Source organism: Myotis myotis, unplaced genomic scaffold, assembly GCF_014108235.1.
Source record: "Myotis myotis isolate mMyoMyo1 unplaced genomic scaffold, mMyoMyo1.p scaffold_m19_p_4, whole genome shotgun sequence".
Taxonomy (NCBI): domain Eukaryota; kingdom Metazoa; phylum Chordata; class Mammalia; order Chiroptera; family Vespertilionidae; genus Myotis; species Myotis myotis.
The window spans coordinates 49,421,669-49,687,846 of record NW_023416346.1 but is presented as its reverse complement, the minus strand read 5'-3'; the positions used below and the strand labels follow the sequence as shown (position 1 = coordinate 49,687,846).

Genomic DNA, 266,178 nt, shown 5'->3' with positions numbered 1-266,178 from the left:
ATTGGGGTCTGTTTTGTCAGAAACCCTGAGTCTTCAATACTCCAGACAAAAACACCAGAGACTTATCAGACTGGAGGTTGGTTCCACCAATATCACTTCTACAGTGGATATAGTGCTCCTCTGAAGCAGTACATATAATTTGATACCTTTTTGTAAGTGGATACACAGAATGGATTAAAGATCTAACCAACTGCTATCTACTTGTTTCCTAATTCACTGTGTTTACATGCAAGCTTTATTTCTCTTACTGAATCTCTCCACACAAAATAGGCATTTTCTATAAATATTAAGAAGTAAGGGAATGAGAATCCAGCACTTAGCTGTTACTTAGCCTTTAGACAAGTTATCTATGGCCCATGTGTGCAAATTACTGAGTTGCTACTCTTACTCTTAACCTCATATCCTTGCATCCTTGATTGGAAGGTTTCCTCCAATTAATTTTAGCTATTAAATGAAGTAGGAATACTTTTTATGCATTAGCAAATTACTAATATATTCCATCAAAAATAAAATTTTAAAAGGTATTTCCCTTCGCCACAATAACTTGAAGAAACAGAGTCCTAGAAAATGATAAATGTATTACTCCACAGCTCAGCTCTACTAATTCAATTTATGGAACTCTAACCTCATCTAAGTCCTTCACCCGCTGAAGTGGGGAGGGGACAATCCCTGAAGTGCACCACAAATTATTATCATTCTTCACATCCCATGGGACCCTGGCCCCCAAGCATTTGGTGGCATCTGGTAGCTTTCTCACATACCTGTGTCAAGCACTACTGCTGTCACTGACATCCACTAATCCTATACCAAAACCTTGGTCCTATTTGTTGCTACTGTGCTTGTCACTCTACTTATCTATGTCTGCAGTATTCACAATGCTCCCTGTTTTTAGTAGCCTCTCGGTAGTGCACTAGGATGACTCATCCACTTGCAGTTTCATAGCCAATTACTTTTTACTGATTTTATTTTTCACACCTCAGAGCAGAAACCCTTCCTATGGATTCAACCCATTTTGCTCAATCTTTGGACCCATTTTGGTGGTGTGTTTTTTTTTTTCCATTTCTAGCACATCACTGAATCTGGGATCAAGTTTGTTCTTAGTTTCTCTCTCTCTCCCTTCCTGGGCTTGTCAGGCCAACCTGTACATATCCCAGCCACTTTCAGGGTCACCACCTCCCATGAAGATTAATTCTCAGCTTGTGCTATAGCCATTTCTTTAAAATTCTCCATATTCACCCAAGCAACCTTGCATAGAGACAAGAGGGAATTAGAAGTTTGGTTCCATTTTACTTTAACAATTTAACTAGAGTACCCTGGTCCTTTTCTAGGTATATACATTCCTACAAAGTAAGAAGCAACAAACTATGCTACCATTGGGGGGGGGGTAAAGAATATACAGGATGTCTCTCTATTATTTCTGAAAACTGCATGTGGATCTACAATTACCTCAGTAAGATGTTCAATAAGAAGAGCAACAGACTGCAATATACCTCCCCCATGACATTTCAGAGGTTGTGGCAAGGATATAGGATACAGGCTAGATATCATGCCCCAATCTACTTCCACAAGCAACTACCATCACCTTGGTATCAAGAAGTTCTTCCTAACTTAATTCCACCTGTCACTAGTCCCACCCACCTTACATAGGAGGACTTCCCACTTTCTCTTCAGACACTTCTTAGCCTCACTGGGGAAGCAGGGAACTCAAATATAATTGCTTATGAGTTCTTCCCTATGGACATGGATTGAATGGTTCCTCAAACTATGGTGTCATATGAGAATAAAATTCATAATAAGAAATAACTTTTAATTTTACAATAGGTAAAACTGAAATGCTGTGCTTTAAAATGCAGGAAGGGAATATTATGTTCCAAAACTTTCACATTACAGAATAAGGCTCTTGACATTGTGTCCTATTACCCTGCAGTAGACACAAATGAATAGACCCACCATGTTTTCCACATTTTTTTTTCTAAATTCTTTTGAACAGACATTAGCAAATAGTAGCTGAAATCCCCTTCATATATTTTAAAATATATTTTTTATTGATTTCAGAGAAGAAGGGAGAGGGAGAGAGAGATAGAAACATCAATGATGAGAGAGAATAATTGATAGGCTGCCTCCTGCACGATTGGAAATCGAACCCACAACCCAGGCATGTGGCCTGACCAGAAATGTAACTGTGTCCTCCTGGTTCACAGGTTGACGCTCAACCACTGAGCCACCATGGCCGGGCTCCCCTTCATATTTAATAGATGTGTGACAACTTTTAAAATTAATAAGTTAAGTGAGATATAATTACTCCTATAGCATTCAAGTAGAGAGCATGATTACTAACTATTCCCCTCCAGGAAGACCCTAATCTCCAGTTTTATTGGTCCATTACCACCTTTAGCAAAGACTTCTTTCTGATTTTGAATGTATTATGTTTGGTAAACTGTTTTTATCCTGAAGAAGAAGTGGATACATCATAATTTGCTTTCAGGTTATTTCTATTATAAGACTTGATTGAGGAAAGATAGTATTGCCCAGTTGGTAATTTAGAGCCTTCTGACTCCTTTGGATAAAATATTTGGATTCCATATGTTATCATCAATAATGAATAATTTCCAATCATGGTGTTCCTCATCATTGTCATAGTGCCTGGCTACAGCTGAGGTGGCACCTACAGGTGCAGGAGCCAGGCCAAGTACCAATTTGGCTCCCTAGCCTCTAAGTGTGAAAGAAGTAAAGGAATGAACCTTGCCTAGCGGGACATTTACTTTGCCAGCCAACATATAGATGGCAGCCTAGCCACTTTCTCTTAATTACCTATTGGCTGGAGTATACACTGTGGCTCATCGTGAAAGGTTCACCCCACTTGTCTCCCTATCCATTTGGGGTTCACCAAAGAGGCCCCCAATGCCTCACTATAACTCAGCACCATTTCATGCAGCTCCTATAATCATACTCTAACATTGCACTGGTGCTTGTTCCATTCAAGGTTGCTTGCAAAATGCCTTGTGGGGGCAACCTGTATATTTTTAATAGTTTGTACATTAGTCTAGCCACATATTATAACAGCTCCGTAAATCTCCATACCGCCCACTCCCCCCCCCCATAGAAGTCCCTGAGAAGTGGAGTTTTACACACACACACACACACACACACACACACACACACACGCACACACACACAAAATGAGGAAAATTGTCATTCCCAGTAGGTAGTAACTGTACTGAACTGAAAATGCTCCATCCTAGTTCCCACCACCTCTTTTGCTCTTGCCCCAGCTAGACTCTATCATGTTCTGTCAATTAACTTGAATGTCTTAGATTATGGCTCCCCCTTAGCACAATAGAAAATTAATAGTTTAGATTTCATAACTAGAATTGCATTTCACTTCTCTCATAATTTCACTTGCTTCAATTATAATAAAAGGGCTAAAAATATCTCATGGGGTTATGAAGAATAAAAAAATTACCATATCACAAATTTTATTTGGTCACATAGTAGGTACTCAATAAATCATAACTGGATTTTTATTTGCTTTAACAAAATGTCCTGGAAAAGGCTGGGTGTGGAAGAAGCTAAAACTTTGCAAGAGAATAAATGTTAACGTTTAAAAATAAAAGAAGATAATAGTCCAAAAAATCATAACTAGTTTTATTAGTAACCTTTTAAATATATCCTGGCCAACCAGACGTTTTTAATAGTAACCACTGTTCTGGGTGATTTTTGGCTGGCAACCCAAACACATACAAGTGTTTCTTCCACAATAATGTAGCCATTGTTAGTCATTGGTACTGTGTAGAACGTCTGGTTGGTCCTTAGTTGGTGAATTATTCAGACAGTGTGAGCATGTACCCCACATTTTTTTCTCATGTACATCTAAAAGTAAGAAATCTTTACTCACTAACATCAGTGACTTGCATCTGGGGATAGCTTCCAGTTATGTTCTCTATATTGGTGAGAGCTTGTGCTGTAGAAACCAAGCCCATGCTTCACATTTCTATTACAAGACTTCATTTATTTTGGTTGAAATGACCAGTTCTTTAATAGTTATCAAAATTTTTCCCTTCATTTATTGCCAAAGTAATTGTGTAATACTCTTAAAACCTTATGATAATACACTTGGGGGAAACCAGATATAGCAATTCATTTTAGCAGGAGGCATTATAGCATCCATAGAAGACACAACTGGGGGTCAATGGGGGAAAAGGGGGGGCATATGTAATACTTTTAGCAATAAAGATTTAATTTTAAAAGGTACAATTGACCCATAATTGAATCATAAAATTAAAATTAGGCAATCTTATATTTAAATTATACTTTAATGAAACTGATTAAAAAGAAACTATATGATTTTGAGTGTGTGTTTATGAATATATATCTATATATCTATATATCTATATATCTATATATCTATATATCTATATATCTATATATCTATATATCTATACATTTATATATCTACTAGTAGCCCGGTGTGAAAAATTTGTGCACTCGGAGGGCGGGTCCCCTCAGTTATTAAACACTTATCTGCACAACACTGACTGACCACATTGGTGGCGGTGGTGGTGGTCTTGTCAGAATGTGTTATACTATGCAGATGAAAATCTATTTAAACAGATTTGATGTAGATATTTTCAAAGGTGGAAGAATTGTCCCTGTCAACTATTTTAGTTGATTCATATCTTCACTAATTGTCATCATTGCAAAGTTTTCAGTCCCCATATGGATTGCTGGATATAATAGGTCATGCGCTGTCCCTGTCCTTTGTAGCCTTTGTTACCTTAAGGACTCTAGTTTTCCATTTATATGTTTAAGTACCAACCTTACTGGCTTAAAAATGTAAGCTTTTAACACTGCTCTCTCTATTCTGTATCCTTCCAAAGAAAAGTGGAGTTGGGGTGCAGCACAGGAGAGAAATTCAGAAGGTGAATATTGAAGTAATGACTGCAGTCGAAGAAGAGGGAACCTGCTTCCCTGGCCACACACACTGGCGCCCTGGACCACAGGGCTGGCAGCTTCTCCGGGTGGCTGCAGCCTGTGACCTTGGGAGGGTAGCTTGTCCGTCTCCTGGGCTGCAGCAAGCTGCAGGCGCTGGCACTTGGACCAAAGGTGGGCAGCTTCTTCTTCTGGGGGCTTCTTCTTCTTCTGTGCTTCCAGGGAGGGTAGTCAGTTATGTGTCATGCAAACATAAGCGTCACCTATCTCAGAAGCCAGGTGCGGGTCAGGGAAGTGCTGGCCGGGGACGCTGGCAGCAGATGCTTCCCTGCCGCCACACTGGGCTTCTGCAGTCACTGATTGATCACTGCAGAAGCTGAGTGCAGGGGCAGGGAAGCGGCCGCCTCAGCCCAACTTGTGCCTTCTTGCAGTTGGGGTCCCCTTTCCCTGGCTGCTGGCACCAGTTTTCCTCCGGCAGCAGGAACCCAGGCCTTTGCTCTTGGCCGGTAGGGACCCTCGAGGCGGGCTTCGCTCTCCACTCCCGCCGCCCTGCTGGGCTCCCGGGGGCGGATCCCGGAGGCAGCAGCACAGAGGGCTGCTCCTACCCAGGGCCAACGGGCTTTGCTCCATTGCTTGGCGCTGACATATGCAAATTAGCTGCCATCTTGGCTGGTGATTAATTTGCATATCTCACTGATTCGCCAATGGGAAGGGTAGCGAAGTTACGGTTAATTACCATGTTTCTCTATTATTAGATAGGATATATCTATATGTATCTATATATTTATATATCTATATATCTATACATTTATATAAATAACCTGACCACTTCTCATCACCTTCACTGCAACTGATTTCATCCAAATATACTATATCTCTTGCTTGAATTATTGCAATAGCATCTTTTTTTTCCCAGGCACTATATCCATGTTTTTAATTTGAGGAAACTGAATACCTTTGATAGCCTCAGTGAGACCATGTTGTGGGGAAATGCAAGGCACAGGGCTTGACAAATGCTATGCTATTGATAAATTATAGCTTTCCTCTACCCTTGCCCAGCCTGGGACTGTATGAAAAGTGAGTCTGCAAAACCAAGAATCCTAAGGGTCACAGCTGCCCCTTTTTGATGTGTCCTAGTTCTAATAGAAAGGTCTTTGGTTCTATCTCCAAAAGATAAACTGGAAATAAAACAAGAGGGAGATTGGAGCCTTTATGAAAGGAAAATCTTCAAAAAGGGTTACTGAACCATTATGTAAATAAACTAGTGGCCTGGTGCACAGATTTGTGCACATTGAAAGTAAATTAACCTCTCTGGTTCTGGGCATCACCCGAGAACCACCATTGCCAAGTCACCACAGCTTGGCAGTTCCTGTAATGAGCATCTGCCCCCTTGTGGTCAGTGCGTGTAATATGTGCCAGCCAGTCAGATGATCAGACCATCACTTAGCCTTTTATATATTTAGATAATATCAGTTTTACTTTTATCTAAAAAGTAATACATGCCCCATGTTTATTTTATGTTGTTCAGTTAAATGTTATTTAATATTTTTTAAGATGGCAATATTCCCCAAATTGATCTTCAAATTCAATACAATCTCTTTCAAAATCCAAGAAGGCTTCTTTGCAGAAATCAGAGGCTTATTCTAAAATTTATATGGATGTTAAGAGACCCCAAATACCCAAAGCAATTTTCAAAGAGAAAACAAAATTAGAAATCTCACATTTCATCATTTCGAAACTTACTAAAAAGCTATCGTAGTCAAGACAGTGTGGTATTGGCATAAAAAATAGACTTAAAGATCAATGGAATAGAATGAGAGTCAGAAATAAACCCACACATTTGTGGTCAATTGGCTTTCAACAAGAGTGCCAAGCCTATTCAATAGAAAAATAATCTTTTCAACAAATGTTACTGGGACAACTGAATACCTACATGCAAAAGGATGAAATTGGACCCTTGCTTTACAGCATATACAAAAATTAACTCAAAATGGTTCAAAGATCTACATGTAAGAGCTAATACTGTTATAATGTACCCTGCAAATCACAGAAGGACACCTCAAGAAGTCGAATTAAAGAGTCACATTTATTGCAATCCGGGACTATGAGGGGCCATTCCCCAAATCTCATAGTGATAAGATGGTGGCAAAATCAGACTTATAGAGGCAAAGATCATAAAGGTATTGTTTACATCTCAAGGTTTGGAATGAGTAACCTGGTTTGCAAAAAAGCAGTTTACAGAAGCAGAAGCAGCATGTTAATTATAGTTTTGGGTCACTGAATTGACAGAAACACATTATCTAGAGCCCTTGGGTCTGGAATGAGGAACCTGGGTTAAACTTAGGCATGTTATCTAAATTACAGTTTTGGGTCTCTGGAACACTGAGTCAAGAAGGATACGTTAACTGGAGCCCTCTGACCTTGGGAAAACTGTGCTGTCTTTCCCAGGTAAAGGAAAATGTGTTTTCTAAGACCAGTATGACCACAACCCATGGGATATTCACATTACAATCAATAAGGCATTTAATTGAATGGGATGATTTATATAATTCAGAAAATCAAAATAACCTGTCCATTGTTAAACAAACCAAATAGGTACATAAGCCAAACACCAGGGTTAAAGTTAAACTATAATTTCTACCTGAGATGGTTGCTACCATACTTCAATACTACAAAATAGTTAGAAGAGCACATAAGTATAAATCTTGTGACACTGATTTGATAATGATTTATTTGATATGACACCAAAACCAAAAGCAACAAAAAATAGATACATTTGACATAATCAAAATAAAAAATTTTGTGCTTCAGTGAGCAACATCAAGAAATAGAAAAGACAATTCAGGATCCAAGATGGTGGTGGAGTAGGTGAAGGTACACTCACCTCCTCCCAGGACTAAACTGGAATTACAAGTAAATTATAGCACAGTCATCCTGAATAACCAACTGAAGACTAGCTGAAGAGAAGTCCTATAAGCAAGAATATACTGAAGAAGCCACATTGAGAGTGGTAGGAAGGGCAGAGTTGCAAAAAGGGCTTGCCCCACTCCCACAGGTGATCACTGAGAAATGTGGAGTCTCAACCCCAAGCTCGACTCCCCAGCCCATATCACCAGAGCAGGGAAGAGGTGCCCACATAACATCTGGCTGTGAAAATCATCAGGGATTCTGTCTGCCAGGGAGAAGCAAGAGGCTGCTAGTTACACAGGCACCCTTTAAAGGGTCAACACACAAAATCTCCTTTGCAGCCACTCACCCTGGGCTCCAGCAGAGAGAAGGCAGAGCAGTGTCTCAAGAGGGGAGACAGAGGGTTGTGGCTTTGGAGAGAGAGCTTAAGGGACAACAATCAGGACACATGAACTGAGTTATTCTCCCACACCACCGACACCATCTTTCTTGGGTGGAGCACTCCTTTCCATATGACATCAGCCTGGGTGAATGCAACTCTGAACTCCATGCTGCCCACAAAGTGGATCTTGTGCCCTCCTGAGGATTCAGCTGTCTGGGCAGGAGTGTAGATTTCTTGGCAGACTCAGGCAGTGTCAGTGGCTGAGTTGCATGGGTTGGATGTGGGAGTAATTCCCTCCACTCTCCTGAGAAGCTGACTAGTGCCTCCCCTCACAAGAAATCTGCTAGCCCCACTCTCTGGTCTCCTGGTGTTCCCACCCTCCTGATTCCCAGTGGCTTCACCTGCCAAGTGCTGGGCAGAATTCAGGAAGACTGAGTTGCATGACTCTGGGATGGGGTCACTCCCCCTACCTTTCCTCAAGCCTGACCGGAACCTCCTCCACCTGGGAGATCCACTAGCCCCAACTTCCTGACTCATAGTAGCATCACCCTGCTGAGATCCAGTTCCGGGTAGAATCTGGGTCAGACTGAGCTGTCGGCTCTAGGATGGGGGACATTTTTTCCCTTGCATGCCCAACCAGTGCAGAGATCTCCTTTCACACAGCCAAATTGTTGTCTGTCTGTGCCTGATAAATTCTGCTTGTCTTACCCTCACAATTCCCAGAGACACCATCACACTACAAAGGTTTGTGAATACTCAGCAGGTTGCATCTAGACTTGGTATACCCTAGGATATTTGCTGAGGGGCCTCAGACAGAGCACTGGCATGAATTTTGAACCTGTTTTGATCTGGTGGGCACCACTTGTCCCTTCCTTGAACCTACCTTATGCAATTCGAGTATCACCAGAGACACTTTCAATGACTGAGCCTAACAGGCAGGAGCAAGTAGAGGTGGATCTTGGGGTGTCTTTGGCTTGGTGCTGATAAAAACCAGTCTTGGTGTGCAGCTTGGTCCTTCCCACACACACCCAGGCACAGCAGAGGCAGCCACAAACACTAGATTGCTAGGTAGCTGCAAACAGGTTGCCCACAACCAGTCAAAAACAGCATCTGACAATGGCCTGCGCAGAGTCCCTTCCAAGAATCCCCTAGACCTTCCTAATGCCGCCACCCTTTAATACAGTTCCTCATGTTGTGGTGACTCCCAACCATAACATTATTTTTGTTGCTACTTCATAACTGTAATTCTGCTACTGTTATGAATCATAATTTAAATATCTATTATGCAGGATGTATTTTCATTGTTACAAATTGAACATAATTAAAGCATAGTGATTAATCACAAAAACAATATGTAATTATATATGTGTTTTCCGATTGTCTTAGGTGACCCCTGTGAAAGGGTTGTTCGACCCCCAAAGGGGTCACAACGCACAGGTTGAGAACTGCTGCCCTAAACCAACACACTAAGAAGGCAGCTTCATACAATATCAGAGTAGAATCCAATTGGTTTCATAAGCAGTATATACAAAGGGAGATCTCAGCAGGCACCAGACTCTGCTGAGATTAATTCTGCTTCCTGTCATCACCACTTGCACAGCAGCTCATTCACTGTGGTCAAGGTTGAGACTCACAAAAGCCAACCCGCATGTCGACCTCACACACAAATGGGCCAATAGAAATTAAATCTCAATTACAACAGGACAGCCCACGTAAACCACACAAGCATATTCCTAAAGCGCCCAACTCAGATGATCAAGGAAACAGTACCACTGGGTCCCACAGGAACCTACTATATAAGGCCACCCTATCAAGACTGGAAATCATAACAGATCTACCTAACACATAGAAACAAACACAAAGAGGCAGATAAAATACGGAGACAAAGAAACATGACCCAAATAAAAGAACAAGAGAACTCTCCAGAGAAAGAGCTAAATGAAATGGAGGCAAGCAATTTATCAGATATAGAGTTCAAAAATGGTATTAAGGGAAAGGGAGGAAGATGGTGGCTGGCAGGACAGAGGTGAGGGAGAGGGTGTGAGTGAGTGAGGAGGTGAAAAGAGAGTGTGTGGATGTGTGTGGTGTGTGTGTGAGTGAGTAAGGGACAGTTAAATCCAGCAGGAGTAGCAGAGGCTGGCAGACCAGGCTCTCGTTGACAGGGAGCACATACCACCACTGCAGGCACTCCCCGGGCTGTGAGGCTCAGGCACAGAGCCCACGCCATCTTGAAGTGAAGAGCAGCCTCTTCTAGGAACTGATCAGCACCATCACCCAGACTGGCCTTGGCCACTGCCAATGACCCTGCAGCCACTCCAGACAAAATCCTACTGCCCATGCCATCTTGAAGGGGAGAGCAGCCTCTTCTAGGAACTCATCAGCACCACCACCCAGACTGGCCTTGGACACTGCCAATGACCCTGCAGCCACTCCAGACAAAATCATGCTTCCCCACTCGCAGACCTGCAGACCCTAGGCTGTCCACCTCCAAGAGTGCATGGCTCCCGCTGCGTAAGTGTGACTTCTCCCTCCCCAGCTGCCAAACTCCAGATGCCTTACTTGTACCTTCCCAGCGTGCAGGCCTCCTGAACCCACCACCCCACAGGCTGCTCTTGGGTGCCAAGGTGAGCCCCTGCTGGGCACATTATTATACAAACAAGGGAACACTGCCCTGGCAGTAGAAATTCGGACTTCCCACCCTCCCGGCTGCCTGCCCACAGATACTTTAGTCACGCAGCTTCAGCACAAGGGCCCCTCTGAGTGCACCACCTTGGCAAACGGCCCCTGGGTGCCTCTGTGATCAGCCACTGGGCATGCATGAATCCAACCAAGGACGCAATGCCCTGGCAGCGAAAACTGAGTTTTTCCATGCCACAGCTCCCAACCTCCAGACACCACAGTCACACCTTTCCAGAGCACAGGCCTCCAGAACCCGCCATCACAAAGGCAGCTCTTGGGTGCCTCTGTGAGCCCCCATTGGGTGCGCTCGCATCCAAACAAGGCTGCACAGCCCTGGCAACAGAAATTTGGTCTTCTACCTTCCGTCTGCCTGTACACAGACACTGCGCTCACCTGGCTTCAGCGTGAGGGCTCCTCTGAGTGTGCTGCCCTGGCAAACAGCTCCCAGGTGCCTTTGTAAGCCACCGCTGGGCGCAAGGGAATCCAACCAAGGATGCAAGGCCCAGGCAGCAAAAATTGAGTCTTCCCCCTCCATAGCTGCCAACCACCAGACACCACAGTCATGCCTTTCCAGTGCGCAGGCCTCCTGAGCCCCACCACCCTCACAGGCGGCTCACAGGTGCCTCTGTGAGGCCTTGCTGGACACGCGCAAATTCAACCAAAGATGCAAGGCAGCAAAAATTGGGACTTCCCCCTCCCTAGCTGCTGACCTATGGACACCGCAGTTGCGCCTTTCCAGAACACAGGCCTACTGAGCCCACTGCCCCTATAGGTGGCTCCTGGGTGTGTCCTTGAGCCCCTGCTGGGCACACTCGTATACAAACAAGGGCACATGGCCCTGGCAGTACAAATTTGAACTTCCTCCTTCTCAGCTGCCTACCCAAAGACACCACAGTCACATGGTTTTAGCACACAGGTCCCCTGAGGCCACCACACCAGCAGGTGACTCCTGGGTGCCTCTGTGAGCTGCCACTAGGCACACTTGTATCCAACCAAGGGCACAAGGCCCTGGCAAGAGAAACTCAGACTTCCCCCTCCTTGGCTGCCAATCTCCAGTAACTGCAGTTGCACCGATTCAGCACACCAGCCATCCTTAGCCCGCTGCCCCAACAGATGGCCCCTGGGTGCTTCTCTGAGCCACCGCAAGGCACAACCCCGGCTTCTGGCATCCAGTCCCCATGGTAGAGCCACTACAGCACAAGGGCCCCCTGAGCCCACTGCCCCAGTAGACATCTCCTGGGCACCTCTGTAAGCAGCAATTGGGCGTGTGTACACAACCAAGGGTGCACATACCCCAAAGCAGAAACCAGGACTTCTCCCTCTATGGGGCCAGTGTCACACCACAATCACTCCAATCCAGCATGTGGGCCCTACGAGCACACACCCCTTGCAGAGGGCTCCTGTGCCCTCTGTGAGCTGCCACTGGGCATATGCCTCTCCAACCAATGGTACACAGCTCCCTCAGCAGGATCCATGAAATCCCCCTCCTGGCTACCTACCTCTGGACAGCTTGGTGAGTTACTGAGGACTTGCCTTCCTGGACAAGATCACATTATTTCAGCCACAGACTCTGAGATTCCCACATCCCCTTGTGATTCTGAGAGGGAAATCACTTTTTTCAGAGTCTCACTGCCTCAACCACAGACTATGAGACACCCGCCCCCCCACTGTCACAGGCTCCAGGACCATCATAGTTAGTTGCAGATTGATGCTAATCCACCAAGATTCACACCACACCGGTCAAAGTTACAGTACCTGAGCCTGAGGCCCTGAGATGTCTTTCTTCCAGGCTGTGGACTCTGGGAACCCACAGTGAGCACATACCAGCGAGACCTCAGACAACCTTTTCTACAGGAGCTGGAACCATGATCACATCCAAAACAGCTTCCACAAAAAGCCAGGGGTGGGTCACATTGCCAATCTGTGATGAGACTTCACCCACAAATAAGAAACTAACATTCAAGACACAACTACAGAGGAGAGACAAAGTGGCAGCGGAATAGATGGATGTGCCCTGAGCCTTGTCCCAGAGCAGATAGAACAACCAACTAAGTCGAATAACATCCACCCCTAATTGGCGAAGTAGACACAGCTGGTGAGACAATTCCCAGCCGGGAAGGGCAGAGGACACCTGGAGAATGGTAAAATCAGGGATCTGGGCTGGGGAGAACTGCGAGACCTCTGAGCCCAGAGGATCAGAGGGAATGTGCACAGCAACAAGCCGCTTCCGTCGGGACAGGCACAGCATCTGACTGTGGAAAGGAGGTCTGCAGGACTGCTGGTGGCAGAGTATTCTAGATCTGGGTCCACAGTCACAACAGAATGAGCCCAAATGGGGCATTCAGGATGGCTGCCCAGACCACGAGGTGCTGGGAGGAGAGGGGTTTGAAGAGACACAGCTCTTTCCCCTCTTTGTGGTCTTGGCTTTTCTTCACTGATCCTAGTTCATAGGACTTTTGGATATGGACACTCACCCGTGGCTGAGGTGCTGGAGGAGGTGTGTACTTGTGGAATATGGGAAGAGGCTGCAGTGAGGAGAGGGCCCGGGAAAGGTGCCTGTGAGTCTGGCACTGAGTCATACCTGATGCATGGGAGCTAGGTAGCCATTTTATCCTGAAGAGATAGTCCCTCCCTGCAGTCTCCAGGCAACCAATACAGCCACACCAAGACTATGCCCTGAGTGGTACAAAGGATAAAAAAATCTGAATAGTCCCTGAAAGTGCACAGGATTGGCCAGAAACAGGAAACTGAGAAGCCACAGACAGTACAGAAGAGTGGAATCTTAACCAGCCAAAGGAATGACACTTCACTTTTTCATTTTTATTTTTATTTTATTGTATTATTATTACTTTGTTATCTCTTTTTTCTTTATTTTCCTTTTTCATTTGTTTCTTTACTTTTTATTTTTTTGCATTTTTCCCCGTCATTCTAATTTATTTTATTTTATTATTATGCTTTACCTATTTTAAATCAAGTTTTTAAGTTGTTTATTATTATTATTATCTTATCTTTCTCTTTCTTCTTATCCACTCATCCTCTTTCTACTTCCTCTATACTGAACTGAGGTCCTCCCCATATTCATCCAATTCTTACCCTTACTTTCTGTATATAAGGTTCTGCCCGCACCCTCTTCACTGGGAATTTGGTGCATGTATGTTTTGGTTTACCTGTTTGTTCTCTGGTATTTTCTCCCCTTTTTATTCCTTTTTCTTCCTTTCCTTTTCTCTCATACCACTTTCTAACTTCAATATAATTTGTGCTCTCTTTTCTCTCCCCTAATTCTCTTTTCTCTGTTGGTCACTTATGTTGGGGTTATCAGTGTGTGAGTACATTCGTGTTTTGTTCCCTTTACGTCATATCTTGTCAGGGTGAATTTTATCCTGTTTGGCCAGTGTGCTAGAGAGCGAGCCACATAACCAGACACCCTGAGAGGAGACTCCATCCACAAATGGGTCAATAACACTCCAGACCCAACTACAGAGACAGGAATAAGGCAGCTGTGAGGGAGAGAGCATTAGTGAGTGAGGGAGCAAAAGAAGAGTGTGTGGTCATGTGGTGTGTGTGTGTGTGTGTGTGTGTGTGTGTGTGTGTGTGTGACTGATGCACAGTTAGGTCCCACAAGACTTTCGGGGGGAAGGCTAACCAGGCTTGCCTAACTAGGCAGCCTCTGCTACCATTGCAAACAATCCCGGAGCAGCCGGCTCTTCCTCAGAAGCCTCACCTTTTGAAGGGGAGAGCTGCTGTGACTGGGAGCCCAGCCTCACCTCCACTCAGGGTGCCCTCAGGCAACACCTGGGACTCTACAGCCACCCCAGGGACATGCTACCTCAGCTGTGGTCCCACAATCACCAAGACTCCAGCCACTCCAGGCGCCAGTTCCTATGAGTTCCAAAGCATGCTGCCCTCTGACAGGCCCAACGTTTTAGCCAAGGGCACTGCAACCATGTGAGCAGCAGACACATGAACAACAGGCTCCCTCCAAAAAGGAGCAACCCCGTGAGCAGCCCACCCCAGGCGGAGGAGTGGAAGTCTCATATGGCCTGCCCCATGCAAGGAGCAGCAGCTGTGTGAGTGGCCCGTCCGCCACCTGAAGAGTCGCAGATGCGTATGCAGCCTACTCCCGTCTGAGAAACAGCAGCCACACAGGCAGCCTGCCCAAGACCAAGGACCAGCAGTCATGCGAGCATCCTGCCCCCATCTTAGGAGCAGAAGCTGTGCAAGCAGCCTTCCCCCACCAGCCAGAGGAGCCACCAATGCTGCAAACAGCGCCCACCAGAGGAGCCACTACCAACTGAGGAGCAGCTTCTGCCACAACCGCCCAAGGAGCAGCCACCACCTGAGGAGCTACTGCAACCCAAGGCACAGACCCTGCATGATGGGACATCCAGATCCTTAGGTGAGGACAAAATGGGTAGACAAAGAAACACCCAAAGGAAAGGAGAAATCACCAGAAAAGCAGCTAAGTGCAACAGAGGCATGCAATATGTTAGAAAAAGTATTCAGTATAAGGGTCGCACAATTCATTAACCGGCGGGATAAAAAAATGAACAACTTATGTAAGAATCAAGAAGAAATAAAGAGTGATATAGCTGCAATAAAAAAACACCATGGAAAGTTTCAACAGTAGACTAGGAGAAGCAGAAGACTGAATTAGTGAATTAGAAGACAGGGAAGCAAAACACACCCAAACTTAACTACAACTGGAGGAAAAAAAAATTAAAAGACAGGATAAGAGCCTAAGGGAGCTTTGGGACAACCTGAAATGAAGAAACATATGAATAATAGGTGTGCCAAAACAACAGGAAAAGGAAGAAGGGTTAGAAAACCTATTTGATGAAATAATATCAGAAAAATTCCCTGGTTTGGAGAAGAAAAAGTAACACACACACAGAGAGTCCCAAACAAGCTGAACCTGATAAGACCCACACCAAAACACATCATAATCTCAATGGCAAATGTTCAGAACAAAGAGAGAATCGTAAAGGCTACAAGAGAGAGAAAGAAAGTTATGTACAAGGTCAATGTAATATGGTCAACAAAGGATCTCCCATTAGATTATCAAATAATTTCTCAAAAGAAACACATTATGCCAGTAAATAATAGAAGGAAATTTACAAAGTGATGCAAAGCAAGGGACTGAATCCAAGAATACTCTACACAGCAAGGCTATCATCAAAATTTGAAGGGGAAACAAGAACCTTCACAGACAAAAAAAAAAAAAAGGCTAAAGGAATTTATCACTACCAAGCCAGCAATGCAAGAAATGCTAAAGGGACTTGTGTAAAAAGAAGGAACAAAAAGGGAAGAAGGAACACAGGCACAAAAAATAAAAAATGGCTACAAACAAATACCTATAAATAGTAACTTTAAATGTAAACAGATTAAATGCACCAATCAAAAGACATTGAGTGGCTGAATGAATAAAAAGCATGATCCATATATATGCTGTCTCTAAGAGACCCACCTCAGAACAAGGGACACATACAGACTGAAAGTGAAGGGATGGAAAAATATTTCAGGCAAATGAAAATGAAAAAAAAAAAACTGGGATAGCAATACTTATATCTGACAAAACAGACCTCAAAGTGAAGGCCATAACAAGAGATAGGAAAGGCCACTTCATAATACTAAAGGGAAAAAATTCAAACACTTGGAAGCTGAATAGCATATTATTAAACAATGATTGGGTTACCAAAGACAGCAAGGAAGAAATTAAAAACCTCCTGGAAATGAATGACAATGAGAAAACAACAATCCAAAATCTATGGGACACAATGAAAGCAGTCCTAAGAGGGAAGTTTATAGCTCTTCAGGCCTACCTCAAAAAGCCAAGAAAAAAATGGTAGTAAATCATTTAACTCTATAACTTAAAGAATTAGAAAGAGAACAACAAAAAAGCCCAGAGTGAACAGAAGGAAGGAAATAATAAAGATCAGAGCAGAAATAAATGACATAGAGACTAAAAAAAAAACACAACACAAAAGATCAATGAAACCAAGAGCTGGATCTTCCAAAGGATAAACAAAATTGATGAACCTCTAGCCAGGCTCACCAAGAAACAAAAAGAGAGAACCCAAATAAACAAAATCAGAAATGAAAGAGGCGAATAACAACAGACCTCAGAGAAATACAAAGGATTGTTAAAAAATACTATGAACAATTCTATTCCAACAAACTAGGCAATCTGGAGGAAATGGACATATTCTTAGAAAAATACAACCTTACAAAACTCAATCAGGAAGAATCTAAGAATCTCAATAGACTGATAACTAAGAAATTGAAGCAGTCATCCAAAAGTTTCCAGCAAAAAAATCACAAGGCCAGATGGCTTACCAAACATTCAAGAAAGAACTAAAACCTATCCTCCTCAGATTATTCCAAAAAATTCAAGAGGAAGGAACACTTCCAAGCTCATTCTATGAAGCCAGCACTACCCTAATACCAAAACCAGGTAAAGACAGCACAATGAAAGAGAATTACAAGTCAATATCACTCATGCCAAAATCCTCAACAAAATTCTAGCAAATCAGATTCAACATTACATTAGAAAGATGATACACCATGACCAGGGATTTATTCCAGGGATGCAAGGCTGGTACAATATCTGAAAATCAATAAACATGATACATCACATAAACAAATTGAGATGTAAAAATCACATAATCATATCAGTTGATGCAAAAAAGGCATTTGACAAAGTCTAACACCCTTTTCTGATAAAAATGCTCAGCTAAGTGGAAATAGAGGTATCATACCTCAACATAATAAAAGCCTTATATGTCAATCTTACAGCCAACATCATACTCAATGCGCAAAACCTAAAACTATTTCCCCTAAAAACAGGAATAAGACAGGAATGTCTGCTTTCACCACTTCGTTTGACATAGTACTGGAAGTGCTAGCCATAGCAATCAGACAAAAGGAAGAAATAAATGTCATCCAAATTGGAAAAGAAGAAGTAAAATATCCTTATTCACATATGACATGATATTGTACATAGAAAACCCTACAGACTCCATCAAAGAATTATTAGACTTAATAAATGAATTCGGATACAAAATTAACACCCAGAAATCTATGGCCTTTTTATACACCAATAGTGAAGTTATAGAAAGAAAGATAAAAAAAAAATCCCATTTATCATTGTACCAAAAAATTGCACCTAGGAATAAACTTAATTAAGGAGGTAAATGACCTGTACTCAGAAAACTACAGGACACCAAAAAAAGAGATAGAGGAAGACATAAACAGATTGAAGAACAAACCGTTTTCATGGATTGGTAAAATCAAAATGTTCATACTACCCAAAGAAATCTATAGATTCAATGCATTCCCCATTAAAATACCAATGGCATATTTCACAGACCTAGAACAAACTCTCCAAAAATTCACCCGGAATTAAAAAAAGACCCTGAATATCTGCAGGAATCCTGAGAAGGAAGAACAAAGCAGGAGGGATCTCCATACCAGATGTCAAATTGTATTGCAAAGCCACTGTTCTCAAAACTGCCTGGTACTGGTACAAGAACAGACATATAGATCAATGGAATAGAATTGAGAACCCAGTAATCCACCCAAACCACTATGCTCAACTAATATTTGACAAAGGAGGCAAGAGCATACAATGGAGTCAAGACAGTCTCTTCAATAAATGGTGCTGGGAAAATTGGAGAGATACATGCAAAAAAAAATGAAACCAGACCACCAACTTATACCATACACAAAAATAAAATCAAAATGGATAAAGCACTTAAACTTAAGATGGGAAACCATAAAAATCTTAGCGGAATTCAAAGGCAGCAAAATCTCAGACATATGCTGAAGCAATATCTTCACTAATACAGCTCCTAGGGCAATGGAAACTAAAGAGAAAATAAACAAATGGGACTACATCAAAATAAAAAGCTTCTGCACAGCAATAGAAACCATCAACAAAACAACAAGTTAGCCCACTGCATTGGAGAACATATTTGCCAATGTTATCACTGGTAGGGGAGTAATCTCCAAAATTTACTGAGAACTCATACAACTTAACAAAAGGAAGATAAATGACCCAATCAAAAAAAATGGACAAAGGACCTAAATAGACACCTTTCAAAAGATGACATACAGAAGGCCAAGAGACATGTGAAAACATGCTCAAAGTCACTAATTATCCAAGAAATGTAAATCAAAAGAACAATGAGATACTATCTCACACCTTTCAGAATGGCTATCATCAACAAATCAACAAATGACAAGTGCTGACAGAGGATGTGGAGAAAAAGGAACCCTCGTGCACTGCTGGTGAGAATGCAGACCAGTGCAACCACTGTGGAGAACAGTATGAAGTTTCCTCAAAAAGTTAAAAGTGGAACTCACCCCCGCCCCCCAAAATGTGGCACTCCCTTTTGACCCAGTGATCCCACTTCTAGCAATATATCCCACAAAAACAGAAACACCAATCAGAAAGGATATATGCATCCCTATGTTCATAGCAGCACAATTTCCCATAGCTAAGATCTGGAAACAGCCTAAGTGCCCATCAGCAGATGAATGGATTAGAAAATTGTGGTACTTCTACACAATGGAATACTATGCTGCTGTTGCCGAAACCGGTTTGGCTCAGTGGATAGAGCGTCGGCCTGCGTACTGAAGGGTCCCGGGTTCGATTCCGGTCAGGGGCATGTACCTGGGTTGTGGGCACATCCCCAGTAGGGGATGTGCAGGAGGCAGCTGATTGATGTTTCTCTCTCATCGATGTTTCTAACTCTCTATCTCTCTCCCTTCCTCTCTGTAAAAAAATCAATAAAATATATTTAAAAAAAAAAAAAAAAGAAGGAATTCTTACCATTTGCAACAGCATGGATGGAACTGGAGAGCATCATGCTAAGTGAAATAAGCCAGTCAATGAAAGAAAAATACCACATGATCTGACTCATTTATGGATAATAAAGACCATTATAAACTGATGGACACGAATAGATACAGAGGCAGAGCAGCATCGAACAGACTGTCAAACTACAGCGGGAAGGCTGGGGAGGGTTGGCGGTGGGTAAGAGATCAACTTAAGGACTTTTATGCATGCATATAAGCATAACCAATGGACACAAGACACTGGGAGGTAGGGGAGGCCGGGGGAAGGTCAAGGGGGAAAAAAAGGAGACATATGTAATACTCTTTGTAATACTTTAAGCAATAAAACAAAATTTTAAAAAAGGCCTAAATTGATGAATTCAAGAACTCAGTAAAATTCAAATTATTTAAACAGAAAGAAAACTACTCTTAGACAGATAATAAAATTGCTGAACACCAAAGATAAAGAAAAATCTTGAAAGCAGCTAGAGATAAATGACATGTAAAATATATGATAACAATTATTTGAAATACTTGGTTTTCTAATCAGAAACCATGAAGGACAGAAGACAGATTGACAATGCCTTCAAATTGCTGAAAGGAAAGAACTGTCAAACCAGAATTCTATATCCAGTGAGATACTCTTCAGGAATAAAGGCAAAATAAAAACATTCTTGGATAAAGACAAACTAAGAGAATTCATCAATAGCTCTAAAAGAAGTACTAAAGGAAGTTCTTCAGGCTGAACCTAAATGATACCGAAAAGAATAGTGAAACTTCAGAAATAAAGACAGAGAAACAGAAATCTACACTAATAAAAGACAAACATTTAAATTGACCATATCTTCGCTAAGCCTTAAGCCACGCCCACCAGCCAATCAGAGCAACTCTATGCAAATTAACCCAACCAAGATGGCGGCCGGCAGCCAAAAACTGGAGCAAGCAGGAGACTTGGTTGCCCCAATGATGGAGGAAGCCAAGCTTCCCCCTTGCCAAGTGGCTCTGAGCTCCACTCAAAGCAACAAAGTTTCAATTATAGAAGAAAAATAAACCCCAGATACCTGCTTTCAGTCGGCTGTGGCCAAGGAGCTGAAACAAGCAGGAGGCTTCCCTCCCGCCTGCCATGGGCGGCTCTGAGCTCCACTCAAAGCAGCAAAGTTTCAATTATAGAAGGTAAATAAATCCCAGAATAAAAAGAAAAAGAAAAAAAGGAGAGGCTGGGAGCTTCTGTCACCGGGGGGCTTGGCCAGCCTGAAAACGGCCCTCAGACCCTCACCCAGACTGGCCAGGCACCCTAGTGGGACCCCCACACACACCATAAAGGGGGTGTGGCCAGCCTGAAAACAGCCATCAGCCCTTCACCCAGGCTGGCCAGGCACCCCAGTGGGCCCCCCACCATGATCCTGGACACCTTCAGGGCAAACCAGCTGGTCCCCACCCATGCACCAGGCCTCTATACTGTCTAATAAAAGACAAAAAGGGTAATTGACCGTACCTTCACTATGCTTCCCATTGGCTAATCAGAGAGATATGCAAATTAACCACCAACAAAGATGGCGGCCGGCAGCCACACAGCTGAAGCGAGCAGGAGGCTTGCTTACTCCAGTGATGGAGGAAGCCAAGGTTCCCCACCTGCCGCGGCCCGGCTCTGAGCTACGAAAGCAACAACGTTTCAATTATAGTAACTAAACAAACCCCAGATACCTGCTTTCAGCTGGCCGTGGCCACGGAGCTGGCTCTTAGTTCCAGTGACAGCAACAAAGAATCAATTGTAGAAGCTAAACAAACCCCAGGTACTGGCTTTCAGCAGGCCATGGCTTCAGAGTTGCAGTGAGCAGGAGCCAGCTCTCAGCTCCAATGACAGCAACAAAGTTTCAATTATAGAAGGCAAATAAATCCCAGAATAAAAAAAAAGGAGAGGCTGGGAGCTTCAGTCGCAAGCCAGCCTGAATACGGCCCTCAGCCCCTCACCTAGACTGGCCAGGCACCCCAGTGGGGACCCTCACCCTGAAGGGGTGTGACCAGCTGCAAACAGCCATCAGCCTCTCACCCAGGCTGGACAGGCACCCAAGCGGAACCCCCACCCTGATCCAGGACACCATCAGGGCAAACCAGCCTGCCCCCACCCGAGCACCAGGCCTCTATCCTATATAATGAAAGGTTAATATGCAAATTGACCCTAACAGCAGAACGACTGGGAATGACTTGTCACTATGACACACACTGACCACCAGGGGGCTGACGCTCAATGCAGGAGCTGCCTTCTGGTGGTCAGTGCGCTCCCACATCGGGGAGCTCTGCTCAGCCACAATCCAGGCTGATGGCTTCCAGTATAGCAGTGGTGGTGGGAGCCTCTCCTGCCTCCTCAGCAGCACTAAGGATGTCCAACTGCAGCTTAGGCCTGCTCCCCGCTGGCAAGTGGACATAACCCGAGGGCTGCTGGGCTGCCAGAGGGATGTCTGATTGCCAGCTTAGGCCCAATTCCCTGGGGAGCAGGCCTAAGCCAGCAGGTGGTCATCCCCTTAGGGGTCCCAGACTGCAAGAGGGCACAGGTCAGGCTGAGGGACACTCCCCCCTCCCCGGGGTGCACAAATTTTTGTGCACCGGGCCTCTAGTCCCATATAATAAAAAGGTAATATGCAAACTGACCCTAATAGCAGAAAGACTGGGAATGACTGGTCACTATGATACACACTGACCACCAGGGGGCAGATGCTCAATGCAGGGGCTGCCCTCTGGTGGTCAGTGTGCTCCCACATGGGGGAGCTCTGCTCAGCCACAAGCCATGCTGTCGGCTGCCAGTACAACGGTGGTGGTGGGAGCCTCTCCCGCCTCCTCATTGCTAAGGATGTCCGACTGCAACTTAGGCCTTCTCCCCGCTGGCAAGTGGACATCCTCCGAGGGCTGCCAGGCTGCCAGAGGGATGTCTGATTGCCAATCCCCCGGGGAGCAGGCCTAAGCTAGCAGGTGGTCATTCCCCGAGTGGGTCCCAAACTGCAAGAGGGCATAGGCCGGGCTGAGGGACCACCCTAAGTGCACAAATTTTTGTGCACCGGGCCTCTAGTAGTAAATATAAAAAAACTGTTTTCCCACCCTTGAGTTCTTTAAAATATGTATGATCATTGAAAACAAAAATTATAGCAATGTCTGGATTTAAATATAATACCTATAAGAACTTTAAAGGATTTGATGGGGAGAGTGATATGGTTTGGTTATGTGGTTTTATTTCTTTAAAATTTATTTCCAGTAAAAATAAGTTGAATTTTAAAAGACACATAATCATGCAGCCAGCACAACCAAAATATATATAGAGTATGTTCAAAATAATGAACATAGTCATTACTCCCAAAATTTTCTCCAGGTCCCTTTTATTCCTTTCTTCTCTCCAATGACAAGCTTATGTTACTATAGAATATTTTACCTTTTTTTTTGATTTTTTATCAATAGAATCAGGCAGGGTGCATCTTTTTTTTTTGGCTTCTTTCACTCAGCATAATTATTTTGAAATTCATTCATGTTCTTGTTATCAAATACATAGTAGTGTGTATTAGTGTACTGGATTCATTTTGCGAGGACTAAGTCTACCAAAACATTATATGCATGTATGCATAAATATATACATATATACATATGTTAGAGTGATAAAGGTTCTGAAAGAAATATTTGGTATATCTGCACAGTTCTTGTTATAGTATTGTGGATAAACAATAATACAGATGTAGGGAATATGTTACCACTTCTGGGGACAGCATATTTTCATGGAAAAGGTTAAAGGTCCGGGGTCAAATAATAACCATGATATGATTAGTGCCTGAACATCCTTATTTCACATCTCTGTTCATTAATTTCATTATCCTTTAAAAACTGGGAGATAATGTCAGCACTTATGATTGTTACATGTATTAAAGGGAATCCTATCTAATAAAAGAGAAACATGGTAATTAGCATACGACCGCTACCCTTCCCAATGGCTAATCAGGGCTATATGCAAATTAACTACCAGCCAAGATGGCGGCCGGCAGCCAGGCAGCTTGAAACTAACATGAGGCTTGCTTGCTTCAGTGACAGAGGAAACCAACATTACCCGCCTGCCTTGCCGACCTCTGAGCCTGCAGTTTGACACATTGTAACAAATATAGAAACTAAACAAAATCCCAGAAACCTGCTTTCAGCGAGCCGGGATCTCAGAGCTGGAGTTAGACATTGTTTCAATTATAGAACCGAAACAAACCAGATACCTGCTTTCAGCAGTGGAGGCCTAAGAGCTGGAGCCTCAGAGCTAAAGCTGACCCAGAATACAAAAAAAAAAGAAAAGAAAGGAGCGGTTGGGAGCTTCAGTCACCTGCCAGCCTGAAAACAGCCCTCAGCCCCTCACCTGGACTGGCCAGGCACCCCAGTGGGGACCCCCACCCTGAAGTGTGTGTGACCAGCTGCAAACAGCCATCATCCCCTCACCCAGGCTGGCCAGGCACCCCAGTGGGGACCCCCCACCTCGATCCAGGACACCCTTCAGGGCAAACCAGCCGGCCCTTACCCATGCACCAGGCCTCTATCCCATATAGTAAAAGGGTAATATGCCTCCCAGCACCGGGATCAGTGGAGCCGCGAGGCCTTCCAGCACTGGGATCAGAGTGACAGGGAGCAGTGCCCCAACCCCCTGATTGCCCTGCGGCTCTGTGTGTGACAGGGGGTGGGGCCACAACCTCCCTATCAGCCCTGCTCTGTTCATGACAGGGGAAGGCGCCTCAACCCCCTGATCAGCCCTGCTCTGTGCCTGGTAGGGGGGAGCTCCCCAACCCTCTAATTGCCCTGCGGCTCTGTGCGTGACAGGGGGCAGCGCCCCAACCCCCTGATCGGCCCTGCTCTGTGTGTGACAGGGTAGAGCCATAACCTCCCCATCGGCCTTGCCCTGAGTGTGACAGAGTGCGGCACCCCAACCCCCTGATCCGCCCTGCTCTGTGTGTGACAGGGGGCGGTGCCCCAACTCCCCTATCGGCCCTACTCTGTAAGTGACGGGGGGGGGAGCTCCCCAACCCCTTGATGGGCCCTGCTCTGTGTGTGACAGGGGGGAGCTCCCCAACTCCCTGATTGACCCTGCTCTGTGTGTGACAGGGGCGGTGCCCCAACCCCCCAATCAGCCCTACCCTGAGCGTGACTGAGGGTGGCATCGCAACCTCCTGATCAGCCCTGCTCTGTGCATGACAGGGGTGGCGCCCCAACTCCCCAATCGGCCCTGCTCTGAGCCTGACCAGGGGCTGCACCTAGGGATTGGGCCTGCCCTCTGCCACCCGGGAGCAGGCCTAAGCCAGCAGGTCGTTATTTCCTGAGGGGTCCCAGACTGCGAGAGGGCACAGGCCGGGCTGAAGGACCCCCCCTTCCCCCCAAGTGCACAAATTTTTGTGCACCGGGCCTCTAGTAACATATATAAAGCACTTAGGGTAGAGTTTGACACATAGAAGATAATCAAAAAGTGTTAGTTCCCTTTCTTTTCGACCTTTTATTTGAGGAAAACTTCTCATCCTGAAAAAAAGGTGGGGGGCGGGGGCGTAGTTTCTTTGAGGTTAATTGTAATCTCATAGTGCCATCTGGTGACCATGTAGAACTATTACATTACCTGTATTGGATAGTGCACACCTGTATTAAAGATGTCATCTCTAGGCTAGTGTTGAAGGGACAGGGAATGATGGCTGTGCTTGAAGACTGTTCTACTGAGTTTAGAGACCTCTCCCCTGCCTGTACATTCTTTCCTGTCAGGAAGCAGTGCTCAAGAAAAAGGAGAAGAGCTTCTCCCATAGCCTATTCTAAGATGGGCAAATGGCAAATTGAGTGTGGAAGCAAGTGAGTGAAGTATTCACATTTATTCAGCTCTAAGGGAGGTACTGAAAGGGAGAGGTTGTTATTTTTCCCTGTTGAGAGGTCTGCCCTTGAAAAATTTGGCACAGTGTCTTTGACCTTGAATCCAATCCCAGAGGAGTTTCAAAATCATGTAACCCTAAATACTACCCAAATATTCCTTAAAATGGAATAGAAGAGCGCCCTTTTCCATTTTCCCACCTCCCCCTATCCCAACCTGGATGGAGTACTGTACCATCAGAATACAGCCAATGCCTCTGCATCCATCAGAATTGTACCTTGGCTCAGGTTGCAAGAAGTACCCCCACCCCATCCCACCCGACCTCCAGTGGCTCCAAAACAATCCTCAACAGATGGCCACTCTTGCCATCTCTCCTTTGCCATCAAATCAAGTCAAACTGGTCACTTTATTGAATTTGAACTTTATTGTGGTTTGGATTATGTAAAACAGTGTAGTGAAGGCACTTCAGAAGTAACACAGGCTGAAAAATATGATAGAAAATGAGCAAGCTAAAAAAAACTCTACAAAATATTTTTTAAATGAATACGTGCTGGACTACACTAGGTACTACATCTATGTGGGTTTTTTTTTTTTAACATTGCAGAAGCATTGAAATATTGTTGGAGGTGGGGATTTGGGGGTTTAGGAAAGGCTTCATGGAGGAGGTGGCATTTATGCTGGGCCTTAAAGGAGGGGTAGAATGTTGATAGATGAGATGGAGGGAAGAACATTTTGGAATGACTGTCTCTAGAGAAAATTCTGTAGAAGTACTGAAAAAATGAGGGCAAACAAACACCCTCAGGGAGTGAAGCTTCCCAACTGAGAAAAATGCTTGAGGGGCCTGGGTTGTAACCAAAGCCTCAAGGCTTCAGATGGGATCTTCAGTACCAATGATATTAGGAGGCACAGGACAATGGGCTTGTTTGTAAACCTAGCAGCAGCAGGAGGTTTCACATTGCAGTCAGGGGCCCAAAACTGGCTGTACTATGCCTGGATGAATTTTCTTATCTTTTCAGGGTGTGTGGTACTTATACATTCTTCCTCTTGCCCACTGACGGCCTGAATGGTAGTTCGTGCGCGCCCAAATGCGCGTGTGTGAGTGTAGGTGTGTGTGTGGATGGGTGGGGGACAGAGGCTTTGTCTCCCACTGCAGCTTCTTCCGTTTTCCCTCTTGTGGCACACAGCTGGCTTCCACTGAGCTGGAGCTCAGGCCCTTCCCACTATCTAGGCCTCACTGAACTCGAGCTCTTGATTAAGCACCAAGGAAGCTTCCTCAACATGAAAGTAAAACCTACTATGGGAGGTGACTTAGGTTAATGCAGGACTACACTTTCCAGAGGTGATGATGATGGTGTAGTGATACTGGTGGTGGTGATGGTGGGAGTGTCGGTGGTGGTGATGGTGGTGTAAGGGCTGGGGACTTATAAGCAGGCTCTGGCTGTGGAATACAATGCTGCAGGGTTGTTTATAGTGTTCAGTAAGGAGCAGGGATGTCAGGCTAGACCAGCTTGGCCTCGATCACCGCTCCTCCTTCCTCAACATGCTCTACAAAGGAGATATATTGGACACCTGAAAGCAGCAAAGACATCTGTAGGCTATCCAAACTGTTGTTGTCCTGCTTGAATCTCACCCCCGGAAGCTCCAGAGATATTTCTTGGCAAACATCCATATGATCTCTGGATAATACTGTCACCTCCCCCTGTCCAGCTGCTGGAGGTATATAGGTTATGTAGCTACTGATGCTACTTGGATCGGGAGGTATGGGGAACTTATCAGAAGAAAGGAAAAGTTAATTACTATTAATTTCTTTTTTTAAAGATTATGAATCTGAGATAAGATCTGGCATCTGACAGAAAATAAAAGGGTGGAAAGCTGTCAGGTTTTTCTGGAGCTGGAGATTTAGAGCTCAGTAAGATCATCGCTGGAAATAACCTTAAGGCTGAGGTGGCCTTGCTTGATTTTCGCAGTTGGACCACCCTTCTTACGAAGGTACAGAGACTTCAGATCACGGCAGTCACTGGGGTCAGCATCCAGAGTAACCTGCCCCAAGAATTGATCACAGAATTTTCGGCTGTTCCAGACCTGGAGAGACAAGTTGAGTGAAGGTGAGTAACCCTCTGTGAGATTGGACTTTTCCCAGTGGCATCTAGAACCTAATGCTAAGTTTAGAAAGGTTTGTTTAAAACTAAAATAATTCTCTCCTGATACCTCATTGGCTGAGGGGGAGATACCTGTAACAGTGATGCAAAGCCTTTAAGTCAGAAGAACAACCAAACTGTAGTGGTCTTTCCTGACATGGCAGGATCAGGATAATCTGAACAGGTGTATGCTTTCTCTCATGGGTTTTTACAGTACCTGAGAGCATGAGGGCTTCTTCCCATAATGAAATAAATGGAAAAGAGGCTATTTAAGATAAAGATTAATAAGGAAGTCAGTGTCTATTTCTGGTGGGGAGTGCCTTTCAGTACAAAACAAACAAACAAACAAAAACCCAGGTTAACCCTTGCTCTGTATTCTAGACATATGTGAGGCACTTGGGATAGTCTAGTGTGCAATACTAAATATGAGCCACCCTGGGGGTCCCTATTCACATTCTCACCTGTACTATAATAGGAATGTCAGTGGTCCTTCTGTAGAAAATGGCCTGTGTGTCAAAAATGGCATGAACAGTATTCTTTTGGACAGGAGAACGGACTTCATCCTTTCCACACTTGATGACCAAATATGGGTTCACAGCTGGAACAAAGTTACATTTGTTATTAAGACAATGATTAAATTTCTCTCCAGATAGTCAAGACACTATATCACTAAGTCCATTTTGGGACACTGAGCATAACACTGGGGTACCAGAACAACCCAGCACTTTTGTTCCTGGTTCCTTTTTTCCATACACTTTATAAAGGAATATAAAATAAATATTATCTAGGCCTTTCCCATAGTTTACATTCCATTTTGCCATGGCTGAAAACCATCCTGACTTGTCTAGACTGAAAATACAATTGGAGAGAATCATTTGTGACCATCTTTTCTAACCACACATGCAAAAATTGAAACTAAATTTTGTTTTCCCAGACACCTTTGCAGATCTTACTTTCATTGGCATATTTCTTCTCCAGGCCCTCAGCACTGTGGACAGTGATCTGGGTAACTACCTTCGGGTAGCCACGAGCCAAATTCCAGCAAGACATCTTGGGCATGTCCAGAGTCAGTTCCCTGAAACATGAAAGAGAAGACACATTATTGATGTTGAATGTCCTTTTTTGATGAGGAGATAGTCTTGCCAAAGCAGACATTGTTGCTAAAAAACATGAACTACTGAGTGACCTAGCTCATTTTTCCTTAGACATGGCTTATATTTTATGACTGTTTTCCTGTCCCCTTATTTTAAGGACCAGCAGATAAAGATCAAAGAAGTCAGAGTTGGGGTGAAAAGGTAGCTTTGGTGACCCAGCACTAGAACATAATAGAGGAACAGTGAGGAGGGCCAGCTGTCTAAGAGAAGAGAGAGTCAGCCAGAGAACAGAAGATAAAATATAAGTGGAAAATGTTAGGCTATAGGCCTGTTCCCCTTAAATAGCTGGTCAGAGATTTCAAGTTCAGATCCCCCACTGGGGAATTTATCATAACCCCACTTTAAAATATATTTCTACCACCATCATTTCAGTTAAATATAATTTGAACAAGTTGTTCTTTTGGAGGCAAAGCAGAGAATTAGAGTTCACAGGGCTGGCCAAGGAAACAACCTGAGCTGGACAGGCACTTCAGAGAAGATTCTCAGGAGAAACTCGCTGGTGCGGCCATGCTGAAACATGGTCGGGACAAGCACGTAGTTGCCTTTCTTCAGGTACTTGCTCAGAAACACGGTGCGGGTGTCAATATAGGTGGAAGTCCCAGCGCGCTCCTGGATGTAGAGGTGGTGAAGGCGAAATTTGCGGTTCATCTCCACCTGGAAATAAAATTGAATGAAATGCTCCATTCCACTCAAGTCATAGCTTTGTGTTGGAAGATCCTAGGACTAGGTCCTCTGCTTCCTTTATCCCTGGACATTTCTTAATTCCCCTAACTCCAAGCCATCCTAATTTTTATTCCCTTAGTCATCATTCTCTCTTCTCCAAGTGCACATTCCTACCTTGAAGAGCTCAAAGCCAATGATGTAATTGTCAGGTCTTCCCATGCGGCGGTATGTACGCATATCCTTCTGCTGCAGTGACATGATGACCTTGTGCCCATCCTCAGGCACAGTGAAGATGTACTAAGGGAAAGAGTCCACCAAGGAGCTTAGTTAGCATTTCCATTTCAGATAAGCCAGCTCAAATTTCAGGGAAGAAAACTCTGCTTTGGAAAGCAGAGACTTGAGTTATTCTCTAGGCTTTGCCACTGACCACACAAAGAGGCCTTGGATAATCCAGTGACTTGATAAGTGTAGATAATAATACTTGTTCTTCCCAATGGCATTCAGCATGTATTGTGAGAGATAACTTCATGCCTATCCATTTGATGCCAAAGGTATTATGCTTTGTTTTAATAATTTCTTGGTAAGATCTTGGGTGTTTTTGTTTTTATTATTGTCCTCTTATTAGTAAAAGCTGTATACAGGAAAATTTCAGACTATATAAAAACAAATTATTCTGGTTTAACTTAAACTAACTGTGCAGCATCCCCCTAGCCAGTGGTCAGCAAACTCATTAGTCAACAGAGCCAAATATCAACAGTATAATGATTGAAAATTCTTTTGAGAGCCAAATTTTTTAAACTTAATCTATATAGGTAGGTACATTGTTATTAACTTAATTAGGGTACTCCTAAAGTTTAGGAAGAGCCACACTCAAGGGGCCAAAGAGCCGCATGTGGCTTGCGAGCCGCAGTTTACCGACCACGGCTCCTAGGCTAACCTCCTATTGCCAGGCAGATGTGTGGCTCCTGGAAGGGCTGGATCAACTTCCTTGAGAATTAATGTTTTGATACGACTGTTTTAGAAAGCTACAGGCCTGTGCCAAAGACTTTTCAAACATCATATGGGAAATCATGGTGCCAATGGGAAGTAAAACTAAAAGGCATCAGATCTCTCTTGCTCTCTCTCTCTCTCTTTCTCTCTCTATCTATCTCTCTCTCTTCCTCTTTTTCTTTTTGTCTCTCTCCCCTCCCTTCCTCCTTCTCTACCCCCCTTTAGCAAAAAACAGGAAACATATGCAGAACCATAGGCTTTCAAGGCCACCAAAGGCCAATCTTGTACAGACACTTAACAGTAAGTCAAAAGGGTAATTTCTTCAGCTTGGTTTATGTGCTTGATACTTAAAACATTTCCAGATTGCAAACAGAGGTGTAGGGAGGGAGTAATAGAAGCTTTCTTTTCTTTAGGGACAATAAAAATGGAAGGGATGGAGAAAAGTATGAGTCAAGTAAATTAGGCCATCAACCTTAATGCCTATCAATGAGGTCAATGCAAAGAAAATACACACCCATGTAAGGCTGCAGTACATTCAGAAATCTTATCTCCTGTGACTTAGCTCATCAGCACATTTGGGGATAAAACCATCCAGGTTACTATAGATTCAAGCTTTGGATGTTTGGATGTTTTGCTTTGGGGTATTCCTAGGCTTGAACACTAATATATCACCTGGACTAGCATTGTAATGAGGGATAGATGACAGGATAGGCATTCAAATCCTGGGGGAAATGACCTGGTTCTAGAGACATAATGATGAAGTTCAAAAGAATAACCTTTATGACAAAGAGAACATGTATAGTTAAATGTGCAAAAAAGAGAACAATTGGGCAGAAAAGAAATGAAAATTAATTGAGAAAGTGTCTGGGAGAAGATCCTTTCTATCCAGTATGGGAACATCAGAAGGAAGTGCGGGTGTCAAAGAACCATACTAAGCAATATGGCCAGGAGAGAGGTAGCTAGAGGAGAGGGCTCAGACTTGATAATGTTTCTAAGGTATATCTCTCCAGAGACACAGTTTGCCATTTTTACCAGCATCTGGGCCAATCTCTAGGCATCTTGGTTGATGAATATTACACAATACCTGCAAATGGAAGAATTTATGTCAAAGGAATACTCCAAGGTGGGCCTGGGTTCTTATTGCCTTGATAACTTGGAGGCAAGGAAAAACAGTTGATTCAAACCTGAGGATTCTGCAAGAAGGTATCACGGTTGTTATAGCAGCCTCCTGAACGGTTCATCAGGGGATCATCATCCACAGTCCAGCATCCCACCACTGATTCCAGCTCCTTGTGGCCAAAGATGGGGTTGTTCACATTGCGGCAGACATGCAGTTCATGAAAGTTGCGGCAAAAGTCCTCCAGGCTCATCCTGAATAGAAAGAGTACAGGAAAAAAATAAGATGGTACTTAATACCTACCCCTTTAGTTCCATGTAGAAGCCACAATTCCCTTAGCACAGAAAATCTCTCCTCACCAAAACTCTCCATCATCAGACATAACAAGCTCCAGGTTCTTTCGATCTGCTGCAGTCAGTTGCTGCCACTCTTCAGAACTAAAAGCAAATAATCAAAAAAAGGACAATCCGTTATGTTTGCCATTGAATAGCTACAGTAAGCAGTATGCCAAAGAAACAGAATGCATGAAGATTAGGCCTGCTTTATCTCACCTCTGGCTAGGTCAGAGACCCCAAAATTAAGAAGGGCTGGCAGATGTCACTGAGCATTGACAGCCCACTAGCAGTTTGAAGGAATGGGTTTGGGAGAACTATAAGGCTTTCAAGATGTAGCAAAGTGGAATGGCACTCACATTTCACTCCAGGGGCCGCTCCATTCCTGTCTTCCCAAGGGGTTCCTCAGGCGAATCATATACAGTTTCTCAGTACTGAAGACTTCCACAAGTCTCTCTCCAAGACGGATCTTCCGTATATCAGTCATTGTGTAGGTATGGCCCTTCAGTAGACCCCAATCAGTTTCAACTTCTTGTTCTTCCTGACTGGGAGACTGACAGCAAAGAAAGATACATAAGAGCATAATAATTGGGAGACGCAAGGCCTGGTTCCTCCTCTTCCTTGATTGGTTTACCGCAGTATGATTGAAGCTAGTTCTCCCTATGCAGATAGAAATTTGATCCAGACACCTAACTTGACACAAAGTAAGTGAAGGAAATAAATAAAGAATTTAATATAACAATCACTTAAATAATTCTAACTTAAACTATCCACAGTACTGCACTAATATGAACAACATTAAAATTTGGTGCAGTTGGCTTACTCCTTGAGCAAAAAACCTATAACCTCAACATCCAGGAACAGAGACAGAAGGCATAATTTAGCAGAGGCTATTTACATCAGCTTGAATGCCGCATTGCCCCTCAGAAGGACAACAGGATAAAAAGTTAAAGCCATCAATGTGTATTGATTGTTAGCTTTCTGAGTCCCATAATGGCTTTTCATGAATCTCTGCAGTAAGGGTGATATTCCCTACTAAATTTTGTAGTCTCCTATGTCAGAAATGGGCAAAGAGTAGTTGTTTTTGGTGGATACAAACCTCAATGGAGCAACAGATCAGACCTCCTTTGGTAAATGTTTTGTACAATTCTTTGAACAGCTTGTACTTCTCCTCAACGAGCTCAGTGTATCTTCCCTTCTGCATGTCAACAGTTTCGGCCAATGTGCCAGTGAAGTCCACTATGATATCAGTGGTGGTCAAACCATCAAGGGCTTCATAACAGCCAAGAAGCCTGGGAACAAATATGCAAGGTTATCTTTGTAAAGCTATTTTTCCAAGTTAAGGACATATTGTCCCAAGAATTAGAACAGTCTCTTCCCAGCTAACTTTTACCATCTGGCTTTTCTCTAGGTATGGCATGAAAGTTATTTTGAGATTATAGTCAGAGATTTCTAGGCTTAGGCTATGTTTTTCAAGGACAGTCCATGAAGAAACTTCTTTCTAAGGGTAAATACTAGACAAGGAGAAAACTGAAGGCTAATGCCATATTACTTGCTGATTAGCAGCAGGAAGGGACATCTAGGAGCAGGTAGCGGGGTAATAGAAACAAGAACATCTGATTGCTCTCTAAGCTAGGATTTCTTAGGGCCAATCCAAGACCCAAAACAATGTCTTGGATTTGACTCAGATCTTACCCAATTTAAGTTAAGGGACTTGGGCTGGGAGAGAATGAATTCCCAAGGGAATATGTGACCTTACTTTTCTCATGTGTTCATCAACACCTACTACTTACTTTGCATAAGCTTTTTCCAATAGAGCATTCCAAAACTCATTCATGGAGGTGGAGAAGGAGAAAACCAGATCTCCATTGATGGTGGGCAGCAAGTCATCAATCACCACCTCAGTCCATTCTCCAAAATGCCAGAAACGGAAGCGAAATATCCCAGCATATTTATCTACTTTTCGAGGGTCCCATTCCTGTTCCTTATGGTTGGGAATTGTCTGGAAATATAAGAACATTCAATAAACTCTTATTCACCAGACTATATCCAAATATTGAAATTAAATTTGACTTCCAACAAATTCATGTGGCAACAGGAAGTACACTAAATACTACATCTGGTTTATATCTAGATTGGGAAGTCTAGGTAGGGCATATTTTTCTACAACTGTTGCTTTCCTGGTTCAGTTTTGCTGAGGATAATATTAACATGTCTGTCCTGAATACACAGAGGGTGACTGGGGACAGCCAGTTAGGGGTTAAATTATTTCCCACAAATAATCTACAAATTTGATCATAAAAAAATGTCTATACAGACATATCCATAGTTGCATGTTTAGTCAAATAAACAAGGCATTTTTAAAATTAAATTCAAGCAAAATACAAGGTCTCCTGTGGTTTCATTTTTTTTAAAAGTCCATCCTAGAGTTTTCATGTAGATTCTATAGAATATAGATTCCATCCACAACTTGAGTAAAATCACATTTAGAAAATTCTCCATTTCTATACAATTACACATTAGTCTACTAAAATTATTTTTCTAAAGAAAATGCTCTAATTTGTCCCAAATTCAGTCAACGCTTCATTGCCCTGAATTCTAACTAAATGCCAAAGAAATGTTTTACTCTTCTTTTTTTAAAAACATATTTTTATTGACTTCAGAGAAGAAGGGAGAAGAGAGAGAGAGAGAGAGAGAGAGAGAGAGAGAGAGAGAGAGAGAGAGAGGAACATCAATGATGAGAGTCATCCATCAGCTGCCTCCTGCATGCCCCCTACTGGGGATCTAGTCCACAACCCCAGCATGTGCCCTTGACTGAAATCAAACCTGGTAACCTTCAGTCTGCAGGATGACACTCTATCCACTGAGTCAAACCAGCTAGGACAGAAATGTTTTAGTCTTAATAATTTATGATAACTTTTTCAAAGATCTATTTCCGTCTTTATCACATTTTGGTTATTCCTGGCCCTCCTAGCTTTATACCCCAGTTGGTACAGAGAATACAAGTATGCAGAGATATGGGTCAAAATACTGCAAGTGAAAAAGATCAACAAATACGTGTGAAAAATCATATAGACTAAAATCTTAATGGTAGAAAATGGGGGTGTATATGGATGTTTACTGTAAAATTCTTTCAGTTTCCTGTATTTGTGGAAAATCTCATAATAAAATAGAAAAAAAATACCTAGTTATTACTCTGATTTTAAGAATTAGACAATCTAGAAATTACAAGTTGACTTTTACTGAAATTATTAAAGAAGACAAGAAGGTGGAAACTGAGTAAGGTACCATAGAAGGAGCAATACCTTTGTCCAGTGAGACTCCTGGACAGCCAAACAGGAAAATGCAGAGACCATTGGCTTGTGCCCCAGTCTCCCTTGGATCAGCTGGTGGTTACTGATGTTGCCCACAATCAGACGGGGGTCATCACAGATGTCCTGTGGATATAACAATTGGTTCTTAGAGTCTGGAAAGTCTTTCCAAAGAGCCAAAATGAGCTGAGCTAGGAAGGATAGAAGAGGTGGGGTTGAAAGATGACTTAGACAGGTGAAACTTACACAGGTGAAACAAAGGGAAATTTGGGGGCTGTGGACAAAAACACAAAGCAGTAAAAACAACAACAACAAAAAACCTACAAAGCAGTAGATCATCTAGACACAGAAAAAGGGTAATGAGAGGAAGTGGCAAGAGAAGTGGAAGGAGAGAATACAATGAAACAGGATGAGATGTACTGGTCTGGGCTCTCAGACATTGCTATCACTGGAGTTTGGAAGAGTTTTCAGCTCAGCAGTGAGCTTTTAAAGAGGAGAACTAAGGTTTAGCTCATTATATTCTGATCCTATTTGTCAGGAAGAGAGTTTCTGAAGCAATTGTGCTTAGAAAGTTGATTAAATTTGTTCCACATTTTTGGATAAATATAGATGGCAGCAACACTAATAGATCAGTCACAGGAGCATTTCAACATACACTCTATTATCACAATGGCTATTATGAGGGAACCTGGATAGAGTGGGAGCAACATTTGGGAGGGGTTCGTGTGTGTGTGTGTCTTCCCCAACATATCATCAGCAGTGCCATTCCCACTGTGAGTAGAAAAACGAGACCCAAATAACACAATTACAACAAAATGTAATGAAGACAGAGTTGAGGCATTTTCAAAGTATAATCACTGTCTAAAGGAAAGACCCCAAAGTTTCCCTGGTGAGTAGATTGAATTGGAATGGGAATGCTCATGTTGAAGCCTTAGGAACCATTAGAGTTAGGCAGTTGGGCAAGGGAGGGATATGGAAACATCATGGGTAGAAAGACAAGCATGGACAAAGGTATAGCTGCATATGTGACACCATATAATTGAAGACATGCTTGTGTGATTCAGAGGATCAGCACTTGCATAGTTAAAAAGCAGAAAATACCAGTGAAGTCTTGAGAAGATGAAGAAAGCTTCCTAGAGGAGGCCATTCTCCAGTACCTTGACATTCTGCTTACCCAGCAAAAACAAATCCAAGTCTCAAATGGAAAGAAATCTAGACATATATTCATTTAAAATGATTAAAGAGAGACAGCTATATTTTTCTGATTCTCAAACCTCTTTTTTAATGGACATAATTTTCCTTGATGAAGAGTCTGGTCTACAGAATGAAACATTCCATCTATTCTTTAAAAGCCAAAATAACTCTGGAAAGGAATAAGCATTCTGGGCAAGGACAAGTCCAAACTGAAGATTAATTGGGTGTCCCTCTGCCAAAAGGAGAAGGTTAGGTGGGTTGTCAGCTTTGGATTTTCATTTTCTGTGTGTGGTTTTTAATGCATGTCCGGTGTCTCATCATTACTTTTGTGTCTTAGGAAAGACTTCTACCATACTATTTTTTTGTGGGATGGGAGATGCCTGTTTTTTCACTTAATGAACATAAAATGGGTGTGTTGGATGAACTATATCCTGATATTTTTTCTCTTATTGTTTCTTTGCCCTTTCTAAGTTGGAACTAAACAGAGTTTTTTCTTTCTGGATCAGGTGTTAGCATTTTATTTTGCACAAGATGTAAAGTTATACAATGATTTCTCAGACTTAAATGATGCATACAATAGTTTCTTAGCATGGAAAAACAGTACAGTAAACATTGATATGTGAAAAGTATCTTTTAGATCATTAACATATTTTATTTTCTAGTTTTATTAGTAATTGGACTTACATTACAGTGTCTTCAATTTATACAAGGCTTTCATTTCACACTAGAGATCTAGGCTCAGCCAACATTTTTGGCATGTCAACTTCTATTCAATACCTAAAAGGTCACATAAATGAGCAAAAAGACATGTAAATAGAAGTTAAATTGAGGACCTAGGTAATATATATTACCAGTCCTGATATATATGCATATATAAGTGTCTCTCTCTCTCTCTCTCTCTCTCTCTCTCTCTCTCTCTCTATATATATATATATATATATATATATATACAAACATATACATATATATACACACATACATATACATATGTATGCATATATGTATATATGTGTATATATATATACACACATATATATATATATACACATATATGGTGTGTGTGTGTGTGTATAAAGCTAAATATATTCATGGCAGAATATATATTTGGGCAAAAGCCCACCTTACTTTCCATTTCCCCTTGTAAACTGGCCCATGACCCAGGTTTACTTCACCACTTTTCATATATGAAGGATGGCTATTTAACAGTGGGTTTTAAAATATGATAAGTTAGAAGTCTATAGATTTACAAAGTTGGAAGAAAATTTAGGGACTATTTAGTCAACCTGTTTATTATATGAATGAGGAATCAAGCTCAGAGAAGGGCAGTTACGTACCCCTTCAATCATCCAGCTAGTAACTAGACCTAGGATTGAAGTTTTAAGTTCTTAAAACCATATACAGTTAGAGAAATAACCCAAGACATTAATTGGTACATCCTTTACATCCTTTTGCCTTTAGGTTTATCAATGGGCACCACATAAAGGATAATGTTGTGTAGCTTTTCAAGGGACAGAACTGCAACTACCTCTTTCAGTTATCAATCCCTTTTTTACACTTCTTTTCTTATCACAAACAAAAGCTCTCAATTGTTCTGAAACACTTGCTTAAATTATATCTCAACTTTTGGGTACAGGCTAAACCTCATTAAGAAGATTTAATCTCCTCTATTTAATACACTAAATGTGAATCAATCTATTCTGTATGCCAGCATTACAATGTAAAACATGGGAGCAGATCATTACTAAGCCATATTTTCTACCTCTTTAAGGAAGTAAAAAACTAGAAAGCAACTAAGGAGGTAGAAAGGGTAAAGGGTAATGAGCCAATGCAAATCTAAAAGTAGTAGGGAGTGGAGTTGTGGGAGAGGTGACAGCTCACATAGTCACATATTTGGGTGGCTTGAAAGGGAGGGAAGATTGCTGAGCTCCTAATGGCTCCCAGCTGTGTTGGCATAGTTAACATGATCCTTGAACTGGGCTTTTTGTCAAGGCAAAATAATTTCTTATGGGGAAAATACACATAAATAGGAAGTCAAGAACTAAAAGTAAAGCCAGGAATGGTTCCTTCGTATACCCATGCCTGAGCCAAAGCCTTCCAAAAAAAAGCAGCTTCTCTGGAAATATCTTCTCTTAGCTGAGCATTGAGAGACCCTCCCATTTGTCCTCACATAATCTCCCTTGCCAGGTACCTCTGGGAGGGGTAGAGAGGTGTGCAATTAAAATTCTTGGAGCCCTGCACTCTATGTGGCTCTCTTTGCACCTACCACATCCACATCTCTAGAATTTTTCTTAACACAGGTACAATTTGAAGACAATAAACATTGATTAAAATAAATGCCTACCTAGAAAACCAGCAACCAGAAGAACAGAGACACTTTAAAAAGTGGAGACACATTAAAACCAATACTAGGGTGATGTGGCATGGTAAATACAAGTGAGGGCCAGCCCTGCAATAGGTATATTATGACTAAATCTGGGGCTTTAAGTAGTCCCAGAAGGTTCAGGGCTGCCATTCAGGGACCTGTGGGCTTTGTGAGCTAGTCCAAGGTGCCATTATATTAGTCTTAGAATACTGAACCATCTACAGACAGGACGTTGATAAATGAAGCTAGGTGCAAGAACCATTGTTGAACCAGTCTCTCAAGAAGTCCATTTTAGCTGTGGAGGAGTTTTGCTTCTGCATGAAGATATTGTCTTCAGTGAAACATTCCCTTCCTTTCTAACCCCTCCAAGGGAAATTGAATATGGGACCCGGGAATAAGGTCTTAAGCTCAACTTCCACTTCCAATCTAGACAACCAAGTCACAACATAATATTTTTTAAAATCTGAATCATCAAACGTCTGTTAGGAGACTTCATATATAAACCCCAAACTGCTTTATTGGGAAAAGTTTATATATTCATGCAATGGAATACCGTTCAGCAGCAAAAAGGAACAAACTGATACATGCTACAATATAGATGACCCTTGAAAACATTATGCTAAGCAAAAGAAGTCAGCTACTTTTATGATTCCATTTTAAGTGAAATGTTCAGAATAGGCAAATCTAGATAGAAACTAAAAGTAGATTAATGGTTGCTTGTGTTAGGGGTAGAAGGTATTTACTCACTGCAAATGTGCACAAGGGATCTTATTGGGATGATACAATTGTTCTAAAACTGGATTGTGAGGATGTTTGCACAACTCTGTAAATTTACTAAAAAATCAATGCATGTATGCTTAAAATAGGTGAATTTTATGGTATATAAATTGCATTTTGATAAAGCTGTTAAAGTTTTTCTTTTAAGCAGAATTTAAAATAAGTAGGATAGATGGAAAGTATAGATAGGCCTATTCAATTATCTTTAAATGTGTCAACAGTGGAAAATACTCAGGACTACTCAGGTGGTGGGGGTCATGATCTATGAGAAGAAAAATAAATTTATGAACAGTTGAGGCCAAAACTACTGTGCAGAGGAGTTACATTCAGCTGAATGTTGGCAATTTCCATTAGAAAAGGGAGAAGTCTTTCTTCTTTTACCATTCCTTCACATGCAATCTATCACCTAGACCTGTGTCCTCTGTTTCTAATGTCTCCTCTCATCAACCTTTCTCTTCTATTCCTATCTTCTTTATTTTAATCCAGAACCTCACCACCCTCTTCCCATCCAATGTATTGAAATGGCCCCAGTGGAAAGTGTTACCTAGTGGGAGATGTGGTCAAGAGCAATGATAGTGAAAACTGAACTCAAATTTTGTCCAGAAGAGCTCACAGAAGATCTTGTGCAGGTGCACTTGCTTCTCCTACAGCCCGTTATGCAAATTCCCATGAGCTTTGCTCCATTTCAGTTTGAGATTAGATGCATCTTTCTATAAGAGACTATTATAGCTGAGTATAAGTCATCCAGGAAAAAAAAATCAGAGATGGGTAAGAGGGGAGGATGGCTGGAGGAAGCTGGAGAAGAGATTTTCTGTGGGAATGTGGTGAACAAATTTCAGCATAAAAATCTTACCTTCAGTCTTATAATCACACTGTAAGTCAGTAACACTCAGTTTTTAGAATTCACTAAGAATTTATAGGTTGAGGACCCAGGAGTACAGGAAATCCAAGAGTACATGTCTCAGGCAATATATCTGTGTACCCAGTAAACGAGGGCCATGGGACCACTGGAGAAATTAAGGCAAAGTATTTTCCTCTGAAGGGTATGAGCATTGATCAATTGCAAAAACACTCTGGCTATCTAATGTGGCTCCTTAGTACATAGCAAGGAAGCTATAAGTTGGAATAAGAGGAACTCAATCCTGCCCTAAGATGGTGGGGATTGACTTGTGTTACTTGTTTCAATTACCAGTGGTGATTATAGACATGGGGGCCTATGAAGGCAGAAGATTTTCAACATAGGAGAGGAAAGAGAAAATATCAGATTAATCATGCTTCTTCCATTTTAGAGACTTCCAAATAGGCCTGGTTGAGTATGTGGCTATGTGGTATTCCAAGGGACAAGAAGTCTGTAAGCTTCTCTGCAAACCAGGATTTCAACCTTGCCAATGAGGTGGATGAGGCCAACTACCCATCTGGTCTTCCTGAGCCAATTCAGAGAGGCCCACGGCTGTCTCTCAAATTTCCTGATGGGAGGCCAGAGAACTTTGACGTGGTTCTTGACCACAGGCTTGGCCTCAACACTGACTGAAAAGGAAACCAAACCTTTTTGAGGAGACTCAGATGGTGGTCCAGAACCTTAATTTTCCCCTACTTTCCATAAGAGGCCCCCTCTCCAACTACTTCAATCCACAAAAATCTCTCCTTCTTCAGAATCTTACATGATTTATTGTTTATATGCTTGAAAATAGCATTTCTTATATCTGGCATTAATTTATTATTTAACTCTCTGATAACTCACTATCCATCTCTTCAACTAGAATGAAAGTGTATCTTGCACAGAAGCTGGCATAGAATGTTTTTCAAGTGCTTCTCCCTTTGGGCTTAACTAAGACTAAACTCACTATGCTCTCAAAAGGGATAATATGGATCAATTAATGATGTACAGCATCGGGACAGTGAGGAGAACTGATTGGAGAACTGTATATTTTAGCAAAAGAGACATACAATTCTATGTCCCTAAAATGGCAGCTTGGTGAATAATAATGGTTTTGCAGTCAAAATTGGACTCAAATTCTAGCATGTTAACAGTCTGATCCTGGACAAATTTTTATCTTCTCTCTAAGACCCAGTTTTCTCATGCATAAAATGGACATACAGTATCAACTTTTACTTTTTTTTTTCAACTTTTACTTTTTAAACAAGAAAAAAGTTATATCAAAATGATTTTTAAGATACCTACCTTGCTAAGCTATGGAAAATACGGATGAATTGAAAAAATGTATAGGAAACTCTAAACATAGTACCTGGGCCCATAGTAGGCATGCAATAAATGGTGATTCTTTTTATGCCCATCCCCATTTACCCTCTCTTTTTGACATTCCCTCACTCTGGAAGAGGTATTGCTTACCTCACAGGCAAAATGGACTACTGCCACAGTTATTAAGTTTTTTCCTTCCCTGCTAATTCACCTAGGATTCAATCCACAGAATTTGGAATATGAAAGCAAAAGACTTAGCCAAGATGGAGGAAGGATGTGCCAAAAGACTGGCCAGTACAGGAAGCACTGTTGGCTTGGTTCACATCTGAGGAATGGCTTCATGTTGGCTTGCAATTTTGCCTCCCATTGGATTTCCTCCCACCTCCTCCAGGAATCATTCATTCCTTCAATTATCAATCATCAATCATTTTTTTCTTTCTTCTGCATCTTCAACCTCTTCTGTTTTACTATTTACTGCTTAGACTATGAGTCTGTTCTATTTATTAACCCCCAGAAAAAACTTTCCTCCAGCCCCTGCCTCCATTTCAGCTACTTCAGACATACTGATTTCCTTTCTTTTATATCCAGCATCAGAAAAGAATAGTCCCCCTTATTATCGTCATCCATTCATAACAGTGGCATGGTTCGACAATATAGTTCTATTTTCTTCATGCATTTCTGGGGAAAAAATCTTACCTCTCTGCATACTCAATTAATGGCTAGTGAATTCTACTCACGTTTCCCAGATTTTATTGCAGGTGAATGATCTGCAGGAATGTCAAAAACTGGAGGCACATAAAGTCAGGAGAAGTATAATCTTCCTTCTGATGGAGAGACTTCTCCAGCTCTCATACTCTCAATGGCTACCGTACTTTATGGGAAAAAGCTGAGACATGAACCTAGAGGGTATTATGCTCAGTGAAATAAGTCAGTCAGAGAAAAACCAGATACCATATGATTTCACTTATATGTGGAATCCAAATAACAAAATAAATGAACAAACAAAATTGAAACAGACTCATAAATACAGAGAGCAAACTGATGATTGCCAGAAGGGAGAGGTTGGGGGACTTGAAAAGGGTGAAGGGATTAAGAAGTACAAATTGGTAGTTACAAAATAGTCATGAGGGTGTAAAGTAAAGCATAGGAAAGATAGTCAATGAAATTGTGATAACATGTATGGTGCCAGTTGGGTACTGGAAATATCAAGAGGAACACAATGTAAAGTATATAATTGTCTAACCACTAATCTGTACACCTGAAGCCTGTACAAAACAATATTTAATGTAAAATGTAATTGAAAAATAAAAAATAAATAAAAAGAAAGACCTCCTTTGAATCCCATAGAAAACAAGAGCCTTAGCTGATGTATCTTGGCACCACCTGGTGGCAACCTACATAAACTGAAGTAGCTCTTGTAAGAACTACATTTAGGAATTTAAGCTGTGAAAATTGCAAATAAAACGTGATAGCTTGCTCATTAAAGAAGGCAAACCTTAACTTGCTAACTGAGGTGGTTCAATAATAGTGCCCCAAAAGGTATGTGATTAAATAGAATCAGAAAGTCTTCAGGATACTGTGAAGATCCAAGAATTCGTATTTCATAACAGTCCTCTGTGGCTTATATTCCTGGTCACACACTTTGGGAAAGAACCCAGCTAGTATATCTTTCTATACGGTTAACACCCTTTAGATATAGAAAGGTTGTCATTTATTCTCTAGACTCCATCTTCCTGTCATTTTATGCACTGAGCTCCAGCTCCTATAGGGCTAATGAAGGCTTAAAAAGACTTGCTTTAGAGACAACATACAGATGCTCCACAAAGAACCATATTAATAGGTGGTGAAAGAGCTGAAGTCCTACTTGAATCTCACTTTGCTAATTGTGGGAGGATACAGACGATGGTATCCAAACAGCAGCAAAGAAGCCTCCTTCTCCCATTGCAAGCTCCATCTTCTCTATTCTATAGAGTTTTCATTTATACTCAGCAGATAAGGAGATTTTCTTCGCATTGGTCTGAGATTATCATAAAGTTGTTGTGATAGGCAACTTAGTAAAGTGTATAGCTGTTTTCTGAGTCACCATGTTTACTCAAATGAACTTCCAAAGAAAACAACAATGGTATATTTCTTTTTTGCTCTTTTAAAATTACTAAACCTGACAAAATTTGACTGAGGTTCAAGATTCCTCAAGTTATAACCAGAAACACAGATTTTTCAAACTCCCCATAATAAAGTTGTCTTCTAAATTGGTCTACATGCAGTAGACTGTGTGAGTGAAACAGTGGACCAAGTAGTTATAATTAAAATAAAGAGGGAGACAGAAATTGCAAAAAGAAACTTGCCTGGGGACGTTTCCACACCACCTTCCCAGGAAGCAGTCGGTTGTAAAAAAGTGAATCATTCTCAGGCAAAAACGTTGGATCACAGAAAAGTATACCATCTTTGATGCATTCCTGTTTCAGTTCCAGGTACTTCTGGTTTTTGAAGAGCTTCAGAGGAGGACCCATAGTGTCGAACTATGTCTAGAATGAGAAAAAAATTGTTATTAGAGGAAGAAGTCCTCGAGTCTTTTAAAGATTACGTGATTAGACAAATGGTAGTCATCCCAATGATTTATTCCCAAAGGTAGGCACTTCAAGTTTGACTTTAATGGAAAAGTCACCATTTTCAGGCAGAGGGGAGAGTTCAGGCTCTGCAACTAATTAATTTGAGGCTTTGGATAAGGTACCCAAACCATTCTGAGAGTCTCAGTTTCTTAATCAAACAAGGAAATATGGGTCTTAATAATATTATTGGAAAAATAGATAATAAATGTTAACATTGTTAGTTAAATGTGAGTCAATTTAAAGGGCAATCTTCCATTTGACACTGGCCGAAAGGAGTTCAAAGTGAAAAGCAATTTTAAATTTGTGTTTTACTATATTCGGAATAAGTTGGTGTCCTGAAGGGCCACAGACCTTGTGCTTGAGGGGAGAAGCAACCCCTTTCACTTCTAACAAGCCCCTTTACACAGTTCTTTCTCTTTTATTGTTAAAGAGCTTTACATTTTTATTACTGGCCAGAAAGGCTAATACAAGAAACAGAGCTCCAAAGACAAGGAAAGATAGAAAGATTTTATGTGCCTTCTTCTTCAAAGTCTAATGTGCATTATTTGCCCTTGATAAATGGCAGACTCCGAAATTCAACTACACCGATTTGGTGGACTCTGGATTTTTATCCCATAGCAATACACAGTTGCTTTCTTTTCTTAAAAAAAAAAAAAATCTCACATGACTAAATAGAGAATTAATATAGTGGCTCTTTAGGCAATGTGTATTGGAATACCTCACACTCAAATATCTCAAACAACTAGTTTTTATGAGGACAATTTGAAAGGCAAATTTGATTTTAAATAACTTCAGGGTAATAATTGACAATAGGGTTTTCAATACCTTTGCCTGATCACAAAGATAGATTTGCAATGATTTTAATGATCTGCTAATGACATTCAATGGTAGATAAGAGGGGGTTTGGGAAATTTAGATGGCACCAAATATTTAAAAATATATTTTAAGGATAATAATTTTTATATTATATTATCACATGAGGGTTGGAAATAAAAATTATAATGATAGCGTATCTGCTATAAAATGGATGAGGTTTGAAAAAGGGCTAATTATCACTTTAAAAAGTATCTGTGCAGATAACATAGGTCAAAACCCATTTAATAAACTGTCAGTTGCAATTTTATAAAAAGTGTAATATTAATCAGACCACTTTACTATCTTACTTCATGTTATTTCAGCATTATATTGAAATGCCTTATTGGTAAAGAAGTCTCCCTATTTGAGAAACATAAAAAAATTTAATGTTTTTAGCAACCTACAATATATATAAACAAGCTTACCATTTTCCTAAACCCAAAGAATAAGAAGCTGGAAATTACCACAATTTTTCCCTAATCTTATTTGTTAACAATTGTTTTTTGTTTGTTTGTTTGTTTGTTTTTTGTTTTTTTTTTTTCAGATTGAAGGCTACAGGACACTGCAAAATACAAAAAAAAATGCCTTCAGTTATCAGATTTAACTCTGCTTTTATGTTTTAAAATTAAAGCGTATTTCACTGTGTTTGAAGTCATGGATGGTATCAGTAATAATTTTCCATTAAGTAGCATCAGAGCCAATCTGAATGTTTGCTCAGGCTCCTTTGTGGAGCCTGTTACAAATGGACCCCAATTTTTGCATGTGTTCAAACTAACAAACAGTACTGTGCCTCTTGCTTTCCCTGAAAAGTTTTGGTAGGTTGCCAGAGGCTGAGGACTATAAATGGGGGATATTCTGGGGTGATTAGAATATGTAGTTTGCCAGAACTTCCTAGTCCTTAATCATTTTGGATAAATGAGTATTTCCTGTTTTGGGGAAGGTCCTCTGCCCCATCAGTCCCCCTCCTACTCAGTCAAATGGCTATGCAAAGGGGATCATGCTTATAAAAAGAAGGCCTGTCTACAGACTGAAGCAGTATTAATTGCAAAGAAAATCAGGTTCAATTTTAAAAAACCAGTATGATCCCAGTAAGTAAGGAATAGCAGCTATCAGCCTATACTTTGATAGATATCCATTAGAGTACAACTATAGTCCCATGTCCCATTAGACTTGCAGAGTAGAATTGACCCCTGTTCTGACTAGGTATTAGTACAACTATGTTCCATTTTCTGTGACCTTGGTTTCTCTGTGCCTCAATTTTCACGTTGGGAGAATGGGGTTATCTATGCTGCCCTTCTTACACTGTACTTAATGAGATAGGTAATGTAAAAAATATTTTGAAGCCCAGAAGGTGTGGCTCAGTGGTTGAACTTCTACCCCAGAACTGAGAGAGGTCCCCGATTTGATTCCTGGTCTGGACACATGCCCGGGTTTTGGGTTGGATCCCCAGTGGGGGGCATGCAGGAGGCAGCCAACTGATGTTTCTTTGTGATCGATGTTTCCATCTCTATCCCTCTCCCTTCTTCTGTCTCTAAAATCAATAAAAACATTTTTTAAAAGTATTTTGAATAAGTAGAAAGGGCTTCATAAATGCAAGATATACACTGTAAGCTGCCTCATTGCCTGGCACAAAACTGGGCACACAACCATTGTTCAGGAAAGAGTTATTGAATGGATGAATGTCTTATGTAGAAAATTCACATTTATATGCCAAGTTATTGTTTGAAATATACATCTAAGTTCAAGATCTCTTCATGGCAGTTACATTTAGTAGATATTGTATGTACCTTTATTTTGTATCTGCAGAAATGGCAGCTCAGAGAAAGGGCAGCTAGAAACTTGCAAAGTCAACTCAAACCCTGGTCTGTATAACGCCAGATCTACTGTGCAGCTTTCCATCACATCACACTGCTTCTTTAGGTAGCTGCCTTTTTTGAAGAAGGTGTTTGTTTGTTTGTTTGTTTGTTTAGCTCAAATAAGGAAAACCCTCCAAAGCAACCATAATGCCTAACTTTGAAACACTCTGCCTAGAATTTATTGTCATGGTGGATATTAAAAAGGGTTTTATTTCCATAATTTGATGATCATGAGAGAATCAGAACCCTTGACGTTCGAAGGTTCATCAGCTAACCCTCAGAAAACTTTTGAAAACCCAGAAATTTGTAAGTTAGGTTTGTCATAACAACTTGCCCTGTCAGAGAGTAGGAGAGTGAAGGAAGGACTGTTCCTGCTTTGCCATCTTGCTACACCCAACTGTTAAGAAGAGAGAGTCTTTAGGTTAATAACCACATATTAAGGAAGTCAGTAAACAGAATCAAATCTAGGGATTTAAGTTATCAACCCCCAAAAAGCCTCTAGCTAAGCAATAGCTATCAAAGGGAACATGCACATGTGTCCTGAGACAAGTATCATGAATGGTTGGGTGAAACCAAGTGTGGGGTTTTGCACTGAGATAACAGTATTAAGCAATAATACTTAAATTAGGATCCACTGCCTAGAGATAGAAGCAGGAAGAAGTCCATGTGGATCAAGGCAAGTGGAAGGAGTAGATGTAAAGTATAGAAAGTTGAGAATTGGCAGGGGAAGTTGAGGGAGCCCGACACATAGAGCACAAGGCTACAGTTAGGAGAGAAAGCTTTTGTTACCCACTGGATTGGAAAGCTTGAGAAGCTGGGCAAAAATCTTAAGAGGAAAATCATTTGTTCTTGACCAGCAGGTTAGTCTTAGGGTAGAAACCAGATTTTGTTCTAAAAAGTGAAATCTAACTCAGTTTATTAAAGAGGATAATTAACTGATATAGGAACCCAGTTTGTGATTTACAAACTTCTGTTGTGGGAGGGTAAAGGAAGGCATTTTAGGGAGAGAGAGGGAGAAGGGATGGCTCTGGAGTGTTGACCCTTGCTATTTTCTCCCTTTCCCCAGTTTTGCTTTGCGCTATACTTGGGACAAAATCAGAGGTAAAAACAATAAGGTATTTTTGCTGAGCAAACTGAATATTGAAGACCTAACTCTCTCCTGGCACAAAGTAGGGGTCACTTTAGCCACAATCAACAGTTCCTATCCTCACACCTGGGGGTGGTGCATTGAGAGAAATGGTGCATTGATCCAGAATCAAGTCCAAAATACCACCATTTAGTGTAGGTAACAGCTCCCTCAGTTTCTCCACAAGCACAATGAGACTATACATGATGACTGCCCCATACACCTCACGGTGTTATTGGGGAAATCTAATGACATTAAATACATGAAAATACTTTTAAATTGTTAAGGATAAGCAGTGTAAGACAGTAGTATTAAGATTTTTTTTTTTTAGCAATTTCAATCTCTTTTCTGTCCTTAGTGGAAAAGGAGGAGATTTGATCACATGCTTTAAATAAGATACTCATAGACATTTAAAAGACCAGTATAAAATGGCCCCTCCACCATTCAATATCTCCTTTCTTTTCCACCCTTCCTTTTTGGCTGACTTGCCCCACTACCCCTTTTCCCCCTCTTAGATAAATAAACTCATCCTATAAGTCTAATTTTATAGCTTTCTGAGAATATAATCCCAATTTTTATAGAATTATGCTGGAAGAACTCTTAGAAATCACTTAACCCAAGTCCTTGTTTTTATAGGAAGGTGAAAGGACTTGCCTAAGGTTACATAGTTAACGACAGAGCTAGCACTAAAACCAGGACTTCCTGACACTTTTCACCACACTTTAAAAGGGGGCGGGGTAAGCATGCAAACATGAAATTTCAAGACATTGCTTTGGAAAATTCTAATTGTCCTCTTCTTAGAAGAATGCACTTAGGTGTTTTGTTTTTGAATTGCAAACTGTCAGAAAGTGAGATGATTTCAAATCAAGGCTAATCAAAGAAACACTGTTTTGGGGTCACAAAGGGGCTTTTTCTGTTTTTAATTTAGGAACTGAAAACACCCAAGGATGCAAAAAGCCTACTTTTTAACTTATTCCTGACTACACAAGTGTCTTTAGAGTTTCCCTAGACTGCTAATAAAGAATGCTATTCAAATCCAAAGTATTCACACACATGCGCACATGTGCATACACATGTACATGCATGCAAACTGCTAGAGGAATAAAAGAGTTAATTAGCAGGCCCCAAGGAATCTTTAAAAAAAATTCCTTTAGACTATAAAAGGTTCTTAATTTCACAACAAAGATTTTTAAGTGAGACAGCCAAATTTCAAGAAAACATTAGTACAAACCAGGATGCTTTATCCTGAAGTTAGAAGAGACTGTTAGGGTGACAGACTTTGTTTAATTTTCCTATGTGCGTTTCACCAAACTTTAAGCTCCAAATCTTCACATCCAATTTTCAATTGCAATAATTTAATCCTTTCTTGCCCTCCCTCCACCCCCTGCCCGCTCTGGCCAAGTAGTCCCTTTAAGCCCCTAGAACACCAGTGACCATATTGTGGGTGGGTTGAGGTGGGGCAGTGGGAGAGTATAGAACCACAGCTGCAAATTAAAATTTAAACCAAAGCAAGAATTAGAGAAGAACAAAACCTGGCTGGCCAGGGGCTGAAAATAAAATAGCCAAGATCAACCTGTCACCAGGACAGGAGGACTCCTGGCTGTGCAAACAGAACAGCCTCTGCTGCCACTCCCTCCAGTGCAACAGTGCACAGCCTGTGCACCCCACTTCCAGGGCTTAAAGGCCTTTTGTACACAGTGTGGTTCCAAGATTTTGCCTGCATTTCAATAATTTGCCCACAGCTGTGGTTCAGACAAAGCTAGAAGGAAGCTTTGACAATCAGCCTGGGTTCTTCTCACTTGACTAAGGAAGGTTTGTCCTTTCTTACCAGGGATTTCAGGGAACAGAAGACAAAACACACACACACATACATACACAGAGATATCACTAGAAAAATTTCATTGTCAAACAACCAACAACCACAATCATCCTTCCCAAAATAACTAATCAAAAAAATCCATCAGTTTGGAAGTTTCCAAACTGCTATTACACATGAACATTCTATCCAGACAAACCATACAATGATAGCTGTGGATTTTGATTAACTATAAAGTTCAAGTTTCTTTACCTCTTTCTTACACAAAGTTATCCAGCAAATAAAATTCCAGGATAAGTTTGTGAATTCCCTTTCTACTCACCTGAGTTATCCCAGTTGCCGCTGCTGCTGCCTCCGCTGCTGCTGCTGCTGCTGCTGCTGCTGCTGCTGCTGCTGCTGCTCTTGGCCAGGTAACCCCTACAAAGTCTGTTCAGTCAGTGCGGCTGAACAAAGATTCTGGCTTTCTTAACCTGAAAACTATTTGGGCTGTACCAAGCTCTGCTCACAGGGGGAGGTGACTCGCAGAAACTTCAGGAGACTTTGCCCCGCCTAACAGTCAGAAACTGATCCTGAGTCATGAGGAAAATCTGGAAAGCGCCTCTGCCAGATGTGCAGACGGGATGCCCACTCCAGATCCATCCACCAACAAGTTGGAAAACTCAGGAAGCCACATTTGAAATATTTTTTCCCTTCTAAAGAGAAATAGGACTTTCAGGAGGGGTCTGATAGATTTCTGACTTTGTTTTCTCAGGGTTAATAGTGCAGACATAGACATTACTTGAAAGACGACATGGCAAGAAAAATCTTGAAGTGTTGGGAAAGTTCTTGTGGGTTAGTCTGCAGACATGGCCCTTATACACGGATCTATGATAATGATGAGGACTTCAGCATGTGAGTGGGAGTGAAAGAGGAGTTAGTGGGGCACAAGGAAGAAAACATTGCTTTGTGAAGAAATGGGTTACATTTAGCCAAGGACACAGAGAAAGGAGCATTAAGGGGGAGGTGAATGGAGTTTGATGCCCTGGCATTGTAAGAAGCTTACTTAATGTCTAACAATGAGGATGTATAGATTCTGTCTGGCAATGTTGGGTGACAAGGAGAGCAAATAACCATGTTTGCTCTTAAAAGCCAACCAAAAGGTTTCCTCAGGATACTCAGACCCCTGTAAAATACTATGCTGTACCCCAGTCAAGGTCCTGTTTCCTGAGACATTCACTGAGACACAATTCCAGGAACACAATTTGCAAGTTGTTTTGTTTTAGCTCTCACATCTAAAGATCTGACTCAAGATCTAGAAAAACAAAACAAAACACAAACACATAAGAGTTGAAATAATAATAAAAAAAAAAACAAGAAGGCAATGGTTATTGAAGATGCATGTTATACCCAGCATCTGGGTTAAAATAAATATAAGTTAGGTAAGCATAGAATCAGGCAAATAATAGTAGTTCATTCAAGAAACAAAGGAGGGTTTTAAATAAGAGTTTTAATTTTTATGTTTTTCCCAACCAATGTGGTGCTAACCTTTTGATCTGAAATTACTACCGTCTGCACCAAGTCTCTTTTTTTTGGGGGGGGGGATGTAATTAAGAGAGAGAGAGAGAGAGAGAGAGAGAGAGAGAGAGAGAGAGAGAGAGAGAACAAGTGAGCAAGGAGAGGCCTGAGAAGAAAAGATGTGTGTTCTTCCTAATCACTGGCTCCATACCAATATTTCTGTGAAACATCTAAGCAGTTCTATAACTGTGGTCTCTGAGAACTCCCCCTTCACATTTCCCCATAGCTCCCTATGTGTCTTCTCTCCTTCTATGCCACGATCGAAACTGAGCTAGAGGAAAGTGCCAACCCAAAATGCCAGAGCCCAGGAGAATTAGGGAGTTAAATATTGGCACCCAATTTGGTTCTTGGGTGACAGATTTCTCACACCAGTATCCCCACATTATGGCATTTTGGCTTTGAAACAAAGGGTGGGTGTCTTGTCTGGGCTCATCTTTTCAACCATCTTTTCCATCTCCAAGATTTAAAAATTAGTAAGGAATCATAGAATCTGAGAATGAAAAGGAACTTTAGAGGCCATACATATCCTACTACTCAGGGCAGAATTTTCTTCCTGATAATCTACAAAGCTCTGTAAAGCAGCTTGTTCCATGTTTAGGCATCCCCTAATGGTTAAAAATGTATTCCTTAGGTTGAGGAAAAATGAGCATTACATTATTTCTAATTCTTCTTTCACATGACAGAGTTTTCAAATATCTGTCATGTCACCCCCAGTCTTTTGTCCTCCAGGCTAAATATCTTCAATTCATTTAATCCATGCTTCGTGGGACATGGTTTCCAGATCTTTTACCATTCTGGTGTCTTTTGAGCATAGATCTGCCCAGTGTGTAACATAGTTTATTTAAAACCCTCCTTTGTTTCTTGAATGAACTACTATTATTTTCCTGATTCTATGCTTACCTAACTTATTTTTATTTTAACCCAGATGCTGGGTATAATGCACACCTTCAATAACCATTGCCTTCTTGTTTTGTTTTTTTATTTCAACCCTTATGTTTTTTTCCTAGATCTTGAGTCTCTCATCTAGAATATCATATTACCTATAACAATGTTTCTTAGCCTTTTTTATCATACTCATAAATAATCTTTTTAGACATTTTCCTCAATCTCTATGAAATTTTAATAACATAGATATGCTGTATATGTGTTTATGTACTATATGTATATCTGTGCTCTGTATATAGAAAAAATATATATTTTTATTCCTAAACAACTAATTTTTGCTCTCTTGGGGTTTATATCACTCCCATTGAGAGTCCATACTCTATATTACCAAGTTTCTTTATTTGCATATTTGATCAACCAGACTAAAAGAGTATTAGATGACTTAATGTATAGGACAGAATACTGCAACATAACTTTAGAACCCTCCCCTTATTAATAATAACTTCTAATAAGGTCATTCAAACTTGAGGCAATCTCTATTACTCTGCTACTTCCTTGCTCCTACTTTTCCATCTTTTCCATGAGGTTACTATAAGACTTTTTCAAATGTCTTGCTGAAATTCAGATACATTACACTATAGTATTCCCTTCACCTACCATTCTAGATACCCATTCAAAAAAGGAAATGGGCTTAGTTAAGCATGACTTGCTTTCAGTGAGCTCATGCTTACCTTTAGTGATTTCCGCTCCCTTTCTAAAGCCTCGAAAATGATCTGCTTAATAGTGCATGCCTGACTTTGCCAAAGACCAAGGCCATGTTCACTGGTCTACAGTTTCCAGGATCTATATTTTGTACCATGAAAAACCACCACCGCTTTTCACTAAAAATTAGACCAATGTTTGTCTGCCTCTTTGTATAGCTCACCTCTTCCCTTTGCCATAATTTATCAAAGGTTATTAAGACTGGCTCTGTGATCACATCTGCACATTCTCTTAGTAGCCTGGGATGTAATTTGTCTGGGTCTGGAAACTTGAACTCATTGAAGGAAGCTAAGTGCTCCCTTATTATCTCCTCATCTATCTTGGGCTTTAATTCTCTTTCCAGTTCAAAGATCATGCTCCTGATGGAGAGGTTAAGTAACTTGCCCACAATCACACACCTAGTAAATTGGCAGAGCTAGAATTTAAATCCTGCTCTGTATGACTCTAAATTCTGACTCTTAACCAGTGTGCTATGTAGCTTTCAAGTATCAAATAGTGATATGGCCCATGGGTACTATATGAGCAAGAGAGAGAGAGAGAGAGAGAGAGAGAGAGAGAGAGAGAGAGAGAGCTCTTCTAGTATGAGTAGTCAGTGCAAGCTTAGTAAAAGAGATGAAATTTGCCAAGGCTGACCAGCAGCCTTTGAAAGACAGATGAACAGATTACTCTGACATAGTTTCACTGTGAAAGAGGGCTAAGGGGCTTGCCTGGCTCAAGGGTCCAAGCAGCCTTGATTGGCTGCCTCGTTAGGCTTTTATTAGAATTTTTATCTTTAGATACAATCAGTAGGGTGAGTAATCTTGGGAGGACACATGTGTTTACATTGTCCTCTAGGCAAGGGCATCCAGGGAATAAGCATAAAGATTCCAGTAAACACTCCTGGGTCTGCGTAAGCACAGACTTGTTTGGAAAGGTCAAGGAATAATTAGGGGCACTGCCTTCGACACTCCCCTAAGTCTTCCCTAAGTCGGAATTCCAATAAACAAGGCAGGCGGCCTTCCACACACTTCCTTTTTATCAGAATGCCCTCCTTACAAACTTTCCAACAAAGTCTCTTGTGATCCCCATCAGAAACTTAAATTGGATCTTTAATAATGAGTAGGATTCCAATACAAAGAAAGAAGTGATGTGTGCTTATTTGGCAGGACAATAGAGGAGACTGAGGATAGCATCTTAGGCAAGGGAAATAATAAAGAATAACCACCTGGGTTTGCCTCACAGTATACTTAGTTGACCATTATCAATACAAAGAGACCACAAATGATCAAGAGATTGCCAGGGTGCTCCTGCCTTCCATTAGCAAGTAACAGTTCATTCAAGTTCTGTTGTTTACTTCTTGTATATGCTTAGGCAAGGCACAATCCTCTTGAGCCTTGCTTTCCTGCTCTATAAAATGGAAGTATTTATAGGCCTACTTTAGAAGGTTGCTGTGAGTATTCAATCAGCTAGTTACCATATGTAAAGTATTTAGAACACTGCCTGGCATACAAATGAGGCTCGATAAATATTTATTTCTGTAATTATTATTATTATTACTGTGATTAATTTATTCATTCAACAAGCATTTACCAAACTCCTACTGTGTGCCAGATACTATGCTAGGTCCTTGGGGTATAACTATGAACAATGAGATAAGATCAACCTTCTGTTTATTTTGTGGAAGTTTACAGTCTGAATTGTTTTCTTGTTTGTTTCATATTCTAGGTAAAATGTTACATTTTAGTTATTTCTTCAAAAGTTTGTGGGGATAGTGGTAAAGAGCCTTTTAATCTAGTAGCCCAGGATTTGTGGAGCACATTTGTGGCTACTCTCTCCAAGATGCTATAGGTTCTAATTAATTCCATCTAAGCCTTCATCCAAGTATTGGGTTCTGCTCTTTTGAATCCTCCAGCCTCATCCCTACCCCAATTATTTCCTCAATTTTGGGAATTTTATAACCATAGATTGTAAAATCAAGTCCCCCTATAAAGAAAAAACAACAGCTGTACCCAGTGTGTGTGTGTGTGTGTGTGTGTGTGTGTGTGTGTGTGTGTGTGTGTGTGTTGGGCTTGCTGCACATCAGGGTAGTATGGCTGTGGGGCAGCGCTATCTGGTTTTGGCCAGCTAACTGCAGTCCCTTCTTCTGACTTTACAATCCCCCAAGGCCAGTGAGAATATGAACAGAAGCCACAGAAGAGGATGGACTGTCAGATTCCAAAGCAAATAGCCTTGGGCCAGTGTGGGGTATAGTTCAACCAAGACTTTGGAAGGGGGTAAATTGGACATCTTTCCTGTTGGCCTGGTTAAAACAAAAATAGGCTTCACTGGGTTGTCAGCAGAACTTCCTTTAATTAAGGGAAGCAACTAATTTGCCTTGTCAAATAAAGGGTTCTAGTTTCTCTATAAAGGAAGCCTCTGTGGCTAGTAATTGAAATAAATGGATGCAGTCATTCCTAATCCCTGACTATCAAATCTACACTCTTCTGTTTAGTCACCAAGACCCTTCCTTCACCAAGGGATGTCATTTTAGCCATTTCTCATGATTGGCTTCACCACTATTGGTGCTGCTGTTCTTGCTGGTCTTTGTGTTCTATTTTTCAAGACTGTAAAAAATTTCCAGGAACATAACGACGACTGACTGGTGTTGGGTTAGGGAATTCAGAGGTGAGAAAGATTGGCTGCGGATGATGCTTTTGATACATATGTCGTCCAAGCCTTTAGCATACATTGTAGCTGAGGGTCAGCCCCAGAAAACTGAGCATTGGGTAGTAGGTGAAAGTAGGTAAGGCCATCAACAAAAGGTAAGGTGAGAAGTCAGGAATTTAGGTAACCTATAACTCACAGGCCAGGAAGCATAGTGTAAGGTGGGATGGAGCCAAATAGTGCAAGGCAAAGGCTAAGAACAAAATCAATGATCAGGTGTTCATTAGAATTGGATGCATGGAATGATTCAACCTTACCCCCATGTTTTTCCTCAAGATGTCTCCCTATTGACTGTTCTTTTTTGTCACTTCATCTATCCAAGTTTTGATTATCTTTTGATTCTCCAACCTTACTTTTAATGACGTCTTTTTCCTTCCTGTTGACCTGCAACCTCTAATCATCTCCCTTTGTTTCAGTATCATATCATGCAGGGTTCTAGTTAATCATTCTCCAACTATTTCATGTGTGTACTTGATATTCTTCAATCTATAAACTCCTTAAAGACCACAGCTCTGGTTTTTCCACTCCCCATAGTGTGAAGCACCAAGTAGATGTGCAGTAAATACTTGGCAATGGATTCCAGAGACATTCAGAATGGAGCAACTTAACAAGAGACCCTGAGACAGGCCCATCACACACTCACAAAAAGTGCTTAGAAAATCAAATAGGATTGTCTTCTGGGATTTCAAAATTTAAGAAACAGGAGAGGTCTAAGGGAAATGATAATATCTCTTTGTCAGAGCTACACATCTATAAACAGCCCTTTGAGTTCTTGGAAAGCTTATAGAATTAGAACAAAAAGGGTGGAGGCAGCCTGAACTGTCACTGAGCCTAAGAGTGAAGTAAAATTTGGGAGCAAGTTGGAAACAAACAAGATTACAAAGAATTTTCAACACGGGGGGAAGAAATATTTTTCAATTCCAGTAAAATATTATTCTCCTGGGCTTTACTAATGTAGGATTTTTGAAAAATTCGACTAAGGGAGGCTGTAGCTTGTTATAGATAGACCTTGAAAGAAACAAGTTGCTAAACTAATTAAGCCACCTTGGTGTTGGGAGAGGTATTGGGGGATAAGACAATGTCTTGTTTGACTTAGTTAAAAGAAGTTTTTCCTGTTTCCTCCTAGAGATCTTTAGAAGTTTGATTAAGCTAATTATTAAGTCCAGGTTTTATAATAATTCTTGTCCTATGTTTCCCCTTATTATAAATAATTAGGAATATTAAAACTACATTTTAAAAATTTACAATTTTGACTTCACTATTTTAGAACCATTCCCTGTCCTCAGCTGGTGCCAAGAAAAAAGGGACTATGGAAAGTCGCAAATTACAGGAGCTTTCATGTGCTATTTCATTTAATCTTCACAGAAACAACTACACAGAGGTATTGTTTTTTCCTGGTTAACAGAGAGACGGAGATGTTAGGTGGAGGGTGAGGTGATGGTGGTGATGTGTTAAGTAACCAACCTCAGGCCACACAAGAAATAATGAAGCATGTTTTTTTAAAAAAATTCTTTCAACTATAAAATACTCCAGCTTTTTCCTAAACTGTGTTGCTTCTAAATTGAAAATAACCATTGACTGATAGGGAATTCAAATACTTTTATTTGTTAACTCATTTAAGTGGCCATGAATTCATGAGAAGAACACATGGTCAAAAATAGAAGCGATATTTGTAATAGCCAAAACCTACAATCAGCCTAGATGTGCTAATTCTAGAAATGGAGAACACATTAGTGTCTGCCTTGGGTAGGAGAGGAGGTAGCAGAAGGGAGGTGCTGCAGTTATGATAGGGTAACTCCCTGAAGGATCCTTGAGATGATCGCAATGTTCAGTAACTTGAATGTGGTGGTGAATACATAAACCCATGTGTGATAAAATTATATAGGCTAAAATGCACACAAGAATTATTATAAGTCAAACAGGAAATCAGAAGAACATTGCTAAATTGTATCAATATCAATGTCCCAGTGTGATATACTAGAGTTTTGCAAAATGTTAGCATTGAGGAAAACTTGGAAAGGGTAAACAGGATCTCTCTATTATTTCTTATAACTGTATGAGAATCTACAATTACTTCAAACATTTCAATCAAAAATAAATTATATGTAGTGAAATGATATTCAATCTACTCAGGCAGAAATCACTTTTGAAAGGTGACTTTTCAGTGGTCTGGTAGATTTGAGCAGTTTGAGCAGTGTAGCCAAGACTTGGAGGTGGTGGGACTCTGAGCTCAAGGAGAAAGTTCACACAGATCGCTATGCCTGACTGAGTGCAAGATAATGGGAGTGTGGTGTGAAATTCTAAGGAACAAATTTCACACTTGGAGGCCTTTTATTCAAGGCCATAATTTTGCAGGTACTTCTGCTCTTTTCTGGGAGACTGAACCCTGCTCCCAGAGACCTGATTATGATGGGCCTCAGTCAGAAACAGCTACATAATATGTGAGGCCCAGTGAAAATTGAAAATGTGGGGCCTCTTATTTAAATTGTATATGGAATTTCAAGACGGTGACGGCAGAACATTAAACCAGTCATGGGGCCTCTCTAAGCACTGGACCCTGTGTGATTGCCCAAGTCCTGGCCCCAGTTAACATTTCTGCTAAATCCTCACAGCTGCAACAACTAGAAAATACAGACCAGCAGCCCCTTTCCAAACTCTCCTTGCTAATCTGGATTGACTGAAATGAGTGAGGCCCAAGTGGCCCTTTGGGACCTATTCATTGTGAAGTCACAGTTCTGGGTACTTGGAAAATCCCCACTGACTTGACTACACTGCTGCAGCATAGACCAGATATAGAATAAGAGAGGAAGGAGGGCAGAGTGCAGAGTTAGAAGGCAGCCTGGGAAATCCTGGGTGTCCACTGGCAAAGAGAAGCTGGCAAGTAGATCAGGTTAGTGGCCAGTCCAAACATGTTCTCATTTAAGCAGGTAGAAAAAGGAAAGTGTTACAAGAGTTATGGGAGTGCTGGACTACTGGAAGACATGGGAATTCAAGCTTAGAGAATGAACACAAGCACACTGACCTCCAAATGACATGATATTCCAAGCACAGCAAGCAAATTTTTCCTTAGCAGTTCTGATTCAGCTAACTTTGATTGAGCATCTTTCATGTGTGATGTGCTTCCTGTATATTCTCACACTTATTTTCCATAAAAGATGTGTATCTCGGTGGCAGAACTGAGATTCAAACTCAAGCCTTTTGATGGCAAGGCCTGGCCACTTCCACTGTGCCATATTGCCATAGTTATCTGGGCCCCTGTTTGGGATCCAGAAACATTTTTGTAAACTTTTTTCTTCCTTCTCTTACTCCATCTATAGGTTTTTAATCCTGAGATGCCCCATTCAGGAGAACATAGACACCTCAGGAATGGGGCACCCATAAACACTTCCAAGATTGATGAGGAAATTTACACAAGGACCCCTCTGGAGGGTAACCAGGAAACTGGCTGCAACAGGACCCTTTCCCCAAGTGAAGCTCAGTTGTGAGATGTCAGGTAAAGGTCTACACCAGTCAACTTTTCTTGATGCCTTGATGCCACTTTGCTATGACTTTGGGAGAGGTTATGCTGTAGGTTTCAAGGGTGGGTGATGTCACTGATTCCTCTGACTAAAATTTTCTCACCATATCCTACTTGGAGAGTTAAACTTCCTAACGCTACAGAACCATGGGAAGAGTGTCAGTAGCCAAGGAATAAGAACACTGAACAAGTCACAAACTTAGAGTGAGTATGTTTGTTTGTTTGTTTGCTTACTATGTGTAAAAAGAAGTAAATAATATATTATACTTTTCTAGTATATGAAAAATAACATATATGTTAAAATGTATACACAAGAATTTCATAAGACTAGTTTCCATCCAGGGAAGGCTGGAGGAGAGTAGGGATGGGGAGGAAGATTTTGAACTACATACTGTTTTCTACCTTTAAAATTTTAACAATGTAAGTTATTTCCTAATCAGTAAGGATCCTGTTTTTTTTAAAAATATATATATTTTTTATTGATTTTTTACAGAGAGGAAGGGAGAGGGATAGAGTGTTAGAAACATCATTGAGAGAGAAACATCGATCAGCTGCCTCCTGCACACTCCCTACTGGGGATGTGCTCGCAACCAAGGTATATGCCCTTGACCAGAATCGAACCTGGGCCCTTTGAGTCCACAGGCTGACGCTCTATCCACTGAGCCAAAACTGGTTAGGGCAAGGATCCATTTTTGAAGGTATCTAAGGTACTTGCTCCAAAGCTTAGTAAAGATTTTTGTGGCTCTGGATTTAAAATTGCTCTTTTGAATGCTGAGTTTTCATATGACTGAACACATCTGCTCCTGGGAGGAGGTGGCAAAGGTGATGAGACTGAAAGGGGAAACTAAGGGCTTCACAATGGAAAAGTCCAAGAGAAAATGTAATCTGGGGACTGTCTTCTCAGAAGACCCACAGAAATTAGCTTCTTGTTTTCCCTGAATTGAGTAGTAGTATTTATCCTCAGTAAGGAATACCCTAAAAATCTTTATAATTTGTGCCTTACAGAGTATGTGTGGAGGGGTTGAAATATATTTCTCCTCCTTCTCTTCTCTTTCCAGAAGCTGAGGAGTTACTGCTGTCTACCAAGTGGTATTTTGTCCAGGTTGGCCTTTGACAAATATGGTCATCACACTGTTCATTTCCAAATAGCTCCTACAGTCTTGTATCTACCAAGAAGTTAGGCCACTTCCTTTCTTAAATATTCCTATAGGTTATCATTCTTCTGGAACCCAGAGGCACTCTGCTTATGCTGTGTATTGCTGCTTCTCTGTCAAAGCTTTTCTTGTCTAAAAAAACAGGGATAAACACTCCATCAGTCCAAGGCTCTGGAACAGAACAGAACTGCAATATGCCAGGTGTTTTGCATGCATTATTTCATTGAATTTTGCCATTAGCCTAATGAGGTAAACACTGTTAATTTCCCTATTTTACAGATGAGAAAACTGAGGTTCAAGATTTTTCTATAGTTATGCAGCTAGTAAGTAGCAGGACCAGAATTTGAACCTAGGTACTCCATTCATCATACTTTTATTGTAATTGTTTATTTTCTTGTCTACATGACACATTAGATTGTGCATTTTTAATTTTTGTTTCCATTTTGTAAAATTTAGAGTCATCAGGAACTTCTTTGTGCAACGTATGAAACTTGAGCTAGATCTGGAAGGATATTAGTGCTTTGAGAGAAAATAGGCATTTGTGGCACCAGGCATAGACTTGTAGAGTTTAAGTCCTTGAGTCAGTCAGGTAAAAATGTGTTGTGTGTTGGGGATGGGCTTCAGGGAATAACAAAGAGGAGGAATGCGTTTCAGAGTTCATTGGCAAATAAATGGAGATCAGATCAGGTAGAGCTTAAATCTGGAAGACCTAGGAGTTTACATGAGTTAATATGTGTAGACACAGGAGCCTCCCTAGTCAAATATAACGATACAGACCTTCATGGATTAGGTGACTGGGGCAGCTGGGAAGGCTGCCACTGGCGATGGGTATTATAATTAAAACTTATTTCATATCAAGCTCCTCTGGAATGGAGATGAGCTAGAGCCCACATTTGGCAAAATTGTGTGCCTTGGGTCTCTTCACCTGTATTTATTGCTCTCCTTTTCTCTTGGATTTCCATAGCTCCATCCTGTCTTCTGCATGTAGCGCTCTTACCCTCTACCACTGGAAAGTCTCACCCAGGACCACCTTGCCTAGGAATCAACTTTTTCTGTCACCACTAGTCCCATTCCTTTCTCCATTCAAACCATATTACTTTTTCTTAGGGCAGTATCATGTTACTAGCATAAATCAGATAAACAAATTCACAGTAAATGTTACTGGTTGATAATGTCTTCATAACATTTAAATTTGAATGGCAGCCTAAAATGCTTTTGCTAGAAGCAAGGTTTTCAGGCGACTTTCAGGATAAGAGAAAAGGGTATAGGGATGGGGATGGAGTGAGACTGGAGGTAGATGTGGGAATTTGAGAAGGGGTCATTTTGGTAACTTTTCCACAAGGATAATCCTGTTTATTTCATAAATATTTAAAAAGAGCCTTCCCCCCATTACCTTTACTCCCCCCTGCACAGTCTGCCCACCTTGTTCCTGCATTCCAGTATCCTGCCAAGAATAACTGTATTTATTAAATAGCCCTAGATGCAGAGAAAATGCCCAATATTGTTTGGAGATAGAAACTTTCTGAGTAGTCAAGGACCCCACAGAATTGAAGCTGCTGCTGTTAGAGCTCATGTTCACAACTCCCTTGGACACTAAATTTAACAGATGGGACACTTCAATCCAGGGCACAGTTGTCAAAAACCACAGTTTAAATCAGTCACAGACAACTGTTTCATTCCCCACACTTGCCTGGGTGTAACAACTGCAGAAATGCCTCTGCTTAAATTACACCCAGTGACACCACAGGAGAGACATGTCTAGGCTGCATTCTTCATCCTTTCTGAGATTCTTTTATAGCAGGGGTCAGTACCCTTTCCAAAACGGGGTTCCAGGACTCTGAACCATGTGCTTTTATTGGACTAGTGCATGTGGGTTTTTATATGCAATCAATGTCAAGGTGGGAGGGTGATGAGGTAGGAGGGAGAGAAGGAAGAGGAGGAAGCTATACTGAATCTCACAGAAGGGAATGTGGTGGCCAAGAATTAGCCAGAGACAAGGCAGCACTGGTGTGATAAGTTACAAAAATAAATAAATGATGAAGAGGGTGTTCTACCTGTGGCCCCTGATCTGTATAACTGTAAAACTGGTCTATGGGTCATCACTGGGTTTCCAACCTCAGGGTACAAGGTCTTGCATAATGGAATCCAGTGATTCATCCATTCACTCAGACATTAATTGAGTGACCACGCTGTGCCATTCACTGTGCCAGGCTCTAGGAACACAGAAATGAATAAGACACAATGTCTGACCTTAAGGAGCTCACAGTCTAGCTCCCATTACCAGGAGTTCAACTATTTATGCAGCCTAGCACGCACTGTCTTTCATTCCACTAGCACTTTGCTGAGTGTCAGGCATTGTAATGATCTGGTTGGTGCAGATATAGAGATACAGAGAAAAAAAGATAAGGACCTTGACCTCAATCTGAGTCTAGTACAGTAGTGTAGAAAGACACGTAGACATGTCCATTTGTATTCAGTGTGGTAAGGGATGTTTGGTTTATATGAGCGTCTAAGACACTCTCTGACCAAAGATCCTTGACCTATAAGGAGCAAGCCTTAAAACTGAAGAACAGGACCTGGCTGCGGGGGGGGGGGGCGGCGAGAAGGCAGACTTTTGTGTCTGAAACTTGTCCTGTAATAGTACCAGACAACTAGCTAGGGCTTTGTTAAATATGTGTCGTGTTTGTTTTGGGAACAATCTCTTTTCTTTTACATGGGAAAAAACACTTAAGCTAGTGAAGTATGAGGGAAATAAAGCAGGGAGTCTTCCTGATGGATAGATTCTGTTCTACTTGTGGGTTTGAGAACATCTAAAGCTGATAGCTATCCTGTTAATGCTCCCCCAATAACTTGTCCTAGCAGTTCTCAATCTCTAAAGGTAGTAACTGGTACCCTTACGCTATTTTTTTATTTTAAAAAGTTGAATAAAAATTGTACATTCAGCCAAGACAAAGCCACAGAGAGCTAAGTACTATATCATGTTTCTTTGCTTTTGACTCAAATGTGTATTAGCTTGGTGTGGTTATCTCATACAGATCAGAAGCTGTGAGTAAAAAAAAAATTGGGAAATGAATTATTCCATAATAAATGTAGCTCTGCTAGATAAAAATCTTTCCAAACGTGGGGCCCTAGGGAAAAGTAATAAAAGGAATCCTTGGTGGTGAAAAGGTTGGAAATCACTGGTCTCCATGTCTGGATGCCAACGTTTGGCTGCAGATTCAAAGCCTATGACCACAGAATCCTGGGATTATTGGCATCTGACACCCCTGATGTGGTTCTTGTTAAAAAAGCAAACATGCTCCCTGCCCAGCTTTCTAAAGTGTTATACATTAACTGGCATACAAAGTGCCATTCATGGGTGGACAGGTTTTTTTTGGATCGTGGTTTACTGTATTTTTGTACCTACAGTGAAAGAACGTTTCAGAGGAAACATAGGCTTGCCTGAAGTCTACAAAGTTATGCTATTGCTGGACAAGAGCAGAGCTCCTTATAACTTATGCAGCTAGAACAAGCTGTCTACACCTTTTTCTCTCTCAACAGCCTTTATCCAGTACCTCTGAGAATGCTCATTCCATGAACACACTGGAAACAGACTGAGAGTAACCATTGACTATAAGAAAAAGAGGCTGGGGAGGGAGGGAGGCGGTTTGGAAGTGGCCTGGTGAGAGAATCATCCCACTCTTCCCATTGTCTGAAGAAGTTTCCGGAAGGAGGCTTAGGAACAGAGCTCAGAAAAACTTAGGAGCTAGAGGAACTGAAGTTTCTAGAGAAAGAAGAAACTCACAGAAATTTGAACCCAGGTCACATTTAATTTTTTTATTATAATTGTGATAAAATAGATATAACATAACATAATATTTACCATCTTAACCAATTTTAAGCATATGGCTCAGTAGTGTTAAGTATACTCATATTGTTGTGAAACAGATCCCCAGAATGATTTAAAAGTATATTTTTATTGATTTTTTAGAGAGAGAGGAAGGGAGAGGGAGAGAGAGGAACATCAATATAAGAGTGGAACATTGATCATCTGTCTCCTGCATTCCCCCGCCCCACTCCTAGGGATCAAGCCCACAACCCAGGCATGTGCCATGACCTGGAATTGAACCAGCAACCTTTCAGTGCACGGGACAATGTCCAATCAACTGAGCAACACCAGCCAGGGCTCCAGGACTTTTTTTTTTTTTACCTTGCAAGACTGAAACTCAACACCCACTAAACAACTCCACTTTTCCCCTACCCTCAGTCACTGGTAACTACCATGTTATTTTCTGTTTCTATCAATTTGGCTACTTTAGATATGAGTGGAATCCATGTGAGTGGAATCACACAGTATTTGCCTTTTTATGACTGGCTTATTTCACTTAGCATAATGTTCTCCAGATTTATCCAAATGTAACATGTATCAGAATGCTCTTCCCTTTTACAGCTAAATATATTCCATTCTACTTATATACCACATTTTGTTTATCAATTTGTCTGCTTCCACATTTTGGCTATTGTGAGTAATTCTGCTATAAACTTAAGTATACAAATAAAATCAATGAGATCCTGCTTTCAATTATTTTTGGTATATACCTACAAGTGGTATTGATGAATTAAATGCTAAATCTATTTTTAATTATTTGAACAACCATCACACTGTTTCCCATAGAAACTGCACCATTTCACATTCCCATTAACAATGCACAAGGATTCTAATTCCTCCACATTCTGGTCAACACTTTTTGTTTTGTTTTGTTTTTCATATTGATAGACCTTTTTAAAAAAATTTTATTTTATTGTTTAAAGTATTACAAATAGTAGTACATATGTATCTTTTTTCCCCCCATTGACCTTCCCCCGGCCTCCCCTACCCCCTGGCATATGCCCTCACCCCACCCCCCAGTGTCTTGTGTCCATTGGTTATGCTTATATGCATGCATACAAGTCCTTCGGTTGACCTCTTACCTCCCCCCACCACAAGACTCCCCAGCCTTCCCGCTGTAATTTGACAATCTGTTTCATGCTTCTCTGCCTCTGTATCTATCTTTTTATCATCAGGTTATAATGTTCTGTGTTATCCATAAATGAGTGAGATCATGTGGTGTTTTTATTTCACTGTCTGGCTTATTTCACTTGGCATAATGCTCTCCAGTTCCATCCATGCTGCTGCAAATGGCAAGAATTTATTCTTTTTTATAGCAGTGTAGTATTCCATTATGTAGATGTACCATAGTTTTCTAATCCACTCATCTGCTGATGGGCATTTAGGCTGTTTCCAAATCTTAGCTATTGTAAATTGTGCTGCTATGAACATAGGGGTGCATATATCCTTTGTGATTGGTGTTTCTGGTTTCTTGAGTTATATTGCTAGAAGTGGGATCACTGGGTCAAATGGGAGTTCCATTTTTAACTTTTTGAGAAGACTCCATACTGTCTTCCACAGTGGCTGCACCAGTCTGCATTCCCACCAGCAGTGCAGGAGGGTTCCTTTTTCTCTGCATCCTCTCCAGCATTTGTCATTTGTTGATTTGTTGATGATAGCCATTCTGATAGGTGTGAGGTGGTACCTCACTGTTGTTTTGATTTGCATCTCTCAGATGATTAGTGACTTTGAGCATGTTTTCATATGTTTCTTGGCCTTCTGTATGTCATCTTTTGAAAAGTGTCTATTTAGGTCCTTTGCCCATTTTTTGATTGGATTGATTACCTTCCTTTTGTTAAGTTGTATGAGTTCCCTGTAAATTTTGGAGATTAAACACTTATCGGAGATAACATTGGCAAATATGTTCTCCCATGTAGTGGGCTTTCTTGGTTGTTTAGTTGATGGTTTCTTTTGCTGTGCAGAAGCTTTTTATTTTGATGTAGTCCCATTGTTTATTTTCTCCTTAGTCTCTCTTGCCCAAGGATCTGTGTCTGTAAAGATATTGCTATGACATATGTCTGCAATTTTTCTGCCTAAGGAGTCTAGGATTTTTATTGTTTCCCATCTTGCATTCAAGTCCTTTAGCTACTTTGAGTTTGTTTTTGTGTATGGTGTAAGTTGGGGGTCTAGTTTCATTTTTTTGCATGTATCTGACCAAATTTCCCAGCACCATTTATTGAAGAGACTGTCTTGACTCCATTGTATGTTCTTGCCTCCTTTGTCAAATATTAATTGAGTATAATGGCTTGGGTCAATTTCTGGGTCCTCTATTCTGTTCCATTGGTCTGTATGTCTGTTCTTGTGCCAGTACCAGGCAGTTTTGGGAACTGTGGTTTGGTAATATAGTTTAATGTCTGGTATTGTGATCCCTCCAACTTTACTCTTCTTTCTCAGGATAGCTGTGGCAATTTGGGGTCTTTTTTTATTCCAGATGAATTTTTGGAGAGTTTGTTCTAGATCTTTGAAATATGCCATTGGTATGTTAATGAGGATTGCATTGAATCTGTAGATTGCTTTGGGTAGTACGGACATTGTAATGATGTTGATTCTACCAATCCACGAACATGGTATGTTCTTCCATTTGTTTATGTCTTCATCTATCTCTTTTTTCAATGTCCTGTAGTTTTCTGAGTACCGGTCTTTTAACTCCTTAGTTACGTTTATTCCTAGATATCTTAATTTTTTTTGGTGCAATGGTAAATGAGATTTTTTTTCCCATTTCTCTTTCTGTGAGTTCATTATTGGTGTATAAAAAAGGCCATAGATTTCTGGGTGTTAATTTTGCATCCTGCTACATTGCTGAATTCATTTATTAGGCCTAGTAGTTTTTTGATGGAATATTTGGGGTTTTCTATGTATAGTATCATGTCATCTGTGAATAAGGACAGTTTTACTTCTTCTTTTCCAATTTGGATGCCTTTTATTTCTTCTTCTTGTCTGATTGCTATGGCTAGCACTTCCAGTACTCTATCAAACAGGAGTGGTGAAAGTGTGCATCCCTGTCTTGTTCCTGTTCTTAGGGGAAATAAGTTTAGTTTTTGCCCATTGATTATGATGTTGGCTATAGATTTGTCATATAAGACTTTTATTATGATAAGGTATGATCCCTCTATTCCCACTTTGCTGAGAGTTTTTATCAAGAAAGGGTGTTGGATTTTGTTAAATGCTTTTACTGCATCAATTGATATAATTATGTGTTTTTTGTCTCTCAGTTTGTTTATATTATGTATCACATTTATTGATTTGCAGATATTGTACCATCCTTCCATCCCCAGAATAAATCCCAATTGATCATGGTGTATGATCTTTCTAATGTAATGTTGAATCTTATTTGCTAGAATTTCATTGAGGATATTAGCATCCATGTTCATCAAGGATATTGGCCTGTAGTTCTCTTTTTTTTGTGGTGTCTTTATCTGGTTTTTGGATTAGGATAATGCTGACTTCATAGAAAGCACTTGGAATTGTGCCTTCCTCTTGAAGTTTTTGGAATTGTGTGAGGAGGATAGGTTTTAGTTCTTCTTTGAATGTTTGGTAGAACTCCCCTGTAAACTTGTTTGGACCAGGGTTTTTGTTTGTTGGAATATTTTTGATCGCTGCTTCAAATTCTTCAGTAGTTATTGGCCTATTCAGGTTTTTTGTATCTTCCTGATTGAGTTTTGGGAGCTTATATTTTTCTAACAATATATCCATTTCATCTAGGTTGTCCATTTTTTTGAAATAGAGTTGTTCATAGTATTTTTCTTTTCAAAATTGTTTGTATTTCTGTGGGGTCGGTTGTTATTTCACCTCTTTCATTTGTGATTTTGTTTATTTGGGTCTTTCTCTTTGCTTCAAGGTGAGCCTGGTTAGTGGTTCATCAATCTTGTTTATCCTTTCAAAGAACCTGCTCTTGGTTTTGTTGATTTTTTTGTTGTTGTTTTTGTTTTGTTGTTTTTTTTGGTTTCTATGTCATTTATTTCTGCTCTGATCTTCATTATTTCCCTCTTTCTGGTTACTTTGGGCTTTTCTTGTTGCTCTCTTTCTAATTCTTTGAATTTTAGGGTTGGATAATTTATTACCATTTTTTCTTGTTTTTTTTGAGGTAAGTCTGTAGAGCTATGAACTTCCCTCTCAAGACTGCTTTCACTGTGTCCCATAGATTTTGGATTGTTTTGTTTTCATTGTCATTTGTTGCCATGATGCTTTTCATTTCTTCTTTGATCTCTTTGGTAACCCAATCATTGTTTAATAGTATGCTATTTAGCCTCCAGGTGTTTGATATTTTTATTGTCTTTATTGAAATTGTTTTGGATGTTGTTTTGTTTCATGTTGTTCCAAAATTCCCTTAGGCTCTCCTCCTTTATTTTAAGTTTTTTTTTAGATGATGGTCTGCTTGGGTATTTTTTCCTACCTTGTCTTCTAGCTCATTGATGCGGTACTCCACTTCTACTAGTCTACTATTGATGCTTTCTATAGAGTTGTTTATTGCAGCAATGTTATTTTTCATTTCCTCTTGGTTCTTACACATATTGTTGAATTTGTCTTCCATCCTTTTCAACATCCTTATGACCATTGCTCTGAATTCTTTCTCTGAAATATTGCTTGCCTCTATTTCATTTATTTCCTTTTCAGGTGATTCCTTTTTTTCTTTTGTATGTGGGCTGTTTCTTTCTCTTTGTCTTTAATCTTTGTCATTTTATTATGATGTTTCTTAGTGTGAGCCTCTTTGGAGTTATCTTTTTTGGGACTCTTGACACTTCCTAAATTTGTGTGTCTTATTCCTTTGCCAGCTTAGGGAAGTAGTCTGTCATTATTTTTTTTAAGGTTCTTCATCCCTTTCTCTCTCTCTACTCCTTCTGGTACCCCTATGATGTAGATATTGTTGCATAAAACTCTGCTCATCTATCCTCATTCTTTTTAAATCATTTCTTTTTGCTGCTCTGTTTAGGTGTTTCTTTCTACCTTGTTTTCCAAATCACTGATTTAATCCTATTTCATCCATCCTACTGTTTATTTCTTCCAGTTCAGTCTTCTTTTCAGATATTGTATTAATTTCTGACAGCTTTCTATTTCCTTTTTCACACTGTTGTAGTTCTCATTAAATTTCTTGTAGTTCTTGCTAAGTTCCTCAAGCATCTCTATAACCATTTTTTTCTGAACTCTATATCTGATGACTTGCTTACCTTTATTTAATTTATCTATTTTTCTTGGTATTTCTCTTGTTCTTTTATTTGGGGCATGTTTCTTTGTCTTCTCATTTTAGCTTCCTATTTGTGTTTGTTTCTGTATATAAGGTAGATCTGCTATAATTGTCAGGGTGAGGCTAGTAAAATTTGTCAGGCCCCAAAAGACCAAGATTTGGCCATGTGAAAGGAGGGCTCTGCAATTGTTGTACATGCAAGGGGAAAAGGACCCCATCTTAGAGCCACAAAATTCAGTCTATTCTATATTCTGCCTAGAGCCAGATCTCAGCAAGGGGGAGGGGGGCACTAGAAGTTGGGAGGGTGGGGCTACTGTATCTTCTCTAAGGGGGAAGTGCCAGTCAGGCTTGGGGGAAAGTGTGGAGAATGGTCCCTACCCCAGAGCCTCACAACTCAGTCTGTCCAGGATTCTGTTCAGGGCTTGGTAGACTAGAGCCACCAGGATCCAGTATGGTTTGACTGCTGGGAGATCAGAAAGTGGGGCTAGGAGATCTCCTGTGAGGGGAGGCAACAGTCAGGTCCATGGGAAAGTAGGAGAATTACTCCCACCCTAAAACTACAAAACCCAGTTACTGACACCCCCTGAATATGCCCAGACTTCTACACCCTGGCCTGGGTGACATTCTCCTCAGCAGAGAACAAGCTCTGCAGGGTGGTGCAGCAGGGAGAACAGAGGGTGGGACTATTGCATTACCCCAGGCTGAAGCCATATGAGTGCTGCTCAGTGGGAGCCCCCATAGCTAAGATATCCTTCTGGAATTCACAGTAGAACTCTGCAATTGGTAGTTTGTCCTACTGGGCCCAGACTCTTCAGCCAGAAGAAATCACCATGCCCATCTACAGTCCATTCCATTCACAGGCTGTACAGCACTGAGGGATGGGAACAGAAGAATTCCCTCATTGACCCCTTGCCTCTGGTATACCTATGCCTTAAGAAGCCCCGGTTCTGTAAGAACCTGCAGCTTCCCCCAAACATGTCTCACTTGGTGAAGCCTTTCAGTGGCCTTCAGTTCTTACTGGCCTGAAGTTTATTTTCTATCCTCTGGCTCACTTTCCTCCAGCCAGAACTGAAACCTTTTCTCCCTCACCAAGCCCTGTAGATTTCACCTCCTAAAAGTCTCTCCACTATTTTGCCTCCTTTGTATCTGCACTGCCACTGCCTTTGTTCATTTTTCAGTTATTTCTTCATGTGAATCAGTACATCACCCCCCCACCCCAATATTCTCCTTGTCTCCTCCTCATGTGTTCCTCCAATACAGTCTCCACACAGCAGCAGTAGGAGTGATCTATCTACAACTTTTATCTGCTCCTCCCACTCTCCTGCATAAAATTCTTTAATGACTCCCTGGGTGCTCTTCATGGGGGAACTTCAGACTCCTTCATGTGGCTTAGAGGCCCTACATAATGTGTTCTCTGTCTGCCTCACTGGTGTCATCTCTCAACACCTCTCCTCCATCACACTCCATACTTTAGCCACATTGGACTGCTTTCAGTTGCTCCAATAAAACAGTGCTTTTTCTCAAGGCCTTCACATATTCTTTTTCCCCTGACCTGGAACATTCTTTTTCCCCCTGGCTAACTTTTATGCATCTTGAAGTCTCAGCTAAGATTTCACTTCCTCTGGGAAGGTTCCACCCAACCCCCACAGGCTGAATTAGGTGCCTCTTGTGGTTTCCCTTCCATTTTACGATTGTTATTGTCATAGCACTCAACACACTATGTTATAATTACTGCCTACCTTAGCTAGACTTAGAGTTCTGTGGGTCAAGTATATTTACCCCCACAGCCTAGTACAGTACCCAGCATGTAGCTTGTTGCCTGTTTGACAACATGGTCTTTATCTACTCACCCTCCTGTATTCCAGGCCTCTCCACCTCACTGGAAGTCTTTCTGACTTCCAGACACATTAGACATGGATCATACATACCTTTTTGCCTTTGTTCATACTGGTCTTTGTGGCTGGAATTCCCTTGTCCACCCCTCCCCTCTGTACCTAACACACTGCAACTTGTTGTGTAAGCCTCAGCTCAAGTTTCATTCACTCGGTAAACCCTGTGCCTGAAGGGGATCATTAAACTAAAGATTTATTCTAGACAGGGTAATTCTTAGCTCATTCTTCATCATTAATGCTTCATTATACTAACTCCAATATCTAGCAGCCTTCATCACCCCAGCAGCCAGACTGCCCTTTCTCTGGGCTCTCCCGACTCCTTGCAGCACCTCCATTATAACACTTTTCCAAGTCTTTGTGTGGTGTTTTTTTGTTTGGTCGGTTGGTTGTTTTAATTTAGTTTAGTTTAGGTGTGTGTGTTTTTTCCTGGAGGAGGAAGGAGGACATGGTGTAACTTTAACCCTGCACCCCCAGCTCCTTGTAAAGGGACCTTGGCTCATTTCTTCAATTAAAATAAGGCATAAATTCTGAACCTGTTCTCATCCTTTGTCTACTCCCTGCCAGTGTGCCCATTGGTTACTGAGAAGCATAATTTTTCCAATTAGCCTTTGATTGGAAACAGTGCCGTTGCGGCTGGGCTGCTTTTAGTGCCTCCTGGTGGTAGTAAGCCTGGTCACGTGGAAGGAAGACTGGTTCAGGAGTCAGGAGTCCCCAGTGCTAGCCCCTCTCTAACCTCTACCCAAGTGTGTGAATGTGGACAACTTCCTTTCCCTTCCTGGGCCTAAATTTCCTCCTCTTCTGAATAATGGGGGGTTTGAATTTAATGTTTTGTTACTTAAGATGTGGTCCACATATAAAGAGCATGGAACATAAGTGGGTAGCTTATTAGAAATTCAGAATCTGCTCCCTCAGTAAACCTCATAAATAGGGATCTGCATTTTAACAAGATCATCAGGTGATTCTACCCACAATAAATTTAGTAAAGCACTGTGAACTTCCCTAATAAAAGAATCACCTTGTTAAACACACAACTTTGGCCACTGTCCTGGAGATCCTAATGAAATGAGATTAGATGAAATCCAAGAATTTTATTTGTAATAAGTACCCCAAATTACACCTTCCTATGAAAGTTTGGGATACATTGGACAAGGAGTTCAAAGGGGCTCTTTCACCTTTGACATTCTGCAATTCTGTATGCAACTGGTTTGTTAGTGAGAATAGTAAATTGTGGTACATAATTCAGGCCTCCAGGACATTACACTCTAAATTGGGTAAAGTATTTTCAGAATCATACAGGGCTGTGCAGGCAGGAGGAAGAGGGAGAGGGATTATAGCAACTTAAGCCAAGTCTTCTTGATTGGAGAAAATCAGCATCCTCCCAGGTTCAAAGAGAAATTACCTGTTTACTCAAAACTATCTCCTTGAAGCAATCAGGCTTAACATACTCAGACAATCAGAAAGACTCTCTTGGAATACTAAAAAGGCAGGATTAGAGATAGAGGAGGCATCATCTCTTCCATACAGACAAGGGGATTGAGGAGCAGGGTACCAGACAAGTTAACAAGGAAACCTGAGAAAGGCTTTCCCAAAAAGAAACCATATTTTCCAAACTCTCAATGCAAATGTGTGTACTGACAAGGGATGTTTTCCAATATGTGAGTGTATTTATATAAAAATTTAAATAAAGGTCTGAATACAAAATCACATTCAGTTGTATGTTTAACAAATCACCTTTATTTGGAAAAGGAAAAAAAATACTTAAGATCAGAACTGCCCTGGAAAGTTCAGGGTAGTTGCAGTTTTTTCTTCATGTTTGGATTTGTTTTTCTTATAAATATGCCTTAAGTCCCGTTGCTGGTAGTTTTTGGCTACATCTGAGATTTAGACAGGTGGAGGGAATGTGGAAGGGCATTCAGAGGGTATTTTTCTGGGCAAGGGAAGAAGGGTAGACTCTGTCAGCAAGAATGAAGTGTAAATGAGCATTGCATAGCCAAGGCCCAAGTCAGTGGAGGAGGTGGATATGAGGGAGGCTACTGAGCTGTGCAGAACACAGGACCATGTCTGGGAACAGGGTAAGCTAGAACTGAATTGCTTGAGTCAATTTTGGGCTTTCTTTCTTTCACATTTCTTCCATACATACAGTGTCTATTTGGCACTGTCATTTCTATATCAACAGCTCCTTACTCCATCCCTTCTCTTCAGCACCATTGCTCTGGCCTTAATTTAGGGTCTCCTCATGTCCCCACCTGGACATTTGCAACAGCTGCAAAGACTCATTCTCAGTATGTATTTACCTATGCAAGTTTTGTCTCAATCTTGAAAAAGTAGTCTTTTTTTTTTTTTTTTCAGAAAACTAAGTATATAGAGATCTTGCCAGAATTGACAGTCTCTTGAGTCTTTTTTCTTCTGAGCAAGATGCAAACTCTGATTCAAATGGCCCATGAGATTTTATGTACTACTTAGGTTCTCACTGAGTACTCAGGAAAAGGAAGTGAAATTCACAAGAACAAGGGAGGGTCTCACAGTCCTCTGGAGGGCTTGCTAAAACAGGAATCACTGGATCCCACTCCCACAGTTTCTGACTCAGTATATGTGAGGTAGGACCCAAGGACTTGCCTTTCTGACAAGTTCCTAGATGGTGGTAATGCACTGCTCTTCAGTGTGAGTACCATGAAGGCAGAAACCTTTACATCTCTTTAATCCCCAGGTTCTTAGCACAGGGCCTGGAGTGTAGAAGGCTTTCAGTAGCAACTGTGAAGGAAGGAAATCATAAAAAGAGCAAAAAGATAGGGGGAGGGGAGGAAGGGAGGAGAAAGGAAAGGGGCTTAAGAAGGAAGATTAAGGAAAAGAAACTGCGAGAGAGAAACCACTGCTAAAACCACCTAAACTATAATTCCAGACTATGCATGTGTGTTTCCCTCCCAGAACTTGTGCACTGGGCCTATAACCTTGCCACCTCAGGTACTTTTCAGTTCTCAGAGAGGCCCTTGCTTTTTCTGCCATTTCCCATGCTATTTTATCTGCTTAGAATGCTCACAGCCCACCTGGAAAATTCTTAATTTTTCCCAAATACTGCCAATTCTGTGAAGTTTTTCTGCCCTTCTCATCCTGGGACATTAATTGACCCAACATAGGTGTTCCCATAGCACTTGCTCCTTTGCACTTGACTCTTTTATTTATAGCCCTGTCTTCACTAAGCTGGAGCTCCTGGAGGCCTAAGATTACTTGGAACATAATTAGTGCTCCAGAGATGTCTCAATAACAAAAAGGGGCCTTGGATTTGATCTGGTGGGCAATAGACAGCTATCATAAGCTCCTGGTCAGAGGAATGACATAATCAAAATAATCTTTTAGAAAGATTCTACTTGCAATGGAGACCAGGATAGACCAAACTGGGAGAAAGTAACATCATGAGAAATCAGCGATGAAGGCCTGATGATAGTGGGGATAAAGACTGGCCTGGCCAGCCTGATTTCTTTGGATTAGGAACTCTAAAGTTTCACCTACTTTCTTTGTCTCTACCAGAGTAATGGTTATGGGACTAGTTGATAAAATACTGTATGGAGGAAGCATTCCTAACCATCTCAGTCCTTGGGAAAAACTAGGATACTGGTATCTTTGCTTCTTCAAACACAGGTCAGGTAAGAGCTCCAGGACTGGCATTCATTGTAAGGTTGATAAGTTTTCCAAAACCTCCACCTCCATTTTCTGTGCCCTTTCTTACCTCCCTTCCAGTCAACCTCTTCACAAGCCCAGTGACTTGTGTTCTCCCTATTAATAAAATCATATCTAAGAAAAATATTCAATTAGTCACTTATGCCTGAGGGTGAATTCTTATTTAGGCATTCCCTATCCAAAGAGTGGTTGTACCATCAACCAATGGAGGGAGAACAGTCACAGTCAAAGAAATTGCAGGAAGCCGGTATACATATTTTTGAGGAACCCACATGGAGTACTGTGAAAACACAGTACTAGATGTAACCACCTATTCTGATGGGACAGACTAACCTTGGCCAAAGCATCTTACATATACAAAGAAATCATTAGATTCCTGCTCAATTCTGGAAGGGAGATCCAAGATCTTATATGTTGCAAATATGCTGTGCTGTTAATTACGGCGTTTCCATCATACATTGATCCTCAGTTTCCTCATCTATAAAATTAAGGGTTGGACAAAATAATGTCTAAGTTTTCTGCCAGCTTGGACATTTTGTGGTTATATGATCATCAGTTCAATGCTTTTAAAAAAGAGAATGTTAGCCAGAAATATTGAAATCAAATTTTATTTTTGGAAAATGACATTACACAAATCTTGCAAATGTACACAGAAATGAGAATGAGATGAACGACAAAGTTTGAGAGCCAAAATGATTGCAAGAGCAGCTCTTTGGCTGTCTGGTATTGAATGCTGTGAATCCGCAGCATTCACAGTTCACAACACACTACACACATGGGTAACTTCTCTAAACTTTGAAGTCCTCTGTCCAAAGAAAGCCCTCATCAAATTGTGGAAGGAGGAAGAGGGAGATTAACAGGCACAGGAGATGAAAAGGGTCTGCTCCAGCTGCTTTACATGGGCCTCACCAATATATACCAGTCCAAGTGGGAACAACAAACTGAAAAGGAGAATGCCTTCTTAGAACACTGTTTTTGAATCACAGTCTAAGAGTAGGCTAGGCATTGCCTGGGAAACTAGCAGCAATGCATATAAATTCATGTGTTTGCCTTTTATGGTTATACTATTCTAAAGGGGCAGCTAAAATTTCCTAAATATTTGTTGTCTTTCTCTGTTTTTCTTTTCTTTCCTTTTTTAAAAATAATTATTTGTCATTGGTCAAGCAGAGCTGTCTGAAGTCTCCAAATATCTCAAAACTGCTGCTTGAATAAGGGATATCATTGTCCACTGTCATCTGATTACAAGTGATTCTGAAAACTATTTAATTCTGCTAATCAAATAGCCAATACCACTCCCAATTTGCCGCTGATTTTTATGCAAAGGGGAGTTCAGTCTTTGATCACAATGCCATTCTTTGAGAAATGGTCAATAACAAACTGTTGAAAGGCTTTTGAGAAATGCCCCCTTTCCCTTTTTTGATTTGTTTGTTCTTTTCTGACTTTACTTGGCAAAAGTTATTGGCCCCCAAATCAGTTATTTACAACTGTAAGACAGCTGGGAGCAGGGAGAGGGAGAGGGCAAGGGATTGAGGAGGGACCACAAGGAAGAATATATTCTTTTCAGAGGATAAAATGAGTTATTTAAGAAATGTGATGTACAATACCATGCATTTACTCTCCAAAGCTAGTCACTAGCAAGCTAACACCTTTAATACTACAACCACCAATTACAACTGTTTTGCTACAGTTACTGAGTTCTAACTACAGCTACAGGGCAGAAAGGGTGGGCTGTTTCCATTTTAAACTTTCTCCCTTTGAAAATGGCCATAAAAACTTTTTCTGTACAAGTTTAATGGCACAAAAAGGTGACCTAAATGTTTTAAAGAACTTACCACAAATGATAAATGCAAAATTCAATCAAAACATGCATTTGTTGTGTACAAGTCATAAAAGATCATTGGCTTCAAGCTGCAATATATTACAGGACCATATATTGAAGACATTTTGGTATAACCTCTTGCTTGCTCAAATCCTCTTAAGAGAACTTATAAAGAAATGGCATTGGAAAGGGCACGCTATATGGTATTGCCAAGCAGTGACATTCCCAAAGGATGTGCACCTTGTCGAATAAATTAGCACCTAGAAGTTTGATTCTTTAGGTTTATTAATTACTTTTATATTGAATGCCTGAACAGATCATGAACAGTTGGTGTCATTAGTAAATGTTTAGATGAATTTAGTAACAAATGAAAAAATACATTTCAATTAAGTGAATGTTTCCTTTTATAGAATAAATTGTTAAATATCCTTTTCATTTAAATCAACCCCAACTGCCTATATGTTTAGTTAAAATAATTCAACACTTGGCAAACCCAAAACATAAGGTTATTACAGAGAGCTTAATGAGTATCGGTAAAACTAAACAAATTGCTCCCTAACCAACATTCCCACCAGCCAAACGAAATGACAGGAGAAAATATTACCAGTGGTCTCTCATTATATTATATTGCAGCTTTTCAAACTATGAGCAAATTAAACAAAATCAATTAATGGTATTTAGCTGACAGGAATCCATGGGTGGATTTTTCTGTTCAGCTGATTATTTCTTAAACACACTTCACTGCTCCACAAAATGGCAGACTAAAAAGGAACCACAAAGTATTCTATACAGTGCTTGGAAGGCAAAGACCAAAAGACCCATGAGCTATAAGGAAACTGCTTGTGTGGATCTGCCTCAGGGAATTACAACTGGAAATGAAGAAGAAAGGGCCAGGTTTGGATTATTCCCACCAACGTATTTCTGACTAGACTTGGATAGAATCAGGGCTGGCTGAGTATGCAAATATTTCTCATCACCAAGGCAAAATACCAGGGCTAAGAAGAGGCATATGCCCAATGCCTAGATAAGGAGGAAGGAAAAGAAAAGGCTCTGAGTGAACAAAAGAGAGACAAAAGAATTGCAGAGGCTAAAGATGGATGTGTGTACTATAGAAAGAGATTGTAATAACACAGAATATAAAACTAAGAGCAAAAATAGGTGAACTAGAGAGAGAGAGAAAATACAAAGAGATGCACAGGGAAGTTAGAGAGTGGCAAAAAGCCATTGATTTTCTGAGCCTATTTACCCAGAAATCAGAAGCTCCAATATTTGTAAGTTTTTGCCTTAGTTTATAATGCTTTTGCTCTGACTTCTGTTGGGACATATGACTTCTCCAAACTAGGCTGTCTTTTTAATCAGCAGCAAGAAAACGTCTTAATAGCCAAAGGGAATTCTGTACTCTCCTAGCCCCAGGCATCCAAGGTAAGACAAGATTGCCTCTGATTCTAGAACATGTTGAAGCCTATAAACTAAGATATTAAAAATTAGGCAGTTAAAGTTTTGTCATGACTCTAATTAGTGCTTCAAGAGTCTTGTCATATGAGAACCAATGTCACACTACCTAGGCTAAAGTCAGAAGTCTGCATGGATCATTAAAGGGAAACAAGTAGGAAGCAACACTAACACTGAGAGGCTGATGTAAAGATCACACTAGATTTTGGGGATGAAGAAAAGCTCTGGGGACCAGGGTGAGGGAGACTGAGGAGGAAGGCACCTTTTCCTGAAGAGATAGGAAGGGCAAAATTCTTTATCCAGTCATATTGAAAGATAGTTGATGGAGAGTATTCTAGTCTCTGAAAATAAAAAGTAGAAGAGGCTAGGAGGAGCTGCTGACAGTCCAGACTACAGTAGGTTTCCCACTGGAGTCAGTGTTCCGTGGGTTTAGGAATCCATTTTCCTCTCAGCACATGTGACTTAGTTACTGTGTGGCTAGTCAGAGGAGGAATAAAATTGGGAATTCATTTTAAGGAAAATACCTGTGCTTTTTTACTCCAAAATCAGCCCTCAGGGATGATTGAAAACAATTCACTGAATATTAACAGCACTAGACTGGGTCTGAGCCACCAACAGCCAGAGAGTCTGTTGGAGATGCCTCTCCAGCCAAAAGGTGTGCATGAGGAATCGATTCAGTATCATTGCTCCAGGTGGTCACAACTATATTGAAGAGGAAAACCTGCATAAAGTCATAGAACAGTGGACAAGGCTAATTATAGAGTCCCCTTCTTAGGACAGAGGCATAAGTGTGACAGTGGACCTTTATTCTGTCTAGATTTCAGGTCCTAAAACAAAGGACTCTGACCCCTCTTCCATCCCAGATAAGCTTCAAAACACTGATCATTTACTTAGAAAATCAGCCTAAGCCAAATCCTTTCATGCAATGAGGATAATGCATGAGTGAAGATGCTGTCCTTGGATATCTAAGCGGCCCCATGTGGTCAAGGAAAAGTTCCAAAAGTCTCAATGTTGTTATTTTATTAAGAAATCTCTAATGTCTTTTATTTCCATAGCAAACTAGATGATGAAGGAGGTTATTCAAACCTCACCATCCTAGTGCATCTGTATGGGGAAGTCTTTTGGCATAGATGTTTCTGATATGGGCTGGTCTTTGGAAACATCCTCACCATTGTGCTAGAGCTCATTTTGAGGACATTGGCCAGTTTGTTCCCTTGTCCAAAGAGGACATGTGTGAGGGTTTTCAAATCCTCACCAGAGGACATGCCGAGAGAGAGAGAGAGAGAGAGAGAGAGAGAGAGAGAGAGAGAGAGAGAAATATCCATCAGTTGCCTTCTGTATGTGCCCTGACCAGGATCGAACACACAACCCAGGTATGTGCCCTGATGGGGAATCGAAGTGACAACCTTTCAGTGCACAAGACAGTGTTCAACCAACTAAGCCACTCTGGCTGGGCGATGTGGTTTTGTTCTTTATTTGTTTGTTTTGTGTGTGTTTTTAAACTACTAAGAACCAAATCTGAGGGGAATTGGGAGCATGTCCATCCAGAATACGGAAGGAACTAAAGCAGTAGACACAATGTTGCCCAAGGCAAGCACTGGATTGCTGCTCTAACACTTGGGATGGGTAATTAAAAGAAGGCTCAAGCACTCAGACCCCTTCTTTGCTTTCTTCAGATAACTACACATTCATTTTGCTTCCTTAGTCGCTTCTGATTTGGGATGAGAAGCAGGAAGGAAAGAGAATTTCCGGAGGAGTAGGGAAAGACCTGCCTGGACAGAGGTCTCTTGGAACTAATTTAATGAATGCCCTTTCGTTCCCAGGAAGAGCCTTGCTGTGAGGGAAACTATGTGTTCAGAACTTGTTGCTCTGGTTTCTGGAATGGAAGGCCACAGGAGTAGTGTATACAAGATCAGTACAGTGTGTAGAGCACATAGCTTGCTATTTTAGTGCAAACACAAGGAGCCAATGTTTAACATCAGCCAGAGCACATTTTAGTCACAAAGTCCTTTGCTTATACTTGGAAATTGTCCCCATTATGGCAGGATGGCTATGGGGACATTGTGAATGAGGACAACCACAGCAAGGCCAGGTTATTTTTTCTACCTAGTCTCACTCCCATATTTTAAAAGAAATCATTGGCAGTGAATGGTAGCCACACTCATTTTAAAAAGACTGAAAAGCCATCTCAGAAATTTGGATGAACAAAGCTATTGTTCCCTCTTCCTTCCTTTCTTTGCTCTAAGAACAAGAAACATTTTTCTCAGCCTGTGAAGACCAACCAGTATCAGATGAAATGAGGTGAGCTGTCTGGGAAAACCAGTCTTTCTACATCCAATCTGGATAAGGCGAGAGGTCAGAAGGCTGTTCTGAGGGATCCTCAAGGTAGGGCAGTGATCCCCTGTGTTGAATGGACATGGTTATACATCCATTGGTACTGCCCTCAACTCTTCCTCTTTTGGAGACATCTGCAATCCATGTGGATGAAAACCATGTAAATACAAGGAAAAATAGCTGTGTTAGATTGTTGGGTGGATTTCCCACTGAGATCAGTGCAGGAGCGTATGGCTCCAAGATGCGACATGACCCTGGGAAAGTATTCTCAGGAGCATAGTGGAAGGCAATATAGTTCAGTGGGAACAGGCTCTGGAATAAGAGTCAGAAGATATGGGTTCTAATCCTAGGCTTGTCTCAAGCCAGCTGTGTGACTTGGCGGAAAATTACCTCTGCATCTCCATTCCTGGTTTGAAAATAAGGAATCTGGTGTAGATGATGTGATCTCAAGGTTCCTTCCAGCTAGAAAACTCTATAATTCAATCTAGGCTAATACTAAGGTCCATAAAGACACAAAGAAATCATGCTAATGGCTATCCTTTCCAAAAACAGTGAAGAGAAAAGGATGTTTTCTCTCAATTTACCCCTAGTTAACACTACTTATGAAGTTGTTCAGCCCAGTCCCCATATATACATTTTCCCATTCTTTGTCCCTATTTCTAGTTCGGTAAAGGAGAATATTCAGGAGGTAGGAACAAGCAACACATGGATTGTGTGTGTGTTTGTATGTGTGTGTGAAAGAGGAAGAGATAATTTTGGGGTGGAGGCAAATGTTTGTTGAATTATATTTGCTAACTGTGCAGAAGGTAACACAATGGAACTTTAGTGGTAAAACTGGACTGGGTAAAATTGGGAATAAATGATGAGAGTGAAGGTGCTCAGTTACATTTTTCTTTGTTGCCTTGAAAATGGGCCCAAGACAATAGTGCAGTGAAGGCCTGGGGGGGGGAGGGGGGGGCGGGCGGTGCAAGGTGGAGGGGTCAATGGGGTAAAAAAGGGAACATCTGTAATAGTTTCAACAATAATGATAAATTAAAAATAAAATGCAATTATTGAAGGATTGAATTTTGAACTACACCAAATCCCTCTGGAGTGGGAGTACAGAAACATTTCCTTATAATTTATTACAAGAAAGATGGAAAATCTACTATTATTATAGACAATTGTTGATTTAAAGATTATTGTAATGAAAATATGCCATTTAGTATTTTTAATGGTACATATGCTCTACAAGCAAAGAAATGCTCAGAGAGCTAGCATAGGACATGGACATAAGGAAATCTCAATTCCTCTTCTGGTCTTGCTTTCTCCAGCAGGTCATTTAGCTGCCTCAAACTCCATTTCATCTTAGATTGAAGGAATTGGACTAAATGAGATCTAGAGAAAGGGAAGAATCTTTGGAGGTTCGGCCTGAAGTTTAAAAACAGATTGCCTACCACTGTATACACCACGACCTCCATCCCAAGTACCAGTTTTTCCTATTTAACCACAAATTGTTCCGAGATAAACTATCCAAACCTTGAACTTATAGAAAGGAGAAGGGGGTCAGCAACACGGGCTTCTTAAGGGGTTATAACAAGCCTACAAATGGAGGACAGGTGCAAAAATAGATTTTCATAATTTGGGGTTCTTCAATGACCAATTTAATCAGGAATCATACTATCATCATCTGGACTCTTCTCGAACCAAAAATATTTCACCTGGTTAACACCATCTGAAACTTGTCTAGGGGCATCTGAACTATTCCTTGCACCACTGAATTCTCTTCTACACAGTTCTCATCAGCAATGCCACCAATTTGCCACTGATCCATGTTGGGGTATCCTGTTGTATCTCCTAATTATGAAGTGGTTGCGCGCATGTGTGCACACACACACACACACACACACGCACACCAAGCTCATTCCTGTTAAAGTGGAGGAACAACTGCAAGTCATTCCATAGCCAAGCAGCCACTTGGCTCCGAATACTGCACCTTTCCAACTATCTGCACAATTACAAAGAAATTTTTAAAAATCTTCATATCTGCTAAAAGCAAACACAGAATTGGCATGCATGGCTTTCACTTAAATTTAGTTGTCTTTGCCATTATGGGCTATGATTACAGACAAAAAGCAGTGTTATAAATCTGTACTTCAAAGACTAAGAATTATTTCAAATATTCAGTCCTTAGCAAAGCAAAATCCTTTCTAGTGTTAAAGGCAAAAGAAAATTTTCTATGTCTTCAGTATGAAATATTAGGGTTATAGATAAAAAAGAGTTGCTTAAAATATGCCATAACATTTCATTTAAAATATAATTAGAATGTCTGGTCCACATTGAAATTATTAATGTAAGCATAACTGTTTAAAAGTTGTCAAAAGACTGATTCTATTGAATTGGCCTCTGCTATTTATTTTGTTTTCTCCTGAAGGTTTCTGTTTGCCAGTAACAGCATAATTTCTAAACTACGTTGCTCTGCATTTTTTTGGTAAGTTTTCTGCATGTGTTTTTTAGACAAAAGAAAAGTCACCAGTTTATAAAAAAGGAGCCTGAAGAGTTCGCTCCTGAAATATAGATATGAGGTTTTATAAAAAGGATATTGGTTTCTTGCTATAAAAAGCGACCAAAATGTGTCAGACCTGAAAACAAATTCTCACAGTTTTTTCAGTGTTGGCTGTTTACAAGGCATTCAATAGAACAGAGATAGATGGATACCATTCAGTTTGTGTAATAACTTGCTATGTTGGACAGCCTCTTAGAGGAACCAGGTATATGAAATCCCTCACCCCCCAACTCTAATTAATTGCTTATTGATTCTAAATTGCCCCAGCGGAGCAATTGACAAAAAAATTCACTGCACTTTATAAACTCTACTTAGATGTCTATAGTGTTTCCCCATTTCTGCCTAGTCTGGTTTAGCCATTCCTGTGTCATAGTCCTAGGTGTCTGGTGTCAGAATTATAAGTTGCTGGTGTTTCTCCCCATTGACAACCAGAACTTGTGTTAGACAACGAACAGGGTGTTCAATTAGGAGTAAAGAACAAGACTGGGGAGCTGCCTTGCCATCCTCCCAGGATTTTATAGCATTCTTGAGATTAAGAGACAAGGGGTATTAGTGATTTTGTGTTTGTCACTCTTGGATTTGCCAATGATTTTTTTCCCACACACACACATTTTAAGTGTTATGCATGTAAACATCCCTCTATGAAAGGAAAACTGTCATGTATAAGCAAAGTGAGACAGGAGAAAATAATGCAGGTGCCTAAGTATTCAATATAAAGGTCATGGACTAGCACATTTTGAATCCCAGGAAAGTTACCCCAAATGATGGTTATCAATCTATCTCTTATAATTGGTAACTATAGATCAGTGGCCCAGAGGAGAAATCACAGGAAAATAAACCCAACATAATACAGTATGTTTTTAAAAATAACAACAACAAAAATAAAAACTTGAAAGCACCAATAGCCCTGTTGGACACTTGAGCAGAAGTACCCTATTATAACAGTAATCTTGGATTTGTACTCTGGACTCTGAACACGCTCTCCTCCTTCACATAGAATCACCAAGTGAGTCTGAGTCATCCAAAGACAGAGGCAGGTACAGGTCCTATAAGAAAATAAGAGGAAAAGTTAATTCTCTTTTTCCTAACAACTTGGGCTCCAAAATGGACAAGATTATATGACTGCTTTGTTTTTTAATTAATATTGTCTCTAATATTATTTTGAAATAATTATAGATTCATAGGAAGTTGAAGTACAGGGAGGTATCTTTGAACCAATGTATTCTTCCCTCAGTTTCCTCAATGGTAACATCTTCTAAGTTTCCATTTACTTGGGTGTTTGTGTCTGTGTGTGTGTGTGTGTTCCCATGCTATTTTACCACATGTGTATAGTTGTGTGACCTCCACCACAATCAAGATACAGAATTGTATTTCAGGCTCTCGTGTGCTACAACTTTATATCAACATCCACTCCTCTTGCAACCCAAAGCCCCGGTAACCAATAATCTGTTTCCCATCTAAAACTTTGACATTTCATGAATGTTATATAAATGGACCATACAATATGTAACCATTCAACCATTGAAGGGCATGTGGGATTATTCCAGCTTCAAGCTATTACAAATAAAACTTCTATAAACATCGACACACTATATTTTTATATGAATATACATTTTCATTTCTCTGGATAAAGTCAAGGGTACGATTGCTGAATAGTATGGCAATTGCATGTTTAGTTTGTAAGGACTGCCATATTGTTTTCCAGAATGGCTATACTATTTAAATTCTTACCAGAAAAGTATGTGATTCAGTTTATCCACATCCTCACCAGTATTTTGTGTTTTCACTAATTTTTATTTTAGCCATTTTTGTAGGTTTGTATTGATATCTCATTGTGGTTTTAATTTCCCTGATGGCGAATGCTATTAAATATCTTTTCATGTGCATATTTGACATCTGTAATTCCTCCTCAGTGAAATATTTCTTCATGTCTATTGCTCATATTCTAATTGGATTTTTTCCTATCATTGAGTTTTAACAGTTATTTTATATTCTAAATATGTGTCTTGCTAATATTTTTCTCCCAGTCTGTAGTTTGTGTTTTCATACCGATGGCACAGTTTTTGACATAGCAAAGTTTTTAGTTTTGATGAGGTCTAATGTATCATTTTTTTTTCTTTTAGGATGTACTTTTTGTTGCCAAGCTTAGAATTATTTGCCTAGCAGAAGATCAGAAGATTTTCTCCTGGTTCTTTTCTAAATGTTTTACATTTACATCTAAAGTCTATGTTTTAATTAATTTTTTACATGAAATGTGAATTTTAATTTAGGGGTATTTTTTTGCTTATCGATATATAATTGCTCCAGCACCAATATTTGAAAAGGGTAGCTTTGCTCCATTCACTGCCTTTTGCACTTTTGTCAAAAATCAGTTGCGGATATACATGTAAGTTTATTTCAGGCTCTGAGAAAACTGCCTAAACAAATGCTTAGCCCAGAAAACGTACACCGTCTACATATTTCCAGCTTATTTCCTGATACTTCCATTTCTAACCATTAGGATTCATGACTCCAATACTATTCCAAGCCTTGTTTATTGTCTTTAGGAGATGGGGGAATGAAATGGCATTTTTTTGTTTGTTTTTTGTTTTTGTTTTTGTTTTTCATTGTCCCCAGAATTATATTTGGAGAACCTTGTGATTCCTCTTGAATTTACTTCACCCATTGGTCCAAATCAATGATTTTCAAATCTCTCTAAATCCTCTATTTAAATCCTCTATTCATCTGAAATTTGCTTGGATGCCCAATACATCAAAAAATAAAAGTGTAGTTGTTCTAGTTGAACTAGACATTGAGGAGGCAGGATCTCACCCACCTCCAAATTAAACACAATTTGAAAACCACTGTTTTTATTCATATTATCAGCAAGATACTAATGGTAACTAGAAAAGTTTAGGGACAATTCTGTGGATATTTAATAGACCTATTTTGCTAAAATGAAGACAGAACTTCAGCTGAGAAAATCCAAGAAAATTGGAAAATACAGTTTCTCTTTGAGGCAGAAGAAAAAGTGATGATGAGGAAGAGGGACAAGAATGGGAAGGAGAATGGCTTATTTATCTAACATTAAACTGCTTTTTTGTGGAAAAGAGGGGCAGGAAAAGTTTTAGGTATCATAGAATGGAAAGAGGAGAAAATTATATTCAGAAAGATTAGGTTTTAATTCGGGCTAATTAGTACTATGGCATTGAACAAGTCTTTTTAGCATTGGCTTCTTCATCAAGAAAATGCAGACTTTGGAATGGACAATCTGTAATGTCTCTTCCAGTTTGGAGGCTATTATTTGGAACTCTCAAGGAAATGTTAAATAATTAAAAAACACAACAAAGGCAACTACTGTGAATAGATTCAACTCTCATCACCCCACCATCCCTTCTCTGTAACTCAAGGGTTTGCAAACTTTTTCTGTAAATAGCTAGATAGCAAATATTTTAGGCTCTCTTTGCTGGTCGTATGTGGCCTCTGCCACACAGTCTTGTTTGTTTGGGTTTTGTTTCATTTATAACCCTTTAAAGATGTAAGAAACATTTTTTTTTCTTTACATTGGGGATTCATCCAAAAACAAGCAGGCCATAGGTAGGATTTGAAAACCTTGTTTTGTTTTAAACTACCAAACGAGATTTCTTAGAAAAGTGATAAATAGGTAGGGAGTACAAGGCTGAAGAAACAATACAGTGCAATACAACTTATAAAATAGAATTGAAGTGGCATAGAATGGAGTTGCATCTCTGAAGATATTTAGTTCTTCAGTACTTGAATATAGTGAAAATTGAACGTAATCAAAGGTATCTTTGAGCTCTAGACTTCCATAATGGTGAAGAAAGACTCTGAAAACCTGCTTTTACATAAATGTAGTAACACTAGGATAATTGTCAAAATCAACTCTTTCAGAACTCTAGAAATTAAGCAAAGGCTTACAAAAATCCAATAAGTGTTCATTCAAGAAAAATGGATAAATCTCAGTGAGAATACCAAGACTTATGGTGCTTTAACTCACCTTACTTCATTCTCTCATTCTCCAGATGCAGGGTAGCTTTGAAAACAAATAGCCTCACCACTACAGTATTTAAAAAACTACACCCTAACGGCCTCTGGACAATGCAGAATGAGTTTGGAGCTCCCCCCAAATACCCTAGTCCCTGAGAATTGTCACTCTTTGACCTGTCTGGAAACTGCATTTGTAGGTCTCTTTTTTTTATATTTGACCTAACTCAGAGCACACTCCCTGTGAACAGCCTTTTCAGAAAGTATTAATCAGCTGCAATTGCTTAAATCATAGCCTCCTTGGGTGGGGGAAATATTTGGGGGAAATGAAGCTGCTTAAAATCTTAAAGGAAAAGCTGAAGAATTAATGTCCATAGGGGACTTCGAAAAGCACCAGCATATTCCCAGTAATCTCTTCAGGACTGTGTGTATTCTCAGAAAGGACCTGAAAAGCCTCTTATCTCTCACTTCTATTTGCCCTTGAGGCCCTGTGCAAGCAGCAATTGAAGGTTAAGACAAAGTTTTAAACTGCCTTTCGGAGTATTGAAATTATGCCCCAGTACACACCCACAGAGCTTTCAGCAAAGACTTATCAGAGAAAGGTAATCAAGAAAATCTAGCAAAATTATCCTTCAAGAATGAAGAATAAATGAAGACAGTTCCCAGATAAATAAAGACAGATTATTTGTTACTAGCAAACATGTCCTACAAGAAATACTAAAGAGAATCCTTCAGGGAGAAATGAAAGGATAACAAGACAGTAACCTAAATCCACATAAGAAATAAAGAATACTGGTAAAGATAAATACAGTAGATGTTAAAAATTTATTTTTGTACTCTTTTCTTCTGTTATTCAATTCAAAAGACAACTGCATAAAATAGCAATTATAATAATGCGTTGGTGAACTTATCCTATATAATAAAGAGCTAATATGTTAATTATACCAGAAGGCAATAGGACCTTCCTGAAGGACCAGTGGGCAGGTTGTGGGGCCACGGGGCCACGAGAGCCTAGGCAACCAAGGTTGTGAGGGCCAAGGCAGACGGGGCTGAGAAAAATTTCATGCGTCAGGCCTCTAGTTATATATAATGATGTAATCTGTATGTCAATAAGAGCACAAAGAGAAGGCAAAAGGAACAGTGCTATACTAGAGCAAAATTTTTATATACAATTGAAATTAAGTTGATATTAATTCAAAGTAGATTGTATTAAGATGTTGATTGTAATCCCCAGGGCAAACACTAAGAAAATAATACAAAATAAAATTAGTAAAAATACAAAAGGGGAATTAAAATGGTACACTGTAAATATGTTTATCTAACACAAAAGGGCAGAAATAAAGGGATAAAGGAACAAAAAATATATAAGACAAATACAAAATAGCAAAAAGGAATACGTAATTCCCACCTTTTTAGTAACTGCACTAAATATAGATTAAATACTCAAATGAAAAGGCAGAGATTGGCAGAATGGATTGAAGGAGAGAAAAAACAAAAACATGATACACCCTAGCCAGTTTGGCTTAGTGGATAGAGCATCGGCCTGTGGACTGAAGGGTCCTAGGTTCAATTCCAGGTCAGGGCACATGCCCAAGTTGCAGGCTTGATCCCTAGTGTGGGGCGTGCAGGAGGCAACCGATCAATGATTCTCCTCCTCTATGAAATCAATAAAAATATATTAAAAAAAAAAACAAACAGAAAAAACCCCACATGATCCAGATCTATGCTGTTTGAAAGAGACACAACTTAGATTCAGAGACACAAATAGATTGAAAGCTCAAAGATGGAAAAGGACTTACCATGCAGTTAGGAAACAAAAGGGAGCTGGAGTGGCTATGCTAATATCAGAAAAAAATAGACTTTAAGACAAAAATTGTTACTAGAGGCAAATAAGGACATTTTATAATGATAAAAGGGTCACTAAATCCCAAAACATAATTATAAATACAGGGTGTCCAAAAAATGTATACACACCTTGAATGACATTATTAATTCTAATGGTAATGGATTAAATCTGAAAAGAAAGAAACATCAATCAAGTTCTCCGCTATTAAAATATGTATACATTTTTGAGATACCCTTGTATATATACACTTTAACAGCAGAACACCCAAATACATGAAGCAAAAAATGACTGAATTAAAAGGAGAACTAAACAATTCAATTGAAGACTTCAATACCCCAGACCTTCAATAATGGACAGAATAACTAGGCAAAAGACCAACAAGAAAAGAGAAGACTTGAACAACACTACAAACAATTACACATCTCTAGAATATTCCATCGAACAACCCTAGAATACACATTCTCCTCAAGTGCTCATGGAACATTCTGCAGTATAGATTATATGTTAGGTCATAAAACAAGTCTAAATGAATATAAAAGTACTAAAATCATGGAAAACGTGTTCTTCGACTACAGTAGAACTAAATTAAAAAGCAAAATAAAGATATTTGGGAAATTCACAAATATGTGAAGATTAAACAACATGTTGCTAAATAGCTAATGAGTCAAAGGAGAAATTATAAGGGAAACTACAAAATACTCAATAAAAATGAAATAAATAATATAGCAAAAATTATGGGATCCAGCTAAAGCAGTACCCAGAGAAAAATTTATATTAGATGTTCAGTATACGCTAGCTCATAGAAAACAGAGAGCAGTAAATTAGTGGCATCCAAGGCATGGGTAGAGGAGAAAAGACCTGTAACTACTTATGGGCATAGTGATTCTTTTGGGGGTGATGAACATATTCCTGCACAATGGTGGGATTTACTAAAAATACATTAAACTGTACAATTTTAAAAGGTGTAACTTATACTATGTGAATTATCCTAATAAATAAAAACCCTGAGTCCATCACATCCACAACGACTGGAGACTCAACCTAATGCCCAGGCTGCATGTGCTGCAGGCTCTGGCGAGTGGGGACTTGTGGCAGTGGAGTCAGGGATGGGGGAGGCAGGGCTGGCACTCACACTCACTCACAACTGCACACATGCACAGACACACACAGTGCCCACCAGCTCACAGGCTTTTCTCCCTTTCTTTTCCTCCCTCCCAGCTCGCTCTCAGAGCCTCTCTCAGAATGAGGAAACAAAACAGACTGGGCCTGAAGAGGCCTGGATAGAAGGGAGGGCCGGCAGAGGGTGGAGAGGCTCCCTCCTAGCCCAGCCCCCTCCCAGCCAGGGAAGAGGAAGATGGACACAGGGAGGCAGGGAGGTCTGGAGGACTGCTGAGAAAAATAAAGAGAAACAGAGACTGGGCGAGATCAAGCTGGCAGGGGAGGGCAGTTGGGGGCAAGATCAAGCTGGCAGGGGAGGGCAGTTAGGGATGATCAAACAGGCAGAGGCATTTGGGGGCGAGATTAGGCTGGCAGGGGAGAGCAGTTAGGGGTGATCAGGCAAGCAGGCAGAGGGTCTAGCAGCCCTGGGCAAACTACAACCCTCTGAAATGAATAAAACTAAAAAAAAAAAAAAAAAAAAAAAAAAAAAAAAGACCGTACCCTTTTATGTAATGATGTTTACTTTGAATTTATATTAGTTCACACAAACACTCCATCCATGCTTTTGTTCCAGCCCTCTGGTCCAGTTTAAGAACCCATTGTGGCCCTCGAGTCAAAAAGTTTGCCCACCCCTGGTCTAGGGGCAATCAGGCAGGCAGGAAGAGGCAGTTAGGTGTGATCAGGCAGGCAAGCAGGCGAGTGGTTAGGAGCCAGCAGTCCCAGAGGGATGTCCAACTGCTGGTTTAGGCCCGATCCCACAGAGATCGGGCCTAAACTGGCAGTCAGACATTCTCCAAGGGGTCCCCGATTGGAGAAGGTGCAGGCTGGGCTGAGGGAACCTGCCCCCCCCACCCCCCCACCCCCCATGTAAGAATCCCCGCCCCCTGCATGAATTTCGTGCACCGGGCCACTAGTAACTCAATAAGCTCTTATTTAAAAAAATAGTACCTTTGAAAATCTCACATTGACAATTAAATACTATTTATGTGATTCTTAAGTATGAAACCCTATACAGCAATATGCAATGTATAATGCAGATAGTAATACTCAGCATGTGTACAAATATGAAACAGTTTTGTAGTAGTTTTTTTATTGACTAAATTGTGACTATTGATGAATTCCACAAGTTAAATTTACACAGAATGCAAGTCCACTGTAGTAGAAGGAGCTCAGGATTAAGAATCAGGAGCTCTAAATTCTAGGCTTAGCTTTGCCTTTTAACTTCCCCCCTTTCAGAGCCTTTGTTCTTATATCTGAAAATCATGGAATATGTGAGCTATAAAATCTTTAGAGTTCCTTCTAGTTATAAAAATCTATAACATGTAATTCAGATCATTGCATTTTTTCTTTATACCAAAGCATAGAAAATTAGACATTGCCAAGTTAGTGAACTCCCTGGACATGTTTTAAGCAGTATAAAAGGGCCTTTTCATTATGGAGACCACCATCATTGAGTCCCACCACTCTGAACCACTGGGCTTCAGCATTCACCCTTGCTCTTAATTGTTCATGTAACAGATCCTTCAATGTAGCTGGTTGGTTAGTGGAAATAATTATGAGAAGACTGTTCCAGACTCTTATCTCAGAGGACAGGGGAACAGGCCTCAGGGTAGAAACCTGAGGAGACTCCACTAGCAGCTGCTCTGTCTTGGAATGGGTACAGTTAGATACAGGCTATGGAAATAATCCATATGACTAGGCCTAAGTATGAACTTCTGTCCTCCATCAATTTATTTAATATTCAAAATATATTACCTTGTATGGGTAAAACAATGTTCAGGAAAAAGAATTATCTCAATATTCTGTTTTTGTTGATTGATATGTAAAAATACAGAAATACACATATTGCTTAACAATACAAATAATTTGCACCTGAAATTCATTTGCTTAGTCCCTGGGAGCCCTACAGAACAAAATGTTTGTAATAAATACAGCTGTGCTGGCGATATTTTTGCATTAGAGGAAACAAAATCTTGGTCTCTGATCCAAGAAGCTTATAGTCCAAGGAAAGTCAAAGAGGAGTTTTGAGAAAACTGGCTTCTAGTTTGCTTTTCCCCAAATGTGCTCTGCATTTTTCTTATGGTTTGGCTTTGTTTTTGCTGATTTTTAAAATTTTATTTTATTTTTTTCCATCACTATTTATCCCCTCTTGCCCTCTTCCACCTCCCCCACCACTACCCCTTCAATCACCACACTGTTGTCCATGAGTTCTCTCTTTTTTTTTCTTTTTTGCTCAATCTACCCTCCCCCTTCTACCCCCTAGCTGCCCCACCAATGCTGTCTGCCTGCTCTCCATCTATGAGTCTGTCTCTATTTTCTTGGTAGTTCAGTTTGTTCATTAAATTCCACATGTGAGTAAACTTTTTAAAGCTGAAACTCCCTGTTCTCTTCATCAGTGATCAAAAGCCTACCCAGGCTTCGAGGGCCCACTTAAATGTCACCTAGTCTGTAAAGCCTTCCTTGTCTCCCATCCTCTTTTGTGCTCCTGTAGTCCTTTTGTTTGCTCTTGATTATACTACCAAAATCCACTTAGAGCAGTATTTGTGATTTAAGGGTCAGGATCCTGCTTTATTCATCCAACTATCTCTCCAAGCACTTACAGGATGACAAAAAAGTCTGGAAACGCAGAGAAAAAAATTTATATTTAGGTAATATTAGTTACATTTTCAGATAATATGTCAAATATATTTTCCTCCACTCTTGAGACAACTTTGCAAGCAAAATGCCTCCAAATGTAAAGCCATGAGTACAATCACTAATCTGGAAAAATATAAAAATAAATGAAAAATGTTCCCTATGTTTCTAAGCTTTTTGTACATCTTTAATATGTCACCTTCTCCCAATTGTTGAATCATATTAAGGCTGTCTTTAACCTCAGCCCTTCCTTTTTATCACCTATAAAATGGAAATGCTACCTGCCCTATCTTTTTCACAGGGTTATCACAAAGGTAAATGAGAAAATGGCTATGCAAAAAGATTAAGCAGTATAGAAATGCAAAATGTTGTTCTCATTAACTATACAAGGATTTACTTTGTGTCCATATTGTAGCACTTGAGTATGCGGACTTTGGCTAACCCCATCACAGCTGCATTAAAAAGAGGATTCTCCATGAGCTGCTTAAGAGGGGAAGCCAAGAGGCTGATTACAGCTTTGGGCCCTGCCACAGCCATCAAAAATTACCAAAGGGATGCTGGGACTTCAAGTTTCTTTCCAATTGCGCAGAAGGAAAGTCATGGCCTTAGCCACCTGCTTCCTGTCTCCACCATGACTCACACCTTTCAGGTCCACTTGGATGGACATTCAGATGAGATCTGCTTAGGTCCACTGCCCAAGGACCTTAATGGTGCTAAGGTTCAGGTAGCTGTGTGAAAGGAGGAGCAATAAGTTGAGACTAGAGCCCCAGGGGGCCTAAGCCAAGGTCACAAGACACTTTTTATCTTATTTAGGAAAACCAGTTCACTATCCATCGTTGATTCCTGATAGGATGCACCAAGAGAGGCACAGAATCACTTCTATGATGCTTCTGCCCCCAATGTATAATCTGAATTTAATAACAAGAAAACAATAGACAAACCTAAATTTAAAAACATTCTTCTACATAATGGGCCTGTACTCTTCATTTGTACAATACAGTGTCCTAAAAGATTTTAAATAGATTAAAGAATACTAAAGATACATGAAAACTGAAGGCACTGTGTCATCCTGAATTGGATCCTGGCCAGAAAAAGAATGTTACTAGGGCAATTGATAAAATTCGAATATGGACTGTAGATGATAGTATCACAGCAGAGCAAATTTCCTAATTTTGATGGCTAAAAAAATAGTAAAGTGTGTGTGTGTGTGTGTAGAGAGAGAGAGAGAGAGAAGAGAGAGAGAGAGAGAGGGAGAGACAGAGGGAGAGAGGGAGAGAGTGAGAGAACACAAAAAATAAAGTCAATGGGGCAAAATGTAAACAACTGGTCAATCTATGTAAAGACTATACAGAAGTTCTTTATTATTTTGCAACTTCTGTAAATATGAAAGGATATCAAAATAAAAAGCTTAAAAATGACTTAGAATTAAACCAAAATATAACTTTTTAAAAGTTTTCTCTAAAAATTATATAATTCAGTACTTAATGTTTGTTTGCTCAGCTGTCATTAAAAGAGTTATTTTAAAAATAAAATGATACACTGAATATTCCACAGTTAAGAAAACAGTGAAGGTCTGACAATATTGCCACCTATATCTTGTTCTAGCCTTTCAGTAGTTAAATTAGATTTAGAATTGACTGCTAAATAAATAAATAAGTAAGCCTGCAAACCCAACCAGGAGAAATGGTTTAACAAGCCCGTCACTCGCATCAATGGGCTTATGAATAATAGATCTTCAGCCTAAATGAACTGAACATGTCAAATGAAAAGCTGAATGACTCACGAGTGCAGACCAAATATATTCCTATGCTTCTCCCAGCTATTCGGGGTAGGTACTAATAGAAGGTGCTGGGATAGGTCACACTTCTCAGAGAAAATGTAAGGGCAGAAATGCATAGGGCAAATATATAGTAATAAGTAATGTAGCATATAGGAGGGTCTGTGTGGAGAGTGGAAAAGCAGAATTAGGCTACTCCCCATCTTGGAATGTCCACATTAAATAAGCTTTGCTGCTAAAAAGAATAACTGAAAGCTCACTGCAAAATTAATTTTCATTCACCTCACAATCTCTGGGTAATGCTGGCTACATAGACAGTTCAGCATCTCCTCCTTTGGGGAAACCAAATAGTTCACCAAATCAATTAGAAGGTTCTGGTCAGAGTCAATACCATAGGTTAAAAGGGTCACTCAAGGAATACAACAGACATTAGGAATGATGGAGCAGGTAATGGTCAGATTAACCAGGAAATTAAAACCCCAATGCAGAGAAAAGGAAATGAAAATGGATGTCAGGTAGTGGTGTGCGGTTAAATCTTTAACCACTGACTTTATGTAGGAACAAAACAACTTTGATTTGTAGTCTTTGCTGATTTCCATGGTGTAAATCTTCCTACAACAGCTGTGTCCTAGTTACCAACACAATGTCACTGAGCACAGAGTTGGGAAGCAATGTACAGTCAGGTCGAATAACCTTGTACAAACTGACTTCAGCCATATTACTAGCAATAATCTGGGTACCAGTCCTCTGTCTGCTACTACCTAGTTATGTTACTGTACTAAATAACTTAACCTTGTTAAGTTGCAATTTCCTCCTCTGTAGTAGTAAAATATTAACCTCAGAAGATCACAGAAAGAATAAAATGAAACTAGTTTATTTCCATCTAAGATCTCCAGCTTTGACCATCTATAGTTCTGTGATGCAGTTGGCCACATTGGTGAATTTTGCCTTTCCCATCTCACACTGAGTCTTATGAACAGGCAAAATACAAGAGAATCCTCGAGGACACTGCTCTAGAATGTGGTAATCAGAGCAGAAATCACATTTATAACATCTCAGAGATGAGGTACAAGGCAGTAACCACTCCAGATTTTCTATACAGAAGAGATTCCTGGATATGAATCTATTTTAAAAGTGGAGCTAGAGAATCTATACACTTCTATTATTTTAATGGTATATTTATTTGAGATGACTTAGAAGTGCACATGATGCCTAGGACCAATGCAGTACACATGTGCCCTCTCTTCCTATGCTGCATCAGAATCTGGCTGCAAATAAATAGTGAAACTAGGATCTGTTCATATTTTGATGTCTGGAAAATCTAAAGGAACTAACTCAGTGCTAACTTTCTTTGAGTGCTACATTTATGTCACTTCTATTGACTGGTGCCTATGAGACATAAGTTTCCTTTAAGGCCCTCTTCACCATGCCTCTGAATTGGACAGACAAGTGCTCATCCCACCCCCTGAGTCAATTATTTGGTGACACCACTAACTCAGAATGCATATTTGGGACCCTACCTTTTGGGTAAATGTAATTAGGAGTAAATAAACCAGGGGTCAGAGGAATATATAAAAGTGAATGGAAGCTCAGCCCCTGCGAATTCCCAGAGCTTCACACTAATAGACCAGATGAAAAGAAATTCTAGCCTTGCTGTGCTATTGAAGCTGATGGAAGAGAAAACTGTAACCAAGCTAACAAAAAAAGTCCAAGTGTAAAGGGGTTTAGTAAGGTATAAGAGACATAATACCTTGTGCTTCCGGAGGCTGCCAGGACTGGTAGGTGTAGAGATGGGAGACTGCTTAGACTTGGGGGTAGAGAGCTGGCTGCTGGAGGTTCCATTTGCTAGCCCAAGGCAAGAGAAAAGGAATGGATAAAAATCAACAGCATACAAAGGAACACGTTATCCTTCCCCTCTGCAGACACTAAGGACATTCAAACAAGGCACACATACAAACAAGTTATTTGATGAGTAGGACAAAGGTGAAAAGAAACACATTCCTCAGAAAGACAAGAAGTGCAGTCCTCACGTTAATCAGATCCCTGAGCAGTGCAAGGCAGCAATCCTCCCACCCTTTCCCTTGAGTGCTTCCAATTACAGGGTCTGGTTCTTTTCAAACCTTTTTCATATTCATTACCAAGTTTGACCCTAACAACATTTCTGTGAGGTAGTCTGGAAACATATTATTTTGCTTCAATTTTGTAAGTGATAAAAAAGTGAGTCACAAAGGAATTTTGTGCCTTAGCTTAAAGGGAGGAAATATGGGTGGTTCGAACCAGGGCACATCCCTTTTGGTAGCAGATGATGTGGTGGGTTCAGGACAGCCCCATTGTCAATCTCCACTCTCTCTTTTCCTGCTCAACCTACCCTCTCCCCTCCCCACACACTGTCTCTTCCTGACCTCATCCTGAGCAAAAAGAACAAAAGGAAAGAAAGAGAAAAAGGGACTAGTCAGGAAGGAGAATTAAAAAGTGGAGGAAAAACACAGAATGAAACATAAAAAGGGCTCATACAGCAAAATGGGTGGAGGAAAGAATAAAAAAGAGTGGTAGAAAGAGATAAGGAATGGAGGAGAAGGGAAATAGGGTAGAGATTTGGAGAAGAGAAGAATGGGGAATTTGAAATAGAGACAGAAATAGAGAAAGGCAGACAATGGTGGCCAAAGTCAGAGTGCATCCCAATCTGTCTCTAGTCAATAAAATGCTAAAATTGAGATTATTTAGTATTTAAAATCTTCATATTCCATTGTGTTTGCAATTGTCTTATATTCCTTTGCTAATAAGCTTTTCAAATATCCAATCAAGTAAAAAGAAATGTGCATTGAGTAGAACAATTAAACAGCTTTCAAAGTGGATTCCTATTCAGATAGCTCATGCTATGGTATGTTGGTTTTTTTTTTTTAAAAAAAATTAAGTACTATGTTATTAATCAGAGATATTCTGAAATGTGCTTTACAAATATAAAGGCAAATATTCCAATGGTGTGAGGGTGGAATAAGAGGGATGGAGGAGGAGAGAAAGAAAGAAGAAGGGAAGGCAGGAATGGGGGAAGGGAGGGAGGGAGAGAAAGAGAGGGGGGAAGAGAGAGAGAGAGAGAGAGAGAGAGAGAGAGAGAGAGAGAGAGAGAGAGAGAGAGAGAAAGAGAGAGAAGAGAGAAAATAAAAAAATCCAACAAGTTAAGCAGGATAATGACCTGAGAGTGTTGCTATTAGTCACACAGGTAAAGCATAAACTGTTGTATCATAAACAGTTCCTAAGGATATACTTCCTCTGCACCACTTATGGTAATGCTTCCCTAGATTCTGCAACCTGAATACCAACTATAGAAAGGAAATAGGCATCAGTGTGGTGGTTGCTGCATTTGTCCAAGTGCAAGTGGGCTGAAAAGTAGGGACTTAGATATCCACTATCTGGCTTTGCCTGTGTATTCACTCATCTCTCACCCACTCACTGAGAGACCTTTATCCCTGTCTGAGCTTCCTGGAAATAATTCATTCATTTAGCCAGTGGTTACAGGGTACTTTCTCTAAGCCAGACCAAGCACTATACATTGGGGTTTCAGAGATGAGTAAGTCATTTCCTGTGTGGACAAAGGAAAGAATACAGCAGGCTAAGTGCTATGACAAAGCCATGTAAGAGGTATTATTGGAGCCCAGAGGAGAGACTTTGAAATCAGGGGACTGGGAGGCAAACAAGAGGAGGCAACACCAGAAAAAAGTCTTGAAAATTACTCTGGAATACACAAATTTATAGAGACAGAAAGTAGATTAATGGTTGCCAGGATGGGTGGGGGAAGGAGGAGCTGGGGTGAAATAGAGAGTGTCTGCTAATAGTTGCAGTTTCTTTTAGGGGGATAAAGATGTTCTGACATTAAATAGTGGTTATTGTTGCACAACGCTGTGGCTGAACGAATACCATTGAATTGTACATTTTAAATGAGTGAATTGTTTGCTCTGTGATTGTATCTCAATAAAGTCATAAAAATGATGAATTGGAGCTAGTTAGACAGAGAGGCTAAAAATGGTATTCTAGACTTTAGAATTGCACCAATAGGGCCAAAGACATGCAGGTGTGAAAGAATACAGAATGTTTACAGAAGAGCAAGTAGCTCAAAATGACTGAGTCATAGGGTGCCAGCAGTGAGTTCTAAGAAATAAGACTGGGAGGAGGATAAAGGCCAAAGCCTGGGGGCTCTTTGTGATGCTTCATTTTTAGTTTGATTTGTAAAATAAATCTGGGAGTGATACCATCACATTTGCATTTTAAAACTATTACTCCAGTTGCTGTGGTAAGACTTGGATGGGGTGGGGTAGGGTAAGGTAAGGGTAGAAGCAGAGATGGGTTAGAAGACAATGCAGTAGTCCAAGTGAGAATCAGTGATGGCTTAAATGAAAGCACCAGTGAGGTAGAGAAAGGACATGGTGGAAGATAGAGACAGATAGGCCAGGCAAGCTTACAATATTATATTCACATACAATATAAGCCACCCAAAGAAGAACATGACCCATGCCAAACAGCACGGAGACTGGGGGTGCTAAGCTTAGTCAGGGTACTAGGCTTTCTGGTGAATAAAGGAGGCACTTCAATCATCATCCTCTATGAGATACACCTAACATGGTCACCAGAATAACAAGTACAAAGATCTATTGAGGATATTTGATTCCCAAAATAATGTAAGTGCCAAGAGAGCAAAGGGTTTTCCCTATTTTGTTAAATGTTGCATCCCAGTTACTGGAATAATGCCTGGCACAGAGTAGATGCTCAATAAATATCTAATGAACATTTTTTTCATTTTTAAATTAAATTTACTGAGGTGATCTTGGTTAATAAGGTCATATACGTTTCAAGTGTACATTTCTATGATTACATGATCTGTATATTGCATTGTGTGCCCACTTCCCAAAGTCAAATCATCTTCGGTCATCATATAGTTTTCCTCCTTCACTAACCTCTACCCTCTTCCCTTTGGTAATCACCATATTGTTGTTTGTGTCCATGAGTTTCATTTTTATATCCTACATATGAGTGAAATCATATGATTCTTGGCTTTTTCTGACCACCTTATTAGAATAATATTCTCAAGAAGCCACAGAGGGTCAAAGTATTCTCTGTGGAGCCACAGAGGGGCAAAGTAATCAGTTACTCTTAGGGAAAAGGAAGGAGTTACTGGACTACCTACACTGCATGAGGACCTCCCCAGCAGAACCTGTCCCCTAGTATTCAAGAGGGAGAGCAATCTTGGAGATCTGAGTAGACATAATCAAAGTCTCCCCAATAAGCCCAAACATCAGCCAGGAAGTCTAACAGATGTAGGTATTCCTAGGTAAGTTCTGACATTTTGTTCCACATGATTGCTGTATCCTTTGGCAACAACAGATTCTAGTTTCCCAGCATTTGTCAGCCATGCTACAAAGTGAAAACTATCTCTCCCCACCCCTTACATTCTTATCTAGCTGACAATGAACTTACCAATCTTACCAAAATGTGGAAAATTATTAACCACAGTACATCTACATGTGAGTCATTTTCCACCTATTGGCCACAGAGCTGCACACACAGGTTCTTTTGCAACTTCTAATTATTTTTTTCAATATCTTCTGAAACTCTCTCACCCCAAAATTTTAGGGCTTAATACATATTCCATCTATATGTTCATATGTCTCCCTGCCACCACCAACCCAAGCTAGACAATTTTAAGCTATCTATAGAGGACTTCATTTTGTCATCAACACTCAACAAGCGTTTTGGAAATCAGTTTTTAATCATTTAACTGCCACTCACTACATTGCTGAAAAATGCAGATACTTTCTCATATTTCCTGACGGAATGAAACCCAAACATGGACATTAGAGAAATGAGAAAATGTAGACATGCATCAGTTGAAGGAATGCCTACATTTACAAAGTAGGTAAAATATATTCATATATGCATTTCTTCTATGGGTTTCGTGTGAAAAACCTGGGAGAATGCCATTTGATATAGATTCTGAAGCCAGTTCATATAAATGTCAAGTAAAAGTACTAGCAGTATAAAAACATAAATGTGGTCTGCAAAACTGTGCATGGTCCTAAATGGGCAAATCCAAATGAAAGCCTGTCACAGTTCATTTTGAGAGTGGCTGAAAATAATACAACTGAATGATATCCCTCGTTTTATTTTATTATTTTTTACTAAAATCCTTCACTCTTGTCTCTGAGCTTCTATTTCTCAGCTGCAATTTGGAAATGCATTTGGGAAGTCTTTGCCCTCTTTTAGTTGTCTCTCTCTCCTTAGAACCACAGCATTGTTTCACTGTTGTCACCTTTTATTTACTTATAGTCCAAATTCTTTCACTCCTTTCTTCTCATTGTACTGTTAAAAATTTTTCCCCTCTACAGCAAGGTACTTTGTTTAAAAAATTCCCCCTCTACAACATCAGGAACTTTTCAATATTCTAAGCCAGCGGTTCTCAACCAGTGGGTTGCGACCCGTTTGGCGGGCCAATGACTCTTTCACAGGGGTCGCCTAAGACCATCCTGCATATCAGATATTTACATTATGATTCATAACAGTAGCAACATTACAGTTATGAAGTAGCAACGAAAATAATTTTATGGTTGGGTCACAACATGAGGAACTGTATTTAAAGGGCCAGAAGGTTGAGAACCACTGTGACCTAAGCCATCTTATCAATCTTACCAATAAAAGCCAGGATAGTCATTAATGTTTACTGAATGTCTATAATATGAGTGTCTGTCTTTTTCTCTGTTTACCAGTTTTTATCTCTATTTTCTTCTCTCTGTCTCTCTCTCCACATTTAGTTGTTTTATTTTTAGAAATAGTTCAACCATTTTTAATTTTTTAATATTTTTTATTTTTCAATTACAGTTGACATATAATACTATATTACTTTCAGGTGTATAACATAGCAATTAGACATTTATATAACTTATGAAGTGATTGCTCCAATAAATCTAGCACCCACCCTACATAATAAACATTTATTACAATTTTATTGATTATATTCCCTATGTTGTACTTTATATCCCCATAACTATTCTGTAACTACAAGATTTGCACTTTTTTTTTAAATATATTTTATTGAGTTTTTACAGAGAGGAAAGGAGAGAGATAGAGAGTTAGAAACATCGATGAGAGAGAAACATCGACCAGCTGCCTCCTGTATACTCCCCAATGGGGATGTGCCCGCAACCAAGGTACATGCCCTTGACCGGAATCGAACCTGGGACCTTTCAGTCCACAGGCCGACGCTCTATCCACTGAGCCAAACCGGTTTCGGCCAGATTTGCACTTCTTAATCCCTTCACTTTTTTCACCTAGTTCCCCAACCTTCCTCCCATCTGGCAACCTTAAAATGTTCTCTGTATCTATGGGACTGTTTCTGCTCTGCTTGTTCATTTATTTTGTTTTATAGATTCCACATATAAGTGAAATCATCTGGCATTTGTCTTTCTTTGACTTATTTCACTTAACATAATACCATCTAGGCCTATCCATGTTGTTACAGATGGTAAGATTTTATTATTTTTAATAACCATTTAATATCCCATTGTATATATGCAGCACTTCTTTATCCGTTCATTTCTTGATGGACACTTAGGTTGCTTCAATACCTTGGCTATCTATAATAATAAAAACATAATATGCTAATTAGACTGGACAGCCAAATGACCTTCTGGATGTCCTTCCAGATGACCTTCCAGATGAAGCTAGGGCTGCCAGGGTCGAGGTGCTTGCACGAATTTCATGCATTGGGCCTCTAGTGGTAAATAATGCTGCAATGAATATATGGATGCTTATGTCTTTTCAAGTTAGTGTTTTGGGTTTATTTAAATAAATACCCAGAAGTGGAATTGCTGAATCTACTTAGTCTCTTGTTATGGCATTTGTTTTAAAGTCTATTTTGTCTGGTATAAGTATTGCTACTCAGCCTTTTTGTTTGCTTGTCTACATTTTCATGAAATATCTTTTTCCATCCCTTTACTTTCATTCTATGTGTCTCTTCTATCTGAAGTCAGACTCTTATAGACCACATATGTAAGGGTTCTGTTTTCTTGTACATTTCTTGTACATATGTGTTTTGACTGGAGCGTTTAATCCTTTTGTATTTAAAGTAATTGTGGATAAAATGTAATTTATTACAATATTAATCATATTTTGACCTTTGTTTCTTTTTCTTCTTAAGGAAGACACTTTAACATTTCTTGTAATACTGGTTTTGTGGTGATTAACTGCTTTAACATTTTCTTATCTATGAAGCTCTTTATCTGACCTTCGATTCTAAATGACAGCTTTGCTGGGAAGAGTAATCTTGGTTGCAGATCCTTACTTTTCATCACTTTGAGTATTTCTTGCCACTCCCTTCTGGCCTGCAAAGTTTCTGTTGAGAAATCAGCTGACAGTATTATGGGATCGCTCTTGTAGGTAACTAACTGATTTTCTCTTGCTGCTTTTAAGACTCTATCATTGCCTTAATCCTTTGGCATTTTAATTATCATGTGTCTTAGTGTGACCTCTTTGGGTGCATCTGTGCTTCCTGGACTTCAATGTCTATTTCCTATATCAGGTTAAAGAAATTTTCCAGGATTATTTTTTTAAAATAGGTTTTCAATTTCTGCTCTCTTTCTTCCTCATCTGGCACCTCCATAATTCTAATGTTGGTATACTGTGAGGTTGTTCTGGAGGCTCCTTAAACTATCCTCATTTTTTAAATTCTTTTTTATTTGGCTCTTTCTGCTTCCTTCTCTTCCCAATGCTGATTGTTTTCCTCTGCTTCATCTTCTCTACTGGTGATTACCTGTAATGCATTCTTCATTTCAGTTAGTGTGTTCTTCATTTCTGACTAGTTCTTTTTTATGTTTTCTATCTCAATTTTTATGTTTCCTGCCTCTTTGCTGAAGTTCTCACTGAGATCATTGAGCATCCTTATAAGCAGTGTTTTGAATTTTGCATCTAGTAGATTGTTTGTCTTCACTTTGTTTAATTCTTTTTCTGGAGTTTTATTCAGTTCTTTTATTTGGGACATGTTTCTTTGTCTCCTCATTTTGTCTGCCTCCCTTTGCATATTTCAATTAATTAGGTGGAGTTGCTACATCTCCTAGTCTTTATAGATTGGCCTTATGTAATAGTCCTATAGGGCCGAGTGTCCCCATTCACTCAATCTGGGTGCTTTAAGTACAACTCCTTGTGGTCTGTGTGCACCCTCCTGTTATAGTTTAGTCTTGACTGTTGTTGTCACATAAATGGGAGATACTTAGTCACAGGCCCATCAGATTTGATAACTGGCTGCCCCACAGAAGAGGAGCTGTTATGCAGGGGCCCAACCCAGGCATTTGCCCTGATTGGGAATCAAACCTGTGACCTCTTGATTCCTGGGTTGACCCTCAACCACTGAGCAACAAGAGCTGGGTTCATCATGGGTTGTTTATATCCTTAGTTATAGGACTTCTGTTCAGATACATTTCAGGTGGTTTTAAATGATAGTTGTTCTGAAGTTTTGTTGTAATTTTGATGTGATTGTGGGTGTGAGTACCATGTTTACCTATCTGCTGTCTTGACTGGAAGCCAGTCATATTCTTACTTTTGATGGGGAAACAAGCTTCTTCCAGTTTAAGAGGTAGCAAATTTAGAATTTGAAGGTGGGTTTCTCTGAGTCCAACACCTATGTGTTTTTTGGGTTTGTTTTCAGGTTTTTTTTCTACATTACTCTTCCATTTTAAAATGAATTTCTTCTGGGACTCCTTCCTATGACAACTTTCTACTGAGGGTAAGAAAGGAGGGTGAAAAATTGTGGCAGAGAAAAGAGGAACAGGAAAAGGTGAAAGTAGACACCATCACTTACACATATCATTTTGGCTTTTGTCCTGCTTGATTTAGTTGACGTTAGAAAGTGATCAGCAAGATCTGTGAGTCACCAAAATGACTGGGGGCCATAAATAATACCATGAAACAATAGCAGACAGAGCAACCATCATGGCATGTAACTACCCTTATGCCACAGATCTCTCTGGGAGGATGTTATCTGTGCCATGTCTGTCACTCCCCTCAGCTTGCACCCCTCAGCTATGCAGCACAGTTGCCAAGCTTGGCCTAGCACAGTCTTGATTCACTAGATTCTCTGAATGATTATGTATGCCCTTGACTCAGTGCTCATCTTTAAATTCTTGGCTCCGTCAGAATGGAACAGTAGAAGCATAGACAAAAGATAGATGGTAAAGTAACTGGTCTGATTTACCTAGATTTATAGGGATTTAAATGTATGGGGAAGATGGATTCCCAAAAGTGAGGAATAGGTGGGGGAAGTCAGTTTCCACATAACAAGGACAGAGTCCAGTTTATTACATGAGAGGCCAAGGACAAAGTGTAGTCACCAGCCTGGCAGAGTTGATACTGATTTTCTAGAGTCTAGAATCTAGTCTATGAATTCCATTATCTGGAGGCTGGACTGATCCCTAGAAATTAAGATGAACTGCATACAAAGTGAATATAAGTAGCCTCAGGTGTGGTGATTAAAAAACTCTCTGGGCAACAAGTCTGAAAGGTCATTATACTTTCCGGCTTCATATTCACATGGCTAGAATGGCATAGGAAGGAAAGGGCCAGCTTGATATCTGCTTAACACCCAATTGTTGACTGGAGACCAAAGCGATTTAATACCCATTCACTTAGCTCTGGCTTTCCCTCCCATTTTAATCCTAACACTTGAGCTCAACTCAAAATCAAGCACACTGGTTTTGGTTTTATGTCTGTTTTGAAATATTGCTCACTGAAAGTAAGTCCAGTCTACTAAGAAAAGCCATGAAAATAATTCCAGAGCTGTCTTAATCATTACAGTTGTTTTTTTAACAATTGTTTTCAAAACATTTACCACATATACAAGAACTAGTGGCCAGTATTACTGGTATCCATTTAATCATAAGGGTATAGATCAGTGGTTCTCAACCTTGGCTGCACATTAGAATCACCTGGGAATCTTTTTAAAATCCTGATTTCTGGGCCTCATCCTCTGGAAATTCTGTTTCTTTGTTATGGAGTGGGGCCACAATATTAGTAACAAAGAAACAGAATTTCCGGAGGATGATGCCCAGAAATCAGGATTTTAAAAAGATTCCCAGGTCATTCTAATGTGAAGCCAAGGTTGAGAACCACTGGTATAGAGGCTTAAAGAGAGTAGGATTTGCTTAACTAGTATAAACCACTTCTTTTCAATGGATGGTGATTTGAGGGATTTGCTCACAGACTCATTTCAAAATTCCCTTAAGGCAGTGGTTCTCAGCCTTAGCTGCACATTAGAATCACCTGGGAATCTTTTTAAAATCCTGATTTCTGGGCCTCATCCTCCGGAAATTGTTTCTTTGTTACTAATGTTGTGGCCCCACCCCATAACAAAGAAACAGAATTTCCGGAGGATGAGGCCCAGAAATCAGGATTTTAAAAAGATTCCCAGGTGATTCTAATGTGCAGCCAAGGTTGAGAACCACTGCCTTAAGGTTAGTACCTCACATACCTCTCATTGTGACCTTTTAGTGATTGGTTCTCTGTCTTGTCTTCTCTAATTTCCTAATGCCTTTCAGAGGGAGATCTCAATACATAGTTCATCTACTTCCTCAGTTTTTCTCATATTGAGATGCTCTCAGTGTTCCTTCATTCCAGTCTAAAGATACCCTGTACTTTCCCTACATACACAAGGAGGGGTTTTTTTTTTCATGGAAGACCAACCAAGTAGAACCAAGGTGGTTTCAACTTATTTCAGAACAAGGCTTAGACAGAGCCTGTGGTTTTCACACATTCAATACAAAGAGGTGGTGAGCGTGATGTTTATATTGGTTTGGCTAATTGTTTCTGCTCAGTGGAAAAACTCCAAATATCCATAAATTAAGGAAGCAAGAATTGAGGGCACAGGGACAGTTCTTCACTAATTTGATCATATGGCTGGTTCTCAGGCCAAATTCAATCATAGCCTGTGAGATACTATAACTTGAATGTTAAATATATTCTCTACAGAGTTTTGGAGAGCATAGAATGAGTTCTTTAAATAAGGGAGAAAAGTCAGAGTCTTTCCTGTTGAAAAACTAAGATGTGTACCCATTCCAGCAATTTAACATATATCATTTTCCCTCAAGAAGAGAGCCACTGTAAGAAGGCTGGGCAAAGTCCAGGATTGCTTTCTCACAACATCTTTCTGATAGGGGTAGGAAGGAGGGAGAAAAGTTGTTTTCTCAAAATAAATGCTCAAATTTATTTCCTTTTGAAGGTGGTTCTGCTGAGAACATGTTTCAGGTGAATCAAGCCTTCTCACTACCAGTTTTATGGAGCAGGAACCAGAATAAACTGCACTGCTCTTAATTTGTGGAAAGATCACATGCTTTGGAATCAGTCAATATTTTAAATCCCGGCTTAACCATTTACTAGACGTGTGTCCTTGAGTATAACCTAACTCCTGAGAGTCTGTTTCCACATCTATAACATCTGAATAAAAAATAATGTGATCTCTATTATTGTTTTTGTTTGTTTGTTTGTTTGTTTTTGAGAATTACATGACTGACTATAATGCTTGGCCAAGTGTATTAGTACAAAGGAAAGTTTCAATAATGACACCTTCAATTGATATTACTAAGTCGACTACTAGAAATGGAAGGAATTGAGTAACTGTACAAAATATCAGCACTGAGTTAGGAAATCCCCTTCCACAATGGAAGATATATCAACCTATACTGGCTGAAGACTAACTCATTAGCTAGCAGTCAGGCATTAGAGGACTGACATTTTTCTCAGTGAAGACTATTACTTCTGGTTTTTGCATTGTATTGCTGTCCTCCCTCAAACACAGCCCTTGGCCCTCTGTTTGTCTCTCTTTTTACTCTCAGCAATACCATGGTGGGAAAGGGTGTCAATAAGTGCAGTGTGGAACCATTGAAGATTTTGTAGCAGATAAGTAACACAATGGAAATGGAGTTTTAGGACAAGAAATGTGGTGGCACCAGAACAGATGTTTGAAACAGAGATACTACTTAGGAGTCTATGAAATAATCCACATATCAGATGATTAGGGAAAGGAAGGAACTTTTGTGTGAGTAATGTGGAGATGTTTCAAAGGTTCAACAACAACAATGGCAGCAGTATATGGTGGACATGAGGAATTAAAGAGGGGGAAGAATCAAAGGTGCTGGGCCTGGAGAATAGAATAGAATTGAATCTATTGTGAGACAGGGAGCTGAGGAGAAGAAATCTGTTTAATTTTAAGACACATTGTATTTGGCTCCTATAAGCAGGATTGTTGGCTAAGCATTAATAACAAAGATATCTAGAAGGAAAATAGGGGCCAGAGACGTAGGTTTAACAGCCAACTCCCTATGCCCTGATATGTTATATTCACACCAACTATGTTCTATGTTCTGATTTCCCCACCATGCCTGAAATATTTATTTCCTTACAAATTGAAATATAACTCCCCAGAGTTCCAGTCAAGATGGTCGAGTATGTAAATGTTGTACTAGTCTCCTCCCACAACTACATCAAAATTACAACTAAGCTACACAACAAACATCATTCAATACCACCTGAAGTCTAGCTGAACAGAAATTCTACAACTAAGGACACGCAGAAGAAGCCATGAGGAGACTGGTAGAAGAAGCAGAGATGCTGAACAGGCTGATCCTACACCCATATGTGGCAGTTAAAAATCAGGAGGGATATCTCTGCTGCAGAGGCCCCCTGAGAAGTGAGAGGTCCCAGGCCCACGCCAGCTTTCCCAGCTCAGGATTCTAGAACTGGGAAGAGAAGATCCCATACTTATGGATGTAAAAACCATCAGAAATTGTGGCTGAGTGAGATGAAGGGCTTCTGGAATCCCAGGTGTTCCTCTTAAAAGGCACAGACCTACTGAGATTTACTTGTTCTGAGCTTCAGTGCTAGAATGACATCTCAAAAGGCACCAGGGACATACAGGAAGGAACTAAATATCTGGTTGAATTCAGGGAGAAGGCCGGAGGGGCAGCTTTCTCCCAGAAAGAAGTGCTGGCAGAAGCCATTGGTTTGTTTGTTTGTTTTGGTTTGGTTTTGGGTATTGTTTTTGTTGTTGTTGTTTTGTTTTTGTTTTTTTGCTGAGTTCCCCAACCCCCTGCAAGTTCAGGCAAGTAACATATCTGAGTCTCCATAAACTTGGCTAACAGACTTCCTGGTGATTCCCTGAGAACTTGCCCCACCCACTGTGTGGATGCACCCAAGCTGCTGCTACTGGCTTTTCCATACAAATGGCCTGTCTTGGCTCATGCTGTCGACTTTCCCAAAATCTCTCAGAGGTTCACAAACCCTAAACAAGCAGTATCTGGACTCAGCATGCTGGTACCTCTCCTAAGCAGCCCAAAGCTGGGCATTAAAGGCAGCTGGCCTCAATTAATAGGTTACCACTCCCAGGTACCTCCTAACCCAGCACAAGTGGCAACCATCTGCAGATCACTTTGTAGCTTATCTCAGGTGATCTCATTCAGGGCACTGGTAGTGACTGACTTTGGTCTGCACCTTCCAAGAGGCCCCAGACTGACATACCCACTGGTCAGCTTTAGATCACACCAGAGTACCACTCAACCATCTCCACAAATGCCGCACTCAAAGACCACCAGAGCCCTGCTAAAGTGAATCCTGCTCTGTAGGGTCAGCCTTTGCACATCAACCTCTCCAGTATAGTCATGGCCAGTCCTCACATCAAATCAGCCTGAGGCTCAATCCTTCCCATTGATGTGCCAACAGCAACCAAGGCTCAACTACAACAGGAGGGTACAAACAATCCACACAAAAGACACACCTGATGCACCCAGCAAAGGTGACCAATGAGGTTGTGCCAGTGGGCCCCGCAGGATACCTACTACATAAGACCATTCTATCGAAACTGGGAGACAAAGAAGCTTTAATACATAAAACCAAACACAGAAGAAGCCTAATTGAAAACCTAATTAAAGGCAGTCAAAATGAGGAGACAAAGACATGTTCCAAATAAAAGAACAAAACAAAACTACAGAAAAAGAACTAAATAAAATGGAGATAAGCAATCTACTAGATGAAGAGTTCAAAACAATGGTTATAAGGGTGCTAAATAATCTCAGTGAGAACTTCTATAAAGAGATAAGAAACATAAAATGGGGATAGAAAACATAAAATAGAACCAGTCAGAAATGAAGAATACACAAACTGAAATGAAGAATGCATTACAGGTAATCACCAGTAGAGAAGAAAAAGCAGAGGATAAAATCAGCAATTTGGATGAGAAGGAAGCAGAAAACACCAACTCAAAACAGCAAAAAGAAAAAAAAAAAGGAACCCCCTATAAATGAAGAAAGTTTAAGGGGCCTCTGGGACAACATCAAGAATATCAACATTTGCATCACAGGGGTACCAGAAAGAGAAGAGAGAGCACAAGGAATTGTAAACCTAATTAAAGAAATATTATGGAAAACTTTCTTAAACTGGCCAAGGAAATAGACTTACAGGTTCAGGAAGTGAAAAGAGTCCCAAATATGATGAACCCAAAGAGGCATCATAAAAAAATACATCATAAAAAAAAGATACATAAAATTCCAAAGGTTAAAAACAAAGAGAAAATATTAAAACCAGCAAAAGAAAAGTCGTTATTTACCTACAAGGGAGCTCCCATATTACAGCTGATTTCTCAACAGAAACTTTTTGCAAGAGGGATTGTCAAGAAATATTCAAAGTGATGAAAAGCAAGGACCTACAACCAAGATTACTTTACCCAGCAAAGCTATCATTTATAATGGAAGGAAAGGTAAAGAGCTTTCCAGACAAGACAAAGCTAAAGGAGTTCATCACCACCAAACCAGTATTAGGAGCTTATTTAAGAAGAAAAAAATTTATATATATATATATATATATATATATATATATATATATATATATTGCAATAACTATATATCTATTAACAAATACTTTAAATATAAATAGATTAAATGCTCTAATAAAAAATATAGGGTGACTGAATGGATAAAAAAATGACCCTTAAATATGTTGTCTATAAGAGACTCACTTCTAATCAAAAGAAACACAACGGCTAAGAGAAACGGCATGAAGAATGATATTTCACAAAAATGGAAATGAATTAAAAAAAAAAAACTAGGGTAGCAGTAGTTACACCATACAAAATAGACTTTAAAAACAAATGCCATAACAAGAGACTAAGAAGCATACAGTAATTCCACTCTGGGTATTTATACAAAGAAACCCAAAACATTAATTTGAGAAGACATATACAGTGGGGCCTTGACTTACTAGTGTCCCAACTAACGAGTTTTTCGAGATACGAGCTGTCTCTCGGCCGATTTTTTGCTTTGAGTGGCAAGCTAAAATTTGGGTTACGAGCCAGCTTCAGATACCCCACCGCTAGCTGGCGCAGCGAACGTCACAGTGAACGCCACAACATCAGCCCAGCATCACGTGTCTCACTCGTTCACTGTCGATTTGACATACGAGTAATTTGAGTTACCAGCTCCGTCATGGAACGAATTAAACTCGTAAGTCAAGGCCCCACTGTACATCCATATATTCATTATAGCATTATTTACAACTAGTGGCTCAGTGCACTAAATTCGTGCATTGGGGGGTGTCCCTCAGCCTGGCCTGCACCCTCTCCAATCTGGGACCCCTGGGGGATGTCCAACTGCCAGTTTAGGCCTGATCCCTGTAGGACATCCCTCTTGCAATCCGGGACCACTGGCTCCTAACCGCTCACCTGCCTGCCTGCCTGATTGCCCTTAACCACTCTGCCTGCCGGTCTGCTTGCCCCCAACTGCCCCCCCCCTGCTGGCCTTCTCACCCCCAACTGCCCCCCTTGCCAGCCTAATTGCCCCCAACTGCCCCCCACTGCCCGCCTACTCACCCCCAACTGCCCCTCTGCTGGCCTTCTTGCCCCCACTGCACCCCCTTGCCAGCCTGATCACCCCCAACTGCCCTCTCCTCCTTGCCTGATCACCCCTAACCACCTCTGCCTCAGCCCTGCCACTATGTCTTTGTCTGGAAGGACGTCTGGAAGGTCTCCTGGAAGGTCTCCCAGTCTAATTAGCATATTACCCTTTTATTAGTATAAATAGCCAATATATGGAAGCAAGCTAAGTGTCCATCACTATGTGAATGGATAAAGAAGTAGTGGTGCATATATACAATGGAATATGACTGAGTCATAATAAAGAACAAAATCTTGCCATCTGCAGCAACATGGATGGACCTAGAGAATATTGTACCAAGTGAAATAAGTCAAATAAAGACAAATGCCATATGATTTCACTTATATGTGGAATCTAAAAAAATAAATAACCAAAAAAACCAGAAACTGCTCTCCCCTGCTGGCCTGATCCCCCTAACTGCTCTCTCCTGCTGGCCTGATCCCCCTAACTGCTAGCCTGATCCCCCTAACTGCTCTCCCCTGCCAGCCTGATCGCCCCTAACTGCCTCTGCCTCGGCCCGACCACTGTGGCTTTGTCTGGAAGGACTCTGGAAGATGTCTGGTCTAATTAGCATATTACCCTTTTATTAGTATAGATTATTTGTAGAAAAAAATATTAAATTTATATGACTATTGGATCCACAAATAAATTATAAATTGCTTAGTGACAGGGAATTTGTCTTATCATTTCTTTTCTTCACAGCACCTAGTACTACTAGGTACACTATCCAAACTTCGGAGATTCAATTATATCTAAACCAAAATCCCAGGATGTGGCAGGTTGCTACAAGGGGATAGGTCAATATGATTACATCCTATGCCATGTGGGGTACTAAGTGTCCCCCATTATACTGCTTCATTCAACCATTTCATTAGTGGCTATTAAGTGACAATGGGAAAGTTGCCATAGATATAGAGCAGTTCTTCCATTTAAGCTAGACATAAGCTGTGGTTTTAGAAAGAATAATAATGGGGAGGGGAGAGGGGAAGTTGTTCTCTTCACATAGCTTTGCCAAGGGTACCACTTCCCTTTGGTGTGATAGTAGGGGAAATGATGGAATGTCCCACCCTCTACTCCCCACATCCTATGCCTGGAGTTTAGAGAAGATGGAACAAAGCAGAGAAACAAGAAACACCCAACAAAGAAGTTTCTTTTCACCATTCTGGAACTTCCACAGCCTGCCTCAGGTACACTGCAAGGATTGCCTTCCAGACCTTGGCTCTTAGGTACTAAATAGTTTTGTGACATTAGGAAGATCACAGATAATAAATCTCTTTATATTTTAGTTTCCCTATATAAAGAAATGGATTAATTATCCTTACCCAATCTAACTCATGGTGTTATCATGAGTGACAAATGAGGTGACAGATTTGGAAATATTTTGCAAAGCACAAAGCATTTAATTCATGTAGGAGATCATTATTTTGGGCCTCTCTTAGATGAAGAAGAAAAGCATAGGATTCTGTTGTCTAATATAGTATCCGTTAGTCACATGTGGCTATTGAACATTTGAAGTGTGGCTAGTTTGAACTGAGATATGCTATGAGTGTAATATACAACACAATTTCAAAGAATGTAAAATATTTTGTTAATAATTTCTTACATTGATTAAATGTTGAAATTTTAATATTTTGGACAAACTGAGTAAAATAAATATATTATCAAAACTAATTCCCCCTGTTTCTTCTTTGAACTTTCTAACTGCGGCTGCTAGAAAATGGAAAATAAGATACAAGGCTTGCATTTGTGATTTGTATCATATTCCTATTGGACAGACTGGTCGAGAGTCATATCCAGGAAGGTCAGAAGAACAATGACCTTCCATTTTAAGAACTCAAAGCAGTCTGTTCAGTGCAGAAGATAAAGACTCGCAAATATAATTCTCCCATGGACCCCTTCCAGCTCCCCCACCCCACATTGTTTTGTGTCCCTTGACTGCCCCTTTCAAAGTCTGTATATTTCAGCAGAGAAGCCATTCTTTCTCATACAGAAAAAAGTTGACTCTCAGGAACTGGTGCATATAGATTGGGGGAAGGGGGTTGGGACCATTGTAGCTATGATAATGATCATGACTTACTGTTGAAGAATAGTAAACTAATTATGACATTATAATTCACTCATCCTATCAGGGAAGGTAATTAGCTTCCTTAGAGGGAGAGAGAGAGAGAGAGAGAGAGAGAGAGAGAGAGAGAGAGAGAGAGAGAGAAAGAAGAAGAAGAAGAAGAAGAAGAAGAAGAAGAAGAAGAAGAAGAAGAAGAAGAAGAAGAAGAAGAAGAAGAAGAAGAAGAAGAAGAAGAAGAAGAAGAGAGAAGAGAAGAGAAGAAGAAGAAGAAGAGAGAAGAAGAAGAAGAAGAAGAAGAAGAAGAAGAAGAAGAAGAAGAAGAAGAAGAAGAAGAAGAAGAAGAAGAAGAAGAAGAAGAAGAAGAAGAGAAGAGAAGAGAAGAGAAGAGAAGAGAAGAGAAGAGAAGAGAAGAGAAGAAAGAAAGGAGAGAGGGATGGTAGGAGGGAAAGGAAAAGGGAGGAAGGAAGGAAGGAAGGAAGGAAGGAAGGAAGGAAGGAAGGAAGGAAGGAAGGAAGGAAGGGAGAGTAAAGATTCCTTCCCAGCAACTTTGTCCTTTTAATTTAATTCAATTGGAGCTAGTTGCATGAAGGGAAAAATTAGCACATTAATGGCAGAAATGGAAATAGACACACTAGAAATGTCTTCCTTTAGTTCTGAAGCCAGGCTCACCTCTCCTCCATCAAAATAGCAAGTCTTGGGTTAAAATGGCAAATGTGGCTGGCACTACACAAGTTTTCTTTAGAAATCCCATAGAAGCGAGCCTCCTGGGCTCAGATATTCTCTGCTGACCACAGTCCTTTGGCTTACTTTAAATACAGACATGGCTAACAGGACTTGGAGTCTGCGTCCATCATCTATGCCCAGTGAGAATGAGCTCCTTATAGCAATATAATAGTAAATCTTTCCTAAACTCCAATTCAGGACTTAACAACAGACATTCCATGTGGGGCAAACTCAGTATTGGCATAAGTAGATAGGGATTGAACTCAAAGGGAATAAAGTAGAAGGATTTTGATTTATTCAGAGGCAGAACAGGAAAGAGACAATTAAGTAGTAAGGAATAAGGATTCAAATTATGACGCAAATTACAGACCAAATAGCATCAATTTACTAAACCTCAAGTCAAACTGAACCTAGATATTAACTGAACCATGAATTGGACCAAATATATATATTTGAAAAATCAATCAAACTTGTTCAAACCAGAATCAAACCTATATATTTTCTAATGAACTAGAACATCAAAACATTCCTTTAACTGAAACTGAACTGAGCCAATGTTTCATTTGGTTTGAGTCCCTGTTAAAGAGGAACATTTTTTGCTTTCATTTGCCATCAAAGGAAGGTAGTTAAAATTCCTTGGAAGTGGCTTATCTTCCACAACTTTTAGTTATTCAGGTTAAATGAAGGAATGTGAATCCATCCACAAGTCCCAGATTCAAGACAGACTAACATAGAATGGAAACAGGGTGGTACTAACATATTCTAGAAAAAAAACAAAGCATATCAGACTTATCCAATGGTAATGTTCTTTGGTTAAATGTATATTAATCTACATATGTCCCTTACTATCAGCTCAGAAAATTCTTGACACTATGAAATAATTATTTCTTCTTAATGCCTGTAAGGGTAAATTTACACTAATGCAAAATTGTGCTGGCTATACCTCATCCTTCTGGTTCTATGATTCTGATTCAATGGAAGCTATTGTATAACTATGTAAAATCCAAACCTTATCTAAAATACTGTTTTGCCTGAGGTCATTTTGCCCCATGGAATGTTCACTGACTGGATTCTCTGAACTTGGCTCCAAACAAACTGCAATGTAATGGGCAAGGTTATATAACATAGATCATTTTACTCCTTGGGGCTGAAATCATGTGAAGGCCCTAGACCAGCGGTTCTCAACCTTCTGGCCCTTTAAATACAGTTCCTCATGTTGTGACCCAACCATAAAATTATTTTCGTTGCTACTTCATAACTGTAATGTTGCTACTGTTATGAATCATAATGTAAATATCTGATATGCAGGATGGTCTTAGACGACCCTGTGAAAGGGTCGTTTGACCGCCAAAGGGGTCGCGACCCACAGGTTGAGAACCACTGCCCTAGGCCATCATTTGAGATGAAGCCAAATGTTCTGGAAATTTCCAAGGATGCTGACTAGACTGGAGTTAAGCTTCACTTATGTTCATGAACTATCTGAAATGAAAATTTAAATTTTCACTACTGAGAACATCACTTGAGATTTTATATTTGTAGGGAAAGAGAATAGGGGCTGCTTGTAATTCTGAAATCTGTCAAGTAAAGTCCCCCTCTCCCTCTTCAAATTCGTTACTCTGTTTATTTTGTATGTGTGACTATATCCTCATTCCTTCCCTTTAGCAAGTGAGTTCTGAAGGAGCAAGAACATATCTTGCGAAAAAAGCTTGGGTTGGGATTTAGTATTACTCCTTTCAGTTTGACAAATATTAACTGAGTCCTTATGCATTCCTGTTCTGTCTCTAATATCTTGGAATCAGTGACATGAATTTTTTATAGAAGGGAAATTCTGTAGGTAGCATGCTGATGATCAATGATTTGACATGCTTAAATTGTGTTTAATTACAAGTGGTTGTGTTCATGTGTGCCGTGTAACACAATTGGATACAGTCTTCAAAGAAAACCCTTTTACTTCAAGCTGCTGCTTCCTCAGCATTTCTAACTCATGAGTTGTGTGCTAGTTTAAAAATAGGTTCATCAATTATTTGCTACTCCTCCCTGCAAGAGTTGGAACCTGATTCCTCTCTCCTTGAATGTAGGCTGGACTTAGCTATTGCTTCTAATGAATAGACTACAAAAGATGTGACAGCTTGGGGCTTTGTTCATTATCTTGAATCACTCAGTCTGGGTGAAGATCTTGCAAGAGCCATCTTGGAAGTGGATCCTACAGTCCCAGTTGAACCTTCAGATGACTACAATCCCAACGTACACCTTAACTACAACTACAGGAGAGATCCTGGGCCAGATAGGACCACCTAGATAAGCCACACAAAATTCATGACCCACAGAAACTGAGATAAAAATGTATATTTTTTAAGCCACTCAGATTTGGGGCAATTTGTTTCATAGCAAGAAATAAGTAATAATACAGGTTAGAAGGCTCAGAAATAACCAGTGATATTTCAAAAAAAATGATTGGCTAAGTGATTATTGCCAGACTTTATAATCTTGATAAAGTGTTTGAAATCATTTTTGCAAGACTTTGCTTAGAATATGTACAAACAATTTCATTTTCGATCCAAGTGTTAAAATCTAGGTCCTTGTAGTTTGAACAATATGAATTTGTTTAAATGGATTCATGTGCTATTCTGTAAACTTAACCAAAATATCACCAAACACATGCATTTTTATTCCTTCAGCAAACATTACCTAAATGCTTACTGCATCTCTAGCAACATGCCAGGTGAAAGAGGTGCTCTTATGTGTCTAATCATTCATAAGCGTTACCTGAGCATCTACTAGGGGCCAGGCACTGTGCTAGGCACTGAAGATACAAAAAGGAACGTGACACCTGGCTCTTGAGGGGCCCAGTATTTAGTTGGGGAAGTAAACAGGTAAATACATACTTTATGCATGCTATGATAATTCAGAGAACAGAACAACTATCTTTGTGAGGTACTGAAGGATGACTAGGCATTTTCAAGCAAAGAGTGGTTTACTAGAGGGGTGGCATTCCAGGTGCAGGGGAACAACATGTGCAAACATATGGAAGTATGGAAAGCCTAAAATGCCTCTTCACAGTTTAGTTCCTTCTTCCTGCAAACAAAGAGATGACTAGACTAGTGACATGCATATTTCTAGCATTGTGAGGCCAGCATGACAGGCCGGTTTTCTAGACTACAGGCATTTCAAGCCAAAAGGCTGCTTAAGCAAATTGAAGGAAAGAGAAAAGGTGCTTGTGCTTTCTGCTCCAAGGTTCTCAAGCTAGAATTATCCTGGTAATCCCTGAGCCTTGGGAGGATAATTGTGTGAGTTCCTCAGGACCATATGTTTTCCTTACCATGAACAACTCAAATTGTCTATACATGAGTCTATTAAGCTTCCAAACTCAGACTTCTGTGGCCTTTTGCCTTTTAGATCAGTGTCACTCAAACTGTCGGTATAAGACTTCGTACCAGAACATAAACCAACATATTCCTGCCTTCATCAGTAAAATCATGCTATGAAAAAAAGAGTCAGCTGAAGTAAATGGGTTGCTCAATGGCATGATTTACATTTGGCACAAGCTCCTAAACTCATCATAGAGTGATAAATTGTTCATGGGTTGTCAGGGATCCATAGACCACATTTTTTTTTTTTGATCACTTACTATCCACTAGATAAAATTCTATATGACAAATCTCTTTGTTTCATTTCAGAACCTGGCTTATATTTTCTTTTCTAATTTTGAGAATAATGCAATTTACCTTGTTTCTCTTTTTGTTTTGAATTCTATAAAGTTTAAAGTCAAATTTGAAGCTCAAATGCATCAATTATGTTGACACTTTTAGGTAGCATTTTTTAAATTCTTGTTTTTTTTCTGATTTTTTATTTCAAATTTATGTGTGACGGTTATTTCATTACTATGCTTTTGCTGGATGATGTCAAAGATGATGACGATGAAGACAACCACAACAATAAGCATTACAGTAAGCATGGAAATAGGCCAGATTTCTGGTTTGCATCCATTTGAGTAGAATCAGGGCCATGTGTGTGCCTCCATGATTCCAAACAAATTGAATTATTTAGACTCTGAATTCATACAATTGGTATCATGGAGACACAATGGTGTTCATGAGGGACTCATTCCTCTTCATGCAGGGGTACTGGCCTCTGTAAATGAAGTCATTATACACAGTTAAGAGAAGAACACTCACCGTCTTGGTCGTTACCTGAGTCAGCTGGAGACTTGCTCCGGCGCATGGGGCCAGGGCTCTTAGCTGAACTCTTCTGAGGTGTTGGGGATGCCTTTGGACCAGCTGTGGCTGAAGGGTTTCCTTTCATGACTCGGCATTCTGGTGGAAAAAGACACAGACAGCTTACTGGAGCTAGGGGAGGACCGAGGCTGAGCATATTAACAACCTCTGGAAGCTAGAATAACCAGCACAGGTTAAAGCACCAAATGGCTTAGGTCCAAAAGGTGATCCTCAGTTTTTTGAAAAAAATGATGTCTCTGGAGAGGGAGGCAGTGGATAAACTCTCAAAAGTCACCTGGGCTAAACCAGATGTTTACATCCCTGGATTATGGAAACAAGGGAAAGAGTTAAGAAGCAGATTGGATAGGTCATTAATTAACCCAATCATTTGTGGACAAGCCATTCATGTCTCAGAATAGCAACTGTTGACATAATTAATATCCTTGGAGAAGAGATTGCCAGCTTAAAGGTTGTAATCACACAGATGAAACATTTACGAGTAATTTAAACTTTATTGTTTATTTTTTTAAAACATATTCTATTGATTTTTTACAGAGAGGAAGGGAGAGAGATAGAGAGCCAGAAACATCGATGAGAGAGAAACATCGATCAGCTGCCTCCTGCACATCTCCTACTGGGGATATGCCCGCAACCCAGGCACACACCCCTGACCGGAATCGAACCTGGGACCCCTCAGTCCGCAGGCCGACGCTCTATCCACCGAGCCAAACCGGTTTCGGCAAACTTTATTGTTTATTACATGCCATGTATTGTGGTAGGCATATTTAGGATGTCATGTGATTTTATAAATAAGCACTACTACCACCACCACCTTGCATCTATAGAGTTTTTTTTTTTAGTTTAAATGCATGTATGTTATCATAACCCCCTCTGCTGATTTAATGAATAAACGGGCCAGCAGTGACTCTGCCATTACGAACTTGCAGAAAGCTAGTGGGTGTGTGGGAGAGTCTGCCAAATGTCCCTGCTACTGCACCAACCCCAGTTTTACATGTTTGGAGCACCCTTTCTATTTAGGTCACTCAGCACCTCTATTATGGCAATTTGGGACACTTATTGTGCTAATGTATTAGAAGGAGTATTATACTAATTTTACTGATAAGAATACAAAAAGCTTAAGCCTCTTGCTTAGGACCACAAAGCAAGAAAATAGCAGAACAAGCACTAGCAGCCAAGTCTTTTGAGTCCCAGTCTAGTGTTCTTCCCACTCTATTTTATAGATTTTCCAACCTTGTGCTGCTCAGAATAGAAATGAACAGCTTGGCAAAGGTTAGTTTTTTCTTTGAATACCTCCTCATCACCTTCTACTTAAAGATACATTGAAATATCATTTACCCAGAAAGAATAGTGGATCTTTTCTGGTAAATTAAGATTATTCTAGGAAACTCAATTAAGCAGAAAGCTCATTGTTGTTTTGGTTGATGAACTTCAATTATCACTGTCCAGAGCTGAAGATACAGAAGGTATAGGAAAATGGACATAGCCTGCAATTTGTTTAGCTATTTTATGGTCATTTGCCTCTTTTCAAAGGAAACAAAGTAGAAATGCCACCACTTTCAGAGTCCTTGTCATTTAAGTTGTTTGTAAAGTCTGCATTAGTACAACTCAGTTTGTTTTTCTCACACGTTACTCCTTATAAGTGGGAAATATCTTTTTTGAATGTGTCTTTCCATTAGGATCATATCCTAAACCTGATGTTGTGTGAGTTAAATTACATTAATTTACATCTGGAGCTTAGACACAGAAAAGGGAGATGGGCAGATGTTTCACCTCCTTCCTGAGATTAACAACCCTCTGGACTCTTGAGTCAAAATGCAGAGGGAATGGGGCAGCAACCAAGGTGATTAAAGGAGAAAGTTTTTATAGTAAGAAAACAGAGGGAAATCTAAGATAGAACCACCAACATGGGCCAAATAGCTAGAGGTGTTGACTAGAAAAAAAAATGCATGAATAGAATATCCAAGTTGACTCCAAATGTTCCTTACCATGGTCTGATTGTACCTGTCAGCCCATGTGACACAATATGGGGTTTAAGAAATATGTTCACTGTTGGGGTAGAGAGTGAGTCTTATTGAGTTTGGATGGTGGGTATCTGGGACATCCAATTAACCTTTCATTTAGTGACTCATGTTTCCAAAAATACCAGAGAAAGACTAACAATATTTTCCCTTTAGAGAGCATGAATGGATGTGCTCCAGGCCATATGAACCCATGGAAACCCTAAGGGATATAATGAGAGAGAACAACAGAGCAATAAAATCCTGTGACTGTGCTTACCATTTTCATCCAGAGAAAAGTCATCCTGAGCATAGCGAAATTTTTCAGGACCGCAGGCAATAAATACATCGTCATCACCAAAGAAATCATGGAGACAAGTTACCTATGGAGAAAGCAGAATCATTGGATTGTTATTTGATGGCCTTATGGCAATTAAATTTATACCATGTTGGCAGAGGGGGAAAAATCATATCTGAGCCATTATTTCTAGCCCCAGGGATCTTCTTTGTCTCAAAACACTAGGCTCAGAGTCTGTACACAGCCCCTAATGGGTAAAGATATACTGAGTGCCATTGCCTTTCCATTTTTCATGGTAGCCTTGTATCAAGAGTAACTTTGGAACCACGTCCAAATGGAATACCCCCCTCTTTACAAAAGTCAACAAGCATATGGCCTTACAAATGTTACCTTTCCTTAGAGACACAGAGATGACAGTAATCCTAGCCCAACTCTGGGGCCAATGGTCTGGGTCAAGTGTCTAGACCAGTGGTCGGCAAACTGCGGCTCGCAAGCCACATGCGGCTCTTTGGCCCCTTAAGTGTGGCTCTTCCTCAAAATACCACGTGCGGGCGCGCACGTACAGTGTGATTGAAACTTCGTGGCCCATGCGCAGAAGTCGGTATTTTGTGGAAGAGCCACACTCAAGGGGCCAAAGAGCTGCATGTGGCTCGTGAGCCGCAGTTTGCTGACCACTGGACTCTAGACCAAGGCAGGTAAGAAAGATCTTCGTAAGCATGTGGTGGAGAGGCTGTGACTGACTGAGAGGGGAAGGTTCCTCTCTTCATCATCTTCATTAGTCTTTAAACAAGGACATCAATTCTTAACTTCTTTGCCCACTCCCCAAATTGAACTTTTGTTGAAAATGGACCCAGAACCTGATCAAAGCCCAGAATACCATTCCTTCCTGACCACTTAAAATCTAATCAAGAGCAATGGAACCCCATAGGCTTGAGGTTCTGCTGGTAAAGACATATTCCCAGGATCTTTCCCACCCTCTAGTCCCCTATGCATTGCTGCTTGTCCAAAATAAAGAGACTTTATTCCCAACCTCTTTGCTGCATAAAGCAACAAGGGTCCCTGGGAAAGTATGGTGCTCCTTGCAGTCTCCCCAATTCTCAGCTTTCCTAATTACATCTGATAATTAGTTCAGCACACCAGGTAAAACCCAGGCGAAACCATGAAGTCAAAACATTCTTATCTCAATCTTTAGTTTGAAAGTGTTCAAAGCTTCTAATTGTTCTAAGCTACCCATTTAAGCTACCAGTAATGACTATCCAAAAGCACAGTGCTCACAAACTAACAATGGCTTGTTGGGTACACTATGTTACATTTGAAAAATGTTTATAATAATAATATTATTTTCCATCCCTGGCCTATTCAACTCCTGTTCCCTCAGCCAATATGATTTCAAGCCTTACACAAAGCAAAAGATGCATAAAGATTGTCCCCATTTTCTCAGCCTCCCAATAATCCAAGAGATGTTAAAAGAAAAGAAGGAGACTTGGAGAACTGTCAGGGTTGCTCCTATCAAGCTTCTTCTAACCCTAAATTCTGACCTCATCAAATAATATAAATCCTTCTTTAGTCCTTTATCTCACTCATTCATTCATTCCACAATCATGTAATGATAATCAGAACTACCATTAATTGAATGCTTACTCTGTGACAGGAACTCTGTTAAGTACTTCTAAATTTGTCACCTCATTTTACTGTCACAACAAATCTTAGAAGTAAGTATTATTATCTTCACTATTTCTCAGATGAGAAAACTGAGGCACAGAGACAATAAATAAATTACTCAGGTGGAAAGGGATGAAGCCAAACAAATGCAGATATGACTCCAAAGCCTGTGCTTTTGGCCACTTGGTAAAACAAAGCACTTAGGGATTGTCCATGCAATGGGGAGACAAAGATTAATAACACTCAGGTGATGACTTCATGGAGCTCACAATCTGATAGTGTGAGAGACATTGAAACAGAGGTTGTAAATGAGTGGTAAGATAGAAGAATATGTAGGTGCCATGGGAGCTATTTAGTAGCAAGTGAACCAGTCACTGGCTGGCACTGTTAATTCAATAAGTACCATGCATATTGTCCTGGAAGCAGATCCAATGACAGAGGCTACATGGCTTTAAACTCTGCTGCACACTCCCACTGATATCCTGGACTTTAGCTTAATAAAATCTGGAACCCCTAACTTGGATACATTGTGTGTCTCTGAATTGTTTACTCCATGGCACCTCCTTGACTTTAAGGGGCCGGCCCTGACCCTGACTGGCTGCCTCTAGTGTTTATCATGAATGAGGAAAGCCTCATACTTGAGTGTCTTTCCACTAGTAGTCTCTAGGATTTAGCACTTTGTTTCAAGACCTTGCCTGTATTTTCATGAGTACTCTCCTAGTCATTCCCATTAGATCACAGGTTTCCTGAATGTAAAGACCAAGTCTATCCATCCCTCTGTATCTATCAATGGTTCCTGGTAGAGGGCTTATCACATAGTGAGAATGTAACCAGGACTTTTTTTGCCTCAAATGTACAAAAAAATGAGGGGGAGGGGCAGCTTTGTAAGGGCATGCAAAGGCAGAAAAGTAGAAACAAGAAAGAAGAAATCAGTGCGGCACAAAGTAGAAACCAGCATCCAAAGGTTTTGAAAGGTAACAAATACACACATTTAGGAATAAAAGAAAGGAACAATAACTATGAAGTCAGAAGTTATTCTTTACATGATTATGCCAACTAGTTTGAAAACTTAGGTGAGACAGATGATGCTTAAAAGAAAACTTAAATAATGAAATTAGCTCAAAAAGTAATAGAAAACCTCAAACCAACTACTAGCCATAAAAATAATTTAGTAAATACTTCAAACAGCAACACTTCACCAAAAGGCACCAGAACATTAATTTTGGAGGTATTTGTAGAAATTGCTTCCCAAGAAGAAAAACCAAAAGCTCAAAAGCAACCATTGCAGTGACACACCATGATATCCTATTGTAGGACAACAAAGCCTTCTCATATTGTTCTGGTGATTGCTGTTACAATGACCTACTCTCCTCCAACCCCAAGCTTCTCTGCCTCACCCAGGCTTTGGGAAAGTCTTTGGATAACCCCTCCTTTGGGGAGCTTCTAAGAAAGGCAAAGCCCCCTATGCTTATGACACACTCACAACAGTGGGGGCTGGCTTCAAACACATTCATTTTGCAATCCAGCTGTTCAGCATCAGGTTTCTTGTGTGATCCCACCCCACATTTTACTGGCTCCAAAATGTAGACCAGTTCACATTGTGCATGTGGATACCCAGCTCTCCCAATTGATTTGGATACTGAAACACAACAGCCCTCCTCTACTTTGTTACAGAGCTGGAAAAATATCAGGAACACAAAATACAGAGTTAAAGTGGCCCAAGGATACACAGGTGGCTCATGGAAGAGTTGAGAGTAGCACTTAGGTGTCCTGATTGAATTCAGGACAAAACAATTAAATTTCCTGATAAGAAAATGCCTTCTTAGAGCCCTGAAAGGCATGTATATAGCCTAGACAGGAGAGTCCCCATTTGTCCTAACCAGTATCTGATACTCATTAGAACATTTTACTGTATTGAAAACAAAAGCACCTTTACGGATCTTATTTTTTATCTATGAACAAGAAAACTCCTATTTATTACTCTAATTGGCAACTAAGTATGCAATGGAGAAGGAGGACAAAGAGAAAGAGGGTGAGAAGGAAAAGAAAAAGAAAGAGGAACAAAGAAGGAAGAAGGAGGACAAGAATGGAGTGTAGCCCTGCCAGAGTTGCTCAGTGGTTGGGCATTGACCTATGAACCAGTACATCATGGTTCAATTCCTGGTCAGGGCACATGCCTGGGTTTCTGGGCTTGATCCCCAGTAGGGGACATACAGGAGGCCTATCAGTGATTCTCACCCATCATTGATGCTTCTATCTCCCTCTTCCTCTCCCTTCCTCTATTAATTCAATAAAAATATGTTTTTTTAAAGAATGGAGTGTAAGAAATTATTCCCAAATGAAACTCACACTACAAACATGGTTTTTGAAATTCTATGGAAGCAATGCAACACAAAGTCCACCTTAGTTTATGTTGCAAATGTATAATTTTGACATTAGTTATTTGAGATAAAATGCCCATCATGAGGTGGAAACAGAAGTGATAAAAATAATAATCATTATGATACTACTCACAGCATCCTCAGAGAAAAAGAGTCTTGTTGACATCAGCTTTTGTATGAGTCACATTTGAGTATTCAAGTCAGGGACAAGAACACAAAAACATGACACCTGTGTTTGTAATTAACCAACTGCCAGTTCAAAATCAATAAAATCAACTTCAACATTGAACCATTAAATCAATGTTCTTCCTTTTAAAAAAAAAAATCAGCAACTATTGGGGGAAAGGAAGCTAGCTTCATTGCACATTAGTGTGAACAATAGATTATATATAGACCATCCACTGACTTAAAGGCCAAAGTAAAAAAAATGGAGTGATGAAGACAATAGATCACTGTGTGAGAATAGTTTTATTCTATTAGCTGCAAATGGCAAGTTCACTCTGACTTGATTTAACCTTGAATAATTCTCCATCCAGATACTGACACTTAGTTCTCATATGTGCCTACTGTTGGTAGATTCTAGATTTCACTATCTAATTGTTCAGAATGAAATTATCTCAGGAAGTAAAAAAAGATCTTGCTTCTCTATGTATTATACTCACTTTCAACATGCAAAATATTTTCATTGAAAGGTCTATCCCACTAATATTCATTCATTAAACATTATGGCAAAAGAACAACTATGTGAGAGATTCAGAAATATACAATAAAAGGCCTCTGTCTTCACAGGTGACACCATAACAAGCAAGTTAGCACTAGATAAAAAATGGAACACAGGGAATACTGCTGTTAGCACTGTTATAGAGACACAAAGAGCAATGGGAACCCAAAAGAAAGAGAACAAGTCTAATCATGAACACTGTGGAAGGTTTCAGAGATGACAAAACCTGAGTCTTGAAAGATATGTAAGATATAAGTGATGGAGATAGGAGTAAAGAGTATTTTGGGTAACTGCATAAATAAAGGCACAAAAGCAGGAACATGCCTTTTTCTTAACAGTACTTGGAAAAAAGTCCAGTATAGTCACAGAGATTCTAACTCTCCAAACACAATTGCCCAGACCCATCTGCCAGCCTTCTGCACAGACAAAACATACAGTTGCCTACTCGTGAAATTCAGGGTGAAGAGGACAGAGAGTGTCTATGGGGAGAGGAGTGGCCCCAGTGGTGAAAAAGAAGGAACCTTGTGGCAAGGCAGACAAACCACACTGATTTCCCAGTCTTGGCAACAGTGTGCCCTGCCCATAATGAGTAGCTAGCAAGCTTCATAAAATAAGTTAATGAGAGATTCAGTAAACATCATGGATGAGGCATTTTCTACTCTCATTCTGGAACATTTCCTGCTTGCCAACCCTGTATGGGCTCCAGCCAGAGGTTGACATAGGGCTGGCTTGAAGAGCTTGTTTCTGAGACAGCCCTGGTGTTCTTATCAGACTTGTTTTTATGAAGTTATCTTGAGGTCTTACTTGTGGGTTTTTCTTGTCAACATTTTTGCCTGGGCAAACAGCTCCTTGGTTCTGCAGTGCCTCTATTGACACAGATGTATTTATTCAACACTTTAAACTTTCCTAAAATCTCTGGTAAAATGATAACAATTTTACTTGCATTGGTAAGATATTTTTACTGTTCTCAAAACACTTCCACATTTATAGGCTCTTATGTTTTCTTCCACACTTCCAATTCTTCTCTCAACCCAATCCAATCAGGCTTCCTTCCCCACCACTCCACCAAGGCTGCTCTCATCAAGGTCAGCAATAACTTCCCTGTTGTCAAATCCCATGGTCACTTTTCTGGCTTTGTCTTAATAAATAAACACCTCAGCAACATTAGATGTAAATTGAGCTAGTCCTTCTTAAACACTTTCCGCTCTTGACTTCTGGGACACTGCAGAATTCTGGATTTCCTCCTACCTCAATCTCCTTAACTAGATTCTCTTCCTCTTCCAGACTGTTCAATATTTGAAAGCCCCAGCATTCAGTTCTCAGAACTTCTTTATTTACATTTATTTACTAGGTGACCATATCCTATCCCAAGGCTTTACCTTGGAGATATTTTTGTACATTTTAACTTTTTGACTCTTTTGTAATAATACAGCTTTAAAACATACACAGTACAGCTTCACAAAGATATTTTCGTTCTTTACATCCTTAATTCCATGAGTCTTTTTTTTCTATTTTTAAAAGCTTTTTTTTCTTTTTAAATGTTTTTGTTAAAAACTAAGACACAAACACACATTAGCCTAGGCCTACACAGTGTCAGGATAATCAATATCACCATCTTCCACCTCCACATCTTGTCCCACTGGAAGGTCTTCAGGGGCTGTCTTCTCCTTTAATAACCATGCCTTCTTCTAGAAAAGCTCCAGAAGTACCTGCCTGAGGCTCTTCTTAAGGAGGTGTCACTCTTTCCAGAAACAGGTCTGTGGTGGTTTGCTTGGTTTATTTCCTTTTTCATCTTATATACACTTGTAAGCAGATAAGGCGCCATGAATTTTCTTCTTTATTACTAAAAACGTTTTGATTAGGGTCCGTCTTCTCATTTTAAGGAGCTTGTTGAGGTCTGAAAAAGTTTTTGTTAAACCCTTCATTGTGAATTTTCTTGAGCATTTTTATCTATTTTTTTCTTTTCCTGCAGTTTCCTTTTCTCTTGCCTTTTCTTCAGCTATGTGTTCTTGTTTCAGTTTCAACAACTCCTCATTAGTGAATCCATCAGGAACCACCTCTAGGAACTACTCAGTGTCATCCTCATCCACAGCCAGGTTAAAATTGTTTGCCATCTCAACCACAGCCTTGTGGATTTTTGCAACCTCCTCATCAGTGGCAAATTCTTTGAAGTCATCAATGAACCTCTAGATGATGTCTTCTTCCTCTTGCCATTTAAGCATTTCTCAGTGACATCCCTTGAAGCCCAAGAAAGGTTTTTGATGTAGTCATAGATTGTATAATCCTTCCAGAATTGCATCAGCATCTTCTCAGTGTCTTTTTCAGTTGCAGCAATAGCCTGGATACAGGTTCTCCTCAGGTAGTAGGCCTGAAAAGCTGCTATAACTCCTTGATTCATTGGTTGGATCAAAGATCTGGTGTTCAAAGAGAGAAACATCACTTTGCTATTAAGATGAAGATGACCAATGAAAGGAGTACATCTGGGTGTATTATCAACAATAAGCAAAATTTTGAAATGTGCGTTATTATGCAAAGAGTATTTTTCCATTTTTGCTGGCATAGCAATTCAGGAGGGCATCTTGGAAAAGGAGTTGCGTCATCCATGACTTTTTAATGCTTCTGTAGGCTACTGGCAGTGTGTGCCACTGATATGTTTGAAGGCTCTGGGGTCTTCACTGTGCCAGATTACAAAGGATTTCAATTTGTAACCGGCAACATTGTCCCCAAGCAAGACTGTTACCCTGTCCTTAAAAGTCTGGCATTGACTTGACCTCCTTATGGATGAAAGTCCTTTCAGACATCTGTTTTCAGAATAGAGAGGTTTCATTCATATTCAATCCTTGCTCTGGCATAAAATTTTCCTCGACAATCAGCTTATCTTTTAGTTTCCAAATATTCTTCAGCTGCTTTCACATCACCAACAGACTCACCACTTATCCTCTCTAATAAAGAGGGAATATACAAATTGACCATCACACTGTCACAAAGATGGCGGCACCCACAGCAGAGGTAGGGTTTCCATAACACAAGATGGCTGCACCCACAACGGAGGCTGAGTTCCCGTAATGAGCCTTAAGCAGCAATTAGCAGGGACCTGAGCCTGCACGCCCCACCTGGTGAGGCTTGACAGGGGACCTCAGGCCCTACCCCCCACCCCAGCACTGGGCCAGGGGACCACAAGCCACGCTCCCTCATCTGCATCGGGCCAGGGGACCTGAGGCCATGCCCCCCCGCCTGGCAGGGATTGACAGGGGATCTCAGGCCATGCCCCCTGCCCAGCAGAGCTTGACGGGGGACCTTAAGAAGTGCCCCCTGCCCCACTGCTGGGCCTTAGACTGCTCCTCCCACCCTGGGCCGGGGGACCTTAGGCTGCGGCCCCCACCTGGTGGGGCTTGTCGGAGGACCTGAGGCTGTGCCCCCCACCCTGTGGGGCTTGACGGGGTTGGGGCTGGCTAGGTCTGGATCCCCCCCAATGGGGGTGGGACCGGCTGGGTCTGGGTCTTGTGCAATTTTGAGGCACTGCGGGTGGGTGGGGACAACTCTGGGTCCCACAGCATGCCCCAGACTCTGACAGGAGGAAGATTTTCATATACATTTTACTAATTTTCTTTCATCTCTGACACTTCTATTATAAAGGGGAAATAGCAATATTAAAATATTTCCTCTAATTAATCCCCTTTTCATGTGCACGAATTTCATGCACTGGGCCACTAAAATATATATATATATATATATATATATATATATATATATATATGATTAATGTATATAAATTAAAAGATTAAAAGGTGATTAATATATATAAAAGCCTAAGAGATCAGCTGACCGACCATAGCTATGATGAGCAATGACCACCAGGGGGCAGATGCTCAATACACAGGCATGGAAATATGGAACAGACTGATGAATCTCAGAGGGATGGGGCCGAAGCAGAGGTGGTTAGGGGCAATCAGGCACGCAGGCAGAGGGGGTAGGGGTGATCAGGCAGGCAAGTGAGCAGTTAGAGGCATCAGGCAGGCAGGCAGAGTGGTTAGGGGCGATCAGGCAGGCAGGCAGAATGGTTAGGGGTGGTCAGGCAGGCAAGTGAGCAATTAGAGGCATCGGGCAGGTTGGCAGAATGGTTAGGGGCGATCAGGCAGGCAGGAAGATTGGTTGGGGCAATCAGGCAGGCCAGCAGTTAGGGGCAATGAGGCAGGCAGGTGAGTGGTTAGGGGCGATGAGGCAGGCATGTAGTGTGGTTAGGGGAGATCAAGCAGGCAGGCAGGTGAGTGGTTAGGAGTCAGCGGCCCCAGATTGTGAGAGGGGTGTCTGACTGCTGGTTTAGGCCCGAGACCACAAGGGGTCCGGGATTGTGAGAGGGTGCAAGCTGGGCTGAGGGACACCCCCCATGCATGAATTTCGTGCACTGGGCCTCTAATAGTAAATATATAAACCAATAACATAGTGGTTTATTATCATTGTCAATATATGTACATACATAAATGTATGTGCTATATTTTTATGACTGGCTTGTTTTCACCAGCATCACCACAAACATAAGTAATGTGTTACAATGTTACAACAACTACAACATTAGGTGATAGGAATTTTTAAGCTCCATTATAAGCTTATGGGACCAGCATCATACATGTGATCTGTCATTGACAAAAACATTGTTATGCGGTGCATGTATGTATTTTTTGTTATCATATATATCACACCATAACACCCACCAATTTTACTTCTAGGTATATACACAAAAGAATTGAAACCAGAGACTTAAATAGATACGTGTACGTAATGTTTGTTACAACATTATTCACAAAAGCCAAAAGATAGAAACAATCCAAGTGTCTATCAACAGCTGAATGGATAAACAAATTGTGGTATAAACATGCAATGGAGTCACATTGTCTTCATGTATTCATTGTATTCATACAATTTAACCAAAACAAAAAAAGCTAAGATTTCCCTCTTTTTTATTGCCTAGTATTATTCCATTGTGTAAATGTACCACTACATTTTTAAAAATTTATCTTTATTATTCAAAGTATCACAGATGTCCCCGCCCCCCCCCATTGACCCTCTCCACCCTGCTCATGCCCCCTCCCCAGGCCCTCACCAACACTGCATTTTTATCCACTGATCTACTCACAAGCACTTGGGCTGCTTCCAAATCATAGCTATTGTAAATAATACTGCAATGAACATAGGGGTGCCTATATTCTTTTGAATTAGTATTTCGAGTTTCTTTGGGTATATTCCCAGAAATAGAATTGCTGGGTCATAAGGTAGTTCTATTTTTATTTTTTGAGCTGACTCCACAGTGGTCACAGCAATCTGGTTTCCTAGCAACACTTAACAAGGGTTTCCTTTCCTTCGCATCCTTGCCAACACTTATTGCTTGTTGGTTTATTGATGATAGCCATTCTGACAGGTGTTAGGTGATATCTCATTACGGTTATAATTTGTATTTCTCTGATGATTTGTGACATTGAGCATCTTTTCATGTGTCTATTGGACATTTTTATGTTCTCTTTGGAGAAGTATTTATTCAGGTCCTTTGCTCATTTTTAATTGCATTGTTTGTTTGTTTTTTGGTGTTGATTTGTATAAGTTCTTTATAGATTTTCAATATTAACCCCTTATCAGATGTAACAATGGAAGATATGTTCTTCCATATAGTGGGTTATCTTTTCATTGTTGATGGTTTACTTAGCTGTGCAAAAACTGTTTTTAGTTTGATATAGTTCCGTTTGTTTATTTTTTCTTCTGTTTCCCTTGCCCAAGGAGATATATCAGAAAAAAATATTGTTACCAGAAATGCTTATTTTACTGCCTATGTTTTCTTCTAGGAGTTTTATGTTTTCAAGTCTTACATTTAAATCTTTAATCTATTTTGAGCTTATTCTTTTGTATATTGTAAGAAGGTGGTGTAATTTCATTTTTTTTGCATTTATCTGTCCAATTTGCCCAATCTCGTTTATTGAATAGACTGTCTACCCCATTGTATGTTCTTGCCTCCTTTGTCAAATGTTAATTGACTAGAAAGGTGTAGGTTTATTTCTGGGCTCTCTCTCTCTATTCCGTTCCATTAATCTAACTGTTTTTATGCCAGTATCATGCTGTTTTGATTGTTATGGCCTTATAGTATAGTTTGATATCAGGCAGCATGATTCCTCCAACTTTGTTCTTCTTTCTCAAGATTGCTGTGGATATTTGGGGTCTTTTGTCTTTCCTTATACATTTTTGGAATGTTTTTTCTAGTTCTGTGAAATATGCCTTTGGTATCTCGATAGGGATTGCATCGAATCTCTAAATTGCTTTGGGTAGTATGGACATTTTAATGTTATTATTCCTATCCATGAACACAGTATATGCTTCTACTTATTTGTATCTTCTTCAGTTTCTTTCTTCAGTATCTTATAATTTTCTAAGTACAGGTCTTTTACATCCTTGGTTAAATTTATTCCTAGTTATCTTTTGATGTAATTGTAAATGGGATTATTTTTTAGTGTCCTTTTCTGCTAGCTCATTATTGATGTATAAAAATGCAACTGATTTTTGGTATTTATTTTGTATCCTGCTACTTACTGAATTAATTTATAAGTTCTTATAGTTTCTGGTAGAATCTTTAGGGTTATCTATATACAGTATCATGCCATCTGTAAATAATGACAGTTTCCATTCCAATTTTGATACCTTTTATTTCTTTTCTTGTCTGATCGTTACGGCTAGCACTTCCAGTACTATGTTGAATGAGTGGTGAAAGCAGACATCCCTCTCTTGTTCCAAATCTTAGGGAAATGCTTTCAGTTTTTCCCCATTGAGTATGATGTCAGATGTGGGCTTTTCATATATGGCCTTTATTATGTTGAGGTATGTTGCCTCTATTTTCACTTTGCCGAGAGCTAAGCATCCATTTCTTAATGAGTCTGATTTCCTTTTTCTTGCATCATGGTGCTTAGCTATCGTGTGATCCTTCCCAGGGCCTTAAGAACCAGTATTTATTGGTTTATTGTGAAGAGAGGCATTGGTATTCTGTTTCCACTACCTTGTGCCATCCTTGGGAATTTTCTGACCTCTGAAAGCTAGTCTAATTATTCCTATGGAAAGCCATATTAAGTCTGACTCCTGATCCTTGAGCACTAGATATGATGGGCATTTCTTCTTTCTTGCCTGGCGAAGTGTCACTGGTCCTTATATGTTCTTTTTGTAGGTATTTAGGATGTAAAATACCATGCATGACTCCAGGAATATATTGTGCTTCTGTCAAGTGATTTCTTACACTGATTTTTTTCTTAAACTTACAGCCAGTGGTTACTCTCCTTCCTACTCCATTCTAGAATTTTCCCCAGAAAACCCAGTTAAACTGAAATATAGGCATCCAGATCTCAGCTGGACTATAGGCCCTCAAGGTTAGTCTTTTCAACCTTTAAAATAATTTATCTTTGAGCAATGAAAGGCCATAATGAACCCACATAGCTTTTGTTGTTTGGCATTTGTCAAGCGATCTCACCTCTATTACCTCATTTGGTTCGTTAACCCCATTTTCTAATGGATGAAGCATGAAATCTCATCAAGATTAAGAGAGTTGAATAAGACCCCATTGCTATTTAGTTACAGAGCTGATACTAGAAGTTAAGACTGCTTCTTTCACTCTGACATATTGGGTGCCTAAGTCATATAACAAAGGCACTTATTTCCTAGACAGGGAGACACGGGTAAAGAAATACAGTAGAGGACTCTGGGTAGAATGAAAATACCTGTGACATGGGAAAGTGGGGCACAGAAGGAGAGGTGGGAAAAATAAGACTTTCTACCCTATTTTACCAGGAGCTAGTTATGATTTAATAACCTGAGCTGGGCAGTGCCAGCTCCTTTGGAAGCCTGGCTCAAGGGTGTTTTTTCCTTAGCTTTTTTTTTGCCATTTTCCAAGATTCTCTGTTTCAGCTCCCATTGGGGGCCTCACAGGGATGAGAACAGCTGCAGAGGCACTGGAGTTGGGCTGCTGAGTCCATGCCCAGGACCAACACCTGCCCCTCCACGGGGCCCCGGGGACAAGTTGGCTCAGAGAAATGGGGATGAGACAGAACTTCATTCATCAGAGAGAACTGGGGTGGAAAAACCCTGCTTGATCCCTTGGCACCACTAAGCTCTAAGGTTGGCCCTGAGCCCCACACAACTCCAAATTCTGTTTAGCAGGGTCAATTAAAATAAGACGGTGTGCTTGTAGGGCCCATTGCAGTTATCAGTTGCAGTTAACAGTTAGCTGGTGTCTGATATGCAAGAAGTATAGTGGGAATATGACTTTGGAATTCAGTAGAGGAAGGGTGGTGAGGAAGGAAAGTTTGTTTTAAAAAGGAAGTGAACGTCTACATAGATTCTAGATTAAATCCTGCCATTGACTTGCTGCAGAATCTTGGATAAGTTGCTTTATCTCTAGGCCTCAGTTTCCTCTGTTGTAAGATAAAAGTATTGATCTAGAGCCTTTTAAGGGCTGTGTATTTTTTGTGTCAAAAGCCCTTATGAGTATTTTATGAAAACTATGGACCTTCTCCCCAGAAAAATGCCCGTGTGTACATAGCTAATTTTTCATATAATTTAGGAGACTTTAGGATTTCCCTGAAGCCCATCTATAGATCCTAAGTAAAGAACATCTGAACTAGTTCATTTCTGAGACCTCTTCTAGCTCTGACCGTTTATGAAGCATTCCAGGTTAGACACGGTTAATGAGCAGAGACACCAGGGCCAGAATGTTGGCAGCTGTCATGGAATCCCAGAGGCTTAACTGTACCCCTTTCCCAGGCTTCCTGAGACTCCAGTCCAAGGGAATCAAACGGATGTAAGCTCATTCTCTGCAAACTGAGTCCAAGGGAAGCAAAGGAGTGCAAACTGATTTACAGCGAACCAGAGACTGGAGTGTGCATCGGAGAATTGCCTCCCAGGTTGCTTGAATTTAGTAAGGATATGAACTTTGTGGGAGAGAGTAGGCACTAGATTCATGGCCTTTAAATGCCCTTCAATGGTTGAGGATAAAAAAAAGAGCATGGACTACCCAATTTGTAAGATGTTCTGAGATAATGACTTAAGGAGTTAATTCTTAACATAACTGGACAGAATACTGATGGCCATGAACCTACTGCATTTCCTTATATAATGTCCCCTTATTTAAAACAGTTTATTTTACTACAATAAATATTGGGAGAGCATAAAAGACAGAGATTTGGTGGGTATATCAGTCATGGTCCAAGTAAGAAACACATGACACACTCAGAGTGGATAAATTGAGTAGAGTTTAATAAAGATAATTGATTACAAAAATATGGATAGAGTATAATAAAACCCCAGGGGATACTGAAGTATCACAAGACTAGTAATAGTGGGGTCCATTACCACCCTTAGGCCTGAAAGAGAGAGGGGAAATAGCTGTTACCAAAACCCAGAGCGGGAAGAGAGCATGAATACTGCATGAAGAGAGCTCCCTGATAGAAGCAACCTCTCAGGCAGGGTGCCAGGGGATAAATAGACTAATCACATTCTTCTCCCTGCCAGTGCTCCCCAGTTGCCAAACACAACTGGAATCCAAAAGATAAGAGAGCCTGTTGATAATGGGTCAGCCTTCTAGGGCAGAGCAGGGTGGAATAGGGTAGAAAGCAGATCTGTAGAAGAAGGCCTGGAGAGTTGGTCTATCACTGCAAGCAAGAGAAAGAAACTATTGTTATAGCCTTGAATATGACATCTATCCAATGGACACTGTGATATTTGGGCAAAAAAATTGAAGAGGTATAGTCTGCAATTAATCAATAATATTTTGCATTTATAAATGCTTTTACATGTTTCATGATGCTTTCACCCTATCGTCTCATCTGAACCATATAGTTTATTATGTAGGCAAACAGGTAGATCTATTAAACACATGAGAAAACTGAGGTTCAGCCAACATAAGGTGATTTGCAAGATCAAATGTCTGTAATGAGGAAAACAGAAAATAGAACTTGGGTTTGGACTCCTGGTCTAGGGCCATTTCCACTATATATTACTGTCTCTTCTATGTCACGTTTCACTCCATGAAGTTGTTTGGAATGGTCTTTAGAGGATTTCTACTTCTGACGGGTATTGCAATCTACCACAAGGGCAACAATAAAGAAAAAAATTGCATAGACATCTTCACATAATTAAGAACGGGTCAGTATAATGCATGATAAGAAAAGAGACTGAGTTAGAAGATAGATAATTGGGTAAAATATTCTTTGCAATTATTTTCCAAAGCAGTTCTTGTCAAGTGGCCCTAGTCTTCGTTCTCTAGCTCTCTCCTTCCTCTTCATTTTTGGCCTCTGGGTGTCCCACCTCATTATCTACACACTTCCATTGTGACGGATATGGCTGGATGAAAGTAGGAAAGAAATGGAAATAAATAAATAAAAAACTCAAGGTCAATAACAAGAAAACAGAAATTGAACATGTCTTTTAGAACACAATTTCTAAAAGTAAAATGTATTTTCATATTTGTCGCAATTTGCATGAAACCAAGAATAAATACCATGAGCAGATTTACCCTTGATGTTGCAATTAAGGGAATTGAGGTTCAGTGTTCCTAGGGATGGCAATAGTGCTTAATGGAAGAGATGATCCAGGCACTAGATGTGAAAAGGACATTTGAGAAAGATTGGATTGCAGATGCCTATACCTGCTACATTAGATTCCCTGCTCTGAGGATAATTTAGAGACCGGGAAATCCTACAAGCTTCAAAATCAATATTTTCACAATCTATAACTTTACGTGGTTTTCAACCCAGGCTATTTTTCCTCCTCCTAAATCCTCAAGAGATATTGGACAATATCTGGAGACATTTTTTGATTGTCACAACTTGGGGGAGTATGCTACTGACATCTAGTGGGTAGAGGCCAGAGATGCTGCTAAATGACCTGCAATGAACAGAATGGCGCCCCTCAACAAAGAACTCTCTGGCCAGGGTTGAGAAACCCTACTCTAAGGCATTTCTTGACTATCAAGATAATACCTTTGCTACGACCACCACATTCTCCATTCCTTGCTCCAACCTACAGATCTCAGACTGGCCACTCCCTAGAATCAGCGCCACTTCAACTATCTTCCAGGCTAAGGCAAATTTTATCTCATTCTCCAGGATAGTACTGTTGTTATTACTATTGTTCATTACTATTTAGTTTCTGACCTTTGGCCTTGCTTTAACCCCAAAAAGAAGCCTATTTCCTACTTTGTAACTGCTTGTCTGGTTAATGACTCACAGCCTGCCTAGACCTCCGGTTTTTGCAAAGTCCTTGGCTCTTTTAGTCCTGGCATCCTTCCCAGGCTCTGAGGTCCAACTTCATCCATGGTTTCAGTACAACACTGCCTTACTCATTCTATTCTGGGACACCAAATAGGGTTTGGGCTGGTAATTACAGGAGACCTGCTACCTCTTGAATCTGTGTGAAAAAGTTGTCACCCCAAGAAGGGAAGGACTCAACAAAATGTCATCTAGTGCAAGACGTCCTCCTCCTGTGATTGTCAAAGAAAACTGTAAGACAGAGAAAGAGAAGATGCATTCTGGGGCAGCACAATCCAGAAGGCTTCTATGTCAGCTGGCTTAAAGAGACATAAAGATGTCCTGCACAATATTGTTTTAAATCTAATTAAGTATGCACTTCATGTTTGCAGAAGAAAAAAGCTGAGAAAAATTGAGACCTCACAGTTGGGAGAATGCCTGATTTGGCCATTTTTCAAGTATCAGTCTCATATGCCTAGAAAGGAATCTAAAGAAGGAATTTGAAACAACAAAACGTATGAAGATTATAACCTTGAAGGCAGTAGGACTAACTCTTCTTTTCCTAACAAACCTTCATTCCCAAATTTTGAGACTCAAGGTGACTTCTAGTCCTAATTCAGTCACACATTGCTACATGATCATGCACAAATCATTTAAACACTCTATACCTAAGGTTCCTTATTTGAAAACTGCAACTAATACTATTTTTCATGCTCATAGTGGGGTGTTTTGCAATTTGAAACAAAAAGAGACAGTCCATATAACAGTGCCTTGAAAAGTATTAGTGGTATATGAATGCAAATTATTATCATTATTTTGCAAAAGATATGTGCTCTATGAGGAGGAAATGAAGCTGAATATGGTGATACCCAGGAAATCTGATAAAATAAATTGGTTTTGGAAAAGAAAGAGGGGGGAATCAGAATGAGAGAGAATGAGAGAGAGAGAACCTTGTATGAACTACCTTCATCATGTTTCATAGTATCCACAAACTAGAAGGGACATGCACTGTCTTTGTCTTCCTCTACAGAGCGTTTTACTTCCATGTCCTGAGCATAGTATTACTGTACCTATCTTCTTTTATAAAATCTCTACAATAAAACTCACCAACATTATTTGGTAATTCACTCCAGAATCAATTTTTAAGTCAATATATTTTCTGAATTTGTTCACTTATTGAATAACATTCACTGAGTGCTCATGAGAATTCAATCACCATAGTAACTGTTAGGGATACAAAAAGAATAAGACATTCCTCCTGTCCTCAAGGAGCTGCTAGTCTGATGGAAACTTCTTGGTTATATATCTTCTGTCATAATTTAATTATCTCCTTGAGTCTGACCTACATATAATTTTCTGAAAAATTGACTTGGAACTTGTTTATACAATCATCTAAACTGCTTAGCCATTCCAAGTTTTGACTCATACAAATCGCTTTTTGAGGCCTGTTAAGATTGTGGATTTACACAATTAAATTAATTTCCCTTAAGATTGGTGAAAGTAATCCAAGTCCAATATATTGCCAAGGAACAACAACTGGTTACTGAGAAAGGACGAGTTGGCTGCAAATTTCTAATGAGCAGATGCATACTAGAGTGTTGATAGCTTAATCTGCATCCTGCCCAGAATTGGAGGTAATACCTAGACAGGACCATAACTGAATCTAAAGAATAATGCTCTAATAGTAGACATATCATGTCCCTTAAAATTTGGTGAAAGATATTTGAGGGCCTTTAGTGGTCCCTTCAAATCACTCTCTTCATGTAAACCATCTTAGAGTTCTGTCTCCACCATCTTTTAGTTGATATTCCCATTATGCCCGTTACCGCTTTTTAATGAGCCAAATTGGTTCAAACTCAGCTAAAAGTCAAATACACAAAAAAGTAAGGCTGATGTCTTTGCTAAAAGAGAGCTTCTGTGACACCCCACAACAAGGCCAGGAGGCAAAATTCGTCTCTGAAGACATCCAAAAGGAACAGCTAGTGAAAGTCTTATATTCTCCCCCTCCTCACAAAAAGGCCTTTCTTTTTTCCCTCTTCAAATCCATTCCACCTCCCACACAGAGAGGCAAGACTAGTGGCAAGTTTAAGCAGAAATGCAAATTAAGGGATGTGTACAGGAAGACAGAAATAGACTGTATAAAATGGCAGCCAGTGTGATTGCCTGGAAGGCATTCAACTCAAACCTTTCCACTGAGAGCAAAGCAGCCCCTGTTTACATTTGTCCCTTGCATGGGCTTGCAATGGTTTATAGCAACAGAACAACCATTTGTAGGGCCAAAGGCCACATTCTCACTGTACCTCTTACCCAAATAAGTGGTAAGATCCACATTGAAGTGACAAGATCCTTAGCTGGACTGAGCCTGCATGATGAGATTTCCCAGTCTAAATAAACCAGGTTTGTTGCAGCTTCTACAAAGGAACCCACAACACTGAGTGGGGAGACAAGCTGCAATTGATTTCAATTTTGTTTTCTTTGCATTTACAATAGATCAATGGTCATTTAACTAACATATAGTTGGAACAGAGAGTTTGCATGGATTTCATTTTGCAATCATTGAAGGTTAGCTTTTTAAAAAAGTCACTATATTTTGGTTCCAAAACTTGTTAAAGAAAAGGCTTTTTTCAAAAATACAACTAAACACCAGATTCTGGCTATTTCTCATTAGCATAATAAGGTAGAAAAAATTTTAAATTACTGTAACATCTTTAGGATCATGTCTTTGTATTCTCACAGTGTCTAGCTCAAGACTGAGCAAAAGGTATGTTCACACACACAAAAAAAAAATCTGTTGCTTTTAGTGTTCTAATGAATCACCATTTTACTGCATTTTTGTGTGTCTACACAGTTGATATCCTCTCTTTTTCATATGTATACAGTCTGAGTTGCATCTATTATTACCTTACTATCTTCAGTTTCTTGAAATTGTTTCCTGTTTTGCTTATTATCTCTGTCACTAGCAGTCATTGACCTAGACTCTCATCCGGAACTCAAGGACAGATGTGCATTCTTCTGGCCATTTTTGTGCTGAGGTTACACTTTAGCCATCCAAATTCAGCTCAGAGGTGAAAAACTACAGCAAGAGGAGAACACGAAGCCAAGAGAAGGGGAAGGGAAGAAAGATAGGGAGAGCCATCTGAAATGCTTGTTGGGCCATGTTTCAGAGAAAACGGCCTCACTAGAATTGGCTGTCTTTCTAGGCCAGACCTCTGTCAATAACACATTTTTTGGCCATCCTGACTTCAACCTCTGATTTGCCCAATTCAAATATACTTTTTCCAAGAAACAGCTCTCCTAGTTATGGCCCCTAACCATTACAAACAATGATGTTGAAAGGTCCGAGTGAAAGGGGCCTTTTTCTCCAAATGAGTCACCACCACCTGGAAAGTTCTTGGAAAATGAAAGAGTTGCCAGAAGGCTTAAGACAAGGAAATGTTGTCTTATTTTTGAAAAGAGGAAGAAGCATATCTCAAAAATATAAACCAATAATTAACTTTATGCTGAAACCCAAAAATATCTTTAAAAAGGTTATTAGAATATTGTTTGTGAGCACTTAAGAAAAATTATGATCAGTAGACAAAAAGAAGGGATGACACAAGCCATGCCCAACTAACTTTTTAAAATAAAGTTACTATACATCTGGGGGGTATAAAGTATATTTTGAAGCATTTTTGAGTATTGGGAATGTCTTAGGGTTGGCAAAATACTTCCTTCCTGAGCCCATGGCAGAAATCATTAACCCCTCACAACACTCTTTGCCACTACTTGACCTCACAATCCTTCTCAGTAGGCAGTCACTATAGTCACCTGCCATCCTAGACTCAGGGTATGGGAATGCACAGAATAAGTAAGACCATTACGGAATTCATAAAATAGCAGAGAAAGTTTGTTTAGTTATGGAAATTACATTTTAGTATAGAATGGCTCCTATCAATTCTGCCTCAAGGATAAAGAATAGGGATATAGTACCACTTTAAGAGGAGGTGGTATGTGAAATGGGTCTCAATATATAAGTAAGAGTTTTCCATCTAAAGGAGGATACATGCCATAAAATGTGAGTCTGAAGTTTTTGAAGTTAGGTCCTGCTTATGCATTTGTTGGCAAATTGAAGAACTGGGGGTTGAGTGTCAATATAATTAATTATAGTATTACTTGAACAGCCTTGCCAAAAGAAATTAAAGTTGGATGACAGAATCAAGACTTAGAAAGTTTTTAAAAGGCACAATTGATGGGCCAAAACAAACAAACAAAAAGTCTGTTTCCTTGAATTCTAGTAGAGATTATAGTTAATACATTTAATAAATGTAAAATCCCACATTTAGATTTCCAAAATTCAACTGTATAACTGAAGCAGATGGATATTAACAGCAGCCCTAAGATTTCAGTTGATTTCAAGGATAATATGAATCATTAAGTTGGGGGGGGGGGTTAATAGTGACATGGTGAAAGATCTATGGGATGGGAGATAGGAGACCCAAGTTTAGTTCTATCCTGTAAAGTAAATGTGTGACCTCAGTAAGTCATTTCTCCTCTCTAAGCCACATTGTCTTCTAAAGAAGTTGGATTAAATTTGCAGTTTTTAGATCCTCTGGATTCTTCATGGGCTACCTTGGGGAACAAAAAGGAAGTTCAAATCATTAAGATTCTGTACCCTCTCACCCTCCTTTTACTTCAATGAGAGAAACTCCACTTTATCTGTTTTAAGAATTAAGGTACTGGCTAAGATTTCATTTATGAAATTATTCCATTGTAAAAAATATTTTAAACCCATTTAGCTCTAACTTTGTAACCTTGGAGAACACTGATAGGAGAATTGTGTGCAAATTAATAAAATTAGTCTCTCTATACTCTGCAATGGTCAAAAAATACCTGAACACTTCCACTCTGAACATGTTTTGAGAGGGACATTGACAAAATAGATGGAATTCATTTAGGGAAAGATGAGTCAAAGTACAAAAGATATATACATATAGAAGATATTAGAGTTGCTTATCCTTGAAAACAGAAGATGTGGGGAGATCAAATACCCGAAAGGTTATCCTGTAGAAGAAGGATTTGCCTTATTCTGTTTAGCTCTACAAAACTGAGCTAGAACTAGTGGATGGAAAAATTTTAGAACAGATTTTGACTCAAGAAGCAACTTTTAAGCATGTAGCTTTACAAAATAATGAGCTTGTAATTAGAACAAAAAATGAGGTATAGGGGTGGGGGAGGTGGAGGAGGGTAAATGGGGGACAGATGGTGACAGAAGGAGACTTGACTTTAGGTGGTGAGTACACAATACAACATACAGATGATATAAAATTTTATAAAATTATAAAATTGTACACTTGAAACCTATATAATTTTGTTAAACAATGCTACCCCAATAAATTCAATAAAAATCTTTAAAAACAAAAATGTATAAATTGTGCAATATCAAAGAGAAATTACCACTATTTTCATCCTGTATGACTGTCTATTAAGAAAGTGCCAGAAAAATGAACTAAAAGATTTGTTCCAGTAAGATAGTTCAGCAAAGTGGCCACATACAAAAATAATAGTTTTCCTATCCTACAGCAACAGTCAATTATAAAAAAGTTCTAAGACAAATATTTTATTAACAGATAAGGTATCTAGGAATAAATCTATAAGAAATATATTTGACATACTTGGTCAAAACTATACAAGTCTTTATTAAAGATATTTGAATGCAAGATATTTAAAATATTTTAAAGATGTCAATTCTCCCTAAACTTAGATATAAAATTCAAAGAAATTCAAATAAAAGTCTCATTAGAAACTGTATGAAATTGATCATCTGATTCTAAAGCTCACATGAAAAAAAATGTACAAGAATAGAAAATGGTATTTTGTGGAAGGGGGGGATCTCAAGAACTGAGGTCTTAGAACATCAGACATCAAAACAGACTATATTATGTAATTCTAGAGGCCGTTGCATGAAGAGATTCGTGCAATAGGCCTTCCCTTCCCCTGGCTGCCGGCACCGGTTTTCCTTTGGCACCTGGGACCCAGGCCTTCGCTCAGGCCAGAGCCTTCAGTCTTCACTGCCCCAATCTGCCACTTCTCACCTACGTATGCAAATTAACCTCCATCTTTGTTGGGTTAATTTGCATACTCTCCTGATTGGCTAGTGAGCATAGCAGGGGATGGTCAATTTACATGTTTGTCTATTATTAGGTAAGACGAGAGGCCCGGTGCACAAAAATTTGTGCACTCGGGGGGGAGGGGGGGGTCCCTCAGCCTGGCCTGTGCCCTCTCGCAGTCTGGGACCCCTCGGGAGATAACGACCTGCTGGCTTAGTCCTGCTCCCGGGTGGCAGAGGGCAGGCCCAATCCCTAGGTGCAGCCCCTGGTCGGGCTCAGAGCACGGCCGATTGGGGAGTTGGGGTGCCGCCCCCTATCATGCACAGAGCAGGGCGGATTGGGAGGTTGTGATGCCACCCTCAGTCACGCTCTGGGTAGGGCCGATTGGGGGGTTGGGGCACCGCCCCCTGTCACACTCAAGGCAGGGTCGATGGGGAGGTTGTGGTGCCACCCCCTGTCATGCACAGAGCAGGGCCAATCAGGGGGTGGGGCGCTGCCACCTTTCACACACAGAGCAGGGCGCATCAGGGGGTTGGGGGACTGCCTTCCATCACCCACAGAGCAGGGTCAATCAGGGGGTTGGGGCACCGCCACTGTCACACTCAGGGCAAGGCCGATGGGGAAGTTATGCCTCTACCCTGTCACACACAGAGCAGGGCCCATGGGGGGGGGTTGGGGCGCCACTCTCTATCACCCACAGAGCAGGGCTGATCAGGGGGTTGGGGCACCGCCACTCTCACACTCAGGGCAGGGCCGATGGGGAGGTTATGGCTCTACCCCGTCACACACAGAGCAGGGCCCGTTGGGGCAAGGGGGGTTCGGGCGCCGCACCCTGTCACACACAGAGCAGGGCCAATCAGGGGGTTGGAGCGCCACACCCTGTCACACACAGAGCCACAGAGCGATCAGGGGGTTGGGGAGCTTCCCCCTATCAGGCACAGAGAAGGGCTGATCAGGAGGTTGGGGCGCCTTCCCCTGTCACAAACACAGCAGGGCAGATAGGGAGGTTGTGGCCCCACCCCCTATCACACACAGAGCCGCAGGGCCTTCAGGGGGTTTGGGCACTGCCCCCTGTCAAGCTGATCCCTGGCTCCACTGATCCTGGTGTTGGGAGGCATATTACCCTTTTACTATATAGGATAGAGGCCTGGTGCATGGGTGGGGGCCGGCTGGTTTGCCCTGAAGGGTGTCCTGGATCAGGGTGGGGGTCCCCACTGGGGTGCCTGGCCAGCCTGGATGAGGGGATGATGGCTCTTTGCAGCTGGTCACACACCTTTCAGGGTGGGGGTCCCCACTGGGGTGCCTGGCCAGTCTGGGTGAGGGGATGATGGCTGTTTGCACCTGGTCACACACCCTTCCGGGTGGGGGTACCCACTGGGGTGCCTGGCCAGTCTGGGTGAGGGGCTAAGGGCTGTTTTCAGGCTGGAGGGTGACTGAAACTCCCAACCGCTCCTTTTTTTCTTTTTTTTATTCTGGGCCAGCTTTAGCTCTGGGTCCAGCTCTGAGGCCTCTGGTGCTGTAAGCAGGTATCTGGTTTGTTTGGGTTCTATAATCGAAGCACTGTATCAACTCCAGCTCTGAGATCGCAGCAGGCTGAAAGCAGGTTTCTGGGGTTTTGTTTAGCTTCTATATTTGTAACAATGTTTCAAACTGCAAGCTCAGAGGCCGGCAAGGCAGGCAGGGAACGTTGGTTTCCTCCGTCACTGAAGCAAGCAAGCCTTATGTTAGTTTCAAGCTGCCTGGCTGCCGGCCGCCATCTTGGCTGTCAGTTAATTTGCATATCGCCCTGATTAGCCAATGGGAAGGGTAGTGGACGTACGCTAATTACCATGTTTCTCTTTTAATATAGAGGATAGGGTTATATTAGACCAAGAATTTGTAGATGTAACAGAGATTATAGATGAATAGATGTATCTATTTCTTATAAGTAAGAATTAATTATTTTATAAATTGGATTTAAACCTTGCCTATGTATTTGGAAAAAAGGTAGGACCCCTACCCCAGTTCACACCAAACATGCACACACATACACACACAAAGGAGAGATGGACATTTAAAAAAATCACAATAATGTTTGAAAAAAATAGATAATTATTATTTTTATCATCTTTGGGTAAGGAAGGTCTTTATTCAGCAAGACCCAAAATACAAAACCTATAAAATAAAATAATAAACTTGATTATGCCAAAATTAAAACTTTCAATTTAAAGTTAAAAAAAATGTGGTAAATAAATCTAATATACAAGCTATAAGCAACATATTCAACAAAGAATTAGCTTGTAATACAATAGAAACATGGACAAAGTAAATAAACAGGCAATTAATTAACTACTAATTTAAAATGGACAAAGGTCATGCTCACTCAATTTTGATAGTATCAAGGCAGTGCAAATTAAAGCAGCAATTTCATATTATTTTTTACCCATCAGACTGGTAAGAATCTAAAACATTAATAAAAGTATTGCTGAATGTATGAGAAAACAGCACTTTTAAACACTGTGGATAGCATTATACATTTATAAAGCCTTTTGAGAAGGAAATTTGGCAGAATTTAACAAAACGTTCTATATAATAAAAGACTAATATGCAAATTGTCCCCTCGACAGGGAATTCGACCACTTGTTGACGTGTGCTGAACATCAGGGGGTGGTGCGGAACATGGCAGGCATCGGTGACATGCTACAACCTCTCGCCAGCTACCTGGGAGTGGGGGTGACGGGGAAGGAGGTGCAGTGAAAACGCAGGGTATCTGCCAAGCTCACTCTCACTCCCCCTGCTACCCTGCCCCTGGATACAAGGGCTCGCATGCAAGAGATGCCCCCATGCTCAGGTGCCGTGTGCCCATGAGGAGCCCGACCCACACCTGCATGGAATCTTCTGGGTGAGCCGGGCCACAGCTGCTGGGACTGCAGGGGCCGGTTGGGCTCCCCATGGGTTCGTGCAGGAGTTGGTCTGCAATGCCAGCTGGGAGAGAGCACGCTGCCCACCTGGCTTCAGTGTGGCACTGCTAGGCAGCCCAGAGACCCATGTTGCACCCTGGACCACAGTGTCCGGCCTTGCTCACTGTCTCTCCATGTGGGGACTCAGGCGCCATGACTCAGGCAGAGGGGGGTGCGTGGGGGCCCAAGGATCCAGGTGCTATACAGGGCCCAGAGGCCAGCTGGGACCTGACCTTTCATGCCAGATGCTGGTGCTTCAATCACGGGCCAGGCCTAGGGACTACACCTGCACATGAATTTCCTGCACTGGGCCTCTGGTAAAATATATATAATCTCTTAACAAAAGGAAGATAAACAATCCAATCAAAAAATGGGCAAACAGCTTAAATAGACACTTTTCGAAAGTGGATATAAAGAAGGTCAAGAGACATATGAAAACATGCTCAAAGTCACTAATTATCTGAGAGATGCAAATCAAAATGACAATGATATACCATCTCACACCTGTCAGAATGGCTATCATCAACACATTGACAAACAACAAGTGCTGGAGAGGATGTGGAGAAAATGGAACCCTTGTGCACTGCTGGTGGGAATGCAGACTGGGGCAGCCACTGTGGAGAACAGTATGGAGTTTCCTCAAAAAGTTTAAAATGGAACTCCTGTTTGACCTAGTAATCCCACTTCTAGGAATATATCCCAAGAAATCAGAAACACAAATTAGAAAGGACATATGCACTACTATGTTCATAGCAGCACAATTTACAATAGCTAAGATTTGGAAACAGCCTAAGTGCCCATCAGTAGATGAGTGGATTAAAAAATCATGGTATATCTACACAATGGAATACTACACTGCTTAAAAAAGAAAGAACTCTTACCATTCACAACACCATGGATGGAACTGGAGAGCATTATGCTAAGCAAGATAAGCCAGTCAGAAAAAGATAAATATTACATGATCTTACTCATTTGTGGAATATAATGAACAACATAAACTAATGAACAAAAATAGATCTAGAGACAGAGAAGCATCGAACAGACTGTCAAACTTCAGAGAGAAGACAGGGAGCAGGGAGGTAAGAGATCAACCAAAGGACTTGTATGCATGCATATAAGCATAACCAATGGACACAGAAACAAGGGGGGTGAGGGCATATGCTGGCGGGGAGTGGCTGGGGAGAAGTCAATGGGGGGAAAAGGAGACATATGAAACACTATATGCAATAATTTAAACGAAAAAGATTTTTTAAAAATTGAGAAAAAGAAAAAATAGTTTTACTTTTGGCATATATCTATCCTATCTAATAAAAGAGAAACATGGTAATTAGCCGTACCTCCGCTACCCTTCCCATTGGCTAATCAGGGTGATATGCAAATTAACTGCCAGCCAAGATGGCGGCCCGCAGCCAGGCAGCTTGAAACGAACATGAGGCTTGCTGGCTTCAGTGACGGAGGACTCCAAGGTTCCCTGCCTGCCGCTGCCGGCCTCTGAGCTTGCAGTTTGAAACATTGTTACAAATATAGAAGCTAAACAAAACCCCAGAAACCTGCTTTCAGCCCACCGCAATCTCAGAGCTGGAGTTGAAACAGTGTTTCGATTATAGAACCCAAACAAACCAGATACCTGCTTTCAGCAGCCGAGGCCTAAGAGTTGGAGCCAAGCCTCAGAGCTAAAGCTGGCCCAGAATTAAAAAAAAAAAGAAAAAAAGGAGCGGTTGGGAGCTTCAGTCACCCACCAGCCTGAAAACAGCCCTTAGCCAGGCACCCCAGTGGGGACACCCACCCTGAAGGGTGTGTGACCAGCTGCAAACAGCCATCAGCCCCTCACCCAGGCTGGCCAGGCACCCAAGCGGGACCCCCACCCTGATCCAGGACACCCTTCAGGGCAAACCAGCTGGCCCCACCCATGCACCAGACCTCTATCCTATATAGTAAAAGGGTAATATGCCTCCCAGCACTGGGATCAGCGGAGCCGCGAGGCCTCCTGGCACCAGGATCAGCATGACAGGGATAATGCCCAAACCCCCTGATTGCCCTGCAGCTCTGTGTGTGACAGAAGGCGGGACCACAACCTCCCTATCCGCCCTGCTCTGTTTGTGACAGGGGAAGGAGCCCCAAACCCCTAATCAGCCCTGCTCTGTGCCTGATAGGGGGGAGCTCCCCAACCCCCTGATCACTCTGCGGCTCTGTGTGTGACAGGGTGCGGCGCCCCAACCCTCTAATCGGCCCTGCTCTGTGTGTGACAGGGTGCGGCGCCCCAACCCCCCACCCATGGGCCCTGCTCTGTGTGTGACGGGGTAGAGCCATAACCTCCCTATCGGCCCTGCCCTGAGTGTGGCAGGGGGCAGCGCCCCAACCCCCTGATGTGCCCTGCTCTGTGTGTGACAGGGGGCGGTGCCCCAACTCCCCTATCGGCCATACTCTGTGAGTGACAGGGGGGGGCTCCCCACCCCCCGATGGGCCCTGCTCTGTGTGTGACAGGGGGGATCTCCCCAACCCCCTGATCGACCCTGCTGTGTGCGTGACAGGGTATGGCACCCCAACCCCCCTGATGGGCACTGCTCTGTGAGTGGCAAGGGGCAGCGCCCCAACCCCCTGATTGGCCCTGCTCTGTGTGTGACAGGGGGTGGCGCCGCAACCTCCCCATCGACCCTGCCTTGAGTGTGACAGGGGGCGGTGCCCCAACCCCCCAATCGGCCCTACCCAGAGCGTGACTGAGGGTGGCATCACAACCTCCCAATCCGCCCTGCTCTGTGCATGATAGGGGGCGGCACCCCAACTCCCCAATCGGCCGTGCTCTGAGCCCGACCAGGGGCTGCACCTAGGGATTGGGCCTGCCCTCTGCCACCCGGGAGCAGGCCTAAGCCAGCAGGTCGTTATCTCCCGAGGGGTCCCAGGCTGCGAGAGGGCACAGGCCGGGCTGAGAGACTGCCCTCCGCCCTGAGTGCACAAACTTTTGTGCATCGGGCCTCTATATATATATAAAAGCCTAACTGACCAGCAGACCTGACTGCTGGCCAGTAGCTATTACACACACTTACCACCAGGGGGAAGATGCTCAACGCAGGAGTGTAAACCACAGGCATGGAAGCATGGAAGAGACTGATGAATTTCAGAGGGAAGTGGGGAGGGAAAAAAGTGGGAAGAGATTAACCAAAGATCTTATATGCATATTAGAGGCTCAGTCCACGGATTTGTGCAACAGTGGGGTCCCTCAGCCTGGCCTGTGGGAATTAGGCCGAAACCAGCTCTTCAACATCCCCCGAGTGGTCCCAGATTGTGAGAGGGGGCAGGCCAGGCCAAGGGACCCCTCCAGTGCATGAATCCATGCACTAGGCCTCTAGTGTGTGTGTGTGTGTGTGTGTGTGTGTGTGTGTGTGTATAATTTTTGATCCAGTATTTCTCCTCCTAGGAAGCTATATAATATATAATATGTGCACATAGATGCTTATTGCTTTCTTCTATGTAAATTTCAACAATTGAAACTAACCTAAATATCTACCGATAGAAGACTGTTTAATAAAGTACAATATATTCATACTAGAAAATACCATGCAGCTATTAAAAAGAATGCACTGGAAATACATGTACTCAAATAAAAAGAACTCCATGTGGTGAAAATGTAGATCATACACACACACAAAAATGGAGATTACATGACATTATTTAAGAAGGAAAGATATGTTTATCTCCATCTCCACCTCTATGTATAAAAAAAATCAGGGCTTCTCAGCTTTGTCATTATTGACATTTGGGGGCAGATAATTCTTTTTTTTTTCTGAAGAGCTATCTTGTGTACTATGGGATATTTAGCAGCATCCCGGGCTTCTACCCATTAGGTGCCAGTAACATCCCACCCTCTGCTATGACAACCAAATATGTCTCCACACATTTCCAAATGTCCTCTGGGAGACAAAATTGCTCAGGTGAAGAACCATTGATATAAATATATTTTTAAAGAAGGGTTAGAAGGATACACATTGAACAGTTAAAAATGGTTACCTCTGGAGGGAGAAAAAGTAAGTGGAGGAGAGGAGAAGACTTTCATATTCTCTATATACTTTTGGATTGCTTGAATCACCTAAAAATTATAATAGACTAATATATTATGTGTGTTTTTTAAAAACAATAAAAAAGCAATGAGCTTCCTATCTCTGGAAATGTTTAGGGTTTAAACTGGTAAGGGAAGTTTTTATTTTGCATGGGAGATGAGACTGGGTGACCTTATTAGGTTGATTCTTTGGCTTTAAAAACTTTCATGCTTCTAAGAGGAGAAATTGTCAATATCTTTAAAATAGCTAGACTTTAAACTCTTACTTCCATTTCAACACATTTTTAAATTTGGTTTTATGAACTTCACCAAAGCTGCTAAGCTGTTCATATAAATCAAATGTTTGAACCTATTGGAAACTATTATAAAATGTGAAAAATAAACCAATCCCAAATACCCAAGTAAGCAAATAACCATTTTCCATCAAAGGCTCATTTGTAACTTCTTGTTGACTCTATAACTGACTTTACATCATATGCACTTTTCATTTACAGTAAAATTTACAGCTATAATATATAATGCTAATCCAGGGTTTACCCTTATCATGGCTGACTTGTTCTTGTCCTTCTGTGAACGATGGTAAACATAAGCATAAAGATGAAATTAGTGATACCCAAGCCAACTGCTTTATCTAAGCCTTGAATTTATGGGATTAGCAATGGTCTCCCTGGAAATATCTAGATTTTATGAATAAGAGCTATTCCAATTAGTAGTAATTGTTGAACTGATGTGGTAAAAGCATTCATGCTTTCAGCTTACTCCTCATTTCTGTATCAGTGTCTTGTGTCACATGGGAGAGGCAGTTAGAATCTTATTTTTGGTATTGATAGGGGTATAAGTCCTTGTAAGAATTCGGGGTGATAGATAAGAGGTCAAGAGAAAGATTGTGGGAAAAGAACAGGATTCTGAGAAAAGAGCTGGGTTTGAAAAGAGGTAAAATGGGATGTTTGAAAAGAAGTGGAGAAAGCATCACTACTTTAGACAATGGGATGATGAAGGCTAGGGATGGGGGCGGGGGCTGACTAGAAGAGGTCAATGGCAAGGAAAGGGGGACATGTGTAATACCTGCAACAATAAATATTTTTTAAAAAAGAATTGTTGCCTGGTCGGCGTGGCTCAGTGGTTGAGCATCGACCTATGAACCAGGAAGTCAGTTTTATTCTGGTCAGGGCACATGCCAGGGTTGTGGGCTAGATCGCCAGTGGGGGGTGTGCACGAGGCACTCAATCAATGATTCTCTCTCATAATTGATGCTTCTATCTCTCTCTCCCTCTCCCTTCTTCTGTAAAATCAATAAAATATATATTTTAAAAAAGAATTGTCTTGAATCAAAGTTGAGTCAAAGTTTATTAAAACACTATATTTCATTTCTAGCATATTTGTAATACCCTTTATCCTCTCCTCCTTCCATGTCAATTCTCTCTGAGATGCAAGTGAGTGATATATTGGCAGATTCCTGGAGCAATTATGATGCAAGAAATACACTAGTATAGCCTTGTTTTAAATGTAATGGAAATACAGTATCCAAGCTATTCAGTTCCCTCACCATCACAGCTCTACACCTTACTGGCACTGTTTTACTCCTTGGCCCAAGGAAAGTGCCTCTGCTCTGGAGAGGACTGGCTTTCAGAAAACAGGAAAATAGTGAACTATCAAACACAGGCTTCATTCTCAATCAACTCCAACCTTCCTAGATAAAAATACTGTTGGCAGATTCAGGGGATGGCTATGGCTGGGGACAGCTTATACAAAGGTGGATTGTGGACTCAGTGTGAGATGTCTCCCTGGAGAAGTGGTTCCCAACCTTTTTTTGGCCATGCCCCACCGAAGCATCTCTAAAATCCTGATGCCCTCAATGGGGGGGAAAGGAGACATATGTAATACTATATGTAATACTTTAAACAATAAAGAATTTAAAAAATAAAATAAAATCCTGATGGCTCCTCTATGACATATAATTCTTATTATTTAAAATTGAACTCCTATTCATGTCGAGGGAGCCTAAAAGGCCATTAACTTGGTCTAAAGAAGCTTCCAAAGAACATGGTGTCCATGAAAGAGAAAAATAAAGAACGAAAGGACAATTGAACAACTGAGGAAGAAATCACTAAGAAGTTGTTAATAATAATGATAATAATAATAATAATAATAATAATATGAAATGATATGAAAACATAGCAAATAAAGATTCAAAACATATAATAGAGAATTGAAATGCATAGATATGTCACAATATATATATTTATATACTGTATATGAGGCCCCTAGAACCATAAGAAATACAAAAATCCACTATTAACTCATTATCTAATTGCCCTCCTTAAAAGTCAAATTTCCCCCCTGTGGGGCGTGTGTCACATGTTGGGAACCACTGCCTTAGAGTGAGAGTTAGAGAAATGATGAGATGCCCTACCTTTCACAAATCCTTCTCCCCACCCTCTTGCCTGAATACCAGACTTTCCTTCATTATAAGAACATCAGAATCACAACTATTTGTTTTTTAATCAATAAATTATATTCAGCACATGTGGGGCAGACACTGTGCTAGGTGCTGAGAATACACTAATGAACAAAAACAGACATGGCTCTTGCTCCCATGTTTGTCACAGACTAGTAGGAGAGACTGATATTGACCAAACAGTCACTGAAACAAATGTAAAATTGCAACACTGATAAAGTTATCAAGGTGAGGTATATGGTGCACATACAAAGGAAACACAAGCTAGACTAGTAATCTACCTATGTACATCCATACCTAATGCCACACTTACCAAAAAAAGACCATCACTGTAATAGTTGATGGTCAGGAAGAAATTAACCTGCCTAAACTCAAAGGTGCAGAAGTTTCTGTCCTTCCCCTAACACCTCTTCCGGAACTTGTGAGAATAGTCTGCTCCACCACAGATACAAACCAAATGAAAGAGTGATAAGGCAGCAATGTCCTCCACTTGTGAGGCAGAAGGATGACAGTCAAGCAACATGTTGGTATCAAGGATTTAAAATTTTTTTTTAATTTTGTTTTATTGCTTAAAATATTACAAAGAGTAGTACATATGTCTCCTTTTGTTTCCCCTTGACCTTCCCCCGGCCTCCCCTACCTCCCAGTGTCTTGTGTCCATTGGTTATGCTTATATGCATGCATACAAGTCCTTCGGTTGATCTCTTACCCCCCTCCCCACAATGCTCCCCGGCCTTCCCGCTGTAGTTTGACAGTCTGTTCTATATCCATTGTTCTCCAACAGAGAGCAGGGCTCCAAGAAAACAGAGTAGGATGGTGTATGAGATGAAGCAACCAAAAGGCTAGAGTGGACCAGAAAGCCCAGATTGGGTACAATTCAGTTTGACTATACCCAATTTGGCCAACGGCCAGTTCTGCTTGGGTCTTTGGAATAATTTATTCTGATCCTAAAATTCACTAGAACTAAATCAATCATCTAATTCACCACAAAGGGGCATGACTTATAAGCATCCTAGTTTTGTTTTGTTTAAAATGCCCAAGAGTCTTGAAAAAACTATCTAGTTTTATTCCTTAGTCACTACATATCACATATTATACAATTTCATTGCCACATCTTTTCCAGCTTATGGATAAGGGGGAGGAAAACTAGTTAATACAACTACTTACTAGTATTTGTAATGTTCACAATCACCCAACCTCATCTTTGGTTTTCTCATGTGGGCTAGACAACAGATGTTCTTAATGAAGATTAACTTAAATTTAATGGTTCTAATTGCCATTTGCACGGGCAGCAGATACCATTCAGTTCACACGCTGCCTTTCATGGTCCTTTATTCCTCACCACATATCATATTTGTATTTGACTGGAGCGAATCTGACTGGCAGTACCTGCTGGCTACTCAGTGTTAAGACGCTGGCATAGCAAAGGCTTACGGTCCCGGGAAACGTGGAGCAGTGGCAAGAATGGTCTGGCTAATTTATTTCCTAATATAATTGCTTTATTGAGTCTCAGTAATGACAAGAAAGGGTCCTTTTGGTCTGTTTGGGACTCAGGATCTGTCTTAGGTAGGAAGGACAGTTAAGACGCTGGGTAGTCTGACATCTGTGTTTTTAAACAAATCTGATCCTGCTCTCTTTTGTTCTTAAAAAACTATTGGAAATGTCTTATAATACAAAAGTGAGCAAGGGATGTGAACACCACTGGCCAAAGAACAGAATATATGACAGGTTCAACAAAAATATAAAGAAGTGCTCAAATTCATCAGTAACAAGGGAAATGAAAATTAAAACAAAGGAAAGTTACTGTTTTCTAATCATTTGGTTGGCAAATATGAAAAAGATAAGTATCAACTGTTGGTGAGACTGTCAGGGAATTAAATTTGTGGGCTCTTTAGAAGGCCATTGGTAGTAGCTGATAAAATTTTAAATAGACGTTTTTCCATAACCTGGCAATTTTCATTCCTATGCTCACTTTAGGAAATCCTGGCAAGCATGTTCAAGGAGGCATATACAATGCAACATTTGTAATAACAGGTCCAGACCAGAAGCAACCAAAATGTTCATTAGTAGGGAAATAGATAAACTACAGAATACAATTAAGCTGTAAAAAAATAATGAGATAGTTTATATTTTCTATAGCTGCACATAATATATAGTAGTTCCTGCTTATCCACAGTGGATATGTTCATAGAAAACCAGTGGATGCCTGAAACCACAGATAGTACTCAACCCCATGTATACTATGTTTTTCCTATACATACATACCTATGATACACTTTAATTTATAAATTAGACAATTTCACAGATAGAAGATTTGTTTATACCATAGATCTTAGAAGGATCAGCGTATTTTTTTCTTTCCTTATTAAATGAAAAACTTTCACCTTCCATGAACATAGATAATAGTGTAGGGAAGTCCAGGAAGGGCCGTGGCTGGGTGGAGGGGGACAAAAGGGGAAAATGGGGGACATCTGTAATACTTTCAACAATTAAAAAAGAAAGAAATATATTTCTCTTTGTGTTGGTTATGGTAATAAACATATAAAAAATAACTTTCACTTTTTCACTTAAAGGAAGCACGTTTACCAATTCTCTTTGCCATAGCTGAATTGCCAGCACCACTATTCTTGCACTCAGAGCCATGATTAAGTAAAATAAGGATTACTCTAACAGAAGCCTTGCTACATTACAACAGTCCTCTGATAACCAAGAATACTACATGACTATCAAGTGGGGTAGTGATGATTCACATCTCAGGCAGGACAGAGCGGGATGGCATGAGATTTCATCACAATACTCAGAGCAGCAGAAATTAAAAACATAATTTTTATGGGACAATCTACTTAATGTTTTCAGGCCCCAGTTGACTGTGGGTAGCAAACAACAGAAAGTGAAACTGTGGGTGAGGGGGACTGCTATATGTGTAAATGTATAGATAAAGCTCTGAAAGTTGACATCCACAAAACTGGTTACCTTTAGGAAGGGGACTAAGGTGGGAAAGACAGGTTTTCAAAGAGGTCTTTGGTCTTTTCTTTTCAGAGACGAAGGGAGAAGGAAGGAGAGATAGAAACATCAGTGATGAGAGAGAATCATTGATTGGCTGCCTCCTGCACGCCCCACACTGGGGATCAAACCCTCAACCCAGGCATGTGCCCTGACAGGGAATCGAACCGTACCTCCTGGTTCATAGGTCGATGCTCAACCACTTACCCACACCAGCCGGGCTGGTCATATCCTTTTTAAAAAATGTTTTTATTGATTTTTAGAGAGAAGGGAAGGGACAGGGAGAAACATCATCGACCAGCTGCCTTCTGCATGCTCCCTACTGGGGATCGAGCACACAACCCAGGCATGTGCCTTGACCTGGAATTGAACCCTGACCTCTTGCTTCCTAGGTTGATGCTCAACCACTGAGCACACCAGCTAGGCCAGTGTTATCTTTAGTACTATATTTTACAAGCAGAATGTGTTAATATATTATTTATATAATTAAAATTTAATTTAAAAATTATATTAGAAACCCAGGTACGTGCCCTTGACAGAGAATCAAACCTGTGACCCTTTGGTAGGAGGGCCATTACTCTAACCACAGAGCTATACTGGCTATGGTGGCACTATTGACATTTTGAATTGAATAATTCTTTGTTATGGGGGTTATCCTTGCATATTTTTATGTTTAGAAGCATCCCAGGCCACTACCCACTAGATGACAGTAGCACCCTCACAATTATGACACTCAAAAATATCTCTGGAGAGAAAAACAAACACCATATGACGTCACTTATATATGGAATCTAAAGAAAAAAATAAACTAACAAAGAAAACAGAAACAAATTTATAGATACAGAGAACAGACTGATGGATGGTAGATGGGAAAGGTGTTGGGGCTAGGTGAAAAAGGTGAAGGGATTAAGAAGTACAAATTCATTGTTACAGAACGGTCATGGAGATGTAAAGTATAGCATAGTGAATATAATCAATAATATTGTAATAACTATGTATGCCACCAGGTGTGTACCTGAAATTTAGGGAGGAACACTTTGTAAAGTAGATGATTGTCTAAACCACTATTCTGTACACCTGAAACTAAAACAAAATAATGCTGAATGTAAACTGTAATTGAAAAATAAAATTAAGAAAATATCTCTGGACATTGTTAGATATCCCCTGGCAAAATTGCCCCTAGTCTAAAACCATCACATAATTAGCATAATGTTATGAAATAAATTTTCATAACCTATCCCATACTTCCAAATTTAATGCCAATGTGTTGTCTCTATTTTACACTCCTGGCCTGTGGATCTCAGCCCTAACCTTGATAAATTGTCCTTGCTTCTTATTGCTCTTTTTCTAGGTATAGAATAAGTTGGTTTGGAATTCCTCAAACCAGAACTGTACTCTGACTTACCACCACTAAAGAAATTAGACAATAAAGCCAAGCCTTTCCCTCTGACATCTGTGGACTAATGTTCAGATCATGGGTCATGGAACAAGGATAGCAATCAGGAAATCCAATAAGATTGTAGAAAATAATCAGTCCAGAGACACAGCTGTAGGTCAAAGCCACGGGGCTAAGGGCCAAAGCTGAGAAGCAGAAGCCAACTAAATCTCATCCCAGGAACAGCTCTTAGAACAATCAAAAACATGGTTGCTTGGCTAACAATGCTTCCCTATTCCCTGTCTGCTTTATGTAGACATTGTCCAGGCTCCCAGGGCATCAATCCAGAGGGTAGAAATAGGCCATAGAAGAGATGGCATCTGCCTGATGAGGTCAAGAGACAGAGACCCCAAAGCTTATATTCCAAAGAGATAAGGAGAAGTTAATGCCAGGTTTCAGGCTTACCCTTTAAAGAAACATTTACTGAACACCACATAACTGTGTTAGGTGCTGAGGATGCCAAGATGACTCCAGAATGATTTACTCTAAAATCTATTTACTACATAATTGCCTAAGAAAAACATCTCTCGAGAATAAAAATGTAAAACCAGTGAGAACATCCCTCATTTTGAGCACTTAATTAGACCATGTATCACTATCCATGCCTATGACTTCAGTATTTCACTTTGCCTCCCACAGGGAAATGGAAGTTAAAATTGCATTGTGAGACTCTGTGGCTTCAAGACCCTGATTTAAGCAGAGGACTGAGTTCATTTCCAGAGCATAGGGAGGGTGGTATCAGATTTCATCATGTGAGCTTACAACATGAAAATTGAATTTCCTGCTCCCTAAACTCCAAAAAATGCTCATCTGGCCCAGGTTTCTGCAGCCCTAAGCTAAATTGGAGATAACGCTTCTTGTGTCACTGTCTGTCTGGCCCCTCATTCCTCAGTGCCTTGAAGGAGTGGAGATAGGTTGAAGACATTATTTCCTCAGGTGCTAGATCACTGCCCTGCATGCCCATCTGGCCTTTTCCTGACAAGATGCTCTCTGACAATTTGAGATCTGCAGACACAAGGAAAACAGAGCCAAGTGAGACTGACCCTGGTATGAAATCTGGAGAGATGATAAAATCACTTCTTATCAGGAAAGGGAGCATTGCAGAATATCATTATGCCTTGTAAATAATTCACCATTGTCTGAAGAATGAAATGAGTTCAATTAGAGAAGACTCCATAGTGCTTGCTTGAAAATTAGGGATTGAATGCACCCAAGTTCAGTCACTGGCCAAATACTGGACTATTCAATTGCCATCCAATAGAAATAATTATTTGCTCTGAAATGCATATTTAGTAACTTTACTGAATGCCTACTCCCTTTGTCTTCTTGTAGTCTTTCCTTTGTCCTGTGTTTTTCTGGTATTAATAGGGCTTAAGGAAGTGACAAATGAGAAGTGATGTACTCTGTGGTAGGGGTACACAGTGGCCCTTTGGGACAGATTCACAATTCTGGTCCCAGTGATAGCCCTGTCTCAATTTACATATATATTTCCAAGTCCAGGAATTTCTGGTCATACTCACAGAGAGGGGGAACCTAGAACAAAATTAAGAAGAGGACCAGTTTGTTTTGTTTGCCCCCAAACTTCCACTTAGCATCCCCTTCCCCCAGTAGTGGGCCATTCTTTCCAAAGTTGGCAAAACCGTCCTGCCCCACTCCTTAGAGCCTTTATTCACAGCAAGATATAAACATTTGTAATAGCTAAGTGAGGTATTTTTCTTCCTGAGCCACAAGTTGGAGGGTGGGAGAAGAGCTCTTTACTATGTTTGAAATGGTATGACTTGTGTGTTCGGTCATTCATACGCTTAGGCGCATATATATATACATGTAGTACTAGTATATACATATACTAGTAGCCCAGTGCACGAAATTCATGCACATTGAAAGGGAATTAATTAGAGGAATGTAATTTGGACTCACTATCTAATATCAATAATATGTGAGCATGAGGCAGTCCACGTTTCTGAAATTCAATGACGTGAATTTTAGCTGTTACTTTGCCAAATAAATGGAATTTACAGATATCATTTAAAAGAGCATTCAGCTTAATATTAAAAATTCTGGCTACCAAGTCAGGTCTGTTTTCAATTTTTTGCCAGCATTGTAAATTGTTTGCAATATCTGCCCACTTGGGGTTGCATGTCATGGTTATGAATAAATTGGGCTTGCCATACCTCGTTACAATTGCCATAGCATCCTGATATCACTGCTGCATATTTCTGGGACTACCCTCAAAAGATGATGGAAGTATTATCATTTTACCAATCGGCACATTGTCCTTTTCAGATCTAGATTTGAGATAATCCATCAAACCACTATATTTTCAACTCTCAACTTAGATTGGTTTGCTTTGATGAAATTTAGATTGGCCTCCATTTTTTTAATATGAATCCATGATAAACTGTTGAGTTAATTTTCCTGCATTTAAAATAGAATTGAACGTGTCCCGCACAGAGAGATGAAATCCATAATACTGCATTTGTGTGACTTGTGTCCTTACATTTTGTCTAGTATTATTGTCAATTACACTGTTGTCCTGAGTCTGAATGCAATATCTGTTCCCCAGCCTTTTTCACCATGTGGAAAAAGTATAGGATATGTCATTGCATCTAATGTAGGAAACAGGATATTGATTTGTTTCATTTTAGTGGCATTTGGATTATTGGGATCTGGTTTACAATGAATGAGAAAGACCCTTTCAAAAGGAGGTTCTCCATCTTCGTTTCAGAATATGACAGCAATCTCGGTTACACGGGGAGAATTATATCTACCTGGGTCACTGTTACCATCGTATTTAATTGCCATTGTTACTTCTGTGGGAGCAATAACTTTTGCTGCTGCTTCAGATTGGGTTTCCTTTTCTACCTCATGTAGCATCTTGTACGATTTTGTTAATTCATTTATGTCATGCATGGGGTCGTTGATGTTGATCATGAGTCTTTCTGAGCAGCCCTGGTTTTCTGGCATTGCCAATCTTTTACTGTGGCTTCGGCTGTATCCAAAATATAGAGTTGAGCAAACTTCTGAGAAACACCATCCAAAGAATGTAAAGTTTCAGTATGGTGATAAACTTGTCCGTGTATTCTAAAACAGTATGGCCCATATCCTGATGGTGATGCAATATTTGCACCCATGGAAGCAAAAGCAAAAGAACTATTTATGGAACGAATATTTTCCATGAAATTGTTACTGTCAGAATCTTCGTTTGTCATTAATCTTTTTAAATATGCTGGGTAATCTGGAAAATGTATATCATTTGGAAAGACTTTCCCTTTGCTACAACATCAAGTAAATTTCCCATCGGATGGTTTTTCATCAGAGAAATTTAGGGATAGGCAAAATTCACATCGAACAGTCATTCCACCACAACTATGTTCGAGGATTGCATCCTCATGTACTCCATTTTCGCTGAGAAGGCAGTTCCTACCGGTATTGGTAGTGCTTGTTGATGAATGTTCTCTAGACATATTCTGTTGTCGCCACCGCCTTCTTTCAACTTGAAAGGCACGTTGGTCTAGACATTTTCTGTGGATAACGCCGGTGTTTTTCGGCATCAGAGTGACGTTTTTCCAGTAGCTGGTGTTCAGATACATCCTGTCGCAGGCGCTGCCTTCTTTCAAGATCAGATGCATGCTGCTCTGCAGACACTTTCTGTCGATGATGCCGGCATCTTTCGGCTGCAGAGCTACATTGTGTCAACAATTATTCTTTGGACATAGTCCCACCTCTCTACTGTCACAGTCTGAGATGCAGGTGAATGAGAGTCCTGGTTGTCAGGCCACTGAGAGCTGTCTGACCAATGGCTGATTCTGGTTGATTCTGTGGGGGTGGGACTTCCTCCTACCTGCTGTCAGTTTCCACAGCTGTGATGAGGAAGCTGGGGTGACAGAGGGAGCCACACCCTTCAAGCCGCCCTCTCTCTTGCTCTGCTCTATGTCCAGTGGTCTCCTGCTCTGCCAAGTCCTCCAAATCTCCCACTCTGCTCTGGCAAGGTCCCGGGAGCCCGCGGGCATGGCTATGAGTGGGCAGCCTCTCCTCCCCAACCGGCGAAAGTCCTGGGAGCCTGTGGGCATGGCTACAGCCTCACCTCCCAGAGCTGGCGAAGGTCCTGGGAGACAGCAGGCATGGCTTTGCACTGCAGGCCTCACCTCCCAGGCCGACAATGGTCCCGGGATCTCACAGCCATGGCTGCCGTCTCCTCCTGGGGCACCTGAAACCTGAATTTGCAAATTAACTGCCATCTTTGTCGGGTTAATTTGCATAGTCACTTGGATTGGCTTGTGGGAGTGGCTTGAGCATAGCAGAGGGGCGGTTCATTTGCACGTTTCTCTTTTATTATATAGGACAGATAGGTTTCAGGTTTACAGCACAGTGATTAGACAATTTTATAATTTATGAAGTGATCCCCCAATTAATCTAGTACCTACCTGGCACCACACATAGTTATTAAAATATTATTGACTATATTCCCTATGCTGTACTTTATATCCTGTGACTATTTTGTAACTATCAATTTGTAGTACTTAATCCCTTCACCTTTTTCACCCAGCCCTCCCACCCCTCTTCCATCTGGCAATCCTCAGTTTGTTCTCTGCATCTATGAGTCTGTTTCTGCTTTGTTTGTTGTTTATGTTGTTCTTTGATTCCACATATAAGTGAAATCATATGGTATTTGTTTTCCTCTGTCTGATTTATCTCACTTAGCATAATACCCTCCAGGTCCCTCCATGCTATTACAAATGTTGATTTCATTCCTTCTTTTGGCCAAGTAATATCCTATATAATAAAAGCCTGCCCTAGCTGGTTTGGCTCATTGGATAGAGTGTCAACCTGTGGACTTAAGGGGTCCTGGGTTCCATTCTGGTCAAGGGCATATGCCTGGGTTGTGGACTTGACCCCCAGTAGGGGACATGCAGGAGGCATCCAATCAATGATTCTCTCACATCATTGATGTTTCTCTCTCTTCCTTCTTCCTTCCTCTCTGAAATCAATAAAAATATATTTTAAAAAAATAAAAGCCTAATATGCTAAGTGTCAGACCATTTGTTCGACTGTTAGACCAGTTGCTATGATGTGCACTGATCACCAGGGGGCAGATGCACTGACAAGTAGGTTAACTTGCTGTTGGGACCTGGCCAATCAGAACTGGGCAAGATGGGCAGGACACACCCTGGAGCCATCCCGTGGTCCCTCCCCCGCTGGCCAATCTCCAGTGGTCCTTCCCTGGCCTCTAAAATATTTCTTCTAATTAATTTCCTTTCAATCTGCATGAATCCGTGCACTGGGTCTCTAGTTCATATATATATATGCTGCTTCTTCAATATCAGTGGGTATATTGATGGACATTTGGGTTGCTTCCGTATCTTGGCTATTGTAAATAATGCTGCAATGAATATAGGGGTGCATATATTCTTTTCAAATTAGTGTTTTGGGTTTTTTTGGATATATACCCAGAAATGAAATTTCTGAGTCATAAGGCACCTTTATTTTTAATTTTTTGAGGAATCTTCATACTGTTTTCCATAGTGACTGAACCAATTTGTGATCCCCGTGCACAAGGGTTCCCTTTTCTCCACATCTTCAACTATACTTATTTGTTGATTTATTGATGATAGCCATTCTGACAGGTCGGAGGTAACATCTCATTGAGATTTAATTTGCATTTCCTTGATGATTAGTGACTTTGAACATCTTTTCACCTGTATGCCCTTTTTTAAATTATTCTTTTTTACCTACAGAAATTAGCCTCATCCTAATCAGTAACATTGATAAAATAATGATTGATGTGTAATTTTTTCTAATATGTCTAAAAAACTCTACAACTATTAGAATTTGAAATGTTCATCTAGGAAGCCAATAAAACAATATCATATACCATAGATGGAATGTCTACCACCTTTTGGAAAAACCAGGCCCAGAGTAGAGTTCTGGTGTAGGGCAGGCCCAAGACTCTGGAAAAATCTAGGCTGCCAGAAATGTTAACAAGGTTCATAATGCTCCCTGGCCAGTTTTGTTCAGTGGTTAGAATGTCGGCCTGATGACTGAAGGGTCTCGGGTTTGATTCCGGTTTAAGGGCACGTACCTCAGTTGCACATTCAATTCTAAGCCCTTGTCAGTGTGAGTGGGAAGCAACCAATCTATGTGTCTCTTTCACATCTCTCTCTCTCTCTCTCTCTCTCTCTCTCTCTCTCTCTCTCTCTCTCTCTCTCCTTCCTCCCTCTCTTCCACTCTCTCCAAAAACTCAATGAAAAATATCCTTGGGTGAGGATTTTTTTAAAAGATGCATGATGCTTGGGAGATAGACTGGAGCCATTAAAAGCAAAGTGCAGGAGGGGGGGCAGGAGGGTCAATTAGGGGAAAAGGAGACATATGTAATACTTTAAATGATTAAAAATATCCTATGTAATAAAAGCATAATATGCAAATCGACCAAACAGTGGAACAACTGGTCGCTATGATGCGTACTGACCACCAAGGGGCAGATGCTCAATGCAGGAGATGCCCCCTGGTGGTCAGTGTGCTCTCACAGGGCGAGCACCACTCAGCCAAAAGCCTGGCTTATGGCTGGCAAGCGCAGCAGCGGTGGTGGGAGCCTCTCCCACCTCCACTGCAGGTGGACAGTAAGGAATGAGGGGTCCCAGACTGCCAGGCCCCAGGAGTGTGAGAGGGATGTCCTGGACTGTAAGAAGACACAGGCTGGGCTGAGGGACCCCCCTACCAATGCACAAACCTCATGCATCAGGACTCTAGTATATATATAAAACAATGCCATAATTCACACAATTAAAAATTATTTTGAAAATTATAGTTATTTCATAAAAAAATTTATTTTTCTAGTTAACTTTGTTTCTGGCCCAGTCAAGTTAGTAGGTTTAGATATTAGAACAGTGATGGTGAACCTTTTGAGCTTGGCGTGTCAGTGTTTTGAAAAATCCTAACTTAACTCTGGTGCCATGTCACATATAGAAATTTTTTGATATTTGCAACCATAGTAAAACAAAGACTTATATTTTTGATATTTATTTTATATATTTAAATGCCATTAAACAAAGAAAAATCAACCAAAAAAATGAGTTCATGTGTCAACTCTGACATGCGTGTCATAAGTTCGGCATCACTGTATTAGAACATTACACCTACCTATATTTTGGAGACTCCATGAGAAGCCATCTTGACTTAATCTAGCATATGGTTCTAATTTCATTTCCCTCACTCTGAACTATTGGTGATTGCACTAGTTCCCAAAATGATTCCACTATAGTCTGACACAAATTTCATATAACCCTTCTTTGGCCATATGTCAGTCCCAGCTTCTCTTGGCAAAGTTGCCTTCCATATGCAAGGGAGAAACAATCCCCTGTATAAGTTAAAGCAGTGATAAAAAGACCCAGTTCACTGCTTCTTAGCTGAATCAGCAGCCTGTGATCCCTGGCACGTTGATTACAGAAAGAACTATTCCTATGTGAATTTAGCTTATGAGTCACTTAAAACATGACTCCTTTCCCACGTATGAACCATTACAGATTCATAGCACCCTAGCAGGAGAGAAAGAGAGAGAGAGAGAGAGAGAGAGAGAGAGAGAGAGAGAGAGAGAGAGAGAGAGAGATTCTGAGAGAGAGTGATCCTGAATATATGGGTTTGCAGAATATATGGTAAGTGCTCTTAAGAGAGCTCACAGGCTGAAACTCTGGGATCCTGGGGATCTTCTCCCTTCAGAGACCCTAAATAGTGCTTGTTTGAGAACACAATCCCAGACCAGCTCAGACACAAGAACACAGATGCTAAAATCCAGGCAACTTTGAGCCTTGTGTTCAGCTTGAGCTATCTAGCCAACCTCTTAGCCAAAAGATGAGTGTCTGCTTCTCCAGGAACTGCATAGTGGGGGCATAGGTGAGGCAGAACCTCAAGCAATGGTCTGGTAGCTGGGAGAGGGAGGTGGCTGCCATTTATAATTTAGCTGATACTGTTCATTGTGTTCTTCCCAGTGCTATTTTTAGCTAGAGAAAATGTTTGAAACTAGAAGCAGAGTGCAGGCAGTGAATATATACAAGAGAGAAGGAGGGATAAGCTATCACTGGCTGACACGTCATCAGGACACTTTCAGTTTGGGACCTAGGGACATTTCTTGTGAAATGGCTTTGAGGACACAGTTAACATTGTGTTTGTTTGCTTGCTTTTATTTTCAAAATTTTAAAGACTCTTTAGAATCACCTTGAGAGTTGTGGTTTTTATTTTTAAACATACCTGAGCCTTACTCCAGACTAATTTATTTCTGAAACTCTGAGGTAATTCCAGGCATCGGTATTTTTAAAAAGCTACCCAAGTGATTCTAAATTTGTATTCCAACATTTTGTTATGAACATTTTCAAACATATAGTAAAGTCTGTATCACCTACATTCTATAATTAGCATTTTCTATGGTGCCCTATCACTTATCTATCCCTCTATCCAGCCATCTATCAACCAATCTTATTTTTTATACACTTCAAAATTCGTTGTAGATACCAGTATACTTCACCCTTGAATAATTCTGCAGGCATATAATTAATTAGAGTTCAATATTTGTTTGAAGTTAACTGTTATTACATAACATTAACATATAGTGAAATGCATAAATTGTAAAAGTACCATTTCTTGACTTTTGACAAATGCATACACATATATAATCCAAACCCCTATCAAGATATAAAAATATCACCTCGTGCACCTTCCCAATAAATACTCACTCCCACTTCTGAGAGGCAATCACTGTTCTGTTCTGATTTTTCCCCCAGGCAATTCCAAATTGGAGCCAGGGATGCAAACTTCTTAAAGAGAAACAGACAAATTCCAGCTCCCACCCCTTTATAACTGAGGCAGTAGAGCTTGTTGTTTAAAAGCTCTGGAGTCAGATAGCTTCAGATAGCCAAGTCCAGCTCAACCAGTTGCAATTTGTGAAATTCTGGCCAAGTTAACATCTACTGTGAACCTCAGTTTTCTTACATATAAAATAAGGATCATAATAATACCTACCACACCAGGTTGTTTAGAAGACTTAAATGATATAGCATTAATAAATTAGTAATAAATTAATATTTATTAACTGCTTACAATTTGCTAGGCACTACACTAATTGTGTCAATTACCTCATCTAATCCTCCCTACTGTTATGATCCCCATGACAGATAGGAAAAGAAGCTTAGAAAGGGTACCTTGCCCAAAATCACATATCTAATAACTTGGAGAGCTAGAATAAATTGGTTTGATTCTAAGAACCACATTCCCACACTATTAACCAATATACTTCCTTCTTCATGCTTGACACACATAGTAAAAGCTCCGAAAATGTTATATATTTATTATATGCACATTGTATTATAGATATATATGTGTATATGTATGCCTATCATTTCTATTATTTATTCAATTACAGAGTCCAAATGAAAGCATGAAACCTTTGACCCCCAAACATAAAAAGCTTAGAAATCTCAGCAGCCCAGTGTTACTGATCCACACCTTGGCATGATCATCTGTATCCATTGTGTTCGTAACAAAGCCCTTTCCATCCTGACTTTGAGAAACACCAACAATAAGACTAGACACATTGCCAACCAACACACAAAGCTCCCAGTGACAACATCGCCCTTGAAAGAAAGAACTAAGGGAAGCACTTTTTTCCCATTAACACATCCAGCTCCCTGGTGCTCTGTTCTGCAGCTGTGCTGCAGTCACTCAGACAAAGGAATGGCTGTAAAATCAGTTACATCACCCACTTCATCTCTGACAGACTTGCCAAGAGCAGCTTGATTAACATCTCCACAGAACTAGAGAAAGGGCAGGGCTCACTCAAGCTACATTATGTTGCTCTTTCCCCTAATGAAAATCCCATTAAATTGGACAATTTTCCACACCCCATTCTAGGTGTCCACTTATGTACATCAGTGTCCATTTTCTTCCCAAGTAAGGCAACATCACACAAAGCCATCTTACCCCTTAGTCTCCCTTATTGAGCCACTCATTTCTAACAGCCTGCCTCACAGGCTAGATGACACTATTGGTTGGCAAAGGGAAGGGAGTGGCACACTCTGGGCAAGATAGCAGATGGATGTCTAATAGTAATCTCTGTAGCTGAGACTTAAGAGGAAGCCTGGTGACAACTGGAAACAGAAAAGTCTGGTAAATCAATTTCAAAATTCTAGAGGTTAAGTTCAGCGGGCAGGTAGCAAAAAGAGTAGGGAAAACATGGGGAGAAGTGTGAGCCTTTAAGCTCAGTGGCTCCTTTGCAATCTCAGACTACCAGACTTCTCTTAATCATGTAAAGGCTAATAGGGACCCTTCTGCCAGGGATGGAAATAGCTAGCAATTTAGCTAAACGAGTGCCTGGGGTTATGATGAAGTCAGCAATCAATGGATCCTTTCCAATAGAGGAACTCTGATAACACAATGCAATGAAATGAAGTTTTCTGTTAGAAAGGTCAGTGTTCCATTATCACACCACCATTGGAGTTAATGTCCCCAGAGTAATCACTGCTGTGATTTGATGCTATCAGTTACTGGACTTGTGGCCAAAACACAATAAGAGTGGCCTTTCTATCATTATCCTTCTGGCCCCAGAGGGGCTGAGCATTCCATTAAGGTGCATAACTGTAGGAACAGCGGGACTAGGTTAAACCATAAAACATCCCTTCCCTGGTTCTTGATTCCACAGTCTTTTAGGAAATTTTTCCTGTGTAGATACTTTGACTCTCAGCTAAGGAATAATATACCTTAGGGATTCCTCTGGTCCTCATTCGGAGTTAGTACACAAAACTAGTGTTTGCTGAGCCAAGAAAATGGGAATAATTGGTTTTATTTACTCTCATTTCTAGGAATAATTGTGGCTCCTGGGAAACATCTGTCAGACATGCTAACATTAGGCAGCATCAAGTCCTGGCCAACAAGAGAGTCTGATCTACCGTGCATAGCCCAAATAAATCTAGGTCCCCTGAAAAGTAGAGTAAAATATTTTTTAAAAATAATAATAACATTAGTAGATGCAATTTTTGAATACCTACTATGCACCAGGCACTTTAAAACAGCTATATTGAATTATCACAAGAGACTTGTGAAGTAGGGATAGTGTCTCAAATATAGTAACTACTCAATATATAGGGCCTGTTAAGTATCATTAAACCCATTTTACAAATGATAAAATTGAAACTGCAATAGTAACTTACTTAGGTCACAATCTGTAATTGACTGTGGCAGTACTTTAGAGATTTGTAAATGGGTGCACACTGCCTTGTTCTCTCCTAGACAAACTCAGCCTCCTTAGAGTAACACCTATAGGCTTCCTGCATCTGTCTTTATTCTACTTTGACCCCCAAATGTTTATAGAGTTCATAAAATTACACTGAATATGAGATTAGGTGCCCATGTGAGGTACAAAACTACTATGGACACATAGGAGTGTGCGCCAAAAGTTATTAAAGTAAAGCCCATGCCATAATAAGAACCCTGAAGGAGGCCAAGAAAGCCAAGGCCTAATGGGTAGAATTGGAAGAAATCTTAGGTTTAGGCTAAACCCGTGGTTGGCAAACTGCGGCTCGTGAGCCACATGCGGCTCTTTGGCCCCTTGAGTGTGGCTCTTCCACAAAATACCGACTTCTGTGCATGGGCCATGAAGTTTCAATTGCACTGTATGTGCGCGCCCGCACGTGGTATTTTGTGGAAGAGCCACACTCAAGGGGCCAAAGAGCCGCATGTGGCTCGCGAGCTGCAGTTTGCCGAGCCGCAGTTTGCCGACCACTAAACCCTTCTAATTATCTTGGTCCTACTCTCCACCCACTGAAGCATAACCCAGAGTAGCTTTAAAAACCTTTCTGTGAGTAGCCTATGCAACATTCTTCAGTTCCATTACATTCAAAGCTGCTTTGATTGTTCAGATTATTTGTGAGTCCTACTCTAACTTGATTGCTAACTTCATATCTTATTGTTCTCCATGCTCATTTATATTTACAGTGAAGCACTTGGGAAATTATCCATTCCTCTTAAGTAAATACACACTTTATATAGAATACTATCTGTCAGAATAAAATATAGTTACCCAAGCTAGGTGTACCTTTCTCTGCCACTCCACTAGAAAAGCACCAGAGAAAGGCATTGGCCTATAAAATAAACATATAATTACCCTGATCATCTTGACTAAGTGGCATGATGTGATTATCAAATTCATTAGGTTATCTCCAGTGGGAAATGAAACAAAGGACAGACTACTACAACAATCCAGCTTTCCCCTCCTTTGCCTACATTTCCAGAAAGATTTCCAACATTAGGATAAACAACCATATTCAGCACCATGGACACCACCACTGGATGCCAGTTACTGGGAGAAATAGGGGGCACACTACCTAGTCCCCGAGTTTCTCCTCTTGATTTTGCTTCCCTCACTTAGTAATAAGATATTTATTAAGACTGTGTGGTGGAGTTCTATACTGATCAATAGGGAGAACGAGGAATGAAGTGGGGAGAGGGAGCTTTTGAAAAATAGAGTTTTAAGGAAAAATCAGAATGGAAGGCAGCTATGGTTCAAAACAACTTGAGTAGATAGAAATGTTCCCTTAGCCAGTTATTCCTGCATAACAATATTCCCATTGACAGAGTCCCTTGTCTAGTGCTGAGTTGGATCAGGGATACAGCAGTTGGGAGCCTTTCTGATCCTTGAAGAAACCTTCATCTTGACACTGGCTTCCAGGGAAAATGGACCCTAGAAGTCCTTGCCAAATTTGTCAAAAGAGGAGAGGGAATGTATGAAAACAAGAGAGGCTACAAGGACAAATAAAGGTGAAAATATAAGATAGACCTTTGTGCTATGAAATAGAGCTCCAAAAACTAATTTATAATAAATCCCTAAGGAGAGTGAATGGGACTGAGGAGAACATGCCATTTCAAATAATCAGCTAACTCCTGGTGCTTGCCAAGCAGTAAATAGAACCTGTGAAAGTAGAGCTGAAAAGGTCCTTAAAGATTCTCTTGCTCAATGGTTCTCAAATGTGGGCTTGTATTAGAATCACCAGGAGGTCTTGTTAAAACAGTTAGCAAGGTCCCACACCCAGAGTTTCTGGTTCAGAGGGTGTGGCATAGAGCCAGTTCATCTGCATTTCTAACAAATTCACAGTGATGTTGATTCTGCTAATGGAGCAGGGGGCACACTTTGAAAATCATGCTCTAGTCCAAGTTCTTTAGGGCATAGGAAAGGCACCTGAGGCCTAAAAGAGCAATGGCTTTTCCAAGATCACACAGCTGGTTAATAGTCCATCCATTGAGCTCTACAACCCAGGTCTCCTGATTTCCAATCATATATATTTTTATCCCAGAGCATCACACTCAGGTTTAGTGACTAGACTAGCATTTGATGGATAACCAGATGATGGCAATAGAAATGGATTCAGCCTTTTCTTTGTGTGACTCTATACAAAATGACTTCAGCATACTGGTCAAAGCACTGCCCAAGCAGAGGCTTAACCCTCCATGACAGCATCATAATCAGGTCCATTCCTATTTCTATTACTCTTTTTGTATCAATCCCACAAAAATTTCATGCCAAATTGTTTGCATACTAGGTAGGGTTGACAGATTTAGCAAATAAAAATACAAAATGCCCAGTTAAATTTTAATTTCTCATTGTTTATCTGAAACTGAAATTTAGCTTGGTATTCTGTATTGGTATGTGGTAATCTGGTAACCCTAATCCTAGAAAACTGCTTGTCAATTTGAAGAAAGGGAGTTAACTTCTTATCTTATGGCTCAGCTATGCTCCTATACTCCATCCCAGATTCTAAAGAAGCTAAGGGGCATCTGACCACTCAACCTTCCTGCTCCATATGCAGCCTGCTGGGCTTGTTGGGGCTCTATTCAAGAAGAATAGAAAGGCTGTGATTTAAAGAGCAGCAAATAAAGCAGCAGCAGCTGAACTAGTATCCTCTAGCATTTCTCATTTCTATGAAAAATTCGATTCTGGTTTCATGCCCTGTGATTAACCAAAACAAGAGGAAGATAAATAAAAATTTGATACAGCTGTTTCACACTGACTTTCCAAGCTGAGGGTTCTTTGTGCTGGGAAATTGTTACCTAGCAACCAGGCCTTGCAGCTGCCAGACTCCCAACACTGAAAGCATGACTTACAGAAAAGAAACCAGGAGAATAAGGGTGGGGTGGATCTGCATCAATCTGAGCTTTGTCTTGGGGTCTAATACTATATTCCAGTAAGAAAAGATAAGCAGGAGTTGAATCCCCTTCCTGTTGTGATTCAATTAAAAAATCAGGCTGCTTGGGCTCAGCAACCTGCTCTAAGCAGTCACTCCTGGGTGTAAAAATGGGAGCATTGAGGGAGGAGTGGGAATAAAGATGCTTCCCAGAGATGTCAAATATTCTGTTTGGTACATATGGATTTTTTTTCATTTGACAGTGGGACACCTCTCCAATCTTTAATACACACCCTATCTAATAAAGACAGAATATTCAAATTGACTGTCACTTCGTGACAAAGATGGCGGTGCCCATAGCCACAAGATTGCAGAGCCCAGTCCCCTCAGCACCACTGGAGTCCCCCAGTCTTTTAAGCCCTCGCCATGGGGGCGAGGGGCAAGCAGCGCCCCAGTCCCCCATGGTGAGCAGACAGCAGGGTGCTGCTTGCCCCTTGCTGCGGCACTGAGGGGCATGCAGGCCCCTGCAGAGAGCAGACACCAGGGTCTGTGGTGGCATCAAGCAGGCAGGTCCACAGAGAGCAGAGAACCATGGGGGCGGGCCTAAGCTGTCAGTAGGACATCCCTTGAGGGCTCCCAGATTGGAGATGGTGTAGGTCGGGCTGAGGGATGCCCCCCCCCCCGCATGAATTTCGTGCACTAGGCTTCTAGTATTTAATAATTGAGAATTTATTTCAACCTCCTCTTCCTCTTCCTCCTCTTCATCATTATCATCATTATCATCTTCTTCTTTCTTCAATCCCCCCCCCACTGCAGATGAAAGGGACCACCATCTGTATTTTTTAAAGCTCCCCAGATGTTGAGAACTTCCCAATACTGCAGAAGGTGAAGGATTAGCTCAGTGAATTTTAAACATTAGCACTTATATGAATCACCTTGCCAGCTCCTTAAAATGAAGAGTCCTGAGTCCCACCCTCTAGAAAATCTGATTTAGTAGGTTTGAGTTGGTGTCAAGGAAATTTGCATTTTAACAAGCTCCTCACACAATAGAGTCTATGCACAACACTGCAAAACAGTGGTTTATGGTATCTTTTGACATAGAAGTTTTTTAGAATTTTTATGTAATTAAATTGCATTCTTCACACCACTCCACTAATATTCCCTAACAGATAACCATCTTTCAACTTCATATGGCTAATGGGTAAAGGCCACGTTTCTGTTACTGGGCATGAAGAGACACTTTAGGGGGCATTACTAGCTTGTCCTACTACTATACCCACAGTTGTCTATCTACTAGGCATCCATTTTGTCTCTGTCTCCAACTCCACTGATTTGAACACAAGGTTGGAATTGACTGGAATGCCTGCCCTTTTAGAGACTTCATGTTGGTTACATTTTTATTGTGCTACTTTGCTCACAGCCTTGTAGAAAGAGCAAATATACAAATTCAGATGCACAACATAAAGCCCACCCCTTAACTTCATCTCAGCTCATAGAAACTTTGTGTAGTAGTTTTCTATTCTATGTAACAAATTTAGCAGCTAAAAACAATGTCCATTCATTATCTCACAGTTTTCATTAATTCAGAGTCCCTGCACAGCTTAACTGTGTCCTCTGCTCAGAATTTCAAAAGGCTGCAGTCAAGGTATAAACTGTGTTGTAGTTCTCACCTGGGTTCTGAGTTCTCTTCCAAGCTCACTCAAGTTGTCAACAGAATTCACTTTCTTGCAATTTTAAGACTGAGGTCCTTCCTTTCTTACTGACTTTCAGCCAGGAGCCTGTTTCAGCATTTAGAAGCCACCCACGCACAGGCACTCTCAATGTGACAATACAGTAGTTAACTTCTTCACAGCAGGAGAGAAACTTTCTGACTTCTGAAGGTCCTCTTCAATATTTTTACTTCAATTCTGTCATTCTATGTGATCACTTGCAGATTTTGTGTTTAAAATTTTAAAGAGTAAAGCACTGCAAACTGTGATATACATTTAGTTAATTGTAAATTGTTATTTATGCATGAACTATATTACTGAATTTGAATAGCTTTAAAATAAAAACTTATTTTTAAAATAACAGCTTTATTGAGTTATAATTCACATGTCATATAAATCACCCATTCAAAGTGTACAATTCAATGTTTTTTAGTATATTCACAGAGTTGTGCAACTGTCACCACATCAATTTTAGAACATTTTTTTAACTCCCCCCAAAAACCCCAAACATGTTAGGAGTAACTCTCCATTTCTACCCAAATCTCTAACCCAGGCAACCACTATCTACTTTCTGTCACTAAGGATTAGCCTGTTCTGGACATTACATGGAATCGAACAGTTTTGTGCCTGGCTTCCTTTATTTACCATATTTTAACAGTTCATTAGCATTGTAGTATGTATTAATACTTGATTACTTTTTATGACTGAATAATAGTTCATTGCATGGATATAGCACATTTTGTTTATACATTTGTCTATTGACAGGTGTTAGATTGCTTCCAACTTTTGTCTATTAGAAATAATGCTGCTATGGACATTTACGTACAAGTTTTCTTGTGGACATATATTTTCATTTCTCTGGAGTATATACACCAAGAAGTAGAGTTGCTGGGTTATAAGGTAATTCTTCTATATTTCCAGATTGTTTCCAAAGTGGATGCACCATTTTACATTCCCACAAGCAGTTTGTGAGCTTCTAATTTCTCCATATCCTTGCCAACACTTAACATCTATCTTTTTTATTATTTGATTTTTTATTGAGGCAGAAAAATCCTACATAATAAAAGGATAATATGCAAATTGACCAAACAGTGGAACGACTGGTCACTATGACATGCACTGACCACCAGAGGCCAGCAGATGTTCAATGCAGGAGCTGCCCCCTGGTGCTCAATGTGCTCCCACAGGGGGAGCACCACTCAGCCAGAAGCCGGGCTCATGGCTGGCAAGCACAACGGCTTTTGCGGGAGCCTCTTCTGCCTCCGCAACAGCACTAAGGATGTCCGACTGCGGGGAGCAGGCCTAAGCCATCAGTCGGACATCCCCCGAGGGCTCCTAGACTGCGAGAGGGTGCAGGCCGGGCTGAGGGACCTTCCCGAGTGCACGAATTTCATGCACTGGGCCTCTAGTATTAAATAAGAAATGACTAGTATTAAAAAACTACTATGCACCAGGTAGGAAGGAATATGAGAATATTAATATGCCCTGAAATAGAAATAACCACTTAGCACTATGTACACCACATATAATATAACATTATTTACTGCACAATATAAATATATACATGGTGTAAAATAACTTTGAGGCACACAGAAGAAACATGGAATAGGTTGAACTCTGATTAAAATTGAGACAAGTGAGTAAAAGGCAGTCTCACACTGTAAGGATGGTGAGCTCTTGAGGTGTTACTTCATGGGCTAGCAGCCACCTCCCATATATACTGAAAATCCTCATACCTCCATGTCATTGGAGTTGATTGCTTCAAACAAAGGCTAATTAGATAAGTACTTTGAGAAAGTCAAACTGTTGCTCCCAACTCTAAGGTAGATAACCCCTAAAGTTTCCTCTGGACCTCACGGTTTTGTAACGAGGGACTATGTTAGTACACGACTGTATTTCCGCTATATCTTATAAATAATTTGGTTACTATGAAACCACTTTAAGGAAACTAGAACAGTATTTAAAAACACCCATCACTATGCTTAACAAGATTTAATGAACATTTTTATCTTTAACATGTGGAACATATGAAGATTTTATACTGAATAAATGATATTCATAAGCCAGAAAAAAAGGAGGCATTTACCTCAATATTTTTTCTTTTTTAAGAAACTACATTATCTTGAAATACAAATGTGAATTCTTATCACTGAAAAATCTTTGAAGTTGTGTTTCTTTCTTATAGTTGAATTTTTTTCTTTTTTGTCTGTACTGGTAACCATTTTCTAAATCATGTGCAACTATTTCCACACCTTGATTCATGAAGCAAATTGTGATCAGCTGCTCTCCCAAAATAGAACATGACTTTACTAATATACATACAGAAACTTGTACATTACCCTCTTTTTTTGTTTGTATTTTTTTTCTTTTTTGGAGATATGGTCTCAATGAAAAAAATATAAAAATATAAATGAAAAAAGTATTTAAAATCTACCATCACTTTGTAGTTACCACATCATGAAAAAAGAAACTAAACATTTTTGTACTAAAAAAAACGAAAAGAAAAAAATGACAATATGTTTAATGTACAACTTCTGTATACATCACAACCCACAGGCAGTAAAAAAATATTTAAAAAATAATGAAAGGAATTGTGAAGTATTGTCATGTGGAAGGTCAAAGACAGACAGTAGACATGATGGTAGTGGTGAGAAAGCAATTTCTGTTGACTGATGTCAGGTATGAATTTTCAATCTTAACTTTAAAAAACATTGTTTTTGTTCATACCTTAATATAACCATTTTCCTGTGGAGAAACCAGTATAAATTCACAGTTTGACTACTGACTGACATACTCCATTGAACCCCAATACCTACTTTCCTAGAAGTTTTTATTGCAAAGAGCTTTGGGTGATGAGATACAGCTTTTATTTCATTATCTGTAAAATAACACAATTAGGATATTGATACCTTTTCATCTTTTGCTTCAGTGTGGTAAAATTTTCCAGTCTTTGTATTTTTTGCAACAACTGTTTTCTTTAAAGTCAATTAGCTTCTCAAAAAATGCAATACAATTTGGAAAAACATTGCCCAATCTGAAGTAGTACATTGATTCTTTTATTTTTATTACTGCCATCCTAATGAGTGTAAAACCATCTTATTATGGTTTTAATTTGTATTTCCCTGATGGCTAAAATGTTGGGCATCTTTTCATAGGTTCCTTGGTCATTTCTATTTTTCTTTGGAGAAATGTCTATTCACGTTGTTGGCACATTTTAACAAATGTTTTTATTAGTTTTAAAGAGAGGAAGGGAGAGGGAGAGAGAGAGAGAAACATGGATGAGAGAAACATTAACAGGCTGACTCCTGCATGCCCCCTACTGGGGATCAAGCTGTAAACATGGACATGTGCCTTAACCTGGAATCCAACTGGCAACCTTTGGGTGCACGGGACTACACTTAACCAATTGAACCATATTGGACATGCCTTTGCACATTTTTAATCAGACCATTTTCTTTATTTTTGCATTGCAAGAATTCTTTATATTTATTCTAGACGCAAGTCCCTAGTCAGATATAATTTCCAAATATTTTCCCCATTCTATGAGTTGTCTTTCTACTTTCTTAATGGTATCCTTTATAGCATAAAAGTATTTTTTAGTCTCCTAGATTCATTGATTTATTTATTTTAAAATTTTATTTTTAAATTACACTTGACCTTCAATATTATTTTATATTAGTTTCAGGTGTACAGCATAGTTCTTAGACAATCATATAATTTACAAAGTGATTCCCCTGATATTTCAAATACCCACTTGACACCATACATACTTATTATAATACTAGAGGCCCAGTGCACAAAAATTTGTGCACTCGGGGGGGTCCCTCAGCCCGGCCTGTGCCCTCTCGCAGTCTGGGACCCCTCGGGGGATGTCCACCTGCTAGCTTAGGCCCGCTCCCCGGGGGATCGGGTCTAAGCTGGCAGTCAGACATCCCTCTGGCAGCCCGGGAGCCCTCAGGGGATGTCCACTTGCCAGCAGGGAGCAGGCCTAAGCTGCAGTCAGACATCCTTAGCGCTGCTGAGGAGGCAGGAGAGGCTCCCACCACCACCATGTGCTGGCAGCTGGCAGCCTGGCTTGTGGCTGAGCAGATCTCCCCCTGTGGGAGCACAATGACCACCAGGGGGCAGCTCCTGCATTAAGCGTCTAACCCCTGGTGGTCAATGTGTGTCATAGTGACCAGTCATTCCCAGTCATTCTCCTGTTGGGGTTAATTTGCATATTACCCTTTTATTATATAGGACTAGAGGCCCAGTGCACGAATTTGTGCATGGGTGGGGTCTGGCTGGCCCACCCCAATGGGTGCTGATCAGGACCAGGCTGGCTAGGGGGAGGGGCTGCGGGTGGTTGGTTGGCTGGCCCTGGCCCTGATCAGGGTGTGGGGGCCGATCATGTCCCGATCAGACTGGTTGGTCACTGCAGTGCCCATCATAGCCACTGGTTATTGTGGTCATTCCGGTTGTTCTGGTCGTTCTGTCATTCTGGTCATTTGGCTTTCATATATATAGAGAGAGATTATTGACTATATTCCCTATGCTTTTCTTTACATCCCTATGACTATTTTGTTACAAAGAAACACCTAATTGTACTTCTTAAGACAAATACCATATGATTTCACTTATATGTGGAATCTAAAGAACAAAATAAAGTAACAAAACAGAAACAGACTCACAGATACAGAGAACAAACTGATGGTTGCCAGAGAGGAGGGGAGTTCAGGGGCTGGGTGAAAAAAAAGTGAAGGGACTAAGAAGCACAAAAGTTAACATGACCCATATATCTGCTGTCTACAGGAGACCCACCTCAGAACAAGGGACTCACACAGACTGATGGTGAAGGGATGGAAAAGGGTTTTTCAGGTGAATGGAAATGAAAGGAAAAGCTGGGGTAGCAATACTTATATCTGACAAAATAGACCTCAAAGTGAATGCCATAACAAGAAATAAGGAAGGCCACTTCATAATACAAAAGAGAGCAATTAAACAAGAAGATATAACTCTGGTAAACATATATGCACCCATTACAGGAGCAACCAAATACATAAAAAAAACATTCTGGAGGATATCAAAGGAGAGATTGACAGCAATACAGTCATAGTAAGGGACTTTAATACCCCACTAACACTACTAGACAAATCCTCTAAACAAAAAAAAATCAGCAAATAAACATCAATCCTAAATGACTTGCTAGATCAGATGTAATTAATTGACATCATCAGAACAGTTCACCCCAAGACCAGAGAATATACATTCTTCTCAAGTGCACATGAGTCATTTTCAAAGATAGACCACATATTGGGACACAGGTGAAGTCTCTTCAAATTAAAAAAGATAGAAATCATATCAAGCATCTTCTCAGATCACAATGGCATAAAATTAGAAATCAACTACAATAAAACAATAAAAAAATCAAACACCTGGAGGCTAAATAGCATGCTATTAAATAACTAGAGGCCCGGTGCACAAAAATTTGTGCACTCAGGGGGGGTCCCTCAGCCCGGCCTGTGCCCTCTCACAGTCTGGGACCCCTCAGGGGATGTCCACCTGCTAGCTTAGGCCCGCTCCCCGGGGGATCGGGTCTAAGCTGGCAGTCAGACATCCCTCTGGCAGCCCGGGAGCCCTCAAAGGATGTCCACTTGCCAGCGGGGAGCAGGCCTAGCTGCAGTAGGACATCCTTAGCGCTGCTGAGGAGGCAGGAGAGGCTCCCACCACCACCGCTGTACTGGCAGCCATCAGCCTGGCTTGTGGCTGAGCAGATCTCCCCCTGTGGGAGCACAATGACCACCAGGGGGCAGCTCCTGCATTGAGCGTCTGCCCCCTGGTGGTCAACGTGTGTCATAGTGACCAGTGATTCCCAGTCCTTCAGCTGTTAGGGTCAATTTGCATATTACCATTTTACTGTATAGGATAGAGGCCTGGTGCATGGGTGGGGGCTGGCTGCTTTGCCCTGAAGGGTGTCCTGGATCAGGGTGGAGGTCCCACTGGGGTGCCTGGCCAGCCTGGGCAAGGGGCTGAGGGCCGTTTTCAGGGTGGCCACACCCCTCTCAGGGAGGGAGGTAATGCTGCAGTGCCTGGCCAGCCTGGGTGAGTGGCTGATGGATGTTTGCAGGCTGGCCACAGCCCCTTCAGGGTGGGAGTACCCACTGGGGTTCCTGGCCAGCCTGGGTGAGGGGCTGGTGGCTGTTTGCAGGTTGGCCACAGCCCCTTCAGGGTGGGGGTCCCCGCTGGGGTTCCTGGACAGCCCGGGTGAGGAGCTGATGGTTGTTTGCAGGCTGGCCACAGCCCCTTCAGGATAGGGGTCCCCGCTGGGGTGCCTGGCCAGCTGGGGTGAGGGGCTGAGGGCCATTTTCAGGCTGGCCACACCCCCTTCAGGTGGAGCGCCATGCTGGGGTGCCTGACCATTCTGGGTGAGGGGCTGATGGCTGTTTGCAGGCTGGCCAAGCCCCCCAGCTGGGACCCTCACTCATGAGGGTGTGGCCATCCTGGGTGAGGGCTGATGGCTATATGCAGGCTGGCCACAGCCCCTTCAGGGTAGAGGTCCCCACTGGGGTGCCTGGCCAGCCTGGGTGAGAGGCTGATGGCTGTTTTCAGGCTGGCCAAGCCCCCCAGCAGGGACCCTCACCCCATGAGGGTGTGGCCATCCTGGGTGAGGGGCTGATGGCTGTTTGCTGGCTGGCCACAGCCCCCAACCACCCAATCTCCCAGTGGAGGCTGGCTGGAAGCAGTTATCTGGGATTTATTTATCTTCCATAATTGAAACTTTGTTGCCTTTTGTGGAGGCCACAGCCGGCCAAGGCAGGCGGGAAGCTTGGCTTCCTCCATCCCTGGGGCAACCAAGCCTCCTGCTTGCTCCAGCTCCTTGGCTGCCAGCCACAATCTGGGTTGGTTTAATTTGAATATAGTCGCTCTGATTGGCTGGTGGGTGTGGCTTGGGTGTAGCAAAGGTATGATCAATTAGCATCTTTGTCTTTTATTAGTGTAGATGATTGGGTTACCAAAAGATCAAAGAAGAAATAAAATGCATCATGGCAACAAATGTCAATGAAAACACAACAATCCAAAATGTATGGGACACAATGAAAGCAGTCCTGAGAGGGAAGTTTATAGCTCTACAGGCCTATCTCAAAAAATAAGAAAAAATGGGAGTAAATCACCTAAATCTACATCTCAAAGAATTAGAAAGAGAGCAATAAGAAAAGCCCAGAGTGAGCAGAAGGAAGGAGATAATAAAGATTAGAGCAGAGTTTGCAGCTCCATGGAACCATAAAAGACACACCCAGGGGCAGACTCAGTGAGCACCAAAGCCCCATCGAAGCAAGTCTAGCCCCAGAGGGGTGTCTCCAGCACAGAAGTTCTCCCACTGCAGACACAGCTGATTCTCACAGCCAATTGGCCTTGAGGTCAATTCCTCACAGTGATAACTACAACAATCATGGCTTAACTACAAGACTGTGCACAAAGCCCACAAGGGGGTGCACCAAGAGTGTCTACCTCAGGTAATTGGGACACTTAGCACAGAAAGGCACTCTATCGACACAGTGAGCATAAAAAATGCCGAGACAAAGAAACAGGACACAAACAACAGAATTGGAGGAAAGCAAACTGTTGGATATAGAGTTCGAAACCACACTTTTAAGGTCTTTAAAGAACTGTCTAGAAGCCACCAATAAATTTGATAAGGCCCTCGAAAACACTGGTGAGACCACCGATAAATGTAGTGAGATCCTCAAGAAATCTAATGAGACACTCGATGTTGTGATAAAGAACCAACTAGAAATTAAGCATACACTGACTGAAATAACAAATATTATACAGACTCCCAACAGCAGACCAGAGGAGTGCAAGAATCAAGTCAAAGATTTGAAATATGAAGAAGCAAAAAACACCCACCCGTAAAAGCAAAATGAAAAAAGAATCCAAAAATACGAAGATACTGTAAGGAGCCTCTGGGACAGCTTCAAGCATACCAACATCCGAATTATAGCGGTGCCAGAAGATGAGAGAGAGCAAGATATTGAAAACCTATTTGAAGAAATAATGACAGAAAACTTCCCCTACCTCGTGAAAGAAATAGACTTCCAAGTCCAGGAAACGCACAGAACCCCAAACAAAAGGAATCCAAAGAGGACCACACCAAGACACATCATAATTAAAATGCCGAGAGCAAAAGACAAAGAGAGAATCCTAAAAGCAGCAAGAGAAAGAAACTCAGTTACCTACAAGGGAGTACCCATACGACAGTCAGCTGATTTCTCAACAGAAACTTTGCAGGCCAGAAGGGAGTGGCAATAAATATTCAAAGTGATGAATACCAAGAACCTACAACCAAGACTACTTTATCCAGCAAAGCTATCATTCAGAAGTGAAGGCCAGATAAAGAGCTTCACAGATAAGAAAAAGCTAAAGGAGTTCATCACCACCAAACCAGTATTATATGAAATGCTGAAAGGTATCCTTTAAGAAGAGGAAGAAGAAGAAAAAGGTAAAGATACAAATTATGAACAACAAATACACATCTATCAACAAGTGAATCTAAAAATCAAGTGAATAAATAATCTGATGAAGAGTAAAAAATAAATTAATAAAGGAAGAAAGAAAGAAAGAAAGAAAGAAAGAAAGAAAGAAAGAAAGAAAGAAAGAAAGAAAGATTAGAGCAGAAATAAATTACATAGAGACAAAAAAAAACAATACATAAAATCAATGAAACCAAGAGCTGGTTCTTTGAAAGGATAAACAAGATTGATGAACCTCTAGCCAGGCTCACCAAGAAGCAAAGAGTAAGGACCCAAATAAACAACATTAGAAGTGGAAGAGGTCATATAACAACCAATCCCACAGAAATACAAAGGATTATGAAAAAATACTATGAACAAGTCTATTCCAACAAAATGGACCACCTAGATAAAATGGAAATATTCTAAGGAAAATAAAAGCTCCCAAAACTCAACCAAGAAGAATAAAAAAAACCCGAAGAGGTCAATAACTACCACAGAAATTGAAGCAGCAATCAAAAATCCTCCAGCAACCAAAAGCCCTGGTCTGGACAGATATATGGGGAAGTACTACGAAGCATTCAAAGAAGAACTAAAACCTATCCTCCTCACACAATTCCAAAAATTCAGGAGGAAGGCACACTTACAAGCGCTTTCTATGAAGCCTGCATTACCCTAATTCCAAAACCAGATAAAGACATCACAAAAAAAGAGAACTACAGGCCAATATCCTTGATGAACATAGATTCTCATAACCTCAACAAAATTCTAGCAAATCAGATTCAGCATTACATTAGAAAGATCATACACCATGATCAAGTGGGATTTATTCTGGGGATGGAAGGATGGTACAATATTTGCAAATCAGTAAATGTGATACATCACATAAACAAACTGAGAGACAAAAAACACGTAATCATATCAATCGATGCAGAAAAAGCATTTGACAAAATCCAACACCCTTTCTGGATAAAAACTCTCAGCAAAGTGGGAATAGAGGGATGATACCTTAACATAATAAAAGCCTTATATGACAAATCCACAGCCAACATCATAATCAACGGGCAAAAACTAAACTCAGTTCTCCTAAGAACAGGAACAAGATGGGGATGTCCACTTTCACCACTCCTATTCGGTATAGTACTGGAAATGCTAGCCATAGCAATCAGACAAGAAGAAGAAATAAAAGGCATCCAAATTGGAAAAGAAGAAGTAAAACTGTCTTTATTCACAGATGACATGACACTATACATAGAAAACCCCAAAGACTCCATAAGAAAAAATGGCTAGACCTAATAAATGAATTTGGCAATGTAGCAGGATACAAAGTTAACACCCAGAAATCTATGACCTTTTTATACACCAATAATGAACTCATAGAAAGAGAAACAGAAAAAACAATCTCATTATCATTGCACCCCCAAAAAAATTAAGATATCTAGGAATAAACTTAACTAAGGAGTTAAAAGACCTATACTCGGAAAACTATAGGGCATTGAAAAAAGAGATAGATGAAGACATAAAGAAATGGAAGAACATACCATGTTCATGGATTGGTAGAATCAACATCATTAAAATGTCCATACTACCCAAAGCAATTTACAGATTCAATGCAATCCCCATTAACACACCACTGGCATATTTCAAAGATCTAGAACAAACTCTCCAAAAATTCATCTGGAATAAAAAAGACCGCGAATAGCCACAGCAATCCTGAGAAAGAGGAACAAAGTTGGAGGGATAACAATACCAGATATGAAGCTATATTACCAAGCCACGGTCCTCAAAACTTCCTGGTACTGGCACAAGAACATACAGACCATGGAACAGAATGGAGAACCCAGAAATTGACCCAAGCTATTATGCTCAATATTTGACAAAGGAGGCAAGAGCATGCAATGGAGTCAAGACAGTCTCCTCAATAAATGGTGCTGGGAAATTTGGTCACAGACATGCAAAAAAAAAAAAAATGAAACTAGATCACCAACTTACACCATACACACAAAAAAACTCAACATAGCTAAAGGACTTAAATTTAAGACGGGAACCATAAAAATCCTACAAGACTCCATAGGCAGCAAAATAGCAGACATATGTTGTAGCAATATCTTTACAGACACAGCTCCTGGGGCAATGGAGACTAAGGAGAAAATAAACAATGGGGCTACATCAAAATAAAAAGCTTCTGCACAGCAAAAGAAACCATCAACAAAACAACAAGAAATTCCATTGCATGGGAAAACATATTGGCTAATGATATATTTGATAAGTATTTAATCTCCAAAATTTACACAGAACGTATACAACTTAACAAAAGGAAGATAAAGATCCAATCAAAAAATGGGCAAAGGATCTAAATAGACACTTTTCGAAAGAAGACATATAGAAGGCCAAGAGACACATGCTCAAAGTCACTAATCATCCAATAGATGCAAATCAAAACAACAATGAGATACCATCTCACACTTGTCAGAATGGCTGCCATCAACAAATCAACAAATGACAAAAGCTGGCGAGGATGTGGAGAAAAAGGAACCCTCCTGCACTGCTGGTGGGAATGCAGACTGGTGCAGCCACTATGGAAGACAGTATGGAGTTTCCTCAAAATGTTAAAAGTGGAACTCCCATTTGACCCAGTAATCCTACTTCTAGGACTATATCCCAAGAAACCAGAAACACCAATCAGAAAGGATATATGCACCCCTATGTTCACAGCAGCACAATTCACCATAGCTAAGATTTGAAAGCAGCCTAAGTGCCCATCAGTAGATGAGTGGATTGAAAAACCGTGGCACATCTAAACAATGGAATACTATGCCGCTATAAAAAAGAAGGACCTTTTACCATTTACAACAGCATGGATGGAACTGGAGAGCATTATGCTAAGAAAAATAAGCCAATCGGAGAAAGATGAATATCACATGATCTCACTCATATGTGGGATATAATGATCAACATAATTTGATGAACAAGAATAGAACCAGAGACAAATGGTAGGGGAGGGGGCGATTAGAGAGCAACCAAAGGATTTGTATGCATGCACATTAGCATAACCAACAGACACAAACACTGGGGCGGTGGAGGCTTGCCCAGGGTGGGAGTGGCTGTGGGGGCGGTCAATTGTGGGAAAAGGAGACATGTAAAACTTTAGACAATAAAAAAAAAAAGAAGCACAAAAGTTCTAAATTTTCTTTTTTTTTTTAAGTCCTCATCCGAGGATATGTTTTCTTCCTTGATTTTAAGGGAAGAGCAGAGAGAGAGAGAGAGAGAGAGAGAGAATGAGAGAGGGAAACATCGATGTGAGAGAGAAACATTGATTGGTTGTCTCCCGTATGTGTCCTGACCAGGTATGGAACCTGCAACCCAGGTATACGCCCTGACTGAGAAACAAACCCCAGATCTTGTGGTGTATGGGATGATGCTCCAACTACCCCATCCACCTGACCAGGGCAAAAGTTTTTAATTTTAATGAATTCCAATTTGTCTGTTTTTTTCTTTCATTGTTGGTACTTTTGGTGGTCTAGCTAAAAAACTATTGCCTAATCCAGCCGTGGGCAAACTACAGCCCGCGGGCCGGATCCAGCCCGTTTGAAATGAATAAAACTAAAAAAAAAAAAAGACCATGCCCTTTTATGTAATGATGTTTACTTTGAATTTATATTAGTTCACACAAACACTCCATCCATGCTTTTGTTCCGGCCCTCCGGTCCAGTTTAAGAACCCATTGTGGCCCTCGAGTCAAAAAGTTTGCCACCCCTGGATCTAAATCCAAAATTTACACATATGTTTCCTTCTAAAGGTTGTATAGTTTTTGCTCTTACATTTATACCTTTGATCATTTTGAGTTAATTTTTATATATAGTGTGAGGTAGGAGTCTAACTTTTTATATTTATTAAATTTTTTGCATGTGGATATCCAGTTGTCCTAGCATGATTTGTTGAAATGACTATTCTTTCATCATTGAATTTGCTTGGCACTTTTTTTGTAAACAATTGACTATAAACGTGAGGGCTTATTTTTGGACTCTCAATTTTACTACATTCATCTATATTTCTTTCTTTATGCCAATACCACACTACTAGTATTTTTATCACTATAACCTTGTTAGGTATGTTTTGAAATTGGGAAGTGTGAGTCCACCCACTTTGTTCTTTTTTCAAGATTACAAGAGTCCTGGCTTTACCCTTTTTTGAAATTATCTCATTTAGTTAAAACAAGAATATTTCTCCTCATTTCATAGATGTTAAAACTGGAACCCTGAGAGATTAAGTGGCTGGCTTATAGCTTGAACAGCAAACTAATAAAGCTGTAACTGAAACCCAAGTCTTTTAACTCCCAACTCCGAAAAGTGTCTATTTAGATCCTTTCTAAAAGATGTTTTCACCAGACCACACTTTCTTCCTTTGTTTCTTAAAAATTTTAAATGACATTTTTTATGTTGTTGTTGAAAGAATTCATTAGGTTTCTGCTGGGAACATAATTCATTTTTTCCTCTATCCCCTTGTCCAAATTCTGTATTAATGATAAGAAATTTTTACTGGGTCAATTTCATGTCCTTATGTTTTCAACTCCATATTTAGTATACCTGAATTTTTCAGGTTAAAAATATTTGTGTAGCATTTGTCTCCTGGATCAAAAGATATTTGGAGAATCTAAAACATAGTGTAAACTGTTGGACAGTGCACAATGTTGAATGAAAGTGCCAGTGAAGCACAGTCCATAACACAGGGAACCTCAAAGGACATGTAGCTAATGGAACTTCAAACGGAGATTTTGGTGAAGGGGAATTATCTGTGTATAGTGGTATGGGTGTAAGCTTTTTATTGGGGGGAGAGCTGGAATGGAAAAATGCAGAATTGCCCTCAAGATTCAAGCAGGAAGCCATGTGTTCTGCCTATTATATGAAGAAGACAACTCTGTCCAGAACCTATTTCAAAAACATCCTCTTTTAAAAACAAGAAATGTATCCTTCAGTTTTGCCTGTTCAAGCAAAATATTTCATTCTGTAGCATTTACTTGCAAATAAGAAATGTCTGCATTAAGGTGTAAATCCCAGTAACTGTGGCTGTCCAGAGTTGAAACTCTTCAGTTTCCACTTACTCTGAAAACTAGGCTATGTGTCAAAAACCCAAAACTCAAAGGAGAAGAGGAGGCCTCAAGTTTCAGCTTGTATTGAAAGATATGTTTTTATTTATAATCTTTTCTAAAGGGCTTTCGATGGTGCAAGAATATTATTCTGGTTTCCTAATGTAGTTATCTAAGGCAAAAGCCTTTGATTCTTGAAATGTACATGTAATCTAACTGCCTGCCAACAGTTGATGTCTTCTGATGCATAGAAATTCAAAACAGGAGTTTAGCTATGTTTCTCTGACAGATGATGTAAGCTTTAATTCAAGCAGATAAGTAAAAGCTGAACAGGAAAATAGGTTCACAGGCTTGGATGCATGGAACAGTCTGACAGATATCAGAGGGGAAGGTTTAGGAGTGGGGTTGGGAAGAGGTTAACCAAAAAACATATGCATATATGCATAGCCATGACACAGATAATAGTGTGATGAAGCCCTGTGGAGGGGCGGGTGCAAGGTAGTGGAACAAAGAGGAGGAAATGGAGGACATCTGTAATACTGTCAAAAATTTAAAATAAATAAATAAAATATTTTCAAAGAAGGCTTCAGCTTGCTTTACTTCTGTGCTTGCAGCAACCTAATTAGCATGTAGTGAATATCTGAAATGAGTTTTACTAGATCAGTCAAAATGGTATGGGGGAAAAGGACTGACTTAGGAGTTAAGAGACCTGGATTCTATTTATGGCTCTGCCATTGATAAGTTCTGTGACCTTGGATGAAACTCTTCATTGAAAATCAGACTCTGCATCTGCCAAAGAGAGATAATCATATCCACCTAAACTATCTCACAGGGTTGTTTCTAGAAAAACCAAGTGCCCATCAGCAGATGAGTAGATAAAAAAAATCTGTGGAATACTATGCATATGTAACAAAAAGAAGGAAATCTTACCTTTTGAGACAGCATGGAAGGACCTGGAGCATATTACACTAAGTGAAATAAGCAAGTCAGAGAAAAACAAATACCATATGATCTCACTTATATGTGAAATCTAATGAACAAAATAGAATCAGAGTCATGGATACATGGAACAAATTGACTGCTGTAAGAGGGGAGGGGGTTAAAGGTAATGGATGAAAAAGGGTGAAAGATTAGCAAAAGAGCATATAAACATAGCCCATGGACACAGACAACAGTGAGGTGATGGCCTGCGGGAAGGGAGTCCAGGGCCTGGGTTCAGGGAGACAAAGGAAGGGGGGATGAGGACATCTGCAATAGTGTTAACATTAAAAAAATTAATAAAAAATTAAAAAACAGTTGGCCAAAGACCAACCAAACAAACCAAAAAACCCTGAAACAATATTTTAAATAATGGGAGATAAAGGGAGTATAAGACAGGTTCTGTAGAGGAGATAGACCTACTACACGTTAAAAATAATTACAAAACAATGAATTATAAACTCTGGCATTCTCAGTATGATTGATATAGAAACAAGATAAGTGAATTGGAGTAATTCACAAAGCTGCACAAAAGAGGTGAACAGTGGGCCTACATTAAAAATTACCTTACATTTGTATTCCCTTTCCGCTATAAAATCATTCAACAAATTGACAATAAGACAAAAAAAAATATAACTAAACAACAGGAGCATAACAGGGGAATTATGCAATTAATACCCAATGTCAAACTCTTACATAAAAAAGACAAATTATAATAAAGAGTGGATCTGATTAAATAAAGAACAGGTAAGAATGGGGAAATGTATCTTGCTGGAAATTACTCTAACTTTTCATCCTCTGTAATGTGAAGCATCTTTAAGTTCAATACAAAGCGAAAGTATCTCAAGCCAGGAGCAAGTAAAGGCCCTTCTAAGCAACAATACCTGATGCCACATGACATTTTTCAAACCTCATTCCTTCACCTCCAGGTATGAGCATGCCCCTAACTGATGATGTAGGTTAGAAATATGCTAGAACTAGGCTTAACAGCACCCCCTGCTATGGATCCATGTCCTCCTACATTTACAATATGCTTATGTTTCTAGTTGAAAAACTAGATGTTTCTAGTTGAAAAAATGTGAATTTTTCAGGACAATGTATGCCAACTTTATTTATCAAATATTTTCTAATAATCCATATTCTAGCTTTTGGAATGGAAAATTTACATATTTGTTAACTCAGGGAGACCTGGAAAATGAAAAAAAAATTCACAAGTTTCATTGATTATCTTTCTAGTATAATTTAATGATGGAGGGTATATTTGTTAATGTTCTAGTTCTGTTGGTATAATCTCTTACAAATGAATAACATTTTATTATTCAGAGCACTTTCATAGATATTTTGATATCTAAGGTCCCTTTTAGCTCTCAAAATGTTTATTTAATAGGGTGACATTGGTTAATAGGGTGTCACAGGTTTCAAGTATACATTTCTATGATATATAATCTATATATTTCATTGTGTGCCCAACACACAAAGTCAAATCATCTTCATGATCTAATATTACCCTTCTAATAGCTCTATAAAATAGGTTGAAAAGTTTCCTTAATCTGTTCTGGCCTCAGTTTATTTGTGTATAAAATAAGAGTTGGACTAGAACAATGGTTTGCAATCTTGGTTGGACATTGGCTTGCCTAGGTAGATTTTAAAAAATACTGATACTGATGTCTGGGTCCACTTCCAAAGATTCTTATGTAATTGTTGTGGGGCCAGGCCTTGCGGGGGTCCAGCCCCCGAGGGTCCAGGGGTTCCCAAAGGTGTGGACAGAGTTGACGAAGAATGTTTTACACGGAGACAGCGTTCAGAACTCTCTAGCTCTCTTCAGTCTCCGTGGATCATCCTGTGCCTGGCTGAGGCCACAGAGAAAGATCCCGAGGCAAGCTGAGCCTTTATTTTATAGTCAGAGGTAAACAAGGTAGTGGTTTCCACAGTTACACTGTTCTTATGAGTTTCACTTGTTTTGACCATAGTTACACTGTTCTTGTGAGTTTCACTTGTTTTTGTTCTTGTTCTTGCTGCAATTCCCTCAGCCCATTAGTTTCCCAGATAAGATCTAGGGAGCATCATAAGGTCAAGCCTACTTATGCTTAAGAGGACTGTGCCCTCTAAGCTGGGACTTGTTTGTGACTTTGCCAACAGGTCAGTCTGAGCTTAACCCTATAGCTGCTCCCCACAAGGCCTGAGCAATGGGCCTCCTAATGTTTCTAATGTGCAGCCAGGATAGAAACCAATTGGACTACATGAAGTCTAAAGTCTCTTCCATCTCTGACATTCTGAATTTAGATGTCATTTTCATTGTATGGATGAGGGAACTGAAACATGGAGAGGTTAAATAACCAACGATGGTTAAAAACTAAGTCAATTCTAAAGTGGGAGATAGAATCTATTTTATTCTATTTCAAAGCTTAGACCTCTGTTTCAGGCTGCCTTTGGCTTACCTAATATCCAAATCTGATATGGTTCTTAACCATACTTTGCCCTGGGTACTTTTATGTATAGAAATCGAACATTTAAAGAAACATCACACTTGGTCTTCCTCTGTTCAGTTCACTGTACCCTCTCCTCCATTTGAAGGCCTTCCCAAATTAGCTCCCACCTGGTCCTTATCTAAGCATGCATGCATTCCTTTAGTACTTACTACTAAGACATCCTCCACTCAGTCATCCAATATATAGTGAGCATATATCATGTTCTAAACACTGTTCTAGGTCCTGAGGATACTTACATGAATGAGCCAATACCTCTTCTATGAACATTTATTTGTATGTTACTCTACAAGATTAAAGCTTTAGTCTAGATATGGAGCATGTCTTCCTAATTAGCATCTCAAGAATAGATACTCTGTTTTCTGGTATTTACATAGAGTACCCCAAAGTGCCTTGTACAATACTCTTCAAATAACAGGTCTTTTATTTAATGATTATAGAGAACTGTCACAGTCAGTTACTCTTTAAAAAAAAAAAAACACTAACATTTCTGTGGTGTCCGTTCATTGTAATTTCTCCACTTTCATTTATGATTTTGTTTATTTGGGCCTTTTTTGCTTTTTTACTTAGTGAATCTAGCCAGAGGTTTGTCATTTTTATTAATCTTTACAAAGAACCAATTCTTTGTTGCATTTATTTTTCTATTATATTTTTGTTCTCTATTTTATTTAATTCTGCCCTAATTTTATTTTATTTTATTTTTTAATCCTCACCCAAGGATATTTTTCCATTGATTTTTACAGAGAGTGGAAGGGTGGGGAAGAAACACAGAGAGAGAAACATCAATGTTAGAGAGATATATCGATGGGTTGTCTCCCACATGCACCCCAATCCAGGCCAGGGATCTAGCCTGCAGAGAGGTACATGCTCTTGACCTGAATCAAACCTGTGAACTTTCAGTCTGTGGGCTGATGCTTTATCCACTGAGTCAAACCAGCTAAGGTTGCCCTAATTTTTATTCTTTCATCCCTTCTGTTGATTTTGAGCTTCATTTGTTCTTCTTTTTCTAATTCTTTAAGGGGTAATGACAGGTTGTTTATTTGGGATTTTTTCTTGTTTCTTAATGTAGGCCTGTAATGACATAAACTTCCCTCTTATTACCACTTTTGCTGTATCCCAAAAGTTTTAATATGTTGTATTGTCATTCTCATTTGTCTCTATGTATATTTTGATCTCTCATTTTATTTCTTTAGTAGCATGTCATTTAATCTCCACATACTTTGTTTTTTTCCTGCTTTTTTTGCTTTTACCAATTTCAAAGCATTGTGGTCAGAGAATATGGTTGGTATTCTGGTGGGAATGTAAATTGGTACATCCATTATGAAAAACAGTATGGAGGCTCCTCAAAAAAATAAGAATAATGTTATCATATGACCCAGCAATCCTGCTTCTGGGTATCTATCTGAAAAATTTGAAATTATTCATAAAGATATATGCACCTCTATGTTCATTGCAGCATTATCCACAATGGCCAAGACATAAAAACAACCAAAGTGTCCTTCAATAGATGACTGGATAAAGAAGATGTGAGTGTGTGTGTGTGTGTGTGTGTGTGTGTGTGTGTGTGTGTGTGTTACTACTCAGCCATAAGAAAAGAAGAAATGCCCAGCCGGTATGGCTCAGTGATTGAGTGTCAACCTATGAACCAGGAGGTCATGATTTGATTCCAGGTAAGGGCACATGCCTGGGTTACGGCTCAGTCCCTGGTGTGGGGCATGCAGGAGTCAGCCGATCAATAGTTCTCTCTTATCATTGACTAGAGGCCCGATGCATGAAATTCATGCAAGGGTAACCCTTCATTCCCCCAGCTGCCAGCACTGGCTTCCCTCTGGCACCCGGGACCCAGGCTTCCTTCCAGCCACCAGCAGGCACCTGGGACCCAGGCTTCTCTCACAGCCTCGGCTTCATCTGGAAGATTGACCAGAAAAATGTCTGGCCTAATTAGCATATTACGCTTTTATTATAATAGACTAGAGGCCCAGTGCACAAAAATTTGTGCACTCGGGGGGGAGGTGGGGTCCCTCAGCCCGGCCTGTGCCCTCTCGCAGTCTGGGACCCCTCGGGAGATAACGACCTGCTGGCTTAGGCCTGCTCCTGGGTGGCAGAGGGCAGGCCCAATCCCTAGGTGTAGCCCATAGTCAGGCTCAGAGCAGGGCCGATGGGGAGTTGGGGCGCCGCCCCTTGTCATGCACAGTGCAGGGCGGATCGGGAGGTTGCGATGCCACCCCCTATCACGCACAGAGCAGGGCCAATTAGGGGGTTGGGGCGCTTCCCCCTGTCACGCACAGAGCAGGGCCCATCAGGGGGTTGGGGAGCTCCCCCTTGTCACGCACAGAGCAGGGCGGATCAGGGGGTTGGGGCACCACCCTCTATCACCCACAGAGCAGGGCCGATCAGGGGGTTGGGGCACCACCACTGTCACACTCAGGGCAGGGCCGATGGGGAGGTTATGGCTCTACCCTGTCACACACAGAGCAGGGCCCATGGGTGGGGAGGGTTGGGGCACCGCACCCTGTCACACACAGAGCCGCAGGGCGATCAGGGGGTTGGGGAGCTCCCCGCTATCAGGCACAGAGCAGGGCTGATCAGGGGGTTGGGGCGCCTTCTCCTGTCACAAACAGAGCAGGGCGGGTAGGGAGGTTGTGGCCCCACCCCCTGTCACACACAGAGCTGCAGGGCGATCAGGGGGTTTGGGCACTGCCCCCTGTCACACTGATCCCGGTGCCGGGAGGCCTCTCAGCTCCACTGATCCCGGTGCTGGGAGGCCTCGCAGCTCCACTGATCCCGGTGCTGGGAGGCATGTTACCCTTTTACTATATAGGATAGAGGCCTGGGGCACGGGGGGGGGCCGGCTGATTTGCCCTGAAGGGTGTCCTGGATCAGGGTGGGGGTCCCCATTGGGGTGCCTGGCTAGCCTGGGTGAAGGGATGATGGCTGTTTTCAGCTGGTCACATACCCTTCAGGGTGGGGTTCCCCACTGGGGTGCCTGGCCAGCCTGGGTGAGGGGATGATGGCTGTTTGCAGCTGGTCACATACCCTTCAGGGTAGGGGTCCCCACTGGGGTGCCTGGCCAGTCTGGGTGAGGGGCTGAGGGCTGTTTTCAGGCTGGCGGATGACTGAAGCTCCCAACTGCTCCTTTTTTTCTTTTCTTTTTTTATTCTGGGCCAGCTTTAGCTCTGGGTCCAGCTCTGAGGCCTCTGCTGCTGAAAAGCAGGTATCTGGTTTATTTGGGTTCTATACTCGAAACTCTGTATCAACTCCAACTCTGAGATCCCGGCGGGCTGAAAGCAGGTTTCTGGGGTTTTGTTTAGCTTCTATATTTGTAACAATGTTTCAAACTGCAAGCTCAGAGGCCGGCAAAGCAGGCAGGGAATGTTGGTTTCCTCCGTCACTGAAGCAAGCAAGCCTCATGTTAGTTTCAAGCTGCCTGGCTGCCGGCTGCCATCTTGGCTGGCAGTTAATTTGCATATCTCGCTGATTAGCCAATGGGAAGGGTAGCGGATGTACGCTAATTACCATGTTTCTCTTTTATTAGATAGGATGTTTCTGTCTCCCTCACCCTTCCTCTCTGAAATCAATAAAACTGCCATACTGTTGTCTGTGTCTAAGAGTTTTTATTTGCTTGTTTGTTCATTTGTTGCTTTCAGTTATTTCCCACGAGTGACATCATATGGTTCTTGACTTTTTTCCATCTGACTTACTTTGCTTAGCATGATATTCTCGAGATCCATCCACGTTGTCACAAATGACAGCATTTCTTATTTTGTTTTTTTTAAAAATATGTTTTATTTGGAGTTTCCTCCATATATATTTTAAATACATTTTTTTAAAAAGAAAATAAATGCTGTCATTTGTGACAACATGGATGGATCTTGAGAATATCATGCTAAGCAAAGTAAGTCAGATGGAAAAAACTCAAGAACCATAGGATGTCCCTCGTGGGAAATATAAAACTGAAAGCAACAAATGAACAAACAAGCAAATAAAAACTCTTAGACACAAACAACAATATGGCAGTTACCAGAGGAAAAAAGAGTGGCAGGGAGGTAGAAAAGGGTAAAAGAGGTCAAATATATACTGAAGGGGAGCAAATATATATGACTTGACTTTGGGTAGTGAACACACAATGCTATATACAGATTATGTACTATGGAATTGTATACTTGAAACCTATATAATTTTATTAACCAATGTCACCCAAACTCATTTAATAAAATTCAAAAAGAAGGACACTAATAAATTGGAAGTATTTGGCATTTTGTTTATTCTGTATATTATATATAATTAACATTTACCAATGTCTGAGATTATTGCCAGTATGGAGTCATTTCTAGCCATAACAAAAAGCAGCTTAAGCTTGTCTATTTGGGATCTTCCGGATTTGAGTTATAGCATCATAGAAATGACTGAAGTACATAGAATGTTTGCACTGTAAAAGTAACTTTTGGGATAATCTATCCTACAAATTAGAAACTAAGATCCAGCAAGGGGTGGCAATTTATTCTTGATTATCCAGCTCTTTAGTGGCAGAGAAAGAATATCTGGGTCTCTTGCCCAGGGCACCTTTTCATTATTCCTCCCTCTACTGCAGTAATTGGCAAATGTGTTTTGATAGGTTCATGTCTGCAGACTCAGAACTGAAACATTAACTCTTTTCTGGGTTTCCTGCCTGCCAACCAGGACCCACAATCACCTGAGCCAGGTCCTTAAAACAAATTTCGTTATAATTATACACATGCTATTGGTTCTGATTCTCTGAAGAAGGTGGGCTAACACAGGCTACATAATAATTATGTTTGGCTTTGTGACCCTCCCCCCATGGTTGCTGTTACATGTTTTCTTCCTTGTTAATTTTTTTAGATCTTTACTGTTGAAAGTATTACATATGGTCCACTTTTTCCCCCATTGACCCCTTCTAGCTTGTCCCTGCTCCCCACCCCAGTCCTTCACCACCCTATTGTCTGTGTCCATGGGTTATGCCCATTGAATACGATGTTGGCTGTAGATTTGTCATACTTGGCCTTTATTATATTGAAATATGATCCCTATATTCCCATTTTCCTGAGAGTTTTTGTCAAAAATGGGTGTTGGATTTTGTTGAATTCTTTTTCTGCATCTATTGATATGATCATGTGGTTTTTGTCTTTCAATTTGTTTATGTGATGTATCACGTTTATTGATTTATGAATGTTGTACCAGCCTTGCATCTATGCAATAAATCCAACTTTGTCATGGTGTATGATCTTTTTAATATATTGCTGGATACAATTTGCTAATATTTGGTTGAGGATTTTAGCATTTATGCTCATCAGATATATTGGCCTATAATTCTCTTTCTTTGTAGTATCTTTACCTGGTTTTAGAATTAGGATAATGCTGGCCTCATAAAAAGAGCTTGGAAGTGTTCCTTCCTCTTGGATTTTTTAGAATAGTTTGAGGATATGTGTTAGTTCTTCTTTGAATGTTTGGCAAAACTCCCGTGTGAAGCTGTCCAGACTAAGGCTGTTGTTTACTGGAAGTTTTCTGATTATTGCTTCAATTTTGTCAATGATTATTGGCATATTCATATTTTCTGATTCTTCCTGATTCAGTTTTGGAAGGTTGTATTTTTCCATGAATTTGTAATTTTCATCACATTGTCCAGCTTGTTGGCATATAGTTGCTTATAGTATTTTCTCACAGTTCTTTGTTTTTCTGTGGTGCCACTGCATTATTAGTTCACTGCATTCACTTCTAATTTTAATTATTTGGGTCCTCTACCTTTGTTTCTTGATGAGTCTGGCTAATGGTTAATCAACCTTGCTTACCTTTTCCAAGAACCAGCTCTTGGTTTCATTAATCTTTTGTATTGTTTTTTAGTCTCTATGTCATTTATTTCTGCTCTATTTTTTTTTTTTATTTCCTTCCTTCTACTTACTCTTGGCCCATGGTCGGCAAACTGCGGCTCACGAGCCACATGAGGCTCTTTGGCCCCTTGAGTGTGGCTCTTCCTAAGCCTTAGGAGTACCCTAATTAAGTTAATAACAATGTACCTACCTATATAGTTTAAGTTTAAAAAATTTGGCTCTCAAAAGAAATTTCAATCATTGTACTGTTGATATTTGGCTCTGTTGACTAATGAGTTTGCCGACCACTGCTCTAGGATTTTCCTGTTCTTTTCTAATTCTTTAAGTTGAATGGTTAAATAGTTTTTTATTATTTTTTCTCTTATTTTTGAGGTAGGCCTGTAGTATTATGAACTTCCCTCTTAGGACTGCTTTTGCTGTGTCCCAGAGATTTGGTGGTGGTGTGTGTTCATTTTTGTTTCCAGGAATTTTTTTTATTTCTTGATCTCATTGGTAACCCATTCATTGTTTACTAACATGCTATTTAACCTCCATGTGTTTGAATATTTTGAGTGTTTTTACTATAATTGATTTCTAATTTCATTCGACTGTGATCTGAGAAGATACTTGATATGATTTCAATCTTCTTGAGCTTGTAGAGACTTGTTTTGTGTCCTAACATGTGGTCTATCTTTGAGGATGACCCATGTGCACTTGAGAATAATGTATATTCTTCAGCTTTGGGGTGTAATGTTCTATAAATGTCAATTAAATCCATCTGATCCAGTGTACCATTTAGATTCACTGTTTCTTTGTTAAGTTTTTGTCTGGAAGATCTATCCAGTGAAGTCAGTGGGGTGTTAAAGTTCCCCTGTGATAGGTATTTATGTATTGCCTTTTCAATTCTTTATGTCCATATTTCTCTCCTTTTCTTTCTTCTCATTACAGCAGTCTCTTTAGCATTTCTTGCGGTACAGGTTTGGTGGTGATAAACTCTTTTAGCCTTTTTTTGGTCTTGGAAGCTCTTTATTTCACCATCTATTTTGAATGATAGCCTTGCTGGATATAGTAATCTTGGCTTCAGATCCTTGCTTTTCATTACTTTGAACACTTCATGCCATTTCTTTCTGGCTGGTAGCGTTTCTGATGAAAAATCAGCTGACAGCCTTATCGGAGCTCCTTTGTATGTAAATTGATTTTCTCTTGCTGACTTAGGATTCTCTCTTTGTCTTTAACTTTTGGCATTTTAATTATGATGTATCTGGGCGCGGGTCTATTTGGGTTCTTCTTGCTTGGGACTCTCTGTGCCTCCTGAACTTTGTGACTGTTTCTTTCACCAGGTTAGGGCAGTTTTCTGCCATTATTTCTTCAAACACATCCTCTATCCCTTGCTCACTTTCTTCACCTTATCATCCCCCTATGATTGGAATATTGTTATGTTTCATGGTGCCCTGAAGCTCCCTTAAGCTTTCCTCTTGTTTTTGTTTTTTTCTTTTTGGTTCTCTGATTGAGTGATTTTTTTTTTCTACCCTATCTTCTAATTCACTGATCTAATCCTCAGCTTTCCCTAATCTGCTTGGTATTCCTTCTGATGTGATCTTTATTAGTACTATGTCATTCTTCATAGTTACTCTATTTTTTCTCATGCTGTTGAGCATTCATGTAATCATTATTCTGAGTTCTATGTCTGATACATTTCTTATCTCCATTACATTTAGCTTTTCTTCTGGAAAATTGTCTTGTTCTTTCATTTGGGGCTTGCTTTCTTATCTCCCCATTTTGGCTGTATGTTAAATAGATTTGGTACAACTCCCAATCTCTAGTGCAGTACAATGTCAGACACTGTTTGTAACTGGCCCTGAGAACCCTGTTTAGAGCTATCAGCGATCCACAGCTTGTGGCTCGCTCTGCTCAGGCTGGGTGCCTTTAGAAAGGACCAAGATCTGTATTTCTTAGCCCCAGGCCCCAAATTAGATCAGGCCAACTCAAAGCCTCTAGAACAGTGGTTCTCAACCTTCTGGCCCTTTAAATACAGTTCCTCATGTAGTGATCCAACCATAAAATTATTTTCGTTGCTACTTCATAACTGTAATGTTGCTACTGTTATGAATCTTAATGTAAATATCTGATATGCAGGATGGTCTTAGGCCACCCCTGTGAAAGGGTCATTCGACCACCAAAGGAGTCATGACCCACAGGTTGAGAGCCGCTGCTCTAGAAACCTGCCTCTGCCTGTAGTAAATTGTTAATTCAGTCTTGATTAGCCTCAGGCTATCGATCACAGGGTAGGGTGAGAGGTTTTCCAACAGGGTGAGGCAATTGCTTCAGTTTGCAGGCTGACTGCTATTCTCAGTCTTTTAATGGACCTCAGAAACTCCACAGGGTGGGGCAAGGGGCCTTCTAAGAGCATGGGGCTATTGCTTCCTTCCCAGGCAAAAGCTGCCTGGATGGTAAAGGTCTGCAGGAGAACAATGTTCTCCATAGTGTGAGGGAATGACTCAGCACAGGAAACCTCAGTGTCTGCCCTCCAATCTCCAAACCCAGAGCCCCCAACCCTGGCTTCTGCTCACACAGCTCCAGTCCACTCTGCCCACCCTCTGCCAGAGTGCAAAGTGAGTGTCTGCACACAATATTTTATGCATTGTTCCTTTAAAAGGTTGCCTGCATTTCCAGCTATCTTTCCCTGGAAGACAGCAACTCTGCCGTTTTTCACAGCCAGATGTTCTGTGGGGACCTTTCTCAGTTCTGGTGCTCTGAGCTGGGGAGCCAAGCTTGGAGTTTGGACCCCAAAGTTCTCAGTAGGAACCCCTCACAGCTGAAATACCCCCCTGGCACTTAAGCTGCTGTCTGTGGGATCCTGGCCAGCCCTTCACACCTCTGCACTTCCTACCAGTCTCTATGGAATCTCCACTTTCCATCCTTGATTATCAGGGTTCTCTCCAGCTAGTCTTCAGTTGATTATTCAGGATGATTTTTCTGCATTTTAGTTTTGATTTCAGTTTGATCTTGCGAGTATATCAGTGTAGCTTCCACCTACTCCACTGACATTTTGAAATCCTGCATTCCTTTATTTTAAACCTATCATTTGCCAACCCTAATCTATTGTATTGTAATGAAAAATCAAGTTTTCCTTTGTATTCCAAAGGAAATATTCTTGGAGCCAGAGGCAGGACTGTTAAGCTGAGTAGGGGGGCTGAGAATTTGTTAGCCTACTCAACAGTTATTTACTCTGGAGTCTGAGTCATAGTCCTAGTCCCAGGGAAATCTAAAAGCAAGCATGGCTATATGAAGTAAACTCCAAGAAGGAGACCCTTTTAAATGTTCACTTTCTACATTAATTCATCCCCAATTCCAGTCTCTACCAACTTCTAGATAGGGCTTATCGGTAGACCTTTAGTCAATAAATTCTTCAGCTTCCAACATAATAGCAGTGCTACCACTATTACCATTCAGAACCACATTCCAGTGTGGAGTAGCTGTTGCTAAGGAAGATTATGGAAGGGTTGAGATAGAGGTGTCTATATTAAATACCACTAAGAATAGACATGTATTAAAACCTGCCCCAATCCTGTTTTCTCTGGATGAGCTGGCAGTAATCTCTCTCATTGCTAATCAACTTCCACACCCCCTTTCACTCAGCTGCCCTCTGCAGGGCTGCAGGCTAAATGACAGAAGCAGTTACAGCCTGGAAATAAATGATGCCATTTATCAATCCCAGAAGTCTCTCCTTGAAGATATTGAGGATTCATCATTCCCAACTCTGAGTCTGCCAAGCTAGGAAAAATGCTGACTATTGACAGCATTTTATCATGCTTTGTACAGTTGGTAAAACACGTTAGAAGTAAACCAGAAGAAGGGTTCAATTATTAGTTGGGAGGTCTAAGAAGCTACCACTCTCTTGGACTAAGTCTCAGTCACAGCATTCTTATTCTCTGCTTGGCTGAAGTGAGCTCACAATACCAACCTAGAAAACAGATAGCCCAGTATATCCAGGGCTGATTATTCATCAGGTACAGTAGGCACAGTGCCTAGGGCCCACCATACATTTATGTACCCATACACAAAAATTAAGTAATGATTTAATTAATTTTAAAATCAGAAAAAAATAATTTTAGATTGAAGAAAATGCTTATGTATATAATATTAATATATTCATCTTCATAGCAACACAGTGATAATTACTAATTTTAGTGGAGGAAAGGGTCTACAAAGGCAAAAGTGCCTAGGACCCAGAAAAGTTATAATGCAACTGTATGTGTATCAAATATTCCTGAAGATCCAAAATCTAAAGGGTAGGATGGCCCACTAAAGAATCTCCACTTCTTTTAATCAGAGGAGTCCCTGAGAAAGCACAAACATCAATTCACACTAGGAGACAAGCCAAACACTTGACACTCCAAGCAAATAAGGCTCCATCCTCTTTGCAAACAACAAAAGGAAGTTCATCTATCAACTGCCTTATTAAATAAATTGTGGAGGCAAGACTGACAGAGGGAAGCTTTTTACCATGGCTGTGAAGTCTCTGGTGAGTAAGACCAGAAATACCTTGACATATAAATATTTATATACGACTTCATCAGATGAGACTCCCAATACTTAAAAGAAATGGGCACAGATACACATAGGCAGACACAAAGAGACTTCAGAAGGTATTAGTCTCTGGCCTAAAACCTCTTTTAAGGGATTTTATCATGCTGGGTGAGACATTCCGACCCCAAGGTTCTGCCAAATTGTTCCCAGCTAGAGAACCATGGAGTTGGTGCAATCTACACTAAAAAAGTGTGCAGTCTACATAAATGGCAAGCACTAGTTATGGCAGTTAAGACTAATTAGTAAATCTGTCTCTGGTTCCTGCAGTGAGACTCTCCAGTATGGAAGGAGGGCTGACTTATATGACTAAATCTATTGTGAAGGCTCTAAACCCAGCAATGGAATTGGTATTGCTGCCTCTTTACCACTGTGTTTAGAGAAGCCAAACTGTAATGCTTATGACCAAAAGTCAATTTGGGGGAACTCTTGACAAATCTCACCTTTTGAGCAATTTCTCCTTTTCCCTCTAGAGCAGTGGTTCTCAACCTTCCTAATGCCGCGACCCTTTAATACAGTTCCTCATGTTGTGGTGACCCCCAACCATAAAATTATTTTCGTTGCTACTTCATAACTGTAATTTTGCTACTGTTATGAATCATAATGTAAATATCTGATATGCAGGATGTATTTTCATTGTTACAAATTGAACACAATTAAAGCATAGTGATTAATCACAAAAACAATATGTAATTATATATGTGTTTTCCGGTGGTCTTAGGCGACCCCTGTGAAAGGGTTGGTCGACCCCCAAAGGGGTAGCGACCCACAGGTTGAGAACCGCTGCTCTAGAGTCTATATCAGAGACTAATGTTCTCAAGCCTTAGCCTGACCACAAGAGAATAGGTGCTACTTTATCTACAAATGCCCTCTTGCCCCAGTTTATCAACCCTGTCAAAATGTAATGGTGTCTGTTTCCTTTAATCATTTCTTTGGCCTTGAAGGTTTTTCTTTCTTTTCAAGATTCTCTTATTAAAATGTAACAAAATAGATCCAGAAACATAGAAGCATGGAACAGATTATCAAATCTCAGAAGGAAGGCAGTGGTAAATCGGTGGGAGAGAAGAGATCAACCAAAGAATTTGTATGCATATATATATAACCCATGGACACAGACAATAGAGTGGTGGAGGCCTGGGTCGGGGGTCAGGGAAAGGCTATAAAGGGTCAATGGGAGAAAAAAGAGGACATATGTAATACTTTCAACAATATTTTAAAAATTAATAAATAAATAATAAAATGAAAATAAATACCTGAGGTAGAAGCCAATGATTCCCAAAGTACCTTCTACCATATAGTCATAGTTAGGTGTGGGTTTGTTTTTTTTTAAGGTTTGATGTTCAAGTTTAGGGAAGGAACACTGGACTAAATCAAGTCAAGAAGTTTACTTAGAGAGTAAACTGAACTCTATTAAAAACATAATTTTTAATAGCTGCACATCTCTCAATACAAGAGAGTTTATTAGACTTTTTTCCCAATAAGTCTTGCTTCTATGTAATGTTACTAAACTTATTTGACCAAAGAACATTTGTTTAAACTAGTATTAAATATAACATAATTTGGGAAATGTGTTATAAACTGATAGGAGCTAACATTAGAGTAAGGATTGATTCGTTAGAGCCTTCCCAACTAAATCCATGAACTGAGATGAGGCTCTGAGAAAAATCAGATCTAAAAAGGATTAACTTATCTGGGGATTGAGCTTTAAGTTATAAGGTAAGACAGAGCACAACTGGACAAAGGCTAGCTCTGCATATTAAAATGCACACATGACATAAATTATATCAGAAGAAAATTTTAGCAACCATGTATAACACAAGAGCTAGAGGAGATCAAGGCCATAAGAAAATGAAGAATGAGGAGCTGCCAAGAAGCATTACATCCCAGAGACTGACCCAGTCATGACTCCATCTGCCTAGTTGTCTCTGAGGGTCTTCTTAAGCAAGCCCTTGCCCTCACATCTACCAGAGAATTTGGCCTCCTGTTCCCAGAAAGAATGATTATTTAAATAATTTGAATTTGATTTAATATTCTAAATCCTCATATGAAACAGACCTTATATGCCATGTTTGACATAGCTGCACACTCCCACCTCAAAATTATTCTCTTAGGTTCTCTGGACACATTTTCATATAGTTCTTCATTATTCTCTCTAACAATTCCTGGACTCTTCCTCCTACCTATCCCTTTAATGCAAATATTCCTTTAATGGTCTTTTCCTGGAGCAACTTATCACATGAACCTTTGGTGAGCTCATCTCCCTGCCTGATTTTAATTACCATTGTTGAAGTATCAAAATCTGTACTTCCAGCCCAGACTTCTTTTATGAGTTCTAGACCTATATATACCCCTACCTTCTGGAGATTCCACTTAAATGTAACAAGGCATCCGAAGCTCAATATACCTAAACTCTACTTGCTCTGGATTTTCCTATCTCAATGAATGGCCCTACCATCCATTCATATACCTCAGCCATAAACCTCAGAGTCATCTGATTCCTCCCCCTCCATTGCCTGTGGTAGTTAGAATTCTAAGACTAGCCCTTGTCCTTGTATCATCTCCTCCTCTGAGTGTGATAGGTACCTATGAAAATGTGTAATTCCTATGATTATTTATGTAACATGGCAAAGGATGACTTTTCAGATGTAATTACGGTTAATTATCAGTTGACGTGGAGTTAATCAAAGGAAAATTAGTATCCAGGTGGGAGCAATTTAATCACAGGAGCCTTTTAAAAGCAGAAATTTTGCTCTGACTTGTGGCAGAAGGGGGAGTTAAATAGATTCTAAGCATGAGCCCAAACTGGTGTGCTCAGTGGTTGAGTATCAACCTATGAGCCAGGAGGTCATGGTTCGATTCCTGGTCAGGGCACATTCCCAGGTTGCAGGCTTGTTCCCCAATAGGGGGCATGCAGGAGGTAGTCAATAGATGATTTTCTTTCATCATTGATGTTTCTATCTCTTTCCCTCTCCCTTACTCTCTGAAATATATACATATATATAGATATAAATATATAGATATATAGATATATTAATATATACATTGATATATATTAATATATATATATATGAAGAAATTCTAAGCATAAGAAAAATTTAATGTATACTTGTTGGATTGAAGATGGAGAGAACTATGTGAGAAGGATGTGTGTAGCCTCTAAAAGCTGCAAATGGCTCCCAGCTGATAATCAGGGAGGCAATGGTAACTTCAGACCTACAGGTCCAAGGAGCTAAATTCTGCCAATAATCCTGAATGAGGCTGAAAGTGGATTCATTCCCAGAGCCTCCAGATAAGAGTCTATCCCATCTGACACCTTAACTTCAACTTTGTGAGACCCTAAGCAGAAAACCCAGTCAAGTCTGCTCTTCTGACCTATAGAGCTGTGAGATAATAAATGGATGTTGTTCTAAGCTGCTATGTTAGTAGTAATTTATACACAGCAGTAGAAAACTAATACAACCCCAAATTCAATTAAGCCCTAAGCTCTCCAATTCCTACCTCCCAAATATTTCTTGAATCTGTTTTGTCCTTTTCTATGTCCAGTACCATTGCTAGAGTTTAGATCTTTCTATGTTCTTTCTTGGACTATCACACAGCCTTCTATCTGGTCACCCTACTGTTTCTGTCCTATTCAAATCCAAAACAACAGAGTGAACTACTCAAACTGCAAATATGATTGTACTATTTTTTGGCTTAAAAACCTTCAGTGGCTTCTATCCCTACAGAATAACATCCAAGCTCCTTAACAGCTTTTACAAAGTTGTCCCTGGATCTTGTCTTCTACTTCCTCTCAGCTTATTTACTGCAATGCCTACCTTGTGCTTTATCCTGTAATGCAGAGTATTTTAACCATAGCACTATTGACATTTTGGGTCAAGTAAATCTTTATTTGGGGGGGATGTTCTGTGCATTGTATGATGCTTAGCAGGATCCCTGTCCTTTACCAGCTAGATGTCAATTTCTCCTCACCCCCATCCGTGACAACCAAAACTGTTACATTGCAAAATCTCCTCTTGGAGTGAGGGTGGGAATTGCCCTGGTTGTAGGCCACTGGGATAACAATACAGAACTGCTGTGGCTCCCTAAACCCAAGCTGTTTTTTTTTTCCTCAGGAGGTAATATCATAATACCTGGAGAGGGTAGAGTCTGTGGCACCAAGAATAAAAGTATTCTAAAATCTTAAGAAAAATAAATGGACTGGAAATCTGGAATCTTTTTAGCATACCTTTTTTTAATTGAATTTATTGGGGTGACATTGGTCAATAAAATTATATAGGTTTCAGCTATACAATTCTATAATACATCATCTGTATATTGTATTTCTCTTCACCACCCCAAGTCAAGTCTCCTTCCATCACCATTTAACCCACTTTACCCTATTCTACTTCCCACTATACCTCTTTCCCTCTGGTAATCACCATACTGTTTTGTGTCTATAAGGGTTGTTTTTTGTTTTTTGGGTGTTTTGTTTTTGTTTTTGTTTTGCTTAATCCCTTCACCTTTTTCACCCAGCCCCTCAAACCTCCTTCCCTCTGACAGCTGTCATATTGTTCTTTGTATCTATGAGTCTGTTTTTATTTTGTTTGTTAGAATATTTTTTTCATTAGATTCCACATATAAGTGAAATCATATGGTACTTGTATTTCTCTGGCCGGCTTATTTCACTTAGCATAGTACTCTTCAGGTCCATCCATGCTGTTGCGAAAGGCAAGATTTCCTTCTTTTTTATGGTAAAGTAGTATTCCATTGTGTGAATGTACAACAGCTTTTTTATCCATTCATCTACTGATGGGCACTTGGGCTGCTTTCAAATCTCGGTTATTGTAAATAGTGCTGCAATGAACATAGGGGTATATATTTCAAATTAGTGGTTTGGATTTTTATGAATATACTAGAGGCCTGGTGCATGAAATTCGTGTACGAGGGGGTGGCTCCCCTCAGCCCAGTCTGCAACCTCTCCAATCCGAGATCCTGGGGATCGGGCCTAAACCAGCAGTCGGACATCCCTCTCACAATCCGGGACCACTGCCTCCAAACTTCTCACCTGCCTGCCTGCCTGATTTCCCCTAACTGCCCCCCTGCCAGCCTGATCACCCTTAACTGCCCCTGCCTGCCAGCCTGATCACCCATAACTACTTCCCTGCTGGCCTGGTCACCCCCAACTGCCTCCCATTCCAGGCTGGTCACCCCCAACTCCCCCCAACACTGGCCTGGTCACCCCACGCAGCCTGTTGTTCAGTCGTTTGGTCACCTCTTACTAACCCCCCTGCCTGCCTGGTCTCCCCACGCAGCCTGCTATTCGGCCGTCCATCCGGTTGTTTTGGTTGTGATGGCCCCTGGCTTTTTATATATTAGGATCCCCAGAAGTGGAATCGCTGAGTCATCAGGCAGTTTCATTTTTAATTTTTTGAGGTAACCCTACACTGCTTTCCACAGTGGCTGCACCAATGTGCATTCCCACCAACAGTGTGTTCCATTTTCTCCACATGCTCGCCAACACTTGTTGTTTGTTGATATAGTGATGTTAGCCATTCTGACAGATGTATGGCTTTTTTAAAAAATATTTTTTTATTGATTTCAGAGAGGCAGGGAGAGAGAGCGATAGAAACATCACTGGTGAAAAAGAATCATTGATTGGCTGCCTCCTACATGCCCCCTACTAGGTGTTGAGCCACAACCTGAGCATTTGCTCTGACCAGAAATTGAACCATGACCTCCTGGTTCATAAGTTGATACTCATCCACTAAGCCACACTGGCCTGGCAGGTGTATACCTTATTTATTTATTTATTTATTTATTTATTTATTTATTATTTATTTATTTTAATTTATTGGGGTGACATTGGTCAACATGATTATATAGGTTTCATATGTGGGTTTCTATATTACAAAATCTGTATATTTCACCATGTGTCCACCACCCAAAGTCAAATCTTCTCCTGTCACCTTTTTTAAAATTAAGGAACATTGGTGATTGGGGAAATCTGTGACTCTTTGTACTAGAAGTCCCTTCTGTTTAGAAAACTTCTTTGATTCTGGAGAGTTCAAAGGGTCAGGGTAGGACTAAGATTTAAAAAGGAGATTGCTTCTTTGTATTTGTTCTAGCTTTAAGAAAAGTTGTTAAAAGTACCTTCATGTTTCCTTCTATGTTGTTTAGGTAAGAACTCTGGGCCAAATCTCTATACAGAAAAAAGTGTGAAATTGTTTGTCTGGAACATCTGTTGGGATACATGAGTTTGTTAGGGGACAGCAGAAACCCCATCACCCAACAATTCTGTTACTAGGTATATACTCAAGATAAATGAAAATATACATCCACCTAAAAATTTATATATTAATGTTCATAATGGAATTATTAATAATAGCCAAAAGATAGAAACAACTCAAATGTCCATCAACCAATGAATGGATAAATAAAATATGGCATATCCATACAATGGAATATTATTCATTCACAAAAAGGAATGAAGACCAAATATATACTACAACATGGATTAGCCTTGGAAACATTATGCTAAGTGAAAGAAGCCAGTCAAAAAATACTACATATTGTATGATTCATCAATATGAAATTTCCAGAAAAGGCAAATATATAGGTACAGAAAGCAGATTAATGGTTGCTTAGGGCTAGGGTGGATGGGAAGTAAGGGAGGATGGTAACTAAATGGTCAGGATTTCTTTTTGAGGTGAAGAAAATGTTTTACATTTCACTGTGGTGATGAATGAATAAATCTATAAATATAATAACAATCATTGAATTGTATACTTTGAATGGATGAAGTATATGGTGTGACTTATATCCCAATTAAGCTATTACTAAAAAAAAAATAAGTTATGTAAGTAGTTCTGTGCATCTCCCTACTGCCCTGCACGCATCCTTCTTGGCACCAGCTTGAAGGGATAGAACCTGGGACAAGTCAGTTTGGATAGGTCTAGGGTGAGACATTCAGAGTCTAGAGCACAGGCGTGGGGACACTGCCAAGGTACACTAATTCCTTTTAAATTCTCTTATCAAGCCCTCTTGATTTTTCCTACTTAATGAGGCTTAGCCTACCTCATTGCTTTAGCCTTGGAGTGGATAACTGTTCCCAAGCATCTATATAGAAGAAACTTCTGATACCAATGCATAATGTATATAAGAAAAATAATAAATTGGACTTTATCAAAATAAAAGAAAATTCCTCTTGAAAAGTTAATACAGCTATAGAAAATGAAAAGACATGCTGTAGATTGGGAGACTATGTGATCAAAGGCTTGTATCCATAATATATAAACAACTGTTATAACTCAATAATAAGAAGACAAAGGAGGGGCAGTGATGCAAAAGGGGTTGGTGCCACACACACATGTGGCAGTCTAAAATAAGGAGCGATATCTCAGCTGCAGAGGTACCCTTGAGGAGTGAGAAGTCCCAGACCCACACAAGACTACCCAGCCCAAGAGAGTAGAAGTCCCAATAATTTCTGGTTGTGAAAACTAGTGTAGATTCTGTCCTGATGAGATAAGAGCTACTGCAGTCCCAGGCAGCCCATTTAAAGGGCCCGCACATGAACTTTCTTATTAACAGACTCACTCACTCTGAGCTCCAGCACTGGGGCAACTGTTCAAAAGGCACCAGGATCATAGAGGAAATAAATGAATTCCCTGGCTTCAGGGCAATGGCTGAGGGCAGATTTCTCTGGCAGAAGTCATTGTTTCTTTGCTGAACCCTCCCTCTGCATGTGCAGGTGGGCACCATATCTGAGTCTCCATCAACCTGGCCAACACTCTTTGCTCCACCCTGATGATTCCCTGAGAACCCACCTCACCAAACTTGCAGGCTCATCCAAGATGCTTCCAATGGATTTTCCATACAAAGGGTCTGACAGGGGTCGTGCTGTGGACTTTCCTAAAATCTCTCAAAGGTTCACAAACCATAAACAAGCAGCATCTGGCCTTGGCCTGCCCATACCTCTTGTTAAGCAACCACAAGCCCTGCATTAGTGGCAGCCAGCCTCATTTCAAAGCTGAACTTCTCCCAGCCACCTACAAGCCAAGCATAAGTGGCTACCATCTGAAGATGACTTTGTAGCTCATACAATGTGGCCTCAAGCAGGGCACAGGCAGTCGCTGACCTTGGCCTGCACTTCCCAAGAGGACTCAGGAATGAAATACCTGGTGGCCAGCTTCAGACCACACCAGAGCATACCCAGTCACCTCTATAAATGACATACTTAAAGGGCAGACTGGGCAGGCACCAGAGCCCTGCTAAAGTGAATCCTGCTACGTAGGGTCAGCTTCTGCACATCAATTCCTCTGGCGTAGTCACAGCTAGTCCTCACAACAAATCAGGCTGAGGGTCAATCCATCCCTCTGATGTGCTAACAGCAATCAAGACTCAACTACAACAGGAGGGCACACACAAATTACATAAGGGACACATATGGAAAAGTCGGCTCAGATGACCAAAGAAACTATGACACTGGGCCCTACAGGATACCTATTACATCAGGCCATCCTATCAAGACTGGGAGACATAGCAGCTCTGCTTAATACAACAAACAAACACAGGAAGGAAGTCAAAATGAGGAGACAAAGAGAGGTGTTCCAAATAAAGGAACAAAACTCCAGAAAAAAAGAATTCAATTAAATAGAGACAAGCAATCTACCAGAAGCAGAATTCAAAACACTGGTTATAAGGATGCTCAATGATCAGTGAGAACTTCAACAGAATAGCAAACATAAAAATGGAGATACATCACATAAAAATGAACCAGTCAGAAATGAAGAATACACTAACTGAAATGAAGAATACATTAGAGGGAACCAACAGTTGATTAAATGAAGCAGAGAATAAAATCAGCAATTTGGAAGATAAAGTAGCAGAAAACAGACAATCAATAGCAAAAATAAAAAACATATATATTAAAAAAAATTAGGATAGTTTAAGGGTCCTCTGGGAAAACACCAAGTACTCCAAGATTCACATCATAAGGGTGCAAAAAGGAGAAGAGAAAGAGAAAAAAAATTGAAAACCTATTTGAAGAAATAATAATGAAAATATTCTCTAACCTGGCAAAGGAAGTACAGAGAGTCCCAAACAAGATGAACCTAAAGAGACCCACACCAAGACACATCATAAATAAAATGCCAAATGTTAAAAACAAAGAGAAGATCTTAAAAGTATAAAGAGAAAGTAGTTACCTACCTATAAGGGAACTCCCAGAGAGTGTCAGCTGATTTCTCAACTGAAACTTTGCAAGGCATAAGAGATTGACACAAAATAAAGTGATGAAAAGCAAGGATCTACAACCAAGATTACTCTACCCAGCAAAGCCAACATTTAGAATCAAAGATAAAGAGCTTCTCAGACAAGACAAAACTAAAGGAGTTTATCACCACCAAACCAGTATTACAAGAAGTGTTAAAGGGACTTCTTTAAGAAGAAAAAAAACAAATAAAAGTATGAATAATACAATGGCAATAACTACATAGCTATCAATGATAAATTTAGATGGAAATTTATTAAAAGTTTGAATCAAAAGATACAGGGTGACTGACTGGATAGAAAACAAGACCCTTTCATACATTGTCTACAGAAGACTCCCTTAAGATCTAAAGACACCCACTGACTGAAAGTAAAAAGATGGAAAATGTATTTCACAAAAATTGATACAACAAAAGCTGGGGTAGCAATACTTATACCAGACAAAATAGATTTAAATCAAAGTTTATATCAAGAGAAAATAATAAACCATAAATTCCACTTTGGGGTATTTAGCTGAAAGAACCCAAAACACTAATTTGAAAAGACAAAAGCATCCTTATGTTCATTGCAGCATTATTTACAATAGCCAGCATATAGAAGCAATCTAAGTGTCCATCAATACGTGAATGGATAATGAAGAAGTGGTGTGACCTGGCTGGTTTTCTCAGTGGTTAGAGTATCGGCCCATTCATCGAGTGGACGTGGGTTTTCTTCCTGGTAAAGAGCACATATCTGGATTGTGATTTGATCCCTGCCTCCAGTCAGGGCGCATGTGGGAGACAATCAATTGATGTGTCTCTCTCATATTGATTTTTTTTCTCTCTCTCTTCCCCTCCCCCTCCTCCCTCCCTTCCACTGTCTGTAAGAAAATCAATGGAAAAAATAACCCTGGGTGAGAATTAACAACAACAACAACAAAAGTGGTACATACATGCAATGGAATATGACTCAGCCATAAAAGATAAATTAAATCTTGCCATCTGGAAAAACATGGTTGTACCTAGAGGGTATTGTGCTGAGTAAAATAAGTCAGACAGAGAAAAGACAAATACAGTGGGGCCTTGACTTACGAGTGTCCCGACTAACGAGTTTTTCAAGATACGAGTCGTCTCTCAGCCGATTTTTTGCTTTGTGTTGAGAGCTAAAATTCGGGTTACGAGCCAGCTTCAGATACCTCAACGCTAGTTGGCGCAGCGAATGTCACAGTGAATGTCACAACATCAGCCCAGCATCATGTGTCTCACTCGTTCCCTTTATGATTTGACATACGAGTAATTTGAGTTACGAGCTCCGTCACAGAATGAATTAAACTCGTAAGTCAAGGCCCCACTGTACCAGATAGTTTTGCTTTCATGTGGAATATAAAAAAACAAAATAAACAAACATTGAGAAATGAACTCACAGATAGAACATTTTGATAGTTGCCAGATGGGAGGGGATTAGGGGGATGGTTGAAAAGTATAAAGGGATTAAGTAGTACAAATTGGTAGTTACAAAATAGTCATGAAGATGTAAAATACAGCATAGGAAATATAGTCAATAATATTGTAATAACTGTATAGTGCCAGATAAGTGTGAGACTTATTAAAATGAGCACTTAGTAAGTTATGTAATGTCTAATCACTAGTGTGTACACCTGCAACTAACATAATTTTTTATTTAAAAAAATAAAAATTAAATTAAAAATGGGTAAAGGATTTAAATACACTTTTTTTTCCCAATAAGAATATACAAATTCCAATAAGTATCTGAAAATGTATTCTATATCATTAGTCATTAGGGAAATGCCAGTCAAACCACAATGTGATCCCAATTCACACCCACTAGGATTACTAAATAAAAAGATAAATAATAACAAGTGTTGATGAGGATGTGGAGGAAGCGGAATCCTTCATATACTGCTGATAGAGATATAATATGTAGCAGCCAGTTTAGAAAACAGTTCAGCAGTTTCTTAAATTTTTAAATATACACCTACTTTAAAACCCAGTGAATACCTTTGGTAAATACCATTCCTGGGTATGTGAAGGCATATGTCCACTTAAAAATCAAATCATGAATGTTCATTGCAGCATTATTCATAATAGCAAAAAGGTAAAAACAACCCAAATTTCCATCAACTGATGAATGAATAAATAAAATGCGGAATATCTGTACAATAGAATATTATTAAGCCACAAAAAGAAATAAAGTATTACTATGCTACAACATGATGAACCCTGAAAACATACTAAGTTAAGAAGCCAGCCAGCATGGATCACATATTGTTGATTCCATCTGAATTAATTTTTAATGTCCAGAATGGGCAAATCTGTAGAGGCAGAAAATAGATAAATAATTGCCTAGTCATTGATGGGATTGGAACATGATGTCTAAAGGGTATAGAGTTTATTTTTGTGGTGATGAAAATATAAAATTGGTTGTGATGATTGATGGACAACTCTGTATATATTAAATCCAATGATAGTACACTTAAAATGTGTCAATTGTATGATACAGGGAGCATCTATATATAGAAAAGGCTAATATGCTAAGTGTCCCTTCACCGTCTGACTGGTGGCTATGATGCACACTGACCACCAGGGGGCAGACGCTCAACACAGGAGCTGCCATGATGCGCACTAGCCATTTACAGAGAAATGGCAGCTGACACAGCAACACTCAGTTTCCCCCAACACTCACCATCACCCCAGAGTGACAGCCCACCAAATCGCAGCTGACACTGCCATGACACAAAATGTGGCCCACAGCCCAGCCCAGCCCAGCTTGGAAAAGGTCTCTGTGGGCAAAGGGTAAAAACACCCAGCTTCCTCTCTCTAGCAATGACAAGCCTCCTTGCAGTTTCTTTAGCCCATTAACACAACTTGCTTTATAGCCAGGTGGAAACATTTAACATTTTATCCAAATGTCTGTGAAGTGTTTTTCTATGCCTCATCTCATTTGAACCTCACAGAAATCCTGGATTAGGTAGATAGGAGTCTTGGTAGAGTCCTATTTTCTTTTCATTAGCCAGAAAATGGAGATTTAGAAAGTTTAGAAAGTTGACCCTGCTGAAAAGAAGTAAGAAATGGTGGACCTTGAAAATGACTTCAGGTTTTCTCACTGCACAGAATATAGTTAAACACTACTGCAGTTAAGTACCCTTTGCTCTCCCTGAGTGATCTATAATAATAATCTGCTTCATGTTGATATTTACTGCTGTGTTACTAACAATTACCTGGAACAGAAGTTGGGGTGCTTCCCGGGGCTGGAAAAGGTTTAGCTAAATCAGAAAGCAAGTCTAATTAAGCAAGTTTATTCTATATATATATAAGGCTAAGTTGACTCGCTCATGCGTGATACAGGTAAAGCTATCGCTGACGCCAATCACACGCATGTGTTTCCATCTGTCATTGTCAATCATGAATTTGGTTGACACTTTTATTATAGAGAAAGGGTGAAAAGCGATATTAAAATATTTCTTCTAATTAATTTCCTTCCAATGTGCATGAATTCGTGCACTGAGCCACTAGTATCTCAATAAAGCTATTTTGAATCTAAAAAACAAAGTAAACAAACAAGAAGTCTAATGAACAAAATAAACTGGTGAAAAAATAGAATTAGACTCATGGAAGCATGGAACAGACTGATGAATCTCAGAGAGAAGGCAGGGGTGGGGGATTGACCAAAGATCTTCTTATGGACACAGACAGTAGAGTGGTGAAGGGGCAGGGTGGGAACCAGGTGGATGGGAGTAATGGTGGGGAGGTGGACATCTGTAATACTCTCAACAATAAAGATTTCTTAAAAAACTGTATTTGGAGACAATGCTTTGTCTGCCACTTTGAGGGAATGACAATAATGACAAAGATTAAAATTAAAAAATAAGAACAAGAAACTAGTTACTTCAGAGGTTGGTAATGGAACAGTCTGCATCTCTGGATAAATCCCTACTTAATTATCTTTAATATAATCAAGACATAACTCTGGAGAAAAACCAAGATGGCGGCACAGGTAAACATCAGAAATTGCTGCCTCACACAACCACTTCAAAAATACAACTAAAAGACAAAACGGACATCATCCAGAACCACAGGAAGGATGACTGAGTAGAAATTCTACAACTAGAAGGAAAGAGGAAAGCACACTGAGACTCAGAGGAGGTGCAGAAGTAAAGTGCAGAGGTATGGAGGTGCACGTGGAAAGGGCTGGCAACTGAGGACACAGTTGTCTTTTTCAATCAGGAGGGAGTCTCAAGCTCCCCACTGCTCTGAACTCCAGTTCCGGGTGAGTCTCTGGGGACCCAGACTCATACGGGGAGAAACTGGACTGTCTGACATCAGTCGAAACTCAAGGGTGGCTTTCTCTCAGAGGTGCTTGCAGTGATTACCGGGACCCTGAGATGCGGGGCCTCTTAGGGTAGGACTGAGGAGCAGCCACAGATGCTTGCTCAGCCCTGTTGGTCCCCTGAGACCCCACCCCACCCAAGCTGTGAGGAGAGGCTTTTGCATATGAAAGGCCTGACCCTTTGCAATCTGAAAATTACCTAACAAACTGCAGCTGGGTCAGAGAGACCCAGAACTTCCAAAAGAAAGCACAAGGCCCCACAGCAGCTTGCATTGCTTCACAGAAGGGCCTCATCTGGGCACCTCTAAACCCCAAACAAAGAAGAGGAATCTGCAGATCTCTCCACAGCTCCTGCTGGGTAGCCTCAGGAAGAGGCTAAATTAGCATCTCCTTAGAGATCCAAGAGCCAGTGTACCCAGTGGTCAGAGTGGGACCATCCAGATTACAACTCCTGAGATCCCTAAGGGCACACTCAGGGGGCAGATTCAGTGAGCACTAAAGCCCCACTGAAGCAAGTCTTGCCCCAGAAGGGTGTCTCCAGCACAGAAGTTCTCCCACTGCAGACACAGCTGATTCTCACAGCCAATTGACCTGGAGGTCAATTCCTCCCAGTGATATCTACAACAATCAAGGCTTAACTAAAACAAGACTGTGCACAAAGCCCACAAAGGGGTGCACCAAGAGTGTCCACCTCAGGTAATTGGGGAGGCTGAGCCACTGGGCCCTATAGGACACCTAGCACAGAAAGCCACTCTATCAACACAGGGAATCATAAAAAATGCGGAGACAAAGAAATAGGTCACAAATGACAGAAATGGAGGAAAGCAAACTACTGGATATAGAGTTCAAAACCACACTTCTAAGGTTTTTCAAGAATTTTCTAGACACTGCCAATAAATTTAGTGAGATCTTCAAGAAATCTAGTGAGACCCTCGAGGTTATGAAAAAGGACCAACTAGAAATTAAGCATACACTGACTGAAATAAAGAATATTATACAGAGTTCCAACAGCAGACTAGAGGATCACAAGAATCAAGTCAAAGATTTGAAATACGAAGAAGCAAAAAACACCCAACCGGAAAAACAAAAAGAAAAAAGTATCCAAGTATATAAAGATATTGTAAGGAGCCTCTGGGACAACTTCAAGTCACCAACATCTGAATTATGGGGATGCCAGAAGAAGAAAGAGAGCAAGTTATTGAAAACCTATTTGAAGAAATAATGACAGAAAACTTTCCCTACCTGGTGAAAGAAATAGACTTACAAGTCCAGGAAGTGCAGAGAACCCCAAACAAAAGGAATCCAAAGAGGACCACACCAAGACACATCATAATTAAAATGCCAAGAGCAAAAGACAAAGAGAGACTCTTAAAAGCAGCAAGAGAAAGAAACTCAGTTACCTACAAGGGAGTTCCCATACGACTGTCAGCTGATTTCTCAACAGAAACTATGCAGGCCAGAAGGGAGTGTTAAGAAATATTCAAAGGGATGAATAGCAAGAACCTAGAACCAAGATTACTTTACCCAGCAAAGCTATCATTCAGAATTGAAGGGCAGATAAAGAGCTTCACTGCAAAGAAAAAGCTAAAGGAGTTCATCACCATCAATCCAGTATTATATGAAATGCTGAAAGGTATCCTTTAAGAGGAAGAAGAAGAAAAAGGTAAAGATACAAATTATGAACAACAAATACACATCTATCAACAAGTGAATCTAAAAATCAAGTGAATAAATAATCTGATGAACAGAATAAACTGGTGAATATAATAGAATCAGGGGCATAGAAAGGGAGTGGACTGACTATTCTCGGTGGGGGGGGGGGGTGCAGGAAGAGACTGGACAAAAATCGTACACCTATGGATGAGGACAATGGGGGGGGGGGGTAAGGGCAGAGGGTGGGGTGGGAACCGGGTGGAGGGGATCTTTTGGGGGGAAAAAGAGGAACAACTGTAATAATCTGAACAATAAAGATTTAATTTAAAAAAAAGAAAAAAAAGAAATAACTCCGATGCTAACCTCCTCCTTTGGCAACAATTCTCAGCTCCTAAAATAGCACCACTGTGGTGGAGATTCCTTAATGATGGCACTGTCAAGTACTTGTCACAATTTTAGCAGGCTGGCTTTTATATTGCTTTTTTAAAAATTATTCCTCCACTCTCTACTCATATTATCCACATTGGAAAGAAAAGGAGGTCAAATCAAAATTATAAGTTTAAAAATATTCTTTGGTCACCTCAACACAGGTGGCAAGAAAGAACTGAATATATGGACTGTGCAAATACCACTTAGAATACAATGTATCCACTATGGTGTGAAGTACATCACACCGGAGATTTTAGCAACATAGAGAGGTGGAGGGTATTGAGAAGAGTAGTGGCTTGGTTAAAAATATCTAGACAGAAGCAATACTGTGATATAAATACTCAGTTATCACAGAGCTAGAAGTACTCTTTTTTGAATAGATAGATAGATAGATAGGTAGATAGATAGATATTGTTGACAGTATTATAGATGTCCCCCATTTTCCTCAACTTTGCACCCCTCCACACAGTCACGGTCCCACCTCAGGCCCTTATCACACTATTGTCTGTGTCCATGAGCTATGCATATATGTATATAAGTTCTTTGGTTAATCTGTTCTGGCCCCCCACACCTTTTCCCTCTAAGATTTATCAGTTTGTTCCATGCACCCATGCCTCTAAACCTATTTTGTTAGTGAATTTATTTTGTTCTATAATATAATTTCCACATATAAGTGAGATTATGTGATATTTGTCTTTCTCTGACTGCCTTATTTCACTTAACATAATACTCTTAAAGGTCATGTCCTTCTACAAAACTAAGGCCTGGAGAAGAGATGTGATTGGAGAAGAGTGGAGAAGAGTGAAGACTGGAACTCAGGTCTTTAAATCCCAATCTAGCTCTCTCCATATACTGATTGTTGGATTTCAACAGACTCATCAATGTGAAAGACTGAAATACTATGCCAAAACTTTTGATTGAAATGGCCAAACCCCACCTCTATCACTACTCTGAACCAGGAGTGTTTCATCAACAATAGTACTTTTTCCCTAGCCAGTTTCTCAGTGGTAAAAGCATCGGTCCTCGGACTAAAGGGTCGTGGGTATGTTTCCAGTCAAGGGTACATACCTTGGTTGCAGGGTTGACCCCCGGCCCAGAAGGGACACTTATGGGAAGTAACCAATTGATATGTCTCTCTCACATGTATGTTTCTCTCTGTGTGTTTCTCCCCCTCCCTTCCACTCTCTCTAAAAAAAGAAATCATTGGGAAAAACATCCTCTGGTGAAGATTGACAAAAAATAAAAATAAATAAAACTCTTAAGAGGATAATTTACTTAAGAAATATCCAACAACCAGGCTAGACTTGGTCTTTTCTTTCCTTAAAGATAATATATTTGATGCATTCCAAAAGCCCTCTTCTAAAATACAAAATCTACCTCAGTGTGAGAAACCTTGGTATACTCTACATATGGCAAGGCAGTTTGCAAACTGTCTCCTTTCACCGTGCCCAGCCTGGCTTCCCATCTTTACTTTTTCCCAATTTCATGCCCAAGCCAATCCTCTCAAAGCCTGTCTCCTGGAATCAAATCTGTGGAAGGTTGCAGGGGGTGGGGAGAGGGTGGAACTTTTGGTAAAACAAACATCACCTTTCCAGCCTTGATTTTCTCAAGGGAAGGTCAATGGTAAATGACCGCCCTCTTGGGGCATAATTTATAGCCACGTGGCATTTTCTATTGAACTCAACCTTGACTGACAGGGTCATAACACTAGGAGGAGATAGAGGTTGGCTCTTGGAGAGCTGGAGGCCAGAGAATATAAGTAAGGCCAGATGTGACTTGAGGGGGCAAAGATGATGGAGGGAAAGATAAAATGGCCACATAGGCCCAGTAAAGACCTTGGGAAAAGCATTCAACATTTCCAAGGTTAAATCCAACTTGTCTTCCTGTGTTTCCTGCAATTGCTTTTGTGTTTGCAGTACCCAGTTATTTAGTATAACAAGATAGAAGGGACAAGTCTTTCCTGGAATACTTAGCAGTGGTTCAAATATTCTTTGTGTTCTCATTTTCCTATTCCACCATCTAGGTTGAAAACATTTCTTAAATCTCCTGTTCTAGCTTTCAAGGCTATAGGTATTTTTGAAATCATCTCAAACCTCTTTTTTTTGTTGTTGGTTGGTTTGTTTTTGGGGTTTTCTTGTTTTGTTTTGTTATTCTGAGACCTAAAATTCCTGGTGCAAGTAGTTAGTAATAGAAGGATATAGACAGAAACACAAAATAAATTCATCCAATTAAAAATTGGCCTAACAAAGCTAACACAAATAATACTAAAGGCTACAGTTATCCCTTAGGTATTTATCTTGAGGCAATAGAGAATCTTTGACGGCACAGATCCTGGATGTGGACAAAGCTGAGACTAGAGATGCCAATAAGTGAAGCATGAAAATAGATGGTGTAAGGACCAGCTGTATGCCTGTGTAAGATAACAAAAAGCTGGAAGTCTATTGTTAAAGCTCTGCATCACCAAGAGAAGCACCATACTCTGTGCTTTACAGAAATGATTTTAAGGCTAGACCATGTATCTGAGTCAGCAAGTGAACCAGAAATTTGAATTCAAGCGTTTATGCATCCATGATCTTTAAGCATAAAGATCAATGTGTGACTTGATTATAGAAATTGATAGTTTTGTAATTTTGTCAACATACCACAACTACTGCAGCTGCCAAGAAATCAAAAAAACCTCAGCTGAGAGTGAGCATACATCCTAATACAATCCTGTTTTCCCTGACCTCCTAGAAATCCATTGTAGCCTGTGGGAGTATTAGGACCCTACAAACTACTCCTAATTACATTAGCAACTTCTTATTAAGTTGAGAAACAAATTAGGACTCCTTCCTACTGGTGATGGTTAGCTTCCTGACTACACAAACCACAATATATCAGAGGCAAGAAATCAGGAAACCAGTCTTCTATATGACAAAACATAAGCCCTGAAAAGACAAGGGCTCCAAAGCACATCTTAACAAAATAAGAACAGAAAGAGATGAGAGCCTTGTCTGCAGATTGTTTGTCAATAAATGTAAGCCAATCAGTCAAATGGTACACATGAGAACAGAAGTAACAATAAATCTGATATAATCAACCGGGCTGTTTTAAACAGAGAAGGAGAAAACCACTTGTTCTGGTTTATCTGGTACCCAGTTAGAGCAAGATGCAAGACAGAAACCAAGTGATGGCCTAGATTTCATGTTAAAACATTTAATAACAAATAGTCTTGGCCTTACTTTCTCCTTTCTGTCTGGTGCCTCATTTAGCCAAAGACAGGCTAAACCAAATCTGATTTGAGCAAGTCCAAGCCATTGCAACACATGTGCCTTCAGCCTGCATAGAGAAAGACCATATTCCTAAGTAGTAAAAATACCCACCAGTAATCAAAGTGACTGACAGGTGTTAACATTAGAGTTGTCATCACTAAAATTGGAAAATGGGCTGGGATCCAAAATTTTGAGCTTGGCACCAATGTTCAGTATACTCAGAATCTATTTTGTAATTAGGTTTGTCCCTGCACCCCCAAATATAGTTATTTAATGTCCTTGTTGTAACCACACAACAATGTTTAATTTGTGGGATATCCCATACATACCAATCTTACCTGTGAGGTTTGGGTAGTTATATCTCAGTCATTCATCATCTTGTGTTAACAGCATTTCCTAGTGTGCTCTGCAGAATATATGTGTATATATAGTCCAATATATATATATATATATATATATATATATATATCCCATAATGTATATATTCCATTATATATACATATATATTCATATATATATATATATATATATATATATATATATATATATATATATATTTCACAAAAGGTGTTTGTGGTTAAATAATTCTGGAAGTAAATTAAATGTGCTTCCTTTCTGCAGGACTTTGCAGAACACTTAATGTGCCAAAAAGCATCATGAATCTCTAAGAAAGGCATATATTTTGCAGCATTTTACAACCTTATTTGACCACAGAGCCCTTTATGAGGAGCTTCTAGGGTCAGGAAGGTAGAGACAGTTCTTAGAATATACTTTCGGAAATATTGCTTGAAAAGTCTCCCTTCAGTGACTTCCAAGTAAGTCAAGGATAGAAATCATCTGGGTAGAATATCCACTCCTTTGGAAGGTCCCTATCTCTTCAGATAGACAAAAGGAACGTGCCTGGGGTATTGAAAGCAGAGGGCCTCTCAGAACATCTCAGAAAATCTACCTTGACCATGTAAGAATCTCTTTATGTCAGTTCATTGAATCAACAAACATTTTACTAGTAGATCATCCACAATGTATCAGGAGCTGAGCATTAAAAAAAGTTAAGATTGCTTTAACTTTGCATAGTGGAGACAGTTTTCAGAGATAACATAACATGAACCAGGTGTTAAAATATAACTCCCAGGGGTTGGAGTAGACAGTGAGAGACATTTTAAAGAGAAGGAAAGTATCAACAGTGGCACTGATGCCTGACAAGGCATTGTTCTGCTCCCTTGAGCACTGCTCTTTAGCATTTTTGTACACACACCATATCATACACTGGCATTGTGTAACTTGTTTCCCAAAGAAATGGGAACCAATGTTTGAAGTAGTTGGAGAGGGATTGTCACTCTGTGTAGACTGCTGTAGGATAAAAATCCACCCATCACTAGACTGGAGCTTGCTTACCTAGGAGGTGAAAGTGTCTCTTTATTATTAGGAGTAGTCACAGAATGCCAAGGTATGGTATATCTCCACAAAAAATGTTGGAAATTCAATCTAAGAATGATGGAGATAAAGTAAAGGGGAGAGAACTTTATCTATTATATATATATATATTAGGGGCCCAGTGCATGACATTTGTGCACTGGGGGAGGGGGGGTCTCTCAGCCCAGCTTGCCCACTCTCACAGACTGGGAGCCCTTAGGGGACGTCCCCATGGGGAGCGGGCCTAAACCACAGTCTGCCCTCCCTCTGCAGGAGGCGACAGGGCTGGTCAGGGGAAGGCGCCAGACCCATCACCCCGCTGCTGCAGCCACTGCCAGCCACCACAGCTGCCAAGGTGTTTTCATCAACACAGATTCCAGTCCCTTCACCATGAAAAAATGACAACTTTCTTTAGGCATTTTCAAGATGTGTCTTTCATAGGATATGACATTTCTTTCTTTCTTTCTTTTTTATCCAAAAAAAGTTTTTTGAATAAAAAATTCAAAACAAGTTTAGGAAATGTCATTGGTTATGCTACTAAAGTACCACCTATATTAATGAGGATATGTTTCCATTGGTTTTTAGAGAGTGTGGAAGAGAGAGGGAGAGACAGAGAGTAACATCAATGTGAGAGGGACACTTTGATTGGTTGCCTCCTGCATGAGCCCTGACCTGGGCCCAGGCCAGGGAGGAGCCTGCAACCTAGGTACATGCCCTTGATCATAATCGAACCCGGACCCTGCAGCCTGCAGGCCGAGGCTCTATCCACTGAGCCAAACCGGCTAGGGCAGGATATGACATTTCTTAGCCCCTCCAGCAGCAGACCTTCGTTTTTTCCTCCAAGAGTGTGGTGGAAAAACCCTAGATCACCTTCTTGGATTCTTATAATCCAAGTTACCAAGACCACTGCAAGTGGCGGCATACAGGGAGCTTAGCCAATGAGCAGTCAGAAAAGGTGTTTATGCTCTAACTGGTTTGGATCAGTGGATAGAACATCAGCCTGCAGACTGAAGGGTCCCAGGTTTGATTCCTGTTAAGGGCATGTACCTTGGTTGGAGAGTGTGCAGGAGGCAGCTGATCTATGTTTCTCTCTCATCGATGTTTCCAACTGTCTATCCCTCTCCCCACTTCTCTGTAAAAAAATCAATAAAATATATTTTAAAAAAACATGAGGGGGCATTGGGGGGATAAGGACACATTTCAAATATTTTATTTAATAAAGGGGAAAAAATTATGAAAAAAAAATGGAAAAGAAAAAGTGTTTCCTCTGCAGCTCATGAGCAGAGCACCCCCTGTGTTGTGTCCACTGGGCTAGGGGCATGTCCCCACCAGCGGGGTGGGGGGGGCACGCCCCTAAGGCCGACAGCCATCCTCGCGCATTGTGGGCGCCGGGCTTGGGGGTGTGCAGAGACCCCAGGCCACGCGCGTGGCGGCCGCCGGGTCTCCACATGCTCTCGAGGCTGGCAGCCAGCTCCACACATTGTGGGCGCCAGGCTGGGGGACGTGGACCCAGGCTGCTGCTTGGTGTCGGCGCATGTGCAAGCAGCCACAGGGCGGGAACATCTGCTTGGTGCCTGCTTCCGTAGGCCCAGAGTGGCCAGGGGCATTCTGGGACCCTGGCCGCTCAGGGCCTACACATGGGCCTACAGGCTAGGAGCGGCCTGGGTCCCCAGAATGTTCCTGGGACCCAGGCCACTCAGTGCCTATGTATGCAAATTAATCCACCATCTTTGTCAGGTTAATTTGCATACTCACTCCTGATTGGCTGGTGAGCATTGCAGAGGGATGGTCAATTTAAATGTTTCTCTTTTATTATATAGGATCTACATTAATAAAAGAGAAAAATGGTAATTGGCGTACAGCGCTACCCTTTTCATTGGCTAATCAGGGCTATATGCAAATTAACTGCCAACTAAGATTGGCAGTTAGCTGCCAACTAAGATTGGCAGTTAACTGCCAACAAGATGGCGGTTAATTTGCATATGTAGGCACAATGCAAGGAGGCGAAAGGGAAAGCAGGAAGAAGCCCCCTGCCACTGACAGTGATCGGAAACCCAGGGGGGAGCTAAGAGCTGCGGGGCAGGGCAAAGGCGGCCCTGGGGCCGCCTTTGCCCTGCCCCCCAGCCATGATCAGAGAATCAGGCGCCTTTTCCGCCCTGGCCAGTGATAGCAGGAAGTAGGGGTGGAGCCAGCGATGGGAGCTGGGCATGGTCGAAGCTGGTAGTCCCGGGAGCTAGGGGTCCCTTGCCTGGGCCTAAAGCGGAGCCCATGATCGCGGGGCGCTGCAGCTGCGGGTCCCGCTGCCTGGGCTGGATGCCTCAGCCAGAGGCGTTAGGCCTGGGCAGGGGCGGAGCCTGCAACCGCGGGGATCTGGGGGTCCCCTGCCCAGGCCTGACACCTCTGCCAGAGGCCTCAGGCCTGGTCAAGGGGCCGATCCGGTGATTGGTGATCGGAGGGCGATGAGGGTCAACTCCTCTGGCCGAGGCATCAGGCCTGGGTGGGGGGCGGAGCCGGGGATTGGAGGGATATGATGGTCCCCTTGCCCAGGCCTGAAGCCTGGGTCAGAGGCATCAGGCTTGGGCGGGGGGTGGAGCAAGCGATCAGAGGGAGATGGGGGTCCCCTGCCCAGGCATGATTCCTGGGCCAGAGGCCTCAGGCCTGGGCGGGGGCCAGAGCCAGTGATCTGGGGGAGATGGGGGTCCCCTGTCCAAGCCTGACACCTCTGGCGGAGTCATCAGGCCTGGGCAAGGGGCCGATCAGGCGATCGGAGGGTGATGGGGGTCTACGCCTCTGGCCGAGGCATCAGGCCTGGGCAAGGGGCAGAGCCAGCAATCGGAGGGGTCTGGGGGTCCCCTGCCCAGGCCTGATGCATGGGCCAGAGGCATCAGGCCTGGGCTGGGGGCAGAACCAGTGATGGGGGGAAATGAGGGTCCCCTGCCCAGGCCTGACGCCTCTGTCAGAGGCGTCAGGCCTGGGTAAGGGGCTGATCCTGCGATTGGAGGGTGATGGGGATCAAAGTCTGAGGGCTCCCAGTATGTGAGGGGGGGCAGGCTGGGCTGAGGGACACCCCTGCACAAACACCCAGTGCACGAATTTCATGCACCGGGCCCCTAATATATATATATGTGTATATATATATATACACACATATATATATATGAAAATGTCTGGCAATTTACACATTTATCTCATTTAATGATGAATTTATGCATACATATTTATATCATATATCTTAATTTAAGAAGTACTTTCATATTCATGATTTCCTTTAATCCTCATGAGAATCCTGTGAACATGGGTAGGGCAGTTATGATCAGCCCCTTTGTTCAAACACTAATGGTATTTTATAAGTTAGAAAGTAATCCACACTTGTCTTTTCTTATGGGAGACACGCGTTCTCTTTAGAGCCAACAGATCCAGCCACTGTTCCAATTCCTTTAGAACATTTTTTGTCATATATTTACAGCTCTCTGTGCTCAAGAGAATGGTGCATCTGTCTGAAGGAGACGCCTGACTGCATTCTTTCCCAGATATTAATATAGGTGGTACTTTAGTAGCATAACCAATGACATGAAGAACCTGATTTGGAAGAGAGCAGATGGCAGCATCTTTCTTGGGCTAATTTTAGGATACTGAAACAGTTCTTTTCTCACACAAACCATCAGTGGAACCTAAATAAAATAGCTATGTCACATGGATAAGGAAGAGAGAAAAAATGTGTAGTGTGAGGCAAGGACAATGAAACAGAGACTTCCATGCCTCCCCCAGATCTCACTCTTTTCATAGAATACAAGGGTCACTTCAACTTCTTTTCAACAAACTGATGCTGAATACCAATGTGAGTATATCTCAGAAGAAATGAGTCAGGAAAGGTCATTTCCAGTCACATGCATTGAACAACTAAGGTTGCATCATGTAATAAATAAATTCATATACATAAGAATGTAGGACCTAGGTCAGTGATGGCAAACCCTTTGAGCTTGGCGTGTCAGCATTTTGAAAAACCCTAACTTAACTCTGGTGCCGTGTCACATATAGACATTTTTTTATCTTTGCAACCATAGTAAAACAAAGATTTATATTTTTGATATTTATTTTATATATTTAAATGCCATTGAACAAAGAAAAATCAACCAAAAAAATGAGTTTGCGCCCTAGCTGGTCTTGCTCAGTGGATAGAGCGTCGGCCTGCGAACTGAAGGATCCCAGGTTCGATTCTGGTCAAGGGCACATGCCCAAGTTGTGGGTTCAATCCCCAGTAGGGGGCATGCAGGAGGCAGCTGATCAATGATTCTCTCTCATTATTGATGTTTCTCTCTCTCTCTCCTTCTCCCTTCCTCTCTGAAATCAATAAAAATACATTTAAAAAAATGAGTTTGTGTGCCACCTCTGACATGCGTGTCACAGGTTTGCCATCACTGACCTAGGTTATAATGAATCTTCTCTTAGAAGATAAGAAAGCTGAGGCTACGTAACCATTTTACTTAGTAAGAAATAATCAGATTGAATTTCAAAGCCTCAGATTCCAGGTCCATTGATTTGTCTGCTGAAAAGACTTTCTTCCAAAATGAGACATAAAATATCAGATAGTAATTATGAGAGGTGGAGGAAGAGTCCCCTAACCAGAAATTATGCCTGAGATATAAGATGATCATCCAAGGATTTAGAACAAATGAGAAGAAAAGTAGTCTGAAAAAAAAAAACCTACCTGTTTTCCATCCAGAGTGTAGAGTTTTTTGACAACCCCAGTCTCTAGTTTGATGGCTTCAGTGATATCAGTGAGGACTTGCTCAAAAGAGTGGGCTGTCTTCTTGTTCAGAAGCACACGCACAGCCTTCCGAGGTTTCACCCCACTGCGGATGATGGTCACCAGCTTGGGGCGCACAAAGTCTTTGTTCTCCCTGGCCTGGGCACTGTTGCTGCTAGCCAGGGATTGGGGGGCTTTCATGTTGGCAGATGTCTTCACATTGACAGACCAGTTGGGATTGACATTCTTGGTGTACTCCACCTTTTTAAAGAAGTTGTCTGAGGAACAAACATAGCTTTCCCCTAAGGGAAGAAATAAGTGGTGATCAGTTTAATAGTAGGTATATGGACTATTCTAACCAAACCAATACACACTAATCTTGGAGTAGGACTTTTGGAGAAATGGTAATAATAACCAACCTTAGGTACAATTCCTAACAGGGCTTTCTAACAACGTGGCTCATTCAAATTCAAGAGCAAGTAATCAGAAACACATTATTCATTATAATGGCATACCTTTTTGGAAAATCCTATAAAATGATTTTCCCCAGGGCAATGAAAACACCTAAGCATAATCTAACAAGTAGGGTTCTTAAGCTTGATACAGTTTTATTAGAATTGAAATGTTTATTTCTAAGATGTTTTTAACATCTAGGGGCATTACCACAGTGTTTCTCACATGTACATCTTATTTAATGTTCCTGTACTATTTCTGGACTCATAGACCTGCTCCATTGTTGTATTATAAACCTAGGATAACTTTCAAAGTTAATACATTTTTATTACACACACACACACACACACACACACACACACACACACACACACAGAATATTCCTGTGTCTGCAAGTCATAGCTTTTGCTTGAGAAATACTCTTCCTTGTTTTCACCACCCACACCTCATCTTTCTATTTTCCCAAATGCTGCACTGTGTAGTCAGAGCTGTCTTCACCAGTGCTCACCCTTGGCTGCTGCAAGTAATGAGGTGAAGATGTGAGAATATATTATACTGCCTGATTTATGGATTCGAGGGATCTAGTGTAAATTTCACATGTACCTGAGGCTAGAGGAAATGACTAATACAGCGGAAGAAACACAGGGGTCAGAGGCAAAAGGAGGGATTAGTCACTTGGGACTAGAAACTGGAATTTCTGAAGAGAGGTAGACTCAGCCTGGGGGAAAGAGTATTGGAAACTGGTGAATTTGTTGAGTAAAATACATTTGCCTCAAGGTATACAGAAGTTCATCCAGAGGTCAAGCCGCAGAAAATCATTGGCATTTGATCAGGCTTAACCTGTCAGTAATAACTCTAAATAAATAAGTAATTAGGTAAATAAATAAATAAATAAATAAACCTACCAACTCTAGCCAGCGCAAGGGAAGCATTAAACACAATTATAGTCTGATGGCTCTTCTTCCTTTGGTTTCAGCAGGACAAGCATGCAGAGACATTCAGAAACACCAGGCTGATAATTCACTCCCTTTGCAAATATTGATCGCTTTGCTGTACCACCAAATTCTTTAAGCCACGTTAATTAATAAATTACTCAGTTAATGCTGAGAGAAGATTGAGTAAGGATCTCTAGGGCACCTTTGAGGACATTTATGAGGGTGTGTGGAAGGGGAGAATAAGTGGCTTCCAACATATGCACAGTGGCCTCCAACACATCTCCAAATCCCAGAAGTTGCTAGTGTTCACTCCTGCTTTGTATGCAAGCACAGGCACCCTGTTGCACACACGCACACATGATAGGGTGTTCAAAGACCACAGCCAAAAGAAACCCTAATTTCTCTGGCTCCCTTGTTGACTAATCCTAACCAAACCCAGTTCAACTACTAGGCTCTAGGATCTTTAATTTGTGATTTAAAAGGATGAAAGGGGTGCTTTTCAATTCCCTCATATATTTACAGCCAATATCCCCTACATCTTAGAAACAGCCTATTGCCTTAACAGTTTCACTGGCACATTCCAAGAGGCCATGGTCATTATGTCAGATGTTTTCCATAACTTGTCATACACTTTAAAACTCTGTTAGACAACTGGTGGTGTAGAAATGTGTGAAGCTATATATTTATGATTTCACTCATCTACAGTCTCTTCTGGACAGTCAGCTGTGTAGCCCTATTAGGACTCTGTACTTTTTTTTGCTCCCATCTCTTAAACCTCTTAAGCCTCTGAACTATGAGTATGATTAAGCACCCCTAGATGCAAATGAACATGATGGCAGAGAGCTATGGTATCATATGGCACCCAAGAACTTTCCAAAGGGTCCGGCTCTCAGCCAAATCTACGTTAAGCACCTTCCAAAAGTACATTTCAGTCTCTCCACTCTCTCTCCTTTGGCCCCAATATGGAGTAATGGAAAAAGAGCAGCTGTTTTGATGTCAATCAGCATGAGATCCCCAGTACTTCCTACTTGTGTATTGTTGGGCAAGTTACCTAACCTCCCTTGGCTTCAATTACTTCTCTGCAAACTGGGGATGATAATAACAATCCTTATCTCCTAAGGTTGTTCAGAGGCACAAGTCAGATGGCGTATGTAAAGTGCTGAGCTCAGAGCCTGGTACATAGTAAGCACTTGATAAATTCTAGCTATACTAGTGACATCTGAGTTCCTTCTAAAGGTCTATAAGAAATTTCTTTTTCTTTTTTCCATCCCAAGTAAGCTTTATCATAACAAACCTGTTATGGTAATTAAATGTTAAAGAAATAGGTGCCCACCACTGAGGACTCTCTAATTCTACTACTGGAAAGACATCAAATGTGCTATTTCTCTAGACCCAGGCTTCCTTGTTCTGATTTTGCAAATGTCTGCAACATCTGCTGCCAGAGTTCTGTATTTCCTGTATATCCAGTTGCCTGGCACTTGGATCTGGGTGAGGTGTGTTGTACCTTTACACAGCTGGGTTCCCATTCTGCCACAGCTTCCAAGGGCCATTTCCCGCCCATTGGGAACCAAAAGGAAAGCTGGCTTTAGAGAGCAAGCAAGGTAACAATTTGCTGGAGTTGACAAAGTGCTTTAGTATGAGGGATTAAGGAAATGAAGTCATGGAAGTACAGCTGAAAAGGCAAGAAGGGAATAAGATGTGGGTTCAAGATGATCTAATGTCTACCTCCCTTCACTTTCAGGATGGCTCCATTTTCAAAAATATTAAACATTTTTTTCAGTGTGAAATACTTCTGCCTGGGCTTTCTCCTTTTTTCTGGGGCTTCATTACTCAAGAAGAAACATATTAAATGATACTTCATGGTATTATCATACCTACTAATGATGCATCTCTCCCAGTTATCCTAAGATCCTCCTCTTTGGCAATGTGCTTGCTTTAGTAGTCAGAGGATAAATTAGTGAGAAGATGGTCTCATCTCATTGGAATAAATGAACTATGGCAAAGAAACTGAATCATAGCTAAGGTCACCATACAGCTCAGATTTTCTAAAAAGACTGTCTCAATTATAAATATTTTGTCCCCTGTTCTGCATAATAATGCTCAAAATGTATACCCCTAAAATTGTTCTGGACACTCACATACAAGAAATTGGGGAAAGATCTGGGCAAGATAAGAGGGAAGGAGAAAGATTCAACAATGAACACTAAGCAAGACAAAAGAAAATGTCATTCATGGACTTCCTTTGTTGGGAATACAGCTAATAAGGGCCATTTTCTATATGACTTTGCTAAGGCCCTTAGTGTAACCAAGGATACGTGGGAAAGCTGACATCAATAACCTAACTTTGGTCCCAAATTTTCCCCTTGCTACTTTCAGTATGTAGAAGCAGATAGTAGACTAGAGACATTAGACAAAGGAGTGCCACAAGGCCAGAGTGATTATTAAATAATTGTTTTTTTATTTAATTTTAGCTATATATTTAATAATGTGGCAATTTAAAAACATAGTATGTTCTATGCTCCATTATTCCTTTTATCTACAAAGCAAAAAACTAAAACAAGGAGTTCTGCATTCCTATGAACTCCCACCACTGTAGTTAGCTGTAGGGGACCATCAGGATAACCTAATCCAGTATTTCCCAAGTCTAAGTGCTCATAAGAATCACCTGGGGAGATTTGTAAGAAGCACATACACTCTGGAGCCCTAGCCCTGGGGCTTCTAACACAATAGATCATTCTAGGGTGTGGGCCAGGAATTTATATTTTTCTAAAGCTCTAAAACAGCGGTTCTCAACCTGTGGGTCGCGACCCCTTTGGAGGTCGAACAACCCTTTCACAGGGGTCACCTAAGACCATCCTGCATATCAGATATTTACAATATGATTCATAACAGTAGCAACATTACAGTTATGAAGTAGCAACAAAAATAATTTTATGGTTGGGTCACAACATGAGGAACTGTATTTAAAGGGTCAGAAGGTTGAGAACCACTGCTCTAAAAGATTCTTAAAGACAGTCAGGTATGGGAACCACTAGCCATTCTAACCCCTCACTAGCATATTCATCATCATTACTATTTTTACATCATTAACACTAATGGTACCTTATAGCTATAGTTTTACTTTGTCATTGTGTTTCCATACCCATTATCTGTTTTTATTCTCATAACCACTATAATAGATATAGAAGTTAGGTGTTACTAGTTTCATTTTATAGATAAGTATATTATACTAGAGGCCTGGTGCACGAAAATTCTTGCACTGGGGGGGAGTGAGTCCCTCAGCCCAGCCTGCACCTTCTCGTAGTCCAGGACCCCCCGGGGGATGTGCGACTGGGGAACAGGCCTAAGCCATTAGTCAGACATCCTTAGCGCTGCTGCAGAGTGGGAGAGGCTCTCGCCACCGCCGCTGTGCTGACCAGCCATGAGCCAGCTTCTGGCTGAGTGGCGCTCCCCCTGTGGAAGCGCATTGACCACCAGGGGGCAGCTCCTGTGTTGAGCATCTGCCCCCTGGTGGTCATTGTGCATCATAGTGACCAGTTGTTCCACCATTAGGGTCAATTTGCATATTTCACTTTTATTATATAAGATATTCACACTCTACATAGTCCTGTAATTCACCAGGGAGTATTACCACTGCACCCAGGAGTGGTAAATGAGAGGAGTTCAATATAGCAAGACTCAAAAGGATCAAAAGAAAAGGAAGCTACAGCCTTCAAAATTGCATGTATACTTATTACAATAAGTATATTATAGTAAGTATACTATAAAATGTGCTCTCTCTATATATGGAATATTCCTCAATAAAAAATTTAAGTGTTGAAAGATGGTATAGTATGGGTAAGCCTTGTCAACAGTTTTCTAAGTGAAAGAAGCCAGTCATCAAAAAGTACATCGTGTATTATTCAATTTATATAAAATGTCCAGAACCGGAAAATCTATAGAGACATAAAGTAGATTCATTGTTGCTTAGGGCTGGAGAGAACAGGGGAAATAGTGGCAGCTAATTGCTACACAGCTTCTTTTTTAAAATATATTTTTATTGTTGATAATATTACAGATATCTCCCGTTTCCCTCCCCCTTTTACATGGTTTCTTTTCAGGGTGATCAAAATTAGATTATGATGATGGTTGCACCACTTGGTAAATTTTCTAAAAATCATTGAATTGCACACATAAATGGGTGAAATTTATGGTATGGAAATTGTACCTTAGCAAAGTTGTTTTTTTAAGATAAGTTATTTTAAAGAGAACATTAGTCATAGTGATAATGAGGACAAACGTATAGTCATGCAGCTAACCAGCCATAAAGTAGGATGACTCAAACAGCAATTGCTACCCTTTATTCAGTGCTACTGTGTGCCAGGCAGAATACTAAACTCTTGATAGCCATTGTCTTATTTAATTGTCAAAGCAGTTATTCCCACTTTGCAGATGAGTAACTGAGGCTCAGGACATCAAAATGGTTTCCCCAAAGTCACAAGCTAACAGTTAACAGATATTGGATTTGAAACAAATCTGAATCTAAATATTTCTGTTGCCATTATTATCTTCTGCCTCTAAGACTGTAATCCAATGCCCCTGATTCTTCACCCAGGGATCTTTCTAAACATTTTCAATTTAAAATCTCATAGGAAGCCATGTATATGATTTTTTAAAGCTTTCATTCAACTTCTTCCAAAAGTTACCAAAATGAGAGACTTCTGCCCTGTGTTCCTATATGGGGAGTTACAAAGGACAAAAGGGGAGGAAAAATGCCCCTTTTATTTACCCTCCTTATGGCAATGCCCCTTTGTTTCTCGCTCTTGTAGTGGAACAACCAGTCACATTTACCAACATTATCCCAGAGATACCCCATAATTTCCTTGTCTAAGTGGGTAGTACTCAGGGGAAGGGGGTGGCAGCAGTGAGGGCCACTGCAGCTTGTGGTTGTAGATGACATGAATAAATGCAATTGAGACATATTCATACTCTACATAGCCCAGTAATTCACCAGGAAGTGTTATCACTGCACCCAGGAGTGGTAAATGAGAGGAGTCCAATCTAGCAAGACTTAAGAGGATCAAAAGGAAATGAAGCCCCAGTCTTCAAAATCACATGCATTACCTATACTGAACTGAGATTATAACACACACACACACACACACACACACACACACACACACATTTTGGGGTGGGGAATCAAAGACCAACATCTTATACTTGAGTAAGACATGTTAAAAATAGATTGGGAGGGGCGGAGAATCTGTGCATGACAACTTTCTTTTATTAAACACAAGACCATTCTAATTCTTGCTTTAAATGCAATGTCACTTGGCTCAGAAGTCTGTGGTAGTGTCAATTATGGTCTTTAGAAGATCACAGCTAGTGAAAATGAGGACATATTGGGTGATGTGGGTTGCTTTGTGAAAATTGTTACAGAATAAAACCCTCCAATTTGACTCAAATGTGTATTTTACAGTGACAAAAGACAAACATTTTATTAATTACTCTGTTGGACAGCTCCCTCAATCTAGCTTGAAGCCCTTCTTCCAGTTTGCCCTGATTCTCCTTTATTTTAAGATATACACTAGGATGGCTAATCCTTCAATGCTCAGGAAAAGCCTAAGATTAACCTCTACCTGGCCATTTAGCACATGATCAAATAACCTAAGCCTCCTCAGCATTGTTTTCCAAGGTCAGTTAGTTATGTAGAAAAACCTTAGACTTGAACCATAAGACCTAAATCTAGTAGCCATATAGACACTGTATCTTATAAGTAACTGGTCCTAAATTACTTGACCTTAATTTGGAAAAAGCAGCTACTTGCAAGAATGTGATCTCATACAAGGGAAGCCCTCATGCTCCTTTGTCTGGGAACACAAGAAACCTAGAAGCAGTGAAGCGGAGGCGGAGCACTCTCACACCAAGTCATTGAATGTGCTGTTTCTGCTTCCTTTTTGGCTGTTTCATAATTGATTTCCCTAGGGATCTGCCTGCTCTAAACACACCTTTGCTCAGGGAATGGAGGGAGTGAGGAGTGAAGGCTGGAGAGGGGGGAGAGGTTGTGCAGGGGCATTTTAATTATCACCACTTCTTGAGGCTGTCCTTGAAAGCATTGTGTTCAGGTTAAACTGATCACATATGTCATATAAAATTAAAAGTGAGGGTAGGAAGGCATCCTCAATATAATTTATTTGATACAGTAAAGTAGAATGCATCTCAAGATCTATTTTCTAAATGACTACCAAAAAATACTTGATGAATGAGCAAGTTTTGATAATAGCTCAGCCCCTGTTTTTGGGTGTGTACAAAGGTTGTCAGGATTTTCAGCAATCTAGTCATAAAATTCAATTGCAAAACCAAAATGTAGAGAGGATTTGAAAGGGTCTAGGTACAGTTAGTTAGTTCCTATTCTAGTAGGAATAGTCCTTATTAAAATACCAGGAATACCTACAGCTTTCTTTTATATTTCTCTCAATGACCTCAGCCTTAGGGACACACCCTGAAATGGGCTTTTTAGAAGCAACAGCTGAGCAATGACCACTTACCTAAAAGCATAATCCTTTGTGAACATATTCAAGAAGTTCTACTTTTAAGATGCATATTTCCAGAGTTGCAATTCACAAATAGTCTCTTAGCAGTTCAAAGGACATTTGAGTATATTTTCTTTCTGTTAACCCAATCAAACTTATTTCATCACTTAACACCCTTAATGATTTCATTGTCTGCCTTGATAGTACTACTTAGAGTTAAATTTTAAGATCTAGAGTAAATGACACACAGTTCAGGTTTTCCTTTGTAAACCCTCATGGATATGCACAATGTATTATCACCGCAATCTACACTTGAACCCCAGCAGAGACTGAAGGCCAAGAAGAGTAATCGCTAATGGCTCTGTTGATGCCTATAGAATCAGAAGCCTGAGCATCAACGTGCTGTTTGACAAATATATTTCCTAATTTCTTTCAATGAAATCCAAAAAATGTAACCATCACCAATGATGCCACCTCCCACCAAAGGCCACCACCCATTCCTTGAATTACCTTCCTCAAGTTCATCCATGCTTCCGATTTTCCTGGATCCATCAATGGTGTAAATGTAGCGCACTCCCTGAGGCAGGTTGATGTTGTCAGACAGAGACCGAGTCAGGTCAGCCAGCAATGCATCAAAGCTGCGAAAACGGTCAGAGGACACAGCGTACACAATCCCCTTGAAGTAGCGGTCCCCATTGCGGTAGAAACGTACCTTCTTGGCTTTCTTCTCATTGCTCAGTGCCTGCAAGGTTCTGGTTCGGTAGAAGCTACAATGGGCGCTGTGAGTGGGGCTAGGCAGCCCATTCATCCGTGAGCCTCGCATGTTCCTGGATGCCTTATCTCTTTCGTCAAAATGTCCAAAATCAAGTTCCATATTTTAGTGGAACCTCAAATACCTGAGTATTGGAGAAAAGGGTCAGGGTGAAAAGAGGAAAGAAAAAACAGTGGGGAGAAAAAAATCAAATATTAGCCAGATCCAAATCTGCAATCTGCTGCTTGTGAAAAGAGCTGGTTGAAAAAAGCCAGTGACCCATCTGCTGCTTGCCCCTGAGCTGCAGGAATATTGATCTTAATAGAGAAGAAGGAGGGGCTAAGAGGGTGCTGGTGGTTGTGGGGGTTGGGATGAGAGATAGAGAGAGGCACTTTTGGCACTGTTCCAAACAGAGAAGTGGGAGGGATTTTGAAATAGCTTGAAATCCTGGGACCTACTGACATTGGCTCCTATCAAATTGTAACTTCGGGCTAAATACATTAAAACCGGCATCTGTTTCCTCACACATGCTCACATGACTAACAGTTGAATATGAATCCATAGCCTAACAAAATTCCCCTTGAAGAGAATAGAAGGAGCTAGCCAACGTTAGCATCTCTAGCTTAGGAAACAATTTTTGCATCTCAGTAAAATGACTATGAAGGGGAGTGTTTTAATTTTATTCCAAACTCTCTTTCCTATTCTAATGTGTGCATACTCTCCCCCCCAGAATAAGCCTTGAGTAAGAGTCTCCTCTAAAGGGGCAGCCTCCAGGGAATAGCCAGTGTCTTTGTGCTATTCATCAAACCCTTTCCCCACCAAGCTGGTACAGCTATACAACATTCATAAGAAATAAGCTGGGGGAAAAAAAGGATTAGAAAATTCAGTTACTTAACAATTTATTAGCTTTGATTCCCTCTGGTTCCATTTAGTAACAAAATCCTCTTCTATTTTTTTTTAGATGCTCTATCCCCCTTCCCACCAATGCAGCCCCACCTCTTAACAGAATAATTTAATTGTTTAAAAGATTCCCAAATGAATCTCTGAACAGCATATGGGGTCTTTAGAAGCAAGCACACCTTTCATTGTTCTGTAGTTCTAACCTGACTGAAGGGGCATTTTGCCTTCACAGCAGGCAATTCACCCCAAACGTGTCTATTGCCCAGGTGTGTTACAAGATGGTCATCTGTCATATTTGCTTTCCCCTTCTGTTGAACAACAACAACAAAAAATCAAAACATGAAACCAAATTCAACAGAAGTCTCAAAAGCTAGCAAAGGTAGTGACAGCTTAGGAAACAAACTATTAACATGCATCTCACAGATGGGGATAAAAGGACTCACAAAGCAAGCAGAGCTCAGCTGCTACACACTGCCACATTGAGATATTTGCAAGGGACCAGAAGGATATGAGATAAAGGAGGACTGCTGCCTAGTAGGTTTTCCAGGCTCAGTCCCCTTTTTCTTCCAGTGTCACCATGACCTGTGCTGAGCTCAGCATTGTCTGTCAGACAACCTGCAGTGGTAGAGACCCCACCTCCTCAAGACAAGTAGCAGGCATTTCCCCAGGCGTGCTAGCAATGCTTGGCTCTAGTGTCAGGGTGGTATTATTCTAAATCGACATCACAGTGAAAACAAAGGAACATCAAACTCACTTTTTCAAAGGAAAATTCCAGGTAGAGGCTTAGGAAACAAATCCAGGAATAAGGCAGGAGGCAAAAAGAGACAGAGAGAGAGACAGAGGGGTGGAGAAAAAGAGAGAGAAAGAGAGAACTTTGCCTTGTGTTTTTCCCGTTTGACATCTGTTACATTCTTCCTGAAAATAACTTGAAAGCCCCACTCACCGGTTTTCTGCTGGTTGGGTGGAGATGCTGAGAGAAAGAAAACCAATCTCTCTGTGCCTTTGTTGTCTGAGCTCCAAGCAAGAAATTCCTGCCAGGGTGGATAGATGCCTTCTAGGTCCTAGTGCCTTGCCCAGCATCTCCCCTACACTCAGGCTTAGTGAATCCCCCAACCTCCTATGATTAATTGCATGTTGTTTTTTTTCAATTTTCAGCCTGCATTAACAACTAGAAAGGTTTCATTTATAACCAACAGGAAATTGCAGGGTAGCAAAAAGATTGCACAGGCAAGTTTAGAATGCTCTAATGAGCATTGTGCTAGCCTTTTCTTTTAACGAATTGGTCATTTCACTTGGCCAAAATCTTGACTTAATCTGCCTGGGGGGCTGGACACAGTCAAAGCAGGCTTCTTAGAAATTGTCACTATCTTCCTTTCACCTTCTTGAGAGAAAACAATTAAATCGGCAAGTTATTTAAGGAATTTTAGTCTGTACATCCAACAACTGGGTATTTTTTTAAATGAGGACAATGGAACAGACTAAAAGGGAGTAGGAAACAGACAAGACAAGGGAAAAGAGTTCCAGATTTCATAGAGGATAGAGTTGAAAAAGGACCCCAAAGACCTTTTAGCTTTTGTTAATGGGATCTGCGAAATTTACCTTTGAGAGTTTGAAACTTAAAATCCAACCCAGAGACCTTTCTATGTGAACTTAGTCTGATGGCTACAAGATAAATATTAACAGCTTTCTCCTCGAATGTCCTATTTGTTACTAATTGGCTTATTTATATCATATATATTATAAAGAGCAAGGAAGAGTCCAAATTGAATTTATTAAATCTAGCCAAACTGTAAGATAAAAGAAGAGAAAGATGAGAGACTAAAGAGGGGTGGGCTACCATTTTCACAACTGAGGTTTCATGTATTAATATTTAACAGTCTTGAACTATCATGGTTCCAGTTTTACTTGGCTTCCAGGAAGCTCAGAGACATTAGTATGCTCAGTAATTATCTTATATCTAATTCCAAGTATAAGTAACCCTTTTCACATACACACACACACACACACACACACACACACACACACACACTGGGAATTTTTCTCAAATATATATATATATATATATATATATATATATATATATATATATATATATATATATATATAGGGTTCACAGTTAAGCACTTTATGTGTATGTGTTTTACTGTAAGCTACCTCAAAGTTGGATAAAAATATGATTTTTCTTCTCTGGAAGGTGTTGGCTTAGCAAAGCCTAAATTATCTATGTTAGCTGGGTGGTCAGCCTCAAGTGCTCAACCAGTATAGCCAAGTCCCCCTTGCTGCTTCACTCCTGGTTTCTAAATAAGTTCCTGAGGGAACTGCATGTGTCTTTTTCATTTGTTTCTGCCTTAAATTGTAGTCACCTCTTGAAAAACCAGGGTTATTCAGGTCAGGTGCACAGAAATATCAGGGAATGGGAGTAGAGAAATATGGAAATTCTAATCAATGATTGCAACATTCTTGTCCAGCAAGGCCAATATCTCAATATTTTTTCTCGCATAATAAGCATTCTGTAAATATAAGCAATTCATTTTGCATCAAAAGAAAAAATAATTTTATTTCCAGTGAGGATATAAGAATAGATATATTTTTAAAACTTAAAAAAGGGGAATTTAAAATAGATACTAGAGAAAATATCCTCATGGTATAAGATTTGCAACACTACAGTGGAAGCTGCAAACTGTTTCTAAAAGACAATCTAGAATAGATGGCTTTGTTTGTTTTACACATACCAGAGAGCAGGGGGGTGAACAAACTCAGTTTCCAAGTGTGAGGTATGTGGATGTTAATAGGTGTTCTTTGTTGTCTGAGCTCCAAGGAAAAAGGTTCTGTGTTCAAAAGCCTTTCAAAGGTGATGGGCTACACAAAATTAGGTTTTTTTTATCATGAAATTTCTCAGGGCCTTTAAGATTCTTAAAATATGACACAAGTCTCCAAAAAGACAACTTAGTATAAAGAGTTTACCTGGCTTTTTTTTAAGCTCAGAACCCACCCACCTTTAGCCCCAAGTATCTCATGGACTAATGTTCTGTGGAAAAAACTTTTGTAAAACCTGGACTAGATCATCTTGATACTGGGGAAGGGCATGAAATAAGAATAGAGCCATAGTTGCTTAACAATTAATCACCTTACTAACTACTGATGAGAAGTTTTCTTACAGATCCTGGGAAACTGGAGGATGAAACAAGCCTTTAAAAAGATAAGATGCCTCCAATGGGTCCATTACTCAGGAAAGAAATATATTTTGAGAACAGACCAAGGATAGGACACACTTTGATTGCTCTACCTGGACCCTGACCCCCTCCAGGAGTTTTTCTCAGGAACGCTGACCATTCTCCAGTCCCAGGAACAGGCTGAGCTGTTTGTAACATCATAGAAGATTAACCACCTTGTTGTTGAGCTCCTGAAGGCCGGACTGCAGACCGTACTCTCCCCCTTCCCTGTTACAGTACCCTTGCAGCTAATCTACTTCATGTGCATATATAATCAGCCAACTTTGTGAGGGGGATCAGAGCAGACTTTCCAGGGTGGCTGACTGCTTTCCCCATACTGCTGGCATCATTGGAATAAACACTCATATATGATTCAACCCCGTCTCTGGTTAATTTGGCTTAAGTAGTGACTGGCGGCCTCAGACCTATTGTGCCTGGTTTTAATCTCACAAACATATATTTTTCTCAAAGAACTCTCATCTACTCACTAAGACATTTTCTCTCCCATCTTTAGAGAAGGATCACTGGCAGGAGAGAGGTATCAGGCATGAGTTCAGGGGGAAAGTACTTCTTTGTGTATGGAAGTCAATGTTGATGATCAAGGAAGCATTATGGTCAAGGGTTCAATGATTAAAGGAAAAGTATAAAAACCCCACTGTGAGAAATGCAGCAGTAAGACTTTTTGAGTAATTACCATGTGGCCACTACCACAGACAAGATGCACAGTAGGAGACATCAGTCACTGCTCCTGAGGGGCTTGAATATTCATTGAGGAGACAGGACAAGAATATGAATCTTTATAAAATCATGAAGGAAAAGGAATTAGATCTTTCTTGATATGCTGTGGTCTGGGTTACTCAAACTCAGTTTAAAGATCAGGGTCAGGACATAAGACCATCCATCATATAGACATACACATACACACACACAGAGAATCATTAGTTTATATTACCCATGAAAAAAAAAACAATAGGATCTGGGGTGGGGTAAATAAACAAGAAATAAGGTTGGAAATATATCCAAATTATTTATGGTGATCATAAAACTATAAAGTACATAGGAAAAAATCCAACAAATATCTGTAGGAACTTTATTGAGAAAATAAAAATTATTGAAAAACATAACAGAAGCTGTAAATAAATGTAGAGCCCGAACATACTCATGGATGGCAAGATGCAATATTGTAAAGATATCATCCCGAGTAATGCATATAAAGAAATTCTAATTAAAAACCCCAACATAAATTGAAGGACATCTGTAATACTGTCAAATTTTTTTTTTAAAAAGGAGAAATTTTGTGAAATTAACAAATATTAGTTATTGTGAAACATCTGTTATTATGATTATTAAATTAGTAAATATATGTAATATTTTACTTATTTAGTAAACAGTATGCATAAGTATTAGCTTTATTATCCCCCAAATATTCACATGCCAACTTCCTCACTTCTCTCAAGTCTTTCTTCAAATAACTTCTTAATGTGACAAAACTAGACGACCCTATTTAAAGTTACAATCATTCCTCCCAATCCAGCACTCCCAATTTCCCTTATACTGCTCAGTTTCTTTCCATAACACTTGTCATCTTCCAACATACTACATGATATACCTATTTATTGTGTTTACTATATATCTCCCCAAAGTAGAATAGAAACTCAACAAGGGCAAGAGATTTAATGAAATATAATTAATGATTAGCAATCATTTTATTTGTCTTAATACTGTATTCAAAGTGACTAGAACAATGTTTAGAAAATTGGTATATATATTTGTTTAACTGGATAAAGTAAGGAAAGCATGGAATATTCAACAGATGAGATTGGGATTAACTTTCATATGGGAAAAATTAAATTAGATCACCTCACATATTATATAATAATAAACTCCAGACATTTTAAAGACTTGATTATAAAGAACAGAACTTTAAAATTATTAGAAGAAGATCTAGGAGACTCTCTTTAAATTCTTGTGATAAAAAAAGACCTTCACCAAGAGTCAAAAGGCAGAAATCTTATAGAAAAACTAGAGGCCTGGTGCATGAATTCGTGCTTGGGTGGGGTCTGGCCTGCCCTGATTTGGGGGGGGGGGGAATATCGGGGATGGGGCCGGCTGGGGGGAGGGACTTTGGGCTGTTGACCAGCCGGCCCCACCCCCTGGTCGAACTCCTGGTCAAGGTGGCAATTTGCATATTAGCCTTTTATTACATAGGATAATGGTAAATTTGATTACAGGAGAATTTAAAGCCTCTGAAGACAAAAGATAGCATCAAAACATTAAAAGATAAGTAGTAGACTGAGGAAATATGTTTGCATCTTATATAACTGATAAAGGATTAAAGTCATGATACATATATAAAGTTATACCATATCAATAAGAAAAACGCAAAAATCCAATAGGAAAAATGAGCATATAATATGTCCATGTTGTTCATAGAAGAGGAAACTCAATTGGCCAATAAACATGTGAAAATACACTCAACCTCACACTTAACTAGGGAAATCGAAGTAATCCCAGAAATCACATATTTCACAAACATTACGTTGATAGAAATTTTTAAGTATGGCATACCAAATATAGGCAAAGACAAAAAAAGCTGAAACTTTTATACAATGTTGGAGGAAACATAAATTGACTCCATTTTTTAATTGTTTTATTGCTTAAAGTATTACAAAGAGTATTATATATGTTTCCTTTTGCAACAGCATGGATGGAACTGGAGAGCATTATGCTAAGTGAAATAAGCCAGTCAATGAAAGAAAAATACCACATGATCTCACTCATTTACGGATAATTAAGACCATTATAAACTGATGAGCAAAAATAGATACAGAGGCAGAGCAACATCGAACAGACTGTCAAACCACAGCAGGAAGGCCGGGGAGGGTTGCAGGGGTGGGTAAGAGATCAACTGAAGGACTTGTATGCATGCATATAAGCATAACCAATGGACACAAGACACTGGGGGGTACGGGAGGCTAGGGGAAGGTCAAGGGGAGAAAAAAAAAGGAGACATATATGGTTCCATTTTGAAGAGTAATTTTTGGTAACTAGTAAATTTGAAAATGTATATCAGCCTATGACCCTAAAATTTCATTTCTAGTTGTGCATCTTGGAAAATTCTCATGCATGTGTTCAAGAAGAAAGCTACAAGGATATTCATTAACAGCATTATTTTAAATGTTGAAAATGAAATAAGCCAAATTCCCATCATTGGTATAACAAATTGGATTAGTGGTTATTAATACATGAAATATTATATAAAATAAATGAGTGCTATGTGTAAATGGTGGTGCATAGATTTCTGTGGAGCCATAGTTTTTTATTTCTCTGGAAATAAAATGCTGAGAAATGTAATTGCTGAGTCATATGATAATTGTACATTTAGGGTGGATTTTTTTGTGTTTTTTTGGGGGGGAAGGAGGTTGTTGGCACCATATTTTATTTTATATTTTTAAATTAAATCTTTATTGTTGAAAGTATTAAATATGTCCCCCGTTTTCCCCCTTTGACTGTATATTGCCCACCTCTGCCACCCACCCCAGACCTTCACCACCATATTGTCTATGTCCATGGGTTATGCATAAACTGGTATGCATACAAGTTCTTCAATTGATCCCTTCCCTCCCACCCACCCTCCCCCATCTTCCCTCTGATATTCCACAATATTTTCTATGCTTATATGTCTCTGGATCTATTTTCTCCATCAGTTTATTTTGTTCATTAGATTCCACATATGAGTGAGATAGTGTGATACTTGTATTTCTATGACAGACTTATTTTACTTAGCATGATACTCTCCAGGTGTCTCCATGGTGTCTCAAAGGGTAAGAGATCCTTCTTTTTTACTGATGCATAGTATTCTATGGCGTAAATGTACCACAGCTATTTTCTCCACACATCCACGTATGGGCACTTGGGCTGTTTCCAGACCTTAGCTATTATAAATTAGACTGTTAAGAACATGGGGATGCATATATTCTTCCAAATTAGTATTTTTGTCTTCTTCGGATATATTCCCAGAAGTGGAAATATTAAGTCATAAGGCAGTTCCATTTTTAATTTTTTGAGGAAACTCCATACTATTTTCCATAATGGTTGCACCAGTCTGCATTCCCACTCGCATTGTACTAGGGTTCACTTTTCTCAAATCCTTGCCAGTACTTGTTATTTATTGATTTGTTGATGGGAGCCATTTTGACAGGTGTGAGGTGATACCTCTTTTTGATTTGCATCTCTCTAATGATTAGTGACTTTGAACATTTTTTCATGTGTCTCTTGGCTATTTGTATGTCCACTTTGGAGAAGTGTCTATTTAGGTCCTTTGCTCATTTTTAATTGGATTGTTTGTTTTCCTTTTGTTAAGTTCTATGAGTTCCTTATGTATTTTGGATATTAACCCTTTAACAGATGTATCATTGCCAAATATGTTCTCCCATACAGTGACCTCCTTTTTGTTTTGTTGATGGTTTCTTTTGCTATGCAGAAGCTTTTTATTTTGATTTAGTCCTATTTGTTTATATTCTCCTTAGTTTCCTTCACCCTAGCAGATGCATCAGTAAACATATTGCTATGAGAGATGTCTCAGATTTTGCTGCCTATGGTTTCATATAGGATTTTTGTGGTTTCATGACTTACATTTAAGTCTCTTATCCATTTTGTTTATTCTTGTGTATGATGTAAGTTCATTGTCTACTTTCATTTTTTTGCATGTATTTGTCCAATTTTCCCAACACCATTTATTGAAGAGACTCTCTTAACTCCGTTGTATGTTCTTACCTCTTTTGTCAAATATTAATAGAGCATAATGGCTTGGGTCCATTTCTGGGTTCTCTGTTCATTCCATTGATCTGCTGGTATATGCCTATTCTTGGGCTAGTATCAGGCTGTTTTGAGTAGAGTGGCTTTGTGCTATAACTTGATATCCAGTATTGTGATCCCTTCAACTTTCTTCTTCTTTATCAAGATTGCTGTGGCTATTAGGGGGCCTTTTTTTGTTAAATATAATTTTTGGAATATTTGTTCTAGATCTTTGAAATGTGCTGCTGGTATTTTAATAGGGATTGAATTGAATCTATAGATTGCTTTGGGTAGAATAGACATTTTAATGTTAATTTTACCAAGCCATAAACACGGTATATTCTTCCACTTCTTTATATCTTTATCTCTTTTTTCAATGTCCTGTAGTTTTCCAAGTACAAGTCTTTTACCTCCTTGGTTAAGTTTATTTCTAAGTATCTTAATTTTTTTGTTACAGTGGTAAATTGGATTTTTTTGTTTGTTTAGTTTCTCTTTCTGAGAATTCATTATTGGTGTATAAAAATGCCAGGAATCTCTGAGTGTTAATATTGTGTCCTGCTACATTGCCAAATTCATTTATTAAATCTATTAGTTTTTGATGGAGTCTTTTAGAGTTTTCTATGTACAATGTCATGTCATCTGTGAATAATGAGAGTTTTACTTCCTCCTTTCCAATTTTGATGCCATTTATGTTTTCCTCTTGTCTGAGTGCTGTGGCTAGGACTTCGAGTACTAAGTTGAATAAGAGTGGTGAAAGTGGACATCCCTGTCTTGTTCCTGTTTTTAGGGGAAATGGTTTTTGGTTTTGCTCATTGAGTATGATGTTAGCTGTAGGTTTGTCATATATGGCCTTTATTATGTTGAGGTATGATCCTTCTCTTCCCACTTTGTTGAGAGTTTTTATCAAAAATGGGTGCTGGATTTTGTTGAATGCTTTTTCTGCATCTATTTTTTTTATTTCAGAGAGGAAGGGAAAGAGAGAGAGAGAGAGAGAGAGAGAAGCATCAATGATGAGAGAGAATCATTGATGGGCTGCCTCCTGCACACCCCACACTGGGGATCAAGCCTGCAACCCAAGCATATGCCCTGATGGGGAACTGAACCATAACCTCCTGGATCAGAGGTCGATGTTCAACTACTGAGCCATGCTGGTCGGGCTTCTGCATCTGTTGATTTGAGCATGTGATTTATGTCATTTAATTTGTTTATGTGATGATCATGTTTATTGATTTGTGAATATTGTACCAGCCTTGTACCCCTAGATTAAATTCCTCTTGGTCATGGTCTATGACTTTTTTAAATATATTGCTGGATCTAATTTGTTAATATTTTCTTGAGGATTTTAACATCTATGTTCATCAGGGATATTGGCTTGTAATTCTCTCTCTTTGTAGTGTCTTCATCTGGTTTTGGAATTAAGATAATGTTGGCCTCATGAAAAGAGTTTGGAAGTGTTCCTTCCTCTTGGATTTTCTGAAGTAGTTTGAAGAGAATAGGTGTTAGTTCTTTGAATATTTGGTAAAACTTCCCTGTGAAGTCCTCCTGACCTGAGCTTTTGTTTGCTGAGAATTTTCTGATTACTGCTTCTACTTCATCAGTCATTATTGGCATATTCAGGTTTTCTGATTCCTCCTGATTCTGTTTTTGGATATTGTTTTTTTTCTATGAATTTGTCCATTTCATCCACATTACCCAGGTTGTTGGCCTATAGTTGTTCATAGCATTTTCTTACAATCCTTTGTATTTCTGTGGTGTCAGTTGTTACTTCACTGATTTCATTTCTGATTTTATTTATTTGAGTCATCTCTCTTTGTTTCTTGATGAGTCTGCCTAAAGGTTCATCAATCTTATTTATCTTTTCAAAGAATGAGCTCTTGGTTGCATTGATCTTTAGTATTATTTTTTGTTTGATTTTAGTCTCTGTGTCATTTATTTCTGCTCTAATCTTTATAATTTCCTTTCTTCCACTTACTCTGGGTTTTTGTTGTTGTTCCCTTTCTAATTCTTTAACTTGTACGGTTAAATAGTTTATTATTAATTTTTCTTGTTTTTTGAGATATCCCTGTACTGCTATGAACTTCCCTCTCAGGATTGCTTTTGCTGTGTCCCTGAGATTTTTGGTCATTCTGTGTTTATTTTCATTTTTTTGCAAGAAAATTTTCATTTATTTCTTGATCTCATTGGTAACCCATTCATCCTATATAATAAAGAGCTAATATGCTAATTAGACCAAACAGCAGAATGACCTTCCGGATGACCTTCCAGACAAAGCCAGGGCTGTGAGGGCTGAAGCAGCCAGGGATACAAGGGCTGAGACCCTTGCACAAATTCCGTGCACTGGGTCTCTAGTTGTTTAATAACATGCTATTTAGCCTCCATGTGTTTGAATGTTTTTGAGTGTTTATACTGTAGTTTATTTCTAATTTCATTCTATTGTGATCTGAGAATATGCTTGAAATGATTTCAATCTTCTTGAACTTGTAGAGACTTGTTTTGTGTCCTAACATGTGGTCTATCTTTGAGAATTACCTATATCCACTTGAGAAAAATGTATATTCTGCAGCATTGGGGTCAAATATTCTGTAAATGTCAGTTAAATCCATCTGATCCATTGTGCCCTTTATAGTCACTGTTTCCTTGTTAATTTTTTTTTCTGGAAGATATATCCTGTGAAGTCAGCAGGGTGTTGAAGTCCCCTACTATGACTGTATTGCTGTCAATCTCTCCATTAAAGTCCTCTAGAAGTTATTTCATATTTAGGTGCTCCTATATCAGTTGCATATATGTTTACCAGGGTTATATACCCTTGTTGGATTTATCTCTTTAGTTTCATATGGTAACCTTTGTTGTCTCTTGTGACAGCCTTCATTTTGAAGTCTATTTTGTCAGATATGAGTATTGCAGCTTTTTTTTCATTCCATTTGCATGGAAAATGTATTTCCATCTCTTCACTCTTATCCTGTGAGAATATTCTGTTCTGAGGTGGGTCTCTTGTAAACAGCATATAATTGAGTCATGTTTTTTGTTTGTTTGTTTGTTTGTTTTTATCCATCTAGCTATCCTATGTCTTTTGGTTGGGTCATTTAAGCCATTTACATTTAGTTATTTTTGATCGGCACTTATTTATTGCCATTTTAATCCTGTATGCCCATGTTTCTCTCTATCTTTTTCTTCTCATTATAGCAGTCCCTTTAGCATTTCTTGCAGTGCTGGTTTGGTGGTGATAAAGTACTTTAGCCTTTTTTGTGTGTCAGAAGCTCTTTATTTCACCATCTATTTTGAATGATAGCCCTGCTAGATATAATAATATTGGTTTCAGATTTTGCTTTTCATTATCTTGAATACTTCATGCCATTCCCTTCTGGCCTGTATAGTTTCTGATGAGAAATAAGCTAATATCCTCATGGGAGCTTCTGTGTAGGAAACAAATTGATTTTCTCTTGTTGTCTTTAAGAGTCTCTCTTTGTCTTAAATTTTTGGCATTTTAATTATAATATGTCTGGGTGTGGGCCTACTTGGGTTCTTCTTGTTTGGTATTCTCTGTGCCTCCTGGACTTGTGTGACTTTTTCCTTCACTAGTTTAGGGAAGTTATTTCTTCAAACATGTTCTCTATCCTTTACTCCCTTTCTTCTCTTTCTCACACTCCTACTTTGCAAATGTTGTTATGATTCATTTTGTCCCATAGCTTCCTTAAGCTGTTCTCCTGTTTTTTAATTATTTTTTTTCTTTTTAGTTCTCTGATTGATTTTTTCTACCCTGTCTTCTAATTCCCTGATCTGATTTTCAGCTTCCCCTAATCTGTGTATTTCTTCCACTGTGTTCTTTGTTAGTGCTATGTCATTCTTCATAATTACTATATCTTTTCTCATGCTCATGAACATCCATGTAATCATTATGTCTGATACATTTCTTACCTCCACATTTAGTTCTTCTTCTGGAGAAATGCCTTGTTCTTTCGTTTGGGGCTTTTTTTTTTGTCTCCCCATTTTGGCTGCCTCTTTGAATTCGTGACTATGCATTAGGTAGATCTAGTACATCTTCCAATCTCTAGTGCAGGACAGTGTCAAATACTGTTTCTGACTAATTAGATCAGGCAATGACTCAAAGCCTCCCAGAGACCTGCCTCTGCCTGTAGACTGACTGTATTCAAACTTGAGTTGCCTCAGACTATTGCCCACAGGTAGGGCAAGAGGTTTTCCAACAAGGTGTGGGCAATTGCTTCTGCCTGGAGGCTAAACGTTATTCTCAGTCTCTTAATGGGCCTTAGAAGCTACACAGGGTGGGCATGGGATTTTCCAATAGGGTGGGGCAACTGCCTTCCCCCAGGTAAAAACTGCCTGGATAGCAAAGTTCCCCTGCAGCATGAGGGAATGACCAGGGTTTCTGCCCTCCAAGACACAACCCCAGAGCCACCAAACCTGGTTTCTCCTCACACAGCTCCAACCCATCCTGCCATTCCTCTGCCAGAGCCCAAGTGAGTGGCTGCACACTAAATTTTTGCATTGGTCCTTTAAGAGGGCACCTACATTCTCAGCCATTTCTTCCTGACAAATAACAACCCTGCTGATTATCATAATCAGATGTTCTGTGGGCACCTTTTTCAGTTCTGGGCTGGACTGCCCAGCTTGGGGTTTAGACACAATGGTTCTCAGTGGGAACCTCCCACAGCTAAGATATCCCTCTAGGACTTCAGCTGCTGTCTGTGGGAGCCTGGCCAGACCTTTTGTGGTCTCCACTTTCCATCCTTAATTATCAGGGTTCTTTCCAGTTAGTCTTCAGTTGATTTTTCAGGATTTCTTTTTTTCTGCATTTTAGTTGTATTTCCAATTTGGTCCTGGGAGAATGTCAATGTAGATTCCACTTATTCTACCTCCATTTTTAATCCTCCTGTATGTTTAATTTTGTAATAAGCTGCCAAACTGTTTTGCAGAGTGGCTTTATGTATGAGAGATCCCCACTACCAATGTATCAAAGATCCAGTATCTCTGCATCCTTACCCACATTTGGTATTTTTATTTTCATCATTTTAATAGATGTGGTATGATATCCCTTTGTGGTCTTAATTTTAATTTCCCTAATGTGTAAAGGTGGTGAACATCTTTTGTTTTCTTATTTGCTAACTGTATATCTTCCTTGGTGAAATTACTCTTTATACCCATTTTCTAATTGGATTGTTTGTTTTTTAATGATGAGCTTTTAGTGTTCATTATATATTATAGATGAGTCATTTGTAAGATATGTAGTTTGCAAATTTTCTCTCAATCTGTAGTTTATGTTTTCAGCCTTTTAACATCGTCTTTTATAGAGCAAAACATTTTACTTTGTTCTTTTTTTTAATAGCTTGTGTATTTGGTGCCATTTCTAAAAACTTTTCATGAAGCATAAAACCTGAAGTTTTCTCCTATGTTGGATTCTAAAAACTTTATAGATGTATATTTTACACTTAAATCTATGATCATTTTAGAGTTAATTTTCATACAAGGTATAAGATTTAGATCGTGGTTCTTTTTTTTTTTTACTTATAGATATGAAATTGTTCCAGCATCATTTGTTGAAAACATTATTTTTTCTCTACTGAGTTGCTTTTTCACTTTTGTCAAAAATCAATTGGGTATATCTATGTGAGTCTGTTATTGTGTTTGCTATTCTGGCACATAGATTCATGTGTCTACCCTCCCTCCAATATTAAATAGTATTCATTACTGTAGCTTTAAAAAAATTTTAAATCAGGTACACTAATTTTTCCCATTTCATTCTTCTTTTTTGAAATAGTTTTCGGTATTCTAGGTCCTTCCTTTGTCTTTCAATACAAATTTTATAAAAACCTTTGTTGTATCTATAAAACATCTTGCTGAGGTTCTTGATAGAAATTGTGTTAAACCTATATACCAATTTGAAAAGAATTTACATTTTTACTATATTAAGTCTTCCAATCCATATACATGGTATAACTCTACTTTTTTTAAAATCTTCTTTGCTTTATTTCCTTACTGTTTTGTAATTTTCATCACATAACTTCTATACATGTTTTGTTGGATTTATTTCTATTTATTTTAAATAATTAAAAATGGTATTGTACTTAAATTTTGCTTTCCACACGTTGTTAATATATATAAAAAAATTGATAATTGTATGTTAATCTTATATTTTGTAACCATGCTGAATTCACTTATTGGTTTCAGAAGTTTTTTGTAATTGTTTTGAGATTTTCTACACTGATCACTGTGTCATCTTCAAATAGAGATGGTTTATTTATTCCTTGCCAATCAGAATGCCTTTTTCTGCCTTATTGCATTGGCTAAAAATTCTAGTTTTGTATTGAATAATATGGTGAGAATGGACATCTTTGCCTTATTTTCCAATCTTAGCTTGACAACATTTAGCCTTTCACTATTAAGTGTGAAATTGAGAGGTTTTGTGTTTGTTCTTGTTTCTGTTTTTGTAGATGTTCTGAGTCAAGTTGAGCATTTTACCCTTAATTCTTAGAGTTTTCTGAAGGTATTTTTAAAATCATGAATGGGCCCAGCCAGCATGGCCCAACAGTTTAGCTTCAACCTATAAACCAGGAGGTCACGGTTCAATTCCTGGTCAGGGCACAACCCAATTCCTGGGTTGCAGGCTCAATCCCCAGTGTGGGGCATGCAAGAGGCAGCCTATCAATGATTCTCTTTTATCATTGATGTTTCTGTATCTCTCTCCATCTCCTTTCCTTTCTGAAATCAATAAAAATATATTTTTAAAAATCATGAATGGGTGTTGAATTTTGTCAAATGTTTTTTCTGCATCTATTAATTTTAGCATGTGATTTTTCTTCTGTAGCCTGTTAATATGTCTGACTATATAGATTGATTTTAAAAATCTGTATAATTTTGCATGTCTGATATACATTTAATGATTTTTTTTTAATTTGAAGCAAATATGAAATGAGGTAATTTTCTTTAAATCATAAAAATAATAGTTAAAAAATTACACAGACAATTAAAAATGTAAGCAGAGTGTTAGCAATCAGGTAATTAATAAAATACTTGGCAGAGGGACATAGCTACAAAGACAAGAAAGTACAGTAGTATTCAACCCTGACTTCAGAATAGAATAAAATAGAAAGTTTTACAAAATGTTCTTGAATATGATTTAATTGACCTGGTGTAGTTCCCAAACATTGTTTTTTTAAAGCTACCCTGGTGATTATCTTGTACAGCCAATGTTGAGAACCACTGGTATGGTGAAAAAAAACCTAGTGAAGTGGACTTTGGAGTCAGATCTGAGTTCAGATCAGAGTCTCACAGCTTATTAGTTGCATGGCCTTGAGCAAATTAGTGACATCTACACTAATAAAAGACAAAGATGCTAATTAACCGTACCTTCGCTATGCTCACCAGCCAATCAGAGTGGCCATATGCAAATTAACCCAACCAAGATGGCAGTTAATTTGCATATACCAGCTGGGAGTGAAGACTGAAGACAATGTAGAAGGAAGCCAAGCGCTGCAGAAAGGAGCAAAGTAGAGGCGGCGGAGACAGGAACGGAGCCAAAGTGGTCGAGGTGGGAGATGGGAGTGGAGCCAGGGTGTGGCGGGCGGCGGGAGGTGGGAGGCAGAAGGCAGAGGGAGGCAGGAGGTGGCGGGAGGAGGCAGGAGGTGGTGGGAGGCGGGAGGGAGCCAAGGCAGCAGAGGCGGGAGCGAAGCCCTATTCTTGCAGGAATCTTCCTGCAATGGGCCTTTAGTTTATCTATAAAATAAGGATAATATAAGGGTTGTTTTGAAAAATAAATAAAAAATTATATCTAAAGTCCCTAGTAGTATGCATGTACCAGACTCCAAGAATATAGAAGTTTCATGTATAACTTATTGGAAATATCCATAGAGAGGGGAACCACACCTTTTTTCCCTTTTAATCATTTTTTCCATCTTACTGGTTGAAATGTGAGTAACATGATTTGTGTTCAAGCAATTATCTATATCAGAAAGTATAAGCCTGGTTTTGAGAATGGCACAACAACAAGACAAACTGGAGTCTGGTGATCAGCCCTGGGAAACTTCCTTATAAACTTCTTTTTTGTAATAGAGAAATAATCTTATACCTTCTTTGAGCCACTATTTAGAGTTTCTTTACTTGCTCTGTTCTACCTGATACAACAGAAAAATGATTCAATATATAGTCATTATTGAGTAACTCCTGGTGGGCCAAATACTGAGAGGAATCCTTGAAATATGAGAAATAGTTGGGTTCTGATTAAATAAGAAAACCACTGTCCAGGACATACATAAGGGAGCATGGTAAAATAATTCTTATAGATAGTGAAAGTACGTCAGGAGTTCTTCATGCCAAAAGGCAAAAAGTAGGATAAAAAAGTGGTCTTAGAGGCAACTATTCAATATCACAGGAAGAAAGTCCAAAAGACTCAATTTTTGTTCATCCCTCTTCCCACCACATGGACCAGCAAGCAGTAACAGGGGATCTGTCTTCAAGTAAAAGCAATGAGTATAAGAGGTTAAGGCTATGAGATAATCTAGTATCCTGAGTGGTGGGCAATTGCCAAGCAGATGTATTTATGAGAAATAAAGAAGCACACAGATTCATCAAGGTTCCCTTTCTATTGCATCATGTTCTCCATCTTATATACACTGAAATCAATAGCTACATCTATTCCCTTGATTCTCCTAAATGGGCTGCATAAACAGAAGGATTATACAGTCTAAAAAGAAATATCAACTACAGACAGAAGCATATCATAAGAGAATCATCAGACATTTAAGTAAATCAAATACCATGAAATGGAGCAAATGAACTCAACAAATAAAAGGACTTTCATCAGGGAAATAGTCCTCAGAAAATGAATATAAAATTATAATAACCTCAGAATGATAATAAAAGATACCGCATTCATGAAATAAAAAGTAATTATGAAATAATAATAAGTAAATATGAAAATAAGAGGTTTTAAAAAATAAATAACTGGTTAAATTCAAATGTCAATAGATGGACTGAATGATTAGTTGTGATGGACACAGAGATTAAATCAGTGACCTGGAAAATTGGCATGAGGAATTCTCCCAGAGCATAAGATAAAGGATAGAGGGATAGAAAGTAGGAAAGAAAGGCACTAAAGATAGATCAATCAAGAAATTTTCACATTTGTCTCAGGAGTTCTGTTGAGTAAAAATGAAAAGAATGGATAGGATTGAATATTTGAAGAATAAATATCAAAACAAATAAAAACATTTCCAGAATTGAAGTCATGAATCCTCAGATTGAAAGGGACCTTTAAAATTCCAAGGAGGATGACTTATAAAAACAAGAACTGTAATTGACAAAACAACAACCTCTAAACCTAGAGATACCACAGGGGAAGTTTAGAGCATCAAGGAAAATAAGAAAATACTAAAAATTTTCTAAATGAAAATGAAGACAATGAAACAAGACATCAGACTTCCCATTAGCAACATAAAATGCAGGAAAATGGTGGAGAAATATCTTTAAACTGTTGAGTGAAGATAATGTTGAACCTTGGATTTAATATCAAGCCAAAACTATTATATAAGTGAAAGGATGAAATAAAGGCGTTTTGGACCTATAAGAAATCAGAAACCTTACCACCCATAGAAACTCTCAGAAAGAATTATTAGAGAATATACATCATCAAGAAAATAATAACAATAATTTTTGGAAAGCAATGTTTTTTTAAAAAATAATACTTATTCATTCATGTATTGCTTATATAATTAAAATTAATTTTAAAAATATGAGATATTTTCTATCTTCCATCTGTGAGAAAGCTTAGCAAATGTAAAGTCAATGAAAGGTGTTACCCAGAGAAAGACAAGTGCCATATGATTTCACTTTTATGTGGAATTTCAAAAGCAAAATAAATGAACAAACAAAATAAAAACACACTCATAGACACAAAGATCAGAGTGATAGTTGCCAAAAGGAGAGAGATTGGGGGCTTTGGTGAAAAAAGGATTAAGAAGTACAAATTGGTAGTCACAAAATAGTCACAGGAATGTGAAGTATAGCATAGGAAATATAGTCAATAATATTGTAATAAATTATTGTATAGTGCCAGGTAAGTACTGGAAATATCAGGGAGACCACTTTGTAAAGCATGTGTTTGTCTAACAACTATGCTGTACACCTGAAACTAATGCAAAATAATATTGCATGTAAACTGTAATTGAAAAACAAACAAAAAATAAGTTACCCATAAATTTTGCTCAAACTAAGCAAAACATTGTGTTCTTACTCTACATTAACAATGTGGATGTGAATACTTATGTAGTTTTTGCCAGAAGTTTATGAGAGCAGTAGGGTTTTCTAAACTTCCCTGTGCTCACTAGCCTTGTTTAAGTCCCAGTTAACAACTAGAAAGTACTTACTCATCTAACGCCAGTCCCAAGGTTCATTCCTGGTCCAACATACCCTTGTATGGAGCAAAGTATAAGAAGGCAGAAAACTAGCCTACACAATATTGCACTCAAGATATTTCATTTCACAAAATATTTTCTGAACTTATTCTATGTGCCAGGCTCTGAGCTAGGCACTGAGAGGTGCAATGATGAAAAGATAAACAAAGAGAAAGTGAAAAATCCTGTGTTTTTTTAAGAGTAGGCATTCTTGATTGAGTCCTTCAGAAAATAGAGAAGTTTTTGGATGAAGTTATTAAGCAAGAACATTGGTGAGAGACAGACACAAACTGGTGTTTTAGGAAATTCAATAGAGAATACAGGAGGACTTTGTACCCAAAAAATCTGAAAGCAGGTAACCTAACTAGAAGCTAATGCAATAATTACAGGCATTTAGTGAAAGTGGTCTTATGGAAGTTGGGCAGCATAAACATGGGAATTTTGGCAAGGTTTCTGTAATCAAGTCTTAGAGCAGTGATGACGAACCTTTAGAGCTTGGCGTGTCAGCATTTTGAAAAACCCTAACTTAACTCTGGTGCCGTGTCACATATAGAAATCTTTTGATATTTGAAACCATAGTAAAACAAAGACTTATATTTTTGATATTTATTTTATACATTTAAATGCCATTTAACAAAGAAAAATCAACCACAAAAATGAGTTCGCCTGTCGCGTGTCATAGGTTCGCCATCACTGTCTTAGAGAGTCTATCTTTTGTTGCACATTTAAACTATAGTTCTTCCTCAAGAAGTCATGTCACATAATGTAAAGAGCATAGACTTTAACTGCATGATCCAAGCAAGTTACTTAATCTTCAGTTTACTGGTTATAAAATGTGGATAATAATAGGGCCAACTCTGTCGGAATTTGTAAGAATTCAATAAGATAACGCATACAAACTTCTGGGTCCACAGCTAGTGATATTAAATAATAACTATGATTCATTGAACTGTGCTTTAAAAATTACCCCCACAGGTATGGTATTGAATTTTTGTGCGTATCCCACATATTCCAGTTACTATGGCTGCAAAAATAATTACCCCAAAACTTAGAGGCATAAAGCAAACATTTATTATACTCCAGATGCTGTGGGTCAGGAAATTGGACAGGAGATAATGAGGATAGCTTGTTTCTGCTCCATAATGTCAGAACTCTCAGCCAAATACTCAAAGGCTAGGCTAGTTCACTCACAAGTCTGGTAGTTGATGCTGGCTGTCAGCTGGGGGCCTCAGTTCTCCTCCATATTGTGTCTCTATGTGTGGTCTCTCTACTTAGGCTTGTATGAGTTATCTCACAGCATGATGGCTGACTTCCAGAGATCAAGTGTGTCAAAGAAGCTGTTATCTTTATTATGATTTAGCTTCAAAAGTAATATAACATCATTTCTGCTGTATATAGAATAGATCAGTCATAAGCCCCCATCCACATTTGAGGGGATGAAATATAGAGCCCTCCCTTCATTGGGAGGAACATTAAAGTCACATTTTAAGAAGAACACATGCAATGAGGGATATTACTGTAGTTATATAGAAAAATACAATATTTCATATAATCAAAATTTGTAAGTTCAAAGGGTAAATGTCATATGGGATCCCAAAGTTCCCTCTCTGCCTATACAATGGTGAAATTGTTACTCATAGTATCAGCTAGCATCCTTCAAAGTTCTTTGTCCCTCAAAACTGAAAATGTTTAAGGAAACACAAAAATACAATGGGGTAAATACAGTCTATTACATAAATGGTGTTGGGAAAACTGGACAGATACATGCAAAAAATAAAACTAGACCACCTTCTGTCTTAGCTGTGTTTGCTCAGTGGATAGATCATCGGCCTGTGGAATGAAGGGTCCCGGGTTCAATTCAGGTCACATACCTTGGTTGCAGGTTCCCTGGTCCTGGTCAGGGTGCATACAGGAGGGAACCAATCAATGTGTCTCTCTCACATTGATGTGTCTCTCCCTTCCACTCTCTCTAAAAATCAATGGAAAAATATCCTCAGGTGAGGATTAACAAAAAAACAAACAAAACAAAACAAAAAAACTAGACCACCTTCTTACACCGCACACAAGAATAAACTCAAAATGGATTAAAGACTTAAATGTTATACTTGAAACCATAAAACTCCTAGAAGAAAACAGAAGCAGTAAAATTTAAAGCATTTCTCTAAGTAAAGCTTTTTCTGATATATCTCCTCAGGTAAGAGAAAAAATAAAATAAGTGGAACAACATCAAACAAAAGTTTTTGCACAGAAAAAGAAGCCATCAACAAAATACAAAGACAACCCACTGAATGAGAAGACATATTTATCAATGATACATCTAATAAGGGGATATTATCTAAAATTTATTAAAACTCATATAACTCAACTCCAAAAACAAACAATCCAATGAAAAGATGGGCAAAGGACCTGAATAGAAACTTCTCCAGAGATGACATACAGATGGCCAATAGACATATGAAAAGATGCAAATTAAAACCACAATGAGATATCACCTCACATCTGTCCAGAATGCTGCCATCAATAAATCAACAAACAAATGTTGGTATTTGGAGAAAAGGGAACTCTTGTGCACTGTTTGGTGGGAATGCAAATTGGTGCAGCCACTATGGAAAGCAGTATGAAGGTTTCTCAAAAAAACTGAAAAATGGAACTGCCTTATGACCCAGCATTTCCAATTCTGGGTATGTATCTGAAGAAACCCGAACACTGATTTGAAAGGATTTGTGCACCCTTATGTTCATTGCAACATTATTTACAATAGCTAAGCTATGGAAGAAATACAAGTGTCCATCAATAAGAAAGTGGATAAAAAAGCGGGGTATGCCTGGCCAGCATGGCTCAGTGGTTAAGCATCAACCTATTAACCACGTTTCAAATCCTAGTCAGGGCACATGCCCAGGTTTTGGGCTCAATCCCCATTTGTGGGTATGCATAAGGCAGCTGATCAATGATTCTCTCTCATCATTGATGTTTCTACCTCTCTCTCCCTCTCCCTTGCTCTCTGAAATCAATAAAAATATTTTTATAAAAGTAGTGGCATGTATATACAATAGAATATCACTTGGCCATAAAAAGGATGAAATCTTATCATTTGCAACAACAGCATTGATGGTCCTAGAGAATATTATGCTAAGTGAAATAAGTTCGTCAGAGAAGGACAAATACCATACTATTTCATTTATATGTGGAATCTAAAGAACAATATGAACAAACAAACTAAACAGAGACAGACTCATAGATACAGAGAACTGATGGTTGCCAGAAGGGATGGAGATTGGGGGACTGAGTAAAAAAGGTTAAGGAATTAAAGAAAAAATATGTCACAAAATAGTCATGGGGATGAAAAGTGCACCATAGGAACTATAGTCAACAATATCCCAATAACTATGTATGGTGCCATGTGGGTACTGGAAATATCAGGGGGAACACTTTACAAAGTATATGATTATCCAACCACTACACTGTAAGCCTGAAACTAATACAAAATAATATCAAATGTAAACTGTACTTGAAAAAAATGAGTATGTTTTCTTCTTCCCAGATGCTTGGATGGGGGCTCAAATTATTTTCATTAGAAATTACTGTATGTCAAATGAAATAATGACCTCTCTACCTTGTATTTTGTGTTAAACATTTTATCTTCATTATTGTACTAACCATCATCACAACCTTGAGTGGCTATTATTGTGCCCATTTTACAAATTTAGATGAAAAGTGCTAGTGTAATAGTAGCTAGTGTAATAGTGTAATAGTAAGGATTCAGGTATAAGTCAGAGACTGCGAAGTCTAACTTTTCCCTGTTACAATCATTGCCTCCCCACTGGAAATATTTAAGTTGATAATAGGGATTATCAGATATTGTAGAAAGGGAATTATTTTACCAAGTGAGAGGTTGGGTAAGAATATCTAAGATTTTTTAGAATTCTAAGATTCTAAGTTTGTCTTATAAATTTATACATTTATTCTTTAACAACACAAAATTACTTCTAACCTACAGTATCTTATATGCTATAATATTGCAGGCTGTTAGCCCAGCCTTGAGAGTTCACCTATTCAGAGACACTTTATATAGGGATTAAGCCCATGAATTTTAGAGACAGACAGACCTTGATTTCATTCCTGACTTTGCCATTTAACTTCCTAAGTATTTGGATGAGACAGAATGAATTCACCTGCCAATAACAGAATGCCTAATGAAAAGTGGCTTAAACAACAAGTTTAGATGCAACACAATTCCAGGGCTTTTTCTTTATTCAATGGCTCATCAGAGATTCAGTGCTTTCCATTTAGCCCCTCTTCCCTTCCCACATTGTCAGCAATCTCTGTTCTTATGACCCACAAAGTTACCGATGTTCTAGGCATACTATGCAGAACCATTCATTTCAAGTAACAGGGAAGACATTTCTTTCCATTAGTGTCTTTTAACTTTCAATGATAACCTCTCCCAGAAGCCTCTTAGCAGAATTCCCTTTAGGTTCCATTGACCAGGATTAGTCCCATTTCCATGGTGGAGGGGGGGATGCAATTACTAACAAGGGGAATGAGATCACTGATTGGCGAAAAGTAATCATGATTCACCTCCCAAGGACAAGAAAAAGTTCAGCCCTCCAAATAATGTCTACCCAGAGGAAGGTGAAAAAAAATGAAATTCTATTAATGAGGAAGAGGAAAGGACAAACAAGTTTTGCTACAGTACTTAACATTTCTGAGCCTCATAATGGGGTCCACATATACGTTTTTACTCAGAGAACTGTTGTTTCTATCAAATGAAATAAATCTTGTGAAGTGCTCAATAAATGTAATTTATTAAGGTTGTTGCTGATGTTCATTTAGCTTTTAATTTGGTATCTTATAAATAGCTGGTCCTACCCATATTTCCCTTCTGTCTCCCAGGGCTTGACATCAATGCATTATTTCATGGCCAGAAGATGGCTACAGCATTTCTAGGAATCACATGCAGATAATGTCTCTGATCCTGTAAAATAGACATATTTATATTTATCTCAAATATTTGTTGTGAGGATTAAATAACGTCATTCATATAAGAGGTCAATAAAGTTATATAGTACTGGAAGTGTTAGCCATAGTGATCAGAAAAGAAGAAGAAGTAAAAGGCATTCAAATTGGAAAAGAAGAAGTAAAACTGTTAGTATTCACAGATCACATGATACTGTACATAGAAAACCCAAAAGATTCCATAAAAAAATTGCTAGACTTAATAAATGAATTCATCAGTGTAGCAGGATACAAAATTAACACCCAGAAATCTATGGCTTTTTTATACACCAACAATGAACTCACAGAAATAGAAACTAAAAAAAAAAGAAAAAAAAATCCCATTTAACATTGCACCAAAAAAAGATACCCATGAATAAACTTAACTAAGGAGGTAAAAGACCTGTACTTGGGAAATTACAGGACATTGAAAAAATAGATAAAGGAAGACATAAACAAATGGAAGAACATATCGTGTTCATGGATTGGTAGAATCAACATCACTAAAATGTCCATACTATCCAAAGCAATTTATAGATTTAATGCAATACCCATTAAAATACCAATGGCATATTTCACAGACCTAGAAAAAACTCTCCAAAAATTCATCTGGAATTTAAAAAGACCCGGAATAGCCACAGCAATCTTAAGAAAGAAGAACAAAGTAGGGGGGGAATCATAATATCAGATATCAAGCTATATTACCAAGCCACAGTTCTCAAAACTGCCTGGTACTGGCAGAAGAACAGATATATAGACCAATGGAACAGAACAGAGAACCCAGAAATCGACCCAAGCCATTATGCTCAATTAATATTTGACAAAGGAGGCAAGAACATACAATGGAGTCTCTTCAATAAATGGTGCTAGGAAATATGGTCAGATACATGCACAAAAATGAAACTAGATCACCAACTTACACCATATACAAAAACAAACTCAAAATGGCTAAAGGACTTAAGTGTAAGACAGGAAACCATAAAAATCTTAGAAGACTCCATAGGCAGCAAAATATCAGACAAATGTCGTAGCAATATCTTTACCAATATAGCTCCCAGGGCAATGGAAACTAAAGAGAAAATAAACAAATGGGGCTACATCAAAATAAAAAGCTTCTGCACAGCAAAAGAAACTATTAACAAAACAACAAGAAAGCCCACTGCATGGGAGAACATATTTGCAAATACTATTTCAAATAAGTGTTTAATCTCCAAAATTTACAGGGAATTCATACAACTTAACAAAAGGGAGTTAAACAATCCAATCCAAAAATGGGGAAAGGACCTAAATAGACACTTTTTGAAAGAAGAGGTACAGAAGGCCAAGAGACATATGAAAACATGCTCAAAGTCACTAATCATCTGAGAAATGCAAATCAAAAAACAATGAGGTACCAGCTCACATCTGTCAGAATGGCTATCATCAACAAACGATAAGTGTTGGCAAGGATGTAGAAAAGGGAACCCTAGTACACTGCTAGTGGGAATGCAGACTGGTACAGCTTCTATAGAAAACAGTATGGAGTTTCCTCAAAAAATTTAAAATGGAACTCTCATTTGACCCAGTGATCTCACATCTAGGAATATTTCTCAAGAAACCAGAAACACCAATCAGAAAGGATATATGCACCCCTATGTTCATAGCAGCACAATTTACAATAGCTAAGATTTGAAGACAGCCTAAGTGCCCATCAGCAGATGGAGGGGATTATAAACCTTTGGCACATCTACACAATGGAATACTACACCGCTATAAAAAAGAAAGAACTTTTACCATTTGCAACAGCCTGGATGGGACTGAAGGGCATTATGCTAAGCGAAATAAGCCAGTCGGAGAAAGGTAAATATCATATGATCTCACTCATATGTGGGATATAATCATCAACATAAACTTATGAACAAAAATGGATCCAGAGACAAGGTGGCACTGAACAGACTGTCTAACCTCGGGGAGACGGCAGGGGAAGGGGAGTTAGAGATCAACCAAAGGACTTGTATGCATGCATATTAGCATGACCAGTGGGCACAGACACTGGGGCAGTGGGGGCTTGCCCTTGGGGGTGGGAGTGGCTGAGGCAGGGTTAATCGGGGAAGAAAGGAGACATGTAATACTTCAAACAATAAAAAAGAAGTCAATAAAGTTAATTATTGTTGCCAATCCTGACATCAATATCCTTTTGACAGTAAGTGGTGTAATGTCAGGCTCAGAGTAAGCAGTCAACAAATGGTAGCTGTTGCTGTAATTAAACATTTGCATTTCCAAACTGTGCAAGAAAGGGGTTGGGTAAATCTTTGTGATCTTGGGCTAAGTAAAAATTTCTTACATACAACTGCAAAAGCACAATTGACCAAAAAAATAGATACCTTGTACTTCATCAAAATGTAAAACTTTTGCATAGCTGGCATGGCTCAGTGGTTGAGTGTCTACCTATGAACCAGGAGATCAGGTTTTGATTCCTGGTCAGGCACATGCCCGAGTTGTGGGCTTGATCCCCAGTGTGGGGCATGCTGGAGGCAGCTGATCAATGATTCTCATCATTGATGTTTCTCTCTCCCTCTTCATTCTTCTCTCTGAAATCAATAAAATATATATTTTAAAATATGTAAAACTTCTATATGTCATATTATGCTACCAAGAAAGTGAAAAAATAACTCATAGAATGGGAAAATATATTGTCAGATCATATAGCAGACAAAGGACTTGTATGTAGGATATATAAATAACTCATGCAACTCAAAAATAAAGAAATGATGCAATAAAAATGAGCAATGGATATGATAGACATTTTTTTCATATAAGATATACTAGTACAAAAGGCCCATAGGCACATGAAAAGATGCTTAATATCATTAGTCATTAATAAAATGCAAATCAAATCCAAAATGAGGTACTATTTTGCACTCACTAAGATGCAAGAATCATAAAGAGAGATAATGAAAAATATTAGCAGGAGTGTAGATAAATTGGAACCCTTAGGCATGGTGATGGGAATGTAAAATGGTACATAAATGTTCATAGCAGAATCCTATATAATAAAGAGCTAATGTGCTAATTAAACCAGACAGCAGAACGACCTTTGGGAATGACCCTCGGAAACGACCAGTGGGTGGGGCCATGGGGCAGCAGGGCAGAGAGGCAGCTGGGACTGTGAGGGCCGAGCCCCTTGCATGAATTTTGTGCATTGGGCCTCTAGTTATTTATAATAGCCCATTAAATAAATGGGTAAGCAAAATGCATTATATTCATAATATGGAATATTATGCAGCCATAAAAGAAGTCAAGTACTAATACATGTTACAACATGGATAAACCAAGAAAATATTCTAAGTGAAGGAAGCCAGAAATGAAAACCCATATGTTATATGTGTCCACTTATATGAAGTAATCAGAATAGGCAAATTCATAGAGACAGAAAAACAACAACTGATTAATAGTTGCCAGGGGTTAAGGGTAAGAAGAAATGAGATTTGGATGCTAAAAGGTATAGGGTTTCTTTGTGGGATGACAAAAATATTCTACCATAGATTGTGCTGATTATTGCACAGCTCTGTGAATATACTAAAAACCATTGAATTCCACATTTAAATGGATTAATTTTGTGGTATATGATTATATTTCAATACAGCTATTTTTAAAAAAGAATGGACCATGTCTTGTTAGAAATACAAAGATAAATAAAACAGCTATTTCCTTATGGCACTCACTATTTATAAGGAGAGCTAAGATATGTACAAAAAAGCATGTTTGACTCCATTGTATGTCTCCACGCTTGTGTCTCTTTTATTTCACTTTCAATTTGTGATATTTATTTGTATTTTATTTATTTCTACAAACCACTTCAAATTCTATCTGGGACAAGGTGGGGTATTAAGTAAACAAATGGCTTCAAATAGTGATGATAAAAGGTATAAAGTGTTCAGTGTCATAAGTACTAAACTAAAGTACTATGGGAGGAAGTAAAGAACATTTCTGGATGGGTTAAAACAAGAGTAGCCCACCTCCCAGAGCATTTTGTTGCCCATGCTCTTCTAAACAGTCATGGAAGAAAGAAGACAGGGGACATAAAAATAGATCCCAGAGGGCCTGGCTGGTGTGGCCCAGTGGTTGAGCATCGACCTATGAACCAGAAGGTCAGGGGTCGATTCCCAGTTGGGGCATATGCCCAGGTTGCTTGCTCAATCCCCAGTGTGGGGCGTGCAGGAGGTAGCCTATCAGTGATTCTCTCTCATCATTGATGTTTCTGTCTCTCTATCCCTCTCCCTTCTTCTCTGAAATCAATAAAATATATTTTAAAAAAAATAGATCCCAGAGGTACATGAGCAGAGCAGAGCCAGTTAGTTCATGTATGTTCAAATGTGATGAACTTTGAGAACATGGGCTGTATTGAGGACCCCATTCTCAGGTGGTCTGGTCTCTGCTGGACTATATCCTGGGCTGCCCCTAACCTAATGGTAAGATAAGGAAATTAATGCAAGCCTCTTAAGTTGGAGTGTGCTGCAGCCTACAACCTGCACTTGACCAGACTGAGCATGTGAAAACATGAAGTTCTTGAACCATTATGCAGGCTTACTGATAAAGGGTCAGATATTTGGAGGTGAGTTTTCAGCACAGCAGCTTCAGGTTGAATTCAGCTGTTGGTACAGCAAGCAGGCACTGGGCTCTCTGCTCAGAAACTGTCAGAAGCATTATAATTAAACCTCCCCGCCTCTCCCTGACTAGGGCTGACAGCTGTGAGAGCAGAGATGCTATGAAAAGGCACATATATTTTCAAATCAATTCTGATCCAGGAAGGGGGTGGGAATCATTCCACCTCCACAATTTCAACAACAAAGAGCAATTCTATTCCTGGGAAACCCATGAGTCAGAGATACTAAAGGCACCTTAAATGAAAGAAGTGTTTCTCCACATTTGGAAAGAGATACGGCAGTTTCTTTTTTTTCTTCTTTTTTATTCTATCTCCATTTATCCCCCATACTCTCTTCCACCTTCCCGCAACCCCTGCAATCATCATACTGTTGTTCATGTCCATCAGTTTTTCTCCTTTTTTATTTTTTGCTCAATCCCCCCTATATCCCCTAACAGAGCAATCTGCCTGCTATCTATGAGGGTGTCTCTATTTTGCTTGTTAGTTCAGTTTGTTCATTAAATTCCACATATGAGTGAGATCATGTGATACTTATCTTTCTCTGACTAGATTATTTCATTTAGCATATTGTTCTCCAGGTCCATCCATGCTGTCACAAAGGGTAAGAGAAGCTTCTTTTTTACAGCCAAGTAGTATTCCATTGTGTAAATGTATCACAGTGTGTGTTTTTTATCCACTCATCTACTGATGGGCACTTAGGGTACTTCCAAATCTTGTCTATTGTAAATAATGCTGCAATGAATATAGGGGTGCCTATTGTTTCTTTGCATCTTTGATAACATACCTTTAGAATGTCAGGGTAACTTCTAACTTCTCTTTTTCTGGACCCCTCAGGGCACACCCAATGTACCAGGGCTGAGACCACAAATTCCCTCATTGTTATTGTTATCATAGGTAACACCTATGAATCCTGTACCCACCTATGTAAAAGAAGCATGTGTCTATCATTTTACTTTTTATCCAATCCCAGAGGTTTCCCCTCTTTGCTTTCTCCAACCTCCCTAATCTATCACCAATGGATCTCATGCAATCCACTTATGTCTTCTCTTTTGATGCTAATTTATAAAACTAGGTGAAAAAAACACCATTCTTCAGAGCATTATCTCAATATGTTGAGATTCTGCTTCCCAGCAATTGTCGGCAGGCTTGAATAAACTCACAAAAATTCTATATAAGTTTGAATGTTTCTTACTTTAACATATTAAAAGGGTCATATACCATGATCACATTCTTACCACTTTTATTCAACATAATATTGGAAGTCTTAGCCAGACAATTGTGGGGGGAGGGGGGGAGGAGAAATAAAACACATCCAAATTGGAAGGACAATATAAAACTGTCACGATTAGCAGCTGTGATAGTATATATAGAAAAGCCTAACAACTCCCCAAAAATACTTAAAATACAGTTATGTGGCCCTAGCTGGTTTGGCTCAGTGGTTGGAGCATTGGCTTCCAGATTAAAGGGTCCGGCTTCAATTCTGGTCAAGGGAAGCTACCTCCATTGCAGGATTGATCCCCAACCCCAGTCAGGATGCATGTGGGAGGCAACCAATCAATGTGTCTCTCTCACATTGATGTTTCTCTTTCTGTCTCCCCCCACTCCACTTCCACTCTGTCTCTCCCCCTCCCTTCCACTCTGTCTAAAAAATCAATGGAAAATATATCCTCCAGTGAGGATTAACAACAAAAAAATACAATTATGCACCACACAATGACATCTTAGTTAACAACAGACTGCTATAGCCCAGGTGGTGTGGCTCAGTGGTTGAGCATAGACCTATGAATCAGGAGGTCATGGTTTGATTTCTGGTCAGGGCACATGCCCAGGTTGTGGGCTCAATCCCCAATCCCTGGTGTGAAGCATGCAGAAGGCAGCCTACCAATGATTCTCTCATCATTGATGTTTCTATCTCTCTCTCCCAATCCCTTCCTCTCTGAAATTAATAAAAATCTTTAAAAAAACAGACTGATATAAAATCTCACATGAGTTTATAGAGCTAAAAAAGAGTGATTTCATAGCCATCACAATGTCATAGCACAGTGCTTTTTAAAAATGTCATTATGTTAAAACTAGAGGCCTGGTGCACAAAAATTTGTACACTCGGGGGGCGGGGTCCCTCAGCCCGGCCTGTGCCCTCTCCCAGTCTGGGACCCCTCGGGGGATGACCACCTGCTGGCTTAGGCCCCAGGGGATTGGGCCTAAACTGGCAATCTGAAATCTCTCTAGCAGCCCGGCAGCCCTCGGGGGATGTCCACTTGCCAGCAGGGAGCAGACCTAAGCTGCAGTCGGACATCCTTAGCACTGCTGAGGAGGCAGGAGAGGCTCTCACCACCACCGCTGTACTGGCAGCCATCAGCCTGGCTTGTGGCTGAGCAAAGCTCCCCCACGTGGGAGTGCACTGACCACCAGAGGGCAGCTCTTGCATTGAGCGTCTGTCCCCTGGTGGTCAGTGTGTGTCATAGTGATCAGTCATTCCCAGTCTTTCTGCTGTTAGGGTCAGTTTGCATATTACCCTTTTACTATATAGGATAGAGGCCTGGTGCACGGGTGGGGGCCAGCTGGTTTGCCCTGAATGGTGTCCCGGATTAGGGTGGGGGTCCTGCTTGGGTGCCTGGCCAGCCTGGATGAGGGGCTGATGGCTGTTTTCAGGCTGGCCACACCCCCTTTAGGGTGGGGGTCCCCACTGGGGTGCCTGGCCAGTCTGGGTGAGGGGCTGAGGGCCATTTTCAGTCTGGCCGGCGACTGAAGCTCCCAGCCTCTCCTTTTTTTCTTTTTTATTCTGGGATTTATTTACCTTCTATAATTGAAACTTTGTTGCTGTCACTGGAGCTGAGAGCCAGCTCCTGCTCACTCCAGCTCTGAGGCCACGGCCTGCTGAAAGCAGGTATCTGGGGTTTGTTTAGCTTCTACAATTGAAACTTTGTTGCTTTCGGAGCTCAGAGCTGGGCCTCGGCAGGCAGGGAACCTTGGCTTCCTCCATCACTGGAGCAAGCAAGCCTCCTGCTCACTTCAGCTGTGTGGCTGCCGGCCGCCATCTTGGTTGGGTTAATTTGCATATTGTGCAGAT

The 266,178-nt window shown here is 40.1% G+C and overlaps 2 protein-coding genes across 2 annotated transcripts; both read right to left on the bottom strand.

The window, feature by feature from the left end:
• Nucleotides 1–26,149: 26,149 nt before the first annotated feature.
• CAPN6 (calpain 6) lies at nt 26,150–50,535 on the bottom strand. Its single transcript, XM_036306012.1, has 13 exons — nt 50,409–50,535; nt 44,170–44,349; nt 35,286–35,417; nt 33,774–33,982; nt 33,080–33,272; nt 32,340–32,533; nt 32,008–32,085; nt 31,716–31,902; nt 29,716–29,838; nt 29,330–29,532; nt 28,678–28,799; nt 28,186–28,322; nt 26,150–27,668 (listed from the first exon to the last, which is right to left on the bottom strand). The coding sequence occupies exons 2-13, from the start codon at nt 44,332–44,334 to the stop codon at nt 27,486–27,488; spliced, it is 1,926 nt and encodes a 641-aa protein (XP_036161905.1). The 5' UTR covers nt 44,335–44,349; nt 50,409–50,535; the 3' UTR covers nt 26,150–27,485.
• A 45,216-nt stretch (nt 50,536–95,751) lies between these two features.
• On the bottom strand, nt 95,752–234,294 carry DCX (doublecortin). Its single transcript, XM_036304129.1, has 6 exons — nt 233,916–234,294; nt 225,467–225,807; nt 121,095–121,197; nt 118,773–118,895; nt 96,596–96,690; nt 95,752–95,814 (listed from the first exon to the last, which is right to left on the bottom strand). Exons 1-6 carry the CDS (start codon nt 234,277–234,279, stop codon nt 95,752–95,754), a joined length of 1,089 nt encoding a protein of 362 aa, XP_036160022.1. The 5' UTR covers nt 234,280–234,294.
• Between the last annotated feature and the right edge of the window lie 31,884 nt (nt 234,295–266,178).

Coding starts and splice junctions, on each gene's coding strand:
- CAPN6 (XM_036306012.1), bottom strand. CDS start 44,334: ATGGGTCCTCCTCTGAAGCTCTTCAAAAACCAGAAGTACCTGGAACTG. Junction 32,086..32,339: donor AGCGGCCCCTGGAGTGAAAT/GTGAGTGCCATT, acceptor ATTTGCTTTTAG/TTCTGAAGAGTGGCAGCAAC. Junction 29,839..31,715: donor CCTTCTTGCAGAATCCTCAG/GTTTGAATCAAC, acceptor TCTTTCCCTTAG/TACATCTTCACTGTGCCTGA.
- DCX (XM_036304129.1), bottom strand. CDS start 234,279: ATGGAACTTGATTTTGGACATTTTGACGAAAGAGATAAGGCATCCAGG. Junction 225,808..233,915: donor CATGGATGAACTTGAGGAAG/GTAATTCAAGGA, acceptor TTCTTCCCTTAG/GGGAAAGCTATGTTTGTTCC. Junction 95,815..96,595: donor GCAGCCTCCGGAAGCACAAG/GTATTATGTCTC, acceptor CCTGTTCATAAG/ACTCAGTGTGAGATGGGAAA.